Source organism: Ictidomys tridecemlineatus, chromosome 5, assembly GCF_052094955.1.
Source record: "Ictidomys tridecemlineatus isolate mIctTri1 chromosome 5, mIctTri1.hap1, whole genome shotgun sequence".
Taxonomy (NCBI): domain Eukaryota; kingdom Metazoa; phylum Chordata; class Mammalia; order Rodentia; family Sciuridae; genus Ictidomys; species Ictidomys tridecemlineatus.
In genome coordinates, this window is record NC_135481.1 from 134,571,683 (window position 1) to 134,860,040 (window position 288,358).

The 288,358-nt window shown below is 41.5% G+C and overlaps 3 protein-coding genes, 1 long non-coding RNA gene and 1 pseudogene across 12 annotated transcripts in view; 2 read left to right on the forward strand and 3 right to left on the reverse strand.

The window, feature by feature from the left end:
• Positions 1–4,772: 4,772 nt before the first annotated feature.
• On the reverse strand, positions 4,773–159,197 carry Pde8a (phosphodiesterase 8A). 5 transcript variants are annotated; one of them, XM_021722922.3, is made up of 23 exons: positions 158,249–158,388; positions 149,813–149,962; positions 72,507–72,563; positions 70,781–70,971; positions 56,848–56,904; positions 55,718–55,772; positions 49,500–49,588; positions 44,042–44,120; positions 42,137–42,274; positions 36,849–36,937; positions 34,969–35,020; positions 34,610–34,652; positions 26,412–26,486; positions 23,506–23,576; positions 23,086–23,250; positions 21,869–21,917; positions 21,307–21,442; positions 19,928–20,126; positions 17,870–18,087; positions 15,732–15,864; positions 13,360–13,527; positions 6,677–6,806; positions 4,773–6,093 (listed from the first exon to the last, which is right to left on the reverse strand). In XM_021722922.3, the coding sequence occupies exons 3-23, from the start codon at positions 72,531–72,533 to the stop codon at positions 5,987–5,989; spliced, it is 2,271 nt and encodes a 756-aa protein (XP_021578597.1). In that variant the 5' UTR covers positions 72,534–72,563; positions 149,813–149,962; positions 158,249–158,388; the 3' UTR covers positions 4,773–5,986. The 5 variants fall into 5 exon arrangements, with proteins under 5 accessions (XP_021578597.1, XP_005320236.2, XP_021578596.1 ...); XM_005320179.2 differs by lacking the exon at positions 149,813–149,962 and having other exon boundaries at positions 158,249–159,194; XM_021722921.3 differs by lacking the exons at positions 149,813–149,962; positions 158,249–158,388 and adding an exon at positions 118,147–118,246.
• On the forward strand, positions 137,948–138,685 carry LOC101978355 (general transcription factor 3C polypeptide 6 pseudogene; annotated as a pseudogene).
• Positions 159,198–173,436: 14,239 nt separating the features above from the next.
• On the forward strand, positions 173,437–178,504 carry LOC144377999 (uncharacterized). The gene is made up of 2 exons (XR_013439402.1): positions 173,437–177,135; positions 177,811–178,504. It is a non-coding gene; the product is annotated as an uncharacterized LOC144377999 (long non-coding RNA).
• A 13,056-nt stretch (positions 178,505–191,560) lies between these two features.
• Positions 191,561–238,026, reverse strand: Slc28a1 (solute carrier family 28 member 1). 2 transcript variants are annotated; one of them, XM_040275562.2, is made up of 17 exons: positions 237,921–238,026; positions 236,926–237,014; positions 235,589–235,680; positions 231,413–231,596; positions 228,639–228,780; positions 226,663–226,776; positions 224,697–224,774; positions 211,068–211,148; positions 209,569–209,649; positions 206,727–206,852; positions 200,456–200,586; positions 199,015–199,183; positions 198,700–198,897; positions 194,063–194,144; positions 192,671–192,769; positions 192,470–192,581; positions 191,561–192,200 (listed from the first exon to the last, which is right to left on the reverse strand). In XM_040275562.2, exons 1-17 carry the CDS (start codon positions 238,014–238,016, stop codon positions 192,128–192,130), a joined length of 1,947 nt encoding a protein of 648 aa, XP_040131496.1. In that variant the 5' UTR covers positions 238,017–238,026; the 3' UTR covers positions 191,561–192,127. The 2 variants fall into 2 exon arrangements, with proteins under 2 accessions (XP_040131496.1, XP_077907265.1); XM_078051139.1 differs by lacking the exon at positions 192,470–192,581.
• Positions 238,027–239,990: 1,964 nt separating this feature from the next.
• The window catches only part of Alpk3 (alpha kinase 3), a 66,291-nt gene continuing 17,923 nt past the window's right edge, over positions 239,991–288,358 (reverse strand). For 2 of the 4 annotated variants that reach the window (XM_005320176.5, XM_013356288.4), the window contains 11 exons: positions 285,205–285,322; positions 283,337–284,600; positions 266,427–268,500; positions 265,373–265,520; positions 264,871–264,998; positions 264,710–264,745; positions 261,093–261,373; positions 260,421–260,509; positions 259,440–259,663; positions 256,246–256,294; positions 250,476–255,714 (listed from right to left, as the gene is read on the reverse strand). In XM_005320176.5, the coding sequence (XP_005320233.2) occupies positions 255,372–255,714; positions 256,246–256,294; positions 259,440–259,663; positions 260,421–260,509; positions 261,093–261,373; positions 264,710–264,745; positions 264,871–264,998; positions 265,373–265,520; positions 266,427–268,500; positions 283,337–284,600; positions 285,205–285,322 (4,754 nt within the window). In that variant the 3' untranslated portion in view covers positions 250,476–255,371. Of the gene's footprint in view, positions 240,127–240,251; positions 240,384–250,475; positions 255,715–256,245; positions 256,295–259,439; positions 259,664–260,420; positions 260,510–261,092; positions 261,374–264,709; positions 264,746–264,870; positions 264,999–265,372; positions 265,521–266,426; positions 268,501–283,336; positions 284,601–285,204; positions 285,323–288,358 lie in introns of those variants that run through there. The other 2 variants (XM_078051131.1, XM_040275123.2) reach the window with 2 other exon arrangements.

The window sequence follows — 288,358 nt, forward strand, 5'->3', positions numbered from 1 at the left end:
TGGTTCTTATGGCTGTTATGAGTCTCTGTTCCAGAAAACCATGATTTCTTGTATTGCCTATTGGTCTTTCCTGTTTTTGAGATAGCCATTTGCTCTGTCCTTACTTCTTTTATACATTCAAGAAGTTTTTATGCTAGTCTACTCAGTTTTCCACTTGAGCTCCTTACATGTGGGAAATGTAAAACAAGTGTCTCATTTTTTATAGTTGCATGGTATTCCATTGTATAGATATACCAAAACTAATTTTCTTGCTTTTTGTGAATGATATACATTTAATCCTTTTTTCAATCTTTTACTGTTACAAATAGTAACAGTAAACAATTTGGTAAACATCATTTCCCACATGTGTGAAAATATCTTTTTTAATTTTTTTTTTTTTAGTTTTTGGTGTATATTCATTCATTCATTCATTCATTTATTTATTTATATGTGGTGCTGAGAATCAAACCCAGTGTCTCACCACATGCTAGGCAAGTACTCTACCACTAAGCCACAACCCCAGCCCTGTGAATATCTTTAGGCCAAAATTTTCGAAGTAGAATTGCTGCATCACTGTGCATCTACATTTGTAATTTAGAAAGGTTTGGCAGATCTGTCCTCCATGGAGGTTGAACTAACTTACACTTACCTGCCAGTATGAGAGTGCCTGTTTCCATACATATCTTTTCAATCTGAAAGCTGAAAAAATGTAGTCAAATTGCTTCTATAGATTAATTTCAGCATGAACTTTAGTTTTAAGAACATTTTATATATTTTCTATGAACTTTTTGATATTTTCCATTTTTTCCCCCTACTGAATATCCATGGGTAGTGGCACATGTCTGCAATCTTAGCAATTTGGGATGCTGAGGCAAGAGGACTGACAGTTTGGGGCCAGCCTGGGCAAAATAGTGAGGCCCTGTCTCAAAATTTTAAAATGCTTTAAAGGGCTGGGGATGTAGCTCACTGGTAGAGTGTCCTAGGTTCAATCCCCTCAATCCCCAGAAGTAAGAGAAGAAAGTTTCTAAAAAATCAATATTGTAAAAATAAGCTTTTTGTAAAATGAATTAGATGTTTTCCTATTGATATATAAAATATTTTAATTTTCAGGGTTTCAAAATATGGCTTCCATTTTTGTATACTAATCAGAAAGATTTTTCCTTTTTATTATAACTTTTTTTTAATGTGGTGCTAGGCAAGGGCTCTACCACTGAGCCACAACCCCAGCCCTCAGACTTTCTATATTGGAAGACAAAATATTCTTATAGATGCTTATTACCAGACATGGTCTCCATATATTTTTAAAAACTTATGGAAGATTTCAGGATGTAGTAAAGTATAGCAATAAATACTCTCAAAAACCAATGTACTCACTGCCAGACTTAAAATCATTTTGCTTATATATATGCTTTAGTTTGGTTTTAGTTTAGGGTTTTTTGTTTTTTGTTTTTTTCCATTGAAAACAAAAAATGTAGAGGTAGTTCTTTCTGAAGGTCTCCTCCGTACTGTACCCTCTCCAACAGCCAATGTCACTGCCATTGTGGAGTTGGAGTGTATGCTTTTGGTCTTGGTCAGAGACCTTATTAATTTTATGGGCCTGGGTGTGGCTCAGCAGGAGAGCGCTTGCCTGGCATGCACCAGGCCCTGTTGTATCCCCAGCACCATCCAAAAAAAAAAAAAAAAGGAAGGCAGTGTGAACATGGAGGCAGAGTTTAGAATGTTGCATCTACCTGACAAGGAACATCAAGGATTGCTGACAGTTACCAAAAGCTAAAAATGAGGTATGGGATGGTTTCTCCCTCAGAGTCTACCTTCTTTTCAGACTTCTGGCTGCAGGAAGAAGGAGAGAATAAATTTACATTGTTTTAAGACACCCAGTTGGTGATAATTTGTTAAAGTATCCCTTGGAAACTAATATTTCCTTTTGTAGCCAAAAGTAGAAGTAGCATTCTATCACGTTTGCCATATCTTTGACTAGAAGGAAGTTGGTAAATACCAAGAGGCAGGGATCATTGGGAGCCATCTTAAGAACTGTCTACCACCCCATGCCCCTCTCTGAATACCCTATCACAATTTCTTTATCCATTCTTCTACTGAAGATATTTATACTGTCTCTACTTTTTCACCATGACAGAATTCTAGAGTAAAAATTCTTCAAGTGTTTTTCTTTTTTCTTCTTCTTTTTTAATATTTTAGGGTTGTCAATGGACCTTTATTTAATTAATTAACTTATTTGTGGTGCTGAGAATTGAACCCAGTGCCTCACACAAGCTAGGCAAGCGCTCTACCACTGAGCCACAACGCCAGCCCCTTCAATGTGTTTTCTAATGCATTTTTGTAAGGTCCTCTTGGATCAAAAAATGAAGTTGCTGATGGGAAAATTTAGCTTTTTCCAAATTGCTTTCCAAAGTGGTTGAACCAATCATTTGTTCCTACCATTAATATTTGAAAGTTCTCATTTTCCCATACTCCCATCAATACTTGGTATGATCAGACTTTAAAACTGTTGTTAATCTGAAGGGTGTAAAATAGTTTGGGTTTTACACCATATTGACTTATAGGCATTTTAATATAAACTCTGGCTATGAATATTTTGCTAGCTGTAGAGGTCATCTCCAAATCTATGGCATTTTTTTAAAGCTTGGTTTATATCTTTTGTCATTTAGAATTTTTATACTTTTTTTGCGGGATGGTTCCAGGAATTTAACTCAGGAACACTCAAACTACTGAGCCACATCCCCAGCACTATTTTGCATTTTATTTAGAGACAGGGTCTCACTGAGCTGCTTAGCACCTCACTATTGCTGAAGCTGGCTTTGAACTTGTGATCCTCCTGCCTCAGCCTTGAGAGCCACTGGGATTACAGGCATGCGTCACCACGCCTGACTGAATTTTTGTACTTCTTTTGTGCTAAATCTTTGTCATTTTAAGAGTGTTCTCCACATTTCAATGTCAAAAGGATTTTTTTTTAACAGAGAAATCTTTTCTCATCTTTTATTTGTACTTCTGCCATTATCTTTTGCAATTCATGCCTTTTCTTTATATCTGTCTTTAATTGGACGCATTAATAACATTGTTTTTCTTTGGTTTCTTTTCAATGATCTTGAGTTCCATACCTTATTATTTTGATAATATCCCTAACCTTAAAACAAATCTCTCTTGCCCTCCTAAACATTTAGCTTACCTGTTTTGTATACGTGCTTTCCTTTGTTCCTGCTTGTCCCTGGTAGTTTTTTCTCCAAAATACTGTGTTGTCCAACTGTTTACCAGTCTCTGCATGCTCACTTCTGCAACCTACCTCTTTTTATGGGATTCATCTTATAGAAGTGCATCTCTTAGAAGTTCTCTACACAGCAGTCTGTGATGAACTGTCTATGTTTGAAATTATTTTACCATCATCTTGAATTACAGTTTAGTTAGGTAAGTAATTTTAGGTTAATAATTTCCTTCAATATTTTCAAAATGTTATTCTTTTGTCTTTTGGTTGTTACAGATGAAATGTCTGATGGCAGTCTACTTCCTTTGTCAGGGATCTGTCTTAGTTTTTAAGTTCTACTTTTTGTGTTCAATGTTACCTGGTTTAACTGTGTTATGTGGATTTGTTTTATGTATTGAAATATATAAAGGACTCCAAAGGCCCATGTTGTAAAAACTTAGTCCCCAGTTTGGTGCTATTGGGAATAGATGGGCATAGTCAGAAATCTTCTGGTCATTGAGAACTGCCCTTGAAGGGAATAGTGGGATCCCAGTCCCTCCTCTTCCTCTCCCTCTCCCTCAATTGCCTACCATGAGATGTGCAGCCTTGCTCCAGTATGATTGGCTGCCAAAGTCCAAAGCAACAGGGCCAATAGGTCATGGTCTGAAACCTCCAAAAGTATAAGCAAAGTTGATCAGGTATTTGTCACAGTAATGGAAAGCTAACACATATCCTACTTGAAATTCATCATGAGGAACTCTCAGTCTTCCTCTGAGTAGTGCCTCTCCCCATTTATTCTCCTTTCTGGATCTGTTAAACATATTTTGAAGTATTTCATTCTACCCTTTTCTTTTGGTATCTTCCATTTTTATTTCTCTATACTACACTCTAAGCGAGTCCTTGACATGTCTTCCAATTTACAAATTCTCTTTTTAGTCATATCTGGTTTCCCATTAAACCTATATACTGTTTGATTATATTATCCATAGCTTGATAGTCTATATGGTTCTTTTCCAAATTTATCTATTCTGTTAAAAAATTCTCTTGGTTTATTGTAGTTAATTGCTTCTTTTAGCTCTTCAGACAAGTTAAGCATATGCAGCTTGGTGTCTCTTTCAGATTATTCAATTACTATTGGCTCTTTGTGGTGAAAATTCCATATATTATATGCACTGCTGTCTCCAACCTCATGGGCTGAGTTGCTCATGTGGTTCATTTTCTTTTTGTTCTTGGCACCTGAAGGAGGAGGAGAGAGCTTTCTACCTAGCTCAGTACACAATGATCAGACTGCCTTCATAAAGGAAAAAAGGATCCTTTGTTTCCCTAGACAAAGAGACCCCTTCAGGCTGGCCCTGTTGGCCCTCCACTGTTCTGACATCTCTTAATGGGTACCAGGTACTCAAAGACCCATCTTTGAGCAAAGTCTCTCTGTCATCCCTCTCATGTGCCCTAGGCTACTGAATTAAAGTTAATTCCAATAATTTTCAATATAATCATCTGGACTCATGTCACCTTGGAAAATCTTACTAATCTGGTCTGTAAAATAAAGATGTATTTGGTGAGAAAAAGATTAACCCAAAGAAAGGGCAACAAATGATTTCTTAAAAACAAAAAGTTTAATTTCATTTTTATCTGGAAAAAACATACCAGCTTAAAATGAAACAACTAATGCTTTGACCTGTCATCAAGTGTCATTTTTTATGGCATTATGCTTATTCAAAATGTGAAGATACAGAACCCTTATAAATTTCTGGAATCAGAGATTCCCCACTGCAGATGAAAACTGGTTGGTTATAAAATGTCAATTCATTAAATATCCCATTTTGTTTGCATTTTGTTTTTATAGGGAATATTTTTTAGAAACAGTACAAAATGAAGCAGACTTTTGGAAATTCAATTGTAGAATTTTAAGAAAAAGTTGTAAGTCCTAATTTTTCTTTACAAATCAAGAAGGGTGTAATTTTTCTTTGGGATGTCATTTGCAAAGCACATCAATCAGCCTGTTTAGAGCCTAGATTCTATATGATGAAAGGAGCCTTCTCCTTTAGTCCAAACCAAACCATTTTTTTCAAATAGTATCAATCAGAAAGGAGTTTAATATACACAAATATTTCTATAGTGAAGTAAAAATGTATCATTTTTAATTTGCATTATGAAAGTAAGTTTGTACACCAAGTAATGCATAATGATACCAATTGTGTACATTTGGTCATGGCGTGTGATGTTGGCTTTGGCTTTGAAGTGTTTTTAAACTCATAGAAAATATGAACTTCCAATAAAATAAATAAACATTTTTAATAATTGATTAATAATCAACTACAAAATTTCTCTTTTGTTTATTTGCTACTCAATTTTAAAAGAGAAGTCACTTTCAGTAGTGTTCCAAAGTGAGTGATTGCACCTTCTATGATGTGAAAAAAGTTGCTAAAGACCCGATTGCCACTAGCTATTCTGAAGTGCTGAACATATTTGAGAGCAACTGTTTGCAGCCAGACAGTCTGTCACTGGCAGGAAATCCATCAGTACCCCTCTGTAGGTATGACCGAGGCTTCATGTGAACAGGAGGCTGATGCAAACTGGTTCTCAGGTGCTTTTCTGAAGAGCCCCTGCAGCCCTTGCTAGTGGCCAAGGCTCACATTATGCCATCGGATGGTGGCTGCAGGTGGTTACTGATGTCACCATGTGTTTTACAGGCTTTGCAGATGAGGGAATGGTTCTGCTTAATACTGAAGGCCTAAGGAACTCTGGCTGCCCTCAGGAATTGCAAATGACTGGAGGCACAAGATTTCAGGGCCCGTGAGGCCTCCTGCTCTACTCAGGAGGAGGTCGGAGGCTCCGAAGCTTCATTTCATCCAGTCCTTTCCAGTATTTAAAGTTGTTGTCAAGATGCTGCATTAAGTCAGGAAGGTCCACAAAGGCTGGAGAGAAAGACAGGAATGCAATGTCCTTTTGTGACTTTGTTTAACAGATTTAGGCTTGCCTTTTTTTTCCTAGACTGGGGATGGAACCCAGAACCCTGCACAATTCTAGGCAAGAGCTCACCACTGAGCCACACTTCAGCCCCCAGTTTTAGTGAGAGCATTTTAAGGAACAGAGACAGATGGAGTAGGCACATAATGCCAAGGAGATGTGGGAAAAGACACCCAGAAGCTGGAATGAAGTTAACTCCTGAATCAGCCCTAGCACTCTGATCAGCTTCCCTGGATATGGCATTTATCTGTTGTGTAGCCCTCAGGGCACAAGGAGCCCAGGGAATATCAGTGGGATCTTTTTCTCTGATAATCTTTTATTTATTTAATAGGCTTTTTACCCCCTCCTGCAGGTTGGGATATTAGTGAGAAAATGCACAAAGAATACCCATCCCTCCATGATGGTTCATTTCTTCTCATCCCCTCTTAAAAGTCTAAGCCCCAAAGTGTGTTCTGGGTTCAGATGCACTATTTGCTATTTAATATGCAGTTCCTTGTTTTTTAAAGGAAGATATGCTATAAGATTTCTTACCGTCCCAAGCATCAAACATGTCTGTGATGAAGTAATCTATAAAAGAGATCTGGGATTTGGGGATGCTGCAGGTGTTTCTGTCAAAAACCGGCATTACCACAGGCAAGTTCTGCTGCTTCTCTTCATCAGTCTGCAAAGCAGAAAATGTCCAGGTCTCCAGGTCCATATCTGGCTCCATCCCACTTCTGAGCAGCCCTCCCCTGACATCCCCCAGTAGCTTGTGGTGAGAAGCTGCACAGTGCTAATCAAGCTAACTAGATGCCCCGTTGTTCTGAGTGGGAAGGAATCCATGCCGAGGGGCGTGAGGATCCCCCAACTCAATCCAAAATCTAGAAGTCTTTTAGGTAAGAGTTTCAAATAGTATCTACAGTCAGCCAGCTGTCTATTGCCATCCTTCCATTGTGGGGAAGCCTCCCATAATTGAGCTCCAGAGTAAGAAACAGCCCCTTTCACAGAGAAGCACCTAGTGGCTGCTTCTTATCTACCACTGAATTATCTTACTTAAAAAGGTTCTGAATAGATCTCTAACTAGTAAGGAGATTGGATCAACAGCTAAAAATCCTTCATACAAAAGAAATTCTGGGTCAGATGGCTTCACTGGTGAATTATAAGAAACATTTTTAAAGAATTAAGGGGCTGGGGATGTAGCTCAGTGGTGGAGCATCTGCCTAGCAGGCATAAGGCCCTGAGTTCAATCCCCAGCACCACCAAAAACAAAACAAATATTTAAAGAATTAAGAGTCCTTCTCACGCTCTTCCAAGAAGTTGGACAGGAAGAAACACTTTCTAACTCATTCTGAAATTGAGCAGCACTGTATCAACAAAGCCAGACAAAGACGCTACCAGAAAAACTATAGGCCAGAATACTTTATGAATGTTGATATAAAAATCCTCAACAAAATACTAGGATGAATTTAGTATATTAAAAGGACCATGACCACAGAATTTTTTCCTGGAATGTAAGGATGGTTCAACACATGAAACTCAATGCATATATACTTCAATAAAAGAATAAAGAAAAAACCTACATGATCTAAACAGTAAATTTTATATATATAAATTTAACCACAAAAAAGGAAAGAAATTTGTGTCCCAAAGTACTTGCAGAATTTTATATACCTGTCACTGATAGCAGTCTAGTTACCTCACATTTTCACCAACATCTGGTCAATTTTTAAATTGTTAGCCATTCTGCTGGATATGTGGTAATATTAATTTCAATTTTCCTGATGAATAATGATGTGCAGTACTTTTTTATGTGCTTATTGGCCATTCATAGTATTTTTAAAATATTTACTTTTTAGGTGCAGATGGACACAACACAATGCCTTTATTTTAATGTGGTGCTAAGGATCGAACCCGGGTCCCACCAGTGCTAGGTGAGCGCTCAACCGCTGAGCCACAATCCCAGCCCCATTCATAGTATTTTCTTTTGTGAAATGTCTAGTAAAATAATTGCCCATTTTTTATTGGTGTTTGTCTTTTACTATTATGTTGTAGTTCTTTAAATACCTTGGACAGAATTCTTTGTCAGAAATGAGGTGTGAATACTTTCTTCCAGTGTGACTTGGCTGTGTTTGGATGAACAGGTTTTTTTTTTTTTTTTTGGTGGTAGTGGTTAGGGGTTGAGGCTTGAACCCAGGGCCCTGTGCATGCTAGGCAAGTGCTCTGCCAACTGAACTACATCCCCATCCCTGGATAAGTATAATTTTTAGCAAAGTCCAATTTTCTTTTTATGGTTATTGCTTTCTGTACCTAAGACATCTTTGTCCATTTCCAAGTCACTGAGGACATTCTGCTGTGGTTTCCTCTAAAAGTTTCATGGTTTTAGCTTTTGTATACAGATCTATGATTCACTGTGAACTGATAATTATGGCATGAGACAGGAGGAGTTGTGGTTCTTTTGTTTTCTTGGCACAGAGATATCCTCTCACTCTAACAACACTTACTGAAAAAAATTTGCTTTCCCTACCGTTTGTATAAATGTGATCTGTTTCTATTTCTTTCCTTAGATGTATCTGCTATCTTTACACTAGTACCACACTGTGTTGGTTACTGTATTGAAGCCAGATATTAAGTCTTCCAACTTTTTGTTTTTTAAGTTTGCTTTACTTATTCAAGATCCTTCACATTTCCATATACAATTCAGATTCCATTTTTTCAAATTCTCCAACTGGGATTGTATCAAATTGAGACATCAATCTGGGAGAAATCAAATCTTAGCATTTGTACCTTCTGATATATGAACATAGTATATATCTCCCCATTTATTCAGGTGTTTGTTAATTTCTCAGCAATGTTTTGTGGTTTTCATTGTTAAGGTCTAGTCATCTGTAAGTAATTTTTTGCTTTTTGCTATTATAAACAGGACTGTATTTTTAGTTTCATTTTCTGATTGCTGCTAGAACATAAAACACAGTTGACTGAGGTATATTGATATTGTTAAATCAAATTTACCTATTAATGCTAGTATTTTTTGCACCTTCCTTTGGAATTTTTTACATAAAAAAGTGTCACCTACAAATAGAACAAACATTTATACTATTTTCTATTCTTTATGACTGTTTTTTCCCCCTTGTTTATTGTCATGGCAAGAATAGGCACCCTTGGGCTGGGGATGTGGCTCAAGCGGTAGCGCGCTCGCCTGGCATGCGTGCGGCCTGGGTTCGATCCTCAGCACCACATACCAACAAAAGATGTTGTGTCTGCCGAGAACTAAAAAATAAATATTAAAAATTCTCTCTCTCTCTCCTCTCTCACTCTCTCTTTAAAAAAAAAAAAGAATAGGCACCCTTGCCTTATATCCAATCTTGGGGATTCAATACTGCACCATTAAATATATAATGTTAGCTAAGTTTTTGTGAATTTTTTTTAAAAAGTAATTTCTATCTAGTTCAAGTTTGCTAATAGTTTCTATGATGAGTGAATGTTGAATTGACATTGTTTTTCTGTACCTATAATCTCGTGTTTTTTCTCCTTCATTCACTTAGTAAGATAATTTAAAATAATTTGTTTTTCTAGTAGTAAATTAACATTGCATTACTGGGAACAACCCGATTTGGTGATGACATATTATCTCCTCTACATATTAATTTGATTAAATGTCTCTACATCCATGCTCATGAGAATAATAAACTGTGATTTTTTTTCTCCTGGTATTTTCTCTGTTAGTTTTAGGTAACAGGCCTCATAAAATGAGATTCTCTATTTTTTGTTACAATCTGTAAGAGGGACATTATTTCTTCCTTAAAAGGTTGATATAAAGATTCCTCAGTTTTCTTTGTGGGAGAGTTTTTTAATAGGGTTTCTTTAAAAAGGATTTACATGGGTTAGTTTTGGTATGTTTCAAGGAATCTGTCCTTTAAGTTGTCAAATGTTAGTATAAAGTTCACAATTATTTATTATCCTTCTAAAGTCTGAGATTTATTGTGACTATCCCCCTTTCATTTCTGATATTGGTTATTTGTGATCTCTCTTCCTCTTGATTAGTCTGGGTGTACTTACCAATTTCATTAATTAATCTTATTAAAGACCCAACTTTTGGCTTTAAATTTTTACTGTTTTCTAGTAGCTTGAGGTATTTATTTTTCCCCAATAATAAAGTAAAATTATAAATCTTCCTCTAAGCACTGTTTAAGCTGCATCCCAAAATTTTATTTTTATTATCATTTAATTCTAATTATTTTCTCATTTGCCTTATATTGATCCATGAGTTATTCAGAAGTGTTTGACTTCTAAATATTTGGTATTTTCCTAGATATCTTACTTTTAATTATTTCTGATTTAATTGCACTGTGGTCAGAGAACATATTCCATCTGATTTTTCCCCCCTGAGGATAGCCTCAAATCTTTTTAAAATTTTTATTGGTTCTTTTTATTATACATGAGAGTAGAATTCATTTTGATATAATTATAGAAGCATGGAATATATCTTATTCTGAGTAGGACCCCATGCTTATGGATGTACACAATGCTGGGATTTACTATGGTGTGTTCATATATGTACATAGGAAAATTATTTCAGATCAGCCTCGACCTTGTGATCCTCCTGCCTCAGCCTCTCAAGTCACTTGGATTGCTGACAGGCACCACCATGCCAGCTTCAGCCTCTGCTTTGAAACCTTGAGTGAAAAGCAAAAACCAACCAACCAACCAGACTCTTTAATGTTTAGTCCTAGCTTTTAGGATACCTGTGTTCGGCACTTAAGGCCCTGAAAGCAACATCACCCTATTGCTGGCTGTATCCTTAGCTCTACTGTTCTTCTTCAGAAAATCCAAAAGCCAATTATTTCACATAAAGGTGAGGGCCAGGACTGCAAGACCTTCTAAACAAGACCCAGCTCCTCTGCTGATGCATGTACATGTGGTCCTAAGGGGTGATCACAGGACTGCTGTAGTTAGGTACACAGTGAAGGAGGACCAGAGGGAGATTAGATCAGTGGTGAAGCTCATCACTGAAGACCACATGGAAATGAGAGCATGAATTAGGCAATGAGCCTCCATCCCCCATTTCTCTATGTCAGTTTTCCAGGAGAAGTTTAATAATGGGAATTCAGAGGTCAAGGCTGTACACTTTGAATGTGTCTTGGTTCATCTTCTGGGGAAGCCTCCCTCCTGGAACCCATCCCCAGCAACAAAGGGAAGAGGCGAGGGACCTAATTTCCCATCCTGTCTTCCAGTCTCTGCTCCTCCATCTGATTTTTTTTTTTTTTTTTTTTTGTGGGAAGTGGGTACCAAGGAATGAACTCAGGGGCACTCAACAACTGAGCCACATCCCCAGCCCTATTTTGAATTTTATTTAGAGACAGGATCTCACTGAGTTGCTTAGTGCCTCTCACTTTTGCTGAGGCTGGCTTTGAATTTATGATCCTCCTGCCTCAGCCTCCCGAGCCTCTGGGATTATAGGAGTGCACCACCGTGCCTGGCCTCCATCTGATTTTAATCCTTTCTGAAGGCCCAGCCCATGCTCCATCTTGGTGAGTGCACCCTTTTAGTTAAAGGCTGTGTGTCCTGCAGACAACCTCTGTGTTCTCTAAGTAGTAACTTAAATCAGTTGGCTGACCTTATTTAGATCTCTTGTGTCTTCACTGATACTTTAATCTGGTTCTGTCAATAGATGAAAGGGGGTTTTAAAATCTGATTGCAGAATTGTCTATTTTTTTGATTCTGTCATTTTTGCTACATTTATTTTGAAACTGATATTAGGTTTCTATACATTTATAATTTTTATGTGTTCTTACAGAACTGAACCTTTTATCATTATAAAGTCTCCCATTTTATCTCTGGAAATATCCTTTGTTTTGATGTCTATTTTGTCTGAAATTAATACGGCCAGTCCAGTCTTCTTATACTTATAATCTGCATGGTTTATCTTCTTCCATCTATTTATTCTAAACCTATCTGTTCTTTATATTTAAAATATGTCCTCTAGACTCTGTATAGTTGGGTATTGTTTTGTTTTTTTAAATCAATGCTGAAGAATGTCCTTTTAAGGGAAGTGTTTTGTCCACTAACATTTTAAGGGAAATGAATTTAATAGTATTGATACTGTTTGTCAGAGCTAGCATGTTACTGTTTTCTTTGTTCCCTTGTTTTTTTCCTGTTTCTCCCTTGAAATATTCTATTTTAATATATTTTCAATTCCATTATAGTATGTATAATATAGACTACAGTGATTGCTCTTGGGATTACAATATGTATCCTTCACATTGGACTCCACTGAGCTAATTCTGTAACACTTTGTGTAAAATCTAGAAGCCTTGGACCTTTGTTAAGTCTATTTTCTTTCTTTCATTCTTAGTTTTAGTTGTCATATAGACCTTACAGCTATACATTATACATCCTATGATAGTGTTAGAACTTTTGCTTAAAATGGTCCTATGTATTCAGAGAAATTTAGAGAACAAAAAAGTCACCCAGGTATTTACCTGTTTAGGTGCTTTTCATTCCTTCTTGAAGATCCAGGTTGGCACATCACTTCCTTTCAGCCTTAAGCACTTCCTTTAGCAATTCTTGTATTGTAGATTTACAGGTAATGTATTAGTTTTGCCTTATCTGAGAATTTTTTGAAATATTTTTCTTTGATTCTTGAAGGACATTTCACTGGATATAAAGTTCTGGGTTGACAATTTTCTTCTAATAGAAATTTAAAGATGTTTCAGTGTCTTCTGGCCTTCAAGGTTTCTGACAGGAAGTCAGAAAACATGAAATCATTTTTCTTCTTATAAGTCAAGTATTATTTTTCTCTGGCCAATTTCAAGATTTTTTTCTTTATCTTTGACTTGCCTATGATATGCCTCACAATTTAATCCTCAATAGGCTTTCAGAATCTGTATGCATGTCCTCTATCAAATCTGGAAAATTCTTAGATAATATATGTTCTGATTTTTTTTTTCCCTAACCCAAGAGAATATGGAGGACAGATGACTCCCTTAAAGTGTTTTTTAGGAAAAATCTGTCAACCTAGGATTCCATACCCAGCAAAATTTCTGCAAGAATGAAGACAGAATAAACAAGTTCTCAGATAAATGAAAACAAAATTCATTATCAGTAAATATGCAATACAAGAAATGTTCTTTAGGGACAGGATTTCTTTAAGAATTCTATTTCCTAGTTTTAAGTCCTTTACCACTGATGATTTCCATCTGTGTGTGTGTCAAGGTACTTACAAGGCACTATCTTACCTGAGAAAAATATTCTTCTGAGATGCGTGCAGCCCACTCAATGCAGTGCTCCAGGGGCCGGCAGGGGTTGGACACATCAGCACATTTAATCAGCATTCGTTTGATCAGAGTGCGGTTCTCTGGAGCCCTGAGCATAGTGTTTACAGCTTCCTGGTCTTTTTCATTTTCCTGAAACATGAGAAGAATTCAAAGTGATCAAAATATGGGTCCTTTGTGCCAAGCCCCCTCTTACTTGGTAGGGCCCCACTGTAAGCACAAAAACGCTTTGGCCAGGATCCATAGAGTTAAGGGTCTCACAAAACAGCTCATCAGGACCAGGGGCTGGCGCACACACCCTTCCCCTTGCCTCTTCCTTCTTTTCCTCTTACTCCTAAATCTTTCACAGTTGCCTTTTTCTTTCTGTTCCACTATTTCTCTTTCCCTCTTTTTTACTGAAGATCAGTTTTATTTTTTTATTATACTTACTAAAAAAAAGTATGAACTGGAAAAAAATAAAACAATTTCTCATCCTCATAACAAAGGGGTTCTTGTGGTCCCTCAGGCTTCCTGCTTCCTACAACACAGGCCTCTGATAGGTGTGTTTGGGGAATTTTTAGCCTTCAGTATACCTAGATCATTCAGATATAGTGATATTCCATTATGCTGCTATAAAGTTTTTGATGTACAAAAGACTTAAGTCATTCTCTTTAATTTCCACTCACAAGAAGACTTTATGGAGAATGTGGAAAATTTTACTATTAAATTTTATAAAAGAACACTGGGATCAGAGGTGAAGTAACCAATTCAGAGCTCCCCAGCTAAGCCAGGATAAGAACTTAAGTTCTACCTTTTAGTCCCACATCCTCCCACTCACATGCTGTCTCCTTCACGAGGAGCCCTGGTCCATAGTGTAACAGACCACCTGGCTGTAGGCACTCTGAAGAGAACTTGGGTTGGAAGAGTGCACCAGGGCAGTCAGCAATGACAGAGCGATCACTCCCTTTTGAGCAGTGTTCCCTTATTAACTGATTTAGACATGTGATTTCAATGTGCAACAGCAGTTGAAGGAGGCCCAACAGTACCATCTCAGCAGGGACAGATCTACCATCAAGGTGTTAGGTAATAACTAGTAATGAGCAGTGAAATACATGGCAAGGTCACAAGTGTTCTTTAAATTACTTTAGGGTGGTCTTTTAACTATTCTTAAAGTGGATGAAAAAGCAAATGGTGACAATTAATCTGTTAAAAACATAAAAGCACAGGAGCTCATTGGAAGACACATCATGAATAAGAGGTTTAATGGAACCAACTCTTGCTAGGCAGGGTCCATTGAGGTTGGTGTGAAGCTAGAAATTATGGTCATACATGTCTCCATTTATCTGGGAAGGAAGATTCCTTTAGTAGTTCAGGTGCACTAAGGTAATTTCTGACCAGCTACTAACCCCAATGCTCACATCAACACAGGATTGATAGTAGATGAAGCCCCTCTGAATAGGATGGCTATCATGACAGTTCGGAAGAGGATGAACTAAGGTCAAAAACTCCACTACCCAACATGGAGGAGTTGAACACCTGACTGGCAAAGGTTGCTGAAGGAGGACCCAAATTTTCAAGTCAACCATAGAACAGTAATAAATTTGGAGACAGCATTATCTCCTTTATTGTTCTCTGCTCAGAGATGGCCCTCTCTTGAGGGCCTCAGTTACTGCTCTCACAGTGGATCTGGTGTGTTGATAGGTGTGATGCCCATCCATCTTATGCCTTAAGCTTCCCCCTCCCCACTGTATAGAAACGGAAATGGTACTGAAAACTAGGGCGAGCACTGAGCCATGCCTGTTTCCACAGCTAGGGTCTCCTGCCTGGCTAGATGTTTAATGTTATCCTTGCCAGGTAGTTGTAGATTTCATGCCTCAACTCCACAAATGAGGAGCAAAAATGTCGCCCTGTGACCCAAATTCAGGGTCCTTCCTGACCCCACCCTACTGTGAGGGGAGTTGTTGCTACCATGGAATGAATGTGCCTCAGTGGGGAGTGTCCGAGAAAAGGCTCCAACTGGCCCTAGAATGCCCAAGAAGAGAAGAGAGGAGATATTTATGAGAAAGGGAGCAGGAATGGTGAGTTTTCACTCAACTCTTTCTGCTAAGTTTTTATACTCAAATGATTTTTTAACCAAATGAAAACCAATTCAGGGCTGGGGATGTAGTTCAGCTGTAGAACGTTGGCCTAGAACATGTGGGGCCCTTAGTCCACTCATACTGCAAAAACAAAAACCAATTCAGTGATCCCTCTAAGGAAGCCCCTCACATGGCTCAGGGACTTATGATCCATGTTATGCACAACACATAGGCACAGGAGGCCCAGATATGGGTCCTCTTTAAATAAATTTCACTTACCTCATCTTGTTCTAGTGTTGCCAAGGGCTTGTTAACGCTATTAACAAATTTGTTGACATGTTCGAAGTGCTTTGTCATTTCTGTGGCTAAGACCATGTCAATAATATTCTGGCGCAGTGTCCGATAGTCATTCCTGTTTCAGATGACAAATAAGAGGCTGCTATAGGTTATTTATCCAGACAGGTACTCCTGGAAACAATCTGTTATTCAGGACGCATGTCCACTATAGCTACAAGTACAATGCCACTGCAAGTCTCACTTTGAAAGAATGCAGAAATTATAGGTTAGTGCCTACATCATTAGCAAAGGGAACCCAAACAAAAGTTCATATCAGAAGCTTATGGGCAAGATTGTAGTGCTGCAATGTTCACCTTATTGTCCCCTGCAGTATAGTGCATATTAGTTCTCAGAACAAATAAGACATGTCATAGTCAGTGAACAAGACCTGTTCTTAAAATCACGGATCTCCATCTTCATTAAGAATGTACCCTATGGGACTGGGTTGTGGCTCAATGGTAGAGCGCTTACCTGGCATGTGTGAAACCCTGGGTTTGATTCTCAGCACCACATATAAATACACAAAGTAAAAAATCCATTGGCAACTAAAAAATATTAAAAAAACAAAACAAAACAAAAACAAAAACAATGTACCCTGTGATCCAAAATGTTACTACCCAGAGAACTTCAAGGCTAGACCTTCTGAGAGCTGAGAAAATCACAGAGTACTTGACAGCTCTTCCTGTAGCCCTTGTTTTTAATATTTTTAAATTTGTATTTTTTGAAGAAGCAATCCATATAATTCAAAACTCAAAAGGTATAAAAGAGTATAGAACAAAGTCTCTGTTCAACTTCTTTTCTGCAGTCATCTTGTTCCTTTACCTGGAAACTAAAGTTAGCAGGGTTTTTACATATTTTTCCAAAGATGAATGAAATGATGTATCTACAGGTGAATGTGAATGAAACCCAAGTCCATCTCTAAATTCCTAGGATAGAGCAGGAGGTAGTTTTGGGAAATTGGCATATCCTTACAATCCCATATAAAACTTTCTTAAGGGCTGGGATTGTGGCTCAGTGGTAGAGCGTTTGCCTAGCATGGGCGAGACCCGGGTTCGATCCTTGGCACCACATAAAAATAAAGGCATTGTGTTGTGTCCATCTACACCTAAAAAAATAAATATTAAAAAAAAACTTTCTTAAAAACACAAACTAAAACATTTTCTTTCTTCAGCTGATATGTTCTATGTCCCTACTATGTACCAGGTGCTAACTGGACTAGATAGGGAAGATACAGTGACATGACACCCAAGACCTTACAGAGCTTGAAAATCTGATCAAATATTATACAAATAAACTTAAAAATTATTTAATAAAAATGTGATACATGCTATGAATGAAATTGGGATTGCATAATTAGAAGGCTTAACTGAGTGTGAGGGACCAGGGAAGGAAGATCACCTCTCCAAGGAAATGACATATAAATAGACAATGGTGAGGAGAACCACTGGGCACAGTGGGCACAGGAGTGGCTTCAGGCGAATGTGTAAGATGCCATTTTCTGAACTGCCAAGAGCTCAAGACATCAGCGTTATATCGTTTTCTTGAAATGTCAGAATACAAAGGGACCAAACCTTGAAGACCCTACGTTAAGTGAGAGAAGACAGTCACAAAAGACTACTTACTACATATGATTCCATTTATAAAAAGTATCCTGAACTGGGAAATTGATGTGGATGTCCAGGGGTAGGAGGCTGGGTGGGGAACTGGATGTCAAGGGATTGCTGTGGGTTTGAGGGTTTTGTAAGGGATATGAAAAATGTTTTCAAGTGACTGGGGTGATGGTTTTACAGCTCTGTGACTACACTAAAGCCTACTGTACACTCCAGATAGGTGGACTTTCTTAATAACACTGTTTTTGTAAAAAGACAGGGACTGGGGCTGGGGCTGTGGCTCAAGCGGTAGCGCGCTCGCCTGGCATGCGTGCGGCCTGGGTTCAATCCTCAGCACCACATACCAACAAAAATGTTGTGTCCATCGAAAACTAAAAAAAAAAAAAAAATTTAAAAAATTCTCTCTCAAAAAAAAAAAAAACCAAAAAAAAACCCCCCCAAAAAAAACAACCAACATGTCATTTTTCTTACCTCTCCACATTTTTGAAGATATTGCATTTGTCATCTCTAACAGTCAGCTGGAAGGCCAAGGCTGCGTGATGGCTCTCCAGCACAGCAGTGTCATTGTACAAAATGGCCAGCTCGCTCCCTGCATTGCACAAGAAGGAGTTGGTCCTCCCAGGGTGATCCACATCGTGAATGGTGGCTGCGATGAGAGCAGCGACCTCATCAACTGGATCTAAACTTTCCTGAAAACAGAGATCTTTTTAAAACTGGGGTATGGCACTGTAGACATATATAGCTTTCTCTGCCCTGTTACTTGAAAGTAAGAATACCTCAGATTTCTGAGAAAAGCACATACATTTTCCTCTCTCCACTCTGAAACAGCGATCTCTCCACATATGTGTTTACTATAGAACATTCTGATTCTCAGGATGAACAAGTTAAGGACTTAACCAAATAGAAGGTGTCCTCAACAGACACAAGTCACCTCCTCAGCCAGTCTTTCTCCAAACCTCACAAAAAAGATATTTAAAGATATTTACTTAAACTAACATATGCCAATATTATAAGAGAAAAATAACTTCAAAATATACATTACTTAAACATGGAAAAATTCTTCAAAGGGCCAAAGAACTTAACATAATGAAGACATTACCTTAAGTGAGTCAGGAGAAAGGCAGGTTTTGAAGAAATTTATAATTTAACATTTATTTCTGTGATACTGACCTAGGAAATTTAGAAGTTTATTGAGACATATGTTCTACTACGAGATCACAATTGAAAATATTCTACAGATACTTGAAAAGAAGGTGTGCATCTAGTAAATCAGCCTTGTCAGTTAATTTGACTTAAATTAAAATTTAATAGTCTTAGCTTTAAATGGGTGAATTGTATGGTATATGAATTATACTTCAATAAATGTTTTTAACTATTTTTGTAAATTTAAATTAGCTCTGAATATATATTTATAGAGTAGTTCGAAAGCAATAAGTATAGTAAAAATGGGTGGTCTTTATATGCTAAGTCATACTGACGCAGACATCCCTTGATACTTGTTTTCATAATTTGTAAAATAGTTTTCTCTGGACTTTTGTTCTACCTGTAGTCTTGATCTTTAAAATAACAGAATGAAGGGTAAGGGCAACTGAAAGATCCTGCTCTGAGGTCTGCCTTTCAGAGAGGAATTACCTTTTGCTCAAGTCCTCCACATGCCAGAACAACATCCTTCACCTTATTCAATTACACATACTAGTCTCATGTTATGCAGGACAAAATGTGACCAGAAGGCAACAAGTCCTGTGGGACTGTGGCCATGCTTGGTCTTAGGCAGAAGCTTCAGACACTAAAGTGCTTTGGCAAGGCCCAAATGTGGCCTGTGTGTCTGAAAGGAATCATCACTCCACCCATTTGGTGGAGTTTTAAACTTTAAATCCCTGCAGGAGATGGGAAGCTGCTGCTTCAGACACAATATCTGGCAGCAATGCAAGCAAGTTCTTGAGAAGGACAGTCAGGAATAACTGTCTAGATGAGAAATGATGGGGACAGGAGGAGGGAGAGATGAATCTGATACCATTTAGATGCAGGAACAGATGTCGAAGGGGAGAGGGCTTGAGGAGCAGAAGAATCAAGGATGATTCTAGATTTCTGACTTAGGTTATCTGGATGAATGATGGACCCTAGACCAGGCAGACAACCTGGGGTGGGAGTAGTGCTGGAGCAAAGATGGCAGAATTGGGCTCTGACCCTCACTGACTAAGAGGTGCTATGCAACAGCTATTTGGCTGCATCTGCCTACAGACTCAGGGTGAGATCCCCACAAGAACCTGTCCTTCCTGGCTCTCTCTCCATGGACCAAATCCTGTTTCTTGTACTCCCCCAGAATGGCTGGACGTAGGTTATAAATTCACATAGTAATTCCTCAGAAATACAAATGTTGCTTCCTGCCTGATTTCTCAAGTGAGCTCTCCATGTGTATGCTAGGCTGCACCTGAGTGGTCACTCTGCCTATCACTTGGTGGAGGCAGAAACCCTAGACTCTCCCCCACTGCTCCTGCCATTAAAAATGGAGTACAAGCATGGGCTCACCTTTATCCTCTGTTTGTACAGAAAATAGGCAGTGGCGTGAAGAACATCAGCAGCATGTGTAGAATTGTGGTAGGGGTTAGAAGAATGATAGTTTGCTTCAATAATTTGTAACCACGATTTCAGTGTTGACTCCGAGCAGTTTAAGAATTCACAGATTCCAAAGTGAGCAAATATTTTGAGACCAAGATAAATCAAAGGTCTACAGATAAAAACATATACCAAATATAAACAAAGCAAAGAAACAGGCTAAGTGTTCTGAGCCCCAAATAGATTCAGATCTAATAAGCAAATCCAAATCAGACTGCAGGGTGTGTAGGGCAGCCAACTGGAGTTGCCTCAGATGTGCTGTCCTCTCTCTGCAGCAGTTGACAACCCTGTGCAGCTTCTAGCTTCAGGGGGCCAAGATGGGTGAGAGCTGGCTGCTCACAATAGCCAACTTCTGGCCCAGCCTCCTTTGGAGGCTCCCCATCTGCTGGGGGAAGGTTTGCTACCTGCCCTTCCTTATTCAGATTTCTACTTGCACTACTGGGTTCCTCAAAATAATCCTTTGTCCAGGCTACTTTTATGCCACTTTGAACCCTATCCTCTCATTGGACTTGCTGGACCTATGTCAGATGTCTTGCCTAGAAGAAAATTCCTGAGAATTACATCTGAGTGGTCTTTTCTACTCCACTTGTCTTTGTTAGGGCCCAGGGAAGTAGAAAATATCAGAAGGTGAACTGATTTTGCATAAGCAAAGTGGAGGCCTCCTGGGGACAGTTTATCCAGACTAGGATGAATCCTGATGAATCATCCACAGCCCACCAGAGCACACCTCTCCTGAAATCCCTGCCAGCAGCCCTGGTGGCATCAACTGTGTGAATGCCCCCCTTCTGCATGCCAAGCTCACCCCTTTGGTTAACACCTCTCAACCAGCAAGGTACAAAATAAAGCAAGATCCCATTCTTGCCCCTGCTCTGCATTCAAACCCAGATGAGGACAACTGGGGTTTTGAATGTCCCCATGCCTGTTACCAACATGGACAGCTCTTAAAAATGTGTGTGTGTGTTCCTAATCAATGTTGGTTCAAGACTCTGGGTGATGGTAGTGGGGTGTTGCTGCTATTGTCAATAATTACACTACAAAAGAAATCAGTATCCTATTTCATGAAAAATCCCTCCACTATTTGGAGGCATGAAGTCACTTGCTCAGTTTTGTGCTTTCCACTAACCTGCCATCTCTGTGGTATCCAGGCAAGGGCTCCCTCCAGAAAACTCCTTCCTCAGCTTTTCTCCCTAGACCAGAGCCTCGTTCTTCATGCAACCCATGCTCCTTGGCAGGCCTCCTCCATGCAGGCCCCTGGAGCGCAGCTCTCCATCTGCAGAGTTCCCCACACTCACCTATTATGGGTGGCAGCCTCCAGTTCAAAAATATCAAAGTCCCAGTATTCCACATTTTCCAGGCCTCGAGCTATCCGCGATGGGACATCGTGAAGGGAAATGGGAGTGATTATACTATGTGAAACCTGTTGAAGGTCTGCAAAGTGATGTAATGTAGAGACCAAAATTAGTACGTTAATAGCATTTGCTGTTTCTTAGGGAGGACAGAACTGCATCAAGTTCTGTCCTCCCTAAGAAATGGCTGCTTTGTTTCTGAGGTTTTATGATATACCAAGAAACCTCTTACAAAATTATTTTCTTTTTTTTTTATTTAAACGGTTTTTTAAAATATTTTGAGAGAGAGAGAGAGAGAGAATTTTTTAATATTTATTTGTTAGTTTTCGGCAGACACAACATCTTTGTTTGTACGTGGTGCTGAGGATCGAACCCAGGGCGCACGCATGCCAGGCGAGCGCGCTACTACTTGAGCCACATCCCCAGCCTGAGAAAAATTATTTTCATCCCTTAAACCTTGGCTTTTATTATAGGAAGTGATCCAAAAATTAAAAACAGAAAAACTTACTTTTTGTTGAAAGAACATATTCATTCCCTGATAATCTTCGCAAACCATCCTGATAAAAAACAAGGAAACAAGAAAAAGAAGTCATGGCTGTTCTTTCCTCTGTGAAAACTCTAGCTGGTCAGCCCCAGAGGATGGCTCAGGGCAGCCCTCCCCTTCCTGAACACCAGGGAGGTTAGCTCCAGACAGGCGTTGGAAGCCCAGCATTCCTGCCTCACTCTGGGGCTGCTCTGGTATCTTAGAGACAACTCCCCTCTGCCCTCAGTCTTTCCCCACCATTTTCTTGCTACTTTCTTCACCCTAAGGACACTGTATCTCTATGGAACACTGGATCTTTTCTTGCCTTCTAAGTGACTTCAGTTTCCCCTGGTGACTTTCCTGGGCTCCTCTCCACTGCTCCCGGAGCTTGGGGCCTGGTTTGTAGGCACCCATCTGCTTCAGTCCATGGTCCTTCTCATCTAACTTTCAGGGGACTTGCCCACCCTGCCCCCATCATTCTCATTTCTGGCCTACAGGCTGGAGAAGCCTTTGTCACAAGGCCACAGTTAGAGAGCCATTCTACCTCCAATAGTTTGCCTAAAATCCTATTTTTATGAAATCAAATGGTGAATTCCATTCCTAACCAAGAAAACAGCTGGCAGAGAAGTATGGATGAACTGTGTTCTTGTGAGAGCTCCACTCTAGAAAAGCTAGAGGAGGCGTCCAGGGTCTCCCAGGAATTTACACACAAAACCCCCTTCTAGTGACATTCTCTTCCTATGGCCTTTTTTCCTCTGTAGTTATCCAAACTGGAATGCTTTGGAGGGGAAACTGCCCCACCCACCGGCACCTTTTTAGACATATATGCCAGGAAAAAGACAGTCTTCCTGTTTTGCAATTTGATATGCAACATTCAATATGTGTTTTTCTGTCCCAGTTTTCCAAGACTTTAATAAAAAGTTTTGTTTAAATAAATTACTCATTAAAACCTCAGGAACACTGGAGACTGGGACTAGTAAACTGTCTAAAATATTGTCCATCCTTCTCTGCTCCAGACTGAGGTTCCCTAAGAGGTGAGCAGCAGGTGAGTGACAGCTGGGCAGGAGAACAGATGAACCCAGATATGGGGGAGTTTAGTCCTTGATGAGCCCCACACATGATGCCCTGTTTGCCTCTTTGTTTAAACAAATAATCTCTGAGAAAACAAGCTCTTAGCTAGTAGCCTGGTCAAATAAACTTACAGACATTAAGCCCCCGACGAGGTCATTGGCATGAGGATCATCATCCTTAGCACCGAACTGTGGTGAATATAACTCAGTGGTTCTCAAAATTTCTAACACACGGTCCAAGGCTTCTGTCACAGGCATGGGACTATTTTCCTGGGCAGCATTGATGATATTGATTACCTACATTATGGAAAGAAAAGACCAAAGTTTCCAACCTTAAAACAATTGGACAGAAATGGGGAGTCAAACTTGACAGTGTTTAACTATGCCACTACACTAACTTAAGACTAGGTAAAATGTTCTTGAAACATCCTCCTCAGCACCACACAACTCTAAGAGCCATCTGATTGTTGTGGGTCCCTGTCTTGTCAACAATGCCCTGAGAGTACAAGTACAAGGGTCTCTGCTCAGTGGAGACTGATCACCGCACTTCACCTTGGTGATGGGTGCCTCGATCGTCATGGAATGTATCCGGGCCAGGGAGGAGTGTCGTCTCTGGTTGTTAACTGTGGAGGAAGGATCAGAAATCAGGGTGTGAACAGCCTTGTTCCCTGACAGCCCAGGGATCCCTGACCTCCCTCCCTCTCCAGGCCTCAGTGTGCTCAACTGTATTACGGGAGTGGAGGTGGGGCACGACTAGAGCTTCCTTCCTATCCTGACAACCTTGCATTCTGGTACAGCCCACTCTGCTTCCTGCAGTTCTAGGCACTAGGATGCACACATGTCCCCATGGATTAACTACTGATGTCACAGCCATAGAGAAAACAACCTAGCAAGTCAAGGCCAAATAGCCCCTTTTTTGTATCTGTAACAATAGGCTTTATAATTTTTCTGACTAGTGCTCTCCAGGAGTAAAAATGTTCTGGAAGACAATGCCACACAGGCTCTTTGTTTTATAAATGGCAGGAACAATATTAAATTTACCATTAACTGAAATAAATCACTTTCTGGATAAATTTTTATAAGTCTCTCTGATGTTCTATACTGTTAGGCTTAATCTAGGCTGATTAAGTAAATAACTGAAATGAAGCAAGTTGCAACTCTTAGGCTCAAAGTAAATTTGTGTTGCTCCTGTCAAGACATGGCTCCTTTGAGGTAGGAGAGGCCTGGGCAATGGATAGGCAGGAGAAACTGATTTAGAGTCCTCCGTACCTCTGAACACCCATTGTCAGGCCAGCTGCTGCTTCCCAGAGGCCATCTAGGTCAGAGCCTATTCCACAGCTGATGCATCAGTCTCACTGTACCAACAGAGAAGCTGAGGCCCAAGGAGATACGCTGTTCAAAGTTAATCAGGCCGGTGTTCTCAAATGCTTTAAATTTTGGAGATCAACAAAACTTCTTAAATCTAATTATAGTATATAGTTGTCTAATTTCCATTTTATACAATCAGTCATTAAACCAAAAAACAACTCCTATTTTATCACTGTCAAAAAGGGACTTGTTCTAATTTAAAAATATAATAAGCCAGATGCAAGGCAAACACCTATAATCCCAGTCACTTGGAGGCTGAAGCAGGAGGATCACAAGTTCCAGGCCAGACTTAGCAACTTAGTGAGACCCTGTCTCAAAATTTTAAAAAACTTCAAAAATGGTTGTGGATGTAGCTCAATGGTAAAGCATCCTTGGTTTCAATCCATAGTACCAAAATAAACAAATACAATAAATAAAAAAATCAATAAATTTATTAAGAAACAATAGAGATCTATTGTATGTTACTATTAAAGTAATAACAATGTCTTAATTATTTAAAACTGCTAAGAGTAGATTGTAATTGTTCTCATCACACAAAAAAATAAGGATGAGAAGTAATATATGTATTAATTAGCTCCATTTAGTCATTCTCCAGTGTATAAACCTAGGTGAACCTCAAAAACATTAAAATGAGTGAAAGAAGTTTGACTGAAGAGAATAAGTATGATATGATTCCATTTCCATGAAGCACAAGAAGAGACCGAATTGATTTAGGGTGCTAGAGATCAGTGGTGAAGGGTGTGTGTAAACATAGATTTCCTGTATCTATTTTGTGTGAAGGTTACATGAGCAAAACAGGTTGTTAAAATCCACTGAACTAAAATTTGATATCTGATTAAAAATGCTTTCAAAAAGCAAATGATTAAAAAAAAAACAGAAATGGGGCTGAGGTTGTGGTTCAGTGGTAGAGTGCTCGCCTAGCACGTGTGAGGCCCTGGGTTCAATCCTCAGCACCACATATAAATAAATAAAGATATTGAGTCCAACTACAACTAAAAAATAGATATATAAAACCCCAGAAATGTACAAAGGCCCAACAGAAGTAACAGAGAATCATGGGAATGCCATGATGATAGCCACACTGAAGATGATGATGGTAGCTATCCTCAGACAGTCCCTGGGCAGTGCCATCATCCTTAGGATACAGATATGGCAGTGGAAGCACAGAAGTCCACTCTCAAGATGAACCTGGGACTGAACCAAGGTCATTCTGATGCCAAAGCCCATTCTTCTTCCCATAGCACCACACTTTCCCAACTGGCCCCCAACCCTGCCCTTGCAGCAGAGATGTAATCTGTACAGTCCTCCCAGTGCAAGGACCCACAGCATGTCATCTGAGCTGCACTACAAAACTGTGGAGGGAACCAGGGAAGATATAATTCTAGCTATCTCCTTGATTCTGTTTATCTTTTGAATGAGTAATAGCTAGCCTTGTGTCTTTCCTATTCATCTTTTGGCCAAAGAATGTACATAACTAGCAGTCATATTTGCTTCCTCAGTCTATGAACAATTTTTAGTACATTAAAAATGCCACATCATTTAGGCTATGCATCTCCATGACCTTCTTAAAAAAAAGTTCATGGGGCTGGGGTTGTGGCTCAGTGGCGGAACACTTGCCTAGCATGTATGAGGCACCAGGTTTGAACCTTAGTACCATATATAAATAAATTAAAAATAAAAGTACATGAACAACTAAAAAATATTATATTCATTTAGAACTTAAATAATATTTGCTTAATGAGAATCTCACAATCTCCAAATTGGTTCACCCCTTCCCCAAAGGTAAGCTTCCATAGCAAACTGCAAGTTGTAAGGGAATCCCGGAGTTACCAGGTGTCATTATATACCTACAAGAGATCAAATGACATCTGCTGTTGTAGTTTAGAAAATCCACATAGAATATGTAGTAAATGTTTCTTTTCTTTTTCCTTATTCCCTGACTATTAAAAGCTTGAAATGGAGCCAACTGGCAAGGGTGTGGGAGGGGATGGACCCCTTCTGTGGAAGCCTAGAGCAAGGTGACCAGGACATAAGACTGGGAGGGTGAGTTGGGCATTATCCTATTTTCTTCTCCCATCTTTGTCACTCACCTTCACTTCGAGAGGCAACAGATTTAATGTCGAGCGAGCTTTTCCTCCTGTCTTTATGTTTGCCTGTCTGATTATCTGTGGAAACAATTTGATTATAAATCATCTTTTCAGAGATGTTAACAACATATTAGCAAAGGAAATAAAGCTGAATTTTTAACATCAAATTTAAGAACTAGAACACCGTTTAAGATGCCCCCCCAAATCAGCGCAGCGTAGAGAAGAACAAAGAACCCAGTCTTGAGGGGGTGGACATTCTCAAATGTCCTGGAGGGGACATTCATAAATAAGAGCTTCAACAGTCCCATGATACAAAATAACAACTGGCAGAAATGGTCTCAGGAGTATTTCTATTACATTTGCATATATTTGGAAAAAATGATCGAAAGTTTGATCCCCATTCACCCTTGCCCTAAAAGAGAAAAAAAAAATCTTCTCTATAACATAAGTAAAATGTCCCTGAGAATGTTGTTCTCATCGTAGAGAATGCTATTTGGGGTGTGTTTTGAAGGCCTTTCTCCTCTGACTCCCCGCTTTTTTTTTTTTTTTTAATAAGAGGCACTAGTGCTCTCCTAGGCTCCAAATGAGATTGTCTTTGACTCGTCTCCAGTGCTGACTCCTGCTAGGCCCCGACAAAGCAAGCTTTTCTATCCTTTCTGCCACTCCTCTGTGCATTTGCTGTGTACCCCATGAGGTACTGGAGCCTTCCTGCCTACCCTCGTTATCTCCATTTCACAGATGAGGAAATGGAGCCCAGCTGCAGATGTCCATATGGCTGGGCAGGAACTCTGGATGGGCTCTCCTCATGCTCAAAGAGAGGGTTCTCTGTCTCACTGGGCATCTTCATCTCGACTCTTTCAATCCCCTACTCATAGACGAGACCCTAGTGCAGGCCCTTAGTCCTCCTTCTGCACCATCAAGAAATTTCTCACCTGCTCTTTGCGGAAGGAAGCCTGATTGTCTTCTCTGTGGACACAGTGACTTGTCAAGATCACCAATGACCTATTTGTTACTCTGAAGACCACAATTCAGTTCTTAACCCTATCAGACACAACTGATCCCCTTAAGATTGTCCTGTTTTGTGAAATCCACACTCTCCTCGTTTTCCTTCTACCTCTTAACTGATTCTTCCTTTACTCCTTTTCTTGGCCCTCTGGTTACTTTCCAAAGGTTCTAGCTTTAGCCTTTCTTCTCTTCTCAGGAAACACAACCTCCGTGGAAGACGTTACTCCTTCCTACAGTTTTAATCAATTCCTGCATTATCTGTCTGCCTCTGGCCTCTCTCCTGAGGTCCAGACTTACGTCTTACAGATGCCAGTCAATTCCATTTGAAAACTCTTCAGGTACTGCAATGGACTTACTGACCTATTTTCTGAAGCTGCTCTTTATTCCAGGTTACAGAACTGCATCTAACTTTTGTTTAAGGTAGAGGCAAGTCATCCATGACTTCTTCCCTTCTCTCCCTCAAATGGTCAACCAAATCCATGGACTCCACCTCCTAAATACCTCTTTCTCTACCCATGCTCTGTCCCTATCCTAGTTCAGACACTCATCGTAATAACAAGTGTCCTCCAGGCCCCAACCTTGCCCGTTCTCTACCAGCAGCAGAACAAGCCTGGGCTCAATGGCTCACCAATATTTAGGAAAAGATTCAAACTCTTCAGTGTGGCACTCAGAGTCCCACAAGATCTGGAACTCCTCTCTAAAGCCATCATCTCACAAACACTGGTACCAACGGCTGCTTGGGAATGTACCTCCTTCCCAACTCTGATCCTCTGTGAAGAGGCAGCTCAGGAACCATAAGCTGTGAGAAATTTTCCCATACCATCCCAATAGAACAGGGAGATGTCTGGCTTTACTGTCTTCCTTGCCAACTGTGAACAACCTGAGAGCAGGGACAGTCCTCCCGAGGTGACCAGCACTGCACTAGCACATACTAACAGATGCTCGATAAATATGCACCTGCTTTGCCAAACACCTACATATTCTGTGCACAAATGAAAGTGCTGTTGAAGAAAACCACTCTGATTCTGTGACTCCCCTACATAGAATCCTCCAGTACCTCAGAGATTAGAGAATGGCTTCAAGGCACAATCTGCCTGTAGAGGCCTGCCTCTCCCTCACATTGGCCTTAACTATGTGTTGCATCAGCACAACTGCTTTGCCCCATCTCTGGAGCAGCCTTGACAATGGCTGCTCCTGTGGGGCTGCTCCTGCTCCTCCCTAGATGTTCACTCCTTCAAAGGGCAGCTCTCAATGCTGCACCACATCTCCTTTCTCTTGAGCTTCGTGATGACTTATGTCCACACTGCTGTCTACCAACACTGGGCTGTGAGCTTATCGTTTGTTCCTTGTTCTGTTCCCTTTTATCCATTCAACAAATATTCACTGGGCACCTACCCTGTGTCAGGCCCTAAGACTGGTATTATAATCTGGATTCTGAATGTCCCCCAAGGGCCCATGGGTTTAAAGCCTTGGTTCCCAGAGTGGCACTACTGGGAAGTGGTAGAAGCTTTAAGAACTAAGGCCTAGTGGGAGGGCTTCAGTCGCAAGTTAATTACCTGAGATATTTTGTTATAGTGAGAAAGCTAACACAACTAGCACTAGGGATGGAAGATGAATAAGATGTAGTCCATGTCCTCAAAAGGGGTGGCCTAATGGAGAGCAAGGGCAGATAAACCAAGAGTTAAAGCAACCATTCTGAAGGCAGGAGGAGTCAAGTATTGTGTGTATCAGAGGTGGGCAAGAGTGGAAGAAACAGACGCAAATTTAATTTTTCTTTTTTCTTTTTTTTTTGAGAGAGAGAGAGAATTTTTAATATTTATTTATTTTTTTAGTTTTCGGTGGACACAACATCTTTGTATGTGGTGCTGAGGATCGAACCTGGGCTGCATGAATGCCAGGCGAGCGCGCTACTGCTTGAGCCACATCCCCAGCCCCCGCAAACTTAATTTCTACTGAGACATTTTAAAGCTACTTTATGTAAATACTAGATCCTCTTGTTTCCAACAGCCCTGGTAGGATTTTTGCTCCCTTCAGTCCCTGTAGCATGTTATAAATGCTTCTTAAGCAATTTTTACCCCGTGGGTGGAGATGGGCCATGCACACCTCAACCCTGTCTGCCCAGTGCCCAGTTCTCAGAAGCTGAATATCAGGGGATAAAAGAGGAAGTGTGACCTTTAATTCCTACAGACTGCAGCTCCTGAAGGGCCACATACTTAGTGAATGCTCAACAAATGCAGACCCGCCTCAAGTACCAGGCCTGTCAGTAGAGAGAACACAGAAGAGGACTCTGTAGCTGTGGCCTGGGCCCAGTACCACCCACCACTTCACCTTCCTGCTTTTGTTTTCCTGTTCTGTAAAATAAGATCCTTAACCAGCTAAGTCCCATCATCCCAGGTGTGGGACATGTATAAAAACTCAAACTGAGCAAAAATATATACAACTCAGTAACCTTTGAAATAGATGTTTTTTTCTAAAGTTCTATTCTTTTGAGAAAAGAATGATTAGGTCAATGATTAGAGCATTCATATATATGAAAAATATATAAAGGAAATATGAGCTGTAGATTATGATTTCCAACCCATTTTAATGTACCTCTGCCAATTTCATTGAAATATTTGCAGAATTGAAAATTTGGGACTTAATGGGTTAAATTCTGTCCATTTTTTTTTTTTTTAGTACAGAAACATCAGCAGCATGTTTTTGGCCCCCTGGGTAAATCCAGGAAATGCTGGAGAAGCAGTGGGGGAAGGGAGAGATAGTAGCAAGCCACCACCCCTCACCTGCAGCAACTTCCTCCCAACTGGATTAACCGTGCAGCTTGGCAGTAGGAGTTTCAGTATGGAAATGGGAAGAGCTCAAGTCCCCAAGTCACTGTGCCAAGACCTCAGCCGACTGCTTGAGCCCTTGCATGGGCACTCTCTATAATGCAGGCACATGTGGAATGCTGCTCTGCATCACACACCTGTGGACAGCCAGTTACACAGCTGTCTGCCACCTGTGCTCTCTGGCCTCTACTGGATGGTGAACACTGACTATCCACTCTTCCAGAGCAGGCTTACTTCCCCAGGTACAGGATGAGGTTCCAAGTCTCCAGTGATCTGTGGGTCTTACAGCAATAGTCCCAACCCTGGCAACAACTGACAAGACCACAGCATGAAAAGCATGCTGCGGCCTGGGCCACACTCCATGCCAACAGAGCCAGAGCTTGCCTTGTTACTAGCACGCCTTGCCCACCTCCCATGTGCTGCTTCATTTTTCTGCACAGAACTTAGTACCACCTGATATGCCATTTGCTTACTGTGGATCTCATCCCTCAGCTGCAATGCAGGTTCTTCCCAAGCACAGACAGTGCTGGCTGAGTGAATGAATTCTACATCTTGCTCCCTGCCCATCTCTTAAATGTCTATTGTTGCCAGGTGCCATTCCTAGGACTTTCTTCCTGCCTCACTTCCTCTTTAGGAGAGCTGGCCCAGAGCCCAGAGTTTTGCCTATCACTGAATGCCACCAAACAGCTACACTAGAATGTTACAGGACTTCATATGTAATAAATTCAAACCTAAACCTTCTATTTTCTCCTGTACAAATCTGCTATTTCTCATGACCATCTTATTTTCACTTATTATTTTAATCAGTGTTATCCACAGGTCAAGCTAGAAGTGTTGTTGTCATCTGCAAGTCTTTTCTCTCTCCTGCACAGTATGCCAGTTCCCTCACTACTCTAAGGAGCTCTTCAACACTGACACTCCACTGTCTCTTTGCCTTTGGTCTTTATACCATCACACTTTCTAAGATCTGACCCCTTCAACTCACCCATTTATGAAGACACGGTCTCCCCCACAGCTTCCCCAAACTGGCTTACTCACCTGACTCTATGCCTTTGTGCATGTGGCTCCTTCCACTCTGTCCTGTGGCTGACCCCCACTTCTCTTCCAAACACCTGCTCAACCATCATCATCACTGGAAGTGTCCCCATTTCCCCCCAATGTGGTATTACAAGGTAAAGTGTGCTCAGACTATTTCCATCTTCCATCAGGCAGTGAATTCTGTGTTCAGCCAGGGTGGGGGCCTGACCCAGAATAAATCGAGGTTTAGAGAATGGACCACTGTCACTAGACCATCAGTGAAACACAGTGTCATGTGCAAGAAAGACACAGACCAGGGAAAGGGGGTGTGCTGGGGCTTTATTACTTCTCTGGACACCTGGACTCAGCCTTCTTTCTCAGTTTGGGGGTTCCAAGGCTCCCACCACAGAAGGGAGGAGCTGGAGGTTCCCTTGCTCCACACCAAGGAAGTTATGAAGAAGCAGGTGGCCCACGCCAGCCAAATGAGTGCTTTCTCCCCAGTCTGCACTGGAGTGAGGTGAGCAAGGGAGTGAGAAAGCTATTTTGCCCACGATGGTGGCAGCAACACCTCTCCCACACCCCACCAGAGCGAGTGGTGTGCAACCATGCTGCTTCTATGGTATTCCTAGGACAGTGGGGACATTTGCCCAGTTTCTCTTTTCCCACCCCCTTTCCAAAACTAAGCTTTCCTGTCCAATCTGAAAGCTACTCTATCTCCTTCCAAATAAACTCCATTTCTATTTAAGAATTAATTTTTGTTGCGTCTTACTGAGGAGTTGAGATAGTCCATAAGAGCTTTACCTGCTTTGCCAAGGCCAGCCAGCTAGGCCCTTCAAACATAAAGCTGGTTATGTTGCCACGGGGGACTCAGATGGGGCAGGAGGGTGGCTCAACTGGGTGATGGGTAAGATTCCTAAGTGAGTGCTGTTCAGGTGAAATGACTAAATGACCCAGCAGAGCAGTGCTGTTTGAGGGGTTCTTCCCTCGCCTAACATTTCTTACAACAGTCTCACTAACTCTCCTTTCCGATGCCAGCTATCGCTTCCTGACTGTCCAAGTCAGGCTGTCACTGAATTTTTCTGAGCCTCAGTTTCTTCTGTAATAAAGTGTTAATGACAGCCATGCCTACTTCACAGGGCTATTCCAAAGAATTTAAATAAAACAAACAAACAACAACAACAACAAAAATCAAACAGGAGAAATGCCCTGTAAGCTTGCAGTGTAGGACTGTTGCATGTAGGACCACATTGGTCATGTTTATTCTGATTATTCTGTCTCCTGCAATTTGGCTTCTGCACTTACTCTTCTCCTGAAACCACACTTATACTGGTCACGTGAGCTCCTGAACATGAAAGTCCGCACTGCTGGCTCTGCTCCATGCCATCCAGCCCTCACCATTCCTCCCTTCTCCCTGTCTGGGCAGCAGTGACACCCTACACACTCCCTCCTCCACACCCCTAGGCATGGCTTCCTTGTTCTCTGAGGCAGGTGGTCTCCAGGATGCTGCCTCACCCCTCTGCTCCTTTTCCTGTCATTCTCTTCCACAGTAACCTCAAAGTTTCCACTCCCCTTTACCATTCCTGGACTCCACCTCATCTGTTCGGTGGCTGTTGCTTGCTAATGCTTTTGCTGGTCTGAAACATCTGTACCTCTAATCCTTATCTCTCTGCAAAGCACAGGAACCAGTGGCTAGCAGGTAGGTGCTCAAAGAAATGTGTACTGTGAGTAAACAGAGGAGTGAATAAACACAGCCACCTAGCTGCCCACTCACACGGAAAGCATTCTGCATTGACCTCCCCAGCCCTGTCACCACACTCTTAAGTCTCCAGACTGAGCCAGGTCTTCTCAACTGCTCCCTGGTTCCACACCGGCCTCACATGTGGTCACTCCTCTCTTCCTACCCCCATCACATCATTATTCCTTGCCAAAGCTTTCTCTCCTCTCAGCCACAGTACTTCTGTCCCTCCTTCCATGTGAACTGTGTTATAGGCACAATCTAAGGACTTCTAGAGCTCAAGTATTTTCTCACACCCCTGCTTGAACATCCTCTGACTTCTGATGCCTATAAATGAAAAGCTAACTTCCTGCCTACCATTTAAGGATCATATTGATCCAAATTCCTTTCCCTCCATTACCCCTTTATACTGGTCTACATTTAGTACTTGGTTTTTCTAGAACACACCCTATACTTTCCCTCTTCTGTGCCTGTTTTTATTGCTTTTCCCTTCCCCACCCCTATTCTTATTCAGATCTGCCTCTCTCAATCTGGAACATTCTCTCTTCTGTGAGCCATCATGGCCCACTGGCCCCTCCCCATCCGTGCTGACCACTTCCCATCACTTGCCTGGTGTCTCTTCTTGTCAGATGAAAGCTCTGGTTGCTCTTGGGGCACCTATAAGAACTGTTTCTGCATGTGCTTCAGAAATTTGGAGTCAGCATTTCAAGATTCAAGATCAACCCCTGCCACATCCTTGGGCAAATTATTTAGCCTGTCTATTTTCTTACCTGTGAAAAGGGAACTTCATCTATCAATTACTACTTCCTTGGGCTACTCCAGGACCTCAGTTAAATAAACCACACGTAAAGCACTTAGCATAGTGTCATGGAACAGTGAGCGCTCAGAAAAGCATAGTAAACACTCCTAGAATCCATGAATAAACTCTTGTAGTGCTATAGAAAGCATGACACTAACAGCACAAAGGTATAAAAGGTGGTCTTCTCCCTGGAGGCCCTTATAGATTAGTTGCAACCAAAGCACAGTGCCTGGGCATGGCGGGGTGGTACAGTGTCCACACAAGCACCTGATGGAATGCCACTCACCACCCCCATCTGTGAGGACAGAGCAGGAAGGGGTTTGCTGACTCCATGAAATATCTGAAGGAAACAGGTGACTCCAGGCCAGGGAGAAGCATTTGTAGTAACACAGATTGGGGATGAACACGTGGTATCCCAGGAATGGGTGGGAGACAGGAGATGAGGCAAGTCTAAAGGGCCCAGTGACCATCCTATGGGCTGGTGGGGACTGTGTCAGGGCAGGTGAAGATGTCCCCAAAGTTCTGGGTGTGACACCAGTCCTGTCTGCTTCTTACAGCACAGATTGGGTTTAAAACATACATTCAATACATCTTGACATAAGTCCGGTGTTTAAGTTGACCGGGCAGCAGGCTGAGACTACCCTCAGCATCTATCTGTCAGAATGCCCACCAGTGCTTGGGTCCTTGAACTCCTAACCCACCATGGGGATGCTATGGTGCTAGAAAAATAGGGTCCCACCACGATATCCACAGACTTGTCAAAGGAAGGTTCTGTTTTTATTTTTTCTCCTAAAGCTCAATAGAATATAAGGTACCATACCTGTATGAGTGTCAGACTGAACACCTTCTGGTATTTTCTCAGCCTAAAAAGAAATTTTAAAAGCCATTAATTCTGGCCAGGCATGGTGGCACATGCCTGTAATCCCAGTGGCTCAGGAGGCTGAGACAGGAGGATTGAGAGTTCAAAGCCAGCCTCAGCAAAAGCAAGGTGCTAAGCAGCTCAGTGAGACCCTGTCTCTAAATAAAATACAAAATAGGGCTGGGGATGTGGCTCAATGGTTAAATGCCCCTGAGTTCAATCCCCAGTAGCCCCCCAACCAAAAAAAAAAAGCCATTAGTTCTGAATGCCTGGAAATCTTGCTGCAGTGAGCTTGGGGTCCTAGGGCTCTTCTCACATACCTTATTGTTGCCACTGCATACTCTGATAATGGACACATAGTGTCTAATTTTTCTGCAAATACAAAACAATGCATTATTTCTCTCCTGACATTAATTTGATGGACATGTAGTTAATTTTTCATTATGAAAAGAGCTCCTCCTTTTCACAACACAAAATACTTTAAGAGCATTTCTATTTTTTGGTGGCCAAGGTCAATAATAAGTGAAAGAACTTTACAAACATCCTCTGGTGTCTCTGGAGAAAAGAAGTGACTTCAGTAAAAACAAAATTTGTCCCCAGTCATGACAACAAACAGTAAAAAATAAATATTTTTAAAATGTATTGCATGTTGACCAACCAAGAGCCTTCAGTTTCCCAACATGCTATGGATCTCACTACCCTTTATATTGACGCCCTTTTTTGACTTCTGACAAACCATCTGTTCATAGTCACTCATGGAAACAGCCAGAGGCCAACACTGGGGCCAAGGTTCCCCCTGACCTTGGTTAACCAGACTCTAAAACAAAGCATTGAGAACTGAGCTCAGAAGCTGCTGACTCTTTCCCCCATTTATTTATTGTTCCTTCAGTTTTTTCACTTTTCCCCCCTTGATAATCAAATCCCTATGCACTTATCATTAAAAAAAAATTGGAAAGGACATAAAAGGGCATAGAATCAGAACAGAGAACCCACACAGATCCAGTTCCCTGAGGCCATCGCCAACTGGCAGCACAGCCTGGTGACATAGAGCACGTGAGCTGTGCAGTCAGTGCTGAGGGCTGCGCCTGGCACTAGTACACGCGGAAGTCCACACTAGGGTTAGAAACTGAATCTCTCTAAGCCTCAGTTTCTTCATCTGTAAAATGAAAACAATCATGGTGGCAGCCTCACAGGGCTGCAGTTAGGATGAAGTGGCCCGTCTGGCAAACATGAGGCGCCAAGGATGGTGGGAGACCTGCAATTACCAGAGCCAAGCTTCTCCTATTCGCCTCCTTTCTTATCTATGACTGATCACACACTAGGTCTGACTTCACATTTTGCTTTTTGCATTTAACATGATATCATACACTTTCCCTGTATAATTAGTGTTCTATGATCATCATTTTTAGTAGTTACATGTCTTCTATTGGGTGTTCCACAGTTCATATGCATAATTTTTCACTTTCCAAATTATTTCAATTAGGTTCTAAGATCAACCATCTGATTTTTTGTTTTGGTTCCTGATACATAATGATTTCCCATCTGTAGTCATATCTGTTTTACATAAGAATTTCCATAACTGATAGCATTTAAAATATTTTTAACAAATTTGGTAGGCCTTTGCAGAAATGGTATATAGGTTATAATCAAATTAGATACACATCTTTTAAATATTAGGGAGCATTCTTATCACACAGCTTTGAAAACTGACATTCTAGATGGATGTGGTGGTGCATGCCTATAATCTCAGCTACCCAGGAGCCTGCAGTAAGTTCCAGGTCAGCCCTGGTAACTTAGTAAGACCCTGTCTTGAAATAAAAAAGATTGGGGATTAGCTCAGTGGTAGAGCCCTAGGTTTGGTACCCATACCGAGAAAAAAAAGCCAAAACCAACCAACCAAACAACAACAAAATAAAAAACCAACCACGCAAAAATAAAACACCTGACATGCTGATTTAAATACTTCGGACTGTCCCAAGTCTGGTGTCTCTGGGCTGCAGGTGGAGGGTCAGCCTGCAGCTGTGAGAAAGTCATAAAGGAAACACTCACTACCCTGGGAGATCATTCTGGTTGATACCTGGCCTTATTACAAGGCTTTTAAGTTCTGCAAGCAGTTCTGAACTTAAGTATTGAAAGCAAATTTTGCAATAACCCAAAAAATTCTGGAATGCTAACTGAAGGACATTTTCCCCCCACTTACCCTCCCTGTCCAATGACAGGTATTATCTTCACATTTTGCTGTATACTATCTCCATTTTTCTTTTTGGTATAGTGAGTTCCTTGCCACTCCTATAAGTGGAATATAAGCATCATTACTCTTTGTGTTCAAAACATAAGCCCAAGAACATTTTCCACTTCAGTTCTGATTCATTTACCATTGCTAAAGCAATTAGGATAAAGAATGATCCAAATCCCAAACCCAATTTCAGGTAATACAACAATTCTTCCTTAAACATCCAAAAATAACCTCCTGTCACACTGCTGATGAAAGTCAGTCACCTCAATCTAAGATGTCCTGTGTTTTCAGTGGTCATCTGCTGGCAAGAGGGGTCCTGGGCTCCAAATAAAGAGCACTACCTGCTCCTCAGAACTCCTACCACTATAGTAGAGGAGGGAGCTTGGCCCAGCCCTTGATTTTAGAGAAGAAAAGTCTCAGGATGGGGCATGGAAGGAGCCATTCTGTGGCTACTTCCATCATGGACTGCTTCCAGCTTCTTTCTCTGAATGACTCAAGGCCTCCATGGGATGTGGGAGGGTTTCAGTCCCTCTTGCAGACAGGGTGGGAAGAATGAAGGCAGCCAGGACTAAACTTGGGTACCAAACTTGGGTAGAACAAACAGGTAAAACTTCAAAACGCAGGGGTGCAACTATGTCATGCCCTCAAGGTCAGACAGGCCTGATGATTCCCTCAGTAGGGAAGGGCAGTGCAGAAGCGGGAACATGAGAAGGGCTGTGCTGTGGTACTTCCACTTCTTTTGAGGTTTTAAGGAAGGCAGGAAGGGAGCTGGGTCTTATCACTATCCTAAAAGATTCTGAATTCAATCAAGCACTTTAAAATATATATATTCAGTTTGAATCCATCCCATTTACTGATTCTTGGTTTTAATTCTTGAGCTATAGGAATCTTATTAAGGAAGTTGGGGCCTTCTTCTTAGCAAAAGAAACAATCTGTGAGGTGAATAGAGAGCCTACATTTTGGGAGCAAATCTTTATCTCTCACACATCAGATAGAGCACTAATATCTAGGGTATATAAAGAACTCAAAAAGCTAAACATCAAAAAAAAAAAAAAACAACAACAACAACAAATAACCCAAACAATAAATGGGCCAAAGACCTGAATAGACACTTCTCAGAAGAGGATATACAATTAATCAACAAATATATGAAGAAGTGTTCATCATCTCTAACAATTAGAGAAATTCAAATCAAAACTACTCTAAGATTTTTCATCTCACTCCAGTCAGAATGGCAGCTATTATGAAGACAAACAATAATAAGTGTTGATGAGGATGTGGGGAAAAAGGCACACTCATACATTGCTGGTGGGACTGCAAATTGGTACAGCCAATATGGAAAGCAGTATGGAGATTCCTTGGAAAACTGGAAATGGAACCACCATTTGACTCAGCTATCCCTCTCCTCAGTCTATACTCAAAGGACTTAAAAACAGCATACTACAGCGACACAGCCACATCAATGTTTATAGCAGCACAATTCACAATAGCTAAACTGTGGAACCAACCTAGATGCCCTTCAGTAGATGAATGGATAAAAAAAATGTGGCTTATATCCACAATGAAATACTACTCAGCAATAAAAGAGAATAAAATCATGGCATTTGCAGGTAAATGGATGGCACTGGAGAAGATAATGCTAAGTGAAGTTAGCCAGTCCCAAAAAAACAAATGCTGAAATGTTTTCTCTGATATAAAAAGGCTGATTCATAGTGGGGTAGGGAGGGGGAGCATGGAGGAATAGACGAACTCTAGATTGGGAAGAGGGGTGGGAGGGGAAGGGAGGGGGCAGGGGATTAGCAAGGATAGTGGAATGTGATGGACATCGTTATTCAAAGTACATGTATGAAGACATGAATTGGTGTGAACATACTTTATATAGAAACAGAGATGTGAAAAATTGTGCTGTATATGTGTAATAAGAATTGTAATGCATTCTGCTGTCATTTTTTAAAAAATCAATTAAAAATTTAATATATATATATATATATATATTTTTTTTTTTAATTCAGGATCTTCTTCTCTAGTCCTTTCTGAATAATCATGCAGCTGACAGACCCCAAGCCAAGGTATAACAGGCTCTACCAGCCAAAACTCCATGGTCCCCAAAGGAGCAGGATGAATACCCAATAATGTGGGTTAGGTGACAGAGTTCTTTCTAAGTTTTCTGGTTGCCAATGGAAACAAAAAATTTCCCTAGCATAAACCATATTTACTTATAAATATATAAAAATACTTTTTATGAATATCATGTAAGCTTTAATTCCTACAAAAAACAGTACTACCTTAGAATGCTGTCAAAAAGATTTAGTTAATAATGCACACAGGCTCTTAGCCATGTCTTCATGTACCAGGAGCTTTCAGTAAGTAGCCTGCTGCAGATGCATGTGGTTCTGCACAGGCATCTATCTCCAGGAGAACCCTCTGCAGCATAGCAGTAAGGCCCACACCTCCCTTTTTTCCAGTACAAGCTAGTCACCAAGCTGGGCTTCTCTGGCTACTGATGCAGCCCTTCTTGGCACCCAGTGCCTTGAAAATTAAATCATCGTCACCCAGCTGTCCTACCACGGAGCCAGCATAGGGCTTGCACATGGTAAACAATCAAGGAACACTTGGGACTTTGTTTACTGAGAGGCTGAGGTCAACAACAGAATCCTGGCCACCAGGCTAAGGAATCTGAGCACTACATTGAGGGAGTGATGTGACAAAATTATGATTTAATAAGACTATTCATACGACAATATAAGGTGGACTGAGTGGAGGTACAGAGTAGGAAAGGGGGAACTGCAAGGGAGAAAAGAGGAAGCATCACAGAAGTTAAGGAAGGTCAAAGTTTAAAACAGCCAAATGGCCCTGAATCTGCACATTATTAGAAAAAGGTAAATAAGCAGTCATTTATCCTGCATTTAGTATATACTAGAGGAAGAACAACAAAAGGGAAAAAATTAAGAATTTCTAGAAGAGAAGAAAGCTGAGGTGTCTGAGAGGAGAGGAGACTATGGGTCCTAGAACCCTGACAGGGCAGTCTTGGGGAAAAGTAAAAAAGAGAAAACTCTATCAAGGATATAAATGGAGGATGCAAGGAAGCATGTGTGGGGGCTAAAATCAAGGTGCCTTCTACTCCTTCCCCAGAGAGAGGCAGCTGGGAACAATGGGCAGAGGGCTATGAGAAGAGTGGCTAGTGTCTACAAAGTTCTCTGCTAGAGCAGCTCCAGAATCTTCCCTCTGCTCCCAACAGTATCCAACTTAGAAAACCAACACCTAGAATCTGAAATTCCAGGGTCCACAGCCATGGCCATCTGACTACTTGCTGAAAGTCTCCATTCTGCCATGCTAGTTAATCCTCAGTGGACATCTCTGGAGGGATCACAGCACTGTGGCTCCCTGAGGTTGCTGCCCTCTCAATGAGCCCTTCTCCTGGAGAGACTGAATTAGAAAAGCTGTCTATTCTTCTGCCTTTCACCTCAGGAACCTAAGAGGCTTGATGGGCTAGTACTGGTCACTGACAAAGGATAAAGAAAGGGATACCTTTTCACTCTCCCCAAGAACTCTGAAATATACAATGCAAACAGAAGATTCCTTTTGGAACAAAGCAGTACAGGGGCAGTAATACGATAATCTTTCCTAGTCTTTGTTCACAATAAATTCAGAGGTTAGAAAACAGGTCTCCTGCTAGTCAAGTTTGAGGCCATCTATACCTAGTACCCAACAGTATGCATCCAGCAGACACCAAGTACATCCCAGGGCTTACAGCTAATCCCCCAACATCCCTCCCTATCTCCACCTGCCCTCCTCAGTGAAAGGGACACAGATGCATGTGGTCATCCTGGTCTTATCTGCGACAAAACCACTGGTTGACCCAAAATTCCAGAATTGGGACAGCCACTGTAGAGCCCCCTTCACAGCTACTGTGGTCTGGGAGGATTGGTGCTCTGTGGCTTCTTTCTGAGGACATCTTTCTCAGTCATAGTAGGGACCACTCTATCTGACCTGCGCAGTGCACCTTAGCATCTCATCATACATTTCAACCTTTGTTTCTCTCTTCCCAGAAGACCCTCCACTCCTTCTAGTAAGAAAACTAACCTAGACAGAAAAGTTGAAGGCAAACAGGACTCACACAGCATCTGCTTTTGACACTATCCTGACAGTGCCCCATTGGCCCTTCCTTGTTCTCAGGTCAAGGCAACCTTGTGGGCTCAGACACAAGGGAAAGCCAAAGGAAAGAGGCCTAGGCCAAGGGCGGTAAGCCTGGCATGACACCTGCCATACTAGGCTACAAGGTTGTGCTGTGGAGCATATACTGGCTAATGGCAACAGGGAGAGGGCATCACTTCTCCTGGCACCTCCACAGATCACTCATTTTGCAAATGTTTCAAATAATCAGATTAATAGTCCCTACCCAACATTTAAAAGTGAAGAAAAGTCCAGCAGAAAGACTGAAAGCGACTGTGAGCAGCAGTAAACTCTTCTTCTCATCTCACCTTAAAGCCTCATGACAGTGAGGCATGTCAGAGAAAGAAACATCTTTCAGACAGACTTTGCCCTTCTTCTGTCTATTATGTAACCACTCACATTATTATGTAATGATTCCTTCTATTTCCAACTCTGGAAAATGAGCCCTCTGAAGAAAGAATTCTCGTTGTGTTATTCTTTTTACACCAGGATCTAACATAGTACCTGACATACAGCAGGCATTTAAAAAATTCTGAATGAATGACTGAGGCTGGAGAATTTCTGAGCTCAGATATGCTCTGAGAAAGTGCTGTTTTCACTGGCACCCCTAACCCAGAAAAATGTGACAACATCTACCATGAGAAAACCAATTATCAGGGGCTGGGGTTGTGGTTCTGCGGTAGAGTGCTTGCCTAGCACATGTGAGGCCCTGGGTTCAATCCTCAGCACCACATAAAAATAAATAAATAAAGGTATTGTGTCCAACTACAACTAAAATAAATATTTAAAAAAATAAAACCAATTATTCAAAAGATCAATTATTCACCTATCATAAAGGCGAGAACAATGATTTTAAGGGTTAATTCAAGTTATTCTGCTTATAGTCCAATCATAACAAATACTTTCTTGACCTTGGATCCTCAGCTGCAAAATAGGAATAACAGGGACAACACTATCTATACTTCCTGGGACTACTCTTCCGAAAGACTGAGTACCTGGCACATGCAGTATTCAGGGAACATGCATACTCCTTCCCTCTTTATAACACAAAAGTGATAAAGGTACTGACTCCTACTTACCTTGCCTATCCTGATGCATGAATTTATAGTATCAAGCAATTCAGCTTTTTTTTCATTTATAGGCACTTCTGCTAACTCCTTCCCTATTAATTCACCTGACTGATAGCCCATTGTTGTTTCAAATGCAGGATTTGCATACTGGGGAGAGACAAAAGAAAAAAAAACATCAAGTGAATTAAAAAAACATTTTGAAAAGAGGACAACCTAGGTCTTCTATCAGGGCATCCTGTATTTTCCCCAGAAAGGTCAGGAGCTAGGACCTAACCATGGTGGTTCTAGAGCCACTAGAGTACAACCCCAGAAGAATTCTGGAGCCCTGAGAAAAGTGGTATCTGGCTGGGCTTGTACATGTCAGCAAGGACCATGGAAGGCAGCTGCTCTGGGACAGTCCAGGGGCTGCCAAGATGGTGCTATGTGGAATAAAACACCAGGCTGGGATGTGTAGCATTAGGCTCCACTCTCCTCCACACACTGCTGGGCTTCTGCAAGTTACTTCACACAGCTGAATCTCTAGTTTCTCCTCTGGATAACAGGAGGAAAATCCTGATCTTGCTTCTCTCATATAATTCAAATAAATAATGTGTGTAGAAAGCAGGCCATGAACTAGGAAGGGTTTACAAATACAATGCTTTATAGTTTAAGTTTCAAAAACAACTACAAGATGAGGAAAAATACTTAGCAAAGCTGAGATGTGTTGATAATGATGATAAAGACAGTAACAGATACTGTTTATCAAGATGTTTTCCTTGCTGGACACAACAATAAACACTTCATACACATTAACTCATTTAGTTCTCAAAACCACCTTCCCAAATGTAAGTGACTATTATTGTTTATATCATCCTCTGCACAGAGAAGGCAGATTCAGCCAGATTAAGGGTCTTGTCCCAGGTTGCTCAGTTGAGGTGGATGGGAACTAAAGCCTGGGCCCTCAACCACTGGCCTACCTCATCCCTCGGGTTACCAACTCCCAAAAGTCAGCACCAGCAAGAGAGTCACAAATTTGATTAAAGTGAGAGACTAGGGTGTGCCCAGATATAAAATCAAAATGGGGCTGATTCTCAGACTAAATGAATGTTTCTTTGCCATAACTATCCTTTTTGCTGTTATCCAAAGTATGAGCTATGCTATCTTAAGTGACAAATAACCCACTGTGCTATTAGGGTCTTCATTCTGTAATTACTAGGTCTCTTGTTTGTGACATTTTTAGTTATTGCTAGTAAGCTTCTGTAAGTATGAACTATCTTCAAAACCAGTGAAAGGTGTAAGCACAGTGAGGAAGGCTTGCAGGCCTATGGTCAGAGCACTGCCCCTATTGCAGTAGTCCTGCCCACCTAAGTAACAATCCTCTTGAATAAAAGCCTCTCCTTGCCAGGCACAGTTGCACACGCCTGTAATTTTAGGAACTCAGAAGGCTGGTGAGGGAGACCGCAAGTTCAAAGCCAGCCTCAGCAACTGAGTGATAACCTGTCTTAAGATTAAAAAATAAATAAAAAGGGCTGGGGATGTGGCTTAATGGAGAGCATCCCTGATTCCATCCCCAGTACTTCTAAATTAAATTAAATTAAATTAAAATCCTCTCCTTACTAAAACCACACAGAGTCTCTCTCTCTTTCTCAGTCCCCTCCCCCATCCCCTCTTTCCAGTGAGAAATAATGAATGTAACTGTGGTATTCCTACAGATATTTTCTAGAACCATAAGTAATTATTAATATATTTTAATTAATATATTTTCTTATCTAGAAAGCTTATTTTAAATATTCATTTTGATCTATAATCCCTTAAGGAAAATCTGGTCTCTTAAACTCCAAAAAGAAAAAAACAACCAAATTGGAGAGGTTCAATACTAATAATGAGAACAAGCAAAACAAGAAATCCAAAGGACAAATCTCCCAAATAACAAACCTGTATAATGTGGTCTTCACTTGTAATTTCAATTGCTTCTTGACTTTTCTCTAATGCAGTGAATATTGAGTTACAAGCCCTTTATGGATAGAAACAAAATAACTGATTAATATAAATACTACTAAATCAAATACAATCTTGGAGCATTATATTAGCTTATTTAAGTTGTGTTTTTGTCTGATGTATGAAGTTAATGTGTGCTCATTCAAGAAAAGGGAAGGGAAATACTAAAAGTATGAAGACGACACCCAGTGCTGCCCCAGCACTTCGGATCATCACTGCAGACGCTGTTGTCTTTTTTTCCCTTGTGAAGGGGCAGGGGGCCTAGATGGTCACACACCAGGGTCAGATCACAGCTCTCACAGCTGTAGGACCGAACCCAACAGAGTGTCTCTTCTCAGTATCAGGAGTGCTTGTCAGGAGAACTGAGCAAAAAATGCCACAGTCTGTCAGAGAAGAGACAATAAAACATTTGTAGCTATTATAGAATTATTTTAATTATTTTTCACAAAATTGGGGACATCTGGAACAACTAGCTTTGTTCCCTGATTTCTTCACTTTGGTTTATACTGTGAGCATTTTCTAATATCCAAGTAACAAATGTTTACTGATAAAAAATTTAAAATACAGATAAAAACAAATAAGATAGCATATCACTCCACTAGAATAATCAAAAAGACAGGTAATAGTATTGTAAGGAATCCTCATACACTGCTGGTGGGCACATACAATGGTGCAGTCTCATTTTGGGAAACATCTAGAAGTTATTCAAACAGCTAAACAAGGAACTATCATATGATTCAGCTATTACGCTCATAGATATATAACCAATAGAAATGAAAATATGCTTCACAAAAGTAAACACATATTTTCAGGGAAGTATTATTCATAATAGTAAAGAAGTATAAACAGTATAAACAGTCCATCACTGAAGAATGAAAAAAAAATGTGGTATATCCATGTAATGGAATGTTATGCAGGCACAAAAAGAACTGAAGTCTTGATACAGACCATGACATGAATGAACCTTAAAAAAATCAGTGTTAGTGAAAGAATCCAGTCACAGAGGACCCACATACTATATGATTCCATTTAATATGAAATGTCCAGAATAGGCAAATCTACAAATACAAAGTAGATATGGGGTTGAGGTTAATGAAAATGTTCTAAAATTGTGGTGATAGGTGTACAATTGTCTGAATACAATAAAAGCCATTAAATTATGCACTTAAAATAGGTGTATTATATGGTATATAAATTATCTTAAAGTTGTTTATAAACAAAAGAAATCAAAGTATCTGAAATCAATACCCAGACAATATCTTTTCAATCAATAATTACAGTTATTTGAGGGGGGGGCGTAGGTGGGTACTGGTGATAGAACCAGGGCTCACACAAATTAGACAAGTGCTCTACCATTGAGCTACATCACCAGCCCTTCTTATTTTGAAACGAGATCACACTAAGTTGCAGAAGCTAGCCTCAAACTTGTGATCCTCCTGCCCCAGCATCTTTAGTCACTGGGATTATAGGTGTGTGCCACTGCACCTGGCTTATCACTTTAAATAACCATAGAATATTCTATTGTAAAGTCATAGCATAAACGGCTGGAGATGTGGCTCAGTGGCAGAGTGCTTGCCTAACGTGTGAGGCACTGGGTGCAATTCTCAGCACTGTATATAAATAAGCAAAATAAAGATCCACTGACAACTAAAAAAAGCCATACCATAAGTAGTTCAACAAATCCCCTATGATCAGACATGTATGCTACATCTGGATTTTTTTCTATATATATATATATTTTTTATATACATAAAATAAAATAAAGATGTTGTGTCCTCCTCCCAAATTAGGAGGCTCTCTTGTCTCAGATTGGAAGGGGGCTATTCCTGGCTAGTTGCTCATAAAGTACCGAGATATTAAGAAATAAATTATAAACTTTAAGATAAACAACAGATAGGCACAGTGGTACCTACCTGTAATCTCAGTTACTTAGAAGGCTGAGGTAGGAGGACCCCAAATTTGAGGCCAGCTTGGGCAACTTAGCAAGACCCTGTCTCAAAATAAAATAAAAATGGCTGGGGATGTAGTTCAGTGGTAGCTAGTGGCAGAACCTCGGTTCAAACCCTCGTACTCAAAAAAAAAAAAAAAAAAAAAAACCCAAAGCTTTTACATTATTTTTTTGTATTATAAACTCTCTTTTTTTGGGGGGGAGCGGATACCAGGAATTGAACTCAGAGGCACTTGACCACTGAGCCAATCCCCAGCCCTATTTTGTATTTTATTTAGAGACAGGGTCTCACTGAGTTGTTTAGTGCCTTGCCATTGTTGAGGCTAGCTTTGAACTCATGATCCTCCTATCTCAGCCTCCCCAACAGCTGGGACTATAGGCATGGGCCACCACCCAGCTGTATCACTAAACTCTGTTGTTAAATAAAATTAAACAGCTCAGCCAGTAAAAATTAGTTTTTGGAAATGTAAAAATCAAGATACAGTATGTGAATTATACCTCAAAAAACTTAAAAACAGGGGCTGAGGATGTGGCTCAAGCGGTAACGTACTTGCCTGGCATGCGCAGGGTGCGGGGTTTGATCCTCAGCACCACATAAAATAAAATAAAGATGTTGTGTCCACCGAAAAATAAATATTAAAAAAAATTCTCGTTGTGTCCGCCGAAAACTAAAAGAAATAAATAATAAAATTCTCTCTCTCTTTAAAAAAAAAAAAAAACACTGCTTGTCTTAAAAAAAATTCTCTCTCTCTCAAAAAAAAAGAAAGAAAGAAAGAAAGAAAAAAAGAAAGAAAGAAAGAAAGAAAGAAAGAAAGAAAGAAAGAAAGAAAGAAAGAAAGAAAGAAAGAAACTTAAAAAAACAAGCTGAGCCTGGTGTACACACCTGTAATGCCAGTGGTTTGGGAGGCTGAGGTAGGAGGATCACTAGTTCAAAGCCAGTCTCAGCAATTTAGCAAGGTCCTAAGTAACTTAGAGAGACCCTGCTCTAAATAAAATATTAAAAGGGTCTGGGGGCATTGGGGATATACCTCAGTTGGCAGAGTGCTTGCCTCATATGCACAAGGCCCCAGTACCACAAAAAAGTGGGAGGAGGTGGCTCAGTGGTTAAGCACCCCTGGGTTCAATCCCCAGTACTAATAAATAAACAAACAATGAGAAGTTAGTTCTCATCTCTGATACAGCAATTTTAAGAGGGGACAGATGTGTGAGAAGTCCTACATGATTTTATCATTCTTTTCTAACTTTTTGCAGATCTGGTAAATTTTTTAAATGTTATATAATTTTCATTTGCTTTCTTTTATTAATAGTGTGGCTGAACATCTTTCCATGTTTATCATCTGCTTGTGTGTATTTAAAATTTTTTTCTACTGGAGTGTTTCAATTTTTAAATTCATTCATCAAAGCTCCTTATTTAAGACACTGGCCTAGTACCTGTCCTATATGAAAACAGTCATCACAGTGCCATTCACTGAAAATCCCACCCTTTCCCATGTTGACTTGCAATGTTAATCATATACTAAATCCTTAAATATACTCAAGTCTATTTCTAGACATTATATTCTAGTTTATTAATCTAGCATTAATACAAAGTTGCTTGTTATAGCTTTCTGGTGACTGGGAGAACAAGTTCCTACTTTTCCCAAGTCCCTAACTCATATTTCCATTTCCCTTCCTATTTGTCTCTTTCCCTTTTTAATGGACATCTCCATTTGGTTGTCACCTGGAGCAGGGCATAATGGGAGATGTGAACAGCGATGTAAATGTTAGACAACTGTGGAGAGCGTTGGAAATGCATTTTGGAATCTGGAGTTTATTTTGAAGGCAGTGGAGAATTGCAGGATAGAAATAGATGGAGTTATGTGTTACTTGAATTTGAAGAATGAACAAGAGGGAGCCAAGGCTAGATATAAGGAGATAGACTAATGGATTCAATAATCCAAGTTAAAAAAAACAACAGTAACCATAATGACAAGATGAAGTTAAGTAGACAAAACCCAGAGATACTCAGAGGTAAGATCAATAGGACGTGGTAAGGGATGGGCCTTAGGCGTGGATGAAGGAGATACAGGGGTTTCAATATATGTCCATAGGTTGGTGAGGTGTGTTAACTAAGCAATTTAGAAAGGTTTGAGGTTAGTTATATTTAGAAATGGGAAAAGACAACTGCAGAAAATGTGAACTATCTTTGCCATTTGCTACTTATAAAAATCTGAAATGTGAGTTAGTGCATTTCCTTGGATTTCATTTTCTGCATCTTGATTGGATAAAATAAGGTCCAACGTCATTTACTGCTCCAAAATTAATTCTGTTTTCTTCTAAGAGAGGGTGGTAGCATAATGTGTGGCAGCATGCCCTGTTAGGCTGCGGATAGCTCAACAGGGAGAAGGCTCACAGGTCCAAGGGCATGGGGCTACCTCAAGTTTCTTTGAAAAGTCTGGCAACTAAAGGGGCTCTTCTAGCTAGGCACAGTGGTGCACGCTGTAATCCCAGAGACCTGGGGAGTCTGAGGTAGGAGCATCACAAGTTCAAACCTCAGCAATTTAGTAAGGGCCTAAGCAACTTAGTGACACCCTGTCTCAAAAAATTAAAAAGGACTGGGGATGCAACTCAGTGGTATAGCACACCCCTGGGTTCAATCCCCAGTACCAAAAGGTAAATAAAAGGGTCCTTCTGTACGTCAAACCAGCCTCTACACAACTGCTGCTCAGCAGCACTTCTCCACTACCTCACGCCCTGCTTGCTAGCCATTCACTTCACTTGATCTATGAAGTACTTTTTTTCCCTGTATGTAGAGCCCTGCACTGGTTCTTACTAATCTTAATACTCTAATTCTGATCCTTGTTTTCTCTGTCTTGGGCATAAACAAACAGAATGATCCAATTCTCCTTGATCCCTGGTAAAGGAAAAGTTAAACAGTAGGACACCCAAGTAGTAAACTTAGAATGACAGAAAACTGCTGACTTTATGTCAAGCTGACATAATGTTACTAATTTTTCTGCTTTCCTTGCTCTACAAAGAGCTAAGCTTGAACTCATTTCACTTATTTAAAAAAAAAAAACCAACAAAACAAAAACCTGTTTATCAAGAGCAAATTATGTCTATTAAAGAAAAGTTAAAAATGTCACTACCAGAGATAACATTATTAACAGGTTGGGTATATGTAAAATACATGTTTTTCTTCAAACACAAAGCAGAACATTCAGCATGTGCAGTTTTGAATTCTACCTTTCCTCATTTTCTATTACTTTAGGGCCCCATATTTAAATGTGTCTCCATTCACTAACATGACCCTTTACTAGATATCCCAGCAGATGCCAAAAAGCCTGGATAAGCAATCACCACTGGATCACCCCATCTGGTCTTAGCAGGTCAGTTATAACCAAAAGATATCTACTTGTAGCATCATCCTGCATGGCCTGGAGGGCTTTCCAGAAGTGGTAGAATTACCTGAGTTTCAGTTGTGATCGCACCTCTCCAAATTCCAGCTGGAGCAGTTCATTGTAACAGGCCATGATACTGGGGTTTTCTATATACCTCTATAAACAGAAAGGGGAATTTTGTGGATAAAGAAAGAAGCATTTTAAAATAATTATGTATGCCAATAAAAAATAATTCTTCTAAACAAATTTCTCAATTTGGCAACTAAAATCTAAAAAATACTTTCAGTCATTAATGGTGAAAAGGAGGTAAGAGATGAAATTTGTAGAAATCAAGTCAGCTTTTTAAAAAATAAGGTTTTCTTTGAGGGCCTTAAGAGCACTTTGGTTGTAGCATGTCACTGACAAAGCAGAGGCTAGAATATATTGAGGAGGAAATTTGTTAACAATATCATAGTTATGTTAGGTTTTCAGAGTAAATTCAGGAACAATATTTTGTCCTCTAGTCAGACAAGCTCATGGTGAGAAAAAGCACGCTACACTTCACAGAGGAAACTCCTCCTCAGGCAATACTTTCCTCCATGACTCTCCAAAGTGGCTGGCTGGTGATGACTATCCCCCACAGCAGGAGCCAGGGATTTGCCCAGTGTCTCTTACTGATGTGGGCAGTAGCTTGTATAATAATCTCTGCATGCTGGAAACATCCCAAGGCAAAGCACATAATTTTGAGAAGCTGGACCAAGTCCACCATCAAAAGATGTAGTTCATGAGAATATCTTAGACATCACTGTGTTGTCATGTTATCCCTTATTATCCACAGGGAATTAGTTCCAAGACATGCCCCCCGCCCCCAACTCCTCCAGGATTCCAGAATCCATAGATACTCAAATTCCTTATTTAAAAATGGCACAGTATTTACATATAACTACACCATTCTCCTGTTACTTTAAATCATCTCTAAAATACTTATAATCCCTAATGCAATGTAAATGCTATATAGACAGTTGTTATGCTGTATTGTTTAGATTTAGTGATGGAAAAGTCTATGTGCTCTGTACAGAAAAAATATTTTCCCCATATATTTTCAATCTGCAAATGGTGAAATCTGCTGATGCAGATAAGGGACTCATGGATAGTGAAGGCCAACTGTTGTTTTATGCAGATGTTAAAATATTTATGAACATTTACTACCTTCTATTTCTGTAAGGGATTCTTCACCTTTACCCACACAATAAATGAATAATATCTGAGGAGGAAGCAGAGGCCTAGCAAGTGAAGCTCCACAAGCCGCTATCACCAGCCCCAGCCAGATCAATCTGGGCATATGGTTCCTCAAGGAGTTCCCTCTTTTGCCCTAATGAAGGCAGTTGTCCTGTTCAACAGCAATCAGGGTCTTGTCTGGATATCAAACAACTTAAATATTCAGCCAGTTTATGCCTTAAAAAGTTATGTGATCCTCAATTAAGCACTTAGTCTTCCTAAACATGCTTCCTCATCTGTAATAAAACAAGTAAGTAATACTGTTGCTGTGACCACAATGAGAAAAAACGCTGCCACCTATAAACTGCTGCATGAATATACAGAATAGCGAGTGCAACCCCCAGGAGGAACATCGAAGACTGCTGGCCAGAGGCATGATGGTTCCCAAGCCTGTAGGCCAAAACAGTCCTCCTCACCCAAGAGATCTAGCGGAGATGACATGACACACCTTCCAGCTTCCAGAGAGTGCTGGACCTGCTGCCCATGTCAGGACTCCATGGGAACATCCAAGAATGCTGCCTGTCCACACAGGCACTCAATGCTGACCAGGCAAGGACAGGGAGGAGGAATCTCTGAGCACAAGGCTTGAACTGCTTAAGCAGACAAGGGATGGTGGTGAGCCCTTGGGATAGTTGGGGCACATGCATTTATCCACTTCAACAAAGGCCCTCCCATGCAACCAGATGTTTCACTGGATACGAATATTAAATATCCAAACTTTTTTACCCAAAAGGCAAAAGTCAAAGTTTTAAAACCTGACATCTTGCTCCTTCTGTCTCTACTTCCTTTTTATTACCTTTGCCTTTATTCTGTGTATATAAATAACTCATCTTTACTGCCCTTCTCCAAGTTCCAATTCTGTCCCAAGGACCCCACAGGACAAAGCAGGTGAAGAAGGTGCAGGGATCCCTCAGGAAGCGGGCTGCTATTCCCTCAACTTAAAGAGCAGCAAATTTCCTCTCCCCAGTTCCATCCCAGGAGAGATCTGGGGCTATAAATTCTGCAGGCTTCTTAATATGATAGGACCTCACTTTCTCAAGGCAGATCAGACAGCTGCTGGACCTAAGCCCCACCTTGGTAGGCCTCTCCCAGTCTCTCTCAACACTTGGTTGTATGTTAAAATAACCCACAATTTGAAAAACAATATAGCATGCAATCTCCTCCCCAGACTCACCAGAGACACTCTTCAGGGACTTCTAATCAGCAATGAGAGGCACCAAATCCCAACCCTAGAGATTTTAGTCAGTAAATGCTCAATCACCAAGTCCATACGAGGGCAGAAAGGCATCCTCCATTTACTTTTCCATCCTAAGCCATGGCTAATGCACAAAACACCAAACACCAAACATCAAAGCTCATGGTGGTGTTGGTTTTCAGTTCAAGCTTCAGCACCACTGCCTCTAGGGCAGGAGACTTGGGAGAAACCCTTTCCCATTCTCTAGCTGTTCTCTGCATCCTATACACCCTTTTGTCACAAGAAGATTAGGGATTCTGGATGAGAAGATTATTTAGTACTCATGATCTCTGAGGAATGGCCATCCACCTGGATTACTCATCTATAAAACTGTGGGCCTGACATTATCTCCTGGTCTCCCTAGTCAGAGAGATTTTGTGCTTTTGCATAGAATGGTCTCCTAAGTGCATTCACCTAAAAGTGGTACAGATAAAGGCTTCAGGGAACACCCTGGCTAGTAGTACACAGGCAAGGGGACAGGAAGAGAGTGTATGTGTGAGTTACTCATGAATTTTCAAGCTTGCTCCATTGTAACTCAATTTACTGAGAAATACAAGGACCATGGTTGACAGGACCTTCTACTGGGATGCTCCTTCCCATTCACCTAGCTGTGCCGATGGACTTTCTATACAGAATTTTAAACACAGACTTTTGAATGCAGAAATTTCCAGCTCTGCATCTATATATTTTCAAAGAGACCTCATACAATACAAGGTTTAGTGGTCTCAGAAGGCTGCAGGGGAGCACATTAATAGCAAGGCAGTGGGAATAATCTATCTCCTTAAGTTTCATTAGAAAATGGATGATTTTAAGGGCACTGGCAATAGCCAAGTTTGCAGCCTCAGGGTAATATAAAAAGATCTTCAAAATTACCTGGGAAAGCTTTTTATTTTTCTTTGTGTGAATGATTTTCTAAGAAAATCATTTCTAAGGGATGAACTGAAGATCCACAGGAAATAGGTGGTCAACAACTCCCAACCTGGGACTCCTTGTTTAAAGGAGTCACCTTTATGCTGGTGGACTAGGTTGTTCTCACACAATTTAATAAGGATTAACGGAGGTCAGGGGATGGGGCAGTGCTACATCAGGTTGCACATTGTCAAAAAAAGGCGGGGGGGGGGAACAAAACAGCCACAAAACTATGCAATGATAATTTAATGTATCATTTTACATAAAATTGTGTATACACATACAATGTTCTGTGTTATCTGATATGATATTGATATTTCTGTGTTCTTTGGGTCTACTTTTACTTGCTACCTTGTTGATCTTTTATTATTAAGTTCCTTTTATCACTTTATGTGTTGTATAATTGTTCTTTTTTAACCCAATCTAATAGCCCATCTTTAAAGGGAAACGCCAGTCCACAGTTTCTATCTCACTTTATGTTTAAAACCCACTGTACATTGTTGGGTTTTTTCCTCCTTGTGTTTACCAGTTTGATCAAGTTGCTATAAATTTCATATTTCCTTTGGTTAATTTAAAAGATTTATTAAGCTTTTCTGTTCTATTAATGATTACCTTCATTTTCACTGACCTCAAATGCAGACAGATTTGTTGACTATTATTTGGAAACCTGGTATCAACTACTCCCAAAGCAAAGTATCTCCCACAGAATGATACTCTAGTCCGCATATTTCCCACAAAGATGAAAAATTCAGAATATTCCCATGGCCCATCCTCATTCCATAACTCCTAGATAAGGCCATAAGAATATATTTATTCTCACCTGCCCACAAACTTGCAAACACCTGGGGTTGGCTATCGTAGTCTAGGGTTTGCATATTAGGCTATTATTAAATTTTCTCTTTGGGTATGTTTCTTCTATCAGAGAGTATTATATATTCCAGACTACATTTATTCTTTGGGGACTATTTTATACATTGACAGACATAAATTAAACAGACGTGTGGGGGGGGGAGAGAGAGAAGGAGGGAGGGAGGGAAAGTCAGAGAGGGGAAGCAGGCACATGGCAGGGATTATTGCTCTCTACTACCTCTTGTCCTCTTCTTTTTCCCTCATCTTGGTATTTCTGTTCTAGTATTGTTACTTCATTTCTTGCATTGTTAGAATTCTTTACTCAATAATTTTTCTTTTCTCTCTATAACCTCTAATTGCATATTATTACTATTTTATGCATTAAATATATGTTTATATTTATCTCCATATTCACCATTTTCTTTGCTCTTTATTTCTTGCATTGCAGACCTTCCACCTGAGATTCACATTCTTTCTGGATGAAGCACATCCTTTAGAATTTCCTTATGAAAATTTGCTAATTACAAACTCTCTCAGTTTCCATGTCTCTGAATATCTTTCTTTCACCTTCATTTGAAAAAGATATTTATGGTGGTTACAAAATTCTAGATTGGTAGTTAATTTCTTTTATCATATTGACAATATTATTCCACTAAATTCTGCTTTCCACTTGCTGCTGAGAAATTAGCTGTTAGTCTCTTGTTCTTCTAAAGGTCATCTTTTTTCTCTGGTTGATTTTAAAATCTATTTTTCTCATTGTTTTTTTTTTGCTGGGTTTTGTTGTTGTTGTTTGTTTGTTACAGTTTCACTATGACATGACCTCTTCTTTAAATTCACTTCAAGTTTAGATTTGTTGAAATTTTTAAATCTGTGGACTGGCTTTTCATCATGTGCTGGGAAATTCTCAGCCATTTACTCTTCAAATTTATCCTACTCCCCATTCTTCCTTTTCTTCCCCTGGAACTTAGTTTTATACACACTGAATGCTCACATTTTAGCCTCCATATTTCTTAACCTCTCTGACTTACTACCTGTTGCATCTCTATGCTACATGCTGAATAATTTTGTCTTGCCTTCTAAATTTAAGTTATTTCTCAAAATTTAATTTTACAACCCCCCACAGATGAAGGTATCCGCTTCTGGGGAGGATCTATATTTAATTCTGTCAGTTCCCAGGAGCACCATCCATTTTAGACCACTTTAAAGTCATGGCTTGAAAAAAATTAAAAAAATAAAGTCATGGCTTGAGATTTCTGAACTATCTGACTGATACAAACTAGGGCCAAAAATCAGCCTGAGGGTCAGCATCACTTAAGTCTCCATCATAATTCCCAAGGCCTCATTTGTAACCAGTTGATCAAAATCCTCCACAACCTTTTGACTTAGGAGAAACCAACAGATTGAAGCTAGGGGTAGAGGAAAAGGGAGTCATGGTTGGGTTTCCTAATTTCTGAACCTTTGACCTAGCTTTAAAAACTGCATGTATACATTGAAGTATCATAACAACACTTCTATGGTAGAATTTTTAATGAATATGCCATTATAGGAAATTTAATTATGTTTATATGACTTAATAGGCATAGTTTTTCCCCTAAAATAAGAACCATTTATATTTAAATTAGTTTGTTTGAAATAGGCAAGAAAATATTCTTTAAGTAAAATGAATCAACTGAAATTGATAGAAAGTGATTAGAACTTGTTAATGAATTACATTAACCAGAGACAACGGTGGTCAATTTGGCAAAACTTATTTTCAAAGAGATATTTTTCCAAGATGAATGAGAAAAAGAAAAAAAATGGAGAATCCAATAAACCCCCAGATAAATTGTACCAATAAATAACCATAGATATTTCATTTAAAGTGCTCATGACTCATCTGAGTCATGAGCACTTTAACTTTAAAATGTATTACACATATAGCATATTTACTGAATTCTTCTTTATTGAGGATTCTCTATAGTTTTGCTGGGCACTAAAAGTAGAAATAAAGTAATTTCTCCACAATAAACTATATGTATATAAAAGTGGATACATACCCTTGTAAAGCCAGCAGAAATTAAGGGCATTACAGACAACTCTTCTCTGTCCACCCTTCAGAAGAATATCATAAAGTGTTAGACAAAAGTTTTTATCAATTACATCTCTCTTCTTTTACTATTCACTAATTTACATACTTTCACTGTCATTTAACAAGTACTTTTAGATGAATTAGGTTAATACACTAATGTAAAGTTGAAAATGATTTTCTGTTTCAATCTCACAGTTACCTTTTTGGTAGTATATATGCTACTATTTCTCTGCTTTCTATGTTTCCCAGGCTGGTTTTGAATTCCTGATTCAAGTGATCCTCCAGGTTTAGCTGGGACTACAAGAAATGCACCACTGTGCCCAGCTAATATAATACTTGAAATATAACAAATGAAATAGGAGTGACCAAAAATCTTATTATGCTAAAATTTTTAACAAAATTAAATTCTTTTAGATTTTCTTTTACTTCTAGTTTTTAAAAATATACCCTCCCTCCTATAGCTCAGAGAAAAAGATTAAAAGATACAGAAATATTTCTTCTATCTATAAAAATATACATTATAAATGACTATCTGAATATTTTTCCTCTTTATATACTTACCTTCTTTCCTTACTCCAATTTATTAAGATTCTTCCCATTTATAGAATTTTTTTTTTTAATACTGGGGATTGAATCTCTGAGCTATGTCCCTAGTACTTTTTATTTTTTATTTTGAGACAGGGTCACACTAAGTTCTCAAGGCTGGCCTTGAACTTGCAATCCTCCTGCCTTAGCCTCCCAAGTTGCACATGCCACCGCATAAGGCTCCCATTTATGTATAATTCAAATCCCCAGGGAGGTCTGGAGGTAGAGGACCTAGGAAGATACCCCAGAAACTTCCACACTTTTAGGAATGGAATTCTCTCAGGGTTTGCCTACTGTTGAAGCAAAATCAGAATGACTAGCTTGAGAACAGAACTTGCTCCATAAAGTTAACTGGAGAAGTAAAATACAAAAGAATAAATAAAAAGTTAAATTTCAAAGGGATTTTCCAGTTACAGCATGGAGACCCTAACTTGACTATCTGAAAAGAGGAAGCATTACACTGATACCTGGGTTTCAACATTAAAAAAAAGTAATAAAACAACAAAAATTTACCTGCGTACTACACCAACAATAACTGTGTTTTCTGCGAGTTTTGATGATCTGATAGACCTTAAAACAACAAAAAATTAAATATGAAAATAGTCCTCAAAAAACAAATAAATAAATTTGATAGAGCAATTAAAAGTTCAGGGAGAGGGATTCAAGGGAAGAAAAGGTCACTCCATACTCTGGATTCACCTTCTTAGCTACTTGATCTTTTTCTTTTTCTCTTTGGGGACAAAGTCCTAATCAGTGAATAGCAATAACCATAAAATTATGGAATGACTGTTAACAGTAGAGATGAAGTTATGTGCCCACTTTTGTTTTGCTAACTGGTTGTTTTGGATGGAGAATTTCCTCTATTCTCTGCTTATGTGAAAGGGACTACACAGTTGTAGTCCCTTTCTTCCTACTAAAGGGAAATGCAAGTTTATGTGTATTAAAGGCTGATGGCTGTGCAGACTATGGGGATAAAAGAGCTCAAAGGCCAGCTCTTCACTCTATTTTAAGCAGAAAAAAAAATTGAAGAGTTCCTGGGTAAAATGAAGGCAAAATTAATACCACCACAAATCCTAACTAGGAAATGCAAGATATTATTCTATGAAGAGCATCAACACCTGTGAGAAGAGGTTATTCATGGAGGCCTGGTGGAGAAAAGTAAAAGGCTGCTCCACTGAAGGTACTGAGAGAGTATGAGGCTCAGAGACTCTGGGGATAAGAATACAGCTTTAAAGATCAGAGGGGGGCGATGTAAATATGACACAGAGGAATAGGAGAAGGAAAAGGAAGAGCTCCGCTGGAGGCTTGCATCAGCTCCGAATACATCCTCCAGTGGGGCTGTCTGGAGAATGTCCAGGTGACCAAAGGAGGAAGGAACTCTGCCCAGACAGAGGAAGAGGACTCACATGGGGGACTTTAGAAGAAGAGGAATAGTAAGGACCATACCCAACTTGTGCTAGCCAAGGGAGAAGCATGCTGGCCTCCTAGAGAATGTGTCCAGAGAGCTGAGGCTGGTAACAAAACTTCAAGATCTAGAACCATTTCTAAATTACAAAACACAAATTATTTGAATGACTATTTCTCAATTCTCCTAAAGACAGTATATAACATAAGCATTCTAGATGTGTCAGAGATTCTGCATATACATTGGAGGGCCTCAGTGTTGGCAAACTTTCTGTAAAGAGCCAGGAAGTAAATATTTTAGGTTTTGAGAGCCATATGGATCCATATGAACTCTGTCCCAACGACCTAACTCTGACATTGAATGCAGTCACAGGCTATATACAAATGAACAGGCAAGGCTGTATCTTAGAGCCTTCAGGATAAATTTCCTTAGGGGTCACAGGCTGAGAAAGGCTTGCTGTAATATAGATGCAGACTATCCTGTGGTAAGAGTGTTGTTCAGGAACAGGAAAGCAGCTCTAGGGACTAACTTTAGCTCCCACCTGCCTTTGCTCTCAAGCGAAGCCAACCTAACACACACTACATGGTTCAATAGGAAGAGACCATCCAAACAGGCCACTGCAGGGCTTGCAGACCAAGTGTCTAACCCTGGTTCAGGCCTAGAACTAGAAGGGTTGCTGAGTGGTAGACACTTGAGAAGGCTAATTTCCATCCCATGATTCATCTCAAAACAAGGAGCAAGAGAGACACAGTCACACAGTGGTTTTTTCATGACTTCAAGGAACACTGTACCTGTTCTTGTATTTATGTTTCTAGCGTATCACATAGATCTAGAGGGAGGAAAAGAAGATTTAAGTACCCAGCCAGCCATTTAAACCAGCTCTAGCTTTTTAGAAAAACAGATATCTGAATGATGGAATGGCACATAGGCAACCACACAGATGATCTCAGTAAGAAAGTTTGGGTGGCCTGCTCATAACTGGAGATACAAGAACAAGGGGCTCTGGCTAAGGAAGAAGTGGAAGGAAGGACCATGTTTAATTGGAGCAAGCCCTTCAAAGGAGCTCTAAAAGTGAAAAGAAGGTAGATGCGTACTCTTGACTTTTTCTAGTGCATATAGAGGAGGAACTGCTAGAAAAGGGACATCCTTTAGAATCATAAAAATTAGGAAAGAAATGACTCGGCTCAGTCAATAAGTACACCTGGACAATAGGAGGCAGATTTAAGAAGGAGCGCTATCCTGCAGAATGATATTCTGTGAGAGCAAAGCGTGATTCTCTGGAAACCATGTTATCTGGTGTACTGGTAGGAGTCAACTTGGCTACACATGATAGAAAGCCCCAAAGAAGAGTTACTTAACTATATGTACCCGTCTCACACATAAAAGACATACAGAGGAAAAGAGTCCAGGGCTGTCATAGCACTTTGAACAGCCAGGAACCTGGCCTCTTCCACTAGTTATTTTTCCAATACTGTCTATACATGGTTTCTTCCTCATATTCCAAGAGTTGTGGAGTACTAGTCATAATGTCCACATTCCAGACAGCAGGAAAAAGGGTGTGCTCCCTCTCTTCAAGAAAACTTTCAAGAGACCTAAGTATGCAGGAATAGCACATAGGCAACCCACAGATGATCTCAGGATAGCTCCACTGGCCACCTTCAAGAAAAGCTAGCAAATGCAATATTGTTTCTCAGTGGCCATAGGCCCAGATAAATATCAGAAATTCTGTTACTAGGAAAAGATCAGAAATGGATATGGGGAACAACTAATTACAGTCTCAAGTCACCTGGGCCGCCTACAAATAATTCTGTTGATGGTCTTGGCAAAACATTGGAAAAACAGCCACATGATGGAGGCTCACAATACGAACATGGTAAAGCTCTTTTTAGAGTTAAATTTTGCATAAGCACAACTCATTGTGCTTTTGCTACTGTTCTCTGCCACATGGAGTGAGTTTCAGATAAAAAATAATGAAATTTCCAATGGTAAAAAGGATCTGCAGACCAAGGCGAATCAAGAAATTACATGAAAGCATCTGAAACTGAGTCAATCTTGCTTCTGCACTCAACACAGATTTTAATTTTGTTAATGTGCTTTGGGTTTCCATGTAGTGCTTCTTCCATCTCCTTTTACAAAACCTTCCTTTTCATTACGGAGCCCTGCTCCTATAGCACAAAGGAATATTTCTTCACTTCTTCAAAGTACACTCAGCGTATGTCTCCAAAAAGATTTTCAGTTTCTTATAAAAAAAATGAAGCTCTTAGTTATTAGGGCTGTTCTTCCCTGAAGATATGCCAAGGCAGATCTTCATAGTCTCCTGCTTCATCCTGTTCACTCACCACTGAACAGGAGCAGCACCTACCCAGGCTGAGATTTTGTCAGAAGAGAGGGTCAAAGTTTCCTTAACACCCCTGCACTGGACCCTAGGTGCCAGCAATTCCTTCTGAGCTCCGAGCTGCAGGTCAGGTGGACAGGTGTAGTCAGGCTTGGCGAGTGCTGGCAGTGGGTGGGCGCATCTACTACACAGTGTGACTCCTGGACTGCTCTCCTTGTTCTCAAACTAAATTTTAGAATTGATGTAGTTCTAAAACTACAGTATGTGAAGGACTGTTTCAGCCTCCTTGTGCTTCTGCCCCTTTCTACAACACAACAGGAAAAACCATGGCTCTGTCCAATCCCATCTCAGGTTTCTAAACACACAGAATGTGAAGAACAAAGCGGCAACAGGGGTAGCAGTGGGGCCTCTGGCGAGCTCACAGAAGCCTTGCTGACCAGCTGGGGCTTGGCTGTCTGTTTCTTTAGTGCAACTCCTACATCCCAAACTTAGCAGATGCAATGGGAGAGAATTAAAGCCTCTTCCCACTGCCTTCCTTTAGGGCCACCAGTACTTAAGCTTCAGAAACTGAAGTGTGTGGAGCACACTCTTACGATATTTCCCCAGTACAACAGATCAGAGTGGAAACCCCTGTCCTTTTCTGCTTCCCTAGCTTCTTCTATCTCTATTGTCTTATCTTTGCTTTTTTATTGTGTGATCTTCTCTCTTGCTATCTTTTGGATCTCCTGACAGGAAATACAGGTACTGCACAAAATGGCCTCCAGCAGCCCCACCGCAGGCTCACCTGCCTCTACTCCTCCTGTCTTCCACACTATCCTCTACTTTGTACCAAGTGATCTTCCATCTTCTCCTGGAACTGCCCTGCACAGAATATGCTAGTGTCTTAATTGCCCAAAGGGTAGAACTCAGAGCCTTTGGCTCAGCATACTGGGCCTCCAACCTGGCTTGTGTCTGCTGCTTCAGTCTACTAAACCATGATCCTCATCTGACTGGCTGGCAGCCACCAGCACTGAGCAGAGGAGCCCAGACACCCTCATTTTCCTACCCGGTAGAAGCTCCTTCTACCAGAAAGTTTCTTTCAAAGTTTATATCCACCCTTCAGGACTCAACCCAAATATCCTCTGTGTAGCCCTCCTTGACACAGGTACCCAGAGCACTATGTGTAAACCTCTTCTGTGGGTACTTGTAACTCTGTACTGTAGTCACTCACTTGTCCTCTGTATGAGTTGATGTGTCTACTCCAAAACTGAGGTGGTATCAATGTGACAGCATTAAGAATAGGGTCTTTAAGAGGTGCATAGGCCATAAGGGTTCCTCTATCATGAATGGGATCAAGGCTCTTAAAAGAGGGACTGCATGCAGCCTTTGAGGATGCAGCACTCACCAGACAACCAAACCTGCAAGCCCCTTGATCTGAGATTTCCTAGCCTCCAGAACTAAGAGAAAAATTATTTTCTGTTCTTTATAGATTACCAGGTTTCTCAAGAACTTCTGATATACTATGCACAGTGAGGTGACTACGGATAACAGTAATATACTGTACATTTCAAAAAGTTATAAGAAAGAATTCTGAAAGTTTTCACCATAAAGAAATGATGCATATTTGAGGAGATAAGTATGTTTAACCTGATTTAAACATTACATAATGCATACATGTATTGAATATCATAAGGTACCACACATTAGTATGTACAATTTTATGTTAGTTTAAAAACATAGTAATAAATAAATTACCTAGTCTCAAGTATTTTGTTATAGCAGTACAAAGACATACTCCAGCTAGAAAATTAGTTCCTTAAAGGTGAGAATCACATCTTATTCATCTATATGGCTCTAGTATCAAATGCAGACTGAGATTTGCAAAGCAGGGCCCCTAAATCATGAATGTGGAAATACAGCACAGAATATCTGACCTTCAGGAAGGCAATTCATAAGGAGTGTAAGGAATTCCAAATGCCCCCAGTTATTTGAACAAGTTAGCAACTGATGAAAAATCCTTCAAAGATCACAGGTGTCAATTAGGCATCCTGAAAGGGAAGGCAGAGGGAAAGACAATCCTCTCTCAAGGCTAAGGACTCATTGGTTGTGCAGGTCTCCTGGGAGAAACAGTAAGCCAATTAAGGAGCAGAGTCTGTAGAGAGTTCTTGAAGAAGCAGTCTATAGCTAGCAGGCATCCCTCTAGGGAGATGTGCAAGGAGATGAACCTGGTAAGAGCCAGAATCAAGATGAAATTAACTTAGGATAATAAATTAAGGCCTGCTTCTGCATCTAGAAAATTCAATATGAATGGGAGGAAAGACCCAAACCCCACCCCAAACTCTTACCCAATAAGATGAAGATGCTGTAGTAGGAAAAAGCTAGCGAGAAAGACTTGAGATTCTTGGCCCAGGCGAGAATGCAGCCATCAGGAAAGGAATGTGACGAGAGTCTGCTTTTGTAAAGGTCTGCTCTCTGGTAGGGGAAGGGAGGGTACTGTTCTGTTTGCTCTTCACTGGTCCATCCAAACTTATTGTGAACTTTCAGTTCGGAGCCAGGTTTACAAGAGCTATTAATTGGAAGAGGGTCCTCAGATGGGGTGAGAATCTGAAACCACACTCTTGTGAGGGGCCATTAACAGTAATGAGGATGTGCTCAATTCAGCAAAGACATATCTTGAAGGAACACAATTTCTGTCTTCGAATGTTGGAGATTCATTACGGGAAAGAGGAACAGATCTATCTGGCAACCAAATCCAGACAAGTTGGGCTCAACCTGAAGGAGAAATTCTGAAACTCAGGAGCTTTCCCTTGGGGAACTGGAGGACCCCAAAAGAGGTTGGATAAAGGGTGGTGGGTACTCTGTAGAAGTGAATATCATAGATGACATTCTGCATTTCTTAAGAACCATGTTAGACAATTTAGCTCCTACTCTTTGTTTAAAAATTATATAAAATAGTCCTTTATATGATGAAAAAATGATTATAATATTTATAGAATTTGGTATTTGTATTTTTTCTCAGTAGTACATAACATACTTTTTTCATTTAAATATTCCTACTTCACTAGTTCACAGGTTTGTAAAAGACAAGAGCTTAATTTTATTTACTTTTGGATAAACAAAATTCTCTTATACAGGGCTCTATAAAATTTTGTTAAATTAATTAACCCTATGTGTTTAGAATATTCCCAAAATACACAACAGTGTATTTTCTTCCCTTAAAAAGTGGGCTGGGGATGTGGCTCAAGTGGTAGCGCCCCCGCCTGGCATGCGTGAGGCATTGGGTTCAATCCTCAGCACCACGTGAAAATTAAAAAAAAAAAAAAAAAAAAAAAAAAGTGGAGCAGAGGCCAGGCACAGACGTGCATACCTATAATCCTGACTAACTGGGAGCCTGAGGCAGGCGGATAGCCAGTTGAGGGCCAGCCCGAGCAAGCCAGACCCTGTCTTGAAATTAAAAAAAAAAAAAAAAAAGGTGGTGGTGGGGTAGTGGCTTAGTTAGTGGTGGTTCATCCTCACTACCAAAAAACAAAAAAAGTGGAGTATGTTTTGTATATTTTATCATGATTTAAAAAATGGAGCATAACTAATATAACTTAGTTTTTCTTTCATAATACAGGATGATCCAGCAGTCACCTTTACGAATATAAATTTCCATTGTCCAGCACATACCAGTGGCTATGTTTGAGCCTGCAGAAGACAGGGAAAGAGGCTAAGTTTTCCTTAGCATTTCCTCCCATCCCCTGCCTCAGCTTTTCTAACTTGGCATCCCTTTGTCCTTCCTTAGATATCTCTCCTGCCTTGCAGCATTCCACCAACACACTCAGACATCACATAATTTATATATTTCCTGCCCTTCCTTTGAGTGATACCCATCGGATGTTAGAGAAAGAAGAGATCTTGGAAAATAAGTGTTCCAAATTTACAGCTGATGGCCCACACCAGCCCACGCGGGACCCAGGCTCACAATAGGTCTAGTCCACCCCTCCACCAGTGGGGCAGACACCCACCAGAGCCTAACCTCTGGCACAGGACTGCCTCTTCCAAACAGCAGACTACCTCAGAAGGTTGAGCCCAGCAGTCCAGATCCACCCACTCCAACTTGCACAGAACCTATTCCAGGATGCAGTAGCATTCATTGAGGAATACCAGAAGGGTCTGGAAGCCCAACATCAAGGTGAGATACAGACAATCTGCAGGGGTACTACAAGAATATAGGGAAGAAACTGTAATATCTCAGATCCACACTGCAAGAAAGGAAGTCACATAGACAACATGAAAAAAACAAGGGAGGAAAGTGCCTCAAACAAACCAGGACTCTACAGTCACAGAACCCATGGACAGTGAAGTTGATGAAATGTCAGAGAAGGAGTTCAGAAGGTTCATAATTAAAATGATCTATGAATTAAAGAATGATCTAAATGAGCAAATACAGGCAAAAATCGATCACTCCAACAATGAGGTAAGAGAGCAAATACAGGTAGCAAAAGATTACTTCAAGAAAGAGATAGAGACTCTGAAAAAAATAAAAACAGTCAGAAATCCTTGAAATCATTTTAAATCAAATAAAAAAACTCAATAGAAAGCATATCCAACAGACTAGATCACTTGGAAGAAAGGATGTCAGATAATGAAGACAAAATATACAATCTGGAAAATAAAATTTATCACACAGTGACGATAGTAAGAAACTATGAACAGACATTCCAAGAATTATGGGACAGCATCAAAAGACCAAATCTAAGAGTTACTGGGATAAAGGAAGGCACAGATTTTTCAAACCAAAGGAATGCACAATCTCCTCAATGAGATAATATCAGAAAATTTCCCAAGCATGAAGAACAAATTGGAAAACCAAATACAAGAGGCTTACAGGACATCAAATGTACAAAATTACAACAGATCTACACCAAGGCACATTATAGTGAAAATGCCTAGCATACAGAATAAGGATCTTAAAAGCTGCAATAGAGAGAAATTAAATCACATATTGGGGAGACCAATTTGAATCTCAGAAGATTTTTCAACCCAGAGCCTCAAAGCCAGGAGATCGTGGAACAACATATACCAAGCTCTGAAAGAAAATGAATGCCAACCAAGAATCTTATATCCAGAAAAACTAAGCTTTAGATTTGATGATGAAATAAAAACCTTCCATGATAAACAAAAATGAGAAGAATTTACAACTAGAAATCCTGAACTACAGAACATCCTCAGCAAAATATTCCAAGAAGAGAAAATGAAAAACAATGATGAAAATCAGCAGAAGGAGGTATTATACTAAAGAAAAATCTAATCAGAGAAAAAAACAAGTCACAGTAAATATAAAAAAAAAATGGCTGGGAATACAAATCATGTTTCCATAATAACCCTGAAAGTTAATAGCCTAAACTCACCAACCAAAAGAAATAGTCTAGCAGATTGGATAAAAAAAAAAAAAAAGACCCAACAATATGCAGCCAAGAGACTCATCTCATAGGAAAAGACATCCACAGACTGAAGGTGAAGGGTTGGGAAAAATCATACCACTCACATGGACTGTGGAAGCAAGCATCAGTTTCCATTGTCATATCAAATAAAGTACATTTCAAACTAAAGTCAATCAAAAAGGATAAAGAAGGACACTACATACTGCTCAAGAGAACCATAAACCAACAAGACTTAAAAATTATAAATAAATATGCCCCAAACAATGAAGCATCTACATTCATCACACAAACTCTTCTCAAATTCAAGAGTCAAATAGACCACAACACAATAATTTTGGGTGAGTTTAACACACCTCTTTATGACTAGATAGATCTTCCATACAAAAGCCGAACAAAGAAACTATAGAACTCAATAATAAAATCAATAACTTAGACTTAACGGACATGTATAGAATATCCCATCCTTTAACGAAAGAATATACTTTCTTCTCAGCAGCACATGAGTCCTTCTCTAAAATAGACCATATACTATGCCACAAAGCAACTCTTAGCAAATATAAAAAAGTAGAGATACTACCCTGCATTCTATCAGATCATAATGAAATTAAATTAGAAAACAATGATAAAATAAGAAATAAAATCCATTCCAACACCTGGAGACCAAATAATATGCTACTAAATGAACAATGGGTTGCAGAAGACATCAAGGAGAAGATTAAAAAAATTTTAGAGGTGAATGAGAATGCAGATACAACATATTGAAATCTCTGGGACATTATGAAAACAGTTCTAAGAGAAAAGTTCATTGCATGGAGTTCATTCCTTAAAAGAAGAAAAAGTCAACAAATAAATGACTTAACATTATATCTCAAAGCCCTAGAAAAAGAAGAACAAATCAACACCAAAAGCAGAAGATAGGAAATAATTAAAATCAGAGGTGAAATCAATGAAATTGAAACAACTGACAGAAAAAAAAATTGGTTCTTTGAAAAAAATAAATAAAATTGACAGACCCTTAGCCATGCTAATGAAGAGAAGATAGAAAACTCAAATCATTAACATACTTGATGAAAAAGGAAATATCACAACAGACATTATAGAAGTACAGAAGATAATTAAAAATTATTTTGAAAACTTGTACCCCAATAAATAATATACACAATTTAAACAGATCAATTCAAAGTGACAAAATAGCAGATATCAAGAGTCTACCAACCAAGAAAAGCCCAGGACTGGATGGATACACAGCCGAGTTTTACAAGACCTTTAAAGAAGAACTAATACCAACACTCTTCAATTCATTTCAGGAAATAGAAAAAGAGGCAGCACTTCCAAACTTATTGAATGAGGCCAGTATCACCTTGATTCCAAAACCAGGCAAAGATACATCAAAAAATGAAAACTTCAGACCAATATCTCCAATGAGCATGGATGCAAAAAAAAAATTCTCAACAAAATTCTGGCAAACTGAATACAAAAACATCCTGCACGATGATCAAGTGGGATTCATCCCAGGGATGCAAGGTTGGTTCAACATACAGAAATCAATAAATGTAATTCATCACATCAATAGACTTTAAAGATAAGAATCATATGATCATCTCAATAGGCACAGAAAAAGCATTTGACAAAATACAGCACCCCCTTTATGTTCAAAACACTAGAAAAATTAGAGATAATAGGAACATACCTCAACATCATAGAGGCTATCTATGCTAAGCCTTAGGCCAACATCATTCTAAATGGAGAAAAAATTGAAGACATTCCCTCTAAAAACTGGAACAAGACAGGGATACCCTCTTTCACCACTGCTATTTAACATAGTTCTTGAAACACTGGACAGAGCAATTAGACGAAACAAATTAAAGGATACATATAGGAAAAGAAGAACTCAAATTGGCACTATTTACTGATGATATGATTCTATACCTAGAAGACCCTAAAAGTTCCACCAGAAAACTTCTAGAACCAGTAAATGAATTCAGCAAAGTAGCAGGATATAAAATCAACACCCATAAATCAATGGCATTTCTGTATCAGTGACAAATTGTCAGAAAGGGAAACGAGGAAAACTATCCCATTCTCAATAGCCTCAAAAAAAAATAAAATAAAATAAAAATACTTGGAAATCAACTTAACAAAAGAGGTGAAAGATCTATATAATGAAAATTATGGAATCCTAAAGAAAGAAGTCAAAGAAGACCTTAGAAGATAGAAAGATCTACCTTGCTCTTGGATAGGCAGAATTAATTTTATCAAAATGACCATACTTCCAAAAGCACTATACAGATTTAATGCAATCCCGATCAAAATTCCAATGACATTACTCATAGAAAGAGAAAAAGCAATCATGAAACTCATCTGGAAAAATAAGAGTCCCAGAATAGCTAAAGCAATCCGTAGCAGGAAGAGTGAAGCAGGTGGCATCACTACATGAGACCTTAAACTATACTACAAGAGCAATAATAACAAAAACAGCATGGTACTGGCACCAAAACAGACTGGTAGACCAATGGTACAGAATAGAGGACACAGAGACTAACCCACAAAATTACAATTACCTTATATTAGACAAAGGTGTCAAAAACATGCATTGGAGAAAAGATAGCCTCTTCAACAAATGGTGCTGGGAAAACTGTAAATCCATGTGCAACAAAATGAAATTAAATCCCTATCTCTCACCATGCACAAAATTCAACTCAAAATGGATCAAGGACTTAGGAATAAAACTAGAAACCTTGAGTCTAATAAAAGAAAAAGTAGGCCCTAATCTCCATCATGTGGGATTAGGCCCCAGCTTCCTTAATAAGAAGAACTAATACCAATACTCTTCAATTTATCCTGTGGCACAAGAATTAAAATCAAGAATCAATAAATGGGATGGACTCAAACTAAGTTTCTTCTCAGCAAAAGAAACAATCTGTGAGGTGAATAGAGAGCCTATATCTTGGGAGCAAATCTCTACCCCTCACACATCAGATAGAGCACTAATCTCTAGGGCATATAAAGAACTCAAAGGTAGCAGAATACAACAGTTACTAATATGGCATTCTGTAAAAATGTGGATGTGTAACCGATGTGATTCTGCAATCTGTATTTGGGGTAAAAATGGGAGTTCATAACCCACTTGAATCTAATGTATGAAATATGATATGTCAAGAGCTTTGTAATGTTTTGAACAACCAATAAAAAAATAAAATAAAATAAACACAAAAAGCTAAGCACTGGGGCTGGGGCTCAGCGGTGGAGCACTCGCCTAGCATGTGAGGGGAGCTGGGTTCAATCCTCAGCACCACACAAAAATAAATAAAATAAAGGTATTGTGTCCAACTACAACAACAACAACAAAAAGCTAAGCACCATAAAAACAAATAACCCAATCAATAAGTGGGCCAAGGATCTGAAGAGACACTTCTCAGAAAATGATATACAATCAATCAACATATGAAACAATGTTCATCATCTCTAGCAATTAGAGAAATGCAAATCAAAACCACTCTAAGATTTCATCTCACTCAGGTCAGAATGGCAGCTATTATGAAGACAACAATAAATGTTGGTGAGGATATGGGGAAAAAAGTACATTCATACACTGCTGGTGGGACTGCAAATTGGTGCAGCCAATATGGAAAGCAGTATGGAGATTTCTTGAAAAATTGGGAATGAAACCACCATTTGACCCAACTATCTGTCTCCTCAGTCTATACTCAAAGGACTTAAAAACAGCATACTACAGGGACACAGCCACATCAATGTTTATAGCAGCACAATTCATAATAACTAAACTGTGAAATCAACCTAGATACCCATCAATAGATGAATGCATAAAAAAGATGGAATATTACTCAGCAATAAAAGAGAATAAAATCATGGTATTTGCAGGTAAATTGATGGCACTGGAGGAGATAATGCTAAGTGCAGTTAGCCAATCCCCAAAAACAAATGCTGAATGTTTTTTTGATATAAGGAGGCTGATTCATAGTGGGATAGGGAGAGGGAGCTTGGGAGGAATAGACGAACTCTAGATAGGGCAGAGGGGTTGGAGGGGAAGGAAGGTGACATGGGGTTATAAATGATGGTGGGAATGTGATGATCATTATTATCCAAAGTACAGGTATGAAGACACAAATCGGTGTGAATATACTTTGTATACAATCAGAGATATGAAAAATTGTGCTCTATATGTGTAATAAGAATTGTAATGCATTCCACTTTTTTGTATTTTGTATTTCTTATTTTGTATAAATAACAACAAAAAAAAGAATGCTGAAAAAAATAATTTATAGCTGAGATAAAACATCTCCAGAGAAGGCAGAGTTACCCAGCCCAGCAGGTGGACAAGGGAAAAGCTGAGCTAGGATGTTTACTTCCCTCTGCCCAGGCCAGAGCTTTCTCTATTTCCCTTGGTGACTGGCCATACAAGATGTCAAATAGTTCTGGACTATAGTGATAATGGCTTGCTGCAGAGTCAATTGGCAAGGAATATAGGCAGCACTTCAGCTACTAGATCAAGGTCAGAGAGGAAACTACAAATACAAACATGCTAGGGTGAAAGCCACCTGATCTTACTATCAGAAATGTGGGTTCCTGCCACCAAGAAAGCAAGCACATGCAGAAATAACTAGGTACCCCGCAAACTACCTTTTGATATGATGCTATTTGTCACGTCAATTTTTAACTCTTTATATTTGGCTCAAATCTTTTTTTATCAAAAGTCAAGATTTTAAATATCCTAACTATGTTATATAATTAAATAAATATCCTATAACTATGGTATATAGTACATTATACTAAAGTCATGATTTGTCTTTCCCCTATTAAATAAAATGGGTAGTTTACTTCACTTTGCATCTATCAGCAGCAAAAAAATTTTAATTTTAAAGAAGCACTTTTTTAGATTTATGCCTGCAACCCAAAGTTCTCTCATGATATTAATATTGTTGCATGCATTATAAATGAAGCACATTTCTCTAATATTAGAAAACAATTCTGAAATTTTTTAACTTAAAAAACAATCTGGAAAATTATTATAATTTTTGTCACAGTAACATGCAGTTGATAACTATGCTTAATTAAACATTGAGTTTTATCTTAACCCTTAATGGTTCTCATTCACATTTTTTAAAACTTTTTTAAACAAAGCAAAGCCACACAAAACAAGAGAGATTAGTCTAAGAAATAATGAGGTTCTAATGTCTTGCTTACTTTCCATTGAGAGACTGAATTCAACTCAATATTTCTAGGAGACACTTTTTGTTACAAATGCCAGTGGGATTATTTAGGCTTGAGTCCTGCGCTTACCTGCACAATGCCTCTGCATCTAGCTGACGGGGATTTCTGTGGTCTATGATGATGATGTCATGATGTTTGTCCAGGAAACAGTCAAGGACTGCTTGTGCCTCCTTGGTTACTGTACACTTAAACCCTGCTTTTTCACATGCCCTGCAGAATCCCTTACACTGGTTATCTTCTTTGGTAAACACTAAAAGTACCTGAATCAAAAAGAGCACATACACATTTTTTTTTCAGAGATGTTTTTAGGATTATTATTTATTAACTATGATTTTCCAACTCTTTTCAGGCAAGGTCACACAAGAACATAATCATCAAATTCAAATCCTTCTTCTATCCTTAACTCACAGCATTCTCATTCAGTTCCCCGAATCAGTGTTATTATCTATCTACTCTTAGTCTAGAAGTTCAAGTGCATGGCTCATATACTTATTTCTTTTGCTAATAAATCCACTGGCAGAACTCAACAAAGACTTAATAGAGCATTTTATATTGAAACTGAATCAATTAAAATACACAATGTTTATTTAGTAAACAGAAACTTGATGGAGTATGCCTCTGATGACAAATGCTAATATTTCAGTGAAACTACAGAAACACTTAATTATTTCAATATTGTATTTAAAAGTTTTGACACCGAATTTTATATAGTTCCTTCAAGGTTAAAAAAAATCACTCTGATTGTAAAAGTAACAATAGGTAGACTGAAATATTACATTTCAAAGCCTACCACTTAAGTGACAAAGGAACAATACAGGTGTGATAGGCTACATCTGTGTGGACAATAGGACAAGAGCTGGCTATGCTAGCTCCAGCCCCAGATCTGGGAGGCCTGGATCTACTACCTCTTCCCTCTCCATCCAGGGCCCAACCAGAGCTGGCTCCTGAACCAGAACATGGCTCCATCTCTTCAGAGCCAGACTCATTAATGTGGTAACAGTAATGGGTCAGGTGGAGATGGAGCAGCCATTATAAATGTTCATCTCCCTGAAGATCTCCCTAGAGGGGATGCCTGCCTGCTATGGACTTTTTCTTCAAAGACTTCAAAGCTAACAGAAACACTCTTCCCCACGGTTTACTTCCTTCAAGTATATCCACAGCACAAATACCACGAATGCAAGGAACTAAGAGCATATACTTCCACCAGCCCTTTCCATATTTCTAAAAACGTAACAGTGAACATGTGTTTGCATGTGTGCAGGGAGCCCCAAATAATCTGGTTAAATTTTAATGGAATACTTTGTTTCCTGCTTATGATTAAACAAATGATAGATATTGCTAAACCAACTTAATGTGGACTGCAGACACATCTGTATCCCTAAATATCTCAATGTGCATTTCTAAGGATGGTCTCTTATATAAGTATAGTATTGTTGTCAAGGCCAGGAAATTTAATATTGATCCAATATTGCTATCTAACAGAGAAGACTTTATATTTTATACTGTTCTTGTTTTGTTTTATTTTTGTTTTGTACTAGGGATTGAACCCAGGGGCACTTAACCACTTCCCCAGTCCTTTTTATATTTTTTAAATTTTGACACAGAATCTCACTAAGTTGCTTAGGGCCTTGCTAAATTGCTAAAACTGGCTTTGAACACATGATCTGCCTGCCTCAGCCTCCTAAATTGATGAGATTACAGATGTATACCACCACACCTGGCTATATTTTAAATATATAACTTCATTTTTTAATGAAAGTCAACATGTGAAAATCACAGCATGGTTCATTAGTACCTGAAGTTGATCTTGATGAAATCTCATGGGGCCAAATTGTACATCAGCCACTGCTCCCTGTAAGAAAGAGATTTGCTGTTTAACAAGGGAGAATCTTGCTTAACTTTTCTGTTTAATCAGTGCTACAGATGAAAGTAAAATGTCTACTCTAGAAAACAATTACATAAAGTAGATAGACAAATGTTCATCTCCCTAAAGATGAATTAAGAAAATTCCTAAGGATTTCCTTATAGCCCCCAGGAAAAACTGGAGCAGGAAAGGAGAAATAAAATTAATCTGATCTTGGTGCTACCTTTTACAATGTGCAACTTTAGGTGAATTACTCAACCATTCTCAGTCTTGATTTCTTGTTTGTAAAGATCAAATGACATTACAATATAAAGAGCCCCCCCCACCCAAATAGTAGACACCAAATAAACCTAGTTCCCTCGATGCCCATTTCTGCCTTTCTCCTGATAGCAATGAAATCTTATATCCAAAAGGGCATATGAATAATGCAATCCAGCAGTAAAAACCACAGAATATCAAAGAAACCTCTGAGAAATAGTTGATGCTTTGTTTTACAGAGACGGGTAATAGCACTTGACAATAAGTGCTTATCCATATAAGAATTTATCATTAAAACATACCATGACATACCCAACCCCAGTGAGCAGCCATAAACCAAATCAGAGATTGCCTGTTCCAGTCACTGTGCTTAGGACTGAACATGTTATTTCACTAAATTAACTCAGCAACATGGTGATCCGAGGTTCCAAGTATTTTGCTTAGGACCATACAGCTAGAAAGTGGTATTGCTGGGATTCTAATCCAGGTCTATTTAGTTCCATACCCTGTGCTGCAAAGTTAGGGCTACCAGAAGGTTTGGGCAACTTGTTCTCTGCATAAAGGAGCCCAAGAGAGGGAAAAGGAAACCCAGTACCAGGTGATGAACTCTGGCACTGAGATTCTGACATAGGAGCAGTCACACTTTGCAATCTACATGTATTGAAGGGAACCTTATCCTAGTCCTCTGGTTATGGTAGATTTCATACCCAGAGCAGCAACCAAAGAACTGGATCTATAAGAAACTTCCTACAAAACATTTCCTACTTGACTACTAACTCCTATCTCCCCCTGCAAACAGTAAGCTATAGTTAGCACATGTAACAAAACTCTAGGTGATAAAGGGAACCATGAGAAGCTAATGTTTACTAATCTCCTAATTATGGGCCCCTGGCTAATTTCTGATTTTTCCTTCTAATAATTTTGTCTTTCAAAAGGCATAAAAAAGGGGCTACAGTTGTAGGAGACCTTCAGTGATACACAAAATTATAAGAGGTTATGAGGGGCAAGGAGGAGGGGGAAAAAAGGGGAGAGAATTGAACAACAGCAGAGGAGGTAGAGAGGGAAGATGGGAGGGGAGGGGAGGGGAGGGGGGATAGTAGGGGATAGGAAAGGTAGCAGAATACAACAGTCACTAATATGCCATTATGTAAAAATGTGAATATGTAACAGAAGTGAGTCTGCATTATGTATTTGGGGAGTTCAAAACCCAATTGAATCAAATGTATGAAAGATGATATATCATGAGCTCTGTAATGTTTTGAACAATCAATTTAAAAAAATGGGAAAAAAAGGCATAAAAAAGGGGCTACAGTTGTAGCTCAGTGGTAGAGTGCCTGCCTCACACATCTGAGGCACTGAGTTTGATCCTCAGCATCAAATAAAAATAAATAAATAAATAAAAATATTGTGTTCATCCACAATTAAAAAAAATGTTTTTTTAAAAAAGGCATAAAAATGGGGCTGCGGTTGTGGCTCAGTGGTAGAGTGCTCACCTAGTATGCATAAGGCACTGGGTTCAATCCTCAGCACCACATAAATATAAAATAAAGTTATTGTGTCAATCTAAAACTAAAAAAAAAAGGCATAAAAAGAATGAGGGTCTCTGCTGTTTCAGATCTAAGACTAGGAGAAGATTCTTTGGAAAGGAGGCAGAGTAAGGAAAACAGACAGCTAGAAGCACTGCACATCCTCTTGGGCTATGGAACTACTAGCCAGGCTCACAAAATAGAATTTCTGAAAGAGAAGATGGTCTAAGAGCCTGGATGAGTCTAAAAAGAACTAGATAGAAGATGGAGGAATCTCCAATCTCTGTCCTAGTAGAATGTGTCTGTTTGGGGAACTCTTGGACTTGCAAATTCCATAAGAAGCTTAGATAGTAAATTGAGATTAATTTCAGGCAATGTTAGCTCTTAGTCCATTGCAGCGGCCCAGCCCAACCTACAGGAGGAAGCTGTATATGTGTTTCCGAAACAACCTGAACACATATAGCAAAAAGGACTCCATTCTGCAAATTTCAGAGATCTGGGCTCTGCTCACTGAATGCTGCTTCTCATCAGATACAGTGGCCAAGAAGTGGACAGCAACAAAAACAATGTTGAGGGGTTAACATACAGCTATAAGCATTTACAGTGAAAATCAAACAAGAAGGCTGGGGGTATGCCTAGCATGCTCAAATCCCTGGGCTCAATCCGCAGTACCAAAAAAAAAAATTAAAAATTAAAAACAATCAGTCAAGATCACAAATTATCAAATTAACTTTACAATTTAAAGAAATAGAAAAAGAACAAACTAAACTCAAATCTAGCAGGAGGAAGGAAATAATAAAGATTTACAGCAGAGATAAATGCAAAAGAGAATATACAAATAACAGAAAAATCAATGGAACCAAAAGTTCTTAGGAAAAAAACAATAGGTTAAAAAAACTTTTAACTAGGTGGAAATAAAGAGATTAGACTCAAATTTCTAAAAATCACAAATGAAAGTGGGGACATTGCTACCAATTCCATAGAAATAATATTTATAGGGGTCCTATGAACAACTGCATACCAACAAGTTGGATAACATGGATGAAATGGACAAATTACTAGAAATACAAAACTTGTCAAGATTAAATCATAAAAAAATAGAGAATCCAGATAGATCTAAAACTAGCAAAAAGAGTCAATCAGTAATATTAATAATAATAATAAACCCCATGACAGAAGAGCCCTGGATCTGATGGCTTCATGGGCAAGTTCTATTAAATATTTAATTCCAATCCTTCTCAAATTTTTTCCAACAATTGAAGAGAAGGGAACACCTCTCTACTTATTTTATGAGTCCAGTGTTACTCTGATATCAAGACTAAACAAAGACACTAAGAAAACTATAGATCAATATCCTTTAAGAAAATGGATGCAAAAACTTTCAACAAATGCTAGCAAACTGAATTCAGCAGCACACTAAAAAGATAACATATGACCAAATGATGATGGTCATGGTGTATAATGCAAGAATATTCAACAACCAAGGCCCAAGATAGGGAGAGGCCTGTCCGCCACATGCAGCCCAGTGACTGGGAGGAGAGGCCTGTCCCGGGCCCAGAGACACGTGGTGAGCCACCCCGCACTGGGGTTCCTTATTCACCAAAGCATGGCTCCACAGCCCAACAGCAGGGTACATATAGGCTTGAGGCTGCCACCACCACAAAACTGGGATATCACCACTTGTATCAAGGGACAACAATAAGGACCTGGTAAGACATCATCAAGGTTCCTGTGGCCTGGCTGCACCACGGGTATCCCTACTAGGGGTGCTAACAGTTATCCTATTGCTGAGGTAACAGGGAGTCTTGCATGGGGTTGCCTATCTCTTGTTTCTCCTACTAACAGACAACTTCTTATGATTACCCTCTCACTAGTCATATAATCTAATACCTCCATATTCTAACATCCTAACTCATACACATCTCAGCCAACCCCCTAGGCCCCCTCCTACTATTAGAAACTGTAAACCATTATGCAAACCTATTGACTATAAGGTAGAAGATAACCGAACTCATCATTTTTTATTTTAGTGGCAAAACTGTAAATGTAAAAAAAGAAGGTAACCAATATATGGCTGCACATTGGGTACAATGAGTGCTGGAATATTGATTCTCTCCCTTAAAAGGTATTGGTAATCTATAGTGACACTATAAGACAATAGGGCAGAAGCTGTCATACCTCAGATTTACACTGCAAGAGAGGAAGACTCTTAGACATCATGAAAAATCAAGGGAGGAAAGTGCCCCAAACAAACCAAAATACTACAACAATAGTATTGGCCAGGCTCACAAGATAGAATTTCTGAAAGAGAAGATGGTCTTAGAGCCCTGGAGGAGTTTAAAAAGAACTAGGTATAAGATGGAGGAATCTCCAATCTCTGTCCTAGTAGAATGGTCTAATTCAACTGTTTGGGGAACTCTGGGGTCTATTAAAGACTTGCAACTTCCAGAAGAAGCTTAGATAGTAAATTGAGATTAATTTCAGGCATATTCATAGATAGCAAAGCAGGTGAACTGTCAGAGAAGGAGTTCAGAGTATATATAATTAAAATGATTTGGGAATTAAAGAACAACCTAAGTGAGCAGATACAGGCAAAAATCGGTCACTCCAACAAAGAGATAAGAGAGCAAGAGAGCAAATACAAGTTTCTAGAGACTACTTCAAGATAGAGATGCTGAGGGGAAAAACAAATAGAAATCCCTGAAATAAAAGAAACAATAAACCAATTAAAAAACTCAATAAATAGCATCCCCAACAGACTAGATCACTTGGAAGTCAGAACTTCAGACAATAAAGACAAAAATATACAACCTTGAAAATAAAGTTGACCACACAGTGAAGATAGTACGAAACCATAAAGAGAATATCCAAGAATACCATCAAAAGACCAAATTTAAAATTTATTGGGATAGAGGAAAGTTCAGAGATTCAAACCAAAGGAATGCACAATCTTTTCAATGAAATAATAGCAGAAAATTTCCCAAGCATGAAGAATGAACTGGAAAATCAAATACAAGAGGCCTATAGGACATCAAATGTACAAAATCACAACAGAGTTACATCAAGACACATTATAATGAAAAATGCCCCGCATAGAGAATAAGGATAGAATTTTAAAGGCCGCAAGAGAAAATGATCAGATTACCTATAATGAAAGACCAATTCAGATCTCAATAAATTTTCCAACTCAAAATCTCAAAGCCAGGAAATCCAGGAACAACATATACCAAGCTCTAAAAGATAATGGATGCCAACCAAGAATCTTATTTTTTTTCTACTCTTTTTTTTTATTGTTGGTTGTTCAAAACATTACATAGTTCTTGATATATCATATTTCACACTTTGATTCAAGTGGGTTATGAACTCCCATTTTTACCCTGTATACAGATTGCAGAATCACATCAGTTACACTTTCATTGATTTACATATTGCTATACTCGTGTCTGTTGTATTCTGCTGCCTTTCCTATCCTCTACTATCTCCCCTCCCCTCCCCTCCCCTCCTCTCTCTCTACCCCCTCTACTGTAATTCATTTCTCCCCCTTGTATTATTTTTCCCTTTCCCCTCACTTCCTCTTGTATGTAATTTTGTATAACCCTGAGGGTCTCCTTCCATTTCCATGCAATTTCCCTTCTCTCTCCCTTTCCCTCCCACCTCTCATCCCTGTTTAATGTTAATCTTCTTCTCATGCTCTTCGTCCCTACTCTGTTCTTAGTTACTCTCCTTATATCAAAGAAGACATTTGGCATTTGTTTTTTAGGGATTGGCTAGCTTCACTTAGTATAATCTGCTCTAATGCCATCCATTTCCCTCCAAATTCTATGATTTTGTCATTTTGTAATGCAGAGTAATACTCCATTGTGTATAAATGCCACATTTTTTTTATCCATTTGTCTATTGAAGGGCATCTAGGTTGCTTCCACAGTCTTGCTATTGTGAATTGTGCTGCTATGAACATTGATGTAGCAGTGTCCTTGTAGCATGCTCTTTTTAGGTCTTTAGGGAATAGACCGAGAAGGGGAATAGCTGGGTCAAATGGTGGTTCCATGCCCAGCTTTCCAAGAAATCTCCATACTGCTTTCCAAATTGGCTGCACCAATTTGCAGTCCCACCAACAATGTACAAGTGTACACTTTTCCCCACATCCTCTCCAGCACTTGTTGTTGTTTGGCTTCATAATGGCTGCCAATCTTACTGGAGTGAGATGGTATCTTAGGGTGGTTTTGATTTGCATTTCTCTGACTGACAGAGATGGTGAGCATTTTTTCATGTACTTGTTGATTGATTGTATGCCCTCCTCTGAGAAGTGTCTGTTCAGGTCCTTGGCCCATTTGTTGATTGGGTTATTTGTTATCTTATTGTCTAATTTTTTGAGTTCTTTGTATACTCTGGATATTAGGGCTCTATCTGAAGTGTGAGGAGTAAAGATTTGTTCCCAGGATGTAGGCTCCCTATTTACCTCTCTTGTTGTTTCATTTGCTGAGAAAAAACTTATTAGTTTGAGTAAGTCCCATTTGTTGATTCTAGTTATTAACTCTTGTGCTATGGGTGTCCTATTGAGGAATTTGGAGCCTGACCCCACAGTATGTAGATCATAGCCAACTTTTTCTTCTATCAGACGCCATGTCTCTGATTTGATATCAAGTTCCTTGATCCATTTTGAGTTAACTTTTGTGCATGGCGAGAGAAAGGGATTCAGTTTCATTTTGTTGCATATGGATTTCCAGTTTTCCCAGCACCATTTGTTGAAGATGCTAAACTTCCTCCATTGCATGCTTTTAGCCCCTTTATCAAATATAAGATAGTTGTAGTTTTGTAGATTGGTTTCCGTGTCCTCTATTCTGTACCATTGGTCCACCCGCCTGTTTTGGTACCAGTACCATGCTGTTTTTGTTACTATTGCTCTGCAGTATAGTTTGAAGTCTGGTATCGCTACACCAGCTGATTCACACTTCTTGCTTAGCATTGTTTTTGCTATTCTGGGTCTTTTATTTTCCCATGTGAATTTCATGATTGCTTTCTCTATTTCTACAAGCAATGCCATTGGGATTTTGATTGGCATTGCATTAAACCTATAGAGAACTTTTGGTAATATCGCCATTTTGATGATGTTAGTTCTGCCTATCTATGAACAGGGTATATTTTTCCATCTTCTAAGATCTTCTTCTATTTCTCTCTTTAGGGTTCTGTAGTTTTCATTGTATGTCTTTCACCTCTTTTGTTAGGTTGATTCCCAAGTATTTTATTTTTTTTGAGGATATTGTGAATGGAGTGGTTGTCCTCATTTCCATTTCAGAGGATTTGTCACTGATATACAGGAATGCCTTTGATTTATATGTGTTGATTTTATATCCTGCCACTTTGCTGAATTCATTTATTAGCTCTAATAGTTTTTTGTAGACCCTTTTGGGTCTGCTAGGTATAGAATCATGTCATCTGCAAATAGTGATAATTTGAGTTCTTCTTTTCCTATTTTTATGCCTTTAATTTCTTTTGTCTGTCTAATTGCTCTGGCCAGTGTTTCAAGAACTATGTTGAACAGAAGTGGTGAGAGAGGGCATCCCTGTCTTGTTCCACATTTTAGAGGGAATGCCTTCAATTTTTCTCCATTCAGAATGATGCTAGCCTGAGGCTTAGCATAAATTGCTTTTACAATGTTGAGGTATGTTCCTGTTATCTCTAGTTCTTCTAGAGTTTTGAACATAAAGGGATGCTGTACTTTGTCGAATGCTTTTACCGCATCTATCAAGATGATCATATGGTTCTTATTTTTAAGTTGATTGATGTGGTGAATAACATTTATTGATTTCCGTATATTGAACCAGCCTTGCATCCCAGGGATGAATCCTACTTGATCATGGTGCACAATTTTTTTGATGTTTTTTAATCCGATTTGCCAGAATTTTATTGAGGATTTTTGCATCTAGGTTCATTAGAGATATTGGTCTGTAGTTTTCTTTCTTTGAAGTGTCTTTGTCTGGTTTAGGAATCAGGGTGATGTTGGCCTCGTAGAATGAATTTGGAAGTTCTCCCTCTGTTTCTATTTCCTGAAATAGCTTCAAAAGTATTGGTATTAGTTCCTCTTTAAAGGTTTTGTAAAACTCTGCTGTATACTCATCCGGTCCTGGGCTTTTCTTAGTTGGTAGTCTTTTGATGGTTTCTTCTATTTCCTCAATTGATATTGGTCTGTTTAGGTTGTCTATATCCTCCTGACTCAATCTGGGCAGATCATATGACTTAAGAAATTTCTCGATGCCTTCACTATCTTCTATTTTATTGGAGTATAAAAATTCAAAATAATTTCTGATTATCTTCTGTATTTCTAAGTGTCTGTTGTGATATTGCCTTTTTCATCCCGTATGCTAGTAATTTGAGTTCTCTCTCTTCTTCTCCTCATTAGCATGGCTAAGGGTCTGTCGATTTTATTTATTTTTTCAAAGAACCAACTTTTAGTTTTGTCAATTTTTTCAATTGTTTCTTTTGTTTCAATTTCATTAATTTCAGCTCTGATTTTAATTACTTCTTGCCTTCTACTTCTTTTGCTGTTGTTTTGCTCTTCTTTTTTTAGGATTTTGAGATGAAGTATGAGATAATTTATTTGTTGGTTTTTTCTTTTTTTAAGGAATGAACTCCAAGCAATGAATTTTCCTCTTAGAACTGCTTTCAATGTGTCCCATAGATTCCGATATGTTGTGTCTGTGTTTTCATTTATCTCTAAGAATTTTTTAATTTCCTCCTTGATGTCTTCTATAATCTATTGATCATTCAGTAACCTATTGTTCATTCTCCAAGTGATGCATGATTTTTCCTTCATTCTTTTATCATTGATTTTCAGTTTCATTCCATTATGATCAGATAAGATGCACGTATTATCTCTACTCCTTTATATTATCTAAGAGTTGCCCTGTGACATAATATATGATCTATTTTTGAGAAGGATCCATGTGCTGCTGAGAAAAAAGTGTAACTGCTTGATGTTGGATGGTATATTCTATATATGTCAATTAAGTCTAGGTTATTAATTGTGTTATTGAGTTCTATAGATTCCTTATTCAACTTTTGTTTGGAAGATCTGTCCAGTGGTGAGAGAGGTGTGTTGAAGTCTCCCATGATTATTGTTTGGTGGTCTATTAGACTCTTGAACTTGAGAAGAGTTTGCTTAATGAACATAGCTGCACCATCGTTTGGGGCATATATATTTATGATTGTTATGTCTTGTTGGTGTATGGTTCCCTTGAGCAATAGGTAGTGTCCCTCTTTATCCCTTTTGATTAACTTTGGCTTGAAATCTATTTTATTTGATATGAGTATGGACACTCCTGCTTGTTTCTGAAGTCCATATGAGTGATATGATTTTTCCCAACCTTTCACCTTCAGTCTATGTATGTCTTTTCCTATCAAATGTGTCTCCTATAGGCAGCATATTGTTGGGTCTTGTTTTGTGATCCATTCTACTAGCCTGTGTCTCTTAATTGGTGAGTTTAAGCCATTAACATTTAGGGTTATTATTGAGATATGGGTTATTCTTCCAGACATATTTGTTTATTTATGTTACTAAACATGGTTTGTTTTCCTCTTTGATTATTTTCCCTCCCTTTACTGTCCTACCTCCCACTGTTGGTTTTCATTGTTATTTTGCATTTCCTCTTCCTGTAATGTTTTGCCGAGGATGTTTTGAAGAGATGGTTTTCTAGCTGAAAATTCTTTTAATTTTTATTTTTCGTGGAAGGTTTTAATTTCATCTTCCATCCTGAAGCTTAATTTCGCTGGATACACGATTCTTGGTTGGAACCCATTTTATTTCAGTGTCTGAAATAGGTTATTTCAGGATCTTCTAGCTTTCAGAGTCTGTGTTGAAAGATCAGCTGTTATCCGGATTGGTTTACCCTAAATGTAATCTTCTTCCTTTCTCTTGTAGCTTTTAAAATTCTCTCCTTATTCTGTATGTTGGGCATCTTCATTATAATGTGTCTAGGTGTGGATCTCTTATGATTTTGCACATTTGGCGTCCTGTAGGCTTCTAGGATTTGGGATTCTGTCTCATTCTTCAAGTCTGGGAAGTTTTCTCGTATTATTTCATTGAATAGATTGCTCATTCCTTTGGTTTGGACCTCTACACCTTCCTGTATCCCAATGACTCTTTAAGTTTGGTCTCTTTATGTTATGCCATATTTCTTGGATGTTCTGCTCATGGTTTCTTAACAGTCTTGCTGAGCTATCTATGTTCTTTTCAAGTTGAAATACTTTGTCTTCATTGTCTGATGTTCTATCTTCTAAGTGTTCTACTCTGCTGGTAGTATTCTCAATTGAGTTTTTAAGTTGGTTTATTGCTTCCTGCATTTCTAGGATTTCTGTTTGTTTGTTTTTTATAACCTCTATCTCCCTGTATAGTTGATCTTTTGCTTCTTGGATTTGTTTATGTAATTCATTGTCGAAGTGATCTTTCATTGTCTGATTTTACTGTCTAATGTCTTCCTTGAGACTTCAGATCATCTGAAGCATGTATATCCTGAATTCTTTATCTGACATTCCATCTGCTGCAGCTATTACCTCTTCTAAAGTTGAGTTGACCTGCATTGCTTGTGGTCCTTTCTTTCCTTGTCTTTTCATACTGCTCGCGTTTCTTTCTGCTTGGTGAAACTGTTGTGTTTTTGAAATTTTCCCCCTATATATTTATATTGCTCTTGTATAGTTGAAAAGTCTCCCTTGCAGGGGCGGGCGGCGGCTGTGCTCCTTCTCCAATTGGGGTGATCTGTCTACCACGCTGACGGGCCGCTGGGTCTGTTCTGCCGGTCAGTCGCAGGTCTGCCAACCTTGCAGGCGCGGACGGCGGCTCTGCTCTGCCCCTTCTCCAATTGGTGTGACGTGTCTACCACGCCCGCGGACCCCTGGGCCTGTTCTGCCGGTCAGTCACAGGTCTGCCTACCTTGCAGACGCGGGCAGAGGCTCTGCTCTGCCCTTACTCCAATTGGGGTGACGTGATTTCCACACTGGCGGGTCGCTGGGCCTGTTCCGGGCATGGGTGGCGGCTCTGCTATACCCCTACTCCAATTGGGGTGATGTGATTTCCACACCGGCGGGTCGCTGGGCCTGTTCCGGGAGTGTGAGGCGGCTCTGCTCTGCCCCTACTCCAATTGGGGTGACGTGACTACCACGCCGGCGGGTCTCTGGGCCTGTTCCGGGTGCGGGCGGTGGCTGTGCTCTGCCCCTACTCCAATTGGAGTGACGTGACTACCATGCCAACGGGTCGTTGGGCCTGTTCCGGATGCGGGCAGCTGCTCTGCTCGGCCCCTACTCCAAATGGGGTGACGTGGCTGCCACACCGGTGGGTCACTGGGCCTGTTCCGGGCGCGGGCGGAGGATCTTCTTGGCCCCTACTCCAGTTAGGGTGACGTGATACCACGCCGGCAGGTCGCTGGGCCTGATCCGGGCGCAGGTGGTGGCTTTGCTCTGCTCCTACTCCAATTGGGGTGACGTGACTACCCTGCCGGCGGGTCGCTGGGCCTTTTCCAGGCGCAGGCGGCAGCTCTGCTCTGCCCCTCTGGCTTGATGACAAAGTGAGAGAGACTCAGGTGTATATGACTCACTTTCTTTACCAGGAGACCAACTGTTTCTGTCGCCGCTGGTATCGATGAAGTTATCTCTTCCGCCGCTTTCTGATGACCTCAGATCTCTGCCATGTTGATATCCCATGCCAATGGCAGCATTTCGTTCCCTTTGCTGGGTGACCAAAGCAATGGGTGAGTCCTGACCGGCCCTCACAAGCCCCGTCTCAATCCTGTTGCCACTGCCTATGAAGGCTCGGTTGGTATTTACCTCCACAGTATTCAGCAGGACCCGGACCGAGAAGCAGTTTCCGCGGGTTCTTTAGCCCTGGGCCAGAGCAGTTCCGGGAGCCGGAATTCGGCCGCTCCGGGCTCAGTGTATGTTCTGATAGGAGCAGGCTCCAAGAAGCAGTTTCCGCGGGTTCTTTAGCACTGAGCCTGAGTAATTTGCGAGACGCAGGCGAATGGCAGCCTGAAATTACCTGTTCTATAGCTGAATGAGCTGCGATCAGTCGAAAACAGGGATGGTGATGTCAGCTCTCCAAGATGGTGGTGGCTGGCTTCCCCTGTGGTCTGACCGGTGTGGAGAACCGAATTGGACCCCTTCTTTTCCCTGTCTCAAACCCAGAATTCAGCACTGAGTACAGTGATTGCACAGCTGGCAGGAGCCCACAGAATCCGCAGCGCTGTATCTTTGCGTTGCTATCTCGTCGTTTCCCAGCGCACGCCGCAGACTCTAGCCGTGGGGCGATTTGCTGAATAACCAGCGTGACCCTCCGTGCGATTGAGCCCCCCCGCAGCTGATCCTTGTGCGATGAAAATCCTTCCTCTAGGTTTTGGAGCACCCCAATTTTGCTGGAAATTCCTAACAAGATAGCTTTTAGCCGTTCTAACTCGTCATTCTCCTGCACAGTGACACATGGGTGTGATGCACTCCCTTCGCCGCCATCTTCCAACCAAGAATCTTATATCCAGCAAAATTAAGCTTCACATTTGACGATGAACTAAAAAACCTTCCATGATAAACAAAAGCTAAAAGAATTTACAACAAGAAAGCCTGCACTATAGAACATTCTTGGCAAAATATTCCACAAGGAGGAAATAAAAATCAATAATGAAAATCTGTAAAGAGAAGAACTACAATAAAGGAAAAGCCAACCAAAAGTTAAAAACCAAGTCAAGTTAAATATCAAAAATAAATAAAAATGACCTGTAATACAATACATGTCTCTTTAACTTTTTGATAAATTTTTGCACATAAAAAGTTTAACTACAATATCATCTAATTTTTCAGGTTTTTGTTTATTTCATATTTTTTGTTTTCCATTTATCTTCACAAAGTTATACAAATATGTTCTTAAAAAGTTTTAATATTTTATATGCTATATTTTAATATATAATTAATTTGGTATATGTATATACATTGCCTGTGATATGAGATGAGGTATATTTTACACTCTCTTATAATTTGAAATCCATTATTCAGGATTCAAGGATGAAAAAAGATCAATCAGAGTAAAAATTGTTTAATAAGGTATTTATAAAGGTAAGGGCAAGGTTGAAGGAAACCAACAAATTTTGTGAAGCACCTTTCCTTCTGTAAACCTGGAGAGGTAGGAAGTGAAATAAAAGAGAGCCATCATGAAAAAAGGAGAAGGTGACCTAACTGAAGTTATTCCCACCAAAATCATGTGGAAACCAACTGACATTCTAATAGAGTCTTATAGGGAGGAGGAATAAAACACCTCACTGAACTCAACAAGAAACCATGTAACAAAGGGACTTATCATGTAGCCTACAGCATATGTCTCAACAAAAGGTGAAAGATGGAGAAAGGAGGCAATATAGCAGCCATTGGTTACATGAGGCCACTGAGTATCTGAAATGAGTCTAGTCTGAATTGAGGTGTGCTATGTGTTAAATAGATATTAGATTCCAAAGAATTACTTGGACAAAGAAAATGGACATGAAATATCTTGCTAACAATTATTTTCTTTGCAAATTATGTTGGTAATCCATTGGGTTAAATGAAAATATATTAAAATTAATTACTCTATTTGTTTAAAAAAAAGAAGTAAAGAAGAACAAGGTAACATTCTGTATCTTGATGGTATATATCCATATATATGTTGTCATTTTTTATATTTGTGTTATCAAAATTCATATAACTATAGGGGCTGGGGTTGTGGCTCAGTGGTAGAGCGCTCACCTAGCATGCACAAGGCACTGGGTTCGATCCTCAGCACTACATAAATGTAAAATAAAGATATTGTGTCCACCTAAAACTTAAGAATAAATATTTTTTCAAAAAATTCATGTAACTATAAAAATAAATAGGGTAAATTGTACCATACAGAAATCATATCTCAACAACAACAACAAAAGTTCAAAGCCAGCCTCAGTAATGGTGAGGCACTAAGAAACTCAGTGAGACCCTGTCTCTAAATAAAATATGAAATAGGGCTGGGGATGTGGCTCAGTGGTTGAGTGCCCCCAAGTTCGATCCCTGGTATCCCCCACCCAAAAAATTATTTCTTGATTGTAGGACTTTTTCAGTCTTTAATATTCCATTTGAGCTGGGCATGGTGGTGTGCACTTATAATTCCACCTATTCAGTGAGGTTGAGGGTGCCGGACTATAAGTTCAAAGCCAGCCTGAGTGATTTACTAAATTATGATTTACAAAAATTATGAAGCGCTGTTCAATGGTAGAGTACCCCTGGGCTCCATTCCCAGTACCCCCCCCCCAAAAAAGAAAGAAGGTAACCTGATGTTAACCAACCAGTTGTTTGTGTGTTGTTTTGTCTCTCTGCCCTTTCCTTATAAAGAAAATATCTCTGAAATAAAAAAAATAGTTCAACAGATGAAAATCAATCAGTGTAATACAGCACATTAACAGAATAAAGGGAAGCCCCACATGATCACTTTAATTAGTGTAGAAAAAGCATATGGCAAAACTCAATAGCCTTTCATGATCAAAAACACTCAACAAATTAGGAATAGAAGGAAAATACCTCAACAAAGTCATACATGAAAAACCCACAACTAACATCAAACTCAATGGTGAAACACTGAAAGCTTTTCCTCTAAGACAAAAACAAGGAAAGAAGACTGCTTTCACCACTTCTATTCAAAACATTACTGGAAAGTTCTAGCCAAAGCAATTAAGCAAGAAAAATACATGAGGCATCAAAATGGGAAAAAATGATTAAAACTATCTTTGTTTATAAATGATATAATCCCATATGTAGAAAATCCTAAAGGTTACACATAAAAAGCTGTCAGAACTAATAAATGAATTTAGTAAAACAGCAGATACAAAAATCAAATGCATTACTAGATACTAACAGTGAACAATCTGAAAAGGAAATTACAAAAAAATTCCATTGACAATAGTATCAAAAAGAATAAACTGCTTGACACAAATGAATGGCAGTACATCCCAATGTATATGGATTAGAAGATAATATTGCTAAGATATCAATGTTACCTAAAGCAATCTACATATTTATACTCTCTATTAAAATCTCAATGATGACCATCACATTCCACAATCCTTGCTATTCCCCTTCCCCTCCTCCCTTTCCTTCCGACCCCTTTTCACTATCTAGAAATAATGGTCATCATTATACAAAATACATGTATGAAGATTTGAATTTGGTATCAACATACCTTATATACAAACAGAGATATGAAAATTTGTGATTTATGTGTATTAAGAATTGTAATGCAAAAAAAGAGTACATGTATAATGGCATAATTTGGTGTGAACTTACTTTATATACAGAGTTACGAAAAATTGTGCTATATATAAGTAATAATGAATATAATGCATTCCACTATTGTCATGTATTTAAAAAAAATCTCAATGATGTTTTTTGCAGTAATAGATAAATCTATCATAGAATTCATATGGAATCACAAGGGATCCTAAACATCCAAAACAATCTTGAAAAAGAACAAAATAGAAAAGAAAGACTCACAATTCTTGATTTCAAAACCTAGTATAGGGGCTGGTGTTGTGGCTCAGTGGTGGAGTGCTCGCCTAGCATGCACGAGGCACTGGGTTCGATCCTCAGCACCACAAACTTGTGAAATGAAGATATTGTGTCCACCTAAAACTTAAGAATAAATATTTAAAAAACTAGTATAAGGCAAAGTGGTACTGGCACAAAGAGAGACATACAGGCCAGTGGGATTAAACAGAGTCCAAAAGTAAAATTATTGCATATGTGATAAATTAATTTTAGCAAGGGTGCCAACAACATTCAGTGGGGGAAAGGACAATCTTTTCAAAATGCTGCTAGAATACTATAGTGATCCATGTATATTGATGTTTTTTAAGTAGTGCAATTCACAATAGCAAAATTCTGGAAATAGCATTGGTATCTGCCCACAGATTTATGGATAAAGAAAATGTAGTATATAGGGCTGGGGATGTAGCACAGTGATAACACACTTACCTAGCATGCATGAGGATCTGGGTTTGATTCCCAGCACTGCACCAAGAAAGAAAATAAGTATATATACACACATAAGTTTTACTCAGCCATAAAGATGAAATTATGCCATTTGTTACTAAATAGAACTACAAAAGATCATGCTAAATGAAATAAGCCAGACTCAGAAACTCAAGGGTTATATGTTTTCTCTCATATGTAGAAGCTGGAGGGAGGGGTACAGAGAATAAAAAAGGCAAACTCATGAAAACTGAAGGGAAACCAGTAGAGTAGAAGGGAGTAAGGGAAAGAGAAGAAAGAAGAAAAAGGGGAGAAGAAAAAGGGTAAATAAAATCAACCAAATTATGCATGCATGAATATAACACAAACAAATCTCACTTCATGTACAATTATAACACATCATTTTAAAAATGGTGCTAAGAAAACCAGATATTCCCATTCAGAGAATGAAGCTGGACATTTACCTAACACCATATTAAAAAATTAACCAAAAATGGATCAAAGATCTCTCTGCTTCCTCGTTGCAATGTCCTAAGCTGCCATGCCATTCCTTCCACCATGATGTTCTGCTTCACTCTCGGCCCACAGCAATGGAGTCAACCACTTAAGGATTGACCTCTAAAACCATAAGCCAGAATAAAATGTTCTTCCTCTACACTGTTCTCATCAGGTCTTTTGGTCACAGTAACAAAAGCTGATGGAAATAGAAACTGAATTATTAGGTTATTAAAAAACTGAATTCTTAGGGTATTAAAAATAGGGGTAACCTGACCATGTGGTTTGGAATCATTTAAGAACTGGCTTGTGAGAGAAGTTTGGGAGTTTGGAGATGCACGCTGGGAAAGCTTTAGGATGTTGTAATCAGAACTTAATAGGTGATTCTGGTGGGAGCTCAGAGACCAGAATGCTGACAAGACTGCAGACAGTAAAGACTGGGCTCATGAGTTTTCACAGGAGGAGGACCTATTAGGACTTGGACTAGAGGTTATTCAAGTTATGTTCTGGAAAATAAGTTTTCTACATTTTACTCATGTCCTAATACTTGTTGTGAGGCTGAATTTAAAGATGATGTACTAATTAATCTGGCAGAGGAAAGTTCAAGGCAGGATAGCATTCAGCAATAGCATGGATATTGCTAGCAGTATTTAGTCAAGTTTATTGTGATATCAGAATGAGAAAACACAGCAGAAAGTTTTGAAAAACCTGTACTTCGGCCAGAAAAGTGCAAGTAAAACTGGGACTAAGGTAGTTGTGGTTGTTAAAGAGATTAAAGTGACTAAAGAGATGCTAAGTACTTTACCCAGAGACAATAGAAAAGATGGCTCAAGGGCATCTCAGGAACTGGGACCACACTCATCACAAACTCAAGGATGTAAAAGTAAAATTTCCTTTGAGAAGAGACCATGGGGACATTCTGCTTGCACAGGAGGACCTAGGAAGCTTCTTCACCATGTTCAGTCACCCAGGCACTCAAAAACTGCCTCAGCTATGGCCCCAGAAGGGTTGGCTACTCTGCCAGATGGCGGCAGATCTTGATATTAACCACATGGTTCTGGTTTTGCAGGAATGCAGGATGCTGAAGTTAGAGGGTCCGAGAGGCTTTCACTAGATTTCAAAGGAAGGCCTGGGAGGTCAGGTAAAGTATAGCAAGGTTGGAGTTCCTGTGGGCTGGCCCTAACAGGGTGATATATGAAGAAGTGAGAAGGAAGCTGAAGTTGCAGTATGAACCCTGTGATTAAGAGACGCCAGTAACAAGGGGCATCTGCAGAGGAAAGCTGCAGAAAAAAAACGAGAGGTCATGGGGGTTGCAACCAGTAAGGCCATAGGGACCAAGCTACAAAAGTCCTTTGGAAAGAAAATCACAATTCCACAAGCCCCAGATGCTAGATGTGGAGAACTTGTTTGCCAGCTAGATTTTGGTCTGTCTTTAGTCCCTTTCCTTTTTTCTATACCCCTAACTCTCCCTTTTGGAATAGAAAGAGCATACAAGATATATGTTTAAAAAATCAAATACATAAATGAAGACTTAAAATACAAAACTCTTAGTTTTTTTTCTGAGTTTTTCCACTTTTTATATAGGTCAAATGTTTCATAATACTTGTTTTTGCAATAATTGCTTAGATGACACCAAAGGCACAGGGAGCAAAAGAAAAAATAGACAAACAACAAAATTAAAACTTTTGTGCATCAAAGACAATGTCAATATAGTAAATAGGCAACCCACAGAATAGGAGAAAATATTTATAAATCATATATATGATAAGGGATCAATATAGAATATATGGAGAACTACCACTACTCAATAACAACCTGCTTCAAAAAGAGGCAAAGGATTTGAATAAACAGACATTTCTCCAAAGACAATATATAACAGCCAATAAGCACATGAAAGAATGTTCAACATCACTAATAATTAGGGAAATGCAAATCAAAGCCACATGAGACACCACTTCGACCCTATTAGGATGGCTACTGTTAAAACACACACACACACACACACACACACACACACACACACACAGGGAGAGAGACAGAGAGGGTGTAAGGATACAGAGAAACTAGAAACCTTAGCATAGTTGGTAGAAATATAAAATGATATAGCTACTGCAGAAAATAGTATGGTAATTTGGCAAAAAAATAACAATAGGGGCTGGGGATGTGGCTCAGCAGTAGAGCACTTGCCTAGCATGTACAAGGCTCTGGATTCGATCCCTAGCACAGAAAAAAAGAAAAAAAAAACACCCCACAATAGAAATACCAAATGATTCAGCAATTCCACTTCTAGGTATAAGCCCCAAAGAACTGTAAGCAGAGATTTGTACACCCAAGTTCATAGCATAATTATTCACAATAGCTGAAATGTGGAAGCAACCCTTTTGTCAACAGATGAATGGAAAAGATACATGAAAAGGTTCAAAATGAGGTACATACATGCAATGGAATATTATTCAGCTATAAATACTATATATATATATATATATTATATATATATATAACCTTAAAGACATTATGCTAATGAAATAAGTCAGTCACAAAAATATAAATTCTAGATGATTACATTTAATCAGAGAAAGAAAGTAGAAGGGTGGATGCCTGGGTCTAGGCAAACGGGAATGGTAAATTATTGCTGAATAGATATAACAGAGTTTCTGCTTTACAAAATGAAAGTTTTGGAGATAGATGCACATAATGAATTTACCTGTACACTTAAGTTCATAAATTGTGTTATGTGTATTTACCAAATTATTAAAAATCAGGGTGGGCATGGAGAGATCTGACCTGTAATCATATTCTCACAGTGCAGTAAGAAGGCAAAAGGTACTGAGTTTTGCTTTTTTTTTTTCCCATACTTTGCAGAACCAAGAGTGCTCTTCACTGATCTACATCCCCAATCCTTTTTATTTTATTTTACTTTGAGATAGGTCTCACTAAGTTGCCCAGGCTGGCCTTGAACTTTGCAATCCTCCCTCTCCCAAGTAGCTGGGATTACAGGCATATGCCACACTGCACCTGACTTTGTCAGTGGTTGTTTTATTTTAATATTTTTTAGTTGTTGATAGACCTTTATTGTATTTATTTATATGTGGTGCTGAGAATCGAACCCAGTGCCTCACATATGCCAGGCAAGTGCACTACCTAGCCCCAGCCCTGTTAGTTGCTTTTTTTTTTGTTTTTAATGAACAAAACTTAAAGCAATGCATGAATGAAAGAATAAGGAAGGAAATAGGCCTATGTGTTGGAGACTACAGTAGAACTGCTCAGGAAGAAAGGAATAAAATGACAAAAAAAAAGAAAAATAATTTTGTTGATTTTCTATGGGGTGCGGCACAGTTTCATAACAGAAAGAAGAAAAAAGAATTAAGAGGAGGAAAGCTGCTACTGCCCAAGATAAAGCAGTGGTTCGAGAGCACTTGAGTCCTTCACCTGAATTAGGGTTTTCAGCCTCTGACAGAAAACTAATTTGCTACGAAGGATCAACTGAAAAAAAAAATAAAGCCTAAATGGAAAGAAAGATAAATTATTTAAGAATATTATAAAATAATATGATATACTAGGTCACAAAGAAACCCTTAAAAAATATTCCCTTTTTTTAATTAGAACTTTATACATAGTAACTGGGCTTATCTCAACATTTAACAAATTTCTAGATTAAAAATTGTAGCTCTTATTTCTCAATCACAATGCAATCAAACCAGAGATTAAAAAGAGAACTTTAAAATTCCCTATCTCTAGAAGTTTAAGAATATTAACTCACACAATTGCTGAATAAAAGAGGGAAATGTCAACTATAGTGACAGATTACTTGGAAAAAATACATGAGAATACCATGAAATAAAACTTGAAGACACTGCTAAATTATAGGAAGACACAAAATTCACAGTCTAAAACTTTTTATCATTAAACAAGAATCAAATAACTATACTAAGCTTTCAAATCATTAAGTTTGAGGAAGTCAAAAGTAAAAAACAGTAGAAAAATAAACTTAAAGGCAATAATTAATAAATGGTTTAAATGCTAGTGATGAGAGTGAGAAAAAATACATCCATATATAAAATGTATAGTGTTGGTCACAAGCTGAGGGATGAAATAAAAATATGAGTAGTCCAGGGCAAAAAGATCATTCCTGCTGAGGAAACACCACCAAGAACACTGTCTACACTAAAAGTTGATGAGATAAAACTTTTACAAAGGAAAAAATAACTTTATGATCCCAGCTTATAAAAATGACTCACTATTGGATCTACTTTAAGAAAACAAAACCATTGGGGCTGAGATTGTAGCTCAGTGGTAGAGAGCTCACCTAGCACGGTGTGAGGCCTGGGGTTCGATCCTCAGTACCACATCAAAATAAAATAAAGATATTGTGTTCAACTACAACAAAAAAATAAATATTTTTAAAAAAGAAAACAAAACTAGAGATTCATTTTTATAAGATTTAAGACAACAAATTCTGCCATAGTATAATTTTAGCAATATCATTTTAAAATGTTCATGTTTCAGCAAGTCTATTTTATCATTGAACACTCACTTTATTTACTTACACATTGCATTTAGCCTCACATCCTGTCTACGGGAAATATCCGGCTCTCAGGACCTCTGTGGAACAGAGTCTCAGCACAGCCGGACAACTACTTACCACTGTCCCCCCAAAATAACCACCACCAGGAAATCTGATGACATTACTCAGTGAGCAGACGTCAGCACTGGGCCCTCCAAAGAGTAAACAACTTCCCCAACTGTTCTGGATAAGGGGATTGGAACCACTGGAATTCTAGCATCCATTGTGTATGAAATCAGAATCAAACTAACATAATGCTTTAGGCCATAGCCCTCTTAGCAGTAATTTATTTTTCATGTTAATATTTAGAAGGGAATAGTCATTTTCAAATCAATATTAATAATGTGTCGCTGATATAATCTTCCAGCATCAAAAGCAATTGATGTTTTCAGATAACACCAACTATAATATGTTCAAAGGATACTAGTAATGATACAAGTTGTTTAGACTTTTGGATTTTTAAATATTTCTGTATTAAGATTTATTATTTTTAAAAGCTTATAAAATTAGACTATCAGATAATAAGGATATTGATTTGCAATTTAATACTTAAGTAATTTTTTTGTGAATATGGCTGAATAAAATATGAAACAAAGTATTATTAGAAGCTTTGATAAACCACTTTATTTTAATTATCTGACTAATCTTATTTTTTAAAATATTTTTTTAGTTGTTGATAGACCTGCATTTTATTTATTTATATGTGGTGCTGAGAATTGAACCCAGTGCCTCACACATGCCAGGCAAGTATGCTAACACCGAGCCACAACCCCTGCCACAACCTTATTCTTTTTTAAAATATACATTTTTTAATATTTATTTTTTAGTTTTAGGTGGACACAATATCTTTGTTTTTATGTGGTGCTGAGAATCGAACCCAGTGCCTCACACATGCTAGGCAAGCCCGCTAACACTTCAGCCACATCCTCACATCCTCAGCCCTAAATACGCATGTTTTAATATTTATTTTTTAATTATAGTTGGACACAATACCTTTATTTTTAAATTTATTTATTTATATGTGGTGCTGAGGATCGAACCCAGGGCTTTGCACATGTTAGGCAAGTGCTCTACTGCTGAGCTACAACCCCAGGGCCCCCCAACCCCAGGCCCTCCCAACCTTATATTTTGATAGGACACAAAAAAGCAAAGTTACTACTGTGAGTCTTGACTGAAGATGGGAGGTGGGAAAGAGACATACTGTATAATTCCAACCTCTTTAAAAAATTCCCATTTTCTTCAACCCTTCCTGTCCCCTTGCCTATTGTATTTTCTCTTCTTAGCTCCTACTCAACCATTTAATAGAAGGTCTATTTTATTATTATTTTCTTTATCATCCATTTCTCCCACTAGAATGTAAATTTTGATTCTAGGACAATAGGAATTTATCTGCTTTATTTACTGTTGTCTTCCCAACACCCAAAACAGTGCCTGCTTAATATAAGAAGAAATAGAAATGGTCAAAAAATATATGAAAATAGTGCTGGGGATGTGGCTCAAGCGGTAGCGCGCTCGCCTGGCATGCACGCAGCGCTGGGCTCCATCCTCAACACCACATACAAATAAAGATGTTGTGTCCGTCAAAAACTAAAAAATAAATATTAAAAAAAATAAATATTATTAAAAAATATATGAAAACAATGTTCAACATCTCTAGCAATTAGAGAAATATAAATGAAAACTACACTGAGACTTCATCTTACTGCAGTCAGAATGGCAATTATCATTGTATTTTATCTTAAAAACAAGCAACAATAAATGTTGGTGAGGATGTGAGGGAAAAGGTATACTCATCCATTGCTTGTAGTACTGCAAATTGGTGCAACCACTATGGAAAGCAATATGGAGATTCCTCAGAAAACTGGGAATGGAACCACCATTTGATCCAGTTATACCACTCCTTGGTGTATACCCAAAGGACTTAAAAATTAGCATACTACAGTGATGCAGCCACATCAATTTTGCTGCTCAATTCACAATAGCAAAGCTATGGAACCAACCTAGGTGCCCTTCAACAGACGAATAGAAAAAGAAAATGTGATATATACCACATACACAGGATGGAATATTACTCATCCATGAAGAATGAAATTATGGCATTTGCTGGTAAGTGAATGAAAACTGGAGAGTATCATGCTAAGTGAAATAAGCCAGTCCCCCAAAACCAAAGGCTGAATGTTTTCTCTGATATATGAATGCTAACCTGCAACAAGGGAGGGTAGGGAGGGAAAGAACAGAAGAATGAAGGGATGGGAATAGAAAAAATAGTAGAATGAATTGGACATAACTATCCTTATATGTGAATACATGACCTGTATAATTCCACATAATGTACAACCACAAAAACAGGATCCTAATTAGAATAAGTCATATTCCGTGTATGTATAAATATATCAAAGTATACTCTACTATCATGACTATCTAAATAGAACAAATTTTTTAAAACAGTGCCTAGCACATGGTAGGCATTCAAAAAATATTTTCAAATGAATGTTTACTCAACAGCTAATCTTTTTGAGCCAATCATGTATCTAGAAATTATACTAGCTTATTATATATTTGTGTATATGTAATACAGTATTTCTAGTTTTCAGAGTAATTTCATATATACTTTATTTCATTAGGAACAAAAAGGAAAGAATTTTATGACAACCTCAATAAGTAGAAACCACAAAGGAATTATGAAATTTTTTTCCAATGTTCCCTTTATTAGAAACAAAAAGTTTTGCTAGGATCAATTTAAGTTAAGTCCCAAATTTTTAATTTTCAAAACATAATAAATATTCAATTATTATTTCAAATTTACCATAAGTGGTTTATTTGTTGCTCACCTTAAGATCTTGTAGGTATTCTACATCTAAGACAATGGGAAAAAATTGGTTAACAGTATATATAAATATAATTTTGGCCTGAGCCACACTGTCCCTTCAGGTTTTGCCTGTTAAGCCAGTGGTCATCTTGTCTGTCCATCTCTCAAAGGAGAAATAACTTAATCAGAGAGCCCAAGCCTGGATGAGTCAGGAGATAACAGTTCTTAGGTGTGTAAGAGTTGTCTAAATTAATGCAGACATTTGTAACTGCCTATTACTATGTGAGAAAATAAGCACATTGCTGGCTACTGGGAATACCTAGCCCTGTCCTTGAATAGTAGGATGGAAAAAAATATAATTAACAAGACAATGCAGAAAAAGTACCTACTATGTGCTAAATACTTTGTTTCTAACCATATTTAAATGCAATTTAGTTCTACTCTAAGCTTGTTAACTCCATTTTACTGTTTAAAAAAAACTGTAGCTCTGAACTGAATGGTTAAACAGCTCATACGCAGCAATGTGGAATTCGACTTGGTTCTATCTGAATTTAATTCCTATGATCCTTTCATATTCTATTAGGAAAGATATAAAATGACCTGACTCTGACCTATATCTAGCTGAAATAAGATCAAGAAACTGGAAAGCAGCCTTCATCAATTTGACAAGTCTTTTACAAGCACCCACAGTATGCCAAATGGTTTCCTAGGACAGAGAGGACCAATGAGAGTAACTGGGCTGCTATTTCAAAGAAAGAGTAAAAGAAGGCCTCTCTATGGCAGAGACTGGACCATGAGTTCTGAAAAACAAGAAGGAGCCAGCAGGGAGAAGAACACCAGGAGGAAGGAGAACTAGGAGAGGAACAGCTGCTCTAAGGGACTTAAACTGAAACAAGGGACACTAGAAGGAACGAAGGGAAAGAGGATCACAAGATGAGGTCATGGCTAGGCAGGAGCCATATGAAATAGAGAGCTTTGTAAGACATGAAAAAATATCTGGATTTTATTCTACATTTCATCAATAGCTACAAGGTATTATACAAGAAGATAGTATGATCTGGTTTATTTATTTATTTAAAAGTTTCCTTTAGCTGTGAGAGAGTGAGAACAGAGAGCAGGAGATCAGAAAGGAAGCTTCTGCAGGGCTGGGGCTGCAACTCAGTGGTAGACAACCTGCCTTGCAGGTGTAAGGCCCTGGGTTCAATCCTCAGCACCACATAAAAATAAATAAACAAGTAGGGGATAGGAAAGGTAGCAGAATACAACAGTCACTAATGTGCCATTATGTAAAAATGTGAGTGTGTAATCGATGTGATTCTGCAATTTGTATTTGGGGTAAAAATGGGAGTTCATAACCCAATTGAGTCAAATGTATGAAAGATGATATATCATGAGCTTTGTAATGTTTTGAACAACCAATAAAAAAATATAAAAATAAATAAACAAATAGAGCTAGAGCTGTGGCTCAGTGGTAGAGCACTTTCCAGCATGTGTGAGGTACTGGGTTCAGTTCTCAGCACCACATATAAATAAATGAATAAAATAAAGGCACATCAAATATATATATATATTTTTTAATCTGGAAGCTTCTACAGTAGTCCAAGCAAAAAAGGGCAGTGGCCAAGGAGATGAGTGGATGGATTTGGGATGTGTTTTGGAGGCTGAGTGATCAAGACTTGCTGATGAACAAGAGACAACCCAACTGACCCATTGTTCCTGGACCAAAGTTCTGATACCAGCCCTGCAATTTGGTACTAGTGTTGTGTGGAAATGCTGGGCTCTGAGAGGCACCCTAGAGATGTTGAGAGTCTACTTGCTCCTTTCCAGATCCACCCACAAGATGGCACCAAGATCTACTCTGAGGCAAAGCTTTCCTGGGACCTCCCACTGATAGTCATACCCACAGTCCTAGTCTTTTTTTTTTTTTCCTCCCCTCACCTATTCCTAATTTTCCCTTAGATAAATTTAAATAGCAAATATTTACTAAGAGCATTTTATGTTACCCCAACTGAATGCCAAAACTGAGTTGCCTGCTAGGGTGAAACCATTCAGATCCTTTTTTCCCAAGCCCATAGTGTTGGGCAAAAAAACAGTATCTGGACAAAATGAGCTGTCAAGTGCTTGTACCTTACACTGAGCAAATGCCCAATAAATTTTCAATATCTACAGCAAAAGATTTTTCTAATACTTTTGGCTATGAAACTATAATTTTATATGCATACACATTATCAGGCATTTTTAAAATTACTTTTCCCAGAAAGCCATTTCTTTCAGAATACTAAGGTAATAATCTCTAATTAGAGCCATTAACTTCATAACTTGAAATACTATACAAAGTAGGATCCAATTCTTAAATATCATATTACTATATTTGATACAGGGGACAAATATTTTCCTAAAATGCTAAAATAAAATTACTTTTGAAAGTGAAACTTACTACTAACAATCAACCCATAAAAAATGGGAATGACTCAACTATAGGATAACTCAATCCATGAGATTCTCAGGTATATTTACATTGATCTGTCATGTTTATGAAACACAAATCACATTCAGACGGCAGGGAGCTTTAGTCAGAGGTTCTACAGCAGCCTGCCTGACTCTCTGGTCATTTCTAGCATCCTGACTACAAAGATCAGCCAAGGTTTTTCTGGATTATCTAATAAACCTTAATGAGATCCAAAAGGGTTATACTGAGAATGACAATCCACACAACAGAATGATCTAAAATCATTGAGAGAGTTTCCATAACCAGCATTGCACAGGCTGGACCCCTCTTCCTGATAAACTGTGTAACATTAGGCAAATTTCCTCCCTTTGCTATAAGCCTCACCTGGAAAAGTGATTTAGAAGATTACATGATTTAACAGATATGCAGCTCCCGGCTCAGTGCGGAGCTCGAAGTTCAATGCTCCATTATGAGAAGACACTATTAGTGGAAGGAGAGACATGGCAATTCACAAAGTCCCTCCTCTGGCTCTAAAACAGGGAAGAAATAATTGACCAGGTATGAGGAGGCTAAACACTTTATCTTCATCACAGCATTTAGTAGAAAGTAGGTTTTCAGACTGAATACTATTTGAAAAAGTCTACCACAAACTGCTTGTTCCAATCTCCCTCCTGTTTTAAAGCATAAATGTAGTCCTCCACTTGTGGCTCTGCTATTGAACCCATCTCTCAATATTCTTTCATGAGAAATACATAAATATTCTCAGCAACTTGCCTATGCTATTTTTTAAAACAATGTTGGTTTCTTGTTTTTTTAACACTACTAGTTATGATTAAATTTCAAATCATCTTAGAAAGTCAAAGAGTTCTTCTTTGTGTCATAGGAAAATGAACATTGGATTTCAGAGGAGAAACTACAGGAAAAATAGGAAAGTATATAGTAAAAGAAGTAACAGCAACAGAGAATGTTAGAAGTCCTGGGGCATATGAAGGCCTTCTGTTCAAGAATGGGGGACTAAGGGTGAGTGTAGAGGTAAGGCCATGGCCTTGGATAATCACTGCCAGCTCCTTACTTGCAGATAGCAGCAACAGTCTGTACTACAGGTTTAGGAAACCTACAGCTCTCCCAAGGGACACCTTTCTTCCTAAGGGTTTAAATCTTGACCAGAAGTTGTCTGGGTGTTTATGTGGGGAAAATGTATATTTACATCCTCAAAGAAAACCACTCAATACATTTTTAATAAAACAATGGGAGGGAAGTCTCAAATTATAACCGAGATATACTTGTTAAATGATCATAGTAGTCATAACTGCGTAAGCATTTTGAAAAGCACAGTGTCAAAGGAGACAGGCATCTCAGAAGTTCTATGTGGTGAAGAGAGGGACATCCTGCACCATCCTGGAAGGAATGACTCTGCCTACTTTTGGGAGTCAGGAAAGGGCAGGCAAACTGCTCTTAGTGGATTAACACAAACCAATGTTTTAATAATCATATTGTTTGGTGATAAGAAAATGATATTTTTAAGCACTTAAAATCTTTTTTTTTAAAGAGAGAGAGAGAATTTTTAATATTTATTTCCTTTAGTTTTCGGCGGACACAACATCTTTGTTTGTATGTGGTGCTGAGGATCGAACACGGGCGAACGCATGCCAGGCGAGCGCGCTACGGCTTGAGCCACATCCCCAGCCCTAAGCACTTAAAATCTTAAAATGCTAGATGCTATTTTTGTATAATTTTTACTAAGTTTCAGTTATACTTTAGGAAGTAGCTTCAGGGTTTTGAATTAACTTGTAATGAATTGCAATTCTTCCTACTAAGAATAATAAGAAATGGGGGGCTGGGGTTGTAGCTCAGTGGTAGAGCACTCAGCTAGATGTGTGAAGCACTGGATTCAATCCTCATTACCACATAAAGATAAATAAATAAATAAGTAAAGGTATTGTGTCCATCTACAAGTAAAAAAAAATTAATAATAAGAAGAAATGGCTACTGGTTGAAATTTTCACTTACAGAATGTGATGTTAAGGGACCAGTTATTGAGGTTAAATAAAAAATGCCTGCATTTGCTTTACCTTGTGACCCAGAAGTAGTAAGCCTGAGCCTAATCACAAAGATCCAGAAGGAGATGTGTGTAAAAATGTTTGTCTGGGGTTACGGGTGGCAGCAGGCAATTACAGGCATTTGGTGTATACTTAATTGGGAACAATAATATGATGGATTCTTAAAAACATATACTATGAGAATAAGGTCCATGATATAATATCATTTATATAAATTAAAAATACAAAAGCAATTAAACAAAGGGGAATAAAGGGAAGAGAGGGGGCATGAGAATGGGAAAGACAGTGGAATGAATTTGACATAACTTTCCTATGTACATATATGAATACACCACAGTGAATCTCACCCATCACTGTGAGATCCTAATTAGAATAAGATATATTCCAAGCTTGTATAAATATATATAAAATGTATATATAAAATTGTATAAAATGGATTCTACTGTCATGTTAACTAAAAATAACATAAAAATTTTAAAAATACACAAGCACATAATATATACTTTATAAAAACACATAAAAAATACATTAAACATATTAGAACAGATGCCTATGGGAAGCGGGAGGGAAAAGGAGCAGAGAGGATCAGACAGAAATAAAACAATGAGAGAGGAACCTTAAGGCAAACATTTCTTTTTTTAATATGTCATTTCTTTGTGGTAAGACCATTTAAAATCCTCTTTCAGTTCTTATGAAATATATATTATTTTTGACTATAGTCACCATAAAGTACCACAAATCACCAGAACTTATTCCTTTTTACTAAATAGGAATAAGTTTGACTAATGGCTGGCCTTTTCTCATCTACCCCCACCTAGCCTCTGGGAACCACTATTCTGCTCTATTTTTATGAGTTCAACTCTTTTAGAGTCCACATACAAGTTAGATCATACAGCAGTTTTCTCTCTCTACCCTATTTCACTAAGCATAATGTCCTCTACATGAATCCATGTTATCACAAGTGACAGAATTACTTGCTTTTTAAAGGTCAAATAATGTTCCATTATATGCACATATATGTATGTGTGTATGTATATTTTTAATTCATTCATCTAATGATGGGCACTTCAGTTGTTCCCATATCACAGCTATTGTAAATAATGCTGAAATGAACATTGGAGTGCAGCCATCTCTTCAAAATACTAATTTCAATTTCTTTGGATATATGCCCAGAAGTGAGACCACTGGATCCTGTGGTAATTCTATTTTTAGTTTTTGAGGAAACTCCATACTGTTTCCCAAAATGGTTGTACTAATAATCCACAATACCACCAACAGCATACAATCCTTTTCCCTACATTCTTGCTGACATATGCTGTCTTTCATGTTTTTGGAAATAGGCAATTTAACCAGTACGATGTGATAGTTCATTGTGGTTTCAGTGTGCACTTCTCTGATGATTCAAGATAATGAGGTTTTTGTTTTGTTTGTTAATTTATCTACTGGCCAGTATTTTCTTTTGAGAAATGTCTACTCAGGTCCTTTGCCCATTTTAATTTGATTACTTGTTTTCTTGTTATTGAGTAGCTTGAATTCCTTGTGTATTTTGGATATTAGCTCTTTATCTGATGTAGGATTTGCAAGTATTTTCTCCCAGTCTGCATGTTGTCTCTTCACTCTATTTGTTTCCTTTACTATGCAGAAACTTTTAGTTTGATGCAATCCCATTTGTCTCATTTTTCCTTTCACTGCAGCAAAAATCTTCTTAACCAGACACAAAAAGGGACTAATCAGGGATGGGGACGTGGCTCAAACAGTATCGCGCTCACCTGGCATGTGTGCAGCCCGGGTTCGATCCTCAGCACCACATACAAACAAAGATGTTGTGTCCGCTGAAAAGTAAATATTAAAAAATTCTCTCTCTCTTTCTCTCTCTCTCTCTATCTCTCTCTTTAAAAAAAGGACTAATCAAAAAGGAAAGGATAAGCTGGATTTTAAAGAATTCATATTCACTAAAAGATCCTAGTAAAAGTATGAAAAAGTTAGCCTCAAATTTGGAGAAAGCATCTACAAAATATTTAAGCAACAAAGGACTCATACCTACAATATATGAAGAATGCCTGAAGATCAATAAGAAAAAATAAACAACTGATAGATAATCCCACTGAAGAGAAACTTGCAGCAGATGATGCCAAGATGCCAAGAACAGAGAAGGACAATTCAATCCTCTGCATCTGGATTCAATTTGAAAAAGAAAGCAAGCTCATAAAAATTTTTTATGCTTTACCAATTTTATAAGAATGTATGTAAGCTGGGAAGTTGAGCAGATATTTTAAATATTATAAAACATACAAACAAATGTCACTGGCTAAGGTCTCTTCTATTTTAAGAATTTTGGGAAAAGAAGCTACAATTTGTGTATCTACAGGGGGAAGAGGGTTACTCATGAAACTACTACACAGTAGAAAGCTTTGTTTCCATAGAGATTATGACATAACTGATTTAGGCCTTAAATTAGAATATTCTGATTTGAATTGAGAAATGATCTTTTTGTCTACATGAATAGTGTACTCAGTGTGAATAAAAGCTCTGCACATCTGCTGATATCATTTCCTCAACTTAGTAAGAATAATGAGAATACATCTATACAAATCTTTAAAAGGAATTTATACCCCCAAAATCCCATAAGTGCTGAAAATACTGGGAATGACACATTCCTACAGGATTTACAAAAATACTGACCATAAAAAGCCAATATAAAACACAGTGATATATTTCATGCCTATTACATTTAAGCATTCTCTTATAGTCTAAAGAGCAAGACAATTCTGTTTGCCTTCATCACTATTATCTGATTTCAAAAGACAAGCTGTATACTTGGGAAGGAGGAGACATGCATAAACTTATTAATCCAAAGCACAAAAATATCTGAACTGTTAAATTTGAAAATAATTAAAACATATGATGCATAAATAAAGCATGGGTAAAATCCTTCAGGGGTACCATACTGCCCTGGCTAAAGCCAGGATGACCTGATATGGCATTCAGTGCTCAGAGAGTCCTTGAAGCCTGAGTCTCAACTTCCCCAAACCACTTATAACCTGAAAGCTTATCTCTCACTATGGTACTATGGCCATGTGGCTCACTGAACCTGGCAAATTCCTGCTTTCTTCCTCTTTCCTAACTCCTCAATCTTTCAAGAGTCAAGCATAGGGGAGCTGCTCCTATGCCTCTGGCCTCAACCTCTGCCTAGATGAGGGGCCATTTCTGTGTGTTCCCAAGGCACCCTGGGCTAGTTGTCATCACAGTGGGACTCTGAGCACATATTTTTCCCACCAGACTAAGCTTCTAGGTTCTACTCACTTGCATAAAGCTTTCTAGTAAAGTGCAGTGTTCCATAACTGCCAGCTGAATGAACCAATTACTGAACAACTGAAGTCCCCACCATTTCCTCATATTTTGATAATGAACATTTCTAAAGGAAATTTCTAAGAAAAAAATATAAGCAATCCCAGTTATTAGAGTAAAATGAAGACTAGCCAGATTTCCTGACAAGCTTGTATTATAAATAATTCTGCTCTTTTTCTAATTTCACTGCGAAATCTTTCCCAATGAATGGATATTCTGTCTCATTCTCAAAAGTCTCCAAGGAAATGATGCAATGTTTAATTTTGTTATAGTTGAGCATATCCTCTGCTTAACCAAATATTCAAAGTTCTATTGATTAGATTTTTATCTTATTGCTACTCTTGGGCATTTTAGCCCCCATATAAATTTTCAACTGTGTTTTGTTTAGATATCATAGAAAGTGTTTAACTCCTTTTGAAAAAAAAAAAGCTTTCCATTTAAATTATAAGTTATAATAAGTGAAAAACAGCACTGGTCTTGAGCATACATAACTAACTCTGAAAAGAAAGTACAATATGCACCATATAGTTTAAGCTGTCTGTTTCAATTAAAGGCACAAGTTTCATATAAAAAAAATGTTACGATATGACCACATGGTTTTGTAGAAAAATTTATATAACCAGAAATAAATAAAGCAAAAATACTTAAGTATACATATACATTAAAAAATATCTTTACAAGGCTGGGGTTGTGGCTCAGTGGTAGAGCGCCTGCCTAGCATGTGTGAGGCACTGGGTTTGATTCTCAGCACTGCATATAAATAAAAAAAAGAATAAAGGTCCATCAAAAACTAAAAAGTTAAAAAATTAAAAATCTTTATATATCAAACTAAAGTGAAATTTAAATTTCATTATGAAGACTTAATAATATAAATCACTAGAAAGGGGTTATTAGAAATGGAGAGAGAAGGAGACCTAACATGGCGGCCGGCGAGGGGCAGCACTTTCAATGCCTCCGCAGTAACGGGATCAGAGAGACCTATTAATACACCTACATGCGACTTGCTGAGAAATTTCTAGCAAAATTCTGCTGAAAGGAGACCTGCTGGGAATTAGTAAGTCTATTGGAGGGGTCAGTTTGTCCCAGACAAGTGAATCTCGGCAACGCAGAGCAGGGGCACAGTCCCGCCAGCCGCCACCGAACCGCCGAACTGCCGCTGCCCAGATGTCGCAGCGAAGGTACGAACGGCTGCTGCCTGCCTAGGCCCTTATGAAGTCAAACAACAACAAGTGCTGGAGAGGATGTGGGGAAAAGGGTACTCTTGTACATTGCTGGTGGGACTGCAAATTGGTTCTGCCAATTTGGAAAGCAGTATGGAGATTCCTGGGAAAGCTGGGAATGGAACCACCATTTGACCCAGCTATTGCCCTTCTCGGACTATTCCCTGAAGACCTTAAAAGAGCGTACTACAGGGATACTGCCACATCGATGTTCACAGCAGCACAATTCACAATAGCTAGTCTGTGGAACCAACCCAGATGCCCTTCAATGGATGAATGGATTTAAAAAATGTGGCATCTATACACCATGGAGTATTATGCAGCACTAAAAAGTGACAAAATCATGGAATTCGCAGGGAAATGAATGGCACTAGAGCAGATTATGCTTAGTGAAGCTAGCCAATCCCTAAAAAACAAATACCAAATGTCTTCTTTGATATAATGAGAGCAACTAAGAATAGAGCAGGGAGGAAGAGCAGGAAGAAAAGATTAACATTAAACAGAGACATGAGGTGGGAGGGAAAGGGAGAGAAAAGGGGAGTTGCATGGAAATGGAGAGAGACCCTCATTGTTATACAAAATTACATATAAGAGGTTGTGAGGGGAATTGGAAAATAAACAAGGAGAGAAATGAATTACAGTAGATGGGATAGAGAGAGAAGATGGGAGGGGAGGGGAGGGGGATAGTAGAGGATAGGAAAGGTAGCAGAATACAACAGTTACTAGTATGGCATTAGTAAAAATGTGGATGTGTAACCGATGTGATTCTGCAATCTGTATTTGGGGTAAAAATGGGAGATCATAACTCACTTGAAGCTAATGCATGAAATATGATATGTCAAGAGCTTTGTAAGGTTTTGAACAACCAATAAAAAAAAATTAAAAATAAATAAATAAATAAAAGAAATGGAGAGAGGACCGAATATACATGGGGTACAAAGTAATAAAAATGACACATGAAATTATAATTGCCCTAAAATAAAGAAATTATGGCACACAGCTTCTGTAGGGGACTGTTTTCACTTACTACATGCTAATTTTTCTGAAACAGTGTTCTCCAAACAGGTGGCTGAAGGAAATGGGGAAGTTCACAGGTTCCCAGCACAGACCATTGACAGAAGAGAACAAGAAGTTTAAATGTGCAGTTTTGTTTTTATAACCTTTTAACTTTGTTCTGCTCTATGTACTCAACAGGCAGAGCAATCACTTGGCAGCATTTGAGCTGTGGTGGAATAAGGGCAGGATCGGGCCCCTTTAGGCATCACCGAACTTCCCCCACTTGGTGAATGTGCTTCAAGACATTTGACTCACTAAGGGGGAAAAAAAAAGCTTGATAATGAAAGACAATGCATGAAATAAATTTGGGGTCAGTTTTACATTCATTGCTTCTTCCCTTTGGAGAGTGAACACTCAAGATCTAATATTCTGCGTTTATCGATTCTCGGCCTTTTGGCTAAGATCAAGTGTAATATTCTGCGTTAGCCAACAATTTGCTTCCATATTAGTAGACCAGATAAATAAAGCTCTTGCAAGCTAACAACAACAACAACAAAAAAAAATTTAAGTCATTTCCCCACCACTTTAAACCTGCTCAATGGGTCTAGTGTTTCCTCTACTACTAAAACTTGAACAAATCTCATAACTTTTTTGCCCACTTTTTTTTTTTTCTGTTTATGTGTGTGTAGAACTAGGGATTGAACCTAGGGGTGCTCAACAACTGAGCTACATCCCCAGCCATTTTTATTTTTAGACAGCATCTCACTAAGTTGCCCACACTGGCCTCAAAAATGAGATCCTCCTACCTTGGCCTCTTGAGTAGCCAAGATTCCAGGCATGCACCACCACATCCTGCTACCCATTCTTTCTTTTTTTTTTTTTTTTTAAAGAGAGAGTGAGAGAGGGGGACAGAGAGAGAGAGAGAGAATTTTAACATTTATTTATTTTTTCTTAGTTCTCGGCGGACACAACATCTTTGTTGGTATGTGGTGCTGAGGATCGAACCCGGGCCGCACGCATGCTAGGCGAGCGCGCTACCGCTTGAGCCACATCCCCAGCCCCCCCATTCTTTCTCAATACAACTTCCCAGAGATGCATTGTATTAGTTTCTAGGGCTGCTGCAACAAATTATAACAAACTGAGTGGCTTAAAACAAAAGGAAGTTATTCTCTCACTGTTGAGGAGACCTGAAGTCCAAAATCAAGGGATAGGTGGAGCTGGTTCCTTCTGGAATCTTGAGAAAGAAGCTGTGTCATGCATCTCTCCTAGTTCCTATTGTTTGCCAGAAATCCTTGGTATTCCTTGACTTGTGGCTGTATCACTCAAACCTCTGCCTATGTTATCATACTGCCTTTTTATGAGGATACCACTCACTGATTTAAGGCCTACCCTAACCCAGTATGACTTCATCTTAACTAATTACATCTGCAAAGGCTCTATTTCCAAATAAGGTTACATTCTGAAGTTCCGGGGAAAATGAATTGGAAGAGAGAGATTATTTAATCCAGTACACACATTAAGTAACAGACACAGAATCATTCAGTATTTAAAAGTGATCAGTTAATTTAAGTAAAGTTCAAACTGGGCAAAATTAATCTTAAGTATATTTTGTGAGGTGGGAGGGGTGTCAGAGAGAATATAGGGTGTTTTATGGGGTCCTATAATATTCTATTTATTGATCTGGGTAATGGTTGTATTTTTTTAAAATTATTAAGTTATACACTTATAATTTATGTATCAATTGCTTATTTCAAAATAGATTTTCTGTTTTTTAGTACTGGGGATTGAACCCAGAGGCATTCTACCACTGGCTACATGCATAGGCCTTTGCATTTTCTAGTTTTAGACATGTCTCCATAAGTTGCCCAGCTGGCCTTAAATTTGCAATCTTCCTGCCTCAGCCTCCTGAGTAACTGGGATTATAGTTCAGTATCTTAAGAGCTCTTCAACTTTCACTGGAAGAAAAAACCTCTCTCTCCATGGGCAAGGCCAGCTACTAGGACAACTTGCCTTTGGGGAAGAAGGGGTAGGGGCTGCTTCCAACTCCCTCACTTCTTATTCCACCTGCCAGCTGCTGTTTCTGAGGCAGGAAGGGCAGGAAAGGGCCAAAGGAGTTTTTGACTAATATGAAGATTTGTCACTCTTGGGGACTGATGAATGTTTAAAACATGTTCTCTGATGGACCATTTTTGTGATTTCTCTGGAGATTCTCCTACTCTGTCCCTCCTAATACAGCTCCATTCAGGTGTTCAGTGCCTCTCTTCTAGCTGGCTTTCCTCAATCCTTCCACATTTTCTACCAAAATATAGAATCCACAGCCCTTAGTACTGGGTTCCCATCAACCTGGTAGGTTAATAGGCAAGAACTCTTTCAGAATAACCCCATGTCAACAGTCTACCTAGGTCCAGCACATGCCCAAAGCCAAGTGTGCATGCTCACAGCCCTGCTCTGAGTGAGCACTAGTGTACTGTGTGGTAGAAGGCTAATATATCTAGGTTCAAGCCCATGGTCTGTAGGGTAAAGTGTTTCTGCCTGCCTGGCTTGAGTACTCTGTCCTTCAATGTTCATGGTCAACTATGGGTGCTTCCTCTTATTCCACCATTTTTACTAGTGGGAGGCTATAAAAAGCATTCCCATTCACTGCTCCCTATATGCTGAGCTGAAACCTGAATGGATATAGCATAAAGAACCAAAAGGAAGTGAAAAGAGCTTTTGTACTTTTGATTTACGCTGTAGTTTTTTTGTTTGTTTTTTAAAAAGGGAAAGTAAGCCTGAGGGGACTGCTATTAAAAGAAGCACCCACATAAGTAAAGGGATTTGGATACCTACAACACTAACCAAGAGGCAGACCACAGGGAAGACAGTAAGTCTTCCTATTTTCTTTCAAGTTTGCAGGTGTGATAAGTCTGTTTAAAATGGGGGTTTGCAATTCAATTCCATCAGCCCTCAATAGGTGCTTCCCTTAGGCCTATGCTTTTGGTATTATGAGTTTCCAACTTCAGATACAACATGATAACTTAGGAAGGTGATAGCTAGATGTTATTTAAACTAGAACGTGTCTATTTATACCTACCTATACATAATACATACACCATTCCCATGAAACCAGGATTAGATAAGGACTTAGTTCTGAGGTTCATGAAACAAAGAACACATTAGGCAATACTATACTGAACCACATATTATTGACACTTCAGGCAGATGGCCTGTTTATATTCCAAGAGCTTCTAAACCCCAAATATCATATTTTTCTGTTCCCCATAATAGTTTTGAGAAAAGAACTTCATTAAAACCTCCAATATAACTATTCAAAATAAATCATAGTTTAGTCTTTTCTAGTTTCATTCATTCATTTTTAGTCTTGAATTCTTCAAAGTAAGTGAAGCTAATCACCTTAAATCAAACACTAAGTATATTCACTTTAACTAGATGAATGAAAAGATCAGTTTAAGATGAACACTTGGAGATAAGATGGTGCTCTTGTTAACCTCAAAGCTTCTGAAACATTAGGTTTTGAGTTGCTCCTTCTGCTAAGGAACCACACTGAAGTAAATGTGAGTTGACTTCCTGATGACTTAGCTGGTGGATGGCATCCCGTGACCCCCAACTCCCATTTATACTTTTGGATACAACCAATATTGGCTTTAGATTTATCAATTACTTTTGTTAACCCTTGGTAGAGACTGTTTTCATATATATTTTCAAATTTGGTTTCCATTTTTGTCTGGTAATTACTTTTCTTAATAACTATAAACTTTGATTTCATTATATATCTATTTAATCCTGTATGGAAAATGATGGAATCAAAACATTTTCCTCTCCTGCACCATCCCTTCAGTATTTTACTTTTCAATATGGTATATTTTACTGTTCAGTTTGTTTCTCTTAAATAAACCTACACCTCCATTAGTTTATCTGATAGCTTTAAATGGTACCTTGTGAACCCTCACTATTAAAGATGGCATCAGCAGCTCACATTAAGCTTTAAATGCTGTTCTACTACACTGAGCTCCACATTTGTTTTGACCCACAGTTAAATAGAGTTAATGCTCATCATCATTCTTTTGCTATATTTTTTTCTAGCTATCTCTTGCTGGACTCAAGTTTGTCTTTGAATAGATTCCTCAAGAAGGATTTCATGAGAATATTCTTTCTCAATTTCTTATGTTTAAAAACTCAATTTATTTTACTTTATTTTATACTTAAAAAAATATTTCACTGGGGACTGGAGCTGTGGCTCAGTGGCAGCGCACTTGCCTGGCATGTGTGAGGCACAGGGTCCAATTCTCAGCAACACAAATAAATAAATAAAATAAAGGCCTATCAACAACTAAAATACAAAAATTTAGAAACTATTTCACTGAATATAAAATCATTGAGTCACAAGGATTTTTGTCGCTGTTGCTTCAGAGTCCTCCCGTGTTGCCTGATAATAAAGTGGGAATTTCCCCTTTTAGAATAGGGCCTTGGTCTTTCAGCCAGGACACCCAAATAGATCTTTTCACTTGAAGTCCAGTAACTACTGAGCTACACTGCAAGACTGGCCATTCTGAACACATTGTGTCCTTTAAAAGTGTAGACTCATGCTTTCTCATCTATCTAGAAACTTTCCTGGTTTATAACTCAAAAATTTTGTGCTTCTCAACCATACCACTTACTTCATTCTTGTTTTCGATATGTTGTCTTGTGTTACTTTAAATTTTGTCTTTGCTTCTTTAATGATTTTCTTTTCCCCTTCACTTTCTTCCCTGAACTCATGTTCCTTTTCCTCCTAGCTTAACATCTTGTCCCTGAGATTTTGTATTTTTTATTTACACTCTAGTTTTTTTTTATTCTAATTTGTTCTATATGACAGCAGAATGCATTATAATTCATATTACACATATAGAAAACAATTTTAATATCTTTGGTTGTACATAAAGTATAGACACACCATTTGTGTCTTTTATACATGTACTTAGGGTAACGATGTCTATCTCATTCTACCATCTTTTCTACCCCTATGCCCCCTCTCTTCCCCACTGACCCCTTTGCCCTATCTAGAGTTCATCTAATCCTCCCATGCTCATTATGAATAAGCATCCTTATATCAAAGAAAACATTCGGCATTTGGTTTTTTGGGATTGGCTAACTTCACTTAGCATTATATTCTCTTGACTCCATCCATTTTACCTGCAAATGCCATGATTTTATTCTCTTTTAATGCTGAATAATATTCCACTGTGTATATATACCATAGTTTCTTTATCCATTCATCTACTGAAGGGCATCTAGATTGGTTCCACAGTTGAGCTATTATGAATTGTGCTGCTAAAAATATGGATGTGGCTATGTCCCTGTAGTATACTGTTAGTCAATGGGTTAACACTTTTTTAAACTCGTAAAGCATTTGGTTATGATTTTCATTTGTTCTGTGCCAACATCTTTTCTAGTACTGTTCTTGGGCATCTTTTTGTTTCTTATGTTCTTTTCTTTATCATTTTTCTTATGTCTGACTAGATCCTGAATTTGTATGCATTTTCTGATTACTCATTTTTGAAGACAGTTTTTCCTTGATCAATTCTTTGAAGAAGATTCATTTGGGAGAAGAGCCAGGGTCACCTTTTTTCAGACAGAACTGAGTCTGTGTGCACGTAGGGTGGGGAAGGTATTCCTGAGCTGCTCTCCCCAATCTAAAGCCACAGGGGGCCTTGAGGCTCATGTAGAAGTTTTTCTCCCTTCTTGTAATCACATGGTCAGATCACTTCCTGCAAATGCTACTTGTCTAAGTCCTCATTCAGTCCTATCTCCAGTGCATTATGGAGTCAAACTGGATCTAGGAAAGCTCCTGCCACCAACTTGTATACTTATTTCCTTTATTTTGAACGAAGGATCTTGATTTTGAATTCCATAGTATATCCCCACCTTGGAAAATGCTATGTGCCAGTTTGTCTTTGTTTTTGCTTCTTTTTTCCTAAGATCTGTAGCTCCAAGTGTTTTGTTGTTGTTGTTGTTGTTGCTTGTTTGTTGTTTGTTTTTGTCTATTTCCTCTTCTACTACTCCTGGTTTAATCTATCAAAAAACTTTCTGGGGCTGGGATTGTGGCACAGCGGTAGAGTGCTTGCCTAGCATGGGTTCGATTCTCAGTACCACATAAAAATAAAGGCATTGTGTTGTGTCCATCTACACCTAAAAATAAGTATTAAAAAAAATTTTTTACTTATTTTCTGGCTTGGGGTTTTAGACATCTAATTGCTTCACAGATGAGAGTTTTTATTCATGTGTCTTTTTCTCCTAGGTACTTGGGGTAATTTCCCTAGGAAGGATAGAAAAAGACTGAATTTACCATGTTCAAATGTTTGTCTTTAAAATTATTTTGAATATAGGGTAATACATGGTCACTTAAAATTCTACACAATACAGAGAAGAGGAAAAAATAAAAAGCTATTCCTTGAAATCTTATTACTCTAAAATAATCCTTGTTAACATACAAACACATATCCCTTTTTTTTTTCAATGCACAGAAATCAAATTTATCCCCATGATTTTATTCTCAGTTAAAACTGGGTCTTTTCTTGGACATACAGATCTAAATTACAATTTTAATAGCTTTGTGATATTCAAGAGAACGTCCTTTTAACCAAAAGTATCATAAGACACTGAAATGTTAAACTTTAAAATAAACAACCCCATAAACCAGAAGTCATGCCCCTTAAAGATCAAATTTTCCACATTTTAGTTTCCTTGTAAATCAGAGAAAACGAGGGGTTTATTCCACAGTCCTTTAGAAATAAAATAAGCAGACATAGGTCTTTAAAAGTTAGGTAACCAAGGGTTCTTTTTAAAAGTTACTGTTTCCATGACCTTTGTTCCCTCTATAATAAATATGCTGTATTTTCCTGGTTTCTCATTTACAAGATGGATAAAATCCAAACAAAATGGTCCTAGTCTCATACCATTGGTGAACGGTCTCTACAGGTCATTAATCAGGGAGACAGTCAAGATAATTACAGACCACTCCTTTTCACATCAACAGGTGAGCTTGAGCTGTGATGTCAAGCAAGTGGACTTGTACAGACTGCCTGCAGTCTGAGTTTTCATTAGGCCGTCTTTTCTAATCCATTTCCTTAATTAGGAGAGACTTAGAGCTATACAAGCAAGAAACTGCAAAGCTGGTTGTAGCTGTGAAGAAAGGAGAAAAAACATTCTGTTCTTTCCCTCAGCAGACGTTAGAAACAACTTTTTCAAAGAAACATCCCCTACACAAATGAACAAACCTCCAGATGGCAAAGCACTAGCATATGCCAAGGAACAAAATTATAAGTAAATGTTATTTACAAAAATATTCTAACAAGTGTTTGAGGGTTGGGATATGTGCCTTACAAAACTGGGTAACCCCTGATTCAGCAAACCAGCAATCAGGCACAAGACCTGGAATGAGACAAGGCCAGTAATCAGCCTCCATCAAGTCATCAAGCAAGTCACCACCAACAATGATAGCCCATGATGTCTGTTTGTTTACTGTATATCAATCCTGTAAAGTAGGAGCTGTTATTATTACTCCTAATCATAGATCTGGAAGCAGACTCTGAGAGGCTAACCTGTCACACTGTTAGTAGGCAGGGGTATGGAACTTGGACCCAGGCGGGGGTGCCCCACAAGGCTCACTCAGTCACTGTACTGCACAGCCTCATGTGTTAACCAGCTGTGGAAACCCAGAAGAGGTTGCAGGATATTTTAATTGAGATGGTCAGAAAAGGCAGTAATCAGGTTGGGAACAGAATGCTAGACAGGACTCTGGCAAGCAGAGAGAGTTTCAAAAGCACAGGAGAGAGGAAGGAAAAAAACAAGCCTTTGACAACCACACGCCATTTCTAATAACAAATCTCCCTCATCTAGCTAGTTAGATGGTGTTAACAACTGGAAGGTAAGGAATAAGAGATGAAGATCTGGAAGTCTGGTCCCAGCCCGCCTCTCATTATCACGTGGCCTTAGGCTAGCTGCTAATCCAGGGTAGGCCTCAGTCTACTGCCAAGTAAGAAAGTAATAGGCTATCAGGTTCAGTTTTAAATAACTGAATATTTTAATATATATTAACTTCCTATCTAAGGAGAATAAAAAGCTATTAAATCAGCAGATTCAGATGTGAAATTGTCATTCATTTAAACAAATACTTATAGAGTATCTTTTATGAAATAAGCCTACAGAGTATTAAATTATAGAAATAAAAATATGGATCCCCATCTTAGAGAAGATAAATATAGAAAGACTAAAGAATAAACAGACAATTACAACATTTTGTGAATGTTTAACAACAAAAACTTGTACAGTGTGAGACTGAGAGGTAACTAATTAACTTTGCCTAAAGGAAAGAATAAAAATCACAAAAATTTTCAGTAAAGTGATGCCTGTTGAGGTAAATTTTAAAGAAAAAACAGGGCTCTGCTAGGTATAAAGAACATTCTAGAAAGAGAAAACATTATGTGCAAAGGCATGGAGTTCGAGGGAAGCTCAGTTACAAGGCCAAGTGTGGTTGAGATGGAAGATTCCATATTAGATGAGGCTGCAAAGTGGGCGGGGTCAGATGATAGAATGCTGCAGTCAGGTGAGCAACTCAAGTGTCCAGGCACAAATGCCAGGTTAAAACAATAAAGTTCATTTCGAATATTCCTAGCTAGCTCACAGGCAGAGGTGATCCTATACCCACCACTCTGATCATTGCCAGTGCTGAAAGTGAGTGACTAATTCTTGCCTGTCACAGGAGAGGAAAACCAGTGACTATGGCTAGGGATAGGGAGGCAAGAAAAACCACAGCACAGGTTCAAAGAACTGAAGACATAGCAGGAGCCAAAACTCAGGCAGAGTCATAGGAGCTATTCTGAAACATCTCTAGGATATCACAAAGGAAAGAGCTCAAACAGATGTGAGCTCAGTATAGCTAGAGCTCACCTGTGGACTAACAGGAGAGGCTAGAGCCCCACATCAGGGAGAATCACACCCGTGACAGCCTCTAAAGGTCACTTACCTACATTCTTTTCTTCACCCTCACCTTTGATAGTAGCAGAGACCACTAGATGCTTCTGCTCAGCCTTCTCTGCAGCAGAGCATCAGTGTGCAGAACCCCTGGGAAGTAGGACAGGAGGGAAGGGCCGCTGACAGGGAAAAGGTTTTATGAGATACTTCTTCTTCCCTGTTAAAAGTAAGAGTCTTCCTGCCTGCCTTTGACATTGCCATGTGAGCAAATGATGTTTGAAAACATGGCTACCACCTGATACCCAGAGAGAAGTTGTCCCAGGGGCGCCCAAATCACCATTCTTAACTTCACTCCTCAAGAATTCTTGTAATGTAAGAAGAGTATGTAGCATCTTAGCAATAAATGCTTTATTATTGACAGTTCTAACCCTCAGAGATGAACAATGACAGAATATGCAGCTTCAAAATGCTCTGGCAACGGCTTGGCAGGACTGTCCAGTGGAGCCAGGCACCAAAAAAGTTTCTATCTCCAGGTTTTATATGCTGCATTTTACTACTGTACCTTCTAATTTCACTCAGCACATCTCCCTCTCCCTCTCCCTCTCCCTTCCCCACCTCTCTCTCACAAACACAAACAAACAATTCAGTAGCACAAAAGCAGTAAATGAAAGTAAAATGCTATATATTTGGGAAGAAAATGAAGGATATAAGGCAAAACATAATGGATGTTATAAACACAGAAAACAGTCTCTGGTTTAAAAAAAAATGGGCAGGGGGGAAACTGCCCATTGTCTTTGTAAATTTTTGAATGATACTCTAAAGTTTTAAACAAAGTTATTTTAAACAAACAAACAAAGACTCATGAGAACAGAACAGACCTGAAGGACTTTCAAATAAATACAAGGTATGCAGGGAAGAGAATGGCAGTAAGAGAAATACAAGATTCTCACTATAGCCAACACTAACTTATTGGGAAAATGTCTTTTAATGGAAAGTTAGGACATTCGAAAAGAATCCTGGTTTGGGGAGAATCCTTCTACCTATGATTAAAACAAAAAAAATGACAAAATGTCAGCCATTGTTTACAGAGTTTGAAGGCTAGGTTGCCTAAATGAAATACCAGAATGATATCCTTTGCAGATTACCTTTGCATAGTCTTCAAAATTTTTTTTAAAAAAATTTAGTTGTAGATGGACACAATAACTTTATTTTATTTACTAATTTTTATGTGGTGCTGAGGATCGAATCCAGTGCCTCATACATGGTAGGCAACAGTTTTGACAACAAGTATGTCTTTTCTAACAGACCTCAATCTCAATATTTTCTTTCAGTTTCCACACCAATTTCCTGGAAATTGTTTTACCACAAACACCACCTTCCTCAGGCAGGGTGCTATCTATTATGGGTCATGATTCTGCTTCCAGATGCTTTCAGAATTTTGTATTGCCTGCAAAAAGAAGTATGCCCTTCTTATTTCACATCTGTTTTCTATGCTTTTAGGAAACTGGCAAAGATTAGGCCAAAATTGAGGTACATTGTGACTGCTGGTCTGCACCCCAGCCTGTTCTGCAGTGCAAAGAATCTCCAAGTCTGGTCCAACAGAGCCTTGAAGGCTTCCTAGTGGGCAAGGAAAATGGGTCCAAAAAAGAGAGGTCCTTCTTTTGTCCCAGCAAAAGTATCCAACCAATTCCTTAGGTTCTCATCTTTACATGTAAGAACAATCAATACCTATGATCTTTGCTACTAAGTGGTTTTTGGTTGTAACCAATTAATTAAAGTACCAAGAGATTAAACCAAATTAGCTATAGTTAAGCAATTAAAAATTTTTTTGTGGAAAGAAAAACGGGAATATACAGACACACACTACAATTGAAATGCAAGTCTTATAATACTTATTCATACTACACATGAAGCACTGTTATTTCATATCTTGTTTTAAAATAAAGTTAACAGTTTTCAAAACACCTGCAAATGTTTTGACCCTCCACCCATTGAAAGGTGGGAACGAACCTATGTCCCTCCCCTGGAATATGGGTAAGCTCCTACTAATCAAGATCATGTGACTTCTTAAGCAAGGTTATTAAGTGTCATGTAAATATATACCTTGGGCTCTTGAAAAGCTAGCTCTCTAGAGGCTTCCGTGGAACCCAGCCACCAAGCTATGAGAAGCCCCAACAATGTGAAGAGGCTAACGACAGGCACTGGCCATCAGTCCCAACTGATCTAATCAGCCTTCAAGGTTCCCCAGCACAGGCACCAGAAATGTGTATCGAACAGTCTCCAAATGATTCCACAATACCCCGCCCCACCCCCACACACATACACCCTGTTATCATGGAACAAGTAAACTATTCCCTATTATGCCCTGCCCAAATTCCTGACCCACAGAATCCATGAGTATAATAAAATAGCTATGGTTTAATGCCACTCAGTTTGGGGTGGTTTGTTTCATAGCAATAGTAACCAGAACAATAGTACTAGATATAACCTGCTAACCTAATATCATGACTCATTAGTGGGCAGTTTGACAAACACTGGTTCAGAGGACTCTAATTCAATATTTGGAGCCTGGCATTCAATGGTACAGAGTTCCCACAAAGTCTGCACATATTCAGATGAGGTTGGAATTTCTGCAGTTGGTAACAGATGGGAAGGGTGGAATGGGGCAAAGCAGACTGTGGGGTTCTGTGATACACACACACACACACACACACACACACACACACACATAAACACACACACCAGCATCAGAAAGGTTTGAGACCCACTGGGGTCAAAACCTGAAGCATGAAGGTAGGACATATTGTTCTGGCCTGAGTTTCTAGAAGTTCCCAGCTTTCTGAGGCTGATCTGATGCTCCTGCATACTATCTACCAAAATAGATACTTACAGTCCCCATGTTCTGCAAAGACTTTTTGGTCTAAACACAGCCTGTGAACCTTCAAGGCTGTCAGCCCCTCTTCAGTTTCAGACTTTTCTGTTAATGGATAACTTTCATCTAAATATAAACTCAGATTAACCTGCTAAAGGATTACCAGAGTCTAAAAAGGGAGGAGGAGGGGAGTAAGAAGCATTTCTGGTGGATGCAGAGTGCTCAGCAGACCAGACAACTTAAGTAAAATTGGTTCATGGGGTTTCTTTCTTTAAATGTCACTAATCATGCTATAATTATAGAACTGGCCCTGGAAAAGAAAAATGCATGGCTTGCACAGGACCCCATGAACACATGGAAATGGTGGCTTTGAGGAACCCTGCTCCTGAAGGAGGAGAACATTCTTAAAGCAAGCTCCTCATGAAAGTAGGTCATCTCAGGGAACTGACTTCAGGGAGGGCCCCTCAAAATGGAAGGTCCAATTCAGAGGGGTAGTAGGAGGAGAAATGGGAAGAAGCCTGCAACCAGAATTCATCTGTCTTCAAGGAGAAGAGATCTGATGCATTACTTACAGTGAAGAGCATTCTTTCATTACCTTCTTGGTGACCACAAAGACAAGAACAAACAACTTTTGAGAAGATCAGCTAGGAAGGGGAACAGGAATCTACTGAAAATGCCCAAACTAACTTACCTGATTTACACACAGCATGTCTGCCCCAACTAATAAAGGGAAATGTTTTACTATTATTTTAGATAAACCTGAAATCTGGATATGCTGTTGTTCAGTGCTCTTTTTAATGTATAATGCATGCAGATCATTAAGTTTCCGGAAAACTGTATCTGGAGCAACTGGTAAACTAAAGTCACTTTTGAAAAGAGTGAATGACAAGCACAGAAGCAATAGCAGCCCCATCAAGACATTTAAGCCAGAAGACTCCAGCATGGGATGGGACACAACAGAAGGAGAATACTAGACTGAGTCCTGATTTCTATGTTGCACTTAGATAACTCAGTAAGAATCAACAGGAGGTTGAAACCCATGGACAAAGAGCTGAGAAACTGGGGCAACAGGGGAAGACTGAGTACCAAGTTTCTTTTGGCCCTTTCTACAGAGTAGAGAAAAATGCAGAAGAAAAGGAAGTCAACAAAACAAAACCCTAAGCAGGGTTGAATAGGTTGACTGTTCCATATGAATGTTTGTTGGCCACGGAGAAAGAAACTTCTCTGTTTATCTGCATGGAACTTGGCTAAAGCAAAACTAAGAATGGAGCATGAGACTTCAGAAACTAAGACTGAAGATGAACTGACAAAGGAAAGTTGCCTGTTAGGCAGAGGAATAACAAACTGGAACAAATTTACTTACTAAATGACAATTTCATACTATTTAGCCAAATATATGCAAAGAATGCAAAGACAGGGAAGTTACAGTCTCAATGAGGCAAGAATAGTGATGATGACAGAGTGTGCTTCCTGCTAAGTCAGAGGAAAGCATGAGGAATGATGGGGATAGAGAGACAGACCACAGGGGGCAAGAAAGATTTCCTGGAAAAGGTGATCTCACAGCTCATTCTTTAAGGGCTAGCTGGAATGGGCCAGGTAGAGAAGGGAGGGAAAGGAAGACTGTTATAGGAAAAAGAAATGATATAACTACCCAATTACCAACTTTTGGCTATAGACAAAAGCCAGCTCCAGCAAGTCTCCAGATCCAATAATCCTTGATTCCTTGGCAGCCAAAATTCCACCTTTGTTGAAGGTTGTTTGTGCTATTTGTATATAATATTCATTCTTATTTGACTCTCCTCCTTTTCTGAACACTTGGAACAATCATGCCCCTCCACCAATGCCCTGCCATCAACCTGGTGTTGTCACTGTCCAGCCAGCAATGTCAACAAGTTTCATCCCACCTCAGTAATCTTCAACTCCACCCCACTTCACTTGGAACCCTCACAACCCAAAAGTGTCCCACACTGGAAATTTTAACTCTAAATCCTAGTCTCTATCTATCTTGCTGACGATCCTGAACCCTATTCTTTCCCTATTAATTCTCTGATGGCCAATCCTTTCACTTGTGTTCTCTCCTCCCAGTCCAACTCCCCAATCTTTATAGACCTTGGAGTCTCAAACTATGATACCTTACTCAACCACCTCTCCCATACTCTTTTGTTCCACCTTCTGCTCTCCTGCTTCCACAATATGTGGCAAAGCAACAACCCTCAATCAACCTTCCTGTTCATTTCCTCTGCTTCTACACCCAGGCTGCTGAGCACTGCTGGAGAAAATCACGTGGCCTTATGGACCAAGGCCATGAAGAATTCATGGTCTCTGTTACCAGCTGCCTGAAAATCCTTTGATGAGCCCCAGACAATGTACTTAGTCTTCATAACACTCTCCCTAACCAATGATGTCCTCCTGTTCTCCTTCACTCTAAGAATATGATCTCCCTCCTATTTCACAAAGAAAAAAATGAGGAAACCATGCAGTAACTTCTTGCCTGTGTATCACCTACAAAAATAATGGCATTCAATTCTTTCTTTACAATGTCTCCTAAAATAAGCGTCCTCCTTCTAGCTAAAGAGTTAATCTTATCACCTAGGCTTACCTTTTCAGAGATCCCTCAAAATAACTCTATCTTGATCATTTGTTTTCCTCTAATGACTTTGCCTTTTATATATTCATATATTTTTCCATTCAACAAAATGAGCAAATCTTCTCTTGACTCCTATATAGAATCCATGACATGCTACAATACTGAAGCCCCTTCTGAAAAAAGAAGCCTTGGCTAATTTATTCTACTTGATATGATCTGTGTCACAGATGTCATTTAAAAAAAAAAACACGTTTAGTATTACTATGTTCATTTTTGCTGGGCTCTCCTCTTTTCCTGAACACTTGAAAAACAAGTCACCCCCCTCCACCAATGCCCTGCATTCAACTTGGCAGTGGACCAAAATTAGGAGTGAGCTAGAGGACAGCAGATGGGCAGAGGCAAACAGTGTCCAATCTATCAAGCAGGGGGTGAGACTTGAACTCAATTATTAAATCTTCTCTAAGAAGATGTAAGACAGATGAAGCAACCATGAGTCTGAACCACTGTTAAGACCTCGCTGCTCTTTTCCATAAAGCTGCTGTATATCTCAACCATAAAAGACTTGAGACAGACCCCATGTAGCTAAAAGACAAGCTGTCAAAAAGTGCTGCCCAGGAGTTAAAACTCACCATTTGGTAATCATCATAGTTTTGTTTCAGGCAAAAATCAATGAATACTAAAACTAGTTGTAGAAGTTTAAAAAATTAAGAGGTATTTACATAGTCTCAAATTATTCCCTCCCCCGAGATATTTATTCATTTCAGAAGGGAAAAACATAAGGAAACCTGAAAAATCCCATTCTAATCCAGTGACCGCAGGGAACATCATCAGTAAAAGAACCAACAGACAGAAGGGACCTTCTGCTATGATGCATTGAGGTGACAGAATGTCACCTCTGTGACATTCCTCCCAAAGTGTACAAACTGAATCTATAGTGAGAAAACATCAGACAGAGCTAACATAAGAAAAACTATACAAAACACTTGGTCTGTGCTCTTCAAAAATGCCCAGATCTCAATGGATAAATACTGAGGAACTGTCTCAGACTAAAACCTAAAATGACACAACAATTAAATGCATAATCCTGGACTGGACACTGGATCAGAAAATAATAATATTTTTCTTTTGCTATTATATTAGTTTGTGCTGCTTTAACAAAATACAGGCTGAGCATCCCTAAGCCAAGAATCTAAAATCCAAGTTGGGCCTAGTGGCATGTGCCTAAGGAAGCCACTAAGCCACTAAGGAAGCTGGAACAGGAGGATCACATGAGCCCAGGAATTTGAGGCCATCAGAACATCATAACAGACCCTGTCTCAAAAAGAAAAAAAAAAATTTCTTTCTTTTTTTTTTTTAATTAAGGGTTTGGGCTGTAGCTCTGCAGTAGAGTACTTGCCTAGCATGCACAGAGCCCTAGGTTTGATCCTTAACACCATGTACATGCATACTCCCCACACATACAAATAGTAATAATAATAACAGCCCTCAAAAAGGTGAAGTCTATATAAATATTCCAAAATTTTAAAAAAATCCAAAATCTGAAAAACTTCTCTGGTCCTAAGTATTTTGAATAAGTGGTGCTCATCTTGTGTCTTAAACTGATAATTTATAAACAATATAATTTATTGCTCACAGGTCTGGAGAGTGGAAAAATCTAAGATCAAGATGTTAGCAGATTCAGAGTCTGGTAAGGTCTGTCTCTTTTGTAAGGGCACAAACCCCATCCTCATTTCCTAATCACCTCCTAAAAGCTGCACTTCTATTATACATATATTATTTATATATACATTACATATATAATAGAATATATAAAATATAAATGTATATATTTTATATATGTATATTTATTAGTTGTAGATGGACATAATATCTTCATTTTTATTTATTTTTAAGTAGTGCTGAGGATCAAACCCAGGGCCTCACACGTGTGAGGCAAGTGCTCTACCACTGAGCTATAACCGCAATCCAAGGCTGCACTTCTTAATACAACTGCATTGGCCCAACATATAAATTTTACAGAGGGGACACAAATATTCAGACTTAGGAGCCATAAAGGAAATTAGTGAGACAAATGGCAAATTTGAATAAGGTCTGTGAATTAGATAACAGTATTATAACAGTGTTAATTTCATGATTTTGACAGCTGTATTGTTAACAGTATATCCTTGTTTTTAAGAAATATACACTGAAAGACTATAAAAGGACATCAGATATATTCATTTTCAAATGGTCCAAAATAATAATATGGATACAGATATAATAAAAGATAGTAAAATACCATTTCAGTAATATCAGTAAAGAGAATGCAGGAAGTATTTATACTATATTTTTTCAAAACTCTTCTAATAAGCCTAAAATTAATTCAAAATTTTAAAAGTTTTTTTTTTCTTTTTTGTTTTGTTTGTTTTTTCAACAGCCCCGAGCTGTGAATATTATAAGGAGAAATTGACTGAATCATAACTCTGGTAAATGCCCTGGAAGATGGGGTACAAAACATGGACTCAGGATCTAGAAGAGTAGAAAGCTGATTTAGTAGCAAATTTATGTAGCTGGTATGCTTCAAAATTTGTACCTGAAAGAGAACACATCATTTGCAAATGACCATGGACATTTTAAATAAGAAGGTAATAATAAGCCTCCTCCTTTGGCTTCTTCCTGTCTTTTTTTAATTTATTTTTTAGTTTTAGGTGGACACAATATCTTAATTTTATTTTTATGTGGTGCTGAGAATCGAACCCAGTACCTCACCATGCTAGGCGAGTACGCTACCACTGAGCCATATCCCCAGCCCCTCTTCCTGTCTTTTATGGCTTTTTCTGGAAAGACCACACCATCTAAAGTGTACCAGTAAAAGGGCCCAAGAAGACAACACTCGCCACAGAGAAGCCAAAGAAAACAGATACCCCCCCCACCAAAAAAAAAAGCCCTCCAAAGAACTTAGAGTCTTTTTTAAATGAAAGTTTCCAAACATACATGAAAATAATAGTATTGAGAACCCTCATATATCTATCACCCAAATGGTGTGACAACTATCATAATTGTGACACATTTGCTACATAGATTTTTTTCCTGTAATATTTTCAAGAAAATTTCTGAAATTTTTTCCCAGAGCATAAACAAAATATATGGCAAAAATATAAATAATAATTATGAAAATATTTTACTATAATCAAATAAGTACATATTCAAATGATGACTTGCTATCCAAGCAAAGTTTCTTTTTAATTGGGATGGCAAAAATATGGCTCTGTAAATGGATACAACCTCTCTAGAGAACAATTCGTCAATATGTTCCAAAATCCTTATTCTGTTTCCAGGAGTTATTCTAAAGAAATTATAAGATATACATACATAGTTGAATCAGTAAGAATTTCTTAGCAGTATTATTTATTTCTTTTTTTAACTCTTTTTTTTATATTTATTTTTAGGTGTAGATAGACACAACACAATGCCTTTATATTTATGTGGTGCTGAAAATCGAACCCAGGTCCTGCTCATGCTAGGCGAGCACTCTACTGCTGAGACACAATCCCAGCCCAATATTATTTATTTCTAATACAGAAATAAAGATGATAGGGAGGCTAAACACATAAATGTCCAAAACTAAGAGAATGAGTAAATAATTCATGGCTTGTCCCTAAGATGGAAATACTAGACAATGGTGTTGCTGAAAGTGTGGCCCCTGAACTGGTGGGTTGTGGTCTACAATTAAATACAGAGTTTAAGCCAGAATGTTAATCAACAACAAAAAAATTGTTAACAGCCAGACATTCTGGATGAAGACATCCGACATAGGCTCCTTACTTTGTCCTGAAACTATATGAAACAGTTTGTCTACATGACCACAGATTACCTCCAGAACACATCCCCAGTTTGCTTACTCTTTCCACCAAACCAAGACTACCTCTTTGAACAGTTGCAAAAGCCCTTTAGCCTACTGCTATTTCTGTGCCCCCTGTAATTCATTTTTCACTCAGTAGCTAAAGTGATTGTTCTGAAATACTCACGAAACCATGTTTATGTGGGATATGTTGCAAATAATATTTTAAATCTTAAGAACAACGGCCTGAAACCAAATTGAAATTTATAGAAGTAGAATAAAACTCAAACATGGAAGAAACTAAAAAGATTAAAGAATTAGCACCCACCACCACGGGGGGGGGGGGGGCGCTCTATTGGGCAGGGATTCTCAACACATCCATATCTAGTTATCTTCCTTCCTAAACCCACAGGAAGATTACCCTTTCCCATCCCTTGCAGTTACTAGTTTCATCCAAGAGCCTGAGCTGTCACTGAAGCATTTAGCTGAGGATGTGCAAGTCCCTCCAGTATTTCCTGCTCTGACAAAATAAACACTTAAGTAAGTGTTCAGAAGGCAATTCAGAGGTAATGCCTCTGAGCTTTGGTTAAACCTCTTTTTTTCTATGCATTTTCAAAATTAAAATTAGATAGTAATGGAATCCTACCATATTTCTTAAAACATATTTTTAATTGTAGATGGACACAATACCTTTATTTCACTTATTTTTTTAATGTGGTGCTGTGGATCAAACCTAGTGCCTCACAACATGCTAGGCGAGCACTCTACCACTGAGCCACAATCCCAGCCCTCTACCACACTTTTTATTACCTCAATATAGTAAATATTTTCCTTGTCATCAGTAGTTGATAATAACTATTGAAAATTCACCAACTACTGAGAAAATGTTACACTACAAAGTTGAGAGATGAATAACAGCAAAATACCATTCTTGAGTATATCTCACCCAGTGCTTTGAAAAGAAGCAAAATGAATAAATAAATACTTTCTCCATATAATTTCCTTCCTTGTTCCTTTTATTCAGCATAAAAATCTGGTAAATTTTCATGGAGGAAAAACTAGAATTTTCTTGACAAAATTAGAAACAAGACTATTTTTACATCAAAATAGTATCCTCTTGGGGCTAAGGTGATAAGCTCAGTGATAAAGCACTGGGTTCGGTACTCAGCACCACATAAAAAATAAATTAATAAAATAAAGGTATTACATTAATCTACAACTAAAAATATATTTTAAAAAATACTATCCTCTTTACTTTTTAACATGTATTGGAGATACTATCCAATGCAATTAGATAAGAGACTGCAATTAGTGATCTAAAAATTAGAAAAGAGGTAAGCTCAATTTACAACAATGTCTGGGAACCCTAAAGAATTTATGAAAGAAGTACTACTATAAATCAGAGAATTTAGCAGGTTATACAATAAACATCAAAAATCAATAAGATTCATTTATTTTAGAAAAAGAAAATCAGTTAGAAAATCTAATGGAAGAGAAAATCCTACTTGTGAAAGAAAAAAAAAATCTAAGCATAAGCTTAATAAGGACAACTATGGTAAAAACACTCCCCTAAAACAACAGATCTAAACAAATGCAAAGATATACTATATTCTTAGACAAGAAGACACATCATCATCAAGGTATTAGTTCTCCCTGTACTAATTTATACATCTAACATAATCCCAATAAAAATCTCAATTTTCTTTTTGGAGGTGGGCAAACTGATTAAAAAGTTCATCTGTTAAAAACAAACAAAAAGCATGCAATGAATGGCAGAAGAAACTGAAAAGGGAATAAATAAGGGCTAGCCTTAACAGTTATTAAAACATATACAAATGCCTTATAATTACAACAATGTTGTAATGGTGTACACTAAACATATCTGACTCTTAAAAGAGAAAATCCAAATATGGACAGAATTATGTATGAAATTTATCATAAAGCATATTAAATTGGTAGGGGAAATAGTGCTGGGAAAAATTCCACAGCCATATCAATACGCCAAAATAAATTTCAAAGGGATCAGAGAAGTAAATGTGAAAAATAAACTCATTGAGTGCAACAGTAAATATATTATAATGTGAGAGTAAGGAAAAGTTGCCTACTATGACTCAAAGTCCAGAAGCAATAAGGAAAACCTTATTAAAATTGATTACATAAAAAATTTAAATTTGCATGACAAGTTACCTTAAAGTAAAAATAAGAATGTAAGAAACTGAAAAATATATACTTGCAAATTCAGAAAGGGAAGCCAAAAAGGGAAATAATTTAGAAGAATACAAACAGATAATTCATAGAAAAAAGAATGCAAAAAGCTTTTAAACACATGAAAAGATGTTCAATTACTCTTGATTATGAAAAATATAAACTAAAATGTCAACTAAAACTACAGTGAGATATAATAAAATACCACTCTATCACAGACCAGTGAAGAATAGAATTTCTGAAATGCTCCTGATAAAAATTCCAAATGGTACAAGCCCATAAAGAATTCAGCAAAATTTAGCAATATTACACATGAAAAATGAAAGAATAATGATGTAAAAAGTCATTTAATAACAAGTTTGGAAACAACTTAAATGTTCTCTAATGTGGGCTGACTGACTAGAGTACAGACAGATCAGTTCAGTGGAATACTCCTATACTCCTAATACTACTAAAAAGAAATGGGAGTTGTTTCTAACCACAGCATGGATGAACCTTGAAAACATCATATAAAGTGAAAACAGTCAGACACAAAGGTCAGAAATTAAATGATTCCATTTAAATGAATGTCTATTGGCAAATGAAATGTCCACTGGCAAATCCAAAGAGACAGAAAGTAGATTAGTGGTTGCCAGGCCTGAGTAAAGGGCAGGAACAGAAGGCAATGGAGAGCAACTACAAATGGGTACACCGTTTCTTTGATAAAAAAAAAAAAACGTTTCTTTGATTAAAAAAACATTTTAGAATCAAGTGGTAAAGGTTGTGCAATTCTGTGAATATGCTAAATACCATCAAATTACAAGGGTGCGTATAATGAATTATATCTTTTTTTTTTAAATGTATGCCTCCACATCCGGCTATGGCGTGATCAAGAATATATTGTTAAATGAGAAAAAGTAAAAAATACAACATGTAATGTTACCATTCATTATAAAGGGATATAAATACATAAATGTACCTATCAATATAGATAAATGCAACAGACTAAAACACTCAATATGCTAAAATCTTTTGATTTAATAATAACATCTTGGACTGGGGTTGTGGCTCAGAGGCAGACTGCTCACCTAGCATGTGTGAGGCACTGGGTTCGATCCTCAGCACCACATGAAAATAAAATAAAGATATTGTATCAACCTACAACCAAAAAATAAATATTTCCCAAAAAATTTTTAAATAAAATTTAGCTGGCCCTCTTTTAAGGATGCTAGCAAGCCAAACCATTATTCAAACAACTGGTAAATAAAGGGCAAGAAACAAGCATTTATCTTGCCTGTGATATTCAAACTTTATCAAATAATTAGTGAGGGGAGTATTAAATGAAAAAAGAATGACAATATTAGAATATCACCAGGTGCCACCACATCATCACTAATGAACTACAGATGTGATGATTATCACAAGATTTTATATGGTTTCCACCCCCACTGAGTTATCGAGGTTTTTGCAACAAACAGAATATGGTGGAACTGATGATATCTAACATCCCAGACTACATCAGAAAGCGCATTGTAAGGATCGCCTTGACCTCTTGGACTGCTTTTTTGGGAGAAGCCAACAATCACACTGTGAGAACACTTGAGCAGCCCTGAGAAGATGACCCATCTTCATAACATCCTGCACTAACTTGGTCAATTATGTGAGTGAACTACCTTGGAAGTAAGTCCTAGTCAAGCCTAGGATGACTGTAGGCCCTGCCAACAACTGACTGCAACCTCACAGAGACTCTGAGCCAGACACTTTCAAATTCCTGACCCACAGAAACAGTGAGAAATCAATGGCTATTACTGCTATAAGCCACTAAATTTTGGGTCATTGTTATACAACAAATATAATACTATTCTACTTTCATATATTATAATTCTCCACAAAGAAATGGTTCATAATACTAAACAAACTAACTGCAATTAATCCTTTTTATCTTCCTTTTTTTGGTATTGGGGATTGAACCCAAGAACACTCTACGGCTGAGCTATGTCACCAGCTCTTTTTTATTTTATTTTGAAACAGGGTCTTGCTAAGTTTCCTAGGTTGGCATCCTACCTGCAATCCTTCTGCAATCAGTCTATTGAACAGAATTCCTTTAATCTTGCCAGAGCATATATTTATCTCACTGTCTCATAGGAAAAGTATCATTATCACATTTTTTCAAAAACTCAATAAGGTAGAATTTATCATTTCTATTTTGTAAGTTAGGAAGGCAACACCCAGAGAAGTTAGTAACTTGTTCAAAGTGCACAGTGGCAGAGGCAGGATATCGAGAGTCTCTGTTCTTTCCACCACATCTCAAAGCCCTTATGACCTTATAATTTCCCCATCAAACCCTTTAGGACCAAAGTTGCTAAGGTCTAAATCTATACATTTTAATGTAATTACCATCTCCCATTCTTTGCAAAACATTTCTCAGCCTTTCCTTTTCTCAATAACAAATACAGGGTCATTTAGTGTAGCCCTTAAAACCAGAGCAAATAAAAACTTCTGGAGAAAGGAAAAATGAAGAACTCATGGCTCCAATTAACATTCCCAGCTTCCTGTGAAATTCTGGATGGGGCTGTTCTTCAGGAAACATTATTAAGAGGTGAAGTTTATCAGGTTCTCCAAAATTTTCACCTCCCACTCCACTCCACTCTTGTTTCTAAAACAAAATGGGGTGGGAAGAATTATACAAATCAATATAATGATATTATACTTCCTTCTTAATTCTCAAAGGTAAACTGTATAATTGGTATTGGGGATTGAACTGGTATACATAATCATATTGGGTATGCATAATCATTTTTAAGTTACCAAAATTAATTTCCAAATATATTCTTAAACAAAAAGGCCTAATCAACTTTTTAGAATCTTAATAGGTATTATAGATTTAAACTATTCTTTTTCTAACAATAAAGTTGAATCTTCCATTTTAGGGTACCTGCTATTTATTGAATGTTCATAATATTTTAGGCAGACCATTTTTACATTCAAACATTAATTAAATCTTGACAACTACTCCCATTTTACAAATAAGAAAAAGCTGAGGTTATGAGACTTGCCAAAAGGCTAGGATTTGGACCGGTAGTGTCTGGCTCTAGACATGTCTCCTAACCACATTACACAAGAAGGAAAAAGCCCAACAAAAATCATCCAACAAATAAAGTCTAAATGTAAATGTATTTCTTAAATTTTTCTTCCTACTGGGTTAACTGGAGCATTGCTTTTAGCTAAAAGCTGTCACATTAGCATGGTAAATAAGAATGTGCCATTTTCCTATATCTAGTTGGAAAAGAACTTTCATTAAGGTAAAGAGCAAAATTGAGAATATTCATGGTACTCGCAAAGCTGTTCTGGGGGAGGAGATGAAGGGGATAGCCAATACTTCAATACAAAAGAAAGAAAAAGGAAATAAGGACTTTGGAACTGACTTCCAGGACATATTTCTCAGGCTTAAAATAAACTTGACCTTAGGATTGTCATGAGAAAAGCCAGAACAAATGAAGTCATAATATATAAACTACTCATTCTCAGGAACATGACTAGTGGACATAGAACTAGGTTAAGGGACACCAACGAGCCAACACTGCTTCTCTCTCTCAGCTGAGTTTTCCTATAGATCACCCTCTAAGGTTATTAAAGTTATGATAATCTCAAAAATGTTCCAGGCAACCTTCACAGGGCTTCAACTTCACAGCTCCTTCAAGCTCTCACTTTCCTGAACTAGAAGTCAAAAGACAAGGGAGGAATTGTTGCTCCCTCTGGAACTGGGCAATTTGATGCATTCACCTGACAGTACCAATGAGTGTAGGCACAGTGGCAGTACCTGAAACACAGTGAGTGGTACTGTGGCCCAGCCTCCACTCTCCTGGAACTCACACACCAGAAGCAGATTAACTACTCACATGGGTGAAATCAGAGCTGTGCCACTAACAGCACATCAAATAGGCAAACTGGACCCAGCATGTGTGGAGAAGGGAGGGAAAGAACTGCTCAGGGAAGACTGCCCAAAGGATGGGTGACAAGGAGAAAGAGATAGCACATGTCAAGTCCCTAAGGCCGGAAGGGACATACATACATCTCTAACTCAAGTACAGTACATACTGGGGTGGGGAGTGGGTAATAGATATATTTATTGAAGATTAATATAAGTGTATAGCCTGGTGAATTATCACAAAGTGAACTCACCTGTATTAACTACCACCAGGTAATAAACCAGCACACTACCAGTATCCAGAGCCCTCACACCTTCTCCAAATCACTACCCATCCCTCTTTCCCAGAGGTCAGCATCTCCTGAATTAGGCACCATAGTTCTGCCTGAGCTTGAACTTCATAGAAACCAAATCATATAACACATAATCTTTTGATATGTGGCTTCTTTTGCTCAACACTTATGAAATTCATCCATGCTACTGCACCTAGCAATGGTACTTTCATTTCCATTCTTATAAAGTATTTAATTGTTTGCTTACACCACAATTTATTCTCCTTTTGATGGATTATGAGATTATTTCTAGTTGTTAGTTAGTATGAGTAAATAGTACAATGAACATTCTAGTACTACATGACTTTTGGTAAAACTAGAATTGGTAGGTTAGAGAATATGCTTATTAAAATTTATTTACTAGTTCTAATCAGTTATACATGACAATAGAAAGCTCTTCAATTCATTGTACACAAATGGAGCAGAAATTTTCACTTCTCTGGTTGTGTATAGAGTTTTGAGTCACATAATTCGTGCAATCAAAATGTACCTAGGGTAATGAAGTCCCTCTGAGAATATGCTTATTTTCAACTTCAGTAAATATTATCAACAACTTTCCAATCCTTACTAATATACATTCTTAACAGCTTATAACATTTGTTTTGTGTATACTTGGCTTTTCTCCTAATAGACAAGATAACCTACCACAGTCTGAAGAAAATCTAAGCTTTTGATGAAAATTGGCCAAGAAAAAGTGACGGCCAGTTGTCCCTCTCTGAACTAAAATCCTTATGTGTATTCCTTTACATAAATTCCATCATTATCCTCCCCATAATTCCTAAATTTTACAAAGGGTAAACTTTTAGGACAGCAAATCCCATTATAAAAATTGATTTATAACCTCATTATTCTCAGGTCATAGAAAATATGTGGGAATAGAATTTCACTGGTCTAATTATAAAACATTCTATATTGCCTACAGACCCAAATTTTTTTTAAATATCTTTTTTATCGATTTATTTTTAATGTGGTGTTGAGGATCAAACCCAGGGCCTCACATGTGCAAGGCAAGCACTCTACCACTGAGCCACAACCCAGCCCCGCCAAAATGATTTTTTTGAAAAACCACTTTCAAAAGAAAAGAGGCCTAGATTTATAACACTTGTGCTATATTAATAGGTAGAAGAGCACCACACTTAGTCTATAGGTTGGCTCCTTCGACTATCTTTGCCTAGTCCCAAAATAAAAATTACTTTTCAACTCTCCTACCCTTCTCCACTTTAAATGTCCTCATTCCCTAACTAACATCATACAACATACACTCAGGAAGAATAAGGCAAAAGGGTAGAAGTTACATAAGCAGTACTTCCTTTAGTTTTCTTTCTTTTTTTCTTTCTTTTTTAATAATGTTGTCCACTGTCATAACAGGAGCCTGAAGACAAAGGACAGGCTGACCTGGGAGCTGGTGCCCAGGAAGCCTTGGAGGCTCATTAAGGTGGAGTCCCACCTGATTACTCAGAGGCAGGAGAGGCAGGCTTCATCCCCCAGACAATGCTGGCAGACATGACTGCCTCAGGGAGAGTCAGGAAAATGCAATGGCTCAGCAGGCAGGGGTGGGGAAGGGTGAGGTGAAGGTGGTAGCAAAGGCAGAAGAGTCAGAAGATGAAAGGAAGTCCTTGTCTTGTCAAGTGAGAGGATCTCATCCTTGGGGTAAGGGTCAGAAAAGGGTTTGGCCAAAAGCAAAGAAGACCCCAGCTGTGGGGCAAGCATCAGGCAGTCCTGACAGGGTGTAAGAAACAAGGCCTGCACGTGGCGGCAGAATTTCAGATGAGAGTATAACTGCCACTAGGCCCAGGGGGTGGGATAAGAATGACTAACTTCCTCCAGCATCACTGAAGTTACAGAGTATGGAAAAAGGATCTGGTGGGGAGAAATACCTAATCAAGATTTCCAGGAAAAGGTAGAAACAGCGAGCCAGGCAGACCATTACAGGTATCAGAAGACTGAGAATAGAATTCTGAAAAAACTGAAACAGATGTAATTAATTCATATTTCAATGACACAACAGCAAAAATCTCCTGGCTTCTGACGCTTCTCTGGGCTACTAACTGCACAGGCTCAGAGACTCCTGGAAAAGCCCTCGAACAGGACTCTGCAAAGGCCACAGCTACACTCCTCCAGACCACTCCACTACCACTCTCAAAGAAGCACTCCACTCCTAGGTCTCTGAGGCCCACAACTATAGGGTGACATCACCCAGGAATGCCACCTTCACCACTTTCCCTTGATCTCTGGACCACTCACATTCACTAAGGACCTCAGTGCCCCAAGCTCCATCTTCTCCATCCCAAGTCTGACACCACCCCCTCACAGTTCCTTATCTTTTATTGTGACTATGACCTGCAGCCCAATCCCACTCTGGGGACCCCTGCCCCACCCCAGATATTGATTGGCAGAATGTCCAGGAGCAATCTGACCACAATCTCTCAATTCATCAGCTTTCCCTCAGACACTCTCATTTATAATAATAACCATTACTAACAAAAATCACTAATAATCACTAATACTCAGGGAGTATTTGTTGGACATGTATCAACTCATTTCATCCTCCTGACACTCTCTGATTTAGGTGTTATTATTATTATTTTATATGATTTGAAATATGAGGGCAGAGAGGTAAAGTAAAATTTGTCCAAGGCCCCACAGCTACAAGGTGACAAGAGTTTGGATATGAAAACAAGTGGTCTGACATCCAAGTGTACATTCATTCTTTTTCTTTCTTTTTTTACACTTCATTAATATACACAGAAAATGTACACATATTTATGTACTTTTACTAGTAGATGTATCTTTGCAAATTGAACATACCTGTATAACCAGCACCCAGATCAAGAAGCAAAATCAGGGGCTGAGGTTGGGGCTCAGTGGTAGAGCGCTTGCCTAGTATGTGTGAGGCACTGGGTTTGATTCTCAGCACCAAGTATAAATTAATAAATAAACAAAGGTCCATCAACAACTAAAATTTTTTTAAAAAAAGAAGCAAAATCACCAGCACACCAGGTACCCCCAGAATCCTTTTCCAGTACCAATATGCTGACTTCCAACAGCACGGATCAGCTTTGCGTATTTCTGCACTTTTGTGGCTGGCAGTCTTCACTACCGTAGACTGAGTTAAAGGTGTTCAGCAATTCCACCTATTATGCACTATGCTAAGCCCATAACCTCCAGTCCCCTTTAAATGATGTTTCCTTGCCCTCATCTCCACCTGTTCTTCTAGTTCCCCAGGTTCCTCTAATACCTGTTACTTCTGTTAAACCCAGCACCCTCATTCCTACTCTCTCATCCACCTTGTTAGTAGCTGCAAAATGCAAAATTCCAATTCTAGATCCATCCAATTGTTCACATTAGACCTCCACCACACTAAAGGGTGGCCAAGCACTGCTGAAAAAAGAGATCACACAACTTTGTAAAACAGCACATAAATGCACAATGTCCCAAGATGGCTGGGCACCAAGTCCATGTTCCTGACCACTCCTCTCCTCCTCATGAACACACATTTATTAGAGAAACACTAGTAAGCACCCCATTTCTCAAAAAGGACCCAGGAGAGTAATTCCTTTGGGCCTCAGCTCAGAAACAACTGTTCCTGAGTCACTGCTAAATTCCCTCTTTGGTGAGACTATGGGAAACTCAGAGCCAAATGTGTGACAACCATGCATGTCCCTGTGGCAATGTCTACAAACTGCTGACTCTTGACTTCACTGATTAAACCCCCTTACATTCCCTTGACCCCAATTCCTTTTTCTATTTTCATCCTACTGTAAGTATTCTGAAGTTACCTCAAAGCCTTTCTGAAAACAAAGTCAGTTCTACTGCTGAGGCTATCACCTCTCTGCTGTTCTCTATGTTCTGAGGAATTAATCAGGCTGGTTTGTGGGGTGTTTTGTTGTTGTTGTTGTTTGTTTGTTTATTTGTTTTTGCAGGGGGGGGTGCGATTTACCAGGAATTGAACTCAGGAGTACCCAACCACTGAGCCAGATCCCAGCCCCATTTTGTATTTTATTTAGAGACAGGGACTCACTGAGTTGCTTAGCCCTCACTTTTGCTAAGACTGGCTTTGAACTCGTGATTCTCTTGTCTCAGCCTTCTGATTATAGGCATGCACCACCACAATCCTATAATTATAGGATTATAGGCATGCACCACCACAATTGGCTCAGATTGGATCTTGATGCTGTACATTTGTTACCACAGGTGTATGAGGTGTCTTTGGTTGAGCCAGGGGCTTCTGGTTGTGTACATGAGCTTCTTAAGCAAAGTCCATGCATAGTTAGCAGGTTATTCAAACTGCCTTACTGAATACAACATGATTCTCCTAAAATGTTCTTTCAGGAACCCCATGGGACATTTTTTTCAAATTGAAGGTGCTACATAAAATCAACAAATTTGACAAACTATTCAAAAGGGTTTGGCACATTCAACTCAAAAAATTACTAAAACAGAGATAATATACAGCTATAAATCAAATGCATTCTGTAATGTGTATGATATATCTATTATATACACCTGCTTGATGAAAAGACAAATTTTAGAGAATCTGCTAAAATATGGGAAAAGAAATCATGTGTCTATATTCCATTCATTTTAGTAGATGTGTCATAATTTATTCCTCAAAAGAACTATATATTATTCAAAGAGAAATCATTGTATAAGAGTTTTTAAAAAAAGAATTTGAAAGAATAGAATGATCCCTGCTGTAATTCTAAGGATTTGGGAAATCAAGCTTCGATACCATCTAATCAGACCTTGCTTGGGAGTATTCAAATATTCAAGAAACACCACATAAATGTCAACAATGAAAGGAAAAGGAACTTAAGATCCAGGTTCTAACCTTTTTCTTTCCCTTCTCCCTTTCCATTTTATAAGTGTATCAATCAGAATGCTTGTGGTTGCAAGCAGAGAAAAATTAACCTCAAATTATTATGCGATAAAGTGAATTTAATGGCTCCTATTGATGCAAAGTCCGCATCAGCTCTTGTGCACTTCAGGCAAGGTTCAAAAGGACTCCAACTCTGATTCTGCAATTCTCTAAGCTTGTTCTCCAAGAATTGGTTCTGCCATCAAGATGGAGTGGTGTTTCCCTCCACCATTTTACAGCAATTGGGACAGTTAGCCTCATATGCTTGCCCTGAACTATTAATAGGGACCAGAGGCTTTCCAAGCCCTGCCTAGTCTGGGCCTGGGTCATGTTTCTATTTTTGAACCAATAACTGGGGCAAGGAGAACTGGGACAGGGAGTGGGCTCAATCCCACCCAAATGACACAACTGCCATGTATGGGAAAGGGGGAAAATAACAAAAGTTACCAAGAAGTGTGGAGACTGTCTAGCTATTCAAACCCAGTTTCTCTTCTTCCTGGACACTCAGCTAGACCACATTTCCCAGTCAGTGTGACCATGTGACCAACAGAATGTGAACAAACTGACATGGATCACTTGAGACCTGATTCTGGAGCTTGTCCATACCAACAAGCACAGTGACCTTGGGACCCATGTGTTGAAGACAGCAGAGCCACAAATGATCCCCTGAAATACGAATTTTAAATTTTACATAATCGAGACTCTTCTATCAGCCTCTCTTAATAGGTTAAAATCCACAAGGTTAGATAACCCACCAAAGATATAGTGAAGAATATATAGCTGAAGAATCAGAACACAGGATGCAGTGATCTTATCACTGGAATAAAAAAAAGAATTATGAGCAAATAATAACTATGAAAGTACCAAGTACAAAAAGAAGTAATGGGGCTGGGATTGTGGCTCAGTGGTACAGCAGTCGCATAGCACGTGTGAGGCCCTAGGTTCGATCTTCAGCACCACATAAAAATAAATAAATAAATAAGAAGTAATGAAGAGCAGAGTAATTAAATTGTAACTCCAGCCTCAATAATAATACACACAATAATACACAGAATAAGAGACAATGTCAAATAGGAAGCCCTTTCTATGTCAAACATTGATGAAATTTTCCCATGTGTTATCATTCATTGTTCTCTTGGCAAAATGAGTGAGTGAAAAGTTTCTGATAATTCAGAATGCAAGCTATCTCAGAGTCAGCATAAAGAATGACTGTCATTATATATAAAAGTAGCATTAATTCTTTTTTTTTTTTTTAATTTTTTTAATATTTATTTTTTAGTTCTCGGCGGACACAACATCTTTGTTGGTATGTGGTGCTGAGGATCGAACCCGGGCCGCACGCATGCCAGGCGAGCGCGCTACCGCTTGAGCCACATCCCCAGCCCAGCATTAATTCTTAAGCTAAGAAGCCTGGGCAGAATCCCAGTGTAAGGGCAGCTTTGTTCTCTCTGACCAACACCCTTCCTTCATCTGGGTATTCCTTCCCATTCCAAATGCCCAGTTTTGTGAAAGTTGTTGCCTATCATGGAGGCCACCCACAGGCCACTGAGACAGGCCAGTATTCCAGGCCAGGCCCATCTTAGCTCCTCCCCTGGACTTTTCAAGTTGGAATTAATGAAAAAATATCTCCATTTATAAGCTACAAAATGAAGCCAGTGGCATTGTTTCCTAGTGAACAGCAAAAAACAGCACAAGAAAAAGAAGATAACTGGTAAGAGGAAAAGATGGAACAAATCTTGGTTTCATTTGTCTCAGGGTTAGCAAACCCATGTCCTTCCCTTGGTTTGTTTATGTAAGCCAGGCTATGACAGTCCACAAATTCCTCTTCTGGCCTCAGAGTACACTGGACTTGCAGTCCAAAGAATCCTGACTAACATACATTCAGCCTCCTCTGTATCTGTGGGCTCTGTGTCCACAAATTCAACCAACCATGGATAGAAAATAATCAGAAAAAAATACTGCATCTGTACTGAATGCGTACAGATTCTTGTCACTATTCCCTAAACAATAAGTAAAACAACTATTACACAGCATGTACAGGTATTATAAGTAATCTAGACATGATTAATGACATGCTAATTATATGCAAACATTATATCATATACAGGACTTCAGCATACACAGATTATGCTATGGGTTGGGGGATCCTAGAATCAATTCCCCTGTGCATACTGAGAAACAACTGTAATTAGAAAAAGGGTCTCAAAAAAACTACCATAGTAAAAATGGAGAAGTTCTGGAAAAGTACCTTAGAAGCAGTTCTGGTAGAATTATCAGGAATTACTAATCCAAACTTTCTCTCAAAATGTGAAAATAAATGCAAGATTTTGGGAATTGACACTGAAAGGGCCATTCTACAATTGGATAGCTATGCTCTTCTGGGGACTATGAAAATATTTTTAGAACTCATGTTATCTGAAGAAAATGTTTAAAATGCAGATGCAGAAGGCAATAATAAAATAGTGCTAAAATATAATACCATACAATGAAGAAGTTCAGCATGACAAGAACTCTTATGACAGAACAGAAGAAAGGAGAAGAAAACATAGGTGGGGCAGAATGGCTACAAATGAAGGATAATATTTCTCCTATAGACTCAACATGATTTGTAGCTTTCTACATGAAAATGAAGCTGAATTGTAACTCCAGCCTCAATAAACCTTTGGAGTTAGAAGAGCAAGAGATGTTAATGAACGATAGTTCAAACCTGATTTATGAACAGAAGAAACCACTGCACTTGGATATAGAGAAATTTGGTCCTCTTGTTGATATCCCTTCTTCTGAGATGGAAGGTTCTAAGTTTTTATGGAAACTCCAAGATGCTGCCTTAAAAATCACTCCTAGATGAAATGATTTTCCTAATAACTAACTAGTCATGAACTTTTTAAAAAAGACTTTTTATGCTAAATAATCAATTGTGTAGCTTTCAGTCAGTTCCATATATTTTATTGTTTTTCTTGGCTATATGTTTCCAGTTAGGGCACAACTTAATACACCAGATTCATTCAAGACCAGATATGAATTAAATTTTTAAAATATGTAAAAAAAAATTTATGTGACATCTACTAAATTCAAAAATAAAATGAAAAATACAAACATACCAAAGTCAGAATTAAAGAAACATATTCAAGTTGGAATTAATAAGAAAGCATAGTTGGACATAAGAAGAAATAAGTACAGTTCCTGGCTAACAACTTCTTTTTGTTACAATGCCTTTTGTCCTGAAACAACTCTGGAGCAACTCTAGAAAAATCAAGGTATAAGAAGCATCCTTTGTTGTTCATCATAAGTCCCTTTCTTTTTAATTTTTTTTAGTTGTAGTTGGACACAATACCTTTATTTTATTTATTTATTTTTATGTGATGCTGAGGATCGAACCCAGGGCCTCGTATGTGCTAGGTGAGTGCTCTACTGCTGAGCCACAACCCCAGCCCCATCACAAGTCCCTTTCAACTCAGTTGAGTTTATTAATGATTTATGAAAAGCTCTTGTATAACCAACCATAGGATAGGGGGCTAGTTGCCAGGGGAATCTACCAGGTGATTAGAGTGCTGAAATTATCAGGTCCCCCTGAAAAAAAAAGACGAGAGAGAAAAGTTGAGTTGATGACAATGGTTGAGGATTTAATCAATCATGTTATATAATGATGCTTTTGTAAATATCCACAAAGATGGGTCAAGGAGCTTCCAAGTTGTTGAAAGAAAACATACCATGTGTTAGGAGGGTGGCACACCTAAGTCTACAGGGACAGAAGCTGCTGTGCTTGGGACTTTTCCAAACCTGATGCTATATATTTCTCCATCTGCCTGTTCTGTGTATCCTTTAATATTTCCTATATAATCAACCACCAACCTAGTAAGAAAAGTGTTCTCCAAGATTCTGAGAGTCACTCTAGCAAATCATTGAACCAAAAAAGGAGCTAAATTATTTTTATATTATCTCAGTTCTAGCAGATTTCCAGGTTAGTGGTCTATGCTTTAATAAGTTGTCACAACTAGATAAAAACAAGTGCCAAGCTTATCACAGAAAAGTCTGTTTGTCCCACATGCTCATGCAGTGATCTCATAACCCAACCCTTAGTAGTATGCCATCAACCCCAGAAGATCTCTAATTTATGATGACAGGAGAGCTTCTTCAGGTGCCCTACATAGTAGGCCCCTGCAGCAGCCTTGGACTCCACCAGCAGTTCAGTTGCCACTCACAACCTCCCCTGGTCCCTACAATATCCATCTGCTCTCTGGTGACCTTCTTCGGCTCTCTGGGCCATAGCCAAACAGCTGGGAGGGCCAAACACCATCCAAGAACAGCCCCCAGGCCCTCCCTATCCTGAGTATGCTTGACCTTGCCAGGCAAAACCCTCTATCCCATTTTAGACTTGCTTTGTTTCTGTACTGAATTAGCACAAACACGAAATTCTGAGGAATTTGTTCCACACATAAAACCCTTCCTCTAACAGTTACCTACTTCTCTCTCAGAGCCCTACCTTCATCAAGGGTCTTCTGTCGTTGTGCTAAGTTGGGGAGAATTTCTCAGCAGATCATTGGCAAGGAACTGAATGGTTGAAATGTCCAGAAGTCACTGAATATACATACTTGAGGTGTTTAGCATGTACAGCACAGGACGAAGCAGGAGAGAGGGCAAGAGCCCAAGCAGGCTGGGCCCCAGAGGACAAAGACAGGAGTGAATGTGACAAGGTGGAGGCACAGAGGGCTTTAAGCAGGGCAATGGCACAACCATACTTGCTTTGTTTACTTTGCTCCTTTTCTGTATCAGGTTCTAGTTAGCTGAGAACTACAGAAAGGAGATCTAAAAACATACTATTCAGAAAAACAGATAAAATGTAATTGAGATTCCAGAAAATTTTCTCATGAAAGAGAAAAATAAGGCAAATTATTTAGGCAAACTGGCTCTACAGAAGTAGAAAAAGCTAAGAATGCTGGGGGCAGGAGCAAAGCCTTCACAGCCACTGTTTAGAAGCTGGTGGCTCCACACCGACCTGATGGGGAGAAGCCAGGCCCAGATGCAGTGCCACAACCAGAGGTCTGTCCAAGCCTGGGTATGGGAAAGGTACCCTACCCTGATGACAAATGTCTGCACAAGGGAAGGACAGGTTCAACTCTTAGGAGCCTTGACCAGAAACCACTCCCAGCAGGAAATGAGGATAGTAAGCAAAAGCTAGCTCATAAACAACCCAACCTAAATCAAAACTGTGTGATGATCCAAGAGACTCACTGTGCAATCTGAAGCTATCCTACATTGTAGAAACATTCTTAGCCTCTCAAGACAAACACAAGTTTTTGGCACTGAAAATTATTTTTTGGTTTATAGGCCAGAAAAGCAGTATACCCCTGTTTATTTTTCCATTATCAGAATATTCAGCAGCACTGAAAGAATTATAACAGAGCTTCCTTCTCCACTGACCCATTATTGAGAAAACAATTCTGGATAACAAGCAATGAGAATCAAGAAATGTCTATCATTCCTATGATGCATAATAGCTTAGAAATTATGTTTCCATATATTCTCTCATAGTCATATTTTCCATACAAGGAACTGTATGCATTTACACAGTTAAAAAAAGTACCAAAGCTGGGCTGGGGTTGTGGCTCAGTGGTTAAGTGCTTGCCTAGCACGTTGAGACACTGGGTTCAATCCTCAGCTCCACATAAAAATTAATAAACAAAATAAAGGTATTGTGTCCATCTATAGCTAAAAAATATTTTTTAAAAAGTACCAAAGTCAAAATTCAAGCCTAAATCTTATGATTCCAATTCCCCTGGCCCCTGTGACAATATGACAATAACAGTGTGTTCATATTTTGAACAGGCACTGTAGAACCCAGGGACAAGGGAGACTCATACAATTAGAGGCAAGTTCATCCTCCACTGAGCAGATCATCTAAAAAGGGAGGCCACATCTTACTCATCTTCATGTGGCCAGCAAATGACTAGTAAAGTTCCTGGCCCACAGTAAGCACTAAATGAATATATGCTGAATGACTGAGGAAATATTTTATTGTTCAATAAGGAATTAGTGACCTCCTTATCACAAACATTTATCAAACTAAAGTTCTCTGTGTAGATGGAGAATTGAAAACAGAATGCCTACAATGGAATTCAAGAAGTGAGACTTAGGAGACCACTCAAACACTTCCTAACTCTCAGCCTCTGAAAACTAATCTCTAGAGATCACAGAATCCCAGGGAGGTCTTCTGATACTTCTGATAATCCTGCTGAACCTCAGGGCCACACTGGATGCCACACCTGCCTTCTTTATCTCAAGGCAAAGTTCTACTATAGCTCACCTTCCTTGGAATTTTTGGCTTTTCAAGATCCTATTTCTTAACTTTAGAAAAAACAGAAAAGACATGGCATAATGAGTTAAAGGAGAAAAAGGAACCAAAACTTCCTACTTTTATAAAAATGTTAAAACAGTAAAAGAGCTGGTCAAATATCCAGTGAGTGATTATGTAAATGCTATATAGGTCTCACTGCATGCTAACTCCAACTCCATACACTCAGGATGCAAACTAAAAAGGAAAAACAAATATGTATAATGGTCTTTAAAGTAAAAACAGAGCCATTTTGCAATAATGAAGCAATTCCCTAATAGTATCCAAGCTTAGAAATTCCAGGTATTCAATTTCTTTATCGCCTCTGATATAGCAAAACCAAGGGACAAGAGTACATCTCACAAACCTGAATTAGGAGAGCAATTTGTTTGATGCCTGGATATCTCATGAAATGACTACAGAAAATAACTATCTCTAGCCTACTTTTCACAAATACAAACAGTACCAGGGAAATAAGGAGCAAGTGCTAACTTGGGGTTCTTGTCTTGGCCTTGCCAAAACTTGCAGTGTAATCTTGGATATGTTTCCCAAATGCCTGAGGCTTTCAAGTTCCTCCCCACAAAACAAGGAAGTTGGTTATGGTAAAGTCAAAGATCCTATTAGGAAATAAAACTATTCAGAAAATGAAAGATTTCAATAAGAAAATATAACTAATCTGTGTAAATTTAAATTTACACATAAATTCTTTGCAGAGAACCCCAAAATGTTGTAAAACCTGACCTAATAGAATTGTTTTCTAAACCAAGACTTAAAAGTAGATTCAACTTCTAAGAATAAATTCAAGAAAATGATCACACTTGTACATACTTTTGTAGGAAGATATACATGGCAGCATTAGCATCATATAAGTTGTTTTGAAGAAATTTTAATAACTTTTAAAATAGCTGCAATTTTTAATAAAATTTAGGAGTCAAGATATAAAATAATATTAGAAATTATTTTTTTTAATTCATGATTAAGGGGCTGGGGTTGGGGCTCAGTGGTAGAGCACTTGCCTGGCATGTATGAAGCACTGGGTTTGATCCTCAGCACCACATAAAAATAAAATAAAGGTACTGTGTTCATCTATAACTAAAAAAAAAAATTAAATAAAATTCATGATTAAAATTTTAAATGTAGGTATAATGTTGTAGCTCAGTGGTAGAACATTAGACTAGCATGCCTGAGGCCCTGGGTTTAAGCTCCAACACAATAGAAAAAAATTTTTTTAATTTTAAATTCCTATGCATGTGCCAGGTATGATGGCACACACATGTAATTCCCGCAGAATTACATGTATGTATATATGATGGCACACACATGTAATTACGCAGAAGGTGAGGCAAAAGGATCAAAAGTTCAAAGCCAGCCTCAGCAATTCAGCAAGGCTCTAGGTAACTTAGCAAGAACCTATCTTAAAACAAAGAATAAGAAGGGCTATGGAAGTGGCTCAGTGGTTAAGCCCTGCTGGGTTCAATCACTGGGACCAAAAAATAAAAAATAAATAAAATTTCAGATGGTGGAATGAAACTGCCCAAACTATCCTCAGTACATGTATGAATATACCAGAGTGAATTTCACCTTTATGTGTATCTATAATGCACTAATTAAAAAAAAACTATAAATAGAAGAAAGACCAATAAGGGAAGGGAAGAGGTGGAGGGAAGTAGGAAGGAAAAAGGGAAGTACTGGGGACTGAATCAGAGTAAATTATATTCCATGTTTGTATAATTGTCAAAACAAACCCCAATATTATGTATAACTATAATACAATAATAAAAAGAAAAGAATTTTAAAAAGTATTCCTTCAGAAAGACCCAAAACGATCAGTCGGGTAATAACATAAACATCTATCCCAATAATCCCAAATATCATACACTTGGAATATGTATGTATTTCAAAAACAATCTGCTGAAAAACTATAAGAATGTTTAGAAAATAGTTTTTTCAACAATATCAAGTATTTTATCTAACTAATGAGACAAGAGTTAATGAAAAACTACTCTGACCACATGAAAGCCTCCTAAAAAGATATCAAAATCATATGAAAATATATAAAAACAAGATAAATGAATAATAAATATCACATTACTGGACAGAAAAAATAAATATTATTGGTTTGACTATGGTGCGGATGTATCCCCCAAGGGTTCATGTGTTGGTAGCTTGATCTTCGATGTAGTAATACTGGGAAGTGGTAGAACCTTTAAAAGCGGGAGTCTATGGAAGGCAATTGGGTCACTGGGGTCATTGCCTTCAATATAGTTTCTGTGGGATCCTGTTAGTTCCTACAAGAAAGTTGTTATAAAAGAGCAAGTGTGGTCTTCACCTGCTCCCTGGCTTCCTCTCTTATCATGTGATCTCTCCAACATACACTCCTGCCATGATTCCATCTGCCATGAAGTGACACAGTCAAGGAGGTCCTCAGAAGAAGCTGAATCAATGGAGCCACTTATCTCAAACTTTCAAGACTTAGAAAGTTCAGTTAGCTAAATAAATCTCTTTGCTTTATAAAGTACTCAGCCTCGAGTATTCTGTTTTGGCAATGGAAAATGGACTACTACAACAACTTTAAAGTTATCCATTCTTCCCAAATTACAGTGGATTTGACTACAATATGATCAGAATCTCCCCTCACCAACAACAAATTTGCAGGTAAAATAAAATTATTATAAAATTGGTAGGGGGTAAGTACAAGTGGTGGAGCACATTCTTGGCATGCACTAGGCCCTGAGTTTAATCTCCAGCACCAAATAATTAAAATTGGCATGGAAGAAGAATAAACAATAATTGAGTTTAAAAAAATTTAAGTGAGGCATAAAGAAAGGAATTAACCTTACCAAACACTGAATTAAAACGTGATATAAAGTCATAAAAATGAAATCAGTGTAGTAACAGTATAGGAATAGATAATCCAAAGAAGTATAAATGTAAAAGTATAAACCAGCTGGGAAAAAAAGGAATAGCTCAAATAAAAGCAGCTAAAGTAACTAGTTATTTCAACTAAAGTAACTAGTTATTATCCTTACCTCACATCATGTGCTCAAATTTCAAATTTAAAAACTAAATGAAGAAATTAAATAAATAAAATAAAAACTGTAAAATATATGACTGAATACTTAACTATTATGTATCTGGATAGACAAGGACTTACACTTAAAAGCAAAGGAAGACAAACCAAAATTGGTGTAAGAGGAAAATGATACATTACAAAAAATCAAACATATTAAAATAAGCAACTGAACTATTAAACCTAAATTGAAACATAAATATGTATTTCTGGAGGGTCTTACTATATACATTTTCCAGATCTAGCCATTAAAATGACCCCCAAATAATACCACTTCTAGAGTAATGAGTATCCCTAGCTCCTAGACTGTAGTTTCTAACACCACTTCCCTGAGAGGAACCAGGGCACCTTGGAGAAAAAGTCCATTCTTGGCCTAGGACAAGGAAGATACAAGTCGAGGCTGAAACAACTGATTGTTTATGCTTTCAAAGATTAAGAGATTATAAATTGGGTTATGGCTTAGTGGTGAAGCGCTTGCCTAGCATGCATGAGGCACTGGGTTCGATCCCCAGCACCACATAAAAAAACTAAACAAAGGTATTGTGTCCATCTACAACATTAAAAAAAAAAAGATTAATAGGATTGTGTCAAAAAACACAGAAGTCAATTTGAAGGAGCTCTGACTAGCCAAAGGTAGTTTAATACAATTTTGGTCTTAAAAAAAAAAAAAGCAAAACTGTAATAGATCTAAATACATGCAACCAATACAAATTCGTGTCCACAATTAAGTTAAAAAGAAAAATGAGGGCTGGGGTTGTGGCTCAATGGTAGAGCACTTGCCTAGCATGTGTGAGGCACTGTGTTTGATTCTCAGCACCACATAAAAATAAATGAATATAATAAAGGTTCATCAACATCTAAAAAAAATTATAAAAAAGTGAAACTCAGTAAAAAAAAAACAGTACTCTTTACCATTTGAGGCAATAGCCCTTTTCTATTAAAATGTTAATTAAAGCAAAAAAAATTATTAATCTTTCCTTTCCAATAGGTATAGTTTACTGTCATCAAACCACCCCAAATGATCAGGGGAACTTCTACTGTAAAAAAGAACACCAATTATTAAATATAGGGAAAAAAAACTGGATGAGGAAACATTTCTGGTTAACTCTAATCAAAATTGTTGTTTTATATAGGATTGCCAACTGATTCTTAAAAAAAAAAAAAAAAAGAATGAATGAATAAAAGAAAGAAACAAAGCCACCAGCCAGCCAGCCATAAGTGAAGAGCCAATGGTGAATTGAATATCTGTACAGTGACAAATGCCATATAGATCACTTTCGGGTCAAATGAAGGGAACTGTATTAGTCAACTTTCTGTCAATTTTACACAATCCTTGAGCTAAACTGCTTATAAGGAGGAAAGGTTTATTTTGGCTCCCTGTTTGAGAAATTTCAATCCATGATCAGTTGGCCCCTTTGCTTCTGGACTGGAGAAGAGGCAGTACATCACAGTGGGGCACATGCACAGGAAGAGAAAACTGCTCACCTCATAACAGCCAGGAGGCAAAGAGAAAGTAAAAGGAGGGATCAGGGTCCCAATTTCTCCAAGGGCATGCCTCCAATGACCTAACTTCTTTCCATCAGTCCCCAACTCCTAAAGGATCCATCACATCCAACAGCACCACAAATTGGTGACAAGACTTTAACACCTGGGCCTTGTGGAGACACTTATCTAACCATAGAGGAACTTAACCCAACAACAGAGGGATCAGATTGTTATACTCACCTCGTCAATCTGAACATCTTTTACTGGTGGCTTGTCTTCTGATGTCATTCATGAATGACCAATGATATATTTTAACCAAAATACTTACCATGAATCCATTTTAGATACAATTTCCAGTTTACAAGAAAGATGGCAGGTAGAAAGCTAAATGACAGCTCAAAGAAGCAAGGTGGGACCCAAGTGGCCAGGCCTCTTTGAAAAGGGTGTGTATAAAAACAAATATAAAGATCATAAGCAAATGAAATGCAGGACATTTCTGAGATCATAGGGAATACTGATATGGTATGATACGAATATTAGATAAAAATTTTATAAATTACTGAAATGGAGCTAGGCATGGTGGCACATGTCTATTATAGCCATTCAGGAGGCTGAGGCAAGAGGATTGTAAATTTGAGGCCAGCCTCATCAAATTAGTGAGACCCTATCTTAAAATAAAAGTTAAAAAGGATTAGGAATGTAGCTCAGTGGTCGAGCACTCTGGGTTCAATTCCCAGTACCAAAAAATTATTATTATTATTATTGAAACACAAATGTACAATCAGCTGAAACATTGCAAAATAGTATATACTTATGATAGATCCTCAAAAAATTAAAATCAGCAATTTTACTTCTGGATATATTTCCAAAAGAACTAAAAGCAGGGAATCCATGTTCACAGCAGCACTGTTCACAATAGCCAAAAGTTGGAGCAACCCCAGTGTCCATCAGTGATTGAAAAAACAATGTAGTGGGCTGGGGGTGTAGCTCAACAGTAGAGCACTTGGCCTAGCATGTATGAGGCACTGGGTTCGACCCCCAGCACCATATAAAAATAAATAAAAAATAAATAAATGTATTGTGTTCATCTACAACTAAAAATATTTTTAAAAAAACAATGTGGTACATACATACAATGGAATATTATTCAGTCTTCAAAAGGAACTGATATAATCATGAAGTCAAACATATTAAAATAAGCAACTGGATTATTAAAATATGACCAGGGTATAACCCTTGACACCATTATGCTAAGTAAGATAAGCCAGTCACAAAAGAACAACTGTAAGATTCCACTTATAGGAGGTACCTACAATAGTTGAGTTCACAGAGAATAGAGAATGGAGGTTGCCAGGGGCAGGAAAGAGAATTAGCAGTTATTGGTTAATGGATGTGCAATTTCAGTTTTTACAAGATGAAAAAGTTACAAAGATAGATGGTGGTGATGCTCGAATAAAAATGTGAATATATGGGGAGGTAGAGCGCTTGCCTCGTACATGTGAATCACTGAGTTCAAGCCTCAGCACCACATAAAAATAAATAAAATAAATATAAAGATATTGTTTCCATCTTTAAAAAAATCTAAAAAAATGTGAATATACTTTAGGTATACTAAACTGTATACCTAAAAATAGTTTAAGTAATATGTAGTATGCTTCAGGTTTTTCAAAATAAAATGTTTAAAATTCTAAAAACCACTGCAGAGCCCTATGGCAGTCTTCTGAAGTACAGGAAGTGTTCTGTCTTGATCTGAGTGATGGTTACCTGGGAGCATACATAGGTATAAATTCATCAAGCTGTATTCTTAAGGATTTTGTATACTTTGCTGCCCACATTATACCATAATAAAAAATGTTTTAAATAAACAGCAATCAGAATAGGACTTTAAAGTGAGTATAATTAATATCCTCAAAGAGATAAGGGAGTATGTTGTAACCATAAAACATGAATAAGCAATTATGAAAAAAAGAACAAACCATAAATCTTGAATACAAAACTAGTCAAATTTAAAAATTCAATGGGCTAAGGAGCTGTGTAGGCCTTGAGGAATGGATTAGTGAGCTAAAAGACTGAACCAAGACATCTTCCCAAAGACAGCATCAAGAGAAGAAGGAAAAGAAAGGCAGGAGGCATGCAGATCAAGCTGTGTCTAAATCCTCTCTTTTGGGAAGCTGCAGAAGGAAGAAGAGAAATGAGAGAAAAGGGGAGAATTATTTGAGTAAATAATAGCTAAATATTTCCTAGAACTAAAGAACAAAACTGTTTTTAAAAGTTTTTAATTACAGTTATTTAAAGCAATAAACGTGAATGGAAGGAAACACGCCACCATTTTATGAGAGGCTGTCTCCTGACCATGCAATTCAAGTAACTTCTTAGTGATCCTTGTTGTTTCCTGTATGTTTCAAGTTTCAGCAATAAACATGGTGGAATGAGTGAAATGAGGAAAAGTAAATGCACTCCCTAAACTCTCTCTCCTCTGGCATTTACCCTATGCTATTAAAGTGAACCTGTTTCTGTAGTTGGTCACCACAAACTTGGAGAGTTTCTGCTTCTTTAGGTCTTAAACAGGGAAAATAAAATCCCTCCTTTCTACCTCACAGGGGATGAGATGATGTACAAAAATAGCATCTGGCAAACCATAAAGCACTGTACAAATTGTGGCCTGTTATCACAGTCCTTCTAAGCCCATAAACTCGAATCTCTGAGTCACCCTCCATTTCTCCACCCCTTCCCTGCACAAATCCAATCTATCCCAGCCTCTGTTTCTCCTTTGCTCATTTCCTCCTTTCCCAAACCACCTGGTCATACCTCCTGCTTGAACCACTGCCACAGGACCTGGATGGTGCCCACCTCTAGCTTTTCTTCACTCACCACTGCAATTTCTGCCTAAAACTTCATCTTCATAAAACATGTTTTTCCTATAACCACCCTGCTGAAAATGAAAGGCCTTTGGGAGCTTTCTGAGGTTTACAGGATAGACTTCAAACTCTTCATCCTGGTTTTCAGGCCTTCCTTTCTATCCCAGAAGCCTCCTCATGATCTCAAGCCACCATTTCCCTTGCCACCCTCTTCCCCCATTTTCCACTCACCCAAGTCCTCAGTCTTCTCAGCCCAGGTCAAAATCCCTCTCTGCACCTCATGACCAATTCAGACCAAGCTCTTGCCTCCTCCTTATACATCCTTATTCCATCCCTCAAGGCTCATCAGTCACTTTCAGGTCAGAGACCTATACAACTTCCCTAAAAAAAAAAAAAAATGGCAGAGTCTGGCACATTCCTCCTACATCCTCTATATTAGGCACTCGACCCATTAACCATTTAAATCCTTAAACTTTGTCTAACTGAAAAAATTTTTAACAAATTGTATACTTTATTTATTTATTTCTATGTGGTACTGAGAATCAAACCCAGTGCCTCGCATGTGCCAGGCAAGTGCTCTACCACTGAGCCATAACCCCAGCCCCCTGTCTAACTGAATTTTATAATAATTGTTTCTTTGATTTTCTTCATAGCTTTAACATCTCTGGGTGTGCATATATTCATATATATTGCTTAGCTATTAAGTTTTAAATAAAAATATTTTTTAAATAAAAAGAATTGTACTTTGCAAAATTCTTCCATAACTTGACCTTCTCTCAACATTAAGCTGAGATTGACCTATAGCTATACCTGAACCTATAATACATTTTACAGTGGTAAAGTATTCCTTTCTTTTTTTATATTATTTTTAAATATTTTTTTAATTGTAGACACAATACCTTTATTTTGTTTATTTATTTTTTTATGTGGTGTTGAGGTTGGAACACAATGCCTCACACATGCTAGGCAAACGCTCTACAACTAAGCCACAACCCCAGATCAAGTATTCCTTCCTTAAAAGTGTATCACAACTTGTTTTATCCTTTATGTTGTTGATGGACATTCTGGTTTATGGAAAAGTTTCAGACTTAAAACTATGCTGCTATGCACATCCTAGTACACATTTCTAGTAAAGATGTGTAAGTTTTCTGGGAGCAAAACTGGTAGGTCACAGAGTCACATGTTCATTTTCATTGTTGTTACTAAGTAACAACAATGGGTTTCCCTTAATGGTTGAAACAATTTACACCTCTAAGGACAGTGTCCAGGAATTTCTCAAAATACTGTCAGGCTTTTAATATTTGCCAATTTGGTAGATGTAAAACATTATTTTGTTATGGTTTTAATTTGCATTTACCCCAATAACAATCTTTTCATAGAAGTATTAGGAATTTGGTTGCCTCTTTAGTGAAATGCCTCTCCAAGTCTGCATCCATTTTTCAACTGGCTGTTTTTTACTTATTGACTTATAAGAGCTCCTTATTTACTAACTGATTGATTGATTTACTTTAGAACTAAAGACAGAACTCTACCACTGAGCTACATCCCCAGCCTTTTTTATTTTTTAAGATAGTGTCTAAATTGCTGAGGCTGACCTGGAACTTGAAATCCTCCTGCCTCAGCCTCCCAGAGTTGTTGGCATTACAATTGTTGGCCAATGTATCCAGAAGTTCCATATATATTTTAGATACTAATCCTTTATTGACATTAGGTACTAAAAATATGTTTCTTCCAGTCAGTGGCTCTCCTTTCCATTCTCTTTTGATGAAAAGTTAATATACTGAATTTATTGACACTTTCCTTTATGGTAAACCCTTGTGTAACTTGCTCATTAATAAGTCCTTCCCTACCCAGAGATATTATGTTTATATTTCCTTTTGATTAAAAAGTGTTAAAAACTTCAAAAGGAAAGTTACATAAATGATCAATAACCACATGAAAAAGTACTCAAAATCACCAACCACCAAGGAAATGCAAACAAAAACCACAATGAAATACCATCCCCTGGTACCAAAAAAAAAAAAAAGATACTGAGAAAATGATCAATCCTTGCATGTGTTAATGTCTTAGAATTCACAAAACACTTTCACAGAGATTATTTTAAGTAATCCTCATTACAATCCAGGTATTCTAACCTCATTTTACACTTGAGAAAACCCAAGATCAGAACTTACCAAATATCACATGGCCTAAACCTAAATCTCTGGCTCTTTTTCCTGTATTCTTAAACATCTCACTGGGGAACTGCTTCAAACTCCAAACATCCCAGGACAACATGGGAACTTTTGAGCTCTTCCACTAGCAGAGTGAGAGAGCAGCCATTCTGTAGTGACAGAGATGAACTCAACAGACCAAAGGTGCATTTTTCAACCCAAACAGAATAAAAGCACTGGCAAGCCCTCCATCCCGGAGTCCTGAGATCATGCTCAAAGTTCAGGGAACTTTGCAATATCCTTCTGGTCTGTGTGGATGGTCAAACTGCACATCACGCCTGTAGCTAAGAAACTGCAGCACAAAACTTGTCAAAACAATGCTCTAGCATGATATTTCACCACTCTTCTTACCAAACAGAGCAGAACAAAAGTAGAACAGAGGGAGGGGACCTAGGAACACTGCTCAACCTGAAACTGCCAAAACTAGAGGCAAAAGTTTTTCTAATAACCCCAAAGATTAATCACTGGCTCAAGGATATTCTGGCTTTTTCTTAAAATACATACAACAATACCCTAACAATTTTTGTTAAATATAAACAAGGTGTAGACCTGGGGAACATGAAGCCCTGACAGCCTCAAAGACTAATGTATTTATCCAAGTATTTGCTAAGTATGCCAAGCATTTAGGAACCAAAATAAAACCAGGGCATAGTCCTTATTCTTAAGTAGCCTACAATCTAGGAGAAGACCCCAAATAGAAATTCTAGGCTTACACAGGTTACAGGAGAAGGTCAAGTTCCCAAGAACACAGAAAAGAGTGCAAGCCCAGCCAGGGGCTCAGGAAAATTTCCAGCTGGCCTTTAATAACTCTTGGAGATGCCAACATGCAGGCCTAGGGGAAAGGCACTCCTGGCAGAAGTCAGTGGGAAGAATCAGCTCCTGGCTAAGGAAGGCTGTCTGTAGCCTGAGCAGGAGGGAGAAGGGAAAGAATCCCAAGGGATTCCCCACCAACTGGTGTTTCAGACAACAAAGAGGAAAGACCAGAGAGTGTCACAAGATGGTTAATTTCAGAAGTTAACTGGAATAGGGCTGAAGATGTTACAACTTCCACAAACACAGGAGCCTAAGATAGGGCTATAACCAACTTTTTCACAAAGACTTAAAATCCTGGTAATGCAAATTCAGAATGACTGCTTTTTAAGCATCACCTGTAGCCTAAGAGAGGGCCAAAGAATGGAAGATACATTCAACCTAGGTAGTTATCGGCACAACCAAAGGATGAGGGCCAGGAACAATGGATTTGATCCCAGCTTAAATGTATGACCCTGGGAAAGTATCTAACCTAGTATCTGCCTCATCTGCAAAAGGGAAATGATGCCAGCCACCCACAGGGTTTCAAGGATTAAATGAGAACATCTGAGATACATCTAGCAGGGTGCTTAAAACATAAAAAACCAGGCTGAAGCCACAGACCTTGGGCAAAACTAAGGGCTTACTCATATCCTAAGTAACTTCTCTTTCTGTTTTGTTTAATTTATATATATATTCTGTCCTTTAAGGCATTTTATTTTATTCTGAGACAGCTGTCTCGCTCTGTGGCCTCACATCTTGACCCTTCTCCTGTTTAAGAACCCAGTCCAAATGGGCAAGCCATCCAAAGGAAAACCAGTGTCACAAGCCACTTCAAAGGGAACACTGGTGCAAGAAGGGACCACAGGCCCCATCACCACCCTCACTTCAACAAAGAAAGAGTCCATCCAGGTTGTTCTGGGGTGGGGCTGAGGTGAAAGAATTATGACATAATGTACATCTTGAAAATCACACATAAAGTTATGGTGGTAATGATACTAAATAAATACAAAACATTTTATGTATATACTGGAATTTTAAAAAATGTAAAAAAAAAATCTTTGTAGTTAAGCATGTTGAGACAGTAAGATCCTATATACTAAAAGGCACCATGCAATGATAAAACTCACCACCATGAACTCCAGAGATACATTATAGTCATTTATGATTGGAGCGGAAAGTTAGGTCTCATTTTCTCAATTATACTTTCAGAAGAAAACTTTCAATAATTCCATAGATCTATCAAAGGTCAAAAGATCTCTAGGTGGAGAAACAAAACCAGTCTCAGTCTTTCTCTTTCTCTCTCTCTCTCACACACACACACATACACACACACACACACACAATTAATTTAGGTGAATATAAAAATGTGATTAATCTACTTATAAATTCAGAATAGGCAACCAGGTATGATGGTGTATGCCTACAATCTTAGCAATTGGAGAAGCTAAGATTTTTAAATTTTTAAATTTTTAAAATTTAAAAACCAGACAACAAACTGTGTTCAGTAGTTAAGAAATACTGAGAAACCACTGAACTTTGTTTCTAAAATGGCTAGTTTGGCCAGTTTTATGGAGGAAAGGGGCTGGTAGGAAAAAGCAAGGAGGCAGACTGCAGAAAGAGAGGAAGAGATAATGAAAAAGCAAAGCCAATGGAGAAAAAGAATCAAAGAAGCAAAAGGGAGCATAGTCTGACAAGCTATGAGTGAGGATTCTCAGTGAGCCCTCAAAGATATGAACACTTGCTCAGAGGTCAGCATTGCTGCATCTTATCAGTCACCTGTGGTGTACTGCCCACCCAGCTGCACTAATTCTTAGATCTTTATAGAGAATTGATGCTGCTCACTAGGATGGAATAAAAGATTTTACTGAAGAGAGTTTTCTACAAAAAAAATCCAAACTTTATAGGAAAACTGGTTTCTCTTTCTCCTTTAGATGAGCTAGGTAGATTTTCCATTGATTCACACAATCCTCTAATTCAAGGAATGTTTACAGAAGGCCTACTATGCTTCAGGCCTGGGGGACACAGCAAAACAATTGTGACTGCCACCTCATAAAGTTGATCAGTGAGACTCGGGCAGGGTGACTAACCATTTAGCAGTGCACTGAGGGTTTGTAAAAAGCAAGGGAGGGTGAGCCCAGGGTTTCCTCTAGCAGGCCTTCCCCCACACATGAACATTTCAAGGGCAATTTGAGTCCTAAGGAAAAGGGAAATGGAGTAAATCACAGACTGACAAGAAAATATTGAAATGTTACAGTTAAAGCTCACACTGATTAAAAATAAACAAAACTGTAAGTGTTCAAACTGAACACAGCACTCATTATCTGTAACCACACAGACTATAACTCCTGAAATGAATAAACAGTCAGAGAGTATTTTTAGTAATACTTAAAAAAGTTCATAGAGCCATCCCAGCCTAATGTACTTCAAGATCCTATAGTACCTTTGGAATCATTAAGAAGTAAATTACATTTGTTGAGTTTTACTGTTAGGTGTATTTCCTGTACTTTGAATACTGGTATCTCAAGTAAGCAATCAGGTCTTAACATGGGCCTACCCAAGATATACCTCAAGAAAAGTGCTCCATAATCAAACAAGTTGGGGAAATGCTGTACACACTAAACACCACTTGAGATTCATGGGCCATTTTAAGAAATTAAGTTCTCTGACAAGTCCTGTATGAAAAAAGTTAGCTAAACAGTTTGAGCCAGTATTTTCCAAACTGATTTGACCATGGAACTGGTTTGTTTGTTTGTTTATGTGTGTGTGTGTGTGTGTGTGTCTGTGTGTGTGTAATATTGATTAACAGGTCACGAACTGCTCCATTGATCATGTATGGGATACTTTATAGTACAGGGCACATACTGTTTAATCTGAAGATGCATTTAATCTCCTCACCACTAAGGAATTGCCATTTACTACATGCTACAGGAACAGAAAAACTTTTCCCACTGAATTTGTTGAAATCCACTCAAATATATACTGAAGTTTCAAGAAGAAACTTTTACTGAACTAAAAGTAGATCTTGGGGGCTGGGGTTGTAGCTCTGTGGTAGACCGCTTGCCCCGCTTGCCTCGCTTGCCTCGCATGCATGAGGCCCTGGGTTCAGTCCCCAACACCACACAAAAATAAACAAAAATAAATATATTGTGTCCATCTACAACTAAAAAAAAGATTTTAAAAAACTGGATCTTGGGGTGATAATATAAAGAAACTCAAAACAATTGTATAATAATTTGAGCTTGCTAGATTGCAAGAAGTTTATCTATTTCTCTAACATGTAATTCTCAATTTCCAGAGTATATGTATATCTTAATTTTAATTGAAAAAATACTGAACTTTGGGCTGGGGTTGTAGCTCAGTGATATTACACTTGCCTAGCACATGTGATCCTTGACACCACATAGAAAAAATTAATAAATAAAATAAAGGCATTTTGTTCATCTACAGTTTAAAATTTTTTAAAAAAAATACTGAACTTTAAAAAAGCTATTTACCTCTGCCACATTGCCTGTTATACTCAAAAACAAATATCTGTAACTGAGAAATGGCATATAATGTACAACTCATGAATAACAAGTATGGGAGGGACGATTATGTCTGTGATTGTATTGTTGTTATTTATAATCTGACTTTTCCTCTGGAAATATCTTAATTTTTACCTTAGAGTAGCTTTATGGAATCAAATTACAGTAACTGAAAAAGCATAATCGTTCAGTGAACAATTTAAAAAGTACTAAACATTTGTTAAGCCCCTACTATATGCATGCCACTGGATTAGGCACTGTAAGGATGAATTTATTTTCTGGGCCCCAAAAAAAGGTCTGCCAAGGTAGCAGAATATCTAAAATTAGAACTCTTAGAAACTCAGGGATCTACCAGCATATGGAATAAATTGCTGCACTGGAGAAGCTTACAAGATACCTAAGTGAATTTAAGGACATCCAGGCAGCCATTAAAAGACCTGTAAGAATCAAATCCTTCTTACTAAAAGGGTTACTCTGGTAATCTAAAAGTTCAATATTACTTAATGCAAAATAATCCATGTGAGATTTGGGTCAAAAGCTTGAAAGTTGTTAAAGTTTTCATGTTAAGCTTCACCTGTGTAATGCTTTTCTTTTCTTTTTTTTTTCTTTTTTAAGCTAGTTAGGTTTAATGCAAAAGTTTCCCACAGACAATTAAAAGCAGTGTGGCTTAATAACCTAATAATCACAGGTTTCTTCAAAGAATCTATTGAAGGAATTCAACTTCTGGTAATGAGAACAAAGTAGAATATTCACTTATAGTAAGGGAGAGGTGAGAAATCATTTCAGTTATGCAACACTGAAAAAAAATTTTCCTTTTCATAGAGACAAAGCAGAAATTTCTACTAGAAATTGAAGACAAGGGGCTGGAGTTGTGGTTCAGTGACAGGCACTGGGTTTGATCCCCCGCACCACATAAACATAAACAAATAAAACAAAAGTATTGTGTCCATCTACAACTAAAAATATATTTTAAAAAATAAAATAAAGGTTCATCAACAACTAATATATATATATATATATATATATATATATATATATATATAAAAGCAGTGAGTTCATACATAACTAGAAAAAAAATTTGTAAAAAAAGATTTACCGAGAACAGGTAAATCTTCCAATTTGGGAGATTTACCTGTTCTCGGTAATCAAGGAAATAAAAATTTCTGCCAATGACTCTTAAAAATGGATAATGATGAGACTAAAAATTTCTGCCAATGACTCTTAAAAATCAGTAATGATGAGACGGATGATATTCAACCATCTGCAGCCAAGCCCACCAAAGTTTTCTGTTTTACTACTTTAATAAAACATAAACCAGTGCATGAGTGCTAGCTCTAAAATTCCAAATCAGAGAACTGGAAAACTGCTGCTGGGTATGTTAATGAACTTTCTTCCCACCCCCCCCACCTCCCCGCCCCTTTTATATTTCCTTTAGAAAACCCTAACTAAGTCTAGAAACTTTGACAAAGCGCAAGCCAAGGCAATAAGTGCTGGAGAAGACATGGAATATTTAAAAAAGGAAAAATGAAAAAAACTGTCACAAAAGGTCCCAGAGAGACTGCTCAATAAAAAATCAACTTCGTTCTACTGAATGTTTCAAAAATCGTATTTCGGATAGTATTTTCTAATTACATACACTTTAAATACAATATGTACGCTAATAAACGTGAACCTCAAATACATGTGCAATGAAGCAAAACTGATGTTGTTCCAGATTACATTTTAATAGTCCCAAAGAAAATGGAAAATTGCGTGTCCGAAGCTGACAGAGGGAAAACTCCGGATGACAGCGTTCTACGCCCTACACAGGATCAGCCGCCCTTCCCTTCCTACCACCGGCACCTCAAGGGGCGCGCCAGAATTCCCTGAGTGTTCCCTCCAGGGGGAAACTCAGCTGGCCCTGCTGCTCCAGGAGTCGGGTCTGACCCAGGAACCAACCCCGCGCTTCGGATGGCGTCCTAGGCGCAGCCCCGTAGTTCCGGGGCCAGGGACTGGTGGGTCCTCTAGGCGCTGCGGTCCGTCGAGGCCATCCAACGCCCGGCAGGGGCACCGCGGCGTGAGACGGCGCCCACCCACCCTTGGGGGAAGCTGCCGCTCGCCGCCCGAGTGTCACCGCGCACCGGCCCGCCGTCCCTTACCTGCGCGCCGGTGCCGTCGCGAACCTCGTTCTCCGCGCGGCCAGCGCCGCGGGGCCTGGGCTGGGCGTCCCTCTTCGAGTAGTGAGGGAGGAGTGGCCGAACGGACGGCTGCCTCGGCGCCGCAGGGACCGGCGCGTCCTCAGCCTCCTTGCCGCCGGGATGTGCTGCCCGGCTCTCGGAAATGCGGATGCTCGGCGCGCAGCCCATACTGGCGGCGGCGTGGCGGACACGCTGGCGGCGGCGGCTGCCGCGGTCCGGTCAGCAAACGGCCCGCCCGGCGCCTCGGGGCCGCCGCGGGCGCCGTGTCATCGCTGCTTCGGCGGGTGGCGGCGAGCGGGGTCTCGCGTCAGGCAGAGCGGCCGCCCTTTTATCGCGGAGCGGGCGCGGCGGCGGCAGCGGCCGCGGGGAGGGGGCGCAGGGGCGGGCGGCGCTCCGCGGCCGCCCCTCCGAACATGCCCTTCCTGAGGCGGGGGCAGCCGCCTCCCTCACATCGCCGCGCTCGCTGCGCAGCGCCGCGCTTCCGGGGAATTTCGGGGAGGAGATCTGCGCTCTCCCAGCTCCAGCAGACAGCCCGCGCCGCGCTGGCAACGCCGCCCTCTGGAGCGCCGCGAGGCCAGAAGAGATGCTCTCCCGCCTGGCTGGTCACTGCGCCACCGCCGCAGCAGCGGGGTTCGACCCTGCCTGTCGGTCCGCCGCCCCGCGAAAAGGGCCCCTGGGTCTAGCGGCGGTAGGGGAGCGCTGTTCACTTGCTCCTGCTGACAGGACTGATGAGCCAGCGGTGGCGGCCGGACGGTGAACGAAGCAGCTGGCTACGGCGTGGCCTGGGGCCGCGCCGTCGAGGATCGCAGAGCAGCTGCGCGCGGCGGGAGTTGCACGCGGCGGGGCTCGGGCTCCGGCTCCGGTTCACGTTCCGCGCCGGGTCTTACAGACGGTACGCCGCGCCCAGCCCCCAGCGGTGACCTCCAGCGGCTGCTGGCGTCAATGCAAAGCTGCTGGGCGCCCGCCGCCTCTTGGGGCTCCGCCCGCAACTGAGCATGCGCAACCAGCCCAGAGATGGGAAAGAGACTTGCCCAAGGATACACAACCTTCTTTGACTCAGGGTCATTAGAACCTAGACCTGCAGGTTCCGTCCCCGCTTGTAACTTCAAGGCTGCGTGACGTCCGTGTCACTGAGCCTTGGAGCTGTCATCCGTCATGCTGTTCCTGAATGCTACTCCGCTGCCCCGCAGGCCCAGAACTGATCCCCACGCTCGGTGCTGCACCGGCGTGAGGCGGCCGCGGGACTGGGTACCTACTGTGCGTGACAGGCTGGAGCGCGGTCCTCTCTTAACCAAAGGACTAGGCCTGCCATAAGAGACCCCCAGGCTCCTTTACTTGCAGAATCAGAATCTGGGGAGGGGCTCACGCTGTGCAAGACTGGGACGTCTGAGGACCCCTGGGGCATACTCAGAACAATGCGCTACTACCTACTATCTGTGTGACCCTGGGCAAGTCACTTAACCTCTCTGTGACTGAGGTTCCTCCCCCGCCAGTTGGAGGGCGGCGCTGCTGGAAGTCCATCGTTGTATTTCAGAGCGAGTTACTTTGGAGCTTCCTGCCTTCCCTGCGCTCTGAGTCCACTGAGACACCCCCCCACCCCTCCACCCCTGGCGCCGCCCCGGACCCTTGCTTCCCTTTCTTGTGTCCACATCTTTTCCAGCGCCGCCGTGGGAGGCTGCTGCTTCCTCCCAGACCCACTTTTGTAAAGACCCTGAGGCTGCCGAGCTGGAGTACAGCTACTGTGGGGGTGGCTGTCAGAGGACTCTGGTGCCCGATACCCCGCTGCAAACTTGACACCACTCGAGCCTGGTTCTTCCTGGCCTGGGGAGAGCACCGAATGGTTTCCCGACGGCGGCAGAGTAAAAAGGTCAGCCCGAGGGTAGCTCTGTGCAGTTCTCCCTCTTTACTGGCCAAACTGGCCCAAACCACCAGCACGTGGCTCCTTTTTCAAGTTAAACCACATTAAGCAATATTTATGCCTCCTTATCTTTTAAAATTACCATTGGCTTGATGAAGATGTCTTAAAAACAGGAAAAGATTTTTAATGTCACCCCGTTTCATTTTTTTCACCTATATAGTAGAGTGTTTTCAGCCTTGACCAGTCATTTTAGAAGGTAATTTTTCCGGATAGAGTCTAGATCTCTGTAAATAGTGATTCCTGCAGAAAATGCTTTGAGTCACCTAAGTTCATAGAAGTCCAACTCGCTCTCTCTTCCCCAGAAGTCTGGCCTTGAGAACTCTGAGCGCTGACCTTGCAGCCTCTGAGGCTCCAGACAGCTCCAGCCCTCTTGGCCCTCCCCTCTCAGGCCAGACCTCCTTCCCTGCCTCCCCCAGAGCCTTATGCTAATGATGGGGGTAGGGTCTAGTGCAGCTTGTGCTCCGCCCCTCACCTCACTGACCACTTGGCTGCCTTCTTGTCCTCTTGAGCTGGTCATTGACCCTCTGTTCCCAAAAGCTGTGTTTACTGTTTCGTGCTCTGGAGTATGGATCCTGGACAGTAAAGGTAGGAGTCATCTGCCTGCTTCTGGGCACACACAAAAATGCAGAACCCTAGCCTGGGGAACTCCAGACATCACAGCTCCAACCACCTGAAAACAACCCAGCCCACTCTCTTTCCCCAGCTGTAAATTGCATCTGGAGGTCCCTGCACACTACCCTGTGAAAGGAGTTTCCACTGCCTTCAGTGACCTTTACCACAAAGAATCACACTGACAAAAGTAACCCAAGCCTCCCTGGATGTAGCACCACCCAGCTTCTCAGACTCCAGAGTAGTCAGAGGCCTCCCAGGCTGAGTAAAGAATCCTATCCCTCCATGCCTGTCAGGAGCCTTGGGCTCCTGTAGCACCTAGAGCACAATCCACCAGCAGTCTCAATCCATTTCACTTGGGGACTCCAAACAGAGCAGCTGGACCCCCACAAATAAATTGAATATCTATTTCAGTTCTTACTCCAGGACTCATGCATGAGGTTAGTGGGGCTGAGAAGGGAGACAAACCAGGGCCTAGGCCCAGTCTCCTTCCTGCCTAGCTAATGGCCACAGTTTTTTATGTTACAGGTCAGTCCATTCCCAGGAGACTCAGTGCTCAAGGCCCTCTTTGACAGATCATCAGACACATGAGAGTGCTGAATCCCAGACAGTCTTGGCTTCTACTTCCCTATGTTGCCACTTGTCCCCCGCACCCCACCCCCTTGAACTGTACTGGAGGCTGCCCAAGGAGGAACTCTGGCACCAAGGTCTGAATCCCCACCCTGCCCCCTCCTAGACCTTGGGTTGCTAACTTCATCTCTCTGAGCTGCTTTTCTCCACCCTAAATCTAGGATTAATGGTATCTACCACACGGAGATTAAGTGGGCTAACCAATGTCAAATGCCTAGAATAACTACTGAGTCCCCTGTGCCTCAGCTTCCCATCTCCCTTTGGGTACATTCAACATCACCTTCTTTGCCTTAGACTGCTAAAAAACAATGGAAGGAATAAAATTACCATGAGGATCAATATCCCCATGAATCTATGATTTCCAACTTCATCAGGTTCTTTTCCCTAATTTTCAAAATTTTATATAACATATTTTTTTAAATGATCATCATTTTAAAGTGGGACATGGTGGTACACACCTGTAATCCCAGCTAGTGGAGAGACTAAAGGGGGAAGACCACAATTCTAGGGCAACTTAGACCCCGTTTAAATATTTTTAAAAAATCATTGTTTTTAAATGACATAGCCTTCAATTTACACATGAATACATGATGGAACAAATAGTAAAACATTCAAACTAAGCAAAGGTATATTAAGTGTGCAGAAGCAAAGGAAACTCTCTCCCTTCTCCTTCTCCTCCCCCCACCTTCTTATAGAGATAATTATTGCTAACAGTTTGGACTATACACTTCCAGACCTGTCACAACATGAAATATGTTTTACATACACACACACATACACACACACACACACCCCACCCATGCATACACATATGTACCTATTACAATATTACAAACCAGACTTCAGTGAACATCCTTGAATGTTGTTTTGTGGAATCTTTAAAGTGGAACTGCTTAATCTAAAGGTGTGTACCCCACCTCTGAGCTCCAGAAGGGATGAGGGGAAATAAAATCAGAGAGTGCCCTGCTGCAGCTGAGAGATTGCCTGTCCTCTCTGCCCCTAGAAAAGGGGGTCTAGCCAAACCCAGAGGCAAGCCTCTCTTGGTCATCTTCTTCAGATTCATTAGCCTCCTTATTTTTACTTCTTGATATCCCTCAAGGCTTTATAAAGTGTTTTATAATGTTCCAGCCTTTTTCAGGTAAAGAAAGGACTGGGAGGGCTGGAGTTGAGGCTCAGTGATGGAGTGCTTGCCTGGCATGTGTGAGGCCCTGAGTTTGATCCTCAACACTGCATATAAATAACTAAAAGATCCATTGACAATTAAAAAAAATTTTTTTTAAAAGGAAGGACTGGGAGACCACTTTAGGCCAAACCATAAGTAAGGAGCAGTGCCCCCTGGGAGCCAGAATGGTGAGGGAGTGAGACCCCAGGAGAATGCATCATCTACCTCCAAAATTCATGGGTGTATATGCAGTCCCCCCTCTATTTGGCTCCAGACCTTGGTTCTTAATAGTTTACCTAGAGCCATTGTGTCAACTCAGTGTGGGCTCCCTTTCTCAAAATGGACTTATTAACTCCCACAGTCTCAGACTTCTCCACCTCCAGCAAAAGGCTCTGTCCCTAATGCCTGCCCACGGGCCATGCTCTGTGGCTCTATCTACTCTTTCCTACAAGGCAAGGGGGCCCAATTCTCCACAGGCTTAGGAGCCCCAGGCCTCCACCTGCACAGCCCCATGACTACACTATTGATTTCCACCCCAAAAAACAAGTTCCTTGTCCCAAGTGTTTTTTTTTTTAAGAGAGAGAGACTTTTTTAATATTTATTTTTTAGTTTTCGGTGGACACAACATCTTTTTTATTTTATTTTTATGTGGTGCTTAGGATTGAACCCAGCGCCCTGCGCATGCCAGGCAAGTACGCTACCGCTTGAGCCACATCCCCAGCCCCTGTCCCAAGTTCTTTTTTTTTTTTAAAGAGAGAGAATTTTTTAATATTTATATTTCAGTTTTTAGTGGATACAACATCTTTATTTCATTTTTATGTGGTGCTGAGGATCGAACCCAGCACCCCGCGCATGCCAGGTGAGCACATTACCGCTTGAGCCACATCCCCAGCCCCCAAGTTCTTAATATGTAATGTTCCAGGACATGTCTATCATTGCCCCCCTGGAGCTGACTCCCATGCAGTCGGGAGCATTTAGAAGAACTTCTACTCTTGGTTTAATGTTTTGATATTACCATCTTGGGAATGGATGGTAATTATTAATTATTATTAATTATTATCAATAATTATTATTGAACACAAAGGCTCCACATCTTCATTTTGTCCTGGACCCCACAAACTATGTAGCAGATCCTGCTTACCCCCCTCTCAAAAGTGAACTGCTCAGGTGGATATAGGAAAGAGAAGCAAGGTGGCAGTGTGTCGAGTTTCTGTGGTGGTTCAGAAGAACTTCATGGAGTCTGCTTAGGCAGGTCATGTTGGATCTAATATCAAGAATTCCCAGCCAGGCTTGGTGATGCTAGGGAGGCTGAGGCAGTTATCCCAGTGGCTAGGGAGGCTAAGGCAGTAGGATTGCAAGTTCAAAGCCAACCTCAGGAACTTAGTAAGGCACTAAGCAACTCAGTGAAACCCTGTCTCTAGATGAAATACAAAACAGGGCTGGGAATGTGGCTCAGTGGTCGTGTGCCCCTGAGTTCAATCCCCAGTACCAAAAAAAAGAAAAAGGAAAAAAAAAAAATAAAAGAACTCTCTCCTCACTCTGCACCAGGCCCAGTCCTTGCACCTCACTCAATTAACCCTGCTGTGTAGGCCAGGCCTCAGAGACCACCCACGGGAAACATGCTACATGGGGGCCAGTAAGGCACTGAGGCCCCACAACTGGGTGGGCAGAGGCAGGACACCCATACTCCTCTAGCTCTTGGTCTTCCTCTTGGAGGAATCTCCTTCCCCACTTCTCCAGTCTCCTAACTGGCCAGCCTGAATCTTTCTACCAAATGCTACCTGAAAAGTTTGGGTTCTGGGGACTGGGTTCTCTGTTGGCCACTCCTCTGTGAAGGTATTAGTAGGGGCACAGGGTTTCCTGGCCTGGAGGAGAAGTTAAGATAGCCCTAGTATGGGACCTGAGACAGCAGTGACATCTGTCAGTGTGATAGTATTGGACTCCCTGCCAAGCATTTCACATGTGTTACCTCATTTCATTCTTCTTAACAGTCAGGTGATTGTTCTTATCTCTCCCACTCCTTCATTCCCCTTACCCTATTTTGTAGAGAAGGACACTGAGGTTTTATAGAACCAGGGATGATGAAGGTCTTTAATAAAATCTAATGTCCTTGGGCTGGGCTTGTGGCTCAGTGGTAGAGCACTTGCCTAGCATGTGTGAGGCATTGGGTTAAATTCTCAGCACTGCATATAAATAAATAAAGTCCATCAACAACTAAGAAAATATTTTTTAAAAAATCCAATGTCCACCCTTTATAAAGACTCTTAAAAAGAGAAAGATGCTACTTGTCACAGTGGTGCTGGCCTGTAACCCCAGAAACTTGGAAAGCTAAAGCAGGGGGATTGAAAGTTCAAGGTCAGTCTGGGCAATTTAGCAAGACCGTATCTCAAAGTGAAAAGGGCTGGGGATCTAACTCAGTGATAGAGTACTTGCCTAGCATGCAGGATGCCCTGGGTTTGATCTCCAGGGAAGGAAGGAAGGACGGAAGAAAGGAAGGAAGGAAGGAAGGAAGGAAGGAAGGAAGGAAGGAAGGAAGGAAGGAAAGAAGGGAGGGAGGGAGGAGGAGGAAGGAAGGAGCTCCTTTAATACAGAGAAGATAGCCAGTGGTGGTAGTGCATGCCTATAATTCCAGTGACTCGGGAGACTGAGGCAGTAGGATCACAAATTCAAGGCCAGCCCCTGCAACTTAGGGAAACCCTGTCTGAAAATAAAAAATAAAAAGGTTGGAAGGTTGGTGATGCAGCTCAGTGATAGAGTGCCCCTTGGTTCAATCTCCAATACAAAATAATAATAATAATACAATAATACAATGAGGACTACTTCCAGCTAAGAGCTTTTGAGATATTTATTAATAGGGAATCAGTAGACTGCCCCTCACAGCTGGAACTCAGCAGGACTACTTATGAAGAATATTCCAACCCCAAGAAACACTTCATTGGAGCATTTAGCTAATGGAATCAGGGATGAATAAAACAAAGGGCACTTGCTATCAAGTTCTATGTCAGCCTCTGTAACTTAGGGAGATCCCGTCTCAAAATAAAAAAAATAAAGGCTAGTGAGTTAGGTCAATGGTAGGATGCCCCTGGGTTCAGTCTCCAGTACCAAAAAGTTTTTTAAATCACAGCAAGTGCCGGGTACTATGTGGACTACAATGTGGACTATTGTGTGGAACCTAAGTTTCCTCAGGCCTCACCTGATGACATATAACCCATATTTTGTTAGCTTTTCCCCCATCTTCTAACCTAGGTCTCTGACCTCTTGCAAAACTTCAGCCAGTTATTTCTGGGTATGTCTGAGAAGAGGTAAGGTTTGTTATCTCCACCCCAGTGGCCTATGCCAGGTTAGTGGTTGGACCCCAGGCACTGACTCTGATGCTGGGAAATCTGAGGCTCTGTAGTCCTCAAGAACCTGAAGCTCTTCAGTGTCAGGCACCACTTAGACATAACACACTCACAGGGTGGCCAACTCTGTCTCCATTTTAATGTTGAAAGTCCTGCATTCAGGAAACCCCTCAGTCCCAGGCAAACCAGGATGGCTGCCCATCCTACACCTTCTTCACAGCCTTCCTCCCCTATAGTCCTATGTGGAAGTCCCACAGTGTCTCCCAGGCTCTGCAGGTCTGGATCTTGTAGAATTTACATCTGGGCAAGTAGCCCTTCCAGTTCTGTCCACAGACTTCCTCTTGGGGACTCAGACTCACACCCACACCATGGCAGGACAGAGATACCAGAGCTGGGCTGGCTTCCCCATTCTCCTGCCTCATACAAGATACATGCTTCTTCTCACTCTTTCTGCCACCCCCCCCATAGCACAGGCTGCATAGAAACCTCTGCGTCTAAATCTCCCCAAAGCCCTGCAAGCTTGACATTATTGTCCTCACTCCATTGGGGAGGGAGTGGAGACTCGGAGAGGTTCAGTAACTCAGTTACTCAGTAGATGTCAGAAGCAAGTTGCCCACTGCGGCCTATCTGATCTCAAAGCCCAGTGTGTCTACACTGTGCAAGAGCTTCCATGAAAATAAACTTTGGCAATGGTAAGTTAAATACGGGAAACTGAGGAGCCAAACATCACTGAGGGTTGAGAAGCAGAAAGTGAAATATGATATACCCCAGAGCAACTGTGGGCAGCTTCATTCGCAGAATAAACGGGAGGCAAACTGCAAAGCAGCACACTGGTTACCAAAAGTATTTGGGCCTTTTAAAATGTCAGCCACAATGATCATGAATCACTCTTTTTAAAGTTCTTAATCCAGACTAACCTCCTTTTTCCCTCAGTTCCCTTCTGATTCACTGAGTCCCCTTGGCTGGCCTGAATCACCCGTCCCAAGTTGCGGAACTCAGGCCGACCAGGTCCCATGGGGAAATTGTCTCTCAGGGGAGAGAATGGTTAAATGTCCCAAAGTCTGCTTGTAGAGGAGGGAAAACTTAATATCTAGGTGATGATGCAGTTGAAAACTCAAATAGGCTGGGCCTAGTCCCAACTAAGTTCCAAATTCATCCCTTCCTGTAGGTTCCAGGCCCAACAGGAAGAATGCAATGATTACACAGCAGCCCCTGCCTGGGCTGGGGTAGAGTGCTCGCCGAGCGTGTGTGAGGCCCTGGGTTCCATCCACAACCACAAAGGAAAGAGAGAAAGAGAGAGAGAGAGAGAGAGAGAGAGAGAGAGAGAGAGAGAGAGAGAGAGGGCGAGCCTGTCTTTTTGGAGCTCATATTCTGGTGTGGGAGGTGGGCATCATCCAAGTTCACAAGAATGTAATTACAAGCTGATGAGTGCCTGATGTACAAGCTCTGAATATGTATCACAGTAAGAAATGACTTCATCTTGGATAAAGAAGGAGCACCCAGCAGGCTTTTCCGGAGCAGAGACATGAGAAGACAGCAGTTTTTCATGCCCTGAACCCATTCATCCTTCTTACCGCCAAGCTTTCTTTTCTTTTCTCCTTACTCTCTCCCTCCCTTCCTCTTTCTTTCTTGTCCCTGATGTCTTCTGGGAAATCACAGAAGTTATTTGGATGGGATGGTTAGTGCGGGTGGCCATAACAATTGGTTGAGATGGGCATCTGAGCCAAATCACAATCATCAGTTGAGTCCCTGATCAAGCCATACCTGAAGTTAGAATTATAGTTGGACTTTTCAGCTTTAATAAGCAATAACTTCTGTTCTTGCTTAAGTCACTTTGGGTCCATGTTTGGATCTCCTGCAACCAAAAACATCAACTCGGTACCAGGAAGATGATTCAGAAATATTGAGAAAATATTTTATACACACACACACACACACACACACACACACACACACACACACATATTTAAAGAACATTCCAGGAAGAAGTAAGAGAAAGTACAAGGAACTGAAAGAGAACCTAGATGTCTGTCTAAAGAAAGCTTGGAGCCTGATAAAGTGGTGCTGTGCCTGTAATTCCAAAGACTTGATGATAGCCTGAGGCAGAAGGATATTTGGAGCCCAGGGTTTGGGGTCAGACTGGGCAAGGAAGTGATACCTTGCCTCAGAAAAAAGAAAGGAAGAAAGAAAGAGGAAGGGAGGGAGAGAGTAAGGAGAAAAGAAAAGAAAGCATGGCGGTAAGTGGCAAAAATGAGGTGGAGAGATGAGCAAGGGATAAAGTGGGAGCATACAGGACCTTGCCAGCCACTACCAGGTCTTTAGCCTGAGAACGATGGGAATCTACATATAAGCAGAAAGGTTGTCAGCCTGAAGGAGGTGGCCACAGGTCAGAGGAGAGTCACTCAAGGAATCCATTAGTCTCTAAAGAATTCAGCCAATTATGAGATCAGTCACCCGTGTGATGGAATCCATGTGAGCTTTTGTCATTTTATCTTTCCTTTCATGAGACTGAAAACATAACTGTTATTGTGGAAATTTGAGAACTTTTGGGAAATTCAAAGTGGGTCCTAGTAAAAGACCTGTGAAAGCCCCAACTGGCCCCCAGAAGAGTACTGTGGTCAGAAGCTTTGGGATGATTGAAGATGGCAGTGACGATGAAAGGGTTTTGTGATCATTCTAAGCTTCGGGATACTGTGCTAAAGTCCTTCAGAGTAATTTTCTTCTTGAGTTTTCTTTTTTTAATTTTTTTTTCTGAAAATGAAGGCATTAAATTTCACTTCCCATGTAATATCCACTTATTTTATTTTGAATTTCCAGAATGGTGTGATGTTAATATCAATAAAACCACTTTTTTTGAGACAGAGAGAGAGAGAGAGAGAGAGAGAGTTTTATTTATTTTTTAGTTTTCAGCGGACACAACATCTTTTTTTGTAAGTGATGCTAAGGATCGAACCCGGGCCACACGCATGCCAGGTGAGCGCATGCTACCGCTTGAGCCATATCCCCAGTCCTCTTCTTGAGTTTTCACAGTACCACTCTGAAATACATGTGTTATCATTTCTATTTTTACAAATAAATAAATTAAGACTTTATGGCTGGGTTAATGGCTTGTAGCAGTTTGGCAATGAGGTGTGTGGGCTCCTGGGATACATAGCTTCCTGATTTCTGGATTACACCCTTGTCATGCTTTTGCTCCTCCAGCCCTTTCAACATCTCTGTGACCAATCTTCTTAACTACAACAGCTCTATGGAAAAATCTCCAGTGGTTTCCATTTTCCTGACTGGCCACTGATTGATACAATCTCACCAACAAGGTGCCTGTTAGGAGCTGCTACTCTCCACAGCAGAAATATCACTGCCTGTGTCTGCCAGGGAATTCTGCTCATATCAGTCAACAGCAGATAAGGGAGTGGTAATATTTGAACCTGTTGTCTGCCTGAAAAATCTTCTTCTCACTGTATCATAGCAACTTCATACTAGTGTTCTGCTGGGCTTAGAGACATACAAGCTTCGGAGCTTGAGTCAGTTCTTAAAAATCATGTCCCTGTTAGGCACAGTGGCACATGTCTATAATCCCGGCAACTCAGGAGACTGAGGCAGGAGGATCAAAAGTTCAAGGCCAGCTTGGGCACCAAAGGGAAACCTGGTCTCAAAATAAAAAATAATAAGAACTGGGGATGTAGCTCAGTGGTACAGCACCCGTGGGTTCAATCCTTGGTAATTCTCTCAGACCATGACTTATGATTCTAAAAGGAAAAGTTTTCACAGAGAATCAGAGTTCTAGTTCTTGGCTTGAGCCCATTGAGGTCAGAAGCAACAGGTTATGCTAAGTGGCTTATCCAAAAGTCAGAACCTCATGAGTTCACTCCAACTGCCTGCCACCAATTCTTTTTTTTTTTTTTAATTCAGTTGTAGATGATACTTTACCTTTTTTTTTTTTAAAGAGAGAGGAGGAGAGAGAGAGAGAGAGAGAGAGAGAGAGAGAGAGAGAGAGAGAGAGAGAGAGAGAGAGAATTTATTTATTTATTTATTTTAGTTCTCGGCGGACACAACATCTATGTTGGTATGTGGTGCTGAGGATCTAACCTGGGCCGCAGGCATGCCAGGCGAGCGCGCTACCGCTGGAGCCACACCCCCAGCCCCACCAATTCTTGTAGGACTTGATATGAGGAAATTTCTCTCAGGCTCATGTCCTCTTCTGTGAGAAGAAGAGCTGAGCTGGGGCAGAGTTGGTTTCCTACCCAACCAGTATCCAGTTGCCCACCTCCTGCCACCCCATTCTTTTCATTTTTCTTTCTGGGCTTCATGGAACCTTTCCCACACCCCAGGGGTGAAGGTTGACTGGTTTCACTTAACCATGGTCACTCCTTTCTCCACGTCCCATGTCAGGGATTGGTTTGGCCATGGGCATGTGACATAACCTGATAATGAGATGCAGGGGGATGGCCAAGGGGGGGGATGGTGTGGAGAGAGGTTTCTGGCAATGTTTTCCTTATGCTGAAAAAGGGAGGAAAAAGATAAAGAAGGAAAGGAGGAAGGAAGCTAACCATTTTCTTCCTCAAATGGCTTGGTGAAAAAGTGATACCTGGAGTTATTTCAGCTACCTGGCCATCAGGAGGCGCTGTTGACAACATCTGAGGGCAGAAAAGTGGAAAGATAACCAATTCTAGAACCACTCGGCATCTGGATTTATTATGTGGTATATAATATATTTTTGTTGTTCAAGCTATTTTTGGTAGGATCCTGTTACCTGCTGCCAAAAGCATTCCACTTTACATATTAGGTCACCAGACAAATTTCTTGGTCCTTCTTACATCTGACATTTTGTGATTCAATTTATTCTCCTTCTCTCTCTCAAAATTTTTTTTAGTTTTATATTTTTTGGTGGTATCAATTTACTGGTTGAACCCAGAGGGATTCTACCTCTGCATTACATCCTCAGTTCTTTTTTATTTTATTTTATCTTGAGACAGGGTCTCCTAAGTGACCCAGGCTGGCCTCAAACTTGAGATCCTCCTGCCTCAGCCTTCCAAGTTGCTGGAATTACAGGATTGTGCCACTGCTCCCAGCAATTTATTTTCTTTCAAAGAAAAAAGAATGAGACTTAGCAAGAGTGAAATTGTCAAATATCACACCTACACATGTGTGCAGAGCCAGGATCTCAACTCTGCTGCATTCTCTCCCACTCCACCCCTTTGCCCAAGCCCAAGGCAATGATGGAGAAGATTGCTAAATAAATCTTATTTCTAAGAAATGCTTAATTTTCCTACTGACCTGTTGCTTCTCTGGGTTTCAGAGAGTATAAGATTTAATGAACATAATCTTTATATAATTTTCCACTCCACAGCCTGCCCCACTGCAAGTGTGCCATTGGGACCCAGAAGATGACACAAGTTTAGTAGGGGGCAGGATGATGATTTCCCCAGCACATAATGGCCATGCTTGGCAGTGATGATGCTCCAGCTTCTGTGGCCACTCAGCCACTCTGCTCCCAGCTGCAGCTGATCCAGAAGATCAGAAGTGTGAGTTCAAAAAGGTTCTTCTTTCTTCTGAAACGGAAAAGCATGCCAGTGCCCACATGCAGGCAACAGAGAGCTCGGTGAATCCTAATCTCCTAGTCTACTTTTGATAGGAGACCAGATTTGTATAAACTCAACCCCTTCCTGGTTCATGGTCAGAACTTCTGAAATTCTTCTAGATGCTGGCCATCCAAGTGACAATGCCTGGGCATATCTGCTCGGATTTGCCCAACCCCCAGGTTTATCTGGGAATCCAAGGAAGGAGAGAAAGAGGAAGAAGGAGTCCATTGCTGTGGAGGAGCTCAGCCACAGATCCAGCTGGAGAAGCAAACAGAACTAGTCATATCATTACTGCAAGCGTTTTTCTTGCTTTCTTTTTAATTTTAACTAACCATAGCTTTTTACTCATGTAAAAGCCAGGCTTCCTCTCCCTCACAGTGCTTGTGCTTCAGCTCTAGAAAACCAAGCCAGGTTTGTGAGGTTCAGAGTGAGAATGCCCACAACCCAGGACGATGGTCTGGGCTGCCTCTCTGGCCTCAGTCAGGGGCTTTGGTTGTTAGTCACAGAATCCAACACTGGTTACCTTAGCAAAAAAGAAACTTTGGACAAAAAAGAAATTTGAGGGAAGGAATACCTCTGGGCTTTATGTAGCTCAATAACACCAGGATTTCTTAGACTATGTAGCAGATGTCAACTAGTGACTTCTATGCCAAATTTGGTTCAGCAGCTCCATGAGGTCACTATGGTAGCAGCCCTCAAGATAGCTAGGTCAGCTGGGTGTGGTGGCACATGTTGTTAATCCCAGCTACTCAGAAGCCTGGGGCAGGAAGATCACATATTCAAGGCCAGACTGGAAAACTTAGCGAGATAAAATATAAATAAAAGGACTGGGGATAGAGCTGGATTCAATCCCCAGTACCAGAAAGAAAGAAAAAGAAGAAAGAAGAAAGAAAGAAAGAAAGAAAGAAAGAAAGAAAGAAAGAAAGAAAGAAAGAAAGAAAGAAAGAAAAAAAGGGTCAGAGATGCAGCTCAGTGGTACAGCACATGCCTAGCATGTGCAAGGCCCTGGGTTCCAAACCCAGTACTGAATAAAAAGGGTCATAAAAGACATTGATTGTGGCTTTTACCTTGTCACTCACTCTGCTAGCTGCTACATTATGAAGACACTCAAGCAGTCCAGGAAGAGGCCCATGTATAGAGGAACTGAGGCTTCCTGCCAAAAGCCTTGTGAGTAAGACGTGTTGGCAGTGGCCCTTCCAGCCCCAGACAGCTGCAGCCTTATAGGAGACCCTGAACTGGAATGACCAACTGAGCCACATCCAACTACGCATTGGACTGAGTTTTTACATCCTGGCCTCACGACATCTATGAAAGAAACTTTATTATTAATTACTCCATGCTGCAGAAGGGGAAACTGAGACAAGCAGAAAGTGGCTGAGATGGGACACAGCAAAGCCCTCTCTTGAAGGGTTGAGCTGGGACAACAAGCCCAGCTCTGCTTATCTAGATATACTTTCACAAATTCCCTTATCTATGCCTCTTGCCAAGGCCCTCATTTATTCCTCAAGTATAAGGCTCTGCCTGGACCTTTCAATGTACCTGACAGCAAAACCAGAGTGAAAGCCTGACTCCCAGGATCACTAAATTTCAGTCTGCCTTTTTTTTCCCAGCCTCTCAAATACATCTGCACATGCCCCTGCTGTGTACCCCTCATTCTCTAGACCAGTAGACCACACTCAGACTTATCCAGAGACCCATGTGATTCCTAGGTTTCCCAATGTGCCTGAAACCAGTATTTCCAGGAACAGCTATGTTTTGTTAGAAACAATAGTCACCTGGGGCATGATGCAACACTCCCAGGGGCTGGTAGGTTCCCTTCCCAAGGTGGCCCCCAGAGAAGTGTCCATAGCAGCAAGTCCCATAGGGGACTTCTGCCAGCAACATCCTCTAGTATCAGGTCTCCTTGAAGGGGGAGGGTTAGGCTTATGCAACTTTTTCTAGGATTTAACTCTTTCTTTTTGGTCTTTATGTTCATAATTATGTCTGAATGAATTTTGTGCAGTTCATATGTACATGATCAAGCAGTGACTTAAGTTGCTGGGAAGAAATGGTCAGAATCCTCACCATCCCTTTTAGAACCTATGGCTTTCTAATTGCTTTTCAGGAAGAAACCATTTAGTCCAGTGTTCAGCCTCTCCAGCTGAAACGTTACCATAATGCTGGTCACTAACTCCTTTCAAGGTGTAGCCTCTGAGACATCTCTATGAAAAATGTCTCACATTTTTAGGACCAAAATCCCTCCCCCAACATGCCCAACAAGCAGCATAACCAGGCATTCTGAACCCCTAGGAGTCAACAAAGCTTTAGTCCTGTTTCTGTATCACTTAGGATTAGGTGGAGCTGTTTGTGACAGAAACTCCAAAATAGCAGAAGCTTCAACAAGTTTATTTTTCTCTCAGATAAACAAAGCTTATAGGGAGTAATCAGAGATCAGGGCTCAGTGCCCCTCTCCATAGTGACCTAAGAGCAATGTGCCAGCACTTTTCCAGCAGCCCAATCTTTCAAAATCTATATTGTGTGGCTTCTATATCATGGACTCAAGGTGGCTTCTACCTCATAGGCCCAAGATGGCTTCCATCACACTCAAATTCTTGCCAGGAGGAAGGATCAGGGAATGAAGAAAGTGACTAATTGGTTTGCTCAGGCCTGAGGGATTTCTTGGATTGTAGGACTTTCAATGTTAAAACCAGCAAAGTCTGAGGCAAACTAGGATAAATTGGTTACCTTCTAGGAGGGCATGGCTCCACTGATTTGGAAACCCTTTGGTTTGTGGGAATGTGGGGAGGCACACAAACTCTATGCTCAAGGTCCACACTCCTGGAGTGTTCCGTACAACCATCCCCTCCAACCACTGCCTAAAATCAGTACATGGGACCTTTCCCACTTCTTCCAGCCCTAGTTAACTCTGCCCCTTTTCCTATTCTGGGTTAAAAATCTTTCCCTCTTCCTCCTTGCTGCTCTCAAAGGACTACCCTTTCTTCTTTCTGCCTCTAGGATAAAAAATATTAGGGCACAGTGGCTCATGCCTTAATCCCAGCAATTTGGGAGGCTGAAGCAGGACGATGGTAAGTTTGAGGCTAACCTGTACAACTTAGTTAGACTCTGCCTCAAAATAAAATAAAAAGGGATGTAGCTCGGTGGTAGAGTGTTCCTGCGTTCAATCCCTAGTTCCTTAAAAAGAAAAAAGAAAGAAGGAAAGAATAAAGATTCAACAACAGAAGCTTTTAGGCTCTTACCACCCAAAATACCCAAGGAGCAAGGGAATACCAAGGGACTGACTGACTTTCTGCTTAAAAGAGCCTGGGGGGGAGGAGGAAATATAAATCAAATGATGATGCAGTAACAATCGTAGAATCTCAGTGGTTTACAGTCATCAAGATTTATCTCTCACTCACAGTCTGGGTTGGCTAGGGGATGTTGTGACTCTGTTCTGAGCCTTGTCTTCCAGGCTAAAAGAGTAGCCTCTTCATGAATCATTCTGGTCCCCTGGCAGACTCTTTGATGGTTCAGCACACAGCCTTGCACTCAGATAATCCTGTGCAAAAATCCCTGTATTATCAGAAATAACACTTACAACACTCCTAGGAGTTAGAAGTTAATATTTTTCTCACTTTACAGACGAGAAATCTGAGGCTCAGAAAGGTTATCTTGGCTAAAGACACACAAGAATGTGAAGAAGTGCAACTGAAACTCACCCACAGATCTGTCTGGCTCCAAAGCCTATGTTCTCATTCCCTCTGCTATTCTGCAAATTCAAGGCCACCCTGGGAAAATTATAGCAAGACCCTCAGCAACTTAGTGAGTCCCTGTTTCAAAATAAGAAATTCAAAATTTCAAAATAAAAAGGGCTGGGTATGTAGCTTAGTGGTAAAACAGCCCTGGGGGAGGGGGGAACCACACACCACAATCAATTGAACACATGCATTTAGCACTATTCTCTCAAAATCCCAATAAAAAAAGACTTACAAAAAATAAAAAATTTATAAGTCAAAATGGACAAAGAGAATGAGAGCAGCAACAATAAAGATAAAAGATAATAACAGGCTGGAGATATAGCTCAATTGGTAGAGTGCTTGCCTCAAATGCACAAGGCACTGGGTTCAATCCTCAGCAACACACACACACACACAAAAGATGATAACAAAAATTTTGCAAGATGACAAACAGGAGGAGGAGTGGTGGCAGAGCTGAAAGAGCAGTACCTCAAAGCTCAGAATCAGAACATCTGTCATTGCAAAAGCTGGGGAGAAGGGTGAGGCTGAAACAGGGAGCTTGGTTGAGGGTCTCCCTACAGCCAGGTGGCTGCCTCTTCTCTGACAGGATACTGTAGTTTTATAGTAGGAGAGCTGGAACCAGGGCAGCAGGCATGGTGAAGGGAAGAGTTTCTGTATTCTTAAGTCAAGTGAGAACTTATAAGTTGAATGTTGGGCACCTCTTCCTACTCCTTGGTCCACTCCTTCCTCAGAATCCTCTTCACTCTAAGTAAACCCCTAGGTAGCAGACTAGAAGATATTCCTCTGGAGAATAATGAGGGCCCCAGAAAACAGATCTATAGATACTGACATCTGGGAGACACCCCCAATGAAATGGTGGTGTTCCAGCCCAGTTACCCCATAATGAGACCCACCAGCCGAAAAACCCTATCCCCTGCTGCCCTTCACCCATATCCAACAACTCCAGTAAATAAACAGCTCTTTAGGGACTCATTATTATGTATGAACAAGAAGCAAAAGATCACTATACATTTGAGGAAAGCATCCAATATAGAAGACAGATTAAAACAAACAACAGAAAAGGGGGCTGGGGATGTGGCTCAAGTGGTAGCGCGCTCGCCTGGCATGTGTGTGGCCTGGGTTCAATCCTCAGCACTACATACAAACAAAGATGTTGTGTCCACCAATAATTAAAAAATAAATTAAAAAAAAACAGAAAAAGGAATGGCAATAAGTTGGGGAGAGAAGGATAGAAGTTCATTGGATTAGACAAAGGGCAATGAAGAAAAGAGAGGGGGGATGGGAATAGAAAAGAGAGTAGAATGAATCGAACATAACTTTCCTATGCTCACATATGAACACACGACCAGTGTAACTCCACATCATGTACAACCACAAGAATGGGAAGTTATACTCCATGTATGTATAATATCTCAAAATATACACTCTAGGGCTGGGGCCCAGTGGTGGAGTGCTTGCCTGGCGCATGTGGGGCACTGGGTTTGGTCTTCAGCACCATGTAAAAAATAAAATAAAAGGTATTGTGTCCACCTACAATTAAAAGTATATATTTAACAAATATACTCTACTGTCACGTATATCTACAAAGAGCAAATTAAAAAAAAAAAAGGAATGGAGAGGCCCGAGGCAATGCAGATGGACAGAGAAAATGCCTTAAAACTATTATTATCCTCAGAGACAGGAAAATGATATTACACACAAAAAAACAGGAAGAGGATATTAGAAACAAAGAAAATCTAACCAGAAGGAAAGAGCTTTTGAAAATTAAAATTATGATATCAGGAAAAAAGTTCAAAGAAAGTTGAGACAAGCTTAGAGACAATTTCCAGAAAAGCAAACAAAATCATAGGGAGTGGAGGAGGCAACAGAAGAAAGGTAAAAATATTAGAAAATAAATCCAGGGGCTGGGGATGTGGTTCAAGAGGTAGCGCGCTCGCCTGGCATGCGTGGGGCACTGAGTTCCATCCTCAGAACCACATAAAAATAAATAAAAATAAAGATGTTGTGTCAGCCGAAAACTAAAAAATAAATATTAAAAAATTCTCTCTCTCTCTCTCAAAAAGAAAGAAAGAAAGAGAGAGAAAGAAAGAAAGAAAGAGAGAAAGAAAGAAAGAAAGAGAGAAAGAAAGAAAGAAAGAAAGAAAGAAAGAAAGAAAGAAAGAAAGAAAGAAAGAAAGAAAGAAAGAAAGAAAGAAAGAAAGAAAGAAAGAAAGAAAGAAAGAAATCCAGTCGGGCATGGTGGCACACACCTGTAACCCCAGTAACTGGGGAGGCTGCGGCAGGAGGACTGCAAGTTTGAGGCCAGCCTGGGCAACTTAGTGAGATCCTATCTCAAAATTTTAAAAAGGAGTTGGAGATGTACTTAGCAGCAAAGTACCCTTGGGTTATATCGTACTAATAAATAAATAAGAGAAAAAAGGGGGCGGGGCGGGGGAGGAATAAGGAGGTAAGAATTAGAAGAGGAAGAGAATTGCTTAAAATGTTTTTGTTGTTGCTGCTGTGATAAACCTCATGGTACTGTTTCACTTAAAACTCATGTATATATTATAGTGCAAACATACTTTGATTTGAATGGAACGGAAAAAGGATGTGGCGGAAGGATGCAGGAGATTGGAGCTTCTTCATGAATCTCAACCCTCAGTGAGAATGAAGAGAACTGGATGACACCCCAACCTGAGGTCCGATGGGAGGGGAAAATGAGCAGCACTGAGCGGCTCCCTTGTAGTTAAAGCGAATCCCCTTGTAAAGGGAGGTTGGTGGGTGTGCAGTGGGAGGGCAGAGCCTGCCAGGGGAATTTTGTTTTCAGGTCCTCGCCTCCTTCAGAGGCACTGATCTCCTTAAAAGAAGGGGGAGGCTCACGGCAATAGTTATACCCAGCTCTTCTGGGGCTGTGCCCTCTACAGCCTTGGAGCTCAGGACCCAGGCTGGGGTGAGTCAGTCGCCCTCCTGTTGAACCAGAGGAACTCATTCTTCCAAGGCCAAGGGAGCCCAGAGGAGGCAACTGTTGGTGCATCCACCCCACCTGGTGGAGGAAGCGAGATTGCAGCACAGGGCAACCAGGATTTTTCCAATGGCTTCTGGGGTGTGAAGAATCATTGCTTTGCTACTCTATGAAGACAATCCTTGATTTCATCTTCTCATTCCAGGTGCTCCATGGCCAGGCATCTTTGGTTCTTATCGTGGGGCTGTTCCAGTTATCTTTTGCTAAGTAATAAAGCATATTAAACTTTGTTGCTTAAAACAATCACTACCAATCACAAGGATTCAATGCTTCAGGAATTCATGTGGGGGCATCCTAGGATGGCTTGGTTGGTTGGTTGGTTGGTCGGTCCTGGGTATTGAATCCAGGGGTGCTTTATCACTGAACTACATTCTCAGCCCTTTTAATTTTTTTTAGTTTGAGATAGGGTCTTGCTAAATTGAACAGAAAACTAGCAATCCTCCTTCCTCAGACTTCCAAGTCACTGGGATTATAGGCATGTGCCACTGTGCATGGTTTGGATGACTTTTTTATGTTCCATGTCTGAGGCCTCAACTGGGAAGATTCAAGTGGCTGGGCCCTGGAGTCACTTGGAAGTATCTTCACTCATGTTTAGCCCCTGGGCTGACATGATGGGAAGACTGGTTTCAGCTGGGAATATTGACTCAGCATCTGCATATTACCCTTCCTTGTGGCTTGGGCCTCACAGTAAGGCAAGCTGGGGGGGGGAGTGGGGGGGGAGTGGGGGGGAGCAGTAGGGGGGTAGAGGGCTGAGATCTTTTATGGGGGGTAGATCAGAATGCAAGGAGCCACTGTCCCAGTAAATAAGACCAAACTTGTCCGCCCTTTTATGACCCAACCTCAGACATCACATAGGATTTGTACTATACTATACCATTCAAAGCAGTAACAAACCAGCCCACATGAACAGGGAGGGTACATAGACCTAACTACTCAGTGTAAGAAGTATTAGAGAATTTGCACCCAAGATTAAAGCTACCATAGAAACCAAATATTATTAATCAGAATTAGAAAAATTTACTGTACTTTATACATATGTTTGTTCATTGGGTTGATTATGAAGAAGCCAATGTATTATGATGGCTAAATGCCTGGAATTAACGTCAAACAGAACTGGTTTCAAAGCCTGGCTCAGTCATTCAGCTGTGTGACCTTGAGCCAACCACCTCCTTTCTCTCAGTATTCAGCTTCCCCTAATGTTTGATTGGTTGGTTTTGAAGATTACTCAGAGAGCAACACGCAAAAAATTTGTCCCTCAGTAAGCATTTAGAAAATGTTAATTCCTCTTTCCTAAGTGATTTCAGAAGCAACATTTCCATTATTTCTATTATCTCAGACTTTCAAAGATGTGTTACCATTATAATTCTTTACAGATAAATGGAAAGAATGGTTGCCTTTCTTCAGGGAACAACACCCCCATTCTTTGGGGGAACTGCTTCTTCTCCCTCCAACCCTGCTGCCCAAATAGAAGCTGCCAGCTGCTACTTCCCTGTTCACCAGTGATTGCCCCAGGGGAGGACAGAAGAGTCAGACTGAACTGATCTTCACATCCTATTTTCTAGGCCTTGTTGATTGGTCTGGAGGAAGGCACATGATCCTCATGCAACAATCATGTTCCTGAAGGGTTGCTCAACTCACCCTCCTCAAGTAGCTGTTAGGAAAGCAGGCTCACATGTGAATCTCTGATTTTCTGGAAGACACAAACCCAATGCAAGCAGAGGCTGAGAGCTAGAGAGTACCAAAATCCTGAAGTCCCTGGGTTCAGTTGCCTGTAGCTATCCTTGTTCCCCATGGTGCCCATTCATTCCCCTCCTTCCAAACTATTTGATTTTTATTCTGTCATTTGCAATTAGAAGAATCCTGATTAATATACCACTCAAACACACACACACACACACACACACACACACACACATATGTACATAGATGTATTTACAAAAAGGTAAGTTGTTCATAAACTACAGTATTTGCATGGTTACAGGTGAACCAATTAATTATTGTAACAAGTGATCTAATAACAACCCCCTCCCCAGCACATTGAAAGCTGCTGACATGAGCTTCCTGAAATTCATCAGAACTTAAATAGTTGAAGATAATTCACTGAATTCAAAACTCTTCTTGAGAAAGATTTTTTCTGCACTACCCAGCAGACTTTCCCACCTCTGGCTTCAGTTCCTACCCTGGGGCCATATTCTGGCTCAGTGCAGTGGGCATGGAAATAATGACATGCCCCAAGCACAAACAAATGAGAGGAGAGGAAATTAGAGATATTTGCCTTCTGGCCACTGCCCAAGGTAGGGAAAAATCCCTTGAAAGTGGTGTGCTTTGATACATTTTAATTCTCATCTAATAGAGGCTTTGACGGAAAAAAAAAGTTTAGTAAGAAAATAAACAAGGGCTTCCTCTAAAAGTAGAAGAGAATGTTGAAGGGATAAAAGAAACATTTTACTTACAAAGAGTTTCCCATCCCTAGATGACTTTCTTTCTTTTTTTTTTTTCCTTGTATAAGAAAAACAAAGTTTTGCTGGGAGGAGGGTAGGTGATATGTCCTTTGTCAGGGGGAACTGAGTGGCAGAAGCAGCCCATGTAGAAGCTCTGCTAGCTTCACCACGTTCAGTCATTTAGGCACTGGGAGTCATGGGATGCGAGATATTGACAGCCATTTAGGAGAATCTGCAGCATCCCCATGTGGCAGTTCTGGGAGCAGACTTGATCTGGGGGTGATTGCTTGTCTTATTCATACATGAGAAATAAGGAGTCCCACCTTGGAAAGATGTGAAAGGTGTCTATATGGCGAGAACTGAGTAGCACAACCTGTGTGGGAACATGAAACCTCTTTCAAAGAATCCTTGTAGGATTCTCTCTTCCTTGTGTTCGTTGCTCTGTACAATGCTTTGTGGGTAGGAGGGGAGCTGGTTGGTTTGCTGACAGTGACTTGTTCTGGTCCTATCTAGCTGTTTTCTGGAGAGAACAAGAGGAGGGAACAGGGATTTGATTGTTATCCTGAGACTTGCTTACAAATGGATCAAGTTACAAGGGGATCAAGGTTCTACACATGGGATTGGACTCTTTCTCTTTCTACTCCAGTGACCCTGAGGCTGGAAGTTGTCTTGACCTTATCCTGACCCTTCTTTATCTCTCTAGTACAATCCTGTTGTGAGCTGATTTGGAAAATTTTGCAGTTGGGCCCTGGGGCTCTTTCTCTGTTGCCCCTCAACGGGTATTCTATCCTTCCTTGCTGTGATCACAGGTGTACACCACCATGCCCAGCTTAGTCTATTTTTTTAAAAAAATTTTTTTTATTTATAGATGGACACAACATCTTTATTTATTTATTTATTTATTTTTATGTGTGCTGAGGATCGAACCCAGAGTCTTACACCTGCTAGGCAAGTGCTCTACCACTGAGCTACAGTCCCAGCCCTTAGTTTAGTTTTGTTTTTTTTTTTTTATAGCAACCTTGAAATATAAAAGCAGCAGGGACCCAGGCTCCCTGTAACTTGAGGCTGCACCATCTCCAGGATGTTGCCTTTATCTTTGTCTTCATGGTCCAAGATGGCTAACCTTTTCTTCCACATTCCAAATGGTATAGAGCAAAAATTTGAAACGGATCAGGGACACATAGGGATGAGCCTTTTACTTAACGCAGGGGTCAGCAAACTACAGCCAACATGGTAGCCACATGTTTTTATAAATGCAATTTTATTAGAACACACACACTTTTTTATATATTTAAGTATTTATTGTCTGTGGCTGCTTTCAAACTATAAGGGCAGAGTTGAATAGTTGTAATAGAGATAATGTGACCCATAAAACCAAAAATATGTATTATCTGGCCCTTTAAGAAAAAAAAATCTGCCCACCTCTTTCACCCTATTGGCCAGATCTTAGTCACATGGTCACTGGATACAAGAAGTTTGGGAAATATAGTCTTCATCCGAAGAGGCCATGTGCCTAACAAGACAATTAGCTATTACTAAAGGAAAAGGGGGACAATGATTATTGGAGAACAAACAGCCTTTTTTTCTATGCTGGGTCAGTGTCTTTCAGCCAGTTTGTGGTGCCTGTTATTTTAAAATTCTGTACTTACGAGGAAGACTCTGATATTCATTTCTAGCCATGTTGGTTTATCTTATTTCCTTTTCTTCCTCATTGGAATATTTTGTCATAACAGTCAGGGTTCGATTTAACAGTTAACTTTCCTTTCAGAGGCTCTCTCTCTTTTTGTGGTACTGATACTGGGAAAGGAACCCAGGGCACTTTACCACTGAACTACATCCCAGCCCTTTGATTTTTTTTTTTTTTTAATTTTGAGACAGAGTCTCACTAAGTTGCCAAGGCTACCCTTAAATTTGTGATCCTCCTGTCTCAGCCTTGTGAGTTCCTGGGATTACAGGTATGTGACACTGCAGCTGGCTTCAGAGTCTCTTTTCTGATCGCCTTTATCCTCAAGTGTGGATTAAGTGCTTGGCTGTGTTGGCCTCCCTTTCACTTCCAGTCACAAAGTCTCTATTGATACAGTTACTCCTATATCACCATTTCACCTCTTTGTCAGAACTTGGTCCAAAGCAGCAATTCCCTACCAACTCTGGGACTGAGAAGCCACCTCCAGGTATGTTAGGAACTGGTTGCAACCCTGATGGTAGGCAAATAGGATGACCCAGTAGACAAGGCCCTACCTACCCCATTCCTGCTCTTTCCTATCTCTGGTCCAATTTGTGATCTAGGCTAGAACTTCCTCTCATTCTCTCCCTTTATGGCAACCCATCCTCACGTTTCACCCTCAATATGCAAACCTTCAGGTTTGAGAATTCTAGAAGTAATCCTGTAGCTTCTTGACACTCTTCCTTCCTAATAACTCTGCCTCTTTTGAGTACCTTCCCAAGGCTACATCCAGTGTTTAGTCCCAACACATCATCTTGGTTACACCCATGAAATCATATTCACCACACTGTGTTCTGGCTTCATCTTGAACTTGCTCGTGACTCATGTACTGTCTGTATACAAATGTAGAACAACTAAATTCAGATCTGGGGAGCTTTTTGATACTCTGCTATGTATCATGTCAGGAATAACTGAAAGAATTAAGGGTTCCTGGCTCCGAGAAGGGAAATCTGGATGGTCACCATCTTCAAAGAGTTGAAATCCTGTCATATAGAAAGGGACTAGAACATTCCTGCAAGATATCTGTAAGATTTAGAAAATAATGAGCAACTCTTATTTTGGTATGTAAGAAAAAAGAACAGCAATGTTAATATACATGAGATGAGACTCTTCTGAATGGCTCAGAATGGTAAAACTGGGATCAAAGTGAAGCACCTTTAATGAATATGAAATTGGTTGCACTGAGAAGTTATGAAGTTCTTGTCTTTGGTGGGATTTAAGCAAATGATAAATGGCCACTTGATTCCAAGCAGAAAAGGATCACCACACAGTATCCCCCAAAAAGCTCATGTGTGAGATAATTCAAGAATGTTCAGAGGTGAAATTATTAAATGATTAAATTATGGGAGTTGTAACCTAGTCAGTATATTAATCCACTGATATTAATCCAACTGAATGGCAACTATAAACTGGAAGAGGTAGGTCACTGAGGGTGTGCCTCGGGGGTTTATATTTTGTTCCAGGTGAGCAGAGCTCTCTGTTTCCTGTTGCTATGGACTGAGCCACTTCCTTCTACCATGCCCTTCCACTATGATATTCTGCTCCACTTTGGGCCCAGAGATATGAAGCCAGGTGACCATGGACTGAACCTCTGAAACCATGAGCCAAAATAAACTTTTCCTTCTTTATGTTGTTCTTGTTAGGCCTTTTGGCCATAATGATGCAAAAGCTGACTAAAACGGGAGGAAAAGTTTAATTAAGTGGCTATCCTCGGCAATGTATTTGTGACTATGAAGAGGAAGCTTCTCAAGTTAGTTCAGGTTAAAGGAAATTTCCGGAAAGAATTCAGCTCTCACATAATTCAAAGAAAAACTGAACAACTAGGCTGCCACAAGGGTGGATATGAGATCAACTCTAAGACAGCCCCACCATGGTGACTCAGCTCCCAGCTCTCTGTTTCTGGGTTTTATAATTCATTATTATTTCTTGAGAGTCTGAAAGGCACTTGGCAAGAATATAGATTTGGCTTGCCCCGGGTCAGGCATTCAGTCCTGGTTGAATCAGTGAATTACTCTTAGAAGTAGAGTCTCATGATTCAAACATAAAAATGTGGTGACAGACATCATCCATGCAGTGGGTGTAAAAATTCTCAGAAAAGCTGGGGCGGAGGTGAGGGAGCACAGTCACCTTCAAAATGATGTTTAAAGGTCCTGTCCAAATGTAGGGCTCACTATTTCTGAGTCAAAAATAATTTCAAGCAGATGATATTCTTCATATGGTTTGGACAAAGATCAGGACTAATTAATATTCAGCTGAAGGCAGATACTTGAATTTAAAGTGAGGAGACAGCAGGGGTGAGAGCAGGGCCATGGGAAGAAGAGGCAGAAATGTAGCTCCCTGGTTAGGTCCTAGACTCCAGTGAGCTACCCGTTGGGATGTGCATAGCCTAGGACAGAGCTACCCTGGCACTGAATCAATAAGTCGCCCTGCACCTGTATCCAAGCAGGTTTAGATTTACAGAAAGGTTACAAACATAACACAGTTTTTGTGTATCCCACACCCAGTTTCCTCTATTATTAGTATCTTACATTATTACCATGTACTGCAGTGTGAATGTTTGTGTCTCTGCACAAAATCCTAACTCCCTAAGGTGATGGTATTTTAAAGTGGGGCTTTTGGGGAGTGATTTAGTCATGATAGCAGACCCCTTGTGAGGTCAGGTTTTTGCTGCTGCGACAAAACTACCTGACAAGAACGACTCAGAGAAGGAAAAGTTTATCTGGGGCTCAAGTTTCAGAAGTTCAGTCCATGATTGGCCGACTCCATTCCCAGCCTGAAGTGAAGTAATGCATCATGACAGAAGGGTGTGGTGGGAAAGCACTGATCCAGTCATGGCAGCCAGAAAGGGGGGAGGGGAGAGAGAAAGAGAGAGAGAAGCAAGGGACAAAATACAATCCCTAAGGGCATGTCCCCAGTGACCTACTTCCTATAGCCAAGCCTCATCTGCCTATAGTTGCTGAGAGCCATAGAAAGCCAAGTAGGAATGATGAAGGGCATTTTTGGTTGAAAGGTGACCCCAGCAAGCCATTGAGATGATACTTTAAGATCTGCATTCAGTTGGAGATTAGATCCCTGTTGTCTACCTAGACCTGCTACTTTGGAGCTCTTGCAGGACTCCAGGAGAGTTCCCATTGGTTGGGGAAGTGTGGTAGGAGGGATTTCCGGAGGAGGGATTTCCTGTTGGTGTAGTGTGTCCCGGGAGAAGTCCGCATGTGTGGCATTGGCGGGAGGTTTGGAAATAAAGCTTGTTCCTGCTTGAGTGGCTCGTGATTTTGTGCCCAGCCAGACTATGGCATAATAGTTAACACCTAGTGTTCCATTGAATGAATTAACCCACTGATCAGGTCACAGCTATCATAATCTAATCATTTCACCTGTGAACATTCCTGCATTATCTCACACATGAGCTTTGAGGAAACACCTCATATGTAAGCCATGGCAGAGCCTTTATACAGGGCACAATGGCACACACCTGTAATCCAAGCAACTCAGGAGGCTGAGATAGGAGGAATTCAAGTTCAAAGTCAGCATGAGTACCTTAGCAAAATCTGTCACAAAATAAAATTCGGAAAGAGTTAGGGATATAACTCAGTGATCACCTTTGGGTTCAATCCCCAGTACCAAAATAAATAAATAAAATCTGAAGGAGCTAATTTGATCCTTCCACCATGTAAGAACACAGCAAAGCAGCCATCCATGAGGAATGGGCCCTTCTCAGACTCTGAATCTGCCAGCGCCTTGATCTGGAACTTCCTAGCCTCCAGAACTGTGAGAAATAAATTTTTTGTTGTTTATAAGCCATTTGTGGTATTTTGTTATAGCAGCTGTGTTGGTCAGCTTTTCATTGCTGTGACAAAATACCTGAGAGAATCTACTTAAGGGAAGAAATATTTATTTTGGCTCACAGTTTCAAAGGCTTTTGACCATGGTCAGCTAGTTCCATTGTTTCTGGGCCCATGGTGAGGCAGTATATCATGGTGGAAACACATGGCAGAACAAAGCTGCTCACTTCATGGAAGACAAGAAGCAAGGTGGAGCGGACACAGGACATACCCTTCCAGCACATGCTCCTAGTGACCTATTTCTTCCAATTAGCCCACCTCCAAAATTTCTTCCTCCTATAGTTTCTATAAGAGCCCTCATGATCTACATTTGAACATGGCTAATACATTTGGAACCAAGCCTTAAAAAAAAATATATATATATATACACACACACACACACACACACACACACATGTTGTCAATGGACCTTTATTTTATTTATAGGCAGTGCTGAGAATTGAACCCAGTGCCTCACACATGCTAGGCAAGCGCTGTACCACTGAGCCACAACCCCAGCCAAATATAGATATCTTTAGAGGACATTTAAGCAGTAGGAATAATGCTCCACCCACTGAGAGGGAATCATTTGCATAAATTATTTGGACTTCTTCAATTGTTAATACAATTTTGTATGCCTTATCTCATATGAAAGGCAAAGTTTCAAGGGTTCTAACAAGCCTCCTATTGCCTTTTCCCATCTATCCTGAGAGAATTAGAAATGTGGGGCAAGCCTCTGAGCAGATAATTCTCTGCAGTTTTCATTAACAGAAGTACTATGAAGGCAGAACTATTCAAAATGTGGGCCATGGACCACCATGATCTATATCTGTTTATGGGTCTAGGAATAATGTAAGTACAGAAATTAAGAGCAACATTTAGGAGCTTTCATGGCAAAATAAATAGTAATTGTATTGACTCTAACAACAAATAATTGGGGCTTGTACAAGCTGCCCTCTGTATTTATGGGTTCTACATCCATAGATAACAGAAAATATTCTTTTAACAAATTCTGTCTGTACTGAACAAGAACAAACTTTACTTCTTATCATCATTCCTTCAACAATATAGCACAACACTATTTATGTAGCATTTCCAATTTTAATAAACACAGTCTAGCACCATTTATTTAGCACGAACATTTTCATTACTATAAAAAATACCTGAAATAATCAACTTTAAAGGAGGAAAGTCTTACTTGGGCTCATAAGTTCATGATCACTTCAACCTTTTGCTTTGGGCCTAATGGTGTCACAGTACAAATAACCTAGAGAGGGTCTAAAGTATAAGGGAGGATGAACTTAGGTTATATGTAAATACTACACCATTTTATATAAGGAACTTGAGCACCCATGATTTGGGTATCCGCCAGGGATCCTGAAACCAATCCCCAACAATGGATGACTGTACTTCATATGTTTTTACTATTTTTTTTTCCCAATGATTCATTTTTATTTTCTTTATAAAAGTGTTGGCCTTGGACAGATTAGGGGGAAATGGCCTTCAGTACCAAGAGTGGAGAAAGCCTACTGTAGGAAGTTGTATGGATCAGTCTAATTGATTTGTGTGCCTCATACAGACTAGAATTTTGGGCTCTCCTTTACCTTACCCACATCCATATGTCCTCCTTATTCTCTAGATGTGACAATGAGGCCTGGGCCCATCACCAACAGGCCAACATCCCAGTCTTACCCCACTGAGCTCCTGGCTTTCTCCTTAGAGCATGCTGTCCCTACCTTCCCCTGGCAGGCCCTGCACCATCTTGGAAGCAGGATAGTCCCTCTCTAGCTGCTCCGAGCCTGGCTACAGGCAGCTCCCTAGATGGCCACTGCCAGCCCTGCTGCATGGGTTCTGCCCTCATCATGCTTGGGGTCTCCAGTCATTTCCATGAGCAAAGCCCATTCAGTTCTTTTGTTGGGGATCAAGACTATGCAGGGGACAACAGGAGAGGTCAGGAGCCTTCCACCCATGAGAGATGTCAATGTGGACTTTTGCTAATATCTCCAAATTAAGTCATTCATATGGTCACAGGTCTGAAAGGAATTCAACACATCACCCCACTAGAATTTAATTTAAAATAACAATTGAGGGGCTGGGGTTGTGGCTCAGTGGTAGAGTGCTCGCCTAGCATGCACAGGGTCCTGTGTTTGATCCTCAGCACCACATAAAAATAAACGAATGGAATAAAGGTATATAAAAAAAGAAGTTTACATTTAAAAAAAATAAAAAAACAATTGAATCTTGTATGTTGATTATTATTACACTAAATATAGAAGAACACAGCATCTACTTGTTTCTTTCTTTTTATTTTTTTTTGTAGTTGTAGATGAACAGCATGCCTTTATTTTATTTGTTTATTTTTATGTGGTGCTAAAGATCAAACCCAGTGGCTGATATGTGCTAGACAGATGCTCTGCCACTGAGCTACAGCCCCAACCCTGAATCTACTTGTTTCAAGAAACATATTTATGTAAAAATGTGTGATCACATTGACATACTTGATATAAATAAAAATGGATTTTATTATTAATAATAAATTAAGTTTTATGTAAAAAAATCATTATCTTGTAGTTAGCCCAATATTGCAGTGTATTCTGTGTTAAAGTAACTCAACACTATAACACTATAAACCATAATTTGTATAATCCTACCCTGGCCTTATTTTTACTTTATAATATCTAATTAGTCTCAAAAATGCCATTAGCAGATCTACCAATGGAAACCTGAGAAGTCTTCCTAGAGATCATTTCCCTCCTCCCTCTTCTCAAGGTCTCCTTACTGCAAGAGGCTCTTGGGATTTCCTTTTCCAGTCCCTCTTCTCTAAGGAAGATTCCACTCCTTTAGCTCATTAGAGTTTGGTTCTCAGCTGTTCTCTCAGTTTTAGCTCAGAGTCTGGCACACAGTAGGACTTTATAGACTGTATTATATCCCCCCTTAATTGATATGTTGAAGCTCCAGCCCTCAGTGGGATGGGATTTGCAGGTGGGGCCTTTGGCAGATAATTAGGTTCTGATGACATCATGAGGGTGGGGGCTCTTAGTTCAGACTCTATAACAAAATATCATCAACTGGGTGGTTCATAAACAAAATTTATTTCTCACAGATCTTGGGGCTGGGAGTCCAGGGTCAGCGTGCCAGCATGGTTGAATTCTGGCTTGCAGAGTGACAACTTCTCACTCTAACCTCACATGGTGGGTGAGGAAACTCTCCAGAGCCTTTATAAGGGCTCTAATCCCATTTGTGAGGGCTCCACCCTCATGACCTAATCATATCCCAAAGGCCCCACCTTTTAATGCCATCATCATGAAATTACAATTTCAACATATGAATTTTGTAATAGTTTTAGAATAGAAGAATTACTTACACAACTTCCATTCTTTTTGGGAATCCCTCTGTTTCGTACCTCTTTTAATTTCTACAGTCTTTTTACAAAACCTTCAATCCCTTTTATACATAAACTCAATGGTAGTTTGGGTCTATTTCATAGCACACAGATAGCAAATATTTATCTCCTGAAAAGGCACCTTGAACCACTTGTTAGTGGGCTTATCTAATGCTGAGCTGTTACAGAATCTGAAGTTTCTTCTAGAGGCAGTGAGAGGAGTTCTGTGTTAGATTAGCAATGCCTGTCATGACTGTGGGAGGGGTTGGTGGAGGAATCTGCTGCTTCTGTGCCTGGGTTGCAATTAAGCCTGGGCATCTAGTATCAGCACTGGGGCCTCCTCGAAACTGAATGTATTTGCAGCCTCATCCTCACGGGGCTCCCAACTTCTGTGGGTGCAAGATAAGAAAGAAGGAGCATGGTGGGTGATGGAGAGGGTAGAAATCTACTGCTCTATGATGAAGGAGCTCTTAATCTTGCCTGTCCCCCAGATCACAACAGCAATCTATCCTATACAGCATGTTCTACACACGGAGCCCCTTAGAGAAGTTGCAATTCAACTCTACAAACATTTATTCAGCACCTTTAATGAGTCCAGCACTGTGCTAGGCAGTGGGGAGAAAACAGAAGTATTGTGAGCCTGGTGTCCCAGGGACTTATAGTCTTCCAGGGAATGCCACTGGCCATGTGAAGTGTGCAGGGATCTGGGGATGCTGCACAAGGGCATCCATGGACTATTCCAAGATCTGACTGGCTGCAGCCATCAGATAGTAGAAGGGGCAGGTGGTGATCCTGAGAGATGGTTGTGTGGTCATCCTACCAACAGCCCAAGGGGAGCTGGAGCAGGGGCAGGGGCTGAGTAGGGGGCTGCGAAGAGCAAGGCAGGGACCATAGCCCTCAGGTGTGGGAGTAGGCCAAGCTCCGTTCTGCAGGGCTAAGGGAAGGACTTAGGCTTTGACTCAGTCAGCCTGTGGTGATCAAGGGGCAGAGGCAGCACCCACTGACAGACAGATGCAGGACTTGGCCCACTGTGGCTGAACCTGGTAGCTGCCACCCAGGGCAGCTGAACTGGAAAGGAAGTGAGATGTAGTGAGTAGGGGTGAAGGTGCCAATTCCCAGTGACCACGGGGACAAGGTGCTTTGCAGGTCACTGAAGCCAAAGCTGCTGGGGAAAATGATCACTGAAATGGGAGCAGCACAGGCTGGAAGGAGATGGAGAGGATCCAGAAAAAGGTGACAACACCTGACCCCCCTAAAGCAGAGGGCTTGGATTGGAAGAAAAGTCAGGGGGAGGAGGTGAGGGCAAAGATACCTAACAGAGTTCTTCCAACACTAGCAGTCAACAGAGGTGAACACCATGTAGTAGATTTGGATGCCCTGGGTTTAAATCCTACCTGTCCTCCTTGCATCACTCTGGGCAAGTTACTTAACCTCTTGGGACTCTGATTCTTCAACTTGGGCTGACAGTAGTATCAATCTCATAGGATTACTCTAAGAATTGAATTAAAACATATAAAACACCAAGAACAGTGCCTGGCACAAAGGGCTTTGTAAACATTTACTAGTCAAGAAGGTAAAGTAGTTTGAGCATTAACCAATATTTCCCCAGATGTATTCCATGAAACTTCAAACAGGAGATGCTCTCATCAAAAAAGTTTTTATGCGCTGGGCACTGTATTGCATGCCTAAAATCCCAGCTACTTGGGAGGCTGAGACAGGAGGATCACAAGTTCAAGGCTAGCCTCAGCAACCTGTCTCAAAACAGCAACAACAACAACAACAAATAAAAGGCTGGGGTAAAGTACCCCTGGATTTAATCCCCAGTACCAAAAAAAAATTCTTATGATAAAATAAGTTTGGAAAACATATAATATCCCTATGAATTGGGGACAAGTCCACAGTAAAAAACAAACAAACAAACAAACAACAAAACCCCCAACCCTATCTAACTTTATTTCCAAACCTGGTGGATCCTGAAATCCTCTGACTGCCCCAAGGGACAATGTTCCACAGGACACCAATTTGGGAAATGCCATGGGGAAGGGAGTGTGGGATTCTGAAAGAAGAGGAAGGGTCTCCAGAAGACAACTTCTAGCAGAAGACGACACAAAGACAGTCCGGCACTCAGGGAGGGAAGAGGGGAGAGAAGGAGGCTTTGGGTGTGACACACTTGTGATAATACAAGGGAAGGTGTACACTAGAGACCCCAAGGAGAGAGCAATAGAGAGGTCCATAGTGCTGTTAGATGTAGAGGCGAGAGAGGAGAAGGCAGAGGTGACTCTGAGAACTCAAGTTTGGGAAGCTAGGAAACAGGAGTGGAAAGGAGATCAGGAGTAGGAGGTATCCTCCATTTTCTTATGTCCCCACTCACTTGCCACTTGCTCTGTCACCCTCCCAATTGTGGGACAGAGGCAGGTCTAGCCCTGTGGCTTCCTAGAATGGGAAGGGTGAGGACTGATGCTTCCTGGGAAGAACGGCCCCAAGGATGTTTTGTCCCCGCTATGTACAGATTGTGTGGTTGTAAAATCGACAGCAGTTGTCCAGCGCCACTGGGCTGAACTCCAGACTGGTGCTGAAAAGAAAACAAAGGTACAGTGTGAGCTCCAGGCCCACCTCTGCAGGCCAGGTTGTGCACCCTGGGAAAGTCACTGTGCATCTCTGGTCCACACTTCCTCCCCAGATTTGGTCCTCAAGTCTTCCCTTCCTCCTCCCCATGCCACATCAGCTATAGCCAGGACATTTTCTATCCCACCTCCCTGTGCCAAAGGCATCCAGGCACTTGGGTGCTGTATGCTCCTTCACACTTTGCTCCTCCACTCCCCCCATGGCCCAGGATCTTACTTTTGGAAGGCCTTGAGGCAGCATTTGTACACCTCAAAACTGCTGCTGCTGAGGGTGCTATTCAGGAGGGACACACAGTCAACCTCAGCCCCCCTGGGCACATACAGGATTCCTGTGGAGGGAAAGCCACTGGTGGGCACAGCTCAGGGGCCAGCTAGAAGATTAGGGCTCCAAGTCCCAAGCCCACTGGCCTGAACTCACCTGCCACGCAGGCATTCACCAGGGACACGCAGGCTCCCGTGAAGAGCGCACGGAGCACAACCTGAGAGAAGTCACTCTTCCGCTGGGGGACCAGGGAGGCTGCAAGGGGACAAGAGTGCTCAGGGCCAGGGATTCCATGTGCCTCTCCGACCACAGATTGTGGTATGGCTCATCTGCTGATTCTCCTCTTCTGCATGGTCAGAGGACAGATGTTGTCCCTGCCAGGTCACCCGAGTTTGGGAGTCCTCTAAGGCCTGGCTCCTGCCCCCTAGGATATGATCCAGTCCCCCTCCACACATCATCAGTGGCAGAAGCAGAAAAAGAATTTAACTATCAAATCTGGCAGACCTGGGACTAAATATAGGCTCAGACACTTGTTAGTTGAATGAATTGGGCTGTTATTTTACTCTCAGAGATCCAGTTTCCTGCTCTGTAAAATGGGTTGATTAGGGCTGGGGGTGTAGGCTCATGGTAGAGTGCTTGCCTAGCACATACAAGGCTCTGGGTTTGATCCCCAGCACTATAGAAACAATCACATACACACACACACACACACACACACACACACAGGCTGATTGTACCACAGGGTGGCTGCAAAAAGAGGATGTTATTGTTGAAAAGCTAAGAACAGCCAGCTGTGGTGGCACATGCCTGTAATCCCAACAACTCAAGAGGCTGAGGTGGGAGGATCAAAAGTTGGAGGCCAGCCTCAGCAACTTGTGTGTGTGTATGTGTGTATGTGTGTGTGTGTGTGTGTGTGTGTGTGTGTGTGTGTGTGAAAGAGAGAGAGTGTGGTGCTGGGGATTGCCCCCAGAGGCCTTGTGCACGTGAAGCAAGCATTCTACCAACTGAGCTATAGTCCCAGCCCTCAGCCTCAGCAACTTCAAAATAAAAAGGGCTGGGGGATGTGGCTCCGTGGTTCAAGTTCTAGTACAACCACCCACCCCTGCAAAAAGCTGAGAACAGTGTGGAAACTTCCTCTCTACTGTTGGGATGTGGAGGGGAAAAGGGAGAAAACACATTTGCGGAAGCACTCACATTGCCCCTGAGAACTCACATTGGGGGAAGTAGGAAATGGGAAACAGAAGGGGTGGGAAATGTCCTTCCTTTATTTATGTCCCCAACTCACTCTCTGCTCACTCACTTCATCACCCCTTTCAACTGTGGGACTAAGCCCTGAGGCTTCCTGAAGGAGGACCTGGAGAGGGGCCATCCCCTGCAGCAGAGAAATCATGGAACTCTAGGACTGGGCCGCTGAGCCCCACGGCCATCTTGTTCAGGCTCCTGCCTTAGACAAATGGGACAACTGAGGCCTGAGTCCCCACTGAGTTCAGGTTCCTGACTCCCTCAGATGCTGGGGCCGGGTGGGATGGGGGTCCCCACAGGACTCACTCAGGCCTCCCAGCATGATCCCAATAGAGGTGAAGTTGGCGAATCCACAGAGGGCGTAGGTCGTGAGAATTTCTGCTCTGTCCTGAAAATACAGACGGTGTGTGAGGACGGGCTGCCCTCAGTTGGGACAAGAGCACTCTGACGCTGCCCTGGCTCTGGCTTTGTTTTTACCCACTTCCCATGTGCCCTTGACTTCTGAACCCTCTGTGCTGCCCCTTCCCCTGGCCTTGCTCTCCCACATCTAAGTCAGCTGGAATTCTGCCACTTCAACGACATAGCTGCCCTCGCTCCTCTCATCTTCAACCCCCTGTTCTTAAATACCAGCCTTTTGGGGTGTGATTCAGCCTGCTTCAGTCTCTCACTCTGGCCAGAGGGGGCGCTTGGAGAAGGGCCCCCCGCCCCCCCCCCCAGTGGGCCCCACTGGAAAGAGTAAGGCACCGGGCGTCCAGCCTGGCTTTCAGGCTTGTCCCCACCCATGGGCAGGTCAGCAGCTTCTTCTTTTTTTTTTTTAATTTTAATATCTATTTATTTATTTTTTAGTTATTGGCGGACACAACATCTTTCTTTGTATGTGGTGCTGAGGTTCGAACCCAGGCCACACGCATGCCAGGCAAGCGCTTTGAGCCACATCCCCAGCCCCTTGAGCCACATCCCCAGCCCCGTCAGCAGCTTCTTGAAGCTTCAGGACTATGATAAGGATTATATTATGATATATGGGAAATACCAGGCATTGAGTGGGCAATTAAACAAGGTAGTGCTTCTGTTTTGTTCTGAAGTGTTTTTTTTTTTTTTAATTTTCCAGAAAGAAGCATTAAGGCCCAAAATGGAACAATTTGGGGGAAAAACTGGTTTAGATCCATATCTCACACTATATATAAAATTCCCTTCAGATCATAGAAGAAGACAAATATTTTAAATGTAGAATGATAGAAAATTTAGGATAATAATAATTATAGTTACAAGTTACAAGTATTACACTCATTTTGGAGAGGACCAAACTGAGACTCAGGTTCAGTAAGAAGTTCACACAGCAAGAAGGTGACTTTGTCAGAATTTGAACTCAGTTATAACTAGAAAAATTCATTGTCTTAATGACTTTCTTGCCTTGTTCCAGGGATTTGATACTTACCAGATATCATTTTAGCATATAAATTACAGAAATAATAGGAGAAATCACAAAGGAAAAGATTTGGTGTAAAAATCTATGTTGAGAAAACAAATCCCTATATAGAAAATGAAGGGGAAAAGAAAGAAGAAACAAGGAAAAATATAGACAGGAAATATGAAAAGAGTTAATTTCATTATAACATAACTAATGTATGCATCAAAACTAGATAAATAAAGGAGTGAAGGAAATAGAGTAGAGAGAATGGGGGAGGGATGAGGGGAGGGAAAATGGGGAAATGGGGATTGAAATCAAATTCCTTGCATGTATTAGTTTGTTAAAATGAACTCAAATATTATGTATAATTATAATGCTCTAATTTTAAAAGTTTATGCAAATATTAATTGAAAAAATATCTTATTCCTGCTTGCTCACATACAATGGTGCTTTATAGACCAGCTAAACAACCTTCTTCTTCTTTTTTTTAATACTGAGAGTGTGAACCAGCATTTTACCACTGAGCTACATCCCAGTCCTTTTTATTTTTATTTTGAGACAGGGTCTTGCTAAGTTACTGAGGCTGACCTTGAGTTTGTGATCCTCCTGCCTCAGCCTCCTGAATGGCTGGAAATTATAGGTATGCAACACCATGCCCAGCTCATATGACTTTCTTAAGATGTAAAAGGTCAAGTCTTCAGTGACTTCCTATACTCCCTGAGCCATACTCTCACAATATTCTCTAGCTGTACTACCCTCAGTTCGCTGAGCATATTATGTGCTTTCAATCTCAGGGCCTTTGCATATGCCTCTTCATTTGTCTAGAATATTCTTCCCTTCAAGTCTTGGCCTAAATGTTACATACACCTCAAGGAGACTTTCTCCAACCAGTTCAGCCAAGAGAACCCCCCTCCCTGTTTTTACTTGTTTTTCCTTTATAAAATTTACCACAAATTGTGGTAATCTTTCATTACTCTGCTTTACTGTGTTTTGCCTGTGTCTCTCAATAAGAGAGATATGAGACCAGGAGTCATGGTTGTTTAAATCCCCTTTTTATCCTTTTTGCCTAGCAGAGTGCCTCGCACCTAAATGATCTCCACAAATACTTGATGAAAGAATAAGATTCATTAAAAAGCTGAGCACAGGGCCAGGCACGGTGGTGCAAGCCTGTAATCCCAGTGGCTCAGGAGGCTGAGACAGGAAGATCCTAAATCCAGACCAGCCTCAGCAATTTATCGAGGCGCCAAGCAACTCAGTGAGACCCTGTCTCTAAATACAAATACAAATAGGGCTGGGGATATGGCTCAGTGGCTCAGTGCACCTGAGTTCAATCCCCGGTACCTCCTACAAAATAAAAAAAAAAAAATCATGAAGAATCAGACACTTGATTACCTCTGAGGTGTGGTGAGATCAAAGTAAGGACAAGGAGTGAGGGGAAACATGCTGTTACTTCATACACTTAAAAAAAAAAAACCTAAAAAACATATTCATTTACAACTTAAATTTTAAGTTGTAGTTGGAAGCTGGGCTACTGGAAGCATAATGCCTATAATCTCAGCTACTCAGGAGGCTGGAGGATCACAAGTTCTAGGCCAGTTTGGGTAACTGAGTTGATACCCTGTCTCAAAACAAAATAAATAAATAAATAAAAATAAATAAAAAGGGCTGGGATGTAGTTCAGTGGTAGAGCACTCCTGGGTGTAGTCCCAAGTGTGGTGAGTGAGGGTGGGGTGGGGAGAGACTTAAAAATAATTGAAGTTAAGAAAAATTTCTTACTAAAATTTCTCAGTCACCCAAGAATGAAAAATAAAACAATGAGCTACTATTTGCCCATTAAAGTAGCAAAACTTGTTTCTAAGTAGAAACTCCCTAGTGCTATTCAGCATGTGGTGAGATAAATGCTCACCGGCACAGCTGGTGGCAATTTCAGTTGTTCCAACCCTTTGGGAAAATTACTGGGAGCAACCACAGGAGGACTCATGCCATGTGATTCAACCAGCCCACATCTGGGAAAGCTCCTGCGGAAATGACCAAAAAGGTGGGAACAGTACTATACACAAAGATTCACTTCCACACTGTATGGCATGTACAGCCAAGTAATGGAATTCATCTGAATGGCCCAACAGCGGGAAATTGGTTAAATTCGTGAGGATACACGATTCAAAAATCATGTCGGGGGCTGGGGCTGTGGCTCAGGAGTAGAGCGCTCACCTTGCACATGCAAGGCCCTGGTTTCAATCCTCAGCACCACATAAAAATAAATAAATAAAACAAATGTATTGTGTCCAACTACAATGTTGTAGTGTAGCTCAGTGGTAAAGCTCATGCTTAGCTGGTACTAGGTTCCTGGCACCACCACATTTTTTCTTTTTCTTTTAAGAGAGAGAGAGAAAGAGAGATTTTTTTTTTTTTTTTAGTTTTCGGCGGGCACAACATCTTTGTATGTGGTGCTGAGGATCGACCCTGGGCCACACACATGCCAGGCGAGCGCGCTACTGCTTGAGCCACATCCCCAGCCCGCACCACCACATTTTAAAGAAATGATGCTAATTTCATAATAGTAAGCAAAGAATAGAAGAAAGGGAGAAAGGAAGGAAGGAAAGAAGGAAGAAAAGAAGGAAGGAAGAAAATCCAGTATATTAACAGGGACCGTGGTGGGAGGTCACCCAGCACACTACAATATAGTATGGATGCTTTAGTAGAGATTATGTAAATTCTCTTTAAAAGAGTAGAATAAAATGGATAAACAATAACTATAGTTTTAGTATGATGAGATTATAGGTAATTTTTGCATTCGTGTCTGTGTGTGTGTGTGTGTTTGTGGTACTGGGGATTGAATAATCCAGGGGTGTTCTACCACTGAGCTACATCTCCAACCCTTTTTAATTTTTAATTTTGAGACAGGGTCTGGATAAGTTCCCCAGGCTGGCCTCGAACTTGCCATCCTCTTTTCTCAGCCTCCAAAATTGCTGGGATTACAAGTATGCACCACCACCACATCTGGCAATTTTTTCTTTCTCAATGTTACTAGAGTTAGTGTTTTTTTTAAAGGGTTAATTTTTATAGCATCTTATAGTTCTTAAAATAAAATTTCACAGAAAGAGCCAATCCCTAAACTGCATCCAATATATTAACAGGGACCATGGTGGGAGGTCACCCGGCACACTCATGTATGTAGCCCACTGGACATTCATATGTATTTCTTTGGGGTAGACAGTGAGAGTATTAGACTCCTGTTTTCCAACAGAAGACAGGTGTTGCAATGGCTAGCCGAATGCCACAGCCAATGGTGGCCCACCTAGAGCAGGAATACTTCAAACAATGCTCTTCTCCAGCACCGCAGCCTCCTGAGAGGTCTTGAGGAAGATGGCAATAAGCCTGATGCTGTCCTGTCTCCCAGGACAATAAATAACATGGGTGGTTAAATATCGCCACAGTGTGTCTCAGCCAGGTAGCCAGGAAAGTAGCTTTGTGTGTGTGTGTGTGGTGGAGGGGTTGTCCCTCAGGAGCAACTGTGTGGGACCAAGATACTCACAGAGATCCATTGCTTCTTTGCACCAACCCACTCCTCGACCCCTGCCAGGCGGCGCTGCTTGTACTGGGACAGTTCCTGATATGCCACAAACTCATTCAGAAACAGCTTGATTCCTAGCAGCTCAGCCACCACTGGGCAGTCCTCCCAGGCAACGCCCATCAAGAAAGCCATAGGCCTCAAGATGTAGGAGCAGATGAGCTGAGGGTACAAGAGCAAGAAGACTGATTAGGACTGAGGGCAAAGCCTGGGCTTTGCTGGGTCACCACCCACCAGCCCCAACCCCAGGATCTTCCCCTCCACATCCGAGAACCCCACCTGGAAGCTGAGCCCTTGGATCTCCACCATGTCTCCCAGCCAGGAGAGGGCAGCATTGACAAAGGCCAGCACAGACAGAAACGCAATCAGGTTGGAGGCGATGTTGGCAATCATCTTCACTGAGATGGCAGCCCCACTGCTGGCTGCTTCCACGAGGTTTTGGGCCTCTCTGTTATTGGGATGAAGAGTGATCATGATTGCCCACCAACAAGGGTCCCCATCCTAGAAGTTCCAGGAGGAACCTTGGACGCGGTGTTTCAGAATCAGAGAATCCTTACTTTCTCTGAGACCCAAAGGAAGGAGCCAGCACTGGGATAAGACCCACATTTCTAGCACTGCACTGTCCATGGCAGCAGCCATTAGCCCCATATGGCTTGTGACCACTTGAAAGGAAGCTGGTCCAAATTGAGTTCTGTTTTAAGTGTAAAATATATAGATTTTTGAGGATTTCATATTTTAAAAAATGCAAAATATCCTTAGTACTTTTTACACTGAATATATGATGAAATGGCAATATTTTAGATGCATTTGGCTAAGTAAAATATTTTATTAAAATCACCAGTTTCTTTTTACTGTTTTCAAGACAGTGACTAGAGAATGTAAAGCGATAGACCCCCATAGCTAGCAGTCTATTTCCGTAGGAGAGTGCTGCTATAGAGCTTCAAGGAGGTTTGAGGTTGGGCTAACCATTGTGATCTCAAGCATATTAATCCAAAGTGGTACCCTTTCAATATCTTTATTTTATTTTTAATCTTATTTTATTGTTTGTTTATTTTTGGTACTGGGGACTGAACCCAGGGACCCTTTACCACTGAGCTGCACCCCAAGTCCTTTTTATTTGAGGCAAGGACTCGAACTGGGGATCCTTCCACCTCAATCTCCCGAGTTGCGGGAATTACAGGCATGCACCATGGCGTCTGGATCTTTCCAATATTTTAAAAGGATTAATATGGGCTGGGGGTGTAGCTCAGGAATGGAGCATTTGCTTAGCACTCAGGAGGTCCTCCGACACACCCCCTGCCCCCGCAGGCCCCCCCCCCCATTAAAAGTTTTTAAGACATGGTGATGACATGTTAGTAGTCACTGACATCAAGTTGGCTTTTATATCAGTACGTGGTGCCACCTGGTGGTCAGAGCTCTGCACACAGGGAACATGGCCTGGAGCCTTTCTAGGGCCCTCCCACATCAGGTTACACCTCCAGGGACCGGGCCCCACCCCTGGGAGCCGGGCCCCACCCACAGGCTTTGACCAGTCTGTTGTAAGACGTGAGAACTGGAGTCTATTTAGCAAGTGAAGCCACCATCAGAGCAGTGACCGCAGAGGTGGTCCTAGCCTCAGGAAGCCAGTAATAGGCAGAGAGAACACGTGCTGTTGCCCTCCACCTCTGCTCTGGGTCCCGGGCACCACCGCCCTCTCTGCCAGCCCCCTTGCTGCTCTCACCCGTGGCTCAGTTTCACTCCTTCCTTACTCTTGAACTTGGACTCCTCCACCTCTGGGTACATCAGCTTGGAGAGGGCCAAGGCACAAGGGGCAGCCATCACAGAGGCAGCAACTAATGACGCAGGATCGATCTGCAAGATGAGAGAGAGGACAGTTAAAGGAAAGGGCCACTGCCAAGGAGAGTGACCCAGGGCAGCAGGGGAAATGTGTACTTCGTCCCACTGGTATATCCTCATTGTCATTAATGTCCTCATTGCCATTGTCATTGTACTAATAATTATACCTTTTATGTATAGAGGGTCACAGGCTACGGGTAAAAGCCCACATATTTCCTCCCAGTACTTCTGTAAACTGGGCCTGGCAAGTATTGTTACCCCCCCATTTATAGGTGGGGAAAGGGAAGGTTTGTTACCCACATTTTATAGTTAGGGAAACTGAGGGCAAACCATATTTAATCCTTTGGGGCCTCAGTTTCCCTACCTATAAAAGAATTAAAACTCATCATATCTTTTGGCTTCAGGTTCAAGGTTCTTCCTTCCTTTCAAGACTGTCTCTCTTTAACCCCTCATGCCCATGAGCTGAGATTTCCATTAACTAAAGGGTTTGTGATGGTTCAAACAAAGCTCCAGAACCTGAGAGTTGAGACAGATCAAAGATGTCACCCAATTCAACCTTGTCATAGGTTATGTTCCGTGTGGGATTATAATCCCTGAATTGGATCCATCTTTGACTACTTACTATAATGGGGAACTCACCACTTCAGGGCGGCTCATCACACCCTCTCTTGCAGTTAGGGAACTGTTAAAAAATCTGCCTCCTCTAAGAGCCATCTGTGGTCCTGGGTCTGCCTCTGGGAGCCACCCTGTAAAAGCCCTCCCCAGCAAGATGGTGAAGCATCAGCTCCTAGAGTTTTCCCTTCCAGAAGCTTTATCCTCACTGTGGTCCCAAACCCTTTGCTTTCCCTGTTCTCGTCCACAGAGATAGATGAGGCACTTTCCCCCACCCCAACCTGTTGTTTTCAAATGGTAAAACTAGAAGCGACTCAAACATCTAACATTGGAAGAATGGCTAAACACAGTCAGGCTGCCATCACAAACCACAGTTACAAGGTTTCCTGATGACACGGGGAAATGCCCACAAAACTGCACATAGAGCAGAACCACAACCATGGGAGAAAGACAACTCCAAAACTATGCATAAAAAGAAGAGCAGATGTTGGTGACAAAGAGAATATGCAAGGGTGAAGGCAGGAGATAGATGGGAAATCTCTCTATCTTGCTCTCAATTTTGTTGCGCTAAAAAAAAAAAAAAAAAAAGTCATAAAAAAAAGGTCAGAAATACTCCAAAATTTCCCCTGGCTGGCAAGTGGGGCGAGGAGTCATTTTTCTCTTCTTGGTGCATTTTGACATCTTTACAATACTCAGAACAGCAAAATAGTCTTTTTCTCCTTTAAGTTTACATTAAGCCAATAGCATGTTTGTTTGTTTTTTTTAAATCACTGTTGTTTTGGATTTTTTTTGCAGTGGGGTGGGTACTAGAGATTAAACCCAGGGCACTCGACCACTGAGTCACATCCCCAGCCCTATTTTGTATTTTTTTTTTTTTGAGACAGGGTCTCACTGAGTTTAGTGCCTTGCTTTGAACTCGTGATCCTCCTGACTCAGCCTCCCTCACTGCTGGGATTTCAGGCACGAGCCTCTGTGGACAGCTGTTGTTTTGGATTTTGTTTTTGTTTTTTGGTACTAGGGATTGAACCCAGGGCACTTTACCACTGAGCTACATCTCTAGCCCTTTTTATATTTTATTTGGTCTTGAATTTGTGATCCTCATGTTTCAACCTCCCAAGTAGCTGCCAATCTCAGTTTTTAAATTTTTTAAAAAAGGAAAAGAAGTAGGGAGGTGAGTTGAAGACATATGCTCTGCTAATAAAAGCAGAGTACAGAAGAAATGTTGGGACAGCTTATCATCATCTAAGGGAAGTACAGGAAGTGCAGATGAGGAACCAGGGCTGGAGACCATCTCAGGCTCTGATACACAGGCTGTGCCTTCTTTTTCTAAACCCCAGTGGTTTCTTTTCAATGAAGTGCAGACACCCCTTGAAACACAAACAAGAACCAGCAGCAGCCCTGACACCTCCTCAGGCCAGGTACTTGGAAACTCAGAGGATAAAGCCTACCTGGGGGCAGGGGACTTCACTTGCTTCCTCCTGGGCTGCCTGCCTCCAGGGGGACAGTGTTATATCTGTCATGGGCTTTCCCTTCTGCCAGACATGACATTGCCTTTTCCTCCAGTTTAGAGATTACATCTGGCTTATAAACTTGATTCCCAGCAGGCACACACTCTGCCGTTGTCATATTGCTGGACTCTGTCCTTTAAGTGGGCTGGTTGTGACCACAGCTGGTCATCCCCTGCTCTTCATAGAAAGGGCTGAGTCTTGTACAGTCAGTCAACTTGGGTGCTGGCTCAGCCCATGTGTGGCCCTCCACTGCCAGCCACTCTGCAGGGTCATGCTGTCCCCCAGCCTTGCCTCCCAGGCACCAGCTCAGGAATCCATTTCCTCTTTCCCAGCATCCTAGGCCTTCCCCTGCCCAACGACCTCCACTCTCTACCCACAAAGTCCCATGGAGAGAGAGAGAGGATAAGAACACTCGGCTTCAATTTTCGAAAAGATTTTTACTGAGAAAGGAAATAAACCCAGTACAAACCATAAAATGGGCCATGTGGGACAGATTTCTGACTCCAATATGTCAGGAAAAGAACTACTACTTCTTTAACACCATGCTCTTAAGCGTTTTCTGCCTATTATTGCCTTTAATCTTATCCTGCTGGGAGGTGGCCAGTAGGTCTGCTCTTTTGCAGATGTGGAAACTAAGCAGTAGCTCACAGACCCTGTCTCTGAGGCAGCCACTCTTGCACAACTCATTGAGGAACTTGAGTGGACAACTAATTCATGTCACTGGCCAGCCTGTTTTCAGGGCTGGAGGTACACATCTCGCTCAGGGTGGCCTCTGAGCCAGAGTAGAGATGTGAGTTTCTAGGCGTCAGCACAGAAAGCTGGTGCCTACTCCAGAGGCTTGGGGAAAACAGTGAAGACGGAGCCATATGTGGAGGTCACAATTGAAATAATTCCTTTGAGTGACCCCTTGGAGCTGGGGACCATGGGAGAAAGCCTAGACCAGCATTGTCCAATACAAATATAAAGGGAAGCACATCCATAATTTCACATTTTCTAGGAGCTACATTTTAAAAAGTAAAAAGAAATAGTTGAAATTCAATTTTAATAATGTTTTAATTAACACAATATATATATATCCAAATATGTTCTTTCCACCATGTAATCAGCACCAACTTATTAATAAAATATCTTATATTTTTTTCTGTGATAGGTTTTGCAGCACATCTCATTTCGGATTAACCTTATTTCAGGTGCTCAATAGCCATGTGTGGCTAGTGGCCATTGTGTTGGACCTTGTGGGTCTGGAACTATCCAGATATGGGCCATAGGAAGGGTGAGGAAAAGGGAGTTAGAAGTTGAGCCATAAAGAGAAAGGTCTTAAGAAACTGGTAGCTTGGAGGAAAGATCAAGAGGGATCTATCTGGAATTCAGGGGTTGAGGGAAGAACCAGAGATACCCTGAGGAGCTAGCCTGGAGAAGGAGTTGACAGGAGACCATGGGGAAAGAAGCCCAGGACTGGGCAAAGGAGGCCCAGAGCCAGGTGGGGGCAGAAGAGAGCTGCTCTGGAACCAGATTTGAAGTGGATCCAGTGGGAGGAGGGAAGGAGAAGGAAGGAGGAAGGTAGGTGTTAGGTGACCTTCTCCTCCCCAGGCCACTATGGCTGTAGCCAGGGGCTTCCAAACCCAGAAATCTGTGATCACATGGCTCATCCTGGGTGCCTCTGCACATTCTGTGGAGGTGGGCATCGAGGCCCTGTCAGTTAGGAGGCCAGACTGCCCAGGACTGGGTGGACTCTGGAGTAAAAAAGGGAAGAAGGGGGACTGAGTTTTAAGCCAGATTGTGTAAAAGAGAGGGAGTTCTTCCAGCATAGATCATTTTCAGCTTAACGTTTCAACTGACTGATTTTTAACTTTAAGATAGTGTGAAAATTATACACACTATAGACACTGTACTTTGAATTTTTTGGTTTTAATTTTTTTGTAACCTTCACTTTATTTGCTTATTTTTATATGGTGCTGAGGATCACTCAGTGCCTCATGCATGCTAGGCAAGCACTCTGCCACTGAGCTGCAGCCCCAGCCCTGTACTTTGAATTTTGAAGTTTGATCTTTCCTGGGCTAGTCACATTCGACAAGTGATATGCTAATAATATGCAAGATACTCTTGCAATGCTGGTGGCAGCAGATCTCAGGCAGCTGAGCCAATGGTCCAGTCCAAGGAAACATCTCAATGCTCTGCATGCAGTGCACTATGTGGCTAAGTCAGAATGGTCCATAGGTTAAGTGAAGTATATGCATTTTCAACTCACCATGGGTTTATCAGGATGTGGCCCCATTGTAAGTTTAGGAGCGCCCATAGTTAGTTTTTAAGTAATGGTAGAAGTCTCGGCAATGCCCATGTGCTAAAAAGAATACCAGGCATGTTCTTATAACTGACTTTGGAGCCCTGAGAAATATAAAAACATTTAAAGGCCCTAAGTCCAAAAATATTATGTCATACCTTTTCCATAGTATTTCACCATGAAAAAGGTTTTAGGAACAAATTTCTGAGTTCCCAATTTGAAATATCAAATTCCTTCCAACAAACCATTGGTGGTGGGGTAGGCAGGGATGCATTTGGATCTTGGTAAGACAAGATGCAAATCAAATGATGGTTCTGGAATATTAAACAGGAGGGTGCCAGGCTGGAAGACAAAGCCACAGAGTGCAAGGGGCCTTCTTTAAAAGTCACACAACCACCAATTCTGCCCAGGTAGTTCATGGAAATATGGAGCTGACCTTACTGGTGTGGTCAAAGGTCCTGAGTGAAAGAGGGACTAAGGGGTAGGCTGGCTTCTCCTGTCATCCATCCCCACCAGTCACCTCAAGGTCATAAATGGGATAGGTGGAATTTGGGACTGTGAATGGGACAGTGGGTCATTCTGTCCTTCCAGTGCCTATATATACATAGTACAGGGGTGGGGGGGGGCAAGCAAAGATAACTCAGTTAGTACCCACAACCTCCCTCACTCTAAGCACTGAATGGCATCACATTGTATGGACTAACTCACTCATCCAGCTTATTATTGGATGATGATGATGATGATGATGATGATGATGATGATGATGATGAATTTATTTATTTATTTTGAGTAGTGGGGATTGAACCCAAAAGCATGCTACCACTGAAATACCTCCCTTGTCCTTTTATTTTATTTTTTTATTTTGAGACAAGTTCTCTCTAAGTTACTGCAGCTCTCACTAAGTTGCCTAGGCTGTCCTCAAACTTGCAATCCTCCTGCCTTAACCTCCCCAGTTAGGATTATAGGCATGCACAAATGCATCTGGCAGGAAGAGAAATTTCTAAAAACTTTATTCACTTCCACAATAACCAAGAATTTCTTTGATTGTTAAAAAAAATAAGATTTTGACAATTTGTATATGAAAGCAAAAATAGGAACAAGGTATATTATAAATATATAACATTGTTACTCAGCAATTTGTAGGGAACACATTTGAAGATTCCTTTCTACCTACCAGGAAGTAGTACTGTGGTTGATTTAAGGGACCAATTCACACCACTGGAATTTAACCTATGAATGCACTGTGCTCTGTAAGTTGCAAAGCAATAATTTAAGAGAAGAGGAAGGACCTGAGCCCAAAGATTGTGGGGAGGCAATTGGTGGAGAGTAAAACAGACCTCCTTGGACATCCTAGGTGTGAGTTCTTAGAGAAATGAGCATGAATTTTGGAATCTCATATATCTGGACTCAGATCCTAACTTTAAGCATTACTTGTTCTCTGAGCCTCAATTTTCTCACTGTAAAATGGGGATACTAAAACGTCTAGCATATTGCCTGGCATGTAGTAGGTGCTCAGTAAAGAGAACCCTGGGAATTTTTGTCTCCAGTGATCATGTAAGAAGAATGAACAAATGGTCCAGCCCTTCAGGCCTGTGTCACTCAGGTGAGGTGTCTCCTCACACCAGCCCAGCAACTGAGCTTGAGGCCCAAGAGAGAACATCCCAGGGATGCCCTGGCCCAGATCTGCATGGGGTGCCCCCAAAGGTGGGTTTCTGGCCCTCAGTATAGCCAAGCAGAGGGAAAGTTGTCCCTACCCCAAAGGAGATGTAGACGCCCAGCAGGCTTCCCGCGATGGTGGCAAAGCCTCCAGTCATGACCACATGGACTTCAGAGAGCGTCATGTCTGCCAAGTAGGGCCGGATCAGTAGAGGAGCCTCAGTCTACAAATGGGAAACATGGCAGAGGGCTGAGCTGGGGTGATTGGGTACTTTCCCCGCCCAGCCCCTGCCTGAGAGCCAGGAGGTCAGAGTAAGCATTGAGGAGTCCTTAGGGAAGAGACATGGGGGGTGAGGTCAGAACTGTGGTCTGTACTTGGCTGAGCCTCTCTGAACCTCCATGTTGGCCCACTTCTTTGGAAGGTCCCCTATGACTCCCTCTTGGTTTGATAATGCTCCCATGTGTGGACTGCTGCCATGTGACAGGCACCCCACTAAGCACCTCACTGTCATGACTTTCAACCTTCTGAGGCAGAACTGGGCATCCCATTTCCAGGAGAGCAAAGAGAGTTTCAGAGAGGTGCCGAGAATTACCTGTGTTCATGCAAAGGGGTGGGAAGCACAGGTTAACTCCAGGCCTGAGCTTCTCATAAAGCCATGAGGCTTGTTGTAAAGAAACGAGACAGGGCATACAAGGTGGGTTTATTTCAGAGCATATGGGGAAGCCTGGAGCCCCTCATTATCCATTCAGTAAATAGTTATGGAGCACCTAGGCACTGTTTTGTAGGATGGGGATACCATGGTAAATAGTTTATATCCTGGGAGCAGTGGAAGGTGGGAGAGGGGTTTTATGGAGGGAGAGAGGTTATGGATAATCAATAAGGAGCCAAGTAGATAAATAATTTAAATAGAGATAAAGAGATGGAATAAAAGCATGCTTAGAGGTATTTATTTATAGTAGTAGGGATTGAACCCAGGGTCTCATGCATGGTAAGTAAGCTCACTGCCACGGAGCTGCATCCCCAGCCACTTATTTAATTTTTATTTTGAGATAGGGTCTTGCTAAGTTGCTGAAGCTGGCCTTGAACTTGTGATCCTCTTGCCTCAGGCTCTGAGTTGCTGGGATTACAAGTGTGTGCCACTGTACCTGGCCTTAGACGTGTTTTTTTTTTTTTTCAGTTTTCAGTGGACACAATATCATTATTTTTTTTTTATTTGTATGTGGTGCTGAGGATTGAACCCAGCGCCCCGTGCATGCCAGGTGAGTGCACTACTGCTTGAGTCACATCCTCAGTCCTTAGAGGTGTTTTTGATGGGTCACTCAGGCAGATATAAAAAAGGATGGATAGGAGAGGTGGGATGGAAGCAGGGAGAATTGGCAGGTGAAAGCACCATCCAGGTGAGAGACGGGGTGGCTAGTAGCAAGGAAGAAGGGCATGGTGGGGGTGCATGGAGCAAGGGAAGCAGAGGAAGGAAGGATGGCTCTGAGTTCTGTCTGAACAACGTGGTGGAAGGTGACATAATTTACTGAGAAGGGAAAGTCTTAGAGAGAGGCACAGCTGTGATGAGGGAGAAAGTCAAGCGTCCTGTATTTACGATTTAGCCTACTGAATTTGAGATATCTAAGAGGAAGGATAAGAAACCAGTTGACACGTCAGTCAAGTTAAGGGGAGAATTCAGGGCTCCAGAGTGGGATATGAGAGACATTTCAAGCATTTAAGGGCAGACATGGTGGTGCACACCTGTAATCCCAGGTATGCAGGAGAGTGAAGCTGGAGGATCAAATTTCAGCCTGGCTTGGGTAATGTAGCTCAAAAAATTAATTAATTAATTAAACATTTAAAGCAACGGGGCTGGTGCAAACCCCTAGGGAGGGAGTGGACCCAGGCCTGACACATTTACAGGTTGAAATGATGCCAGTAATTTTTGAAGGTTCCCCATCTACTCCCCTTGAAGGAAATGAGGCAGAAATCTAGGTCAACTTGACCAACCACTTGTGCAAAGTTAATTTACCTTGGGAGCTCTTTATGTTACCCAGTGACACATTCAATGCAATTTATATTTTATCAGTAGAAACAGATTGCGTTCGAAGCCTCTCATATAAGTAAATGCCTTTGTATATCAGTGTCTTCTTTCTTACTCTATTTATTTATTAATTTATTTAGTACTGAGGACTGAACCCAGGGCTTTGCACGTACTAGGTAAGTGCTCTGCCACTGAGCTACATCTCTAGCCTTATTTTGAACATTTTAAGGAATATTTGGGACACTCTGCCTGTCAGCACATCTGTCTTAGTTGGCTAAAAATAAACAAAAAATATTTGAAATCAACACATACCACAGCAAAAAAAGATGCAAATAGTTTCCAAAGTTTCATAAACTATCAAATATGGCATCTTTTGACAAGTGTGTTCCTTGGGGACTCAAATGTTAGGTAGATGGGCCAGGATAGACCCTGAAAAGGCCTCCAGAGTCTTCATCACTCAACAGGGTTGGGCCTGAAGGGACTCGGGACTCATGGCACCTTCAGAGTCATGTTTACTTTGGAAAATCCACTTTCAGAAAGACGGTGGGGGTAAAAAAGACAAAATGGTATAGCAGAAAGAACACTGGCGAGGAAGGAGAAAATCTGGATTCTAAGTCTTGGCTTATACTGTGGGCTATTGACCACACTGTTCCTATCCCAGGAGCCTCAGTTTTCTCATGTAGGATTTGTGAGTCTCTAAGCTAATGAAGTCAGCCTAGGGTTAGGGTGGCAGCAGGTGCCAGGCAGGTCCTCTCTGGCATGAGCTAGACAAAGAGCATAGCCTCCATATGGAGGACCTTTGGGACAGCAGCCTTTGATGACTTTGGGAGAAGGTTTAAATGGCTCTTCAGTGGACTGAATCAGAGCTCCATGGCTTCAGGGCCTCTACCGTCTTAGAGAAATTTATAGTACTCACCTGGCCCACAAAGATGTTTCCTGCCACACTCAGGGTCTCAGTGGCTGTGGTTCCCATGGTGACCTGCATCAGCCAGGCAATCTAAAAGCAAGCAGGCTGCTTTTTAGGAGCTGAATTATCAAGCTCCAGAATCAGAGAGTCTTGCAAGTCTTCTAACTCCCAGCCCAGCCCAGGACATTGATATATTTTGATTGTCCTCCCCAAAACTCACATTGAAATTTCATTGCCATTGTGACCTCTTTTTAAGTTTAATTTTATTATTTTTGGTGGTCTGGGAACCAAACTCACTCATGCTAAGCAAGCGCTTTAGCACTGAGCTATATCCCCAGCCCTTTTTATTTTAGTTTGAGATGGGGTCTTGCTAAATTGCCCCGTCTGGGCTGGAAATCTTCAATCTTCTTGCCTCAGTCTCCCAAGTCACTGGGATTACAGGCACAGGTCACTGCACCTAGCTTCAGTAATATTTATTAACATGCTAGGGAACTAGAGTTTTTGTGGAAAAGGTTCTAGAAAACACTGTATCAAAAAGATCTTCCTTTGTAGTCAAGATGAAATCTACTTCCCTTGAAATTTCTCTCCACTGCTAGTACCTCCCTGGCTGCCCTTTCCAAAGTCTCTCTTCTGTAAGTATTTAAAGATGGCTTTCTTATCCCTAATTTCTTCTATTCCAGGCCTACTGTTTTGTGGAAGGCATGGTTTCAAGTCCTTTCACTCTCTTGATTAAAAATCTATTTGTACCAGCCCTGAGGTTGAATACATTCTCCAAATCTGGGGACAGTCACCTCCCTCACACCATGCAATGTGTGCTCTTAACATAAGCACAGGTTGTTTTTGCACCCTGGCAGCCACTTGATGGTGCTGATTTATGCTGAGCTTAATCAGCTAAAATCTCAGAATCTTTGCCAGGTCCAATGCTGTCTCCCGCATCCTGTTTTTATGCAGCAGATTTTATGAACACAAGCACAGAATTTGACATATTTACATGTGAAGTCTGTTCACTGTGTCCCACTGTTACAGTTTCTCAAGGTTATTATTATTATTATTGTTATTATTATTATTAGTGCTGGGGATGGAACCAAGGCCTCATACATACCAGGTAAGCACTTTACCACTGAGCTACATTCCCAGCCCTCTCAAGATCTTCTGAGTATGTCATTTTAATTTTTTTCCCCTAACAACTCAATATAGCCCAATGACTACAACTCTCTCTCCCATGGAAACCACATTGGATCTGGATGCCATTTCTCTTAGTATCATAACCAGAGAGCTTGTGAAAGATGTTTGGTTAGTGGTAGGTCCTGGAAGAATGTGGCATCATAGGAGCAGTGGATTCTGGGAAGGTATAGACCTCAGAAGCAAAGGATTTGGGGAGGGTGAGGGCCCAGGGGGCAGGGGATTTAGGGAAAGTATGAACCCTGGAATCAAAGGATTTGGGGAGGCTGTGGACCTTGGGAGCTGGTGACTGCAAAAGAGCCCAGGCCTGGGTGCAGGGTACTTACCTTCAAGATTACCCACTGCATTAGGCCTAGATAGTAGAGAACTGACATGACACAGCTGAAGAAAATAATGATGGGCAAAACCTGCCAGGAAAGAGAGCACAAGACTCCAGGTTAGAGGAAGGGAGGTGGCAGGAGGCCAGGCAGGGCTCTAACAGCCCACTCCATCCCAAGGCCTTGCTTCTCAGAGGCCTGACAGTCCAGTATTGTACAGAAGCTCTGGGTCCCCTATGGCTGGCAGACCTGGAGTGACCGAGTTCACCTGCACCATTGTCAATTAGGGAAGAAGCTCTATTTTTAGTGCAGAAAACCCCAGGTGCTATGCATGTGGGGCCTCTTTGGAGGCACTACTATTCTCTCCATTTCCTCTCAATAGCAACATCCACCAGGCCACACTCCCTCTCTCCTCCCCACATACAGGCCTGCATGTGCTGGGAGCAGGGGTGGAGTGTGCCACTTGCTCACTTGCTTCTTTTGTTTCCAGAATGGGATAAAATGCTCACTCCTCAGGGTTGTTTAGAAGATTAAAATTAGGAGCTCGCCTGGGACCTAGCACTTGCACCACATCCCCTCCTCCAGGAGCTCAATGTCTGGCTTATAACTCTGCCCTTTATTGCCTTCCCATACTCTGGGCCAATGCATTCTGGTGTTCCACTTCCACTCAGCGCCAACTAGCTCAGAATAGATTCATCCTGGACCTACAACCAGCACCTCGTCCTGTCACCCTGCTTCCTACTACCATCCTTAACCTGCCTCTTCATTCACTCCAAGATTCATTACCTCTTCCTTCAAAATTTCCCTCACATCTATTCCTTCCTTTCCAGGCCCCTGGCCCCACCCCAGTGCTTTCTTATCATGGTCTCATTTATAATTCAGACTGGCAAAAACTGACATATCTAAAAGACAGAGGACTAGTTTAATAACCTCTGGCATGAACACACAATGGTGCACTAAATCAGAACACAAGAATGAGGAAGCTTTCTATAGAAACTTTAGACCGATTTCCAAGTTAGTTTGTTAAGCGAAGAAAGAGAAGATATATGGGGGGGTGGGGTATTGGGGGGTGGGGGGTGTATGCCATGCTGTTACGGGGATAAAAAGTGAGAGAGCATTGTGTTGTGGTCTTGAGTGACATGGGACATCACTAGGACATGAGTGTGACCAGCGTCAGCAGGTGCCTTGGGGAGGAGTAGAATTTTCTTTTGTACCTTTTGCCTTTTTGTATCTTTTGCCTTTTTTCTACTCATGTGTTATCTTCCAAACAGTTGTTAACTAATCAATTTTGAAGTCATGCAGAGTTGGTACTAATCTGGGAACATTCTTGTGCTAAAATGTTAAGTGGGAAAATTGGAATATTAAAAATAAAGAAAGGAACCTGGAAGGCAGTGCTCTCTGATAGTCAAAAGACTGGCTTCTGTGAGTGGGGGGCTGAAGGAATTTTGTTTTCTTTTTTCCTCTATTTCTGAATTTCCCTGCCTTTCCTAAAATTTTCTATAATAGGTGGACCTTTCTCAAGGCAGAGGGGCAAAGGCAGAGGAGAGGTCTGGGGGAAGTTCACTTTGGACTTGATGGGTTTGAGATGCCCATGGAGCATCCCAGTAGAGTATCAAGTGGGAAGCTAGATAAAAAGATTAAGAGCTAAGGGGAAATCCAGGTCAGATCAAGTTGGGACTCATCCATAAAAAGTGAAGGGTGAGATGATGGGGTGTGATACACTGAGAAAACTGCCTGGGGTGAGCTGAGCAGGAGCTAAGGACGGGGCCCTGGGGTCATCATCACAGAAGGATAAGAGGGGAAAGAGGGGAAATAGCTAGAGGTTGGAGGACAACCAAAGAGGCATGTGACACAAACTGAGAGGGCATGCCCAGTTAGCTGAGGGGTGCCTCAGAGCTCTGGTAAGATAAAGCCTGAGGCTAATTGTTGTCACTTAGCGATTCAGGAGTCTCAGGCAATCTAGGTGGGAGCAGTATCAGAGGAAGGGTGGGGATACCCAAGGAGGGGAGGAAATAAAAGGCATAGAGGCAATGAGTCCAGCTAGCCCTTTCAAGACCCTGGTCTGTGCAGGAAGAGCAGCCTGGCTAGAAGCGGGTGAGGATCAAGGCCCTGTTGATTTTGATTTTGGAGAAGGAACAGTCTAGAGCAATCAAATTTAGGTTCTCGTTCAAAACGAATGGGAATGGGGCATCGTGGTGCATGCCTATAATTCCAGTGAGTAGGTGGGAGGAGGCAGGAGGATCACAAGTTTGAGGCCAGCTTCAGCAATGTCTTAAAATTCAAAAAAGAAAAAAAAAACAAAACATAAAAAGAGCTGTGGATGTAGTTCTGTAGTAGAGCACCCCTGGGTTCAATCCCCAGTACTGCACAAAGAAAAAAAAAAAAAAGGAGAGGGGAGGGGAATACAAAGAAGGTTCCTGGTGAGAGGGAGATCCTGGGCTCTGGCTGGCTGGGCTGGAAATGAGAAGCAAGCCCTGCTGGCTGGGGTGGGGGACTATCCTCTCCTTTCCCAGAACTCCCCAGTTTTTATCTGGACTTGTTTCACTTCACATCTGTCACCAATTTCACTGCAGTTGCGGATGTCACCTGACAGGGATCACAGACGCTGGCTCCAGAAATCCATTTCCTGCCCTGTGACTCCTCCACTGCCCGGGGCTAGAAGCACCACCAGCGTGGAGCGGTGATATCATTCTGTTTTCCTGGGAGTGAGATGCACAGAAGATCACGTACTGTCTAGACTGCCCATCTAGTTGCTCATGTGAGGGACAGCAGGGCAGCTGGCAGGGCCACAGAGATGGACACAAGCCAGGAAGGAGGCACTCAGGGTGGCAGGACCCAAATCCAGATTTAGCACCAAGAGATATATTTTATCTGCATGATGGAGATTTTCGGTGGAAAGGAAGCTGGGTTTTGGATTAAGTGGTGACTTTCTAGGGTGTGAGAGGAAATGGAAGAGAAGCGATCCCCAATTTTCTAAGGTGGGGTATTTAATACTAAATAAGGTCCCTGTGTCTAATATGATCTCCCAGCCCAGAAACACCTCTGGGACCTGCAGTGCATGACATGATAGAAGAACAGGTAGCTCAGGGCAGTATGGTCATGGAAGGATGAGAAAAGTGCAAGCAAGTCCTACTATGTGCTTATTATAAAGTCCTACTATGTTCTAGGTAACCAAAGTGCGGTGACTTGTTGATCCTCAAAACCACTAAGGTAGAAGTAACTGTCTCCACTTCACAGATAGGTACACTGAGGTTCTAAGGTGTGGGCTACCTGCCCAAAGTCACTTACATGAAAAGATACAGAGACCTCCTGGTCACCAGACAGGTTGCTTTGGTCCTCAGTGACCCAAAGGAGTTTGCCCAAGAAGGATCTTGTACTTCTGTCTTCAGGGGCAGCATGTGTCCCTGCTATAGACTGAATGTTGGTGTCTGTCCTCCACCTCCTACAAATTTATATGCTGAAACCTAATCCCCAGTGGTATTAGGAAGAGGGCTTTTGAGAAGTGATTAAGTCATGGGGGTGGAGCTCTCATGAATGGGATTAATAACCTTATAAAAGAGGTCCCAGAGGATTCTCTTGTCCTTCCACCATGTGAGGACACAGAGAGAAAACCATCTATGGCCAGGAAAAGGGCCCTCATCGGGACCCACCCATGCTGGCACTCTGATCTCATTTCCAGCTTCCAGAACTGCGAGGAATAAATTTCTGTTGTTCAATTGCCACCCAATCTGGGGTTTTTTTGTGATAGCATCCCAGGTAGACTATGACAATTCCCTTTGAGGAAGAGCCAAATAAGTCCTGACGATGGAACTCCTAGCTCTTCCAGGCCAGCAGTGGGTGCTCAAGTGTGGTCATCTGAGGATTTGTTAGAAATGCATATTTTGAGCCCCTCCTCCAGAATTTCAGATTCAGTAAGTTTAGGGCAGGGTCTAATATTTGGGTCTTTCCAGGACTCTTGGTACTACTGGTCTGGACACCATACCCTGAGAACCACTGTTCCAGAGTGCAGACCACACGCTCTGAGTGAACTTGGCCTGGAACAGGGCTAAGCCCACTGGGGATGTGGCCCAGCTCCCTCTTTTCCTTGAAGGGAGCTGAACCAAGGCTCTTGATGACTTCCTAAGGCTGTATGGGCAAAGCTCCATGTCCCCAGACCCCACGACCTAATCACTTGTAGACAGTGCCATCACTAGTCCCAGGCCATGAGGAACCATAGAAACCCAAAGCTGGAAGGCCCCTCAGAGGCCCCTCAGAGGCCGTAGCAATGTTATAACACCAACATGACCCAAAAGCAGAATGGACTTGTTGGGCTGAACACTGGTCAGTTCCTAGGAAAGCTTGCAGTGAGATAAAAAGGATTCTGAAAGAATGTGATAACAGCGGAAATGGAGAGGAGGAGCTGGTCACTTATTTCTAATCTTTAGATGAGGATCTAAACAGGATAACCCTGGTTGTAAAGTACTTAAGAAACATCTGAGGAAATTCATCTGTGCAGTGGTCATGCAACCTATCCTCTATATTTCCCTGGCTTGTAGGCCTGCCACGGCCCTCCATTGCATTCCAGCCTGACCCCTGAGGAGTGTGTAATAAAATGTCTATTGAGTTCTTCAAGTTCTTCCTTTGGGATCAGTAAACTGTATGCCTGGGGCATTTTCAACCTTGGAGTTGAATAATTGGCATGATTGGCCAGGATCCCAAAGAAGGCTACATTTAGGTAACTCTGGAGTTGAGAAAGGGCATGAAATCTGGGGGGTAGGAGGGGATCTCAGACTGGCTACCACCTTGATGTGGTTTGGGGTGCCTTCCCTATTGGAGGAGGGAGGACCACTATTCACAGGAATAGGAAAGACAGTGGAATGAATCAGACATAACTTTCCTATGTATATAAATGATTACACCACAGTGAATATCCACATCATGTAAGACCATAAGACTGGGATCCTAATTAGAGTAAGATGTACTACATGTTTATATAAATATGTCAAAATATACTCTACTGTTAAGTAACTAAAAAGAACAAACAAAAAAATTTTCATAGTAATAGCATTGGTGGACATGGGAGCTGAGTGTACATTGATTTACAGTAATCCTAACAAATTCTCAGCAAGTTAACTGCTATTGAAGGATATGAGGGGAAAACAGCAAGAGTTTAAGCCGTAATGTGGTCTCTGTGGTTTGAGCACCTGCCCTTTACCTCCTATATAGTGTTTATAGCCCCCACACCTGAAAATATAATGAGTGGCGATATCTTGTGCAGTAAATGCCTATCGACTACTGCAGGGGAGTTCCATTTGCATTGCCATGAGATTGAACACATGTCAGTTGTAAAGTCAATATTCAGGGGGCACGCTAAATACTCTCTGTTATTTTGCCTGAATGCTGCTGAATTGTTTCCACCAAACAATATCAGTGGCCATGAGGAGATAATAGAGACTATATATGAATTTGCTAAAGTAAATATAATTTTCCAAGCCCACAGACCTTTTTGACTCCCCTGTGTAGCTGATAAGAAAGCAGGATGGAACTTGGTACATGACAGTGGATTACAGAAAATTAAATAAGGTGACCCTTCCACTTTGTGCAACTGTTCCCAACATAGCTGTTATTCTAGAAGAGCTACGTACTCAGCTGAGAACATCTTGCTGTGTGCTGGACCTTGCTAATGCCTTCTTTATCACAAATAAAGTTCTAGAGAGTCAAATCCCATTGGCCTTCAAGTGGGAAGGCTGATGGTGGATATTTACAGTGTTACCTCAAGGGTATCTCCATTGCCAAGGTGTCATGGTATAATAACAAAACTGATGCCGACCTTAGTTGAAAAAAATGTTTAACTAACGATCACACCCGATTCTTGTTAAGTGTTCACCAAGGCTACTCTCATACTTTTGACTCATTTCCAAGGAAAGGATGGACCATAAACCCTGACAAAGTACAGGGCCACAACTTGTCGGTGAAATTCTGGGTGTTGTTTGGGTAAGACGAAGGTTATACTTCAGGCTGTAATAAATAAAGTTCAGGAATTTTCCATTTCCCAACACAGTAAAACAAATACAAGAATGTGTGAGGCTCATTGGAGGGCTCTCATCCCTCATCTCACTCAATATTAAGACCCCTAGATAATTTGTGTAGGAGGGGTGCAGTGTGGGACTCGGCTGATTGGCATACTGAGGCTTCTACTCAGGCCAAATGGACAGTAAAACAGGCACAAGCTCTTGGGACCCTGGGCACAACAAAACCTGCTAAGCTTACCATCCATGTCACTCTGGATGGTTTTGGATGGGGCTTATGGCAGCAGATGAAGGGACATAAGACCCCCATTGGATTTGGGTCACAGTTATGGAAGGGAGCAAAGGAATGTTAAAGCTTTTTTAAAAACAATTGTGTGCCACTAAGGCTGCCCTTCTTGCCAAGGAGCCCATCACCAAAGAAGCACCAGGCAAGGTTGTACAAAGCACCAGTTGGCAAAGATAAGATGGCTGGAGGAGGGCTGGGGTTGTGGCTCAGTGGTAGGACGTTTGATCTTCAGCACCACATAAAAATAAGTAAATAAAGTTATGTTCATCTACAACTAAAAATATATTAAAAGAAAAACAAAAAAAACGATCACTGGAGGAAGCCCTAGCAAAAGAAACTTCCACTTGGCTACATGGTGGATTAAAGCACGCAGGTCAGAAGAGTATGTGGGCAGCTGTGACACTCTGGAGGCTGCCCCTAATGAGGTCCAATGTTGCTGCTGCGTGTCAGAACTGTCTTGCCTGCTCTCAGCACTACCCATGATGATGACTAAATGCCACAGAGGGGCATATCAAACAAGGTGATTTCCCTCTTTAGTGATGGCAGATAGATTGGTCCTCTCGCACTTTCAGAAGGGGCCAAATATGCATTGACTTGTGTGGACACAGTTACAGGCTTGATCTAAATCTTTCTCAGCAAAAGAGCCAATCAAAGGACAACAATTAAGGAACTGATCCAGCTGAGTGCCAGGTGTGGCACACCACAGCTAAATGAGAATGACCAAGGAACCCATTTCACAGGTCATAAAATACAACAGTGGGCTCAAGGCCAGGACATATTAGGGATCTTCCATCTGCCATACAATCCAACAGGAGCTGGATTAGGTGAAAGAATGAATGACTTGCTGAAATAAGCCTTAAGGATTGAAAGGAACTCATTCAACTGTGGGCTGCTTGTCAGCCTGAGGCACAGAGGACACCAAATGAGAAACCCATACATCATCTCACCCATGGCTGCCAGCCTTATGGTTGCAGATAAAGGCTATTATACCTTAGGCTATAATAAATTGAGCATTTCTTAAACCAATCAGGGGAAACAAGTAACAACTTACAACTGAGTCTTCTCGTCTTCCACATTGAAGACAAGAAGCCTTAGTTGACCCTGGACTGTACAAGTCAGCCCCCAGTGGTTTGCCTTACCAACCCCTGTGGGGAGGGAGAATGTCTGATTTTATAAGTAAGTCCTACTGTGTTGGGAACCTGGCCCTCACAAGTACAGGTGATGTTACTCTTGGGTGTCATCACCCAAGGAATACTGTGTATCAGTTTAAGACAATTACATATTCCCAAGGTGTCTTATTCTTTCTTTATCCCTGAAGTGCAAACAAATTGATTGATATTATACCCAGGCAAGCCTACTGTTCAGGCTGCTTTACTAACACAAGATCATACAATAGCCTGAATATCAGCTCCTGTATATGGAGCTTATAAGTAAGTAATCTATTCCTGGACTGAGTACTGGAAGCTACACACACCAATCAGATTGATTGTTGGACCTGCTCAGAACTCCATGTGACTGCAACACAAGGACTTTCCTGGGTAGTCCAACTTACAAATGAGATGGATAGATTTGGACAAAACAGAACTGGACTAAAATACAATATTTCTCATGCTTTAACTCCAGTGTCAAAACAAATTAATCTTAGGGCTGGGGATGTGGCTCAAGCGGTAGCGTCCTGGCCTGGCATACGTGCGGCCCGAGTTCGGTCCTCAGCACCACATACAAACAAGGATGTTGTATCTGCTGAGAACTGAAAAATAAATATTAAAAATTCTCTCTCTCTCTCTCTCTCTCTCTCTCTCTCTCTCTCTTTAAAAAAAAACAAATTAATCTTATCTTTATTACCCACGCATACTTGCTGACAGGTTCTTGCTCTTCGTACTGCTGTTATGGAATATGAGAGCAGTGTGCCTGTCCCAAGAACTATCTGGAAGATATGGGACAGTCTGAGATTATGAGGGAAATTAAGGGGCTTCTAAGGCCTTAAATGGGTGGAGTATTGGGTTAAACACTAACCAGTTCCTAGGAAAGCTTACAATGAGATAAGAAAGACTCTAAAGAAGGTGATAATGAAGAAATAGAGAGAGGGAGCTGGCCACTTTTCTCCAATCTTAAGAAGAGATAGAATGACCCTAGTTGTAAAGTAAAGGAATACACTCATAAAACATATGAGGAAATCCACCTGCTCAATGGGCATGGGACCTATACTATCCCCTCACTTGTAGGCATGGTGAAACCCTTATATCCCAGCCTGCCACTATCAAGAAGTGAATAAATAATAAAGTACCCAAGACCTCCCTATTGAGTCCTCCAAGTTCTTCCTTTGAGATGGGTAAACAGTATGCTTGGAGTGTTTACTGCCATGAAGTTGAAGGGTTGCAGGTCCAGGTAAAGTGGGTTACTGCTGTCCACTGGACATGTCTCCTGATTTCCTGTTTGTGTCCAGGATGACCTTTCCAATCTGCCCCCCTCATGTCCTCTGCCTGCATGCCACATTCTCAATAGAGCTCTCTTGCCTCAATGGTCCCATGTCCCTCCTTTCAGCTGTCCTGCTCCAGCCTCCGCTCACTTCCCACTCCTCCCTCTGAAAACCATGCTCACTAAGGTTGCCCACAACCCCTTAATCACAAATTCACCTTTCAATCCATATCTTATTTTATCTTTTGTGTGTGCGTGTGTGTACATTCTGACCACTAGGGATTATGGAGTCTGCCTCAGGCAAACACAACAAAATTCTCAGGAGACAGAAACATCTTCCTTCACCGTAAGGGCTCCTCAGGGAGAGCACTGAACAGCACTGCTAAGCTCAGTAGATGGAAGCATGTCTTAGAAGCTGCAGGAGAGTGAGAGAATGAGTGGGTGTGTTCCTAGGTTGATGAGGAATGAGAAGGATGCAGGGCCTGGGGTGGGTGGCATTGTGGATGGAAAGTCATTAGAAGGGAAGTGGAATTACTAATCAAGCTAATCTAGCCAAGAGCTGGCTGCCATGTTGACAGTGCTGGACTCTAGGCCCGGAGTAGGTTGAAGGCAGAAGTCTCACAAAAAGACTCGCCTTTCTGGAGAAGACATCTGCTGGACCATGGCACTCTAGGAAATAGCTTAGATTCTGACAGTCTGAGTGAATTTAGGGACTCCCTCAGGCTGAAGTTTGCCATAGGCCTTGGACTAGATCCACATGATTCACAAGAACAGATGGAAAATTCCTGAGTCTTCCATTCAACTCAGCACTCAACAGAGCCATCCCCACCTGAAGGCAAGTCCAAAGCATGAAAAGTATATGTATATGTGTGTGTGTGTGTGTGTGTGTGTGTGTGTGTGTGTGTTGTGAGAGAGAGAGAGAGAGAGAGATGGATAGAGTGTGTGAATGAAATTTTGTGATTAGTTATTGTGGTAGGAAAGAGAATTCTGTGGCAAGGAAGCATTTGTCTTAAGACCTCTCTCATCTGGCTAATACATTGGCCAGGAATTTATCTAGAGGTCATCATCTCCCAGGGTCCAGAAAATTCTTCATGTTCAACTGCAAAATACTGAGCCTGGTTAAAGATAAATCCACCACACTTATTATTTCTCTCTTAACTGAATATCAAATCTCAGTCTTTTACTACCATGGATATGTTTTTCAAATGGTCATTTTTGCTATGAAGGGTACTTTTTATATATTTGGAGGAGAAACATGATCCTGCTGATTTCTACTCATAGTGTGAGGAAGGAGATGTCCCTTGATTGGAAGTGCAGTGATGGAGTCCTGCTCTGGCCCTGTCTTTCCTCAAGGGTGAGCACAAGACCCCTTTTGCTCCAACTGCAGTATCTCAAGGCTCTGAGGTTAGTGATTGGTCCAAGGATGGTCACATGATCTGAGTCAGACCAATCAGAATCTGTCCTAGGACTTGAGCTGGGAGAAAAGAGTTGCCCCCCTCCTAGGGGCTGCACCTTGAGAATGAGCATACGGGGGCCAGGAGCATATCTTGTATGAGAGAACAGGGTTGACATCCACAGGTAAACAGAGATCTTGGCAAAACTAGGCCCTGAGTTCTGGCCTTCACCAGCTCTACCTTGCCCTTTCAGTTTGTGAGCCTTGTAAGAGGCAGCCCTTCCCAATCCTGCCTTTAGAGTGAGTTGCAAATGGGTTTCTGTCACTTATAACTGAGTAGACTTAAGGAATATTATTTCCTATAAATTGGAGGAACCAATGAATGTTCCTCAAGTCAAGGAACCTTTGTTACCATTAACTAAAGAGCTCTGATATCAGGGCTTTGAATCTAATAAGCAAGAGTGTTGGATCCAGGCTCCATTCTTGACTCCAGCCCTCACCAGTTTTGTGATCTTGTAGGAGCAAAAGTCACTCTGAACCTTCTCTGTAAAAGGGGAGTAATAGTATTTTCCCTGAAGATTTGCTATAAGGGTGAAATGAGTGGCAGAAATTCCCGTTCTGTAAGTGGAAACTGTTATTATGATTTCTTTAGCCTTTGCTTTTTCCCTAAGCTTTTCTTCTCTGGTCCACCAGGATGTGAAGCATAGAGGAAGGCAAAATGGTTTATAATGGCTCTGAATTTATTTCTAATCCTCTGTGTATCTCTTGGCCCTAGAAGGCTGAGAAGTGCTGGCTCCCTCTGGGACAGGTGAAGAAAGATCTTAGCTCTGATACTGAAGCACAGGGAAAGCCACTCAAGGTCTTTCCACAAGGCAATGGTGGCCCAGCTTGGAGAGGTTGGCTGTATGGAATACAACTAGTAGCAGGGGACACATGGAGCAAAGCTTCCCCAGAAGGTGCAGGAGGGCTTCCCAGGGCACATGAGAATCATCACTTAGTTCAGTCATTGAGTAAGGAGCAGAGTAGCTGGATAGGGTTCAAGATTGGGCAAAGGACACAAAGATGAGTAAGATCCAAGCCTCTTCCTAAATAGCTAAATGCAACCACAACAGCTAAGCAATGAGCTCCACCCAGCTGTCTCTGTCCCCCATCCCGTGTCCCCTGGGTGACTTTTCTCCTGGATTACGAAACAACCTCCTTGCTTGCATACATATTCATTCTCTCCCCCCCCCGCCCCCCGCCACTTCCCACCTCAGTCCCTCTCTCTTTCTCTCTGCAGCATCATGGCTATAATCCTTTCTACCAACTATTGACATGTTAACCATCCAAAACTCCAATAAAATAATCTCCAATAAAATAATCTCCAACCATCTTTACTGGAGACAAAACCCAGATGTCCCAGCCTGGCATTTAAGACCCTTCAAGATATAGCCCGACCAAACTTGCTGACATATGCTCCCTCAAAACAGCTTTCACACTGAACCCTGTACCCTGAACATCCCAACATATTCTCACCTTCATGCTTTTATCCAAGCCATTTACTCCTCCTGCCCCTAGCTCCACATGTCCCAGTCCTCCCTGTCCTGAAGCCCCAAGTCAAATGCCACATCCTCAGGGAGTCTTCCTTGCTGATTCTAGTTACCAACAATCTCTCCCTACAGGGAGCTCCCCAAGCACTTTCTTTGCGCCTCTCTTATAGTACTGAACCCAGCTGCCCTGGGTGGTGGAATTGCAGAGTGTGTGTGTTTTGAAATCTGAGAAACTGCTGGAGCTTCTGTGTTGTGGCCACAAGAAGTCACCCTGAAGCAGATCTTCACTGTTCTTCCTGCAAGCTTGGGTGGCCCCCTTCTTGATTATGCAGATAAAAAGGGAGCAGCCTATACTGCCTTAAGGGGGTGGTGTTAGGGGACTTCTGGGGGGGTGGTTACCCATATATCTATCTTATACAGAACTGACCTCAGAAAACATGATAGGAAAATCTGTACAGGAGACAAGACTCCTGAGAAGATAAGAAATGTCCCCTCCCTTTCCTTTTATGGCTGGCATGATTAAAACTCCTTAGATGGGCTGGAGATTCCTCAGACAGTCTGCTGGCCCAACAGACACCAAGGGTCCAAGGGGGACCCACCAGAGGTCAGGATCAGAACTGGGAAGGGGGATCTAGGCTCAATACCAGTGCAGAAGTCCAGGGCCAAGTACAAGCCTTAGGCTGGAAGCTTTCTGGATCCAACACTCCCATAGGAGTTGGGAGGCTCTGGAAAAAGTGGCCAGAGTAATGATAAAAAGCAGAAACCCCTGGGACCTACACATGGGGGCCTGTATAGTCCCTCTGAGGGACAGTGGTCCAGGACATACCAGGTAGGCAGCAGCAATTTTCCTCCATGGTACTATGACATTAGTGGCAGAAAACTGGAGTCAGGTACTGAGTAAACAGGGCCCCAGTTCTGTCTCTCTCTCTCTCTCTCTCTCTCTCTCTCTCTCTCTCTCTCTGTCTGGCATTTAGAAATGGAGCTTAAGCCTGGAGTGAATCTGAGTGTCTCTAGAAAATTTGGGTGTGAGGTAGAAAAAGACAATACTAGAGTCCTCAATAAACAAGGTATTTAGGGGATTGAACAGGTAACTGAAGAAATACAACCATATTTCCACTCAGTACAGCAAAGTGGGTCACACCAGTAGCATCCTCATCACAGGCTGCCCTGTTTTAAATTAGGGCCAGTGTCTACTATTAGAAATTAAGTGCTTTGAAACAGAACAGTATATTCAATCTCAATTTCCTCTATAATATTTTGTGTGGCGGTATGCTGGGCACAGTGGCCAGCATACTTATAATCCCAGAGACTTGGAAGGTTGAGGCAAGATTATAAGTTTGAGGCCAGCCTGGGCAACTTGGCCGGACCTGTCTCAAAGTTAAAAAATTAAAAGGGCTAGAAATGTGGCTCAGTGGTAGAGCACCCCTGGGTTTAATTCCTAGTATAGGAAAATAAATAAATAACAGTAGATGCACGATAAATTTTTGTTGGAAAAAGAGAGAGTGGGAAGGAGAGAAGTCTGGGGAGGAGGGAGATATAGTTTGCTGCTGAACTAAAAAGAACAGCTTCCTGGCAGAGAGGTGGGTTGTGAGGGACCTTGAAGGAAGAGCACCATGAGAAGACTGTTTGAGCCTTTGGAAACTGTCCCTTATAGGCCCAGAGTCCCTGCAGCATGTTAGGGGCTAGTGTCTCAGCAGGAGCCATCCCCGTGCTCCCCACCTCCTCTTCTTGTCATAGCCTCCCAGCAATTCTGTCATATATTCATCTTTAGGGAAAAGCATACAGAATAGCTGACTTTCCTAAATTTAATGCACTGCTGGGCCTCTCCCAGGGCCCAGGAGCTAAAGCTTCATTAACTTTCCAAGAACCAGCCTGTGCCCACAAGAACCCTCCCTGCTGGGGGCCTTGCCCTCTCCTCTCAGCCTGGCCCCACCCAGCTGGCTCAGGCTCCCCACTAGCTGGAGACCTGGGCAGCAGTTGCCTTAGACCAAGAGTGAGGCTCACCTGAAAGGCAAAGACATTCTTGACCAGAGTCTCCCCAAACACGAAGCTGGAGCCGGCCTCAGTGTAGCTCAGGAAGGTCTAAAAGGAAAAAAAAAAAAGTACACTCATACACGCTAGAAAAACATGGGGTGAGTCTAGGAAGGAAGGAGAGAGGGAACTGTGGGCAGAGTGCCAGGCTGGGGTGAGCAGGGGCCTGGCCCTGGACCAGGTGGGAGAGAGGGATGCCAAAGCCACAGGCCTTCCCTGGCCCAGGCAGGTTTCCCTTGAAACACAGCTCCCCCCATCCGCCCCGTCCCTGTCAGGGTCAGGTACTGCCTAGGGACAGACACTAAAGTGACAATCATTGTTCTTTCAGAGCATGTTCTGCAGGAGAGATACTTTTTTGGTCAATTTAAAATGTTAAATACCCTGAGATGAGAGTTGTTAAAACATTAAAGAAGGGCTGGGGACATGGCTCAAGTAGTAGTGCGCTTGCCTAGCATGCGTGAGGCACTGGGTTCGATCCTCAGCACCACATAAAAATAAAAAATAAAGACATTGTGTCCACCTAAAGCTAAAAAATAAATATTTTAAAAAACATTAAAGAAGATATAATAAGGAAACAAGACCTTAAGCTGTGTTGAAGAGGGCTGTTAAAGGGGGTGTCTTTTGTGCCTGCTTCATCCCCTGACAGCCAATAGTATACTGTCTCCATGTCCTGTCTCCATCCTAGACTCGTAGCCTGAATGTGGGAGTCCACACTCACTTCTGCAGGAGATATAGCTTTGTGACTGCAGGAACAACTCACTTCTCTTATCCAGGAGTCAATGTTCTCATCTATAAATTGAGGATATGCTGCTAGGAAGGCTGAGCCTAGAGGATTGCAAGTTTGAGGCTAGTGTGGGCAACTCAGCAAGACCCTATCTCAAAATAAAAAATAAAAAGGACTGTGGATGTAGCTCAGTGGTATATTGCCCCTGGGTTCAATCCACAAGAAAATAAAATAAAATGGGGACATGACCAGAGCAGTAACTCTTAGTCTTTTCTTCTATAATACCTAGGCTTGTGCCATCAGCAAAGCCAATAGGTGGGCACAGACCCCAGGAATGATCCTGGCTCCACCCCACACACAGCACATGGACATTTGAGCTGGTGAGAAGAGGGTGAGTAGAGGTTCAACCTTGGGTCCTCAATCACTTATATTTGAAACAGTAAATTATGAGCTGTGGGTGTAGCTCGGTGGTAGAGCATTTGCTTAGAATGCAAAAAGCCTGAGGTTCATTCCCCAGCACTGGGGGAAAAAAAGTAAAATCATGATGGTTGCTCAACAATGTGTATGAACTTAATGATGGTTAAAATGGTAAATTTTGTCTTATGTGTATTTTACCACAGAAAAAAATGAAGTGAAATATTATAACCTCAGTAGGGTGCTATAATCCCAGGTACTTGGGAGGTTGAAGTAGGAGGATCACAAGTTTGAGGCCACTTAGTGAGGCCCTGTCTAAAAAAAAAAAAAAAAGAGGTCTGGGGATGCAGCTCAGTGGTAGAATGCTTGCCTCTCATGTGTGAGGGCCTGGGCTCAATCCCCAGTACCACACACACAAAAATTATGATTTCAGTAGACATTTCTAAGAACACACACACAAACACACATAGAGCGAATCATTTGCAGGGTTTTGTTTTTAAGCAATTTTAACACTATAAGTCCTGAGTCACAGGTGACCTTGGCAGGCCACACTGCCGAGGGACTCTCTTCCATATCAGACTCTGCTCTGTCCCTCAGGTCAGAGTTCCTGGCTTGAGGGAAGCAGTGCCTGGCCCTGCCAGCCCTCGGAAGTCCACCTGGCCTGGGCCCCAATCCATACCTACCCTCTAGTCCCAAACTATCTCTATGCCTCCCCACCCACCTTCCCCCACAACCAAGTGGCTTCTCCCCCATTCCCTGATGACCTAAGGTGCTCTCAACAGTCAGGCCCCATGGACAAACCTGGATCTGATCGCCCAGCCACTGGAATGCTACAAATCCTGGTTCTGTTCTGATGACAAAGAGTCCGAGTACAAACTGCAGCCCAAGGCCCCAGGACACGGTCCGCCAAGACACCTGCCACCCAATAAAAAGGGCTTGGTGAGCTTCGCTCCTTGGGTGGTCCACAGAGAACAGCATGAGGGGTGAGGATGGAGAGCACAGAACTGCTGGGGGTGATGGGAGCCTTGCCCTGCCTGGAGGCCAGAGCCCTGAGCCTGCTGCCAATCCCTCCCTAGGATTCAGAATAGGCCATGCTCTTAGCAGCCATGAGGTGGGCAGTGGGCAGGGGTGGCTCAAGATTCCAATCAAGGACCCTTGAGAAGCCAGCCCAGCTTTGAACATGCCAAGGCATTTAGTTTCTGAGTCATGGCCTCAGGACATGGACATCGGCCTGCCCAGCTCATTGTGTAACCTCCATGTGCCTGAACCCTCTCCATCTGTCCTCCATTGGCAGGATTCCCAAACCCCACTCCCTTGAGGCCCACCCTGTACAGAAGAGCTGTATTCCTTTGGGTTGCTATTCTCTCTCAGCACCTAAAGACTCCTTACCGAATCCTGAGCTCTGAAACTTGGCTATAGCCTGGGGAAAGTAGTAACAACACTATGAAGCAGGGAGGGGTCCTGATTCCAGAGGATGGGAGAGAGAAAAAGGAGGCAGAGGAAGAGAAAGTCCATCTGACCAATCCAGTAGGGCCAACCAGCTGTGCGTAGGCAGGGACCTCCCAAATAGGCAGATGGACACTTTGTTATGCATCAGAATTATCCAGAGGCCTTGTTGAAATGAAGATGGCTGAGCCTCACCGTGGAGAGCAGGGCTGTGTCTGAGCTGGGAGCTGCCTGTGTAAAGTGCAGGTCAAGATGCCCCAGTTGCTATGGTAACACTGGCCAGAGAGGGCTACTGTGAAGACTCATGGCTCTGGCTCTATCAGTTGAAGCCTTGAGTTCAGCACCAACTCCCAGGAATAGTGAATTCTGAGCAAAACAAGATGACCCTAATGTCTCACCAGTCCAGCGTCCTTCAGATTGCCTGTTTGCTGAAACTTTTCCACAGATAACTTTTTGATGAAACCTATATAATAAACTTGCTGAGCTGGCTCTAGAGTCACTCAAGCCTCAGCAGGGCTTGGCTGCCCACCTAGCTACAACTTTTACTCTCTATGTGTATCTGTCTTTTCTCTATGCTCTCATCACTCCTGAACATCTGGTATCTCCCTTGATTAATGGCCATGACCAAGAGAGATGAGAGGGTTGTGGTATCTCACCCCAGTTTCTGACTATGAAAATTAGCATTTCTAAGCTGTGTGCAGTGGTATACACCTATAATCCCAGCTACTTGGGAGGCTGAGGCAGAAGGATCATGAGTTCAAGGCCAGCCTCAGACTTAGTGAGATCCCATCTCAAAATAAAAAATAAAAGAGTCTGGGGGTGTAGCTCACTGGTAGTGCACCCTGTGTTCAATCCCCAGTACAGAGGAGGAAAAGGAAAAGAGGAGGAGGAGCACTGTTTTACACTAAAAATACCAAGAAACCTTTGGTTCTTCACACAGACTCTGGAGTCTGATTCTGTGTTTTCCAGGGTAATGGGGATGATTTCTGAGACTACAAACTTGAGGACATGTCACCAAGGAAAGAAATGCCTCCAGTGGCCTCTTGGTTTGGAGAAACGCAGCCTATCTGTCTATCCAGTGTCCTTGCCCCCGTTGGGGAGCTTGATGACTTCTGCTAAGAGAGGTGACTACCCACTTGGGGTCTCCAGTTCCAGGATGTCCCTCACCTGCTTCATAAGAAGCCTATCCTGATGTACAGTCATTCCCAGACTCTGAGCCTTGGGTGTTCTCCCAACAGGAGCCTCTGCTCCCACCCAGTTCCCAGCCCCAGCCAAGGGGCAGAAGAAAGAACACACTGTCTTCCAGCCCCAGCTGTCAACTAAGCACTCACAGCACCGTGATGTTTCGAGCAGGCAAAGAGTAGGATGATGAACACGCAGGTTCCTGCAAAGGACACCAGCTGCTCAGGCCTCTGGAAGGTGTCTAGAGCCAGCCACAAGACCAAGGCCAAGACAGCAGCAAGGGCTAGACCTCTGCAAGAGAGAGGGAGAAATCCATCGCCCTCAGCATCTTACACACACACACACACACACACACACACACACACACACACACACACACCAAATAGTACCCAGGGCCCCAGAGGAAAGGTGAGCCAAGACACTTCTTAGTACTCTGTACAATGCTCTATGGATTGGTGGGTTTGCCTACAATCTGTCAGGAGTAGACACTCTTCCTGGCCCTCTGATTCCAAGCACAGTTCCCTCTCATCCTTGTGGGTAGTTCCTATATAGCCCAGGAAGTAGTTTCCTAGTAGTAAACTATTAGGAGTAGTTTCCTCAGATATATTTGCTGATCAGAATTCAACTGGTCATTTCAGGGGGCTTTTGCAGATCTCTGGAATTGTCACTCTTGACAGCTTCTCTTCTTTGATGCTCTGCAATGTGCTGCTACTCCAGAGGGCACAGGCAATAAGCCTGGGCAGCATCCACCACCATGTGGTGTTTTCTGCAGACATGCACAATACAAGGGCTATGGAAGTATGGTTTCCTCCACCTAGATTTCAAAGAATGCTATGAAGAGTCTGGAGGACCATGCTGAGACCTGCACAGGAGGGTGAGACTGCCTTTGAGACCCCTGAACAGTAGAGACACGTGTGGCATGTGATGCCAACCTGGGGGAGCTGAAGGCTGCATGCAAATCCAACCATGAGAGCAGCCATGTGGACTGAGTTCAGCGAAGCCATAGGGCAAGGTTGCCTAAGGTTTTAGACTCAACTAACCCAATGTGTCTGGAAGGAAGCACACAGTGTGAAAATTTATTCTGGAATATATATATATGTATATATTTAAATTTTGGTCAATAGTACTGGGGATTGAACCTAGGTTTGCTCTGCCACCGAACTACATCTTGAATTTGTAATCCTCCAGTCTTAACCTCCTGAGTCACTGGGATATGGATGTGCCATCACCCTGGGCTTATTCTGGCTTTTTTTTATTTTATTTTATTGAAACCGTGGGTGCTCAACCACTGAACCACATTTTCGTCCCTTTGTTATATTTTATTTAGACATAGGGTCTTGCTCAGTTGTTGAGGCTGGCTTTGAACTCACGATCCTCCTGCCTCAGCCTCCTGAGCTATTGGAATTAAGGCGTGTAACACTGCCCCCAACTTATTCTGACATCTTAAGAGTTAAGGTCTTGCCTTCTTGGGTTTCAGACTAGCTTGGGACCTGTTGTTCCTTTCTTTCTACCTCTCTCTCCCTTTTGCGATTGTGAGTGTTTTCCCTTTGCCTATCCCAACCACTGAATTTTGGAAGTAGATAACTGGTCTTGATTTATAGGCTCCCCCACAGCTGGAAGGAGTTTGCCTTGTGTCTCAGATGAGACTGGACTTCAGAGTTTGAGTTGGTGTTGGATTAAGTTAAGACTTTGGGAACTATCGGGATGGAATGATTTTATTTTTTTAATGTGAGAAAGGCATGAATTTTAGGGAGTCAGGATGAAATGCTATGACTTGGACGTGGTTGGTTCCCACCACAACTCATAATGAAATCAACTGCCACCGTGGCAGTGTTTGGGCGGTGGGGCCTTTAAGAAGTCATCAGGTTTTTTTCTATGAGGAATGGGTTAATACTTACAGGCCTGGATCAATTCTTGCTCTCACAGGACTGGATTAGTTACTGGGAGCACTGTGAGTGTGATTCATTTTAAATCAAGGATGCTTTTTAAATTTTTTTTTAAATCAGGGATTGAAACCAGGGCACTTAACCACTGAACCACATCTCCAGCCCTTTTTTCTGTATTTTATTTAGAGACGGCTCTTATTGAGTTGCTTAGGGCCTTGATAAATTGCTGAGGCTGGCTTTGAACTCTCGACCCTCCTGCCTCAGTCCCCAGAGTCACTGGGATTACAGGCCTGTGCCACCACACCCAGCTGCTTCTACTTTGTCTCCTCTGCAGGCACCCCACTTGCTATGAGCTGAAGCAACACAAGGCCTCACCCGAAGCTAAGATGCTGCGCCCTGTTCTTGGACTCCCCAGCCTCCAGAACCAGGAGCCAAAATAAACTGCTATTCTTTATAAACCACCCAGTCTAGTATTCAGTTACAGCAGTAGAAAATGACTAAGACGGGTTTGATGTTCTCTTCCCTAACCTACACTATGGCATCTCCATTGTTTCCAGAGCTCCAAGGAATCTTGTTTCAAAATCAAGAGATCCCACCCCAAACGTGTCCAGGGACATGAGTGACTACACCAGAATCGTCTGGGGGATAATTAAAAATACTGGCACCTGGACCCCAATCTAGCCTGCTAAGCCAGACTCCAGGGGTGGTCCCTGGCAGCCATATGTCTCCCACTTGCCCCAGGGGATCCTATGGGAGGCACTGAGAAGGGCCCTCCCTGCTTGGATGGGCTGGGCTCTCGGAACCTAAGAAACTGTCCAGTCCTGTCTCAGCCATCACAGTCACCTATTGTAACTGAGGCTGAGAACTGGCAAAACACAACAGGGATGGCTGGTGCCTTTGAATCCACCCCGCAACTCCTGCCCCCAAGCCCAGAAGGCAAACAGGGTAGGGAGTGGTCTTTGTGACCTGGGAACCCTCCGGTAGGCCAGGGCTGAGGCTTCTGTCTCCTGCCCGCCCCAGGCTGCCAGCTCACTCACCTCTTAAACCACAGGATGAGGCGGGGATGGTCCTGGAGTTTCACACACCTCCTCAGTTTTGGCCCCAGTAACTTCTTCAGCAGCCTGCAGGCCAGGCAGACAAAGACCACACAGGCAAGGACAAACAGCGCCAGGGCCCTCCGGAAATCCAGGAGGCAGGCAATGAGCAGGAAGGCAGCAAATGCTGGGGGATGGAACAGAGAAAGGATCAACCATCTTTCCAGGTCCTGAAGCCTCACACACTGACTCCATCTCACTCCATCCAAAGCACAGAGGGCAGGAAATTCACTCAGACTCCCTGGTTTCTCTTTCCTTATTTGGAAATGAGAACACTCATCCCTACCATGTCAGATTTTGTTACAAATGAGCTGGTAGAATGTGTGTGAATGGGCTTTGTAAACTGTGAAGTGCTGACCAAATGTGAGGAGATGTAAATAGAGCAGGTGAGACAAGACATAAATCTCTGGGCATCAATGGAGCGCCTGCTACCATCTAGAACCATGCTATGTCAAATGGAGGATGGAGCTGAATCAGTGACTCCATGAAGTAATCAATCATTGATGATTAATCAATGACCATTTTCTTCCTGAAGTTTCCTTTTTTACTTTTTGCCTTTCTCTCCTGTGAGTAGCTGAGCCAGTCTGGGCTTGTTCCTCAACAAGCAGAGACCACAGGGGAAATGTGTCTCCTTGGGATTTCAAATTTCAAAATCAAGGGCCCTTGCCAGGTGTGGTAGAACCTTCCTGTAATTCTAGCTTCTTGGGAGACTGAGACAGGAGGATAGCAAACTTGGCTAAGGATAGCAAACTAAGACCCTGTATCAAAATAAAAATAAAAAGGAAGGGATGCAACTCAGTGGTAGAGAGCATCCCTGGGATCAATCCCCAATACAAATACACACAAAAAAATTTTTTAATTAAAAAAAATGGCCTTAAAGGATTGGAAAGGACTTAGAGCCATGGATTAAAAATGTGGAATGAAACATCATGAGGAAATAGGTCCCACCCTGCCCCCTCTGCTATCAGACTAGTTAGTGAATAGCAGAGCAAAGACACTGATGGGTCCCAGAGAGGCCAGCACCCAGTGGGTTTGTGGCACAGCAAGCAGAGGAGCCATGTGTGCCTTGCTTCCAGGGTGGAGCCCCAGGGAGACACTAAGACTTCAGAGAGCATCACTACGTGGTGTGGGGTCAGGCAGAGCCCCAGAAAGCTTGTAAGTGTGTACACTCTGTAGTCACTAAGTAGTGGAAGTGAGGAAGACAAGAGAGGTGGGAAACCAGGGCAGGCCTGTGGTGGGGAAGGGACATCTCCAGGGCTCCCTGCCAGCATGGAGAACCTAGGACCACCTGGAGAAGTGGGCCAGTCAGAAGAAACCTGAGGAGTGATGGTGGCTAAGGCCTCCTGGGGTCTGCCAGGGAAAGGGGTGAAGGGAGTTTCCAAATAGACATAGATTAAGTTCCTGCCACTCCCTGTGATGATAAAATGGAAACGGAAAATAGATAGAGTTGTAGAAATAAAGCTCCCTTCCACACAGAAGCTTGTGGACTGGGATTCCTATTGTATGGGTGGCATTTAGAGGCACAGGTAGAGCCCTTCAGAGCCCAGCCTGGGATGCAGGTAGGCTCTGGAAGTTATGGGGAAGAGGACAGGTTGAGGTGCCATGGTCACCAAGCGCTGAGATCAGCACTTTATATCCATTTTCACAATGAATTCTCATGCCGGCATACAAGGTCATTGCTGTGTTGATGCCCGCTTAGATGGTGACGTAACAGGCCAGACAAGTTAAATGTCTTACACAGGGAGGATGTTAGGCCCTAATTAGGTCCATCTGCCTAGGTGCTAGTGCCTCAGAGGTGGGCGGTGGCAGGCCAGGGAGGAAGGAAGGGTCTGGAAAGGCCAAGACAGGGTGGAGCACTTGCCCAGCACCTGTGAGGTACTGGATTGATCCTCAGCACCACATAAAAAATAAGTGAATAAAATAAAGGTATCATGTCCATCTACAACTCATATATATATATATATATATATATATATATATATATATGGAGAGAGAGAGAGAGAGAGAGAGAGAGAGAGAGAGAGAGAGAGAGAGAGAGAGATATGGAGGGAGAGAGAGAGAGAATGCACACATGACCAAAGCTGGATTAATCAAAGACCTCCCTTGGACTTTGGCTAGAATGATAGGCAAAGTCTTCTAAGACCAGGGACAATAAAGCCATCCATGTCAGTCCCTTCTCTACTAGAGTCTATGCAATCACTCCTTCAAGGGAAGCATATCTGAATCTGAGTAAAGTTAATAGCATAGAAAGCAGAGGAGACCTGGTTTCAAAGAATGCCAAATAATGACTTCACAGTCTTCAACATCATCTCTGAAGGAAACTATGGGCAACTTCTATGGTTTGAATGTGGTTTGAGTGTTTCCTCTAAAGGGCTCATGTGTTAGAAGTTCAATTCATGTGCGGTAATTTTGAGAGGTAGTGGAACCTTTAAGAGGTGGAGCTTAATGGAAGATAATTAGGTCATTGGGGATATGCCCTCAGAAGTGATGAACTTTTCTAGCTGATGTTAGTGCCATGTCCATGAGCATCCAAAACTATGAACTAAATAAATCTTTGCTTTATAAAGTACCTAGCTTCAGATATTTCATTATAGCAACAGAAAACTGGCTAATATAGAAACCATGAATCCACCCCATCTCAGCAGATGACCTTGTTTTTAAGTACTTCAAGAGACTAGGGCCATTTCTGTCACCTCTCTCACTATCCTCTCCCCTCCCTAGCTACCTATTATGGTCTCTATATCCACACCCATCTTTCCCTCTTTACTTCTAACCTGACAGAGATAAGTCTCAGCCTACGAAGACCTGTCCCTCCACCTGGGCCCAGGTACCTTCTCTGGGGAATGTCCTCTTTCTACAAAGCCCCCACTTTAGCTCACAAACATGTTCCAAGTGTCTCCCATCACAAACACATGTCTATCATTGATCTTTTGTCACATCCTAACCATTAATATTTCCTCTCTGTTTTCATAAAAATTTCTCCGAAGAGTTTCTATACTTGCTGTCTATACTGCCTCACTTCCCATTTACTCCAATTTAGTTTTTGCACTTATGCTCTAAGTCATTACCACCTCTTTGCCCCTAAATTAATGGACTTGACTCTGTCCTTGCTCTGTTTACCCTTTACCACATTCCATGTGGATGGTCTCAGGTTTCTGTCCTTGACCCACTTCTCAATTCATTCTCCAAGTAACTTCTCCAGGGGAAACTTTCTCTTGCCCTGGATGACCTGGTGGTGGTACCTCCAATAGACTGTCCAAATCACCTCCCTCCTTAGCAAGACTGTCTCTTCCACCTGTGTTCTATAGCTCTGCAGGAAGCTCCAAATCCACCCATCACCCATGCAGGAACCCAAGGCAGCCTTGATTCAAGGTCTCCTTCATCCTGCACATCTGGTCACCTCCCAAGTTACACTGGCATTGCTTCTGTAGGATTTCTCAAATCTAGCCTTGTCCCTCTTCCATCACTTAATTCTCAAACATAACATGGCCCTCAATGTCTCCTTCTCCCTCTGTCTCCCCAGGATCCCAGAGTATGAATTCCACCTGGACATGTCTGTGTTTTCAATCTTTTGATGGCTCTCTTGATTTGAGAGTAAAATCAAAATCCCTGAGAATCCTCCTCCATTACCCCACTTCCAATTCTAGACCCTTTCCTAGCCTTCCAACCTCATGTACTGGCATTCCTTATAAACTCTATCCTCCAGCCACACTAGACTTCATCAAAGTCCACACCATGATGGTTTTCATCTCTGCTCTATGACTTCTCTCATTCCTTATTGTCCTTCCCTCACCTCCTATTCACCCCTCATGAGACTTGAAGTTCACTTCCTCCTGAAAGTCCTCCCTGACTCTCCCCCATCCCATGCCTCCTTGGTGCTCCCAGATGGCTCACTGTATCATGTGGGCATATTGGTGCCACTTCCTAGCTGATGAGGGAGTGACTTCAGAATGAGATCTGGTCTGGTTTAACTGGTGCTTCAGTTCCTAGCCTGGGAGCCGGCCCTGAGTTGGTGCTCAGCAAACATTTGTTGACTGATTGGTAAAGTGAATGACCCTGTCCTGAGACATGAGGCTGGGGAGGCAGTGGTTTCTGGGTAGGGCTTTGTCCCCAGCTCACCAGTACAGAACAGGCCTATATAGATCCATCGGAACAACTGTGCATGCTTCCTGTAGAAGCTTCGTGCTCTCAGGACTGGCTGCAGGCTCCTCCTGGGGAGAGGACCAACAGTGTTCATGAGTGGCCCTTTTACTCCCATAAAAGTCATCCCAGTATGGATCCTCAACACCTTTAGGTAGAAACCACTCAAGTATGTTCCTAGTACAATGGTGAAGGTGGGCAAGCCAGGCTCTGGCCTTGACATTCCACAGGGTTGCAAGGCAACCTCAGCCCAGAATAAACTGAGCCATGATTCAGGCCTCACTGCCTGTAGGTCTACACAAGTTGGGCCTTTGGACTGGAGCAGTTCTAGCAGGCCCCATTACCCCAGGAATAAACCCTGTTTCCAAGCTGAGGGAATTGATAGGGAAGAACCTTATCAACATACAGAAATATTCAAAGATGACAGCCTTCACATCCCTGATTTCCACCTGTCCATGGAGCAAGATACAGTAGCTTCCTGTTCTTCATTTGCTCCCTTTGGATCAGGACACTCATTATCTAAGTCAGCACTACCTATTCCAGAGGGAGAGAGCGTAGCACTACCGATTCCAGAGGGAGGGAGCGTAGCACTACCGATTCCAGAGGGAGGCAGCCTGGCCCCTGCCCAAGTGTGACTACCTTCAGACCCAGTCCAAATGCTAATTCTTACCTGGTCATTTGGTCATCTGTTTGTCCCTGGAGGAATGATAGGTACCTCTAGTAGATGTGCACTCACTGCTCATGGAATTCAACCACTAAAAGCAATTTTATCCTCCTGTCCCCTCTTTGGAGGGCAAGTGAGGCATCTTCCCGAGTCCCTCCATCCAGACAATAGATGGATCCCTTCCCCATTGCCACTCCAGATCCTTCATTCTGTGCTCAGTTCAGGATCCTGCCACCGAGGACCCTCTGGGCTGGTCCTTTTCCTTCCATATAAAATGTGAACCTGGGTCAGTCCAAGAGTTTTAAACTGAGCTTCAGATTTCCCCTTAAGTTCTCTCAGAGGCAGGACCAGGTATAAGGGGGATGGGGGAGGTTAAAGGGGAACCCCTGACTGGTTCAGGGCCTCCTCCCCAACTTCCACCAGAGCAGCCCACAGTACATGTTGGGGTTTCTGGCTGCTTATGAGCAGGTAGGGCCTGTGGCCTGGCTTACCTCTGAGGGAGAGGACAGCATGGCTCATCTAGCTGCAAGAAATGGCTGAAGTGCCTTGGTTCCTCCTTCAACAAAGGTATCCAGCTCCCACATGTGCCAGGAGGCCAGGATCCCCAACCTATTTCCCTGACTAGTCCATCATCCTCACAGAGATCACCTACCATCTAGAGAAGGACTTCGGGTCAGCTTTGCTCCAGCTGCCCTCGTGCTCTATGGGGCTGGAGTCACTGCCAGGGAGCCGGCCTTCCTCCTAAAGCCATCAGGGAGACATCAGGGCCAGCCTTCCCACCTGAGAGATAGAAGAGCTGAGGGGCCCAGAGAGGTGAGAGACCCAGACCACCCCAAGGTACCCACAGGCCCTCATCAGTAGACTGAGGTGAGAATGGGACTTTTGCACAAGAAATAATCAGAGGGTTACTTAATTAAATTCTGCAAAGCATACCATGAGCACCTACTATGTTCAGGGCTCTGTGTGTTAGACATATTCTGCCTTCAGGGAGCTTGCAATCTGCATCAAGGAGGAACACTTTGACTGGTTGGGGGCCAAGAGGAAGCCTCTAAGGGAAGTCCCAGGCAGGGTTACCTCACTGTATGTCTAAAGAATGCCATTTACCCCACAGTCCTTGGAGTTATTGGGTGGGGGACATTCTTGCAAGGTGACACTGTGAAAGCTGCCTCCTGGGGTGCATAGGGCAGCATAGGGAAGGGGTCTGGTCACAGAAGGTTGGGAGAGGAAAGGGTGCCATGTTATGCTCCAAAGACCAGGTTGTGATCCTCAACTTGGCTAGTGAAGAGGAAGGAGAAGATTGGGAGCTCCTGGAAGGCTGAGGCTTTCTCAGAGACTCACCCCATCATCTCGTTTCTCTTCTCATCTTTCAGATTGGAGCTTAAATGTTACTTCCACATTGGAAATTTCTCTGACCTTTCAGACTTGGATGGGTTATATTGGCACATAGTAGGTGCCCAATAAATGTTTCATGAGTGAAATAAAGGGGGCTGATTTATACTGGGACTCCAGCTCATAGAGTTGCCTTAACTATGCAAGCAAATAGCTGAGGCCAAAGAAGATGGATGTATAAGAAGGTGGGCACAGACCCTCCCACTGTGGGTTAGGACTCAAACCCAAAGACTGAGGAGGCTGGGGAAGTGGACAGACCAGGCTCTCCAAGAACTCAGCCTCCGTGTTCTCCAAGCCATGGGTCGCAGGTTTGAGAGAAACGAACTCTCCTCGTTTGGGTGCCTGCTTCTCCATGGGCCAGATCTTCCAGCTGAAAGACAAAGACAGAGCCCAAAGCTAAAGGGAGAGCCTGCAGGATCCAGGAGCGGGGGTTGAGGAAGTGGGGAAGAGGGCAGGGTGGCAGGAGCAGAAGCCTGGAAGCACCAGGCCCTTGCCTGGGGGTTTCATAAGCCATCCCAGAGCTGGCTCCTCATTGTGCCTCGGACCTCCGCCTGGGCCCCTCTAACACATGGAGGAGGTGGCCCTTCTTACATTCCCTTCTGAACCTGTCCTGTAAGCTCCAGGAGTTCCAGGCCAAAACAGCAAATCCTGCCCATTTCACAGGGAAGGAAAGGAAGGAAATGAGTATGTATCTGATACAGGCATTTTTCTGAAGAGAGGCCCTGGCTTGCCTCACTCCACACAACAGGTTAAACTCACTTGCCATTAAGTGATAGGCTCACATGTTGATGGACACACAAAAAATAAACCATGGTAAAAAAATAACTCCTATATTGCCTTCAAAAAGGAATCTGCAATTAATGTCAGTCAAGATCCATCTTTGTGCCAGGCGCGGTGGTGCATGACTGTAATCCTAATGGCTCGGGAGGCTGAGGCAGGAGGATTGCAAGTCAAAGCTAGCCTTAGCAAAAGCGAGGCACTAAGCGACTCAGTGAGACTCTATCTCTAAATAAAATACAAAGTAGGGCTGGGGATGTGGCTCAGTGGTTGAGTGCCCCTGAGTTCAATCCCTTGTATCAAAAAAATTCATCTTTGCAAAAAATCTGATTTCCACATTTAGCCAGTATAGCCAGCAGATATTTCTGATCCATAATGCATGGATTGCTTCAAAGAAAAAGCAATCATTAAACAAACTTTTTAAATTTAAAAACAACAAAGTTCTTATAAGGTAAATAATGTATTTAGCATGAAGCATGAATTATTTTCATATAAATATAGAAAATAGAGAAAAGGCCATGCCTCTCATTTGTAAGCCCTTGGGATTATAGGTTCTTTGTTTCCTCCTTTTTTCCTTTCTCTTTCTTTCCTTTTTTCTTTTTCTCCACTCCCCACCTCCCTGGGGTGGGGACAGGGAGGTAGTTTTGTTTTGTTTTTTTGAAGCAGGTGTTTAAGGTTTAATCTTCATGGAAAAATTATGACTGTTGGAGGACTTACTGTGCAATATAAAAATCTCCTCATGCTCTGGCAGGGCTTGGATGGTTCAACTCTATGCTGCCTGTCTGCACTCGGGCCCAACACCCTCTGATTCTCTACTGAAGAGCATGTCCTTCTCTTTGATGCAATACTTCAAGGGAATAAAAGTAGTGATATGCTTATTGTATTATACTTTTCCACACTTGAAAAATGGAGACACAATATCCTGAAGACAACAATCTGGTCCCTAGATAACTACCCCTGGACTTTTTCATGCCAAGAGCCAATAGTTCCTTTTATTTTTTTCCCCCAACATTGGGGATTGAACCAAGGGGTGCTCTACCATTGAGTTATATCCCCAGTCATTTTTATATTTTTATTTTGAAACAGGATCTAGCTAAATTATTGAGACTGGCCTCAAACTTGCAATCCTCCTGCTTCAACCTCTGGAGTTACTAGGAGTGAGCCACTACACTCAGTCTATAGTTCTTTTTTTTGCTGAAGCTCAATTCATAGGCTTCAGCTCATCTGTAAATAAAGTCCTAAGTGCGACCCTGTCTCCCTACTCCCATTCCTCCTCCTTTTTTCCCTTTGGGGATTACCATACTCGATCCCAACAGCAGACTGGTTAAGATAACACACCCAGACATACATACAAACAAGCAGGGACACACATTGAGTGCGTATGCACACACACACACACACACACACACACACACACACAGAGCCTTGGAAGCCCTGATTCCAGCACACACACAGATACAGCTGCACAGAGAGGACAGGACCTTATTCCTACTCACATATTTGTGGTGACAGGTGGTCCTCAGGAAGAGATGGAAGCGCAGGTTTCTCTAGGGATGAGCTGAGCCAGCCTGCTTGTGCTTTGGCCTGTGTTCACCTTTCAAAGGAAATTCCTGGGCAAGGTCCAGAACTGCAGTAGGTTGGGCCTCCCCAGAGTCCAGCGACACAAGGCTGCGGCAGGATCCTAACCCTTATTGAGGGAAAATGGGGTGGGAAAGGGAGCCTATAGAGGTCTGGCCCGGTGTAGCTTCTGCCCCACCTGACTGCCTCCCACCAGAAATGACCTCCCTCCACTCTCCCTGCTCCTGAACTGACCTCTTCCAAGGCCAGATCTGGTTCCCCTCCTCCAGGAAGCAACCTTTGGTATTCCCGCTCTTCTCCTTCCGGTTTCCATCTGTCATCCCCTGTATTTCACCTTCCATTTTGCATCTCACTCTCTCTTCCTCCCTGGATTAGTAATTATTATAACAATGTATTTTCCTAAGCTTGGAAGATAGGGAAGGTGTGTAGCTGTCACAAATAGGAAGCGTGTTGCAAGTCTAAGCATTGAAACAGTCACGAAAGCAAAACAAAATCCCACTGTTTCCCTCTTCATTTCTTTCTTTCTTTTTTTCCCCCTTTAAACTAAATGCCTAAGCAACATTGTGCAAAGTCAAGGGACAAACAATTTAGTTTTTCAGTCTTCAAGCTAAGCATTAAGCTTATCTGACAAGATTAACAAACATTTCTTTAATAATTAATAGTACACACTAAGGACAAAATCCTTTATGGCACAAAACTACTTCCTGGTAACATAAGAGCAAGCACCTGGTACAGATACGCAAGTTGTTTTGGAAGTTTAGATGACGGATGGAGGGACCCCTATTCTCTAAAAACTTCCTTTTCTTTGCCCTTTTTTGTTTGTTTTGTGGTACTGAGGGTTGAACCCAGGAGCACTTTACCACTGAGTGAGATTCCTGGCACTTTTTATTTTTTATTTTGAGACAGGGTCTTACTAAATTGCTGAGGTTGGCCTCAACCCTATGATTCTCCGGTTTCAGCCTCCTGAGTTGCTGGGCACATGCCACTGCACCTGGCTTCTTTTTCTCTTTCATTCTAATTACCAAAACATTAGCTGGGCTCAATGGTGCATACCTGTAACCCTAGCTATTGGGGACTGAGTGGTGGAGGTGGGTGGTTTTGAGGCAGGAAGATTGCAAGTTTGAGCTCGCCTGGATAACTTTAGGGAGACCCTATCTTAAAATGAAATAATTTTTTTAATTTTTTTAATTTATTTTTATTAGTTGTTCAAAACATGACATAGCTCTTGACATATCATATTTCATACATTTGACGAAATAAATTTTTAAAGGCATGTGTGTGGGGGTGGGGCTGGAGATACAACTCAGAGGAAAAGCACTGTGGGTTCAGTCACCAATACAAAAAAAAAAAAAACCCAACAATCTAATTACCAAAGTAATGACACATACATTTAAATCTTATAGAAAAATACAGAAAGCATTAAAATCCCCCTAATCTGAACCATCCACAGATAAGGATTATTGAGTATTCGGAATTTCCCGCCTATTTTCCCCCTAAGTGTATACAATTTTCTGTTATTCATTTTCCAACAGAGATCCACAACATGTCCACTCACATTGGTGGGGCCACATGTCCCCTTGATTGTAGACCGAATGTTTACCTTGAGCAAGACACAGATGGACTCAAAGCTGCCTCAAAGGGGGCCTCCTTGAGTCCCAATGAAGGGCAAAGGACTATATTAATTAACTTCTCCACCTCTGCCCCTTCCAACTCCTCCTGTCGCCCCTTTCCTCCTGTCATCCTCCCCTCCGGTCCCCACTTGGTGTCTGTCGGTGCTCAGAGGGAAGCCAGTGTATCCAGTGGCAACCAGGTTGGTTTCAAAACATTCATTGCAGCTTCATGGGACTGATCTCTAGAACAAGAGTCCAACAGGCTGTGTGTTCGTGGGATGAACCTGGAGCACAGAGCCCTGAGTTCTATGTTCTAAGTGAGATTCACTCACTCCAGTCTCTCCAAGTTAACTTGTTTCCTCATCTGCGAACTGGTGAAGGTAGGTAAAGTACCTCGGAAGAATTAAATGACAAGCTTGAGAGACAGTCCAGCACCTGAAGCTTTCTTCTTCTTCTTCTTTTTTTTTTTTTTTTTGTGGTGCTGGGGATTGAAGCCAGGGCCTTGTGCATGCAAGGCAAGCACTCTACCACTGAGCTACACCTTCAGCCCCCTGAGGGTATCTTAACACATCGTAACTCTCCAAGTCAGGGGACCAGTGCCTACTCCCTGCTTCTCCCCTCATGGACTAGTGGCTGGCAGGGATCCCAGGCCTTGTGAAGCCAAATTCTTTTTAGGTAGCATTTGGCTGAAAACCCAGCGCTGGCAACTGGGACACTGGACAGGTGAGGACTGAGACTCCCCAGGAGAAGACCAAGAGCTGAAGTGGGTGTCCTGCTCCTACCCATCCAGCTGTGTGGCCTCAGTACCTCAATGACCCCCTATGTGGCATACTTCCCGAGGAGATAGCCTCTGATACCCAGTCGACCCAGAGGGACTAGTGAAGTACAGGACAGGGCCAGGATGAGGACAGGACCACATGAATACACATATATAGCCTCCCTGTCATCAAAACAGCTCTTTGAGATTTAGCTTAGTAGCATGCACAAGGCCCTGGCTTCAAGCCCCAGCACAAAGAACAAAAATAAAAACAAACCAAAAACACAAATAAGTACCCCCAACACTTAGAAGGGTATATAGTGAAGGGGCTGTTCCACCTCTCCCATCCCTGTGCCTCTCTTCAGAGGCGACTGATTATCTGACCATCCCCTGTGTTAGGGAAATTCTTAGCCAAAGAATTGGAAAGGATCCTTTTACCTTATCAGGCTGCTTTAATAAACAGGATACATATTTTTTTTATAAATAGTGAGTAAAACACTCAGCACTCTAAGAGGCAGACATCATCAGGATTGTTCAGCAATCTTTTGATTTTCTTCTCACGACTTTGCCTACGCTTATTTCTTGGCTTTTTGCCAGTGTCATCTCTTTCATTGTGTTGATTCAGGTGTCCTAACAGTGGACAAATAGACAGGCTCAAAGTTCATGAGTATAACCTTGCCATTCTTCTCTCCTTAAGCCTGGGAATATTGTCAGAATAAAAGCCTAGTACAATTTTGTTGTTCTCATTTTAAAAATGATGTCTGCCTCGACCTGGAGTTGTAGCTCAGTGGTAGTGCTTAGCACTTGTGAGGCACTGGGTTCAATCCCCAGCACCACATTAAAAATAAATGAATAAATAAATGAAATAAAGGTGTTGTGTCCATTTACAACTAAATTTTTTTTAAAAAAAATGTCTGCCTCTTTCAGTTATGAAAGAGGCAGTTTCACTTACTAACTAGAAATTAGTATGTTTCACTTACTAATTAGAAAAATATCCTGTTCATTGTAGCAGAGCCTTATAACAAGAAGGGATCTATTTCAACTACAGTACATAGCAGAAATATTTAAAAAATATTAAGCTTTTGGGGGTTTGTGGTTTCAGAGGTTCTGTCCATGGTTGTCCAACTCCCTTGCTCTGGGTTGGAGGTAAGGCAGAACATCAGGGCAGGAGGGCAGGGTGGAGGAGAGTTGCTCAGCCCAGGGTCACTAGGAAGCAGAAAGAGTGTACAAAAGGAGCCAGGGACAAGATACAATCCCTCTATTCAAAAAAATTTTATGACATGAACAAAACACAAAGACTGAAGAAATAGCTCAGGCTTTTATACTCTCTGCTTGTAACTCAAAAATTTTCTTCAGGAATGGATTATTCTAAGTCTTACAGCATGATACTCTTTTAGCAACTATATAAGTGCAGGTGTTTGCAGGGAAAGAAGCATTCTAATAATACACATAAGGCAGAACCCCCAGCCTCAGCCTGCTTGGTATGATTATCCCAGGGTTCCCAGATGTACTCTGCCCCTTGACCCTTTCTACTCATTGGGAACAGATGGACATTAATGGCCATAATACAACACAAAATGAAAGGATGAGTCTGGGGCTCATCTACCTCAACAACAGTGGAGGGCTGGTAGAATAAGGACACCTGCATACCCATGACAATTCAAGGCCACCAATCAGGGAAATTTACCCAAGAAGTTCAGACATCACTATTTCCAAATATTTAGTTGGTTGCTGCTTTGTAAAGAATATTTCCCTTGTTCTTCTTGTTTTACCTTCTATCCCTCCTGCCTCTCCATCTCATATTTGTTCTGTATATACTGAATGTTAAGGTTAGATCTTTGATATTGCTCAGAAAGCTCATGTATTGGAAGCATGGTCCCTGATACAGTGAGGAACAGAGGTGAGCTTTTAGGCAATGGTGAGAGTGGTAACCTCATCAGTGGATTAATCCATTTGATGAATTAATAATTTGAATGGACTACTGGGTGATATTTATAGACAGGTGAGGCATGACTGGAGGAAGTAGGTCACTGGGGATGTGCCCTTGAGATTTATATATTGTTCTTGGCATTCTGCACACTCTCTCTGCTTCCTTGATACCATGAGCTGAGCAGCTTTCATTTGCCACAAACTCTCACCACGATGTTCTGCCTCACTCTGGACTAGAGCAAGGGAGTTGGCCGACCATGGTCTTAACCTCTGAAACCATGAGCTCAAAATAGATTTTTCCTCCCCTAAGTTTTTGTTGTCAGGCATTTTGGTCATAGAGACAAAAATCTGACTGACAGAGTGAGACATTGAAATATTTATTTTTCAGTTTGATCCAGATTAAGATAACCTACAAACCCAGGTAGATCTTAATTCGCAACATCTTGTTGGGTTCCAGGACAATGTCCCTGGCTTCTATGGGGTTTATACCAAAGGCATATCCTACTTCTGAGTGCATGATTTTCCTCTAGCCATTAGCAAGGGATATGGGGCTATTCATTTTTTTACCAAATTAATAAGACCAGTTCTCTTATTGGCTAAGAACTCAACATAGAGTCACTGTTGATAAGTTGATTTAGTTTATATAAGAAAAATTTCCTTGATTGTTCCATTTTTTTCCCATCAGAGAAAAACCTGATGTGACACTCAATGAGCCTTAGTGCAAAACCAAGTATTTTACCAAGGTTGCCATAAACAGGACTTAGGCACCTGGGAAGAGCTAAGAAAATGAAGTTCCTAAAGCCAGCAGTGTTCACACTGAATATATAGATGAGTGGGTATCACAAATTAAATACAGTTGTTAGGAGGGACAAAAATGGATACCTTTGAGTGTCACATCTAACAGGCATTGTAACTGCTTTGTCAGTTTTTTCTTTGCTGCAACCAAAAGACCTGACAAGAATAATTTTAGATGACGAAGAGTTTATTTGAGGGTCTCATGGCTTCAGAGATCTCAGTCCATAAATAGCTGGCTCCATTCCTCAGGGCTCAAAGTGAGGCAGAACATCTTGACAGAAGGATGTGGCTCAGGACATCCCACCAGGAAGCAGAGAGAGAGAGAGACTAAGCCCAGCTCACAAAATATATATCCCAAAGGTGGGTTCCCAATGACCCACTTCCTCCAGCCACACCCTACTTGCCTACAGCCACCAGTTAACTCAATCAGTGTGTTAGTCCCCTTATAGGGATTAAGGGGACTAACACACTGATTGAGTTAAGCCTCTCATAACCCAATCATTTCACCTCTAAACTTTCTTGCATTGTCTCACACATGAGCTTTTGGGGGACACCCTAATATCCAAACCATAACAGGAACTTTCTAGGTATATCCTTTCTCCTTCCACCCTGGTGGAATTCCACCAATAATAATATGGCAAAGGATCAAAGGCACATCCACATCTCTTGTTTTATTTTACTCTCAGTAGTACCAACTGTTCTTCCTTATGAACCTGCCAGTTAGATCTCATGACTCATTTTGAAACATTCCTTCCCACTTCACCATGCTGTAGAAGCAAGTTTCATTATTCTAAAGACTGTGTGCATTTCCGTGAGTTCTGTGACTGTGGGGATTTATCGGAGAACTTGCCTCATCACAGGAGCAAATCATTGGCCAGCTCATGTGCCAGGAGCCTCCACTGCAGCAATTTCCTATTGGATCCCACCAGTCCTCCATTCCAAGGGCAGAAATGACTGTTTTCAAAAAGTACAGGAGCTGGGAGGTCAGTATTCAGGAGTTTGGGCAGAGATCTCTGCCAACCACCCACCTGCAGGGAATGGAGAAACAGCAGGGCTCCCAGCATGGAGGACAACAGCAGAATGTGTGTGGGCCCAGAGATGAATCCTGAAGTCCCAAGAGATGATGACACAACTGGCACATCTGAGAGCTGGGTAGATGACAGGCTTCGTGCTAAAATCTTTACCTGAACTGTCTCAATAAATCCTCACAATAGCTCAGTGAGGTAGGTATCAGCCACCCTTTTTCATACCTTCCCTCCATGAAAGTGTGTGATAAGGGAACCAGTACCTTAAAGAAGCAACTATTGAGAAATTGAACAGACTGAGGTAGAACTAGGAGCTGCCATGCTACATGCTGGTATTTGTAAGCTCTGAGCTGGCACTTGAGATGATTACCCTATGTAGCCATCTCAGGCTGCTTGGCTAGCTGGATTCTGGGCCAGTGTTTGGAATTGTGTTTTCTGGTCAAAATTCCTGTAGCTTGGGACAATGCCTGATTGACTTCTGCATAAGACCCAGTGTGAATGCTGCAGTAGCTGACTTACTGGACAGTCAGGCTAATATCCTAAATTAGGCATCCAACTGCTCCAAGAACATTTGCTTTGCCTTGATAACTGCAGTGAAAATTTTGTCCTCAAGAGTCAACATAGAAGGATATCTGATGGGTCTGAGGCAGATTCCTCAGCCTGAGATGGGAAATCCTATTTAAGTGATATCTTAGGGGAGGGCCTTCGGCAGAGGGGGAGTGAGGGAGACAGAATAAGGAGAGGGTAAGAAGCAAGAGTTTGTTCTCTGCTATAGCCTGGCTTTCATCGTCTGATCCCACAGGGATATTTTGCAGTGCAAACTTGCCATGGAGATAGTCCCTCCTTGAGGTGACACCAGGCCAGGCCAGCCTCTCATACTCTTTGCCAGTCATGTACCAACAATGGGCGAAGGGTGGGAGTGAATTTTGCCTCCAAGTAAGGTAGTTTCCATTTGGTCCAGGGCAATGCTTCAGATAAGGGCAGCTGTGAGCTGTTACCTATTCTCTTATAGCTCTTGGCAAATGAGTGTCCTCAATAACGGGTCTGGGCAGAGTGCCAGCAAGGGACTGTTGGCACTACTGGTAAGGACTGATTGCTGGAAGCAGGCACAGACTTCTGTGGCATAGGCCCATGCCAAGGTAGGGTTCCTTCCCCATAGGATCTGCTTGCTTCAAGAGCCTCAGGGAGGGCCCAGGGAGGGCAGCCTGTTCCAAGAATCTGTCAGAGGTTTGGTGAAACCAAAGAGGGTATTTAATTTGGTCAGACCTGTCAGCTGATTGAATTCATGGGGATGTGTCCCAAACTGAGCCTGGAAATAGTACTGTAACCAATAAAAACCAGTGGTCAGAGTAATTGGCTAGACCACTACCTCATCTTAGAAACCCATATATTCATGATCTGCTGTAACTTTTCCATCCATGTCTGTCCTTCATCCCCCTGCGTGGTGCATCCTGAGATTATGTGTGCACAGTGGCTGAGATCCACCCTTTGGAAATAAGATAGAGACATCTCTGATAATCAGGGAGGTGAGATTCCAAGACCTCTGGCTACCAGTAGGGGTCGCCTCCCACTCAGAAGTCAGGGCAGCTGTACCCCAAGAGCCTCCTTAAGAGAGTCACTTGGTCTCAAAAATCTATTAGTCTCACACAATGGAACTCAAATTTGTCCCAGTTGAGTGGGATATGCCCCTTTGGGCAGTGTCTGGAGTAGGAGGAGGAGAATTTCCTCTCTAAGTCTTTCTGTTTCAAGTACAGTCCAAATAAGCAAGCAGCAAAGGGAGTGATTTCTTTCTTTCTTTTTTTTCCTGTGGTACTGGGAATTGAACTTAGGAGTGCTCTGCCACTGAGACACACCCCCAGCCCTTTTATTTTTTATTTTGAAATAAGGTCTTGCTAAGTTGCCCCGGGTGGTCTCAGACTTGTGACTCCCCCTGCCTCCTGAGTTACCAATGTGCCTGCTGACCATTATCTTTCTGATCTTAGCTCAAATGTCAAGCCTGGGGAGGCTCCCAAAACCCCCCAATTAGAATTAGATTCCACCCTGATTAGTTTCTTCTACTTTGTAGCACCTTATTCCTTCTGTATTTACCATCATACATTGATTAGTGTATTTGTTAATGTTTGTCTCCTCCAGTAGATTGGGAGGATTATATATCTGTCCTGTTCACTGTTAGAAACACAGCAATACAATTATCATATATTATAGACAGTCCATAAATATTAGTAAAAATATTTTTTTTTAAATGAGGCAATTTAGTAAAACATCAGAGGCTTGATGGACTTGTTCTAAGCCCACCAAACTGATAATTTGTCTCCTCTTCAGTTAAGAAGTAGCCAAGAATTTTGTTCCAGTCCACAGAATGGTTCTGTTTCTCATTGAAAATGAACAAAGTGAGTTTTAGTGTGCAGTTCCATTTTCTTGTAAGTTTAACCAGAATGAGGCAGTCTCCTTGTGTTTGATCAGCTCAAGGTACTGAGAGCATCAAGTTACAAAAGTGTGGCCCAGAGCCAGCCCTAGGATAGATTTGCCAGGTTAGTGACATGCATCAAAGCTGCTGGGGCCCAGTGTAAGGCCTCTCCAGGGCAACAACACTTGTGCTAAGAGCCGCCTGGCACATTTTCAGCAGGTTCTATCTGGCACGCAGAATAAGCCAGGACTCTCCTTCTTTGTATTCTCTACAAACCATCTTTTAGAAGTATATGCCTCTTTTGGGGGATGAGAGGGGAACAGAAATCACGCCTCCTGGGTCTCATGGCACTCCTGCTACCCTGGCCTCAGGAAGACATATGACCAGTGCTAAGCCTGTCTTTCTGGAGTGGAAACGATAGTCACACAAGGAGTCAGGTTTGAATTATGAGAAAGGAACATCTCTGGTGATGGCCTTCAGGGTCCCGAGGCCACAGTCCTTAGCTGACCTAGTTACCATCTTCCCTTAGCCTTGTTTTCCAGGGCTTCCTTCAGACCCGTGAGCTACTCTGGCACCTTTGGTTCTTGTGCAAGTCAGAGCTGGTTTCTGTTGCTGGCAGTCAGAGACCCAAACAGATGCAGATGTTCTCACTAGAGAAAATGATGAAGGATGGGCTCCCCCCTCCCCAAGAACTGAGGGTTTTCTTTTAAAAGTTGTTATGAAGGTGAGATTGGGGGAAGAGCATTGAAATGCCTGTGCTGGAATGGGAAAGTAGCAGTCTTTGTGCATCAGTGGACACCTTTTAAAGCTAGAAGAAGATATTTTAAATCTTCTTACCTCAGGGCATGGATGAACCTTTCTATTACTCTGTAGGAATCTCCTTACAGTTCAAATCCATTGAGTTTGTTTAAAAATAAACTCAGATATTAATTCTGTAAAATTTCTAAATTCACCAGTAGCCGAATTCACAATCTCACCCCATCTCAGAAGAGGGTAGAATTTTGTCAATTGGATCAATGATATCTGGGAATATTCAGAGGATATAAAAACACTGAATGTAACCCCACAGAAACATTTCCTTTAGCAAGAAAGCATATCTCACTCTTGTAGGAGAAAGCAAAGCACATCCCTCCTGCTCCACAGTACACTACTATTCAACTGCACAATTGATATAACCCCAGAGGATAAGAAGCAGAATCACAGGGCTGGGGGATATAGATCAGTAGAACATCACTTGCTTAGAATGCCCAAAGCTAGGTTGGATACCTAGCACAGTGGGATGGTGATGGGTGGTGGTGGTAGTTCAGAATCAGGAAAAAGAAAGATTCTTAGAAGAAACTATCAATTACAGGACATATGTTGTCAAAAACATATAGGCCAGGCGTGGTGGCACATACCTACAATCCTAGTGGCTTAGGAGCCTGAGGCAGGAGGATCACAAGTTCAAAGACAACCTCAGCAATTTAGTGAGGCCCTGTCTCAAAATAAAAACTAAAAAGGGCTAGGGATGTGGCTTGTGGTTTAGCATCCCTGGGTTTAATCCCCAGTACCCTCCCCACCCCCCAAAAAGGATATTTACAGAAACTTATTATTGTTTGACCAAGATGAGCAGAACATACTTTTGGTTTAGATTGTATTTATTGATATGTTCACTCAGAGATTCTTTGCTCAGTATAGAAACTCATAGCCAGATATGGTTCTAACTAATTTAGGGGGCCTTGGATAACATAATTATAGACTAAATGTTGGCTCATGCTAGATTATATTAAAAGACCTAACAAGCCAAGTGTGGTAGTGTGTGCCTATAGTCCCAGGTACTTGGGAGGCTGAAGCAGAAGTATCACTTGAACCCAGATGTTTGGGGCCAGGCTGAACAACATATCAAAACTCTCATATCATTTTTTAAAAAATCCAAGAAAGGAAGGAATTCAAAGATTTCAGAAGACAAAAATGCTTTATTGGGTCCCTGGCATGTATCCAACCCACCTGCCCTCTCATTGTCCTCTAGCAGGATTGGAAGGTGGGCTCCCTCCTTGCCCTGAGAAATAAATGAGTGGGGCTCTGCTGGCTTCCTCTCTATCTCTAGGCCTGGAATGCTGGTTGGAAGAGCTGCTATAAATACAAACTCCCTGACTTCAGCATCAGAGATAGTCAGAAGGAACAAAGTTGGATAGTCAGGAAAATAGCCATGAACATGGAAACCAGACCTTGAGCTGTGGTTAATCAACTGCTGAGTCCTGGGAATGAAAAAGGACAGGCAGTTCCTAAAATATCACCTAGTAAGTCTTGTAACTGGTTGAGCAATAATTCCCGGTTGGGCCTACAGGTCTGTTTCAAGCTGCCAAGATAAAGTCAAGATCTCCTTCCCTAGGCTTTAACTGGAGAGGAAGTCAAATATCCAAATATCTTTTTTTAAGTATTTTTTTTTAGTTGTAGATGGTCACAATATCTTTCTTTCTTTCTTTTTTTATTTGGTGCTGAGGATCAAACCCAGTGCCTCATGCATGGGAGACAAGCGCTCAACCACTGAGCCACAACCCCAGCCCCCAAATATCTTTTTGAAGGAAAGGCTTATTTTAACTTTTGATGCATATTGTGACCCTTCCTTTCAGCCTTCCCCCAAAGGGATCTGTATCCATGTATCTAGGTCTATAGAAGGGTCTGGGGGTCCACAGTTTCCCTAGGTGCCTTAGGGGTAAGACATATGAAAGTCAGAGGTAAGAGATAAATCACATGAAAACACAAACAATACAAACATTTCCCCCTTGAAAATGTCCTGGGGGTTGACTATTTCCTTCATAATATGGGCCAAACTCCTTACCACTAAGGCTATTCGGCCTGGAATTGTCCAGGCAACGTGTGCCACTTTGGGGCATCGTACTCCAAACCAATTATTGACTGATCTAGTAAGTTGCCAGCTTTGGGCTGCTCCTAGAGCAAGTGAAAGCTCTCCTACTGGAAAAGCCTTTTGTACAACTGGTTCTGCCACCAAGTCATATGGCCTTCCAGATTCAATGTGTCTGTGTGTGGCACATCAGGAAGCCATGTGGAGCCTGTGACAGAGCAGAGTGCTCTAGGGAACGTGTAAGTCCTGCTAAGAGATATGTGGTAGGGGAATCCAGCATTCAGAACCAAGCGATGCTCAGGCCAACAGGTATTTTGAGAAATACCCCTCTGGCTCTCCACTAGGCTCTAGGGGGTCCACACATGGCTTTGGCACATTAGGCCGCCATGATGCCTTCAGGGAGTTGTCTGATCCACCAGCCATGAAGTCAGGTGGACACAGTCACTTCAGGATGGGACTCTAAAGGCACAAGCAGTACATGTGGATAGCTCACTCATTCCCCCACTCTGCCACCTCCTACCACACTGCTGAGCTTCCCTCCATCTACACCTATGGCCCTAAGAGGGCTCAGTCACTTGTTCTGGATTTGGATTGGTTCTCCTTACCCATCATGCCTCTCCCACCATCAATATGCAGTGAATTATCAAATACCACAAACATTGTTGTGGTGTCCTCACACCTTGCACTCAACCAAAGAACTCAGTTTACAACAAAAGTAATGGGTTAGTATATAGGACCTTCATTCAGCTTGTGAGATTCCCACAGACCAGTTGACTTGATAGCATGGTGAAATGGTGTGTTGAAAACATGGCACCAAATACAACAACCTGAGAGGCTGATTCAGGCCTGCAGGAGGAGGTATAAACTTTGTGAACTGTCAATCAAACATGGTGTCATTTCTCCTACAGGGCTAGAAAAAAGTGAGGAGATGGACATGCTATCACCATATCTCACTGCTTTTCTCATATTTAAGGTTTTGGAACCAGTCTGGTGTAGAGGTTTTAGTCCCCAAGGGAAAAACACATCCTCAAAGAGAGAGGAATGATTCAACTGAAAAGGAAGCCAGTTTCGGGCTCCTTATGCCTCTAAGGGACAGAGAACAAGAGGTTGAGAGTAGAGCTAGAATGATGAACCCCAAGGAGGGAAAATATGGTTGCTGCTACATAGCCAGAACTAGAGACGGACATGGGAGATTCCTGGTATGCTTCCTGGTACTGCCAAGTCTAGCAGTGCATGCCTGTCATAAAGGAAGTACCACTAAGGGGATGCACTTCAGAACTGAACTCCAATGGGCTGAAAAGCCCTAATTATAGACACTAGTTCTCATGGCCAACTGTAGAAATGTCCTGCAGTCTTTACCTATACCACCTTTCTTTCAATTTCGGGCAAACAAGGTTAATTTCATCAGTTAAACCATGGACTGCAGGATTTCAAAGTGGGATTTAGTGTGAAAAAACTAAAAGAGGTAGATTATTACTAGTGATAACTGGACTTTGGGGAAACCATAGCCCTGTCATTACCCCTGTGTTGAGAGCTGCAGCTGAGTCGGGATGGTGCCTGGCCCCTGGACTTAGTAGTGGATATGACCTAGAGTTTCTTAAGCAGAGAGGAATTTGTTTTGAGTTGTATTTGGGAGAGTCAATACATCAGATGGGAAGAACCATGTGTGTGTGTGTCAGGGAATATCTCTTAGTTTTGTACTTCAAACCCCTTTCTACCCTTCCACTCTCCATAATTCTTCTGGTAAGAATCCTCATCCTTTGGGAAACTGCTTCTCTCTCATTCTGTGAGGCCCTGAGCTCCAGGCCAGCTTTTCTTACCTGGAATTTGGATCCTGAATGGAGGGAGACACTGGGACCTACAGCAACAGCTCCTGGGGGCAAGCACTGGAGCTGCCCTGGTTCCCACTCTCTCCAAGGCTAATTAATTGTTCAATAATTCTTTTGGTTCCACGAGCTACCCCAACATCTTTCCCATGAACCTTCTTTTGCTTAAGTTGGTCCAATTTAATTTCTGTTGCTCAAAATTCAAACACCAAGGATGGGCATTCTCTCCTAAGACTGCCTATACATCTTTTCCTCCCAGCATAAATGGGGCTGGCATAAAGTAGGTGCTCACAATTTGCTGAATGAATGGGTGAATTATTAATGGATGAACAATATCCAACTCTCAGTTCACCAAAGTAAGCTGGGTATGTAGGCTGGGAGAACTAAGGGCCCCCTGGGGCAAGAGAAGGAAGTAGGGAACCACCAGAGCAAAGAGGAGGTAGAGAAGTTAAAATCATGAGGATGGAGAAGGAAATTTCAGGTGAGGGAAAGCCCTGGGTGGGGTGAGGTGGGACTGAGAAGCATATAAGGGTCAGCAGGTAGCTGGGGGCAGATGCTGCTTGCCATCCAGACCAGTCCTGCTGTGGCAGAGGCGGCCAGAGATACGGGGAGTTTCTGCTGAGTCCCCAGCTCTGTTCTTCCTTTCTAGGTTCCTTCTTTCATGTTCTCTTCCAAACGAAGGTGCAATTCCAAAGTCATCAAGTCCCCCAAACACCTTGCTAAGGGGCACAGCCATCAGCTGAATTGTGTAATAGACTGTCCAGCTGCAGCCAGAGAAGACTGAGATGGAACTTCAGGCTAGGAACCAAAACGTTGATTCATTTTTCCAGTAGACCCAGGAACTATAGGATACCTTAGACAGCCTGCAGTACCACTGGGAAGAGGGGATCCTGACTATAACCACACCAGATGAGGGCAAGCAGGACACACGGTTGCTGCCTTTATTGCATTCCAGGGGAGCAGGCTAGCTCCAGACCTGCCCCACTCCAGGTCTCAAGGAGGGATGTCCAGGGTGTTGGGCCCAGCACAGAATTTCCTCAGAAGCCCAGGCATGAGGGCGCAGAGCTGGAGCCCCAGGATCAAGAGCTAATGGTTGGGGGGCAGGGGTCCTAATTCCCAGATGGAGACACACTCCACCCAAGCATGTGAACGGATCCTTCCTAGAACACCCATGTGGACTCCCCTGTGAGGAAGAGTCCCAGCCCTCCACCCCTTTGAGAGGCGGGTGCAAAACTCACTGTAACCCCACTCCTTTCAATAACGCCCTCCCTCTGGCTATTGCTGCTGGCACCCTCATGCCAGTTCTCACCTCATGAGCAGAGAACCTGGGAGAGGTAGAGGAAGAGGGCACCAGGATGGAGGGAGAGGCCAGAGGGGCTGGGCCTCAGGGTGTGGGTCAGGCCTAGGGAAGGTCTGGGACAAAGGGACAAGCCAAGAATTGATGACGGGCAGTCAGCAGGCTGCAACTCAAAGCATGAAGGTACAAGGGAACATGGGAGCAGGGGAGTGAGTGTCTGAGTGATGGGAAGGAACAGCAGGAACACACATCATCAAAGACCACCGCAGAAGGACACGACAGGCTCGGAAGGGCCCTGAGCACTGTGCATGCTCAGGACAGGTTAGTTGAGGGATACGCTGGGCTGAATGAGGCTAAGTAGCGGGAAGGAGAAGATCCCCTGAACATCACCAAGCCAGACCCACCAGAGGAAGTCTGGAGCCCTGATGACAGGGAGAGATAGGGGCCAAACAGGGGCAAAACAGCAAATGTTGGCCCCCGGAGTACAACATTAATTGAAGGGTTTGGCTGGGGCAAGGGGTCGGGCTACAGAAATCATGCAGAGGACTTGGGGAAGCCTCCAGCAGTGGCATGTGTAAACTTCAAGAAGGGCCTAGATCTCCAGGCCCTTGGAGGTAGGGCCTGCTTAAGGCCTGCAAGCCCTGGATAACAATGGCACCAGGAGAGGCCAATGGGCTGTGTGCTGTGCCCAGAGCCATCCAATGAGGAGTTGACTGAGGAGAGGCTGCTCAGAGAGGTCCCCAAGAAGTGCCTCCTTAGGTCACCTTCTCTGGTTTGTTCTGTGTTGAGAATGTCTCCATCCGGTTCAAGCTGCTTCCTGGTTGGTCTGCTGCTGGGTGGAGGCCCCCAGCCTCCTGTTGGGGCTACCGCATGCCCTGGGCCTTGGAGCCTCCATCTTGGATGGGAGGCTGTCCCGATGACTGGATAGTGACTGCCTCTGAAGCCTGAGAGGTCTTGGAGCTTGGAGCACTCTTCCGGGTGCCCTGAGGACTAGGGAGGCCTTTCTTCTGGGGCTGAGGACTCAGCTGGGGGCCCTTCCTGCCAGCAGATGGACTCTTAGAGCCTTTGGCCTTGGCTTGGGGATGGGCAGTCTCAGGGATCTTGAGGGGTTTCAGCCCCAGCATCGCACAGTAGGTGTTGCACTGGTGGGAGGAGACAAACTGGTCCAGCAGGGCAGGGAAACAGCTCTCCTTGAGGCCTTGGTATCTGCAGCCAAACAGTAAGAGCTGAGTGGGTTGCACCCAGAGTGACAGGCTCTTGGGGGCCGACTTTGGGGTGGCCATCACCAGGGTATATTCTACCCTATTCCCCTGGGTTCTACCTCAGGTGGCAGCATCCCAAACATTGATTTAAAAACTGGTCTCATTACACCTTGACACACAGGATTCACTTTTGCGCCATCCTGTAGTGTGAGGAGAGTTTGCCTTTTAAATATAAACTGATGCAGACTTGAGGTCAACCGTCTAATCCCAGGGCCCTTGCCCATCCGCATCCTGATGAACATTCTCAAGGGAGAAGGAGTGGAGGAGTCCCTGAAGGCCCAGAATTTCAGGAGAATGTAGATATGGGCATTGATTACAGCTGCCAGTCCAGACCTGGGGTCAAGGGCACCGGGGTGGGTGGGGGGAATTAATGGCCTCAGGGTGTCACCCACACCCCAGGGATGGAAATCAGAAGGAATTAGGATGTCCAACATCCTGAGAAGACTAGAGTGTGCTATCCTCAAGAACCACTCACCCTCGCAGTTTGGTAGCAATCTGCACATCAGTCATCTTCCAGTCAACCCCTGAAAAGAGAGAAAGTCAGGGGTTTATGGCAGCCTGGCTGGGTCCTAGGCTTCCATGTCTTCAGCAAGGACATCACTTTAGATGGGAACTTCCCAGAGTTCAATGGAGGCAGGTCTTCAGCCGTCCTCTCAAAGGTCATCACCACCAGCCTGACTCGAAGGCACTGCACAAGCCTCTGTATGACTAGTTGTTATGGTTTTGATCTGGAATGTCCCTCAGAAGCTCATGTGGTAAAGCTTGGTTCCCCAATGCAGCCATGTCCAGAGGTGGGACTTTTAGGAAAGGATGGAACATGAGAGCTCTGACCTCATCAATAGATTAATCCACTTGATGGATCAATAATTTGAATGAGTTATTGGGAGGTGGGACCTATTTAGAAGAAGAAGGTCAGTAGTTGTGTTCCCTGGAAGGATTTAGCTTGTTCTCAGCCTCCCCCCACCCTCTGTCTGTCTTTCTCTCTTTCCCTGCTGCCGTGAACTGAGCAGCTCTCCTCCGCCACAGCCTTCTGCCATGATGTTCTGCCTCACCTCAGGCCCAGAGCAATGGAGTTGGCCAACCATGGACTGAACCTCTGAAACCATGAGCAAAAATAAACTTTTTATTTGTGTCAGGCATTTGGTCACAATGACAAAAACCTAACTAACACCCTGATAGTTAGTCATCTTCCCATTTTTAAGACAGCTCAGAGTTCAATGACTTGGGAAATTCATGCTTATTTTATAATAACTGAGCACTGATTGTGCAATGATCATTGTGAGTCAAAGTAAATGTTTAGTTTTCCTGACTCCTAAAGCCAAAACTCTTCCAGCTATGCAAGCCTGCCTCTACTAGATCAAACCAGGTCACAAACTGGACTGGATTCTGGCTTTGGACTAAAACTTCCCTTCTCTTAGATTAGTAGCCTATCCAAGATAGAGAAGATGGCAATGAGAGAAAAGTCAGGTATGGGCCAGCAGAAAGGTATCACTGGAAAAAACTGTCTTCTACCCTACTCGTAAAGGCAGCAGGCAAATTCTTCAGGAAGCCAGATGGTTAAGACAGCCTTGGAAGAACACAGCCTGGCAAAAATGATGATGGAGAGAAAAATTTGCCACCCTGCTCAGTCCACCCTAGTATCTCAGCATTCATGTATTAGATTTGTGATCCTCTTTCCCTATTTTCAAACTGTCCAGGATTTTTCTAAGAGGCTGCCTTTCACTAACAGGGCTGAGGACCATCACATGATGGAGTAGCACAAGTGTCAGCTTTAGAACCAGACAGATCTAGATTTATGTTTCAGCTCTCTCACTTCTAGGCCATGTGAATTTACCAAGACATGTAATCCTCTAATCTGCAACTGTGAAAGAGAGAATAATAATGCCCATCTTACAGGGGTTTTGAGAAGATCACAATACATGTAGGACTCTGGCTCGGTGTCTGAAGCACAGTAGTTATGAAATAAATGTCAATTTCTTTGTCATTTCTCACATTCCATTTGTATTATAATAATGATCTCTCACACTTGCACAGAATTTCAGTTTGCAGGTTTTCCCAAATATGATCTCATTAAATCCTGAAAATAGGTAAGAAGACAGTATTCCTAGAGAGGGAAAGGCAATTAGAAGACATAACCTGTCTGAGCTTTGGTTTTCTTCTTTGAGAAAACAATGCGGTAATGGGGCCTGGTCTTAAACTATTCTGACTCCTAAGTCTTTTTCCTATGACACCATGTTGTCATTTCATGGTAGAGGTTATTTCTCACAGCTTCTTGAAGACAGTGACTACTACCAATTTATCTTGTATCTTCCCAATATTTAATAAATATTGGATAGAAGAGTGGAAACATGAATTTGTGACATAATAGATTGAATAATGGTGGCTTGATATTATCTAGATCCCCTCGTCTGATATATGGAATTATATGTACAATAATTATTGTATAGCCTAACCCCAGTGAAAAGCTACTTGGAGTCCATTTTATATCTCTTGTCCTTGGTCTTCTTACATTTATTTATTTATTGTACTTGGGATTGAGCCCAGGAGCTCTTTGCCACTGAGCTACATCCCTAGCCCTTACTTTTTATTTCAAGACAGGGTCTCACTGTTACCCAGGCTGGCATTGAATCTTCAATCCTATGGCCTCAGCCTCATGAGTCTCTGGGATTATAAGCATGTGCCACCACACCTGGCTGGTCTCACTTTTTGCCTCAGAGACAAGACTTAACAATGTGTGATATTGCCAGCTACCTTTCCTCCCACTGTAGACAGCAGTTTTTCTTTTTCTCTCCCCTGTCCAGTTCTGGTTAAAGAGCTTGGCCTGAGAGAATTGGTCAAACAATAAAGGAAAATTCATGCTTCCCACCTTCTTTTGTTAAGGAGTTTCTGGGTAACAGGGACATAGAGATACAACTCAAAGGGGCTGGAGCTGTGGCTCAGTGGTAGAGCACTTGCCCCACAAGTATGAAGCACTGGGTTCAATCCTAGCACCATGTAAAATCAAATAAAGGCATACAAAACCAAAAAAATATATTAAAAAAAGATAAAACTAAAAGAAAGCCAGGCAGGCTTATATTTAAAGACTAACATAAATGGAGGAAGACAAGGAGTGACTATAAAGCTATTTGTACCAGGATGGAAGAGAGTTTGGGAGATTTGGAGAGTGAAAAAATCCAAAGCCAAGCTGCAGAGATAGGAAGTTTTGAAAAGGGAAAGGGTAATTGTGGGTTTTGAAATAGATCCTATGTAACATTACTTGAAACAGATTCCTTTTAACTTTAAGTGGGCTGGATCTGACTCCTTTAAATGCAACTTTGCAGTTATAAATGGGGTGACACAAGGGTGTACATTAGGATTGCATTCAAAATGGTCCCTGTCCAATCTACATTACAAGACTGTTATGAAAAGCAAAGGAGGGCTGTGGATGTGGCACAAGTGGTAGTGCGCTCGCCTAGCATGCATGAGGCACTGGGTTCAATTCTCAGCACCACATAAAAAATAAAATAAAGATATTGTGTCCACCTAAAACTAAAAAATAAATACTTTTTTTAAAAAGCAAAGGAGAAAAAAATGCAAACGTGCTTTATAAATTATCAAACATGCACTACAACTCTGCCTTTTCTGCATGCTTTTATATCCATGCACCTGTGCATCCTCACACCTTCATACCTGCCAAATCTGTGACAAGGAAGCTGCCATTTGTCCACTGATACAGCCAGTGCTGGAAGGTCTGGCATTTCTGCAAGGCCTCAGAGCTGCTGGATGCTGTTGGAGCCCTAGTACAGCTCCATTCCCGGGAACAGTAAGACTCCAGGGGCTTGCCCAGGTCCTCCTCCAGGGTAGCATAGGGGATATTGTTGGCAGGCCGGTAGATCAGATAGAGTGGGATGATCCTAAACATAGTGGAACTCTGCAGTAAGCAGCAAATGTGGCCCCAGAGAGCTCCTCTCTCCAACCCCATTCTATATTTATTCTTAGATCTAAAAGAAGGGCCTTTCCCAGAGGCTCCATCTTGAGTTCAGGAAAGGAAATGGAAGCCATTGACATCAGAGTCCTGTCTATTCTCTATGATCAATGGGACCAGAACCAAACCCTGCTATGGTCCCAGGTCAACCATACTTGGGTAAGGGCTGAGCCAGTATGTGTCAAATAGAAAGGTTACCTCCAGAGCAGATTCAAACAGATCATGATCAAGTACCAGTTAAACCTCAGATATGCAAGGGTCAGAGTTCAAGTCTCAGAACAGAAACAATTATGACTCACAGCTGACTCCTACGGAAGTCCACACAGACCCTGCCTGCCCATGGCAGGAGAGTCCTGACCAGTTTATTTAGATGAGCCCACCCCACATCTTCCACAGAGACCCAGAATCTGGTATGCACAACACGTAATTGGTAAAATCTGGGTTAAAAAGTGAGGAATTAGGGTGGGTGGGAGGAGACTCAACCAGAGACTTTTCTCAAGTAGGGAGTGAATCTTGAGGTTTTCATTTCTAGATTTTGTGGGACCTTTGAGCTGAGCATGGGGTAGCATGAGCCTATTTGTACCTGGCCATAGGATGCCCCGTGAGGGGTTGGGAAATCACTGTCTTTGCAGAAGTGGGAGGCAACAGCTCCGCACTCTGCATGTCCCCACCTCCCGTGCACTTACTCAGGCACCTCTCCAAAGCCGGATGCTGCCCGGGCTTCAGCTGCGAAGATTTTGCAGTACTCCCTGCTCATGTTCTGGATCTTGCACCCCTGTGGATTAGAGGAAACAGAATCTAATCAGCAAGGAACCTCCCCAGCTCTCTCTCATGCCTAGGTCTAAGTAGGCGGGCCACCTGCTAAGGGACTCCAGGAGGATGCCAACCCTGGGGTACAATGGGGCTCACTCCTTCCTGTTCCCTACTCTGTGACTCATCTTCTCATTTGAATCACAAGGGGCTGTGGACTTTTTTCAGTTTGAGGTTTTCAAAATGGTTTCTAAACTTTGTTTCCTGGAGCCTTAATGCTAGGAGGCAGTGCCTTGGGGTCCCTCAGTGGAAAGAAGGGTAGACCATCCCTACCCACATCATTCCTTCTTTATTTCTCATGTAAAAAAGACCTCTAGGAGAGATCAGGTTTGAAACACATATATATAGTTTGAAACCTAGGGCCCAAATGGTTTTGAAGCTCTCAAGCTGTTTGAGGCCATGTCTAGATTCCAGGCTACATCTCAGCTTCCCCTCTAGGGCCACTATGGGAACCTCATAGGCTGAGATTGAGATGGCTTCTGCTCCCACATTGGGCCCAGGCTTGCAAAGGGAAGGAGGTAAGACAGTACAGTGACAAGAAGTAGTACCTGAATGGTGACATCGTAGTTTCTGCCCAGGAGAGAAGTCTCATTGCTGGGCCCAAACACAAGCAGGCTGGACACCTTGATGATGCATGTGCGGCCTGACTCAAAGATGGGTTCCAGCCCGTAGATGACCTTGGCTTGGGAGGCCTTCCGAAGGTTACACCCATGTCCATCCCCTCGGAGCTCCTCACTCACCAGTCGCCCAAAGAGCTTGTCCCCCCAGCAGCCAGAGTCAGCCAGACCCTTAGCAAACACCATGGGGGTCATCTCAATCTCTTCTCCAACTGAAGGGGAACAGGAGAAATGTGGGAACTAGAAGACCCTGCCTGAACAATGTGAGATCCACAGGGATGAAAAGGCCAGAACAGTCTTCCACCTGTCTACCTGTGTGCTCCCTGTCTGTCCATAAGTGCTCTGCTGTATACACCTTGAGGCCCCTACCAGACTGAAAGCTGCTTGGGGCAGAAATTGCATCTGATTCAACCTTTGCCATTTAACAATCTCGGGTGGTACCCATTCTATAGTAAATGTCCAGAAAGTACCCAAGTAGGCAGGAGTGTTCTTGTGGCAGTAGCAGTCAATACAGAATACCAGAATTACTTTGTTCTAGACCTAGGTATAATAAAGACTCCATCTCAACCAACATGTTTGATGGAATAAAAACTTTGCAGGACCAATCCAGTAGCAGTGAGCACCCCTAATGCTCAAATTGTGATTGCTAAAGACCATTTCCCACCAAAAGGAATCAGAGCTCCATAAAGAAATGGTAGGCTGGGGCTGGGGTGGTAGCTCAGTGGAAGAGCACTTGCCTAGTATGTGTGAGGCACTGGGTTCATTTCTCAGCATCACATATAAATAAATAAAATAAAGGTCCATCAACAACTAAAAAATATGTTTAAAATATTTTTTAAAAAAGAAAGAAATGGTAGGCTATAGCACTTAGTAGGAAGTATACAGAACAGATCTGAAATATTCTGTGAGATAAGAAAAGTGTCAAAAACTACTGGAAGCTCGGTGCTGGGGTTGTGGCTCAGCAGTGGAGCACTCACCTTGCAGGGGTGAGGCTCTGGGTTCTATCCTTAGCACCACATAAAAATAAATAAGTGAAATAAAAGTATTGTGTCCAACTACAACTAAAAAATAAATATTAAAAAAAAACTACTGGGTTGTAGTTCAGTGGTAGTGTACTTGCCTGGCATATGTGAGGCACTAGGTTTGATTCTCAGCACCACATATAAATAAATAGATAAAGGTCTAATAAACAAGTTAAAAAAAAAACTACTGGAAGCTATTTGAGGCCTGGGCAACTTAGCAAGACCCTGTCTCAAAAAAAATGACTTTTTTTTTTTTTTTTTGGTACCAGGGGTGCTTAACCACGGAGCCACATCTCCAGTCTTTTTATATATTTTATTTTGAGACAGGGTCTCTCTAAATTGCTTAAGGCCTTGCTAAATTGCTGAGGCTGGCTTTGAACTTGCAATCCTCCTGCCTCAGCCTCCCAAGATGCTAGGATAGCAGGCATGTGACATCATGCCCAACTCAAAATAAGGTTTTTTAAATGGGCTAGGGATGTAGCTCAGCAGTAGAGAGCTCACCTAGCATGTGCAAGGCCCTTTCCATTTAATTCCCAGCACTGAAGAGGAAAAAAAAACTACTGCTACTGGAGACTTGTCAAAAGGACACAGGACTAGGCACAGTGGCACACCCCTGCAATACCAGCAGCTCAGGAGGCTGAGGCAGGAGGATTGCAAATTCAAAGCCAACTTCAGCAATTTAGTGAGGCCCTAAGAAATTTAGTGAGACCCTGTCTCAAAATAAAATCTGAAAAAAAGGGCTGGAGATGTGGCTCAGTGATTAAGAGACCTGGGTTCAATCCCCAGTACAAAAAACAAACAAACAAAAAAAAAAAAAAAACCCAACACCACAGGAACTAACTGCAAACAAAACTTTGACCAAAACTGAAACAATCTTAGACACAAAGGTAATTATTGCAATGTAGTACACATATCATACATGTTTAAAGTTCATTTGTTCATAATGGTAACTGGCAAAAAAATAATTAGCAGGGCACAATAGCAAATGCCTGTAATCCCAGCTACTCAGGAAGCAGAGACAAGAGGATTTCAAGTTTGAGGTCATCCTCCAACTTAGCAAGATTCTGTCTCAAAATAAAAAATCAGGGCTAGGGATATAGCTCAATGGTAAAGCACCCCTAGGTTCAATCCTTACTACTCAAATAGTAAAAATAAAATAAAAAGGTGGGTATGGAGATAAAGTTCAATTCCCTGGTACTAATAAACAATTTCCTCTATCAAAAGAAACAAACCTCATTGGTCACCTCTGGAGGATGCTAGAATACAAACTCACTATTCTGAAATCTAGTGAGTACAGAGGGGAAAAAGGCAAGTACTTATTCATTTTCTGCTGGATCTGTATGTATCAGGATAACCAAATAATCATACAGAAAAATTCCAGCTACTAAAGACAAAATGATAGAATTAAAATACCTCCACATTGTCATTCTTAATGAAATAATGGATTTAGACAATAATTAGTGACTGCTAAAACCCCAAGATAATAAAGGGGGTTGTGTCAGAATTTTTTTTTTCATGCTGGGAGTTGAACTCAGGGCCTCACACATACTAGACAAGCTCTTTATCCCAACCCTTTTTAAAAATTGTATTTTAAGACTGCATCTTGCTAAGTTGCCCAGGTCTCAAACTTGTGATCCTCATGCTTCAGCCTCCTAGGTAGCTTGGATTACAGATGTGCAGCACCATGCCCAGCTATTTTTCTAATTTTAAAAGGAATTGATCATGACTGGTGATGCAGCTCAGTGGTCAAGCACTTTCCTAGCATGCTCAAGGCCCTCTGTTTAATCCCTAGCACTACACACACCCACACAAAAAACAAACAAACAAAAAAAACACCAAAATTTTAAATTATTTGATAACTGAACAAAAAACACTGGTTGGGTGAACATGTGATCAAATGTGATAGAATGAACAGAAGAATTAATGCATCTGTTAGCAAGTGAAGCTCCTTGGGTGTCTCCATCACTACTATCTTCATGGGCCTAAGCCTTAGTGTAAGTCTTGTAGGTGCGATATGGACTCTCCTTCTGATTTCTGAGGCTTTGAAGTGTTTGTTACACTTTAGGGGTGTCTCAACATCACCAAATGCATTGCTCCTAGGTCCTTCCTAGACATTAAGGATGTCTGCAGTGGAGACCAAGCTGCATTTTTAGCAGGCTCCTTGTATGAGTCTAATGCAGGAATCCACAGAGCATGGTGAGAAACTCTGGGTGGGAAGCTGGCAGGATAAGGCAGGCCCTGGTGGTCAGTCCTGCTCTTGATCAAGGACTCTGACATAGGCAGAGAGCCCAGAGCTGAATTAAACTGTGATGGAATTGTCCTCCTTAGCCACTTTCTCTCCTACATCCTCTGAAACATCAGTTTCCTTCTCCATTCCACCCCGCTCAGTCATATCATAAACTGGGCAGTAAAGGGCAGCATCTTGTGGACTGGGGACAGAGTCCAAGCCTTTACTGAAGATCTTGACTGTAGAGGGCAGGGGTGGGCAGGAAGACCCGTCCCTCCTCCCCCAGGGGGGCCACATACCTTCACCTTCCTCCCTGGAGACAAATCCAGACAACACTATGTGAGAAAAAGAAGAGGGAGCTGTTTGCTGCCTTCAGACTGGTTTACCCAGGTGACTGCCCCCACCCTGCAGGGACCAACCTGGACAGACCCCCCCACCTCACTCCATAGGACACACTCACCCTCAGGGCTGAGGCAGAAGTCAGTGGAGGCGGAGCCATGCTCATTGTGGATGGTGCATCGATACACGCCACAGTCTACGGGGGAAGCCTGCACAATGGCCAGGGCTGCAGGTCCCTCATCCCCTGCACTGCAGAGAATGGAGACCCTTCTCATGAGGGCCGTCACAGTGACACAAGGCCTTCAACCCCACTCTCAGAGGCTGCTAGGAACACAGCTCTGGGAGCCCCTGAGAGGCAGTAAAAGGTTCCATGGTCAAGAACTGGCCCTGGATCATATGGGTCTGGTTTACAATCATGAAACCTACTAGCTATGTGGCTTAAGACCTCTGAGCCTCAATTTCCTTGTCTCTACTATGGGAATAACATGGGAATAACAGAATCTCTTCATAACATTATTGTGGTGACTAAATGCGGTATAGATTTAAAACATTAAGACAATACCCAACATGATTATTGTAATTAGGGAGCCAGGTCAGTTGAAGATGGAATCCAGGCTACTTACCTCCTGGCCACCTCACCCACTGGGCGCTGATCCTTGGCCCAAGTCAGGACTGAGTCACTAAGAATGTTGAAAAACTGGCACCAGAGCTTCAGGCTACCAGAGGCATCAGGAAATTGCTCCACCCTAATCTTCCGAATCACCTGTGGGGCTGAGAGCAGGAACCCAGTTAGGTGGCAGGGGCCACATCCCCCAATCTGTGCCCTCTCTGGCCATATCCCTGCTTCCCTGGGCCTCCTTGGTAGAATAGGTAAAGTGAAAACAGAATTCCAGACTCCACACAAACCCACCACTTCATAGTCCCAGCTGCCTCCCACTGTACCTCAGGTGTCTGCCCCAACCCCCAGAGCACACATCGGAACTAGAATGAACCCACAACTCCACCCCATCACAGGCCAGGGATGTCGTCACAGAGGAGGACAAAGACAACCACCAAGAGAGGATCTTCAGTGTGCATTTTAGGCCCCTTACTCCAGAAACCTGCATCTGAATCCTTTTTCACTACTTTGCAATCATGAACCAAATCTGTAAAGAGATGATTATGGCGATGGAAGGAGGATACTACTGAAGCCAGACACTGTACTAAGTCCTTGGTATATCTGCTTCTCAACGTTACAAGGTTGGTACTGCATATTATTATCTCCATTTTGCAGGGATAAAGAGCCAAGCAAGAGCCAGGCCTTTATCTATCTGTCTGTCTGTCTGTCTATCTATCCATCTATCCATCCATCCATTTATCTATGGTACTGGGAATTGAAACCAGCAGCACTCTACCACTGAGCTATACCCCCAGCCCTTTTCATTTTTATTTTGAGACAGGGCCTTGCTAAGTTGCCCAGGCTGGCTTTGAATTTGTGATCCTCTTGCCTCGGCCTCCTGAGTAGCTGGGATTACAGGCATGGGCCACCATGCCTGGCTAGGACCAGGCCTTTCTGAGAGATAGATCATGAAATAAGAATATGATTTGTAAATCCCTAGTAGGGATGTGCTATCCCGTGAGCAGCAGCGCCTCTCTGCAGCTTTTTGGAAGCCTTCTTCCACCCTTTATGTTGCTCACCTTTCAGCAGGTCTTTGGCTTTCTTGGGTTTGGCCAGAGCTTCCTGCTTGCCTTCATCCAGGGCAGGCTCTGTGTCCAGACCACTGGCCTTGGTACTGGAGCCCAGGTCTCCTGCAGCCGGCTCCTCTTCTGCCCTGGGCACCTCCAACATGCTCGCCTTCCTGCCCTGGGTAGGGGAGCGTCTCTCCCGCCCTGGAGACCCAGGTGCCAGGCTCTTCCTGGATCCCCGGGGAGAAACACTAGGGCTCTCTCTTTCTTCAGGCTTGGCCACCTCTCCATCTCCTGCTGCTCTGACCTTAGGGAGAAATCTCTTCCTCCGGGCCCCTAGAGCCAGTTCCTCAGGTGTGGCGGCCGGGAGATCTGTCAGAGCCTCCCCTGGGACCTCCTCCTCTGGGAAGAGTGCCTGAGTTTTGCTCTCTGCTGTTTGCCTGACCCCCTCCCCCAATGGCCCACCCACACCACTTTCCTGGGAGGCTCCCCAGAGGCCAGGCCCTTCAAGGGAAACCTCTCCCTCACCCACACTGAATCCTTCTGAGGTCAGCCCAGAGCCCTCCTCGCCCACCACAATGGTGGGGACCGTGAGTGGGCTGGGGGCCCGGAAGCTCTGGGCAGCAGCCAGGGCCTGCTGGCCAGCCTGCACCTCACGGTCCAAGAGGCCAGTGAGACGTCGGGAGGTACAGGGGCTCAGCAGCAGGGACTGCGCACTCTGTACCAGATGGTTGTTCTCCACACGCTCCAGGATGCGCCTCGATGTCCGGGGACTCAGCCCAGCCACTTCCACGGTGGGGGCCAGAGTGGATGAGTGCTCCAGACCTCCCGTGGCAGCCCCCATCTGGGACTCAGCTCCTGCTTCACTTGCCTGAGTGTTGGATAGCTTTAGCAGCAGAAGCAGGTAGTTCTTCAGAGAATCTATGAGGCCAGGGTCACAACTCTGGGTGCCTGAGGACCTCCCCTCCATATCTGGCTCCTTGGCACAGGCCCCCTCACCACTGGTGGCCATGGCTTCTGCTGGGTGACTCTGAGTGGGGGGCCTCGGCCTCAGGTTCAGTGCGGGGGCAGAACTCAGCAAGGCCTGATCCCCAGAGGACAGGAAGGCAGCTGTGCTCATGTGCTGAGAGGTCAGGGTACTGTGCAGCCCCTCCTCAGTCCCAGGAGAGGGCATGGTGGACACCTCCTGGCTTGGGCCACCCAGACCCCCACACAGCATATCTCCTGGCCACTGCTCCTTGGGGCCCTGGAGCAGGCTGTCCTCTGACTTGGCCTTGACCAGGCCTGACCACTCTGGCCCTTGACATCTCTCTCCTCCCACCTGTTCCAAGTTCCTCCTAGGAGGCAGCTGTTCTGGATGCCCAAGATTCCCCAACAGGGGATCCAATACAGTGTCCGGATGGTTCCTGGAGGCTGTTACTGCTGGCTCCTCAGATCTGACCATGATGCCAGGTTTTTCTAGGATACAAGATGTTTCTGGGGTCTGTACAAAACATTCAGTAATCTGAGAAGATTTAGATTGCTCTGAAGGTGGGAGTTTAGGGGCTCTGCATGGTGGGCTGAGGCTGATCACAGACCGATTGTCTGACTGATTTTTGATAGCTGCAGGAACACTGTCCTCTGACTGTGTCCCCCTTTCTTCCTGCATCCTTGTGTCTTCCTGTATCGTCCCATCTGCCTGTGTCTTTCTATCTTTCTGCATCCTCTCATCTGCCTGCATCCTTTCTACTCGTGTCTCCACCCTTCTCTGTGCCACCACATCCTTCTCTGAGTTCCTGTCTAACTGTAACCTCTCACTGTCTTGTGTCACAACATCCACCTGTGTCTTTCTGTCTGCCTGCGTCCTCTGGGCTACTTGTGATCTGTCTCCCTGGGTCTTCCCATCTGCCGGCATCTTTCCATCTGTCTGTGTGTTCTTCTGGCTTTCAGTTCTTCCGTCAGCAGATGTTCTCCCATGCTCCTGGGTTTCTGTATCCATGGGCTCAATGATACCTTGACTTCTAGAGGTGCTGCAGTCAACAGAGGCTCCACCAGAGCTGCTGCTAGCAGATACAGCAGGAGCCATGATTGCTTGGGACTCCGGGACCTGAGGACCACACAGACAAAAGCAAAGAGTTAACTGCACATGCACTAGGAGCTCTTCAAAATAGCATCCTGACCTCCTCTGATCATGCAGAACTACTCTGAAGGAAATCCTACCACCTGGTTTCTGAGGCCTGCTGGAAGTTGGGAGGCAGACCTATGACAAAGTTCCAAAGCCTCATGCCCACCCACAATAATCCTTGATCCCAGAAACTAGACTAGGGTCTATCCAGACTCCAGGCCCAGCCTCTGGATAGTCCCTAGTCTAGTTCTGACCTCTTCCTGAAAAAAATCCTGCCTTGCCCAAAAGACCTTGCTCCTGGGGAATCCCACCCTCAGCCCTGCCACCTGCAGGACAGTGACCCCCCAGGTTCCCAGAGCTATCAATCTTTTCTTCTCTGGTGTACAGATTGCCCTAGATAGACTTATGAATGAAGTAGGAATGTGCTAAAGTGTGTTCTGACAATGCCTCAAAGACAGCATCCACCAGGGACATTGGGCTCATAGAATAACATGATAACCATCCAAACAGAGTTAATGGAACCATGAATGGCATCTACATCAAGAAATCAACGAAACATTACCTTTAGAACATCTACTATTTGCAGAGCATTATGCTAGCCTCCTATGTATTATACATATGACCTTACTCTGCATAATGATGGGAAATTATTCTTCTTCTTTTTTTTTTTTTGGTGCCAGGGATTGAACCAGGGACACTTAACCACTGAGTCACATTTCCAGCTCTTTTGTATATTTTATTTTGAGACAGGGTCCTGTTAAGTTGCTTAGGGCCTTGCTAAATTGTTGAGGGAGGCCTCCAACTTGGTATCCTCCTCATAGGCATGTGCCTCCATGCTCAGCCACAATGAGAAATTCTCATGAGAATTATCCTCATTTTAGAGATGAGAAGAATTATGGTCAAAGAAGGGATGTGATTTGTCCATTTTTAGATAGTTAGTGGCAGAGTTTAGATCAGAAGGCAGGTATATCTAGTTCCAAACCCCATTTTCTTTGCTGTTATACCATAGTGCCACACATTTAAACATAATTAAGGGCTGGGCATGGAAGGGTGGGGTGTCACACCTGTAATCCCAGCAACTCAGAAGGCTAAGGCAGGATCCCAACTTCAAGACCAGCCTGGGCAATTTAGCAAGACCCTGCCTCAAATAAAATGTAAAAAGGGCTATAGATGTAGCTCAGGCCTAGCATGCACGAGACTCTGGATTCTATCCTCAGTATTACCAATATAAATAAATAAGTAAATAAATAAATAAAATTAAGAACTTACTGCCTAAATGTTGATGTAAGTCAGTAACCTGCCTCTTTTCCTCCTGGATACCACCAATACTAACAAAGTAAACAAGAAAAGACTAAAGCAAACTTTTCTATCCGTGAAACTAGAGGCAAATAAAACCTATAGTGTCGAAAAACAAACCAAGGATAAGGCCGCCAAAAGCAAATACATGTAGACACTGGTAGGCTGAGGAGGAACCAAAGCTACGGGGCGGCGGGCACTAGAGAAGCCATTCAACGGGTGAACTGTGAAACAGAATATGCCAGCAAAAACACGCACACTGCAGAGGAGGGACTCTCCCTGAGGTGACAAATCCACGAGCTCCATGAACACAGCTGTAGGATTCTGGAGGACTGGATGGGAGCTGAGCAGAAGACATGGGGACAGTGTCCAGCAGAGACAGGGTCAGGGGAGTGGAATGGCCCTGTGGCAGCAGATCTCAGAAAAATATACTCCAGAAGAAACCTGAAATATACTCCAGAAGAAACCTGAAAATTGCTAAGCTAAGAAATCTGGTTTTGAACATACAAGGACTTGACGAATATCTCATTCCCATGAGCACAGAGAACAAGCTTCAGTCAACCCAACATGATCAAGGAAGCAAAAGAGCTGAAGGAAAGCACTAAATATATTCATATTATATTAACATAAATCCAAGACTCAAGCCAAGCTGAACTGGGCTCAATGGTGCACACCTGTAATCCCAGAGACTTGGGAGGCTGAGGCAGAAGGAACTCCAATTTGAGGCCAACAACTTAATGAGACCTTGTCTCAAAACAAAAAATAAAAAGGGCTGGAGGTGTAGCTCAGTGGTAGAGTACCCCTAGGTTCAATCTCCAGTACCACAAAAAATAAAATAAAAGGCCAGGAATGAGATATTACTAAAAGCTGAGAATCCAAGTAACAGAAATATAGGATATTTAACTACATAATCATATAGAAATAAAATCTTTGGCTACTATAAGATAGAAGATGAACAGGGAAAATGAGGAGAACATATAAACACTTTGTTATTGCTCATGCAAAAAAATTAGTAGATACTGACTGAACAGATCAAAGAATTAACTGTATTACATAAAATTCAAATTGTAAATTAAATCACTACATACAAGTGTTTTTAATTTCAAGCCACACACAAAGCAGACAGATCACATTAATGAAAGACTTTTTAAAAATATATGTAACATATATTTAAATTAAGTATAGAATTTAAAGTTCCTTTACTAAATATAGAATTTTGAATGAATTTTCTCTTATTTATATGTGGGAAAAATTAGTTTTCTAAATATCAGGAATAAGTTTGACCAAAGAATTTTAATAGAAATACTCTTCCAACTTCTCCGACAACAAAGAAGATACTAACAGACAAAAATGCCTTAGAGTCAAAAAATAGTAATACATGGGGACCTTCTTTTAACTTGTGACTTTTAGGATCTATAAATTTGCAAAGAAAGTACTGACTTGGTTCCCAAGCCTACTTTCTGCTGCTAGCAAGACTCCTACTTAAAGCCGCCTCCACTTCACTCCTGCTTACCCATGAAGCCTGATCAGTCCCTTGAGCCTATGTCCCTTTACCTCAAAATTCATTCCCTCTGTTTCCACTGTCAATTGCCTCGTTCAAGCTGCCCACATGGCGGCTGTGACTGGACTACTGGACAGCCTCCTAAATCGGCAGCCAGGACGCTAATCTTTGCCTCTGCTAAACTTTTTTCCTCACTGCAGCCTAGTGATCTTTCTGTAGTACAGACTGGACTTTGGCGCTCCCCTGCTTAAAAACCTCTCAGTGGGGGCAGGGGATGTGGCTCAGTGGTAGAGCGCTTGCCTGGCATGATGAGGCCCTGGGTTCAAGTCCTAGCACTGCAAAAATAAAAACAAGCAAACAAATAACAATAACAAAAAGTGTCTCAGCACCTTACCAGCACTTATAGGACAAAGCCTAAGAGCCCTAGCCTAAAAGAGCAAAAGGTTAAAAATACTCTCCATTAGCCAGGGTGTGGGGAAACAGGCTGTGGCACAGCTTCTACAGATAGCAATGTGGTGTTATTTATTAAAATTAAAAATACTTATGGTCTTTGGGGCTGGGACTGTAGCTAGGTGGTAGAGCACTTGCCTGGAACGTGTGAGAAACTGGGTTCAATCATCAGTACTACATAAAATAAATAAATAAAATAAAGGTATTGTGTCCACCTACAACTAAAAATATATTTTCAAAAGGGGGTGGGTGGGCTGGGGATGTAGCTCAGTAGTAAAATGCCCTTGGATTCAATCCCTAGGACTGTGAAAATAAATAAAGCAAGATGCAGACAAGAGAGTAAAGCATTCAAGCTTTGTCTAGAAAACATACCAGTACACATATACATTTGTAAATGCAAAGAAAATAGCTCTGGAAGGATACCTAAGCAACTAACTTCAGAAGGAGGTGGGTAAAGGAGAGATGTAATGTTCTTTATACACCTTTTTCTACTTTTAAATTTTTATGCCATATGCATGGCACATATTCAACAAAAACTCAATTAAAAATGAAAACAAGTAAGGGAATAAACTCTTGCGTGATGAATGAGACCTATTCTTTAGTAAGGATCCCAGACCTCCCTCTCTAGGTTCATCTCTAGGGTCCCTCCACCTGACACTAGGTAACTGTACTGGTGCTATTTTGTAACTACTTTGCTCTTTCTCTGTCAGACATTTTCATACTTCTCTTTGCCCAGCTGGAGAAGCTCCATTTAAGATTGTGAAGATTTCATTTAAGTTTATTCTTTTCCTTGAAGATTTTTCAAGATTACTCCTCAACCTCAAATAGCATTACTGGCTTCCTAACCTATATATTCATAGCACATATAACTAATTCCATCATTAAACCCCCATTCTGTGTGGTAGTTATTTGTCTCATGTATACGTCACCCTGCTAATCTGGGAACTCTACCCCTCTGCAGAGGGCCCAACACAGGCCAGAGTCAGATTTATAGATCAACAAATATCCGATGGATGACTGAACTCTTTCAATACACTTCTACAAGGGCTGAGCCCTCTACACACTAGGGGATGCATGTGTGTGTGTGGTGTGTGTGTGTGTGTGTGTGTGTGTGTGTGTGTGTATGTGTGTACATCTACAGTGCATTTCTAAAAAACAAAAATTATGTGAGTAGAGTGAACCTAGCTGGTTCTAGGAAAGTTTTTTTCACTACAAATAACATTATTAGGTCTTATTTACTGTCATGTCTTTCCCTCTTGGCTCGTAAATTCTCAGGGATTAGGGTTCCTAATCCTAGTCTGATTCAATATTGCATCCTTCACAGCCCTGAGTACATATAGGGTTCACAGGAATGAACAACTGAATAACTAGTCTGGCTGGTAACCTGCAAGAGGCATGACCCAGGAGCACTGACTTTGGGGGACAGGAGTAAAAGGTAGGAGCTTAACAGGCATGGACAGGGCAGTGTCAAGACCTGAAGCCAGACCTAGGGCTGCTACTGAGTTTTATTATATTAAATGTTTGGGAGAAATCCCCAGTGAAACCTTTGGTCCTGAAGATTTCTTTGCTGGAAATTTATACTACAAATTCAATGAATGTATTTAATACTTATATGATTATTCAAATTATCAATTTCATTTTTGCATCAGTTTTGATAGTTTGTAATTTTTATAGAATTGGACTATTTAATCTAAATTGTTGAATTTATGTGCATTTTTCATAGACTTTTATTACCCCCTTTAAAAAATTTTTTTGTAGTGCAGATAAACAGAATGCCTTTATTTTATTTGTTTATTTTTATGTGGTGCTGAGGATCGAACCCAGTGCCTCATGCATACTAGGCAAGTGCTCTGTCACTGAGCTACAGCCCCAGCCTCTTATTATCCTTTTAATGTTCACAAGGTCTGAAGTGATATCCTCTCTTACATTCTTAATACTGGTATTTTGTGTCTCCTCTCTTGTTTTATGAGTCTTGCTAGAAGTATATAAATATTACCAATCTTTTCAAATAACCAACTTTGGGTTTAATTTATTTCCTCTCATTTGTCTTTTATTTCCTTTCTTCTGATTGTTTTGGGTTCATTCTGTTCTTTCAAAATATTTTTTTAGTTGAAGATGGATATAAATAATACCTTTATTTTATTTATTTTTTAGTTGTACGTGGACACACAATATCTTTATTTCATTTTTATGTGGTGCTCAGTAGTGCTTCATGCATGCTAGGAGAGCACTCTACCACTGAGCCACAACCCTAGCCCTTATTTATTTATTTTTATGAGGTGCTGAGGATCGAACCCATTACCTCGAACATGCTAGGCAAGTGCTCTACCATTGAGCTACAGCCCCAGCCCTCTTCTCTAGTTTTCTAAGGTAAGGGCTTAGGTAATTGGTTATAGACCTTTCTTCTTTTCTAATATAAGCCTTTAATGCTATAAAATTTCCTCAAAACATTGATTAAGCAGCATTCCAAACTTTTATATTTTCATTTTCATTCAATTCAAAATGTTTCCCAATTGCTTTTAAAATTTCCTCCTTGAGCTGGGCATGTTAATGCACATCCGTAACCCCAGCCACTTGGGAGGCTGAGACAGGAGGATTCCAAATTTGAGAGTAGCCTGGGCAACTAACAGAGATTCTGTCTCAAAATAAAATAGAGGATGGGTATGTAGCCCAATGGTAGAGAACCCCTGGGTTCAATTCCTAGTACTACAACAACAGAAATAAAACCAAAAATCTTCCTCTTTGAAAAAGTATTTGGAGATTTTCCTATTATTTTTCTTTCATTAATTTCTAGTTTAATTCCATTTTGGTCAGAGAATATATTTTCTATTATTTTAATTATTTCACATTTGTTAAGGTTTGTTTTATGATTCTGGATATGATCTATTTGGTGAATTTTTATATGCACTTGAAAAGAATTAGTATTCTATAAATATCTATTAGCTCCAGTTGATTGACAGTGCTATTCAGTTCTTTTATATGCTTTCTGATTTTCTATTATATCTATGAATTACTGAGAGAGGAGTGTTAAAGTTTCCAACTGTCTATTTCTCTTTTCAGTTCTACCAGTTTTTGTTTCATGTATTTTGAAGCTATATTGTTAGATACCCATTTTCATTATTATGCTTTCTTGAATAAGTCAATTATTGTTTTGTATTTGTTATCTGTGTTAGTTAGCTTTTAATTACTATAAAATAGTTGAGAAAGCCATCTATTATTTTATTAGAAAAATCAACTAGTGGGCTGGGGATGTGGCTCAAGCGGTAGCGCGCTCGCCTGGCATGCGCGCAGCCCAGGTTCGATCCTCAGCACCGCATACCAACAAAGATGTTGTGTCCGCCGAGAACTAGAAAATAAATATTAAAAAATTCTCTCTCTCTCTCTCTCTCTCCCCCACCCCCGCCTCACTCTTAAAAAAAAAAAAATCAACTAGTTATTTTCTTTGCTTTGATGTCTTTGCTTGATAATAATACGGCCACTCCAACTTTTGTTTGCTTAGTATTTACAGAATATATATAATTCTATTATTTTACTTTTAAAAATAATTTTAGTTTTAGATGGACATAATACCTCTATTTTATTTTTATATTTGTATGTGTTGCTAAGGATCAAACCCAGTGCCTCACACATGCTAGGCAAGAGCTCTACAACCGAGCTACAACCCTAGCCCCTATTATTTTACCTTTAATTACCTATATCATTATATTTGAAATGAATTTCTTGTATGAAGGGTTGGGAATGTTTTGCTTTATTTATTAATTTTTATTCATACTGGGGATCTAACCCAGGGACCCTGAACTACATCCCCAACTCTTTTTTATTTTTAATTTGAGACAGGGTCTCACTATGTTGCTTATGGCCTTGCTAAACTGCTGCAGCTGGCCTTGGACTTGCAATCCTCCTGTTACAGCCTCTGAAGTTGCTGGGATTACAGGTGTGTGCCACTGCAACCAGTTAGGGAATGTTTTTTGATTCAGTCTCATAATCTCTTGTGTTTTCATTGGTGTATTTATACCATTTACATTTTACATTTTTAGTATTTAATTATTTACATATTTTAATTATTTACATAGTTGTAGATGGACACAATACCTTTATTTTTATGTGGTTCTGAGGATCAAACCTAGTGCCTCACACCTGCTAGGCAAGCAGTAAAAAAGTCAATTTATTATTTGTTTTGTATTTGTTATCTGTGTTAGTTAGCTTTCCATTACTATAAAAAATTAGTTGAAAAAAATCAACTTATTAAAAAGAAAAAATTAAGGATTGGGGTTGTAACTTAGCGGTTGAACACTTGCCTTACCCATATGAGGTACCACATAAAAATAAATAAATAAAGTAAAGATACTGTGTCCATCTAGAACTAAAAAAAAATTCTTTTTTAGTTTATTTTTGCTCACAGTTTTGAAGAGTTCAGTGCATGGTCAGTTGGCCCTGTTGCTTTTGGGCCTGCAGCAAGTGCATCACGGCAGGGAGCATGTGATGAAATAAAGTTGTTCACTTCATGGCAGCCAGGAAGTAAAAGAGAAAGGGAGGAAGGGGTTGGGGTCCAATGTCCTTTCAAGGGCATGCCCCCAATGACTGGAAGACCCCAACTAGTCCCCACCTCTTAAAGTTTTACCACTTCCTAATAGTGCCACACTGGGGACTAAACCTTTCACACATGTGCCTTTTGGGACTTTTAAGATCCAAACTACAGAATTCCCTCTGTTTTTCCTCACAGTTCCCCCTCTCTTGACTTCTTTTAGATTATATGACTTTTTGGAGGAGCGGGTACTGGGGCACTCAACCACTGAGCCACATCATCAGTCCTATTTTGTATTTTATTTCGAGACAGGGTCTCACTGAGTTACTTAGCACCTCACTAAATTGCTGAGGCTGGCTTTGAACTTGTGATCCTTCTGCCTCAGCCTCTGGAGCTGCTGGGATTATGGGCATGTGCCATGCGCTCAGCTTGTTTTTTAATATTCTACTTTCACATATATTGTGCTTTTTACTCTTGTATAGTGTTTTAGTTGATGCTCTAGGAATTACAATATATATACTTAACTTGCCACAGTCTGTTTACTGTCAATATTTGACCACTTTAAATGACATGTAGTAATCTCACCACCATAAAGGACTTCTTACCCTCTCCCTCTTTATGTTGTAGTTAACTTATATATTCACATATAGTAAAAACTCCAGCAGACAATGCTATAGTTTCTAGCTTCAAACATAATTTAAATTTTTTTAGTTGTAGATGGATACAACATCTTTATTCATTTACTTATTTGTATGTGGTACTGAGGATTGAACCCAGCTTGTAGCTTCAAACATATTTTAAAGAATTCAAGAGGAAAAGACTAATCTATCATATTTACCATTTCTGTTCCTCTTCCTTCATTCTTTTTTAAAAACATTAAAAAATGGGATGTGGCTCAAGCAGTAGCGTGCTTGCCTGGCATGCGTGCGGCCCGGGTTCGATCCTCAGCACCACATACAAAGATGTTGTGTCCGCCGAGAACTGATAAATATATAAATAAACCTCTCTCTCTCTCTCTCTCTCTCTCTCTCTCTCTCTCTCTCTCTCTCTCTTAAAAAAAATAAAGTTTAAAAACATTAAAAAATTTTTGTTGTTGTTGTAGAAGGACACAATACCTTTATTTTTATTTATTTTTATGTGGTTCTGAGGATCAAACCTAATGCCTCATACCTGCTAGGCAAGCACTCTACCACTGACCCACAATCCCAGACCTCTTCCTCCATTCTTCATTTTGCAAGTTTCCTTCTAAAATCAGTTCTTTTTGTTGGTGATAGTGGTGGTATCAGGGATTGAATCGAGGGGCACTTAACTACTGAGCCACATCACCAGCCAGCACTCTTTTCACTTTTATTTTGAGACAGGGTCTCACTAAGTTGCTTAGGGCCTCTCACTAAGTTGCTGAGGCTGGCCTCAAACTTGCAATTCTGTCTCAGCCACCTGGGTCACTGAGGTTACAGGTGTGTGCCACCACACCTGGCTCAGTTCCCTTCTTAAACATTTACTTTAGCAATTCTTCTAAAGTAAATGAGATCTGCTGCTGGTGTATTCTCTTAATTTTTTCTTTATCTGAGAATGACTTTATTTTGCCTTCAATATTTCAGGACATTTATGTTAAATATAGAATTATAGGTAAGTCTTTTTCTTCCAGCATTTAAAAGATGTTGTTCTTCTTTTTTAAAAAAATTTTTTTAGTTGTAGACGGACACAATATCTCCATTTATTTATTTATATGTGGTGCTGAGGATCAAACCCAGTGCTTCACACATGCAAGGCAAGCACTTTACTACTGAGCTACGGCCCCAGCCCTGTTCCTCTTCCTTGTGAACTCATTGTCTCATATGAGAAATTGTAGTCATTCAAATCATTGTTTCTCTTCTTTGTTATTTTTTATGGCTAATTTAAATATTTTTTTCCAGCAATTCAATTGTTTCTGATGAGGAACTATGCGGGCTTATCCTGTTTGAGGTTTATGGAACTTCTTGATCTATAGGTTCATGTTTTTTGCCAAATTAGGAAAGTTTTCAGCCATTACTTCTTCACATATTTTTTTAAATTCTGTACCATGCTCTTTCTCCTCTCCTGGTTATTTAATGACATTTTGATATTACATCCTAGGTTTCTGAGGCTCTGTTCATTTATTTTTCTAATTTTTTCTCTCTGTTGTTCACAAATAAATTATTTCTTTTTCTATAATTCCAAGCTAATTAGCCATTTATATGTATTTATATTTTGAGACAGGGTCTCACTAAGTTGTTGAGGTTGGCCTTGAATTTTCAATCCTCCTGCCTCAACTTCCCAAACAGCTGGGATTACAGGAGTGTACCACTGTGCACCCAGCTCTTTTATTTCTTTGTATCTTTCCATTCATTTCCAGTGTTCACCCTTACTTGTCATATGTTTACTATAACAATTCTTAAGTCAGATAATAATGTCAGATACTGGCATTCTTGGATTGTCTCTCCCATGAAAATGAGATTTTCTTCATATGCCAAGTAATTATGGTTACATCCTGGACATTCTGAGTATTACAAGACTCTGGTTCTTGTTTAAATCCTATGGAGAATGATCATATTTTTGTCTTAGCAGGCAATCTACCTGATTGTGTTCAGGCTGCAACCCTATGAGGTTGTAGTTTTAAAGTCATTTCCAATTTCAAAGTCTTTCCAGTGCTATTTGGATCTTTCCTCTGTGTGTGCCACCCAGTTGGCAGTCTGGAACTTGGATAAGGTTCTGTTAGTTCCATTCTTAATGTTTTCAGAATCAGATCCTTGTATGACCAGCTTTGGAAATGAGCCCAGAAATTTGTAAAGAGCTTATAAACTCAGAGGTCATTAATGACTCTCAGAGGTCATTTTCCCAAGCTTCTCCCTCTCCATGAGCTCCTCGATACTTTATAGATCCCTAGGGCTTCTCTTTTCAATCCTCTGGCCAAATAGCTGGGGCTCCATTCACCCGACTCTGCCACATACTTTCACACACGAGCCTTGCCCTGGACCAAAAACAAGACAACAGGGTTTCATCCCATCCTCTTAGGCCCAGAGCTTCTCTGAACGAAGAGGAGGATTCTTCTCCTTCAAAGTTTTAGGCATCTATGGCCTCTGCTGCTACTACTGTCCTTACTGGAAGATCCCTTTCCCATTCCTCAAGCCTAGTCTAGAGGGTTTCTCTAGACTCTCTGTCCATATTGATGCTTACCTAGGGTTTCAGACTGCAGTAAGACCAGGCCAGGAAATGCCAGAACAGGGAAATGAAGGTAAACACTGCTGATTCAATCAATGGTATTTGTATGTATATGGTGCTTGGGATCAAACCCAGAGCCTTGAATATGCCAGGCAAGTACTCTAACACTGAGCTATGCCCCAGCCTTTTTTCTTTTTTCCTTTCTTTCTTTTCTCTTTTTCTTTTCTTCTTCTGCTTTTTCTTTTGTTTAAAGAAAGGGTCTCACTATGTAGCCCAGGAGGTCTCAAATTCCTGGGCTGAGGTGATCCTACTACCTCAGCTTCCAGAGGAGCTGGGACTACAGCCACATGCCACCACACACAGCTTTGGCAGGACTTTAAATTCTGGACTCCTCCAATCGATCACTATTATTTGCTTTTCAAAATTATCAAATAACTGTACCGTGCATTTTGCCTAAATTTTTACCTTCATTCAATGGGATGTACAGGGGGAAGTGTGAGAATTATAGCTGCCATAACCATGGTATATAATTTAATTTTTCATTCCTGGAATTCTAGCTGGCTTATTTTCTTTTTTGCAGTATTGAGGGTTGAACCTATGGTCTTGCTCATGGTAGGCAAGTAGTCTACCTCTGAGTTGTACCCCCTGCTCTTTTTATATTTTGAGACAAGGTCTAAGTAGTTGCTCACACTGGCCTCAAACTTCCAATCCTTCTGTCTTAGTCTCCTAGCTGAGATTACAAGCATAAACTACCATATCTGACTACTTTATATAGTTAATAGTTTCCAGTCTTGATTTTTTACTTTCTTGAATATAGAAGTAGAGTTTTAGATTTTTTGGGTTTTTTTTCTTTTTTTTTCTTTTCTTTTCTTTCTTTTTTTTTTTTTTTTCAGTACTTGAGACTGAACCCAAGGCCTCAGCTTGAACATGCTAGGCAAATACTCTACTGCTGAACTACATCCCCAGCCCTTTCTATTTTTTTATTTTGAAATAGGGTCTCGCTAAAATGCCAAGACTGGCCTGGATTGCAATTCTCCTGCCTCAGCCTCCCAAGTAGCTAGGATTACAAATGTGTGCCACTATGTCTGGCAAGTTTTGTAGCCCATGTCTGATAATTCCAAAAGTTGGAACTCCGTGGGCTTGTTTTTATTGTCTGCTGGGATAGTTCTTTTCATGTTTTCTTTTCCTGCTCATCTTAGTTTGGTGGTAAATATTAATCTTGAAACTCTCTTTTAAAAGTAATATGAGGAATAAGATGATACTGAGACCCTTCAGATATGATTTTTGATTGCTTCTGCTAGGGTCTGTTGGTACTAGATGTCTTGAACCACCTTGATCTAGTTTCATAAACTGAGATACTACTTAGTCATCCAGATGATTCAGAGTGCATCAATACCTCAATTCCTGGTTCCCCTTATTTCTATGGTACAAAATTCTGGGTCCCAACCCAAAGCCCAAGGGGCCTGTCAGGGCTCCCATTCTTGAGATCATAGACTCCATTTTTTAATAATTTTTTAAAAATTAAAATCACACAAGGTTTTGCAGAAGTAGTGAAATCAATTCAACCTCTCAGATGCCTGCAATACCCCTGCCGGGGAAAGGGTGGGACTGGCACATCCTACCCGGGCCCTGCCTGGAGGATGAAGCCACCCTGGTATGGGGTTCCCCATACCGAGTGAAGTGAGATTCACACACAGACTTGGCAATAAGCCTACTCACTTCCTAGGGGTCTACAAGGGTCATCTCTCCAGAAAGGCCCTGCAGTCCAACATGTAGGCTGTTGAGGTCTGTAGACAAGTCAAAATAACACGTGGTATTTTGCCAGAGAAATGTTAGAGTTCGCAAACAAGTCTGGATGGTGCCTGGCAAAATGCCAGAGGGAGTGGTTTGAAAAGTAACAAAAGTGAGCCATTAAGTGTTGAGATTCCTTATTGGTTGACTGATGTATCTAGTTTATGCTAATTAGATAAGCTGTGCAAAATGTATAAATAGCTCCGTGGTCCTACAATAAACGGCTTCCATTCCTGCTGCAACAATCTACAGAAGTTATTCGTCACCCCCTGGTTATTCTGCTGGAGCCGGACTGCGGCAGTAGGCTGTCAGGCATGTGGAGCAGTCCCAGCAAGCTTTCCCTGGGGCCCCAAGAATTTGGCACACCAGTACCCCATATTACCTGAGACCAAGCACAAAGAGTCAAGTAAGCAATAGAGTCCAGAGTCCCGTCCGAGGTCCTTGAGGTTTGCCCCACTCCAAAGCCCTCTGAAATAACTGTTTCCACAGTCTGACCTTAGCATCCACTGAAATAAAGCCATGTCCCTGGTCACCCTCGAACATGGGCTCTCCTTAACCTCCACCAAGCACTCTTTTCCCTTTGCTCTTTCAGGTGCTGTATCAGCTTGTCCCTCATGTGTTTACTGTTTCAAGAAACCATCTGTCCTCTGTCCACACACTTTTGAAACACTACTGCCCAATCTTCTTCCTGTTCTTCAGAAAGCCTCTATTTCCCCAGCCCAGGAATCCTGCTTCCTCTACCCTTAGAAAAAATCTATCTTAGTTCCTGCCAAAATCAGAAGCTATCTCCACTTAGGATTGCCAGATTTAGTAAAAAAATCACAGGACACCCAATTCAATCAGAATTTCAGATACACAATCGATAATTTCTTATTATAAATATGTCCTCCCCAAAAAATAAATAAATAAATAAATATGTCCCTGCACGCCTATAATCCCAGCTACTGGCTCAGTGGTTAAGCTCCCTGGGTTCAATCCCTGGTATCAAGAAATTAAATTTAAAAAGTAAATAAATTTTTAAAATAAAAAAAAAGGCTGGGGACAAAGCTCAGTGGTAGAGCGCTTGCCTAGCATGCATGAAGCCCTAGGTTCCCTTCCTAGTACCACTAATCAAACAAATAAACAGATAGATAAATATGTTCTATCTATTTTATCTACTTCACCATCACTCTTGAAACTCATAAGAACTATTGTCTTCTTTCTATCATGCTGTACAACACCCGCTCCCTAAACCCCCGGGAAATCCTGCCCACCCTCTGCCCCTGGAACATAAAACATGAACCCTACTGTTAATCTTATCAGTCCTGCTCCTCCAGTTCCTTAGTGTCTAGACCCATTTGCCTCTGCCCTTAACAAGTGGACACCCCAATACCCCTGCACCTCACACAAAACCTCCTCTTTTCTCTGTTGTCTACCTTCTCCCCAGAAACTGATGGTACTCTTGTTCCCAGAATATTAATATTTTATACCAACTGCTATTTATTTAGTTCTTAATGTGTCAGGCTAAGCACCTCAGTTCTCACAACAGCCCTATGAAGTTCGTATCATTAATATGATTTTATGACGGGCCCAATATCACAAGTTGGTAAGGTAGTTTGGAGATACCCGACTCTAAAACCTTACATAAGCTCAGATTAAACCAGCATGTCCTAGACATTCAGTATGTTTAAAAATCTAATGAGCATTCAGGTTGAGACCTGCCACTGGACACTTTACACACTCCTGCTGCTCAGTCCCGCCCCCCATGGAGTGGGGGGGACACCTCTCCACTGGCCCATTCTTCCCCAGAGAACATCTTCCTTCCCTCTTCTGAGGCACAGCCCCCTTGGCTGTGAACTCCCACATCTCAAAAGAGAAAGACACAGTCAAGCTGTGCTGCCTACATGTCTGGCAAGTGGAGATTGGCTGAGCAAGGTTCAAGCCTATGGTCCCCTGCTCCTGGCTGGCACTCCCTTGCCTCCCCACCCCCTTCTATAAATAGTCCACTGCTCACTGGCTGCCAAGCTGTTACGGCAAGAGTTTCCATGAGGTCAGCTTCCCAGAGCAGCCTCCAAGTACCCAACACCCACACTCACCTCTCCTGGAGTCCTGTGGCCTGCTCGCCCCTGCAAGGGGCTGTCCCGAGTGCCATGTCTCCGGCGGGCAGGGGGTGTTGGCACGGGGGCAGAAGCCTGAGACGGGGCCTTCTCTAAGTTCTGGGCCCCATGTTCTGGAGCTTGACCCAAAGAAGAAATGGGCTTGCTGTCAGCGGCGGGCTCGCCTTTGGGCTTTGGAGGGGCAAATCTCTTCCTGTTGAAAGGCCGAGCTGGCTGGGGAGCCAAGGAGGGTGTAGGCTGGCCAGAGGTGGCAGGTGCCCCCTCACCTCTTGCCTTAATGGGTACCTTCCCCAAGGTACTGTTTCCAGATGCCTTGACACTTGGGGGTGGGGACTCCTCCTCCCCCTGAGGCCCGATAGCTTGAGAGTTCTCCATGTACATGTCCTTCAGGGAGAAATACACCTGCTGGTCTGCACTTGGGGCTGGGACAGGGGCTGGGGGCTGGGAATGGGTTAGGGCAGAGGCATCCTGGGCCTTGTCTTGAGTGCCCACAGTAGAGGCTGGCTGCCTGATGCTATCTGTTCCAGAAGACTCAGGTCCCCGTGCCATCCTGCCTCTAGGATGGGTCTGGACCTCTTCCATGTCCATGGGACCCTGTATCCCACAAGGACCAGGCTTGTTTGAGCTGGAGACAGAGTTTTCTGAAGAGTGGTGGCTTCGGGCTGCCTTCTCTAATTCTGGCTTCTGCCCATCTGGCTTAGATTTCTCATCTTTTCTTTTCTTCTTGGCCCCAGACTCTTTTTGGGGGGCTCTCTGAGGCCCCAGCTCCATGGCCTCACAGATGTATGTCAGCAAGCCATGTTCCCCATCTTCCCCATTCTCGGGGGCAGGCTCCCCATTGGTGGGCACCTCTCCAGGAGCAAAACTGTTGACCAGACCCAGTCCAGGGTGCTCAGGTTCACTCTCTCCTTCCTGCCAAGCTGCCGAGGTCCCATCTTCAGCCTCCCTGGTTGGGGCTGAGGACACTGGCACTTCAGCCCCGCTTAGTCGCCGCTTTCGCTGGAAGCGGTCAGGGCTGAGCTTGCGCAGGGTGTCCGCCTCGTCTGCAGCATCCTTCCCATGCTTCCAGCTCTGCTCAATCTCCCGCAATTTGGCTGCAGCCTTGCGCTTCAACTTGGCAAACCAGCGCTGGTGGATCTTGTACTCTGTCATGGTGCCCACTTCCAGGACCCCTGAGCAGGACACAATGCCCTTGGAGTTCCGGGCAGAGGCCTGGTAGATGGCGGCATCTTCTTCTCGACACCTAGAAGTAGGAGCATGAGGTGCCACCCCCACCCCGGAGGTGACAGCCCCCCCACACAGCTCCCCACAGCCAGAATCTTCCAGAGCTGAGCATGCGCCCCCTCCCCATCACCAGACGGGCCCTGGGTGCCACATCCCATCTCAGATGTCACCACAGCCCTCACCCTCTGTTAGAATTGAAGGAACTGAGGCCACAACAAGAAGGTGGCAGCTGACCAAGTTCATGCTGTCCCAGAAGGGATTAGATTAGACTTGGGGCTCAGGAGAGCTCCCTTCAGAAGCAGGTGACCAGCGCAGCCCCTTGTGAAGTAACGATGACAGAGTTGCTTTTTTTGGCTGCTGACCTCATGGAAAATGTGGGTCAGGATCTCCTCTGGTTGCACTCAGCTCTGTGACTGTCAGAAATACTCCCACCCTGGCCTTAGGAGATCCCGGCCACTGGCAGGCAAACAGTTATCCAGGTGGTTCAACTCAGTGGCAGACCTGCCTCTCGTTTCAGATAGTGCCTGGGTACCTCCACCCAGCCTGCTCCATCTCTGAGGGCACAATCCAGGTGCAGGACCCTCAGGAGGGCAGAGAGTGCAAAACCGGCCACTCTCCCTCACCTGTACAGCTGCAGTGTGTGACGGTTACCCTGATGAGTGATCTCATATTTTGGCAAACCACAGTATCGGTCCAGTTCTATGTCATCCTTGTACCAAGTCACCTCTGGTTCTGGGTATCCTGAGAAAGAAGCAGATTGGGTTTCAGGAAGGTGAGTTTCAAAATAGTGGGAGGAGAGAAAAGGAAGCCAGGATTTCCCCAGAGCACCTGAAAAGAACTGGACAGGACCACCTGCCTCAGGCCTCCTGGAAGCACAGGGCCCTCTGTGTGACTCAGCTTATTTTTAGAAATTAGAAAAAATTGTGAGAGCTGAAAACATTTACACTTCCAGCTAAAAGGGAAATATGGAGGAGAAACTTCTTAGCTTCATGTAGAAATGGGAGTGAAGAATTTCCAAAAATCGTTGACTGGTAGTAATGAGCTCTCTTTCTATGTGGCCCATTTTACCTCCTCAAATGTAGTAAGGGCTTCATTCTCAGAGGTCTCCCCAAAATTCCACTACTACCATCAATGCCAAGAGCCCTCCTCTTTTCATTACAAGTTCCTGGGCTGCATTATTTGACAACACAACTAAAGCATCCATCTGTCCATCCATTCATTCATTCATTCATCACCCATCTATACACCCTTCCACACCTATCTATCTACCCACTCAGTCACTATAGTGAGACTGACTGAGGTGTCTACCCAGCCACCCACAGAGAAGAGATCCCAACTATTACAGTCAAATGTTTCTTGCCCGCCTGGCCACAGCTGATCAGCCCAGTAGTAGACATCAAAAGAACTAATTGAATCCAATCCTTTGACCTAGGATTTGAGAAACAGGACCAAGAAACAGTCTACCATTGTGTCTAGGAATATATCTCAAAGGGGCAAAGTAGTTATGCTTTGCCACATGAACTAAGAAGTAGATAAAGCTGGTCTTCAGTGTGATGGGAAAATGAAATTGACATTCAGGATAGAATAGGATAGAATCAGAGCTTCCAAAAACTGCTTCCAAATACTGGTTCCATTCCTTGTCTGCACACAGTCTGACCAATGAATTCTGCTTCATTTCTTGAGCTACCTCCAACTGATTAGCAACACTTGTTAGAAATCAAAGACTCCTAACATTCATTTACTTAAACACATACAGCATGTAAGCCAGGGACTCTGTTCTCAGGGAATTTATCTTCCTTTAGAAAAAATAAGATATGTGCCCACGCATGGGAGTAGTGTACCTGGCACCTGCACATGCTCTGTCTTCCCTCCTGTCTGTGGACAAACCACACTTTTGTCAAGAGCAGACCCTCACTGGACTCCACCTCCTCTCGTCAATCAAGGCCATCTCTCCAACAATCGTTCCTGCTCTCTCCTACATCATCCAAATTTTCTTCTTTATTACATCATTTCTGTCTACATATAAGCCTGCTAAAGTGTTGTCCTTCTTTATAAAGAATTTCCTTTGGTCCCACATCCTCCTTAGTGCCTGCCCCCATTTCTCTGCTTTCTCCTTTACAGCAAAAGTATTTTTAAAAGTTGTATATTAATTGGGCGCCTACTAATCCCAGTGACTAGGGAGTCTAAGGCAGGAGGATCCCAGGTTCAAGGCCAGCCTGGGCAATTTAGAAAAATCCTGTCTCAAAATAAAAAATGAAAAGGGCTATGGGGCTGGGGATGTAGCTCAGTGGTAGAACAAGTGCCTAACATGTGTAAGGCACTAGGTTTGATTCTCAACACCACATAAAAATAAATAAAGGTATTATGTCCATCTACAACTAAAAAAAATGTTTTTTTTTATAAAAAAGGGCCATGGATATAGCCATTATGTAGGCATAAGAATTGGCCATCATATTCAGTAATGCCAAGTGGGTGACCTTGGCAGGAGCAATTCTGATGCAGTGATGAGTGAAAAGCCTGGTTGGAAGAGGGGAGTTAAGATAGCAAGTATAGGGCTGGGGATGTGGCTCAAGCGATAGCATGCTTGCCTGGCATACATGCGGCCCAGGTTCGATCCTCAGCACCACATACAAAGATGTTGTTTCCGCTGAAAACTAAAAAATAAATATTAGAAATTCGCTCTCTCTCTCTCTCTCTCTCTCTCTCTCTCTCTCTCTCTCTCTCTCTCTCTCTCTCTCTCTTTAAAAAAAAAAGATAGCAAGTATAGACAAATTTTTATTTCTTTTTTTGCAGTACAGGGCTTGAACCCAGGGGTGCTCTACCATTGAGCAACACTCCCAGCCCTTCTTTATTTTGTATTTTATTTTTCACTAAGCTGCTTAGGACCTCACTAAGTTGCCCAGGCTGGCCTTGAATTTGTGATCCTCCTGCCTCAGCCTCCCAAGCTGCTGGGAATTATAGGCATGAGCCACTGCACCCAACTGATCCTTTTTCATTCCTTTATTTTGCTCACATCTACTCCCTTAGAAATCACATCGGCCCTCCCTTCAGAATAGATCCCAAGTGTGATCACCTTGCCATTCCCCACCCAGCCTCAGTGTGGTCCATATCACCATCATCTCCACTTGGATATCTGCAATAACTCAGCTGATCTCACCACTCCCATCCTGACCTCTTTTCAGCTCATTCTTGGCACAATAGCCAGAATAAGCCTTTTGAAATAGAGTCAGCTCATGGCATACCTCTGCTCAAAACCTGACAGCTCCTGTCTCACCCAAGCTCTCCTGGTAAGGGCCTGAGTGCTGCAGTAGCCTCATTTCCTACCACACCCCAGTCATGTGGTCCCACTGTTCACCTAACATACCACAAAAGCATCACAATTCAATTCCCACGGGTCTCTGTTCTTCTGTTACCTCCTCATAGAGGCCTTCCTTATGCCCTGGGCAAAATATGCCCCCCCCCCAGAACTTCCTATCCACCCCCAACTTTTTTTTGTCAGTACTGGGGATTGAACCCAAGAGTATTCATATTCTTCTGAGATACCTCCCTAGCCCTTTTTATTTTTATTTTGAAATAAGATCTTGCCAAGTTTCCCAGGTTGGCGTTGAACTTGCAATCAACCTGCCTCAGCCTCCCAAGTAACTGGAATTATAGGCATGCACACTGCACACAGCTCTGATCCTGGTTAATGTTTATTTGTCTTCAAAGAATACATTGCTACCTGATATACACTATGAGTTTGTTAGGTTATGAGCATCCTGCCCAACACTGTCTCCC

What these genes read in the sequence shown, in the direction of transcription:
- Pde8a (XM_005320179.2), bottom strand. Translation starts at nt 158,455, where the DNA reads ATGGGCTGCGCGCCGAGCATCCGCATTTCCGAGAGCCGGGCAGCACAT. An exon ending in CATGCATCAGGATAGGCAAG is followed by an intron (nt 36,938 to 42,136) that starts GTAAGTAGGAGT and finishes TTCCACTTATAG; the next exon opens with GAGTGGCAAGGAACTCACTA. An exon ending in TCGTCGGGGGCTTAATGTCT is followed by an intron (nt 21,918 to 23,085) that starts GTAAGTTTATTT and finishes GTTTTTTATCAG; the next exon opens with GATGGTTTGCGAAGATTATC.
- Slc28a1 (XM_040275562.2), bottom strand. Translation starts at nt 238,016, where the DNA reads ATGGAGAAGCAGGCACCCAAACGAGGAGAGTTCGTTTCTCTCAAACCT. An exon ending in GAAACATCTTTGTGGGCCAG is followed by an intron (nt 206,853 to 209,568) that starts GTGAGTACTATA and finishes TCCCATTTGTAG; the next exon opens with ACTGAGGCTCCTCTACTGAT. An exon ending in CAAAGAAGCAATGGATCTCT is followed by an intron (nt 194,145 to 198,699) that starts GTGAGTATCTTG and finishes CTGTATTTTCAG; the next exon opens with GACAGAGCAGAAATTCTCAC.